Raw genomic sequence first — 288358 nt, 5'->3', positions numbered from 1 at the left:
AATTAATTTGATTATATCTTATTGTATTTATTTCATTTTATTTGAATGCAGGGTCATTAAAATGAGTCCATATACAAACACATGTTTTGAATTAACTGTGGAAAAACTTGAAGAACAAGGCATTAGATTAAGTAAGCTTGGCTGTTAGCCTGCTCCTGACCAGGCTAACTTCACAGCTAAATTGCCATGGTAACTAAGCTAGGCTTGCTTCAATTCTCTTTTGAGGAATCGGATAAGGCTAAACTTAGCCAGGGTGAACTGGCTAAACTAATCTTCAAGATAATTCACCTTTTGAGGAACCGACTCAGCTCTAATCCTGGCTAAATTAAGCCAGGATAGGTGGAAAAGCCAGGCTTTAGCTCTAATTCACCTTTTGAGGAACAGGCCCCAGGCTGAACAGCGCAGGCTTGTCAAACCTGGATTTGCCTTTCAAACCAGGATAATTTAATTCCGCTTTCGTGGAATAGACCCCTGGACAGACAAACCCCAGATAATACAATACTGACAACAACCCTAAAGATGGCGCCACAAGTCCCACTTGGTTAATTCAGTCAACCTGACAACTATAACTTCAACCTATAGAGACCAAGTTCTTGCATTTTCTGATTGGTTGGGGCCCAGTTTGGTGCAAATAACATGTAATCGTTTTTTTTTTCAGAACCCAAGATATCATTATCTGAAGATTTGCTGCTCCATTCACTCTTGTTTAACTTATTACTTAAAAAGGCTGTATCTCGGCTCCTATACACTTTTTTTTTACTATGTATCTTTGGCCCAGACATGCTATTTTCAACATCAGACAATTAATGTCAACAAGGTCACGATGACCTCGTTGATTTGTGAAACCACACAGTGCAACCCTCAGTGATTAGCACCCATCAGGGGATCCATTATACTGGAGATAAATATTCTGTGACTACTTGAAAATCTAAGATAAATTGAAAAATCTCTGGCACTGGGACCACATAGCCAGAAATAATTCTGGTACTCAATGAGTACCAAAAGTAAAAGTACTCATTGTGCAGAATGTTCAAAGAAGTTCAAATGTATAAAAAATATTTTGAAAATAGCAGATCTACAAGCTCACAATGCGTCGCACCGTGACACATTGTGAGCTTGATTAGCAATTTTCAAATGGCTGAAATGTACAAAGTAACTAGTAATTAAAGTGTTCATATCATTGTAGTGGAGTAAAAGTATGATATTTGCCTCTGAGATGTAGTGGGGTAGAAGTAAAAATACTGAAAAATGGAAGTACTCCAGTATTAAAGTAAGCAAGTAAAAATACCTACACATTTGACCTAAGTACAGTACTTGAGCAAATGTACTTAGTTACTTTACACAACTGGTGCACATAATATATATAATATAATATCGTTTCCCAATAATTGAAATCCCAGGCCCTCTCTTGTTAGGTGTGTAATAGTGTTATCCATTGTAACAGTATACTCACAGACCACTAGAGGAGCTGCAGTAGGCTGAGTGGTGAAGGCCCTTGAAGATAGCAGCAACAGGAGAAAGGCAGTCCTGGTGGATCCTCACTAAGCTACTGACGTCTGACACAGGCTAACGTTTTTACTTAATTTATTTTAAAAAGTTCACACAGGTTGAGTTACACACACACAGTTTACTAAACGTCTTTGTGAGTTAATTTCAATCACTGAACATTATGCTACAAGGGTTTCCTGTCCGTCTGTCCGTGTGTCCGTCTGTGAGTCTGTCTGTCCGTCAGCTCCAAAGACAGTGAACAGAACAGTAAGAAACACGAACGACCTTTGACTTCCTTCAGGCTGGTTGAGACATGATCTAAATGACTTTATTGCTTCTATCAGCTGATAACCTTGCATTATGTTTGTTTATTTTTTTAATAGCTGTGTTTGTGTTCTGTCGGTTAGATCAGTCGTTCTCAACCTTTTCAGGCCGTGACCCCCCAACGTAATCATATTTGAACTGTGGACCCCCCCAAAATAATCATATTTGAACTCCTAAAATAATCATATTTGAACTGTGGACCCCCCCCAAAATAATCATATTTGAACTCCTAAAATAATCATATTTGAACTGTGGACCCCCCCAAAATAATCATATTTGAACTCCTAAAATAATCATATTTGAACTGGGGACCCCCAACATAATCATATTTGAACTGGGGACGTCCCACCCAGACACACACTTGGAATTGTAGGAGTTGAGACATTACATTTAGTTTGACTCGGGTCCACTGATAAATATTGTGAAAATACCAGATGTACAAGCTCACAAGGCCTCGTGTTGTGACTCTTGCGAGGAGCTTGTAGCTATTTTCAAATGTTTTGACTCTTTCTTATATTATTTGACAATTTGGCCAATGTTTGACCAGTTTTTATAGTGTAGTTTGTTGATTACTTTTGATGCAGTAATGGTCTTTTTCTTTCCTTTATTTCTTTTTGTAGGTATTGAAAAGGTCTTAAAAGTCCTTAAATTGTCACTTCACTGTCATCTGGACCCCCCAAAATCATATCATCATATTTTAGTTTACTTCTTTAGAGGGTCAAAGTGGGGTTGTAATGGTAGGTTTTGAGTTTTGTTTGTCATGGCCTAGAGCCAGCTGTGACAGTTACTAAGAAGGTTTCAGAGACAGGAAGATGCAGGACTGCAATGTTCAGTCAAATCTCCTTTCTTTATTCCAGATCTCACAGCTTTATTGTCACATCACAGGTTTATAGTGTAAAGAAGTGGATTCAATTATTGTTATGTTTTGATCAGGAAAGAGAGGAAGGATAGAGATAGAGGAAGAGGAGGAGAGAGAGGAAGAATAGAGATAGAGGGAGAGGAGGAGGAGAGAGAGGAAGAGGATAGAGATAGGGTGCATCCACACATGTACGTCAAGTTGACGCTAGGGTTGCAAGCCCTTGTTCCGGTTCCGGACATTTTTGGCCGTTACTCAATGGGTGCATCCACACATGTACGTCAAGTTGTCGTACGGTAGTCGGAAGTCCCGTCCACTCCCATGTTATAGGAAAAACCGGACCGGAACTTTCAGTTTTGAACTTAACATGGGAGTGGATGGGACTTCCGACTTCCGTACGACAACTTGACGTACATGTGTGGATGCACCCATAGAAAACTGGAACCCGGATATGCACTTCAGACGCGCATCGGACCGGAACTTACGTTTTTTAACTTAACATGGGAGTGGATGGGACTTCCAACTTCCGTGCGACAACTTGACGTACATTTGTGGATGCATCCATAGAGGAAGAGGAGGAGAGAGAGGAAGGATAGATCGAGGAAGAGGAGGAGAAAAGCACATAGAAACAGGTCAAATAATCTAAAGCACGCACGCACGCACGCACACACCCACCCACCCGCCCACACCCACACCCACACCCACACCCACACCCACACCCACACCCACACACACACACACACACACACAATGAAAATAAAGCAATGAAATCTAATCTAATCTAATGTAATCAAACATTAACTCATGTGTTAATCCAGGCCTGAATATCAGTAGGTGGGTGCAGAAGCAGGGCTGACTCTGTGTATCCAGCAGGGGGTGCTAATGTAGTAGTACTAGGTCATTTAAGGACAGTTGGCAGATTGGAAGCCACACTGTTCAATACAAACCTGAAAGTACCATGGAAAGACCTAGAGTTAATTTATCTATAGTCACCATGCTACCACTGTTTGGTTTATAAATCACTGAATGGCCCCAGACTGCCCGGCCCTTCTGGCATCTGCCAGAAGTGCCAGACCGTCCAATCCGGGCCTGATTTGTTTTATTACAATTCATTTTAACCAACGTCTCATGAAAACGTGCAAGGCTCCCGTGATATATGCGCGAGACCGAGACAGACGCTATTGATTGACATTACATAATTACATTATTTCTCTGTATGTCTCTCTCTCTCAATGAAACAAACAACAAGTAAAACACAGTGACACTCAACAGTAGTCTCCACAGATGATGAATATGACCTAAATCAAATCAAATCAAATCAAATCAAATCAAATAAACTTAAATTAAATGAGCTGTCATGTTGACAAACATGTCAACTGTAACGTTACTACAACATTCAGCAGGTCTTCTAACTGTTACTGTAATAGATTAGAGTGGTGTTTGGTTGCCACCGTGTGGCTTTAACATGCAACTGCAGCTATGTTACTTGATGTTTCACAGAGTGAGCACATGACCATCCTCACTGCAGCATCATGCTGTCTGGATCCTGAGTTTGAGTTTATTTAGGATCCATTAGCTGTTACACCTGGCAACAGAACATATATTTTTATTAAAAAAAAGTCATGTTCATAGAGTGCCAAGAGTGAAAAGTGCAGCAGCAAAGGTTTTGTGGAATTGTGTCGTAGGACCATCGTCGGTAGCTACTATGCCTGATAGAATAATTTCCATCATCGTCATTTTGCGTCATTTGCGTTGCGTAATTAGACTAGCCTCTACCAGTCTCTTGCACACCTGCAGTCAACCCTGAACCCGGATATATTTTTTGGGTGGTGAGCATGTTTTCACATGTTTTACTTGAGTAAAAGTATCAATACTGCAATGTAGAAATACTCTGTTACAGGTAAAAGTCCGGAATTCAAAATGTACATAAGTACAAAAGTATTGGTATCAAAACTTACTTAAAGTACCAAAAGTAAAAGCACTAACATGTTTGAAAATATCAGATCTACAAGCTCACAACGCGCCGCGATGTGACGATTTGTGACTTTGTAGATCGGCTATTTTCAAATAGCCTATAGGTATAAAATAGGGCTAAAGTGGTTAATGCATGTTTTAGAATATAATAATTTATATCTGCAAGTAACTAAATAAGAATAAGTCATAACTGAATAGAGAATATACTGGAATTATGAATTGATATAGAAGTACCAAAATGCATGCTATTTATCAAGTTAAATAACCTGCAAAATCACTGAATGAAAAAGAGTAGTTTCATACAATTAATGTGATATTACTGACATCAGTCATTATAGAGGAGGGATAACATCAAGTGAATTAGTTTGACTCATATATTTTACAATAAAACATCTATAAATTGGATAGTCAACATATTAGTTACAAATATTAACTCTTTATGTAACGTTCAGTGACTCAGACAGTATAACACAGAAACCATCAGGCAGGAATTCAAAGTTCACATCAAGGTTTAATCCAGATTACAGTCAAGGATCAGAAGCAGGAGATCAAACAGTGAAGACTAATGTAATCAGGGATCAGGCAGAGAATCACAACCTGATCATTAGACACAGGTTCACACAGGAACAGTCAGGATCAGTGGTGTAACGTAGTAACAGCGGGCCCTGATGCAGGCTATTCAGGACGGGCCCCCCATCCTCCAGTTCACGCTCACAATATAGGCTCCTCACAGTTTATACTGTAAGTGGTGGTGGGCGCTTCAGGAGTCAGATGATCATTTATACAAGTCTTATTTATCAACACAGTTTTAATGTGATGTAAAAAACAAGTGGATGAGGAACTAATGATTATGATATAAAATACAAAAACATGTGGATGAGGAACTAATTATTATTATGTAAAATACAACAACAAGTGGATGAGAAAGTAATGATTATGAAAAATACAAATCATTTTGCTTTTTTTTTTAAACAAATTCCTGCCACAAAATGGCATAAATCTTCTCTTCTATGGAACCGGGTCCATGGCACAACATATTTTTTAAGATAGGGGTCCGCAGGGGTCCTTGACATGAATAGGTTTGAGAACCACTGCTTTAGGAAACACTTGTGACTGTCATTGACCATAACACAAGCATATAGATTCTATATAACTGAGTAATATTCCCCCTTAAAGACTCTAAAGGATCATCATCATCATCATCATCATAAACATGTCTAACTGCATTGTTCCACAGTTACACTGATCTTCCCAGGTAACATCTTCAGAGGGACAGTATCAACAATAGTGCTAATGTATGGAAAGAGTGTGTCAGTGAAAGTGTGTGTGAAGGTGTGTATGTGTGTGTTAGTATCAGGATCAGAGAATGACAGCTTTCCTTCATTCCAGTCCAGCTGGACTCTGATCCTCTGAGGATTCTGCTTCAATGAGAGATCAGTGTCTGACCCTGATGGGGAGCATGCTGTGTATTCACCTTCATCTAACCATATTGACCAGTGTTGACCCCGTTCTTCTCCCTTCCTCTGGTAAGGATCTGCTAACACACCCAGTGCCCAGTCTGCATTATCTCCAACCTCAACATCCCAGCTGTGAGTCCCTGAGTTAAAGCCCTCAGAACCCAGGACAGGGCCATCGTCAAACCTCTCTGGGTTGTCAGGAAGCTGCTGTTCCTCTCCATTTCTCACACTGGTCAGATCATCAGACAGGGTGTATGCTGGATGGGCAGTGTTGGGGTCCAGAATGACAGGAGTGTAGGAGACAATGTCCTTCATCTTGTTCCAGACTCTGAAGGTCAGGTTGCTCAGGTGTTTGGCCACGTCCATCAGAGGTCCAGAGACCGGCTGTGGGTCCTGCAGTGTGAACTGGACTCTTTCCATTGTGGTCTTGTAGTTCTGCAGGAATGAGATGTGTTCAGCTCTCAGCTCCTCCTCTATGGCTCCGATGTTGTTTGAAAGTGTTAATATGTCTCTGTTCAGACCCTCCATCTTTATCATCTGACTCTTCTCCTGCTCTTCCTCCCTCAGTGCAGTGATGCTGGCCTCCTCTTCCTCTTGTAGAAACCGATGAAGCTTTTTAAACTGTTTCTTAATCTGCCTCTCTGTGTGCTGGGCCTGGACCTTAATGTGTTTTGCTGTTCGGTCACTTTTCTTTTTAACTTGATTAAAGACCTCCAGTTTCTCCTGTAAAGGCTTCAGTAATTTCTGGACTTCCTCCTTGTGATCCAGAGCAGCTTCATCGATGGGTCTGAAACTGTGGTTGGTGTGTTTTTTTGAATCTCGACACACAACACACACTAGCTGTTGACATTCCAGACAGAACAGTTTGAGTTTCTCAGCATGCAGACTGCAGAGATCCTCAGACCCTGATGAAGTTCTCTTACACTTTGAAGCTCTCTGTCTCTCCTGTATGAAGGCCTCACACAGGTTCTTCAGAGCCAGGTTACGGGGTAGATTATCTGTTGAATGTATTTCCTTACAAACTGGACATTGCTTTATTGTCTTCTGTCTCCACCATTTCTGCAGACAGGCTTTACAGAAGCTGTGGCTACATGACAGTATAACAGGATCTTTAAAGATGTCACGACACACAGGACAGGAAAAATCCTCTTCTGGAAGAGACGACGTGGAAGCCATTTAGTCTCTGAGTGAAGCCACACTCTGCTCAATACAGGAAGTCAGTCAGTCGTAGTAACACTTCCTCCTCTAGAATGTTCCCTGAAGTTTACTTTCACTGTGAATCGTGGTTGTTGTTAAAGTCCATTCAGCTGACAGAGTCAGCAGCAGGTTCCAGTGGTCTGGGTCAGTATTCCCTCACTGGAAGTTGTGTTTGATCTGAAGGTCAATTTTATCGTCTCAGATGAGTCTGGCAGGGGGCGGAGCTTTGACACACCTCCACAGACCTGTTGCAAAGTACACACACACACACACACACACACACACACACACACACACACACACACACACACACACACACACTTAATTTAATACTCATATAACGTACGGCCCAAACATATTGAATTGGTTGAATGAGATGTATCAAAGTCAGGACAGTATTTTATTTCTTATATAATTAGTATAGACAGGAAACAATAGAGACGGAGGGAGTCTACTTAACCCATGCAAAAACCCTGAGTACTGAAACCTGAACATGCTGTCAGTGCAATAACTTTAAAGGTTCACTCCACGTGTTTTGCCTGTGGACATAATTATCTCAACGGTCTGATTCCTTAACGCTTCCCTTTAACCATTCCTAGATTTGAAAATAAATACAAGGTCAAGGTCAAGGTCTTTATTAATGTCCCAGAAGGGCAATTAGGTTTACAGCCTAATTGCCCTTCTTCTACCTACATAAATCAGCCTTCATTAAAGAAATGTATGAACAAATACAGTATTGTATACCACTGGGTTACCAAATGGACCCTTACATGTCTGTAACTCTGAGAGTGTACAAATGGAACCAAATGGACCTGTAAGGGTCCTTTGGTTCCATTTTGTACACTCTCAAGAGTCATAGTGGGCCTTGAAACTAAAAAGTTAAGAGTAAAGGTAGCAGTACCACAATGTAGAAATACTGGCAGCAAAATATACTTGCAGTGCTCATTATGCAGAATGTCCCATTTCACAACAAAAATTGCAGATCTACAAGCTCACAACTCGAAGTGAAAGTGAAGTATTGTAATAATACGTATAAATAATTAAATATGCAAAGAAGGTAGTAAATAAAGTTTTTAAATGACTGCAGTGGAATTAAAAGCACAATATTCTCCTCTGAGATTTAGAGAAGTAGATGTACTGTATAGAGAACTGAACATGTAAATACTCAAGGTACCTCAACATTGTACTTGAATACAGTACTGAGTAAGTTCAGTTACTTGGTTACTCCACCATTGTGTAGGTGAAAAACACAGCAAAACAAGAACAACACTTTATAAAAATGCAATACTGCAGATTCAGAGATTATTACTGGCAGTAAGTCTGTCATAACAACATGACAAAAGTGGATTTTTGTGAAAGCCATTGATTATATACTGACAGGACAAGCATTGTAGAATGTATTTTATTTCCTTGTACAATTATTTTATTTACTCCACTGCGCCCTCTATAGATCTGCTCAATGGTAATTTATATTGACCAGATCTGTAGGGGGCGCAGTGGAGTAAATACAATAATTTCCGTCTGGCGGTACATATTTTGTTTTCTGCCCCAAAAGTGTATTATACAGAGAAGGTGGGATGCTGAGAGGCTTCCCACCCTGGAATATAGACTTTCAACAACACAAAACAGCCTTTGTTTCGGTGAGTTGCTAAATAGTTTTGTTTATTTTTTACTAAAGACGGAGACCTCTCACGGCAGTGTAATGTTGGGTCTATGAGCAGAGCAGCTCACCTGGCAGAGCGTTAGAGAGAACTCACTCACTAACACTCTGGAGTCTGGACCAGGGCTAAGATTCATATATTATATATATATATATATATATATATATATATATATATATATATATATATATATATATATATATATATATATACAAAACAATACATAACAATATTCATACATACGTAGCAAAAGGCATGGCTGACAACATTCTATGTGATGATATGATACCCATAGAGGGGGGGGGTCGTTCGGCCACCAACGGGATTAAAACACTTCTTTATTGAACAATATGGACTAATACATTGCACAAACACAACGGACACCTAGTTAACATTTGGGGCAAGCGGATAAGCACCTTATATTTTGCATTTTGTACACGTTAGGAGAAATACGGGCTTTGCTGGTGCAGGCATGCAAACAGCCCCGAGGTGAAAAAGGTGACAACATGTTGTTTTCTTTCGGGTCACTCAGGTGTCACACAATTGCCCTATTTGGGTTAAAAAAGGTGACTGTAGCTGAAAAGTGACACTTTTGCATGTCTGTGGTGACATTCCTCGACAAACTGGGGGGGGGGGCTAAGACTCTCGTAGATATAAAAATGTCAAAATCGATCAAATACATCTACGATAGTCTTCTTGATCTAAGGCTAATATCATATGACAGACAAGATAATGTTACAGCTCTTAAATCAACATGTTCAGTGCTCACCTAACAGAAGAGAGTCTCACAGAAGATACTTTAGAGTCACTTGATGTTTCTCACACAGGCAACAACCATCTGACCCGCGCTTTCTCCTACCAACGTGAGAAGGAACGGAACGGCTGTCGTACAAACGGCCGTAAATCAGTACTGTAGTAACATTTAAAGGGCACTGCGCATTGAATGAGAGCATATAGAGCAAGCCCCCAGAACCCAGTGGTTTCATTGAAGCCAAATGGACATGCTGGCCATTTGAGGTATTGCAGGTGTGGCCAATGTATATGTACGAGCCCATGGTGCTCCAGTGACGTCACTGAGGACCCAAATAGGCCGCGCCCATCACATTTTCCAATACGTTTCCAACCCGGAAGAAGGGTTCAATTGGGCCCATGCGCTGGGTGAGCAACTCCATAGATATATATAAAGGCTAGATGGCTCAAGGGGGCGGCGCAAGCGAAGCGTAGCTCAACCGCGGCCATCTTGAAACAGTCATTCATAACATTATGTCTATGGTGCATATACTTTAAAATAACCATAGCGTGCTCAATTTTCATCCGATTTTCAAACGGTTTGGTGTCTTGTAAACACCAAAGATGTAGTTATGATACTGCATACTTATAATCATAATCATGTTTTTTTATATTTATAATTTTAAGTATGCAGTATCATAACTACATCTTTGGTGTTTACAACACACCAAACCGTTTGAAAATCGGATGAAAATTGAGCACGCTATGGTTATTTTAAAGTATATGCACCATAGACATAATGTTATGAATGACTGTTTCAAGATGGCCGCCATGTGGCAACGTCGTACTCCATTGGCCAGCAGCGCGGGTGAGTCATCTAGCCTTTATATATATCTATGAGCAACTCAATGCAAGTGGATGGGAGGCGATATCCGGTGCCCTCTCTATTATTTTTAACTCTATGATATAGAGACTGTAAAAGAATGAGAGTGAAACTGGACTTCAGATTTTTCTATAGTCAGACTTTAATTAGGAATGCAGTCCTATTACACATCAGATCAGAAACAGATAGTCTCCCATCTAATCTAAGTGACTTTATTGTGACTGTATACTTTATAAATAAAATGCATTATTATTATTATTAGTAGTACTATTATTATTACTGTACGAAAAGAAAAACAGCTAATAGGATTTTATTGATTGATTGAATACTTGAATAGCAGTTTGCAAAAAGATAACAGCACAGGAAAGTACAGTTCAATACAAGACCTGCTAAGAGGATTTTAAACACATGAAGCTGCATAGCCTACGGCTTGTTTCCATTGGGGTCCTTTGTACTCAATTCACCGAAATGTGGTATAGTGTATCTTGTAGACCAGGCCAATTGTAAGTTGCTGTAGGCCTACTCTGTCTTTTATTTGCGCACGAGGAGAGGAAAAAGGATTAAAATAAAAATATTTTTTGGATTTTGCTGATTTAACTAAAAAATATATATATTTTAGAATATATTTTGTAATGTCTATCTGGTGAAGTGAACAGGGACTAAACTAAAGACCCATGAGGGAGGAAGGGTATGGGCAGTGTTGAGTGTTGTTTTGTGTCTCAAAGATAATTGTACCATCCTTGTCCTATGTTGGGTGTACTTAAATGAATAATAGTTTTGTATTGTATTGTTTTACTGTACATATTTTTTTGTTTTTCATGTTTTTAAACAGTTTTTATGATGTTCTGCATTCTGTCATTTAATGTTTCTATGAATTGAGTACAAAGGACCCCAATGGAAACAAGCCAAAGATGTTCTTGGGTTTCATGTGTCTTTTTTTCTGCACAATTCTAATAAAGTATTCAATCAATCAAAAAAAGGTGCCTTGTGGTTAGAGTGTCCGCCTTGCAACTGGGAGGTTGGGGTTCAATCCCCGGCCATTAAAAACTCTATTTCAACAGTAAAACACACAGTGACATTCACACTCATTCACATTTCAACAGTAGTCTCCACAGATGATGAATATGAGCTAAATTAAATGAGCCGTCATGTTGACAAACATGTCAACTGCTAAGTTACTGCAACATTCAGCAGGTCTTCTAACTGTTACTGTAATAGATTAGAGTGGTGTTTGGTTGCCACCGTGTGGCTTTAACATGCAACTGCAGCTATGTTACTTGATGTTTCACAGTGTGCACATGACCATCCTCACTGCAGCATCATTCTGTCTGGATCCTGAGTTTGAGTTTATTTAGGATCCCCATTAGCTGTTACACCTGGCAACAGAAAAAAAATTGTATAAAAAAATGTCATGTTCATGGAGTGCCAAGAGTGAAAAGTGCAGCAGCAAAGGTTTTGTGGAATTGTGTCATATAGGACCATCGTCGGTAGCTACTATGCCTGATAGAATAATTTCCATCATCATCATTTTGCGTCATTTGCGTTGCGTAATTAGATTAGCCTCTACGAGTCTCTTGCACACCTGCAGTCAACCCTGAACCCGGACATATTTTTTGGGTGGTGAGCATGTTTTCACATGTTTTACTTGAGTAAAAGTATCAATACTGCAATGTAGAAATACTCTGTTACAGGTAAAAGTCCGGAATTCAAAATGTACAAAAGTACAAAAGTATTGGTATCAAAACTTACTTAAAGTACCAAAAGTAAAAGCACTAACATGTTTGAAAATATCAGATCTACAAGCTCACAACGCGCCACGATGTGACGATTTGTGAGTTTGTAGATCGGCTATTTTCAAATAGCCTATAGGTATAAAATAGGGCTAAAGTGGTTAATGCATGTTTTAGAATATAATAATTTATATCTGCAAAGTAACTAAATAAGAATAAGTCAAAACTGAATAGAGAATATACCGGAATTATGAATTGATATAGAAGTACCAAAATGCATGCTATTTATCAAAGTTAAATAACCTGCATAATCACTGAATGAAAAAGAGTAGTTTCATACAATTAATGTGATATTACTGACATCAGTCATTATAGAGGAGGGATAACATCAAGTGAATTAGTTTGACTCATATATTTTACAATAAAACATCTATAAATTGGATAGTCAACATATTAGTTACAAATATTAACTCTTTATGTAACGTTCAGTGACTCAGACAGTATAACACAGAAACCATCAGGCAGGAATTCAAAGTTCACATCAAGGTTTAATCCAGATTACAGTCAAGGATCAGAAGCAGGAGATCAAACAGTGAACACTAATGTAATCAGGGATCAGGCAGAGAATCACAAGCTGATCATTAGACACAGGTTCACACAGGAACAGTCAGGATCAGTGGTGTAACGTAGTAACAGCGGGCCCTGATGCAGGCTATTCAGGACGGGCCCCCCATCCTCCAGTTCACGCTCACAATAGGCTCCTCACAGTTTATACTGTAAGTGGTGGTGGGCGCTTCAGGAGTCAGATAATCATTTAAACAAGTCTTATTTATCAACACAGTTTTAATGTGATGTAAAAAACAAGTGGATGAGGAACTAATGATTATGATATAAAATACAAAAACATGTGGATGAACTAATTATTATTATGTAAAATACAACAAGTGGATGAGAAAGTAATGATTATGATATAAAATACAAATCATTTTGCTTTTTTTTAAACACAAATTCCTGGCACAAAATGGCATAAATCTTCTCTTCTATGGAACCGGGTCCATGGCACAACATTTTTTAAGATGGGGGTCCGCGGGGGTCCTTGACATGAATAGGTTTGAGAACCACTGCTTTAGGAAACACTTGTGACTGTCATTGACCATAACACAAGCATATAGATTCTATATAACTGAGTAATATTCCCCCTTAAAGACTCTAAATGATCATCATCATCATCATCATCATCATAATCATGTCTAACTGCATTGTTCCACAGTTACACTGATCTTCCCAGGTAACATCTTCAGAGGGACAGTATCATCAATAGTGCTAATGTATGGAAAGAGTGTGTCAGTGAAAGTGTGTGTGAAGGTGTGTATGTGTGTGTTAGTATCAGGATCAGAGAATGACAGCTTTCCTTCATTCCAGTCCAGCTGGACTCTGATCCTCTGAGGATTCTGCTTCAATGAGAGATCAGTGTCTGACCCTGATGAGGACTCTGCTGTGTATTCACCTTCATCTAACGCTATTGACCAGTGTTGATCCCGTTCTCCCTTCCTCTGGTAAGACTCTGCTAAAACACCCAGTGCCCAGTCTGCATTGTCTCCAACCTCAACATCCCAGCTGTGAGTCCCTGAGTTAAAGCCCTCAGAACCCAGGACAGGGCCATAGTGGTCAAACCTCTCTGGGTTGTCAGGAAGCAGCTGCCATTCTCCATTTCTCACACTGGTCAGATCATCAGACAGGGTGTATGATGGATGGGCAGTGTTGGGGTCCAGAATGACAGGATTGTAGGAGACAATGTCCTTCATCTTGTTCCAGACTCTGAAGGTCAGGTTGCCCAGGTGTTTGGTCACGTCCATCAGAGGTCCAGAGACCGGCTGTGGGTCCTGCATTGTGAACTGGACTCTTTCCATTGTGGTCTTGTAGTTCTGCAGGAATGAGATGTGTTCAGCTCTCAGCTCCTCCTCTATGGCTCCGATGTTGTTTGAAAGGGTGGATATGTCTCTGTTCAGACCCTCCATCTTGTCCTTTATCATCTGACTCTTCTCCTGCTCTTCATCCCTCAGTGCAGTGATGCTGGCCTCCTCTTCCTCTTGTAGAAACCGATGAAGCTTTTTAAACTGTTTCTTAATCTGCCTCTCTGTGTACTGGACCTGGACCTTAATGTGTTTTGCTGTTCGGTCACTTTTCTTTTTAACTCTATTAAAGACCTCCAGTTTCTCCTGTAAAGGCTTCAGTAATTTCTGGACTTCCTCCTTGTGATCCAGAGCAGCTTCATCGATGGGTCTGAAACTGTGGTTGGTGTGTTTTTTAGAATCTCGACACACAAGACACACTGGCTGTTGACATTCATAACAGAACAGTTCGAGTTTCTTAGCATGCAGACTGCAGAGATCCTCAGACCCTGATGAAGTTCTCTTACGCTTTGAAGCTCTCTGTCTCTCCTGTATGAAGGCCTCACACAGGTTCTTCAGAGCCAGGTTACGGGGTAGATGATCTGTTGAATGTATTTCCTTACAAACTGGACATTCCTTTATTGTCTTCTGTCTCCACCATTCCTGCAGACAAGCTTTACAGAAGCTGTGGCTACATGACAGTATAACAGGATCTTTAAAGATGTCACGACACACAGGACAGGAAAAATCCTCTTCTGGAAGAGACGACGTGGAAGCCATTTAGTCTCTGAGTGAAGCAACAAACACTCTGCTTAATACAGGAAGTCAGTCAGTCGTAGTAACACTTCCTCCTCTAGAATGTTCCCTGAAGTTTACTTTCACTGTGAATCGTGGTTGTTGTTAAAGTCCATTCAGCTGACAGAGTCAGCAGCAGGTTCCAGTGGTCTGGGTCAGTATTCCCTCACTGGAAGTTGTGTTTGATCTGAAGGTCAATTTTATCGTCTCAGATGAGTCTGGCAGGGGGCGGAGCTTTGACACACCACCACAGACCTGTTGCAAAGTACACACACACAAACACAAATGTTCCATTAATCTGATACACATATAACGTATGCCCCAAACATGTTTAGTCCCATTTCAAACAAATCCCTAAAACTGCCTTCTTCCACCTTCGCAACGTTGTCCGCCTTCGTCCCAGCCTGTCACACACTGCTGCTGAGACACTCATCCATGCCTTCATCACATCCAGACTCCACTACTGCAATATCCTTCTATACGGTGTCACCACCGAGGTTCTCAAGAAACTACAGTTTGTACAAAGCTCTGCCCCCCGCCTGCTCACCAGAACCCGATCCAGGGACCACATCACACCAGTCCTCTGTGAACCTCCACTGGCTCCCAGTCAAGCACAGAATAGATTATAAAATACTAATCACCACCTACAAGGCCCTCAACAACCAGGCTCCCCGCTACCTCTCTGAACTCCTCCAACACCACGCTCCCTCCCACTCCCTCAGGTCATGTGATGCCAACCTCCTGGACATCCCCAGAACAAAGAAACAAACCTGGGGTGACAGGCTGTGGCCAGACTTGCATTCCCTACATAAATCCCAACCAACCTTTGTTTACCTTTCTTTTATAGTATTTAACATTTTTAACTACTTTTTCCTAATAAAGTTGTTTTTATTTTATCTTAAAAAAATAAAATAGCAGATCTACAAGCTCACAACACGTTCTGATGCGACACGTTGTGAGCTTGTAGATCGGCTATTTTCCTATGTATAAAATAGGGCTGAAGTGGTTAATGTATGTTTTAAAATATAATAATTTATATCTGAAAAGTAACTAGTAACTAAAGTTTTCAAATAATTGTAGTGGAGTAAAAGTACAATATTTGCCTCTGAGGTGTAGTGGAGTAGAAGTAAAAGTACTGAAATTGGAAATACTCCAGCAAAGTAAAAAATACCTCAAAATTGTACTTAAGTACAGTACTTGAGTAAATGTAATTAGTTACTTTCCACCACTGGTGTTATAACTGAAAAGCTTCACTCCATGTGTTTTGCCAGTAGACTAAATGATTATACTGTATATTGTTTTTCAGAATACCATTGGTTCAGGTTGGTAGTTATTTTATTCATTCCATAGGGGAAATTAAGATGTTACAGCAGCTCTCATAGAGACATCAATAAAAAACATGTTTAATAAAAAAAATAGGCAATATTTTTTAAAAATGTTTATTTTATTTGAAAGTGAAATATCCCTTTAAATGAATAATAGTTTTGTATTGTATTGTTTTACTGTTTACATGTTTTTAAACAGTTTTTATGATGTTCTGCATTCTGTCATTTAATGTTTCTATGAATTGAGTACAAAGGACCCCAATGGAAACAAGCCAAAGATGTTCTTGGGTTTTAAATCCCATTAGGTGACCTTGTATTGAACTGTACTTTCATGTGTCTTTTTTTTCTGCACAATTCTAATAAAGTATTCAATCAATCAAAAAAAGGTGCCTTGTGGTTAGAGTGTCCGCCTTGCAACTGGGAGGTTGGGGTTCAATCCCCGGCCATTAAAAACTCTATTTCAACAGTAAAACACACAGTGACATTCACACTCGTTCACATTTCAACAGTAGTCTCCACAGATGATGAAAATGAGCTAAATTAAATGAGCTGTCATTTTGACAAACATGTCAACTGCTAAGTAAGCAACATTCAGCAGGTCTTCTAACTGTTACTGTATAGATTAGAGTGGTGTTTGGTTGCCACCGTGTGGCTTTAACATGCAACTGCAGCTATGTTACTTGATGTTTCACAGAGTGTGCACATGACCATCCTCACTGCAGCATCATGCTGTCTGGATCCTGAGTTTGAGTTTATTTAGGATCCCCATTAGCTGTTACACCTGGCAACAGGTTTTGTGGAATTGTGTCATATAGGACCATCGTAGGTAGCTACTATGCCTGATAATTTCCATCATCATCATTTTGCGTAATTTGCGTTGCGTAATTAGATTAGCCTCTACAAGTCTCTTGCACACCTGCAGTCAACCCTGAACCCGGACATATTTTTGGGGTGGTGAGCATGTTTTCACATGTTTTACGTGAGTAAAAGTATCAATACTGCAATGTAGAAATACTCTGTTACAAGTAAAAGTCCGGAATTCAAAATGTACAATTGTACAAAAGTATTGGTATCAAAACGTAAAGTACCAAAAGTAAAAGCACTAACATGTTTGAAAATATCAGATCTACAAGCTCACAACGCGCCGTGATGTGACGATTTGTGAGCTTGTAGATCAGCTATTTTCAAATAGCCTATGTATAAAATAGGGCTAAAGTGGTTAATGCATGTTTTAGAATATAATAATTTATATCTGCAAAGTAACTAAATAAGAATAAGTCATAACTGAATAGAGAATATACTGGAATTATGAATTGATATAGAAGTACCAAAATGCATGCTATTTATCAAAGTTAAATAACCTGCATAATCACTGAATGAAAAAGACTAGTTTCATACAATTAATGTGATATTACTGACATCAGTCATTATAGAGGAGGGATAACATCAAGTTAATTAGTTTGACTCATATATTTTACAATAAAACATCTATAAATTGGATAGTCAACATATTAGTTACAAATATTAACTCTTTATGTAACGTTCAGTGACTCAGACAGTATAACACAGAAACCATCAGGCAAGAATTCAAAGTTCACATCAAGGTTTAATCCAGATTACAGTCAAGGATCAGAAAACAGTTTAGACTAATGTAATCAGGGATCAGGCAGAGAATCACAACCTGATCATTAGACACAGGAACAGTCAGGATCAGTGGTGTAACGTAGTAACAGCGGGCCCTGATGCAGGCTATCCAGCACGGGCCCCCCATCCTCCAGTTCACGCTCACAATAGGCTCCTCACAGTTTATACTGTAAGTGGTGGTGGGCGCTTCAGGAGTCAGCTAATCATTTATACAAGTCTTATTTATCAACACAGTTTTAATGTGATGTAAAATACAAATGGCTGAGGAACTAATGATTATGATATAAAATACAAAAACAAGTGGATGAGGAACTAATGATTATGATATAAAATACAAAAACAAGTGGATGAGGAACTAATGATTATTATGTAAAATACAAAAACAAGTGGATGAGAAAATAATGATTATGATATAAAATAAAATAAAAAGTGGATGAGGAACTAATGAGTATCGAAAATCGTTGATTTTCTTTAACATAAATCTTCTCTTCTAGGGGACAGGGGTCCCTGGCACAAAATATTTTAAGATGGGGGTCCGTGGCCAATTGCATATCAATTTGGGGGTCCTTGACATGAACATGTTTGAGAACCAATGCTTTAGGAAACACTTGTCAATGTGACTGTCATTGACCACAACACAATCATAATATATACAGATTCTATAAAACTGAGTAATATCCTCCTTAGGCTTTACATTTCTTATCATCATCATGTCTAACTGCATTGTTCCACAGTTACACTGATCTTCCCAGGTAACATCTTCAGAGTAACAGTATCATCACCAGCGCTAATGCATGGAAAGAGTGTGTCAGTGAAAGTGTGTGTGAAGGTGTGTATGTGTGTGTTAGTATCAGGATCAGAGAATGACAGCTTTCCTTCTTTCCAGTCCAGCTGGACTCTGATCCTCTGAGGTTTCTGCTTCAATGAGAGACCAATGTATGACCCTGGTGGGGCGTATGCTCTGTATTTACCTTTCCGTAAATGTATTCTCCATTGTTGACCCCTTCTGTCTCCCTTCCTCTGGTAAGACTCTGCTAACACACCCACTACCCATTCTGCATTGTCTCCAACCTCAACATCCCAGCTGTGAGTCCCTGAGTTAAAGCCCTCAGAACCAAGGACATAGCCATAGTGGTCAAACCTCTCTGGGTTGTCAGGAAGCTTCTGTCTTTCTCCATTTGTCACACTGGTCAGATCATCAGAGAGGGTGAACACTGGATGGGCAGTGTTGGGGTCCAGAATGACAGGAGTGTAGGAGACAATGTCCTTCATCTTGTTCCAGACTCTGAAGGTCAGGTTGCCCAGGTGTTTGGTCACGTCTATCAGAGGTCCAGAGACTGGCTGTGGGTCCTGCAGTGTGAACTGGACTCTTTCCATTGTGGTCTTGTAGTTCTGCAGGAATGAGATGTGTTCAGCTCTCAGCTCCTCCTCTATGGCTCTGATGTTGTTGGAAAGGGTGGATATCTCTCTGTTCAGACCCTCAAGCTTCTCCTTCATCATCTCACTCTTCTGCTGTTCTTCCACCCTCAGTGCAGTGATGCTGGCCTCCTCTTCCTCTTGTAGAAACTGATGAAGCTTTTTAAACTGTTCCTTAATCTGCCTCTCTGTGTGCTGGACCTGGACCTTAAAGTGTTTCACTGTTCGGTCACTTTTCTTTTTAACTCTATTAAAGACCTCCAGTTTCTCCTGTAAAGGCTTCAGTAATTTCTGCACTTCCTCCTTGTGATCCAGAGCAGCTTCATCGATGGGTCTGGAACGGTGGTTGGTGTGTTTTTTAGAATCTCGACACACAACACACACTGGCTGTTGACATTCCAGACAGAACAGTTTGAGTTTCTCAGCATGCAGACTGCAGAGATCCTCAGACCCTGACCACGTTCTCTTACGTTTTGAAGCTCTCTGTCTCTCCTGTATGAAGGCCTCACACAGGTTCTTCAGAGCCAGGTTACGGGGTAGATGATCTGTTGAATGTATTTCCTTACAAACTGGACATTGCTTTATTGTCTTCTGTCTCCACCATTTCTGCAGACAGGCTTTACAGAAGCTGTGGCTACATGACAGTATAACAGGATCTTTAAAGATGTCACGACACACAGGACAGGAAAAATCCTCTTCTGGAAGAGACGACGTGGAAGCCATTTAGTCTCTGAATGAAGCAACAAACACTCTGCTTAATACAGGAAGTCAGTCACTCGTAGTAGCACTTCCTCCTCTAGAATGTTCCCTGAAGTTTACTTTCACTGTGAATCGTGGTTGTTGTTAAAGTCCATTCAGTTGACAGAGTCAGCAGCAGGTTCCAGTGGTCTGGGTCAGTATTCCCTCCTGTAGCTGATGTGGAAAGACAGTCTGACCTCCTCACTGGAAGTTGTGTTTGATCTGAAGGTCAATCTAATCGTCTCAGATGAATCTGGCAGGGGGCGGAGCTTTGACACACCACCACAGACCTGTTGCAAAGTACACACACACAAACACAAATTTGCCATTAATCTGATACACATATAACGTATGCCCCAAACATGTTTAGTCCCATTTCAAACAAATCCCTAAAACTGCCTTCTTCCATCTTCGCAACGTTGTCCGCCTTCGTCCCAGCCTATCACACACTGCTGCTGAGACACTCATCCATGCCTTCATCACATCCAGACTCCACTACTGCAACATCCTTCTATACGGTGTCACCACCGAGGTTCTCAAGAAACTACAGTTTGTACAAAACTCTGCCCCCTGCCTGCTCACCAGAACCCGATCCAGGGACCACATCACACCAGTCCTCTGTGAACCTCCACTGGCTCCCAGTCAAGCACAGAATAGATTATAAAATACTAATCACCACCTACAAGGCCCTCAACAACCAGGCTCCCCGCTACCTCTCTGAACTCCTCCAACGCCACGCCCCCTCCCGCTCCCTCAGGTCACGTGATGCCAACCTCCTGGACGTCCCCAGAACAAAGAAACCAACCTGGGGTGACAGGTCTTTCTCTGTGGCCAGACTTGCATTCCCTACATAAATCCCAACCAACCTTTGTTTACCTTTCTTTTATAGTATTTAACCTTTTTAACTACTTTTTCCTAATAATGTTGTTTTTATTTTATTTGTTTCTGTTTCGACTTTGAGTACCTAGAAAAGCGCTATATAAATCGTATGTATTATTATTATTATTTAATTGGTTGAATGAGATGTATCACAGTCAAGAGAGTCTAGAACAATAGAGAGGGAGGGAGAGCCAACTTAACCCATAAACCCAGAGTACTGAAACCTGAACATGCCGTCAGTGTTATACAGTGGTGGAAAAAGTACTCAAATTTCTTACTGAAGTAAAAGTATCAATACTGCATTTTAGAAATACTCTGTTACAAGTAAAAGTCCGGAATTCAAAATTAACTTGAGTAAAAGTACAAAAGTATTGGCATCAAAATGTACTTAAAGTACCAAAAGTAAAAGTACTAAAATGTTTGAAAATAGCAGATCTACAAGCTCACAACGCGTTGCGATGCGACACGTTGTGAGCTTGTAGATCCGTCTATTTTCAAATAGCCTATGTATAAAATAGGGCTGAAGTGGTTAATGTATGTTTTAGAACATAATAATTTATATCTGAAAAGTAACTAAAGTTTTCAAATAATTGTAGTGGAGTAAAAGTACAATATTTGCCTCTCTGAGATGTAGTGGAGTAGAAGTAAAAGTACTGAAAATTGGAAATACTCCAGCAAAGTAAAAAAATACCTAAAAAAATACCTCAAAATACCTACATTTACACAAGTACTGACTTGAGTAAATGTAATTAGTTACTTTCCACCACTGGTGTAATAACTGAAAAGCTTCACCCCATGTGTTTTGCCAGTAGACTAAATTATTATGCTGTATATTGTTCTTCAGAATACCATTGGTTCAGGTTGGTAGTTATTTTATTCATTCCATAGTGGAAATTAAGATGTTAAAGCAACTCTCATAGAGACATCAATGAAAAAATCCATTCACATCAGGGTGAATGGAGAACCAGGTAGATTGAAGAAGGCGCGTTCGTTTTTACCACCCACCCAGCAATTCTGTAGAAGCAACACTAGAGGGAGCCACAAGCCAGGCTTGTGCACAAACATATATGGCTGCGACCACACACACACAGTCACACACACAGTCACACACACACACACACACACACACACACACACACAAGCGCACGCGCTCATGCTTTTTTTGGTTTATTGAAAGCAGGACTGTTAAGATACTTTTATTGTGTTCTGGCTTTTGTTTTACTTTCTCCCTGACACACACACACACACACACACACACACACACACACACACAGTGATCCATGAAAAGAACTATTCTGTCCCTATCGGTTTACAACTCAAACGGCGCTGAGTCGACTAGTAGAGCATTGGCCGGTCAGCGCGGGCACTCGCGCCTGGAGGCGCGAGGGCGCGCTTCCTCTGCCTCAAGCTCCACTAAGTCGGCGCGCCTCCGTCGTGGACAAGCGTGTGCGTGTGCACGCGTGTTCAGCGTTCCCCTAGCGTAGCTTCCTGGTTGCTATATGGGGGGGAACAACAAAAGACAGGTCCGCGTCGGCACATCAAAGCCCCGCCTCTCCGCGTTCTCCTTCTCCTCCTCCTCGGAGGAGAAGGAGGACGGTTTATTTCGCGAGGAGCTCCTCCTCGCGAGCCTCACGTAATAAACCCCCGCCTCGCAGCGCCGCGTCCTCCTTCTCCTCCTCGCGAGCCTCGCTAATAAACCCTATCTCGAAAAGCCCCGCCTCGCCCCGAAGCCCCGTGCCTAAAAACAAGCGCTCTGTCTTCAATCTACCTGGTTCTCCATTCACCCTGTGACATAAATACCAACCTCTGTGTTTACTGTGTTGTCTCAGGTAGGGTTGGGATCCTGTAGGATTTGAACCATTCCCTCTCAACGGTCTGATTCCTTAACGCTTCCCTTTAACCATTCCTAGATTTGAAAACACATAAATAAATCAGCCTTCATTAAAGAAATGTATAAACAAATACGGTATTGTATACCTCTGGGTTACTTGAGGGGGTTCCAAATGGACCCTTACAGGTCTGTAACTCAGAGTGTACAAATGGAACCAAATGGACCTGTAAGGGTCCTTTTGGTTCCATTTGTAAACTCTCAAGAGTCATAAGTGGGCCTTGAAACTAAAAGGTTAGAGTAAAAGTAACAATACCACAATGTAGAAATACTGTCACAAGTTTTTAAAAAGTAAGTAAAACATTTAAAACTTTCACTTGAGTAAAAGTAAAAAAAATGTTGGCAGCAAAATATACTCTCAGTGCTCATTATGCAGAATGTCCCATTTCACATAGAAATAGAAGATTGACAAGCTCACAACTCGAAGCAACACACTGAGAGCTTGTAAATCGGCTATTTTTCAATATCCCAAGTATAAAATAGGTTTTAATTGGTTAGTGTATGTATTGTAATAATACGTATACATAATTAAATATGCAAAGAAGGTAGTAAATAAAGTTTTTAAATTACTGCAGTGGAATTAAAAGCTCAACATTCTCCTCTGAGATTTAGAGAAGTAGATGTACTGTATAGAGAACTGAACATGTAAATACTCAAGGTACCTCAACATTGTACTTGAATACAGTACTGAGTAAATTCAGTTACTTGGTTACTCCACCATTGTGTAGGTGTAAAACACAGCAAAACAAGGACAACACTTTATAAAAATACAATACTGCAGATTCAGAGATTATTACTGGCAGTAAGTCTGTCATAACAACATGACAAAAGTGGATATTTGTGAAAGCCATTGATTATATACTGACAGGACAAGCATTGTGTTTATTTCTACACGAACTGGGACAATATGGTTTGTTTTCACACTTAGATCAAACTAATGGTTTAATAAGTGTCAAGTATCACTCCCTCCAGGCAAACACACAACTCAATAGTTATTCATATCATACACTGATAGCTTCACTGTAACTCATTTATACCTAGCCTTGATACAAGACTGTCATATATAATATGACAGTCTTGGATGATTTTCAAAATAGTGTTTGTGTAACCAATGCTGCAGCTCATGACAACATTATTACGAAGACCATGTAGCTGTACCAACTGTAGAATGTATTTTCTTTCCTTGTACAATTATTGTATTTACTCCACTGCGCCCTCTATAGATCTGCTCAATGGTCATTTAGGTTGACCAGATCTGTAGGGGGCGCAGTGGAGTAAATAAAATGATTTCCGTCTGGCGGTACATATGTTATTTTCTGCCACAAAAGTGTATTATACAGAGAAGGTGGGGTGCTGAGAGTCTTCCCACCCTGGAATATAGACGTTCAACAACACAAAACAGTCTTTGTTTTGGTGAGTTGCTAAATAGTTTTGTTTATTTTTTACTAAAGACGGAGACCTCTCACGGCAGTGTAATGTTGGGTCTATGAGTAGAGCAGCTCACCTGGCAGAGCGTTAGAGAGAACTCACTAACACTCTGGACCAGGGCTAAGATTCATATATATTATTTATATATATATATATATATATATATATATATATATATATATATATATATATATATATATATATATATATATATATATACACAAAACAATACATAACAATATTCATACAGACGTAGCAAAAGGCATGGCTGACAACATTCTATGTGATGATATGATACCCATAACTATGAGTTGTGAATTATTAGAACAGAGGAAGAAGTTTTTCAGAAAAGCATCCAGTTTACAAATAACTTTAGGCTTATATCAGATTGTAGTAATAAAATGTATTTCAACATAGATGGGTGACGTCACCCCAGAGGTAAGCTACTTTGTACAACTACTGGCCAAAGTTGATGATAATAAACCTTCATGTAGTTGTACAACTTTGACCATAAATCAAACAACATATTACCATATTAGCCTTAGATCAAGACTATCGTTGATGTATGCGAATGCAAAATATAAGGTGCTTACCCGCTTGCCCCAAATGTTAACTAGGTGTTCGGAGTGTGTGTGTAATGTATTAGTCCATATGTTACAATAAATAAGTGTTTTAATCCCGTCTGTGGACGATTCTGGAGGAAGTTAGTGATGGGGCGCATCCGGTGAAAGCCGGAATTACACTCAATGTAAACAGGAAGTAAACGAGGGGGGGGGCTCGTTCGGCCACCAACGGGATTAAAACACTTCTTTATTGAACAATATGGACTAATACATTACACACACACAACGGACACCTAGTTAACATTTGGGGCAAGCGGATAAGCACCTTATATTTTGCATTTTGTACACGTTAGGAGAAATACGGGCTTTACTGGTTGACAGACATGCTGGGGGGGGGGTTGGGGCTAAGACTCTCGTAGATATAAAAATGTCAAAATCGATCAAATACATCTACGATAGTCTTCTTGATCTAAGGCTAATATCATATGACAGATAAGATAATGTTACAGCTCTTAAATCAACATGTTCAGTGCTCACCTAACAGAAGAGAGTCTCACAGAAGATACTTTAGAGTCACTTGATGTTTCTCACACAGGCAACAACCATCTGACCCGCGCTTTCTCCTACCAACGTGAGGAGGAACGGCTGTCGTACAAACGGCCGTAAATCAGTACTGTCGTAACACTTAAAGGGCACTGCGCAATGAATGAGAGCATAGAGACTGTAAAAGAATGAGAGTGAAACTGGACTTCAGATCATTTTTCTATAGTCAGACTTTAATTAGGAATGCAGTCCCATTACACATCAGATCAGAAACAGATAGTCTCCCATCTAATTTAAGTGACTGTACTTTATTGTGACTGTATACTTTATAAATAAAATGCATTATTATTATTATTATTATTATTATTATTATTATTATTATTATTATTATTATTATTATTACTATTATTATTACTGTACGAAAAGAAAAACAGCTAATAGGATTTAATTGATTGATTGAATACTTGAATAGCAGTTTGAAAAAAGATAACAGCACAGGAAAGTACAGTTCAATACAAGACCTGCTAAGAGGATTTTAAACACATGAAGCTGCATACGGCTTGTTTCCATTGGGGTCCTTTGTACTCAATTCACCGAAATGTGGTATAGTGTATCTTGTAGACCAGGCCCATTGTAAGTTGCTGTAGGCCTACTCTGTCTTTTATTTGTATTTTATTTGCGCACGAGGAGAGGAAAAAGGATTAAAATAAAATTAATTTTTTGGATTTTGCTGATTTAACTAAAAAATATATATATTTTAGAATATATCTTGTAATGTCTATCTGGTGAAGTGAACAGGGACCAAACTAAAGACCCATGAGGGAGGAAGGGTATTAGTCAGGTTCACTATGTTAAAAAAATGTATTTCGTTCAAAATGTTTGGAGATTTGGAAAACTATACATTTTTGGAATCTTCAGAGCATGGGGAATCCAAAAATCTATGTTGCCATTTGCACAGACACCTGCAAAGCCGCCATTCCGGAAATTCAAAATGGCCGACATAAAATACACAATTTGTGCTATCTTGGCTTCTAGACAGCCTAGAAACTTAATTAAACATGCTAATCCTATGTGTTTTGGGTCAATGAATCCAATAAAGACCTCAACATTGTTCTCAGGATTAAATAAAATCAACAAACAAAGGACATCTGACCAACTCTACAATGGCCTGTGGTGCAGGTGGAACCTTTGTGGTGGTACTGCAGGGGCGTGCTGGGACCAAAATTCAGCTCTGGGATTTTCAGATTTTTTTTTCTTTTTTGTATAAAATATATATTTTGGGTGGCCCACCGGCCGTTTGGCGGCCGGTAAATGAAACGGCCGTTCTGGAATTTTCCCGAATTTCCCAGTGGCCAGCACTTCCCTGGGTGGTAGGTAGTATGTCACCATGGCTATTTAGATAATAGCCATGTTTGAGTGGGTCGAAAGGTCGCTGTCACATCACAGTGGCTTGGCACCACACCCTACTTTGAACACGGATACGTTCAATGTGCTCCTCAAGGGCACAACTGTAGGAGGCAACTTGCTGCTTCTCGTATAAGACCATGTCGAAGGTTTTCACTGTTGTTCCAACGACCAAACTCAACTGGGATGCTTGCAAAATCATCGTCAGCATTGTAGACCACTCATGTGCACCAACTTGGGTCAAGGATTGGCCAGATGATACAAGTTATTTGAATCCATCCCAACCAGGAATTTTGCTCTGTTCTCCATGTTTTTCACTTGACAGGGCAGACGCTATGATCCAGCCTAGGGTGGTTAGCTGATAAGACTCAGCAACCCCTGTGGTGTTGACCTCAAATTGTTGTGCTCTCTTGACCAATCCCGGTTTTGGTTTGCTACATGGCTTGATTGGTACATAATATGGGGCAACTAATAGATTATTTGCCTCTTTAAGTTCCAGACTGGGTGCGATGACTTCCCCTGGAGCATTGGCCTTCTGATATACTGCTGTGATTGTCCCATGTGTGGTTCCTTTCCCATCAGCTGTGTCCTCGACAAAGTCAGTATTGTCAACAGCAAAGAACACAAAGGTTCCTTTTTTGAAGAAGGGAGGGACGTACAGGCCAAACTGTCTTGTGTTTTCCACAACAGCATTAGCTATAGCTGTTTCCAAAAGCAGTGACCTACCGTATGGTACACAATAGTTATGTGAATGAAGGAGGTCTAAGTTTCTTGTTCCTGGTGTCGTGATGAATGGTAAGTGCCAAATCCAGAACTTGTGGATTTTCTCGGGCATGTTGTATCCGGAATGTGTCTTGTCACCTGCATGGGTTGGTGTTGCACCTGCCTTTTGGTTTTGAAAGCATACATGATGTTCTGGTTTAAGGTGAGTGCAGATTGATCCATTGTCCTGGACCTCATCTCTGTTTGCAACTCCTCTTCGGGTCCTACCAAAATCCAACGTATAAGGCTGTACAACTCTGGTGGAACATCTTCTGCCGTGCTCAGTACGTTAACCATGTCTGACTGTTTCCTTTTGAGTGCGTATTAGCTTAGCTGTCTTGAATAACATCTTCATGTTGTCCAATTCACTTGCATGGTCTTGTAGCATAGACATGTGGACCATATGTTCTTCACAGGCTTCAGGGCAACACGGTTTTGTTCTGTCTTTCTGCCTCAAGGACTTCACACTTGGTAACTTGAATAATATTACTCTTCAGCCATTGTCTTGTCAGCGTTGGTGTGTGCTTCTGTGCCGCCTCGCTACCCCCAAGCATGGAGATGTATGTTCACTCCACATCATTCATGGGTAGATATGCTTTGTTTTGAGTTTGTATGTCAATGAGATTGATCAACTCGATCAAGCATGACACCTGCATGGGTCTGCTGTTGTGGATTTGGGTTTGTCACTGGTATGATCCCTGATGACATGAAACACATGTTTTGTCCAGCACTGCTTGTGATACATAACATCTATTGCATGGGCATCACTGGGTGATATTGCCGTGCTTAATCTCGTCATCAACACTGGATCTTGGGACATGTCTACTGCTTGCCTGAGTGCCTTCCCAGAGTTCTCGGTCCGAACTGTGAAGAGAGCTTGACCATTGATTGACCATGATTGACAGAAAAAGCACTGGTCTTTTGACAAAGGGTTTGTCGCAGATCTTGTGAATGGCATTGATGTTCCTGGTGCTTCCATTTCTGTGCTTGACATTCTATAGCCAGGTTTCTTAATGGAAAACTGTCTGAGGACATTGAATGCTTGAAGCGGTCTCTGGCTCGCTGCAACTTTGTCGGGTGTGTGGCAGAAGAATAGCAGCTTCGATGCCATGTTGTTTTCTTCTCAAGCAGCATTTCTTTGGTACATCCTTGGAGACGCATTTGAATTGAAACAAATTGTCCATCATGTAGTCTGGCTCGTTCAGTCACCACATCAAGTACTTTCTGGTAAGATTCGGTCTTGGGATTCAGAACGTATTCCCCTTTGCTACTGTCAGACTTCTGACAGAAGATGCATAGTTTCCAGTCAACAGGCTCCCCTGGGTTCTTGTCACGACTTTCATCCATCATGAGTTATGCCCTGAGAGTTCAGAACAACCTAATATATATATATATATATATATATTTATAATATTTACAATATTTATATTTCACATTAACTACCAAGAAAATTATTATTTAAATGAATAGTATGATATATCAGACTAGGAGCATATTATTATCATTATTTCCCAGTCCACCAAATGGGGGCGCCACTGTAAGATCTTGAGCACAATTAATTTGGTATTCATTTGATTCCTTGACACAGAAAACATACGATTAGCATGTTTAATTAAGTTTCTAGGTTGTGTAGAAGCCAAGATAGCACAAATTATGTATTTTATGTCGGCCATTTTGAACGTCCGGAATGGCGGCTTTGCAGGTGTCTGTGCAAATGGCAACATAGATTTTTGGATTCCCCATGCTCTGAAGATTCCAAAAATGTATAGTTTTACTAATCTCCAAACATTTTGAACAAAAATACGTAGTGAACCTGACTATATGGGCAGTGTTGAGTGTTGTTTTGTGTCAACTCAAAGATAATTGTACCATCCTTGTCCTATGTTGGGTGTACTTAAATGAATAATAGTTTTGTATTGTATTGTTTTACTGTACATATTTTTTTGTTTTTCATGTTTTTAAATGTTTTAGATGTTCTGCATTCTGTCATTTAATGTTTCTATGAATTGAGTACAAAGGACCCCAATGGAAACAAGCCAAAGATGTTCTTGGGTTTCATGTGTCTTTTTTTTCTGCACAATTCTAATAAAGTATTCAATCAATCAAAAAAAGGTGAAGCTCAGTGGCCTTGTGGTTAGAGTGTCCGCCGGTTCAATCCCCGGCCATTAAAAACTCTATTTCAACAGTAAAACACACAGTGACATTCACACTCGTTCACATTTCAACAGTAGTCTCCACAGATGATGAATATGAGCTAAATTAAATGAGCTGTCATGTTGACAAACATGTCAACTGCTAAGTTACTGCAACATTCAGCAGGTCTTCTAACTGTTTACTGTAATAGATTAGAGTGGTGTTTGGTTGCCACCGTGTGGCTTTAACATGCAACTGCAGCTATGTTACTTGATGTTTCACAGAGTGTGCACATGACCATCATGCTGTCTGGATCCTGAGTTTGAGTTTATTTAGGATCCCATTAGCTGTTACACCTGGCAACAGAAAATATATTTTTATTAAAAAAAATGTCATGTTCATGGAGTGCCAAAAGTGAAAAGTGCAGCAGCAAAGGTTTTGTGGAATTGTGTCATATAGGACCATCGTAGGACGTAGGTAGCTACTATGCCTGATAGAATAATTTCCATCGTCATCATTTTGCGTCATTTGCGTTGCGTAATTATATTAGCCTCTACGAGTCTCTTGCACACCTGCAGTCAACCCTGAACCCGGACATATTTTTTGGGTGGTGAGCATGTTTTCACATGTTTTACTTGAGTAAAAGTATCAATACTGCAATGTAGAAATAGGCTACTCTGTTACAGGTAAAAGTCCGGAATTCAAAATGTACAAAAGTACAAAATTATTGGTATCAAAACTTACTTAAAGTACCAAAAGTAAAAGCACTAACATGTTTGAAAATATCAGATCTACAAGCTCACAACGCGCCGCGATGTGACGATTTGTGAGCTTGTAGATCAGCTATTTTCAAATAGCCTATGTATAAAATAGGGCTAAAGTGGTTAATGCATGTTTTAGAATAATAATTTATATCTGCAAAGTAACTAAATAAGAATAAGTCATAACTGAATAGAGAATATACTGGAATTATGAATTGATATAGAAGTACCAAAATGCATGCTATTTATCAAAGTTAAATAACCTGCATAATCACTGAATGAAAAAGAGTAGTTTCATACAATTAATGTGATATTACTGACATCAGTCATTATAGAGGAGGGATAACATCAAGTTAATTAGTTTGACTCATGATATATTTTACAATAAAACATCTATAAATTGGATAGTCAACATATTAGTTACAAATATTAACTCTTTATGTAACGTTCAGTGACTCAGAGAGTATAACACAGAAACCATCAGGCAGGAATTCAAAGTTCACATCAAGGTTTAATCCAGATTACAGTCAAGGATCAGAAGCAGGCGATCAAACAGTGAAGACTAATGTAATCAGGGATCAGGCAGAGAATCACAACCTGATCATTAGACACAGGTTCACACAGGAACAGTCAGGATCAGTGGTGTAACGTAGTAACAGCGGGCTCTGATGCAGGCTATTCAGGACGGCCCCCCCATCCTCCAGTTCACGCTCACAATAGGCTCCTCACAGTTTATACTGTAAGTGGTGGTGGGCGCTTCAGGAGTCAGATGATCTTCTTTTCTATGGAACCGGGTCCATGGCACAACATATTTTTTAAGATAGGGGTCCGCGGGGGTCCTTGACATGACTAGGTTTGAGAACCACTGCTTTAGGAAACACTTGTGACTGTCATTGACGCGTTATTATGGATCCCACCGCAGCTCCAGGCAAACCCCGCTGTGATTGGTCAGTAGTCGCTGTGATTGACAGTTCTCGTTTTTGCAACTATGCCTAAACCTAACCCTAACCCTAACCTCAGTAAAACTATGCCTAAACCTAACCCTAACCCTAACCTCAGTAAGACTATGCCTAAACCTAACCTTAACCCTAACCTCAGTAAAACTATGCCTGCCGGGGAGCCAATCAGACAGGTAAGGCGGGTCTAAATCGTGGAGCGTTGGTGGGATCCATAATCAGGCGTCATTGACCATAACACAAGCATATAGATTCTATATAACTGAGTAATATTCCCCCTTAAAGACTCTAAATGATCATCATCATCATCATCATAATCATGTCTAACTGCATTGTTCCACAGTTACACTGATCTTCCCAGGTAACATCTTCAGAGGGACAGTATTATCACCAGTGCTAATGTATGGAAAGAGTGTGTCAGTGAAAGTGTGTGTGAAGGTGTGTATGTGTGTGTTAGTATCAGGATCAGAGAATGACAGCTTTCCTTCATTCCAGTCCAGCTGGACTCTGATCCTCTGAGGATTCTGCTTCAATGAGAGAACAGTGTCTGACCCTGATGAGGAGCATGCTGCGTATTCACCTTCATATAACCATATTCCCCAGTATTGACCCCCTCCGTCTCCCTTCCTCTGGTAAGACTCTGCTAACACACCCACATCCCAGTCTGCATTATCTCCAACCTCAACATCCCAGCTGTGAGTCCCTGAGTTAAAGCCCTCAGAACCCAGGACAAAGCCAACTTGGTCAAACCTCTCTGGGTTGTCAGGAAGCTGCTGTTTCTCTCCATTTCTCACACTGGTCAGATCATCAGACAGGATGTATGATGGATGGGCAGTGTTGGGGTCCAGAATGACAGGAGTGTAGGAGACAATGTCCTTCATCTTGTCCCAGACTCTGAAGGTCAGGTTGCTCAGGTGTTTGGTCACGTCCATCAGTGCTCCAGAGACCGGCTGTGGGTCCTGCAGTGTGAACTGGACTCTTTCCATTGTGGTCTTGTAGTTCTGCAGGAATGAGATGTGTTCAGCTCTCAGCTCCTCCTCTATGGCTCTGATGTTGTTTGAAATGGTTAATATGTCTCTGTTCAGACCCTCAATCTTCTCCTTCATCATCTCACTCTTCTGCTGTTCTTCCTCCCTCAGTGCAGTGATGCTGGCCTCCTCTTCCTCTTGTAGAAACTGATGAAGCTTTGTAAACCGTTCCTTAATCTGCCTCTCTGTGTGCTGGACCTGGACCTTAAAGTGTTTTGCTGTTTGGTCACTTTTATTTTTATCTTCATGAAAGACCTCCAGTTTCTCCTGTAAAGGCTTCAGTAATTTCTGGACTTCCTCCTTGTGATCCAGAGCAGCTTCATCGATGGGTCTGAAACTGTGGTTGATGTGTTTTTTTGAATCTCGACACACAACACACACTGGCTGTTGACATTCCAGACAGAACAGTTTGAGTTTCTCAGCATGCAGACTGCAGAGATCCTCAGACCCTGATGAAGTTCTCTTACGTATTGAAGCTCTCTGTCTCTCCTGTATGAAGGCCTCACACAGGTTCTTCAGAGCCAGGTTACGGGGTAGATGATCTGTTGAATGTATTTCCTTACAAACTGGACATTGCTTTATTGTCTTCTGTCTCCACCATTCCTGCAGACAAGCATTACAGAAGCTGTGGCTACATGACAGGAGAACAGGATCTTTAAAGATGTCACGACACACAGGACAGGAAAAATCCTCTTCTGGAAGAGACGACGTGGAAGCCATTTAGTCTCTGAGTGAAGCAACAAACACTCTGCTGAATACAGGAAGTCAGCCAGTCGTAGTAACACTTCCTCCTCTAGAATGTTTCCTGAAGTTTACTTTCACTGTGAATCGTGGTTGTTGTTAAAGTCCATTCAGCTGACAGAGTCAGCAGCAGGTTCCAGTGGGCTGGGTCGGTATTCCCTCCTGTAGCTGATGTGGAAACACAGTCTGTCCTCCTCACTGGAAGTTGTGTTTGATCTGAAGGTCAATCTTATCGTCTCAGGTGAGTCTGGCATGGGGCGGAGCTTTGACACACCACCACAGACCTGTTGCAAAGTACACACACACACACACAAAAATGTGCCATTAGTCTGATACACATATAACGTATGCCCCAAACATATTTAGTCCCATGTCAACCAGATCCCTAAAACTGCCTTCTTCCACCTTCGCAACATTGTCCGCCTTCATCCCAGCCCATCACACACTGCTGCTGAGACACTCATCCATGCCTTCATCACATCCAGACTCCACTACTGCAATAACACAGAATAGATTTCAAAATACTAATCACCATCTACAAGGCCCTCAACAACCAGGCTCCCCACTACGGCGCTACCTCTCTGAACTCCTCCAACGCCACGCCCCCTCCCTCAGGTCGGGTGATGCCAACCTCCTGGACGTCCCCAGAACAAATAAGCAAACCTGGGGTGACAGGCCTTTCTCTGTGGCCAGACTTACATTCCCAACATAAATCCCAACCAACCTTTGTTTACCTTTCTTTTATAGTATTTAGCCTTTTTAACAACTTTTTCCTAATAAAGTTGTTTTAATTTGTCTGTTAAGCGACTCTACCTAGAAAAGCGCTATATAAATTGTATGTATTATTATTATTATTTAATTGGTTGAATGAGATGTACTAAAGTCAGGAGGAGAGTCTAGAACAATAGAGAGGGAGGTAGAGCCAACTTAACCCATAAACCCAGAGTAGTGAAACCTGAACATGCCGTCAGTGTAATATCTGTGTTGCAGCCAATTTGATTGTGGTTTAATATTTGTATTGTGATGGTGCTGTGATACTACTGAATTGACCTGGGCATAGGCGGAGACTCAGCCAATTTTGGGGTACAGCCTATTTGGGGGTGTCACAGGTGCACAGCATTAGGGATTGGGAATCACAGAGGGAAGCCAAACAGTTTTTCAACCGTGCGTGTTTTCGTTTTTTTTCGTTTGTTTTGAGTCATTTTCGGTTTATTTTCTTATCACAGTTAGTTGGTTAGTTATAGTTATCCGTTAAACACCCGGCTTTGTTTTTGCTGTTATCATCCTGCAATCATAATAAACATTTTAAATGCACTCAAGAGAAGACCTGATTTACTGTCAACACCACACGTCTGGAAAAGCTTCACAGTTCACACCATATCCCTCACTGGCAATTATTTGTTGTTAGGTTGCCTTTACAAACTGAAAAGCTTCACTCCATGTGTTTTGCCTGAAGACATAATTATTATACTGTATATTGTTCTTCAGAACACCATTGGTTGGTAGTTACTATATTCATCCCCGAGGGGAAATGAAGGTGTTAAAGCAGCTCACAGAGACATCAATAAAAAACATGTTTAATAAAAAACTTCTAAAATAGGCATCTAAGCATAGTCAACCTACAATGTTAAAAAAATGAAAGACCAAACGCCACTAAAGAGTCTGATAGAATAGTTACCATTATAATACAAAGGGGAACAAGTGGTTTGATATGAAGTGAATGAGGACACTAGAAAGCCACTATCTAACTATCCACTGTCCTGCATCAGGAATGGACACAGATGGTGTCACTGTAAAAAGCAAAGCAAAGCGGACACCATTTCATGTTCATGGTAAGCTGTTGTCAGCTTGTACATCTGTAAAGTGAGGAGTGTAAATACCAACCTCTGTGTTTACTGTGTTGTCTCAGGTAGGGTTGGGATCCTGTAGGATTTGAACCATTCCCTCTCAACGGTCTGATTCCTTAACGCTTCCCTTTAACCATTCCTAGATTTGACGTTTCACTGTTTTAACCCAGCAACCCTATGTAAATTATGCCACTGTTGTAAAGCATCCCAGCCCAAACATTAACGTAACTAATAATTGGGCCGCGCGACCCGGAAATGACCGTAATAATCATAACACGGGAGCAAAAATATTTTTTAAAAATGCCCGGTATGCCAAATGGCCAGTCCGTCCCTGGTGTTTGTGTAACCAATGCTGCAGATCATGGTAAAATTATTACGAAGACCATGTAGCTGTACCAACTGTAGAATGTAGTTTCATTCCTTGTACAATTATTTGATTTACTCCACTGCGCCCTCTATAGATCTGCTCAATGGTAATTTATATTGACCAGATCTGTAGGGGGCGCAGTGGAGTAAATACAATAATTTCCGTCTGGCAGTATATATTTTATTTTCTGCCCCAAAAGTGTATTATACAGAGAAGGTGGGATGCTGAGAGTCTTCCCACCCTGGAATATAGACTTTCAACAACACAAAACAGCCTTTGTTTCGGTGAGTAGCTAAATAGTTTTGTTTATTTTTTACTAAAGACAGAGACCTCTCACGGCAGTGTAATGTTGGGTCTATGAGCAGAGCAGCTCACCTGGCAGAGCGTTAGAGAGAACTCACTAACACTCTGGACCAGGGCTAAGATTCATATTTTATATATATATATATATATATATATATATATATATATATATATATATATATATATATACACACAAAACAATACATAACAATATTCATACAGACGTAGCAAAAGGCATGGCTGACAACATTCTATGTGATGATATGATACCATAACTATGAGTTGTGAATTATTAGAACAGAGGAAGAAGTTTTTTTCAGAAAAGCATCCAGTTTACAAATAACTTTAGGCTTATATCAGATTGCAGAAATAAAATGTATTTCAACATAGATGGGTGACGTCACCCCAGAGGTAAGCTACTTTGTACAACTACTGGCCAAAGTTGATGATAATAAACCTTCATGTAGTTGTACAACTTTGACCATAAATCAAACAACATATTACCATATTAGCCTTAGATCAAGACTATCGTTGATGTATGCAAACGCAAAATATAAGGTGCTTACCCGCTTGCCCCAAATGTTAACTAGGTGTTCGGAGTGTTTGTGTAATGTATTAGTCCATATGTTACAATAAAGAAGTGTTTTAATCCCGTCTGTGGACGATTCTGGAGGAAGTTAGTGATGGGGCGCATCCGGTGAAAGCCGGAATTACACTCAGTGTAAACAGGAAGTAAACGAGGGGGTGAATGTCGTTCGGCCACCGACGGGATTAAAACACTTCTTTATTGAACAATATGGACTAATACATTACACAAACACAACGGACACCTAGTTAACATTTGGGGCAAGCGGGTAAACAACTTATATTTAGCATTTTGTACATGTTAGGAGAAATACGGGCTTTGCTGGTGACATTCCACGACAAACTGGGGGGGGGTTAAAACTCTCGTAGATATTAAAATGTCAAAATCGATCAAATACATCTACGATAGTCTTCTTGATCTAAGGCTAATATCATATGACAGATAAGATAATGTTACAGCTCTTAAATCAACGTGTTCAGTGCTCACCTAACAGAAGAGAGTCTCACAGAAGATACTTTAGAGTCACTTGATGTTTCTCACACAGGCAACAACCATCTGACCCACGCTTTACTCTACCAACGTGAGAAGGAACGGCTGTCGTAAAAACGGCCGTAAATGAGTACTGTCGTAACACTTAAAGGGCACCGCGCATTGAATGAGAGCATAGAGACTGTAAAAGAATGAGAGTGAAACTGGACTTCAGCTCATTTTTCTAGTCAGACTTTAAAGGTAGGGTAAGTGATTTGCGTTGGTTAAAATAATTGTTAAATAGCTCTATATTCTGATAGTACTCATTGCTATTGAGCGTTTGTTCAGTATTAGGAGTCTCCTTGTCTCTCCACCTCTTTATTAAACAGAAAATGCATTTTCGTTTCAGTTTCAGTTTCATTTCCAATTTTATCCAACCAGGACAGAGAACTCAATCAGGATACAGATTAAACAAGTGAAATTGGAAGTGATGACACTAAGAAATGAGCATACAAAATTGGAACTGGAACACTATACAAATTAAGCTTAAAAATGGGTACTTTCTCCTGATTGGCTGAGATTTTTACACCTACCGAAACATTTATTTTCTGTTTATTAAAGAGCTGGAGAGACAGGGAGACATCTGTTACTGAAAAAACACTCTATAGCAATGATTACTATCAGAATATAGTGTTTTAACCTTTTAACAAAATACTTTTTGTTTTAACTAAAAAATATCACTTACCCTACCTTTAATTAGTGTGGTTGCCCTAACAGGGCAACCACACTATTGTTATGACCTCCGAGGCCCTAACAGTTTATTTCAAACCGAATCTCCTCCCACAGTTTATTTTTCCCAATTTAGTTGCATATGTCAAAATGACCGGCCTCACCGGGAATCGTGCGCATGTATTTTGCTAAAAGATTGGTTACATAGTTTAATTGATATTGATGTATTAGTGCATAAAATTTCCTTATCCACTTTAATGGGAAAGTGAAAAACTCCCATTAAAGTCCCAATTCAAGTAATTTTTTCTCAGAAACCATAAGGGCTAGAGTTACAAGACTGGGAGGGGAGGTTCATAATTTAGAGCAAAATTATTTAAAAAAGAATTACACCAGTCAGCCTCATGGTGGCGCTATAACAGCCCACTTTACGTTTTGGCCTATAACTCTTGAACCGTAGGTTGCAGAATAACATTTTTTTCCCCCTAGATTCCTTGGGTCATGACGCATCTCTCCATACTTTTAGCTCCTCCTCCCACATATTTTGTCCACATTTCACAAAAATCGGTACACATGATCTCTGGACCCATTTTGATAGTCATTACCGTTCGTCCGTACATGGCTTCCAAAGTTAGCGGAAGGGGTCAGTTTTACAAAAAAGGCCAGAAATCACGAACGAAACGTCCAGTCAATCCCAAATTTGAATCACATGTCAAGGGTGGTTTACTCAACAAATCCCCAAAAGCATTTCCACTAGATCCATAGGGGGCGCCACAAATGCTCAAAATGTAACCGTTTGATGCAAAAACCTTATGTTGTGGGGATCAATCCTCTCAAAATGAAACGCAAGTGATCTCAGGAGTTACGGGACAATGTAATTGGCGCAGCCGCCGACGGTATTCCTCCCGGCGTATTCCTCGAGTCCCGGCGACAGCGACCCGCGACTCACGTCGGCGCAACCACACTCTGCAATTGCCCTGAATTGCGACGCGTCTAGTTATGAATGCAGTCCTATTACACATCAGAAACAGCTAGTCTCCCATCTCATTTAAGTGACTTTATTGAGACTGTATATAGTTTATAAATAAAATGCATTATTATTATTATTGTTATTATTATTATTACTGTACGAAAAGAAAAACAGCTAATAGGATTGTATTGATTGAATACTTTAATAGCAGTTTGCAAAAAGATAACAGCACAGGAAAGTACAGTTAAATACAAGACCTGGTAAGAGGATTTTAACCACAAGAAAGTCTATGGCTAGTTTCCATTTGGGTCCTTTGTACTCAATTCATCGAAACATTTAATGACAGACACATATATACACTACTATGCAAAACATCATATAAGCAGTTAGAAAACAATTCCAGGGGGTCCCCAGCTAAAGTAGTTAATATAGCATCACAATCATTTTAACCACTTTATCCATTTATACGTTGGCTATTCAAAAATAGCAAGCTCACAGCTTGTACATCTGCTATGTTGAAATTGTTGGGAAAATATCGAAAATGTTTTGAATCATTTTGCATTGTTTTAATATAAATCTTCTCTTCTAGGGGATGGGGGTCCCTGGCACCAAATATTTTAAGATGGGGGGTCCACGGCCAAATATATATCAATTTGGGGTCCTTGACATGAAAAAGTTTGAGAACCACTGCTTTAGGAAACACTTGTTAATGTGACTGTCATTGACCACAACACAATCATGTATTCTACAAAACTGAGTAATATTCCCCCTTATGGACTCTCAATGTCTTATCATCATCATCATCATCATCATCATCATCATCATCATCATCATCGTGTCTAACTGCATTGATCCACAGTTACACTGATCTTCCCAGGTAACACCCTCAGAGGGACAGTATCAGCAAAAGTGCAAATGCATGGAAAGAGTGTGTCAGTGAAAGTGTATGTGAAGGTGTGTATGTGTGTGTTAGAATCAGGATCAGAGAATGACAGCTTTCCTTCATCCCAGTCCAGTTGGACTCTGATCCTCTGAGGTTTCTGCTTCAATGAGAGATCAGTGTTTGACCCTGATGAGGAGTGTGCTGTGTATTCACCTTCATATAACCATATTCCCCAGCATAGACCCCCTCCGTCTCCCTTCCTCTGGTAAGGCTCTGCTAACACACCCACTTCCCAGTCTGCATTGTCTCCAACCTCAACATCCCAGCTGTGAGTCCCTGAGTTAAAGCCCTCAGAACCCACTACGAGGCTAACTTGGTCAAACCTCTCTGGGTTGTCAGGAAGCTGCTGTTCCTCATCCCATCTCACACTGATCAGATCATCAGACAGGGTGTATGATGAAAAGGCAGTGTTGGGGTCCAGAATGACAGGAGTGTAGGAGACAATGTCCTTCATCTTGTTCCAGACTCTGAAGGTCAGGTTGCCCAGGTGTTTGGTCACGTCTATCAGTGCTCCAGAGACCAGCTGTGGGTCCTGCAGTGTGAACTGGACTCTTTCCATTGTGGTCTTGTAGTTCTGCAGGAATGAGATGTGTTCAGCTCTCAGCTCCTCCTCTATGGCTCCGATGTTGTTTGAAATGGTTAATATCTCTCTGTTCAGACCCTCAATCTTCTCCTTCATCATCTGACTCTTCTGCCTCTCTTCATCCCTCAGTGCAGTGATGCTGGCCTCCTCTTCCTCTAGTAGAAACTGATGAAGCTTTTTAAACTTGTCCTTCATCTGCCTCTCTGTGCGCCAGGCCTGGACCCTAATGTGTTTTGCTGTTTGGTCAAACTTTGTTTTAAATGTATTAAAAACCTCCAGTTTCTCCTGTAAAGGCTTCAGTGATTCCTGGACTTCCTCCTTGTGATCCAGAGCAGCTTCATCGATGGGTCTGAAACTGTGGTTGGTGTGTTTTTTAGAATCTCGACACACAACACACACTGGCTGTTGACTTTCCAGACAGAACAGTTTGAGTTTCTCAGCATGCAGACTGCAGAGATCCTCAGACCCTGATGAAGTTCTCTTACGTTTTGAAGCTCTCTGTCTCTCCTGTATGAAGGCCTCACACAGGTTCTTCAGAGCCAGGTTACGGGGTAGATGATCTGTTGAATGTATTTCCTTACAAACTGGACATTCCTTTATTGTCTTCTGTCTCCACCATTCCTGCAGACAAGCATTACAGAAGCTGTGGCTACATGACAGTATAACAGGATCTTTAAAGATGTCACGACACACAGGACAGGAAAAATCCTCTTCTGGAAGAGACGACGTGGAAGCCATTTAGTCTCTGAGTGAAGCTACACTCTGCTCAATACAGGAAGTCAGTCAGTCGTAGTAACACTTCCCCCTCTAGAATGTTCCCTGAAGTTTACTTTCACTGTGAATCGTGGTTGTTGTTAAAGTCCATTCAGCTGACAGAGTCAGCAGCAGGTTCCAGTGGTCTGGGTCAGTATTCCCTCCTGTAGCTGATGTGGAAAGACAGTCTGTCCTCCTCACTGGAAGTTGTGTTTGATCTGAAGGTCAATTTTATCGTCTCAGATGAGTCTGGCAGGGGGCGGAGCTTTGACACACCACCACAGACCTGTTGCAAAGTACACACACACACAAACACAAATGTTCCATTAATCTGATACACATATAACGTATGCCCTAAACATGTTTAGTCCCATTTCAAACAAATCCCTAAAACTGGCTTCTTCCACCTTCGCAACGTTGTCCGCCTTCGTCCCAGCCTATCACACACTGCTGCTGAGACACTCATCCATGCCTTCATCACATCCAGACTCCACTACTGCAATATCCTTCTATACGGTGTCACCACCAAGGTTCTCAAGAAACTACAGTTTGTACAAAACTCTGCCCCCCGCCTGCTCACCAGAACCCGATCCAGGGACCACATCACACCAGTCCTCTGTGAACCTCCACTGGCTCCCAGTCAAGCACAGAATAGATTATAAAATACTAATCACCACCTACAAGGCCCTCAACAACCAGGCTCCCCGCTACCTCTCTGAACTCCTCCAACGCCACGCCCCCTCCCTCTCCCTCAGGTCACGTGATGCCAACCTCCTGGATATCCTCAGAACAGAGAAACCAACCTGGGGTGACAGGCCTTTCTCTGTGGCCAGACTTACATTCCCTACATAAATCCCAACCAACCTTTGTTTACCTTTCTTTTATAGTATTTAGCCTTTTTAACAACTTTTTCCTAATAAAGTTGTTTTAATTTGTCTGTTAAGCGACTCTGAGTACCTAGAAAAGCGCTATATAAATTGTATGTATTATTATTATTTAATTGGTTGAATGAGATGTATCAAAGTCAGGAGGAGAGTCTAGAACAATAGAGAAGGAGGTAGAGCCAACTTAACCCATAAACCCAGAGTAGTGAAACCTGAACATGCCGTTAGTGTAATAACTGTGTTGCAGCCAATTTGATTGTGGTTTAATATTTGTATTGTGATGGTGCTGTGATACTACTGAATTGACCTGGGCATAGGCGGAGACTCAGCCAATTTGGGGGTACAGCCTATTTGGGGGTGTCACAGGTGCACAGCATTAGGGGTTGGGAATCACAGAGGGAAGCCAAACAGTTTTTCAACCGTGCGTGTTTTCTTTGTTTTCGTTTGTTTTGAGTCATTTTCGGTTTATTTTCTTATCACAGTTAGTTGGTTAGTTATAGTTATCCGTTAAACACCCGGCTTTGTTTTTGCTGTTATCATCCTGCAATCACAATAAACATTTTAAATGCACTCAAGAGAAGACCTGATTTACTGTCAACACCACGCGTCTGGAAAAGCTTCACAGTTCACACCATATCCCTCACTGGCAATTATTTGTTGTTAGGTTGCCTTTACAAACTGAAAACAGCTGAAATGTGTTTTGACTGAAGACATAATTATTATACTGTATATTGTTCTTCAGAACACCATTGGTTGGTAGTTACTATATTCATCCAGAGGGGAAATGAAGGTGTTAAAGCAGCTCACAGAGACATAAAAAAAAACATGTTTAATAAAAAACTTCTAAAATAGGCATCTAAGCATAGTCAACCTACAATGTTAAAAAAAATTAAAGACCAAACGCTACTAAAGAGTCTGATAGAATAGTTACCATTATAATACAAAGGGGAACTAGAAAAAGTGCTCCTCGGAGCACAGGTCTCCGCCAGGTCAGGTAGGTTATTGTGGCCTCCTGGTGGCGCTATAATAGGCCAATGTGAAAAGGGTGCCATTTCTTCCTAGGCCTTGCACAGCAATCGGACACTGCATGCATGATTTGAGGCATTTTGTTCTAAAAAAGGCCAATGTTAAAAGGGTGGCATTTGTTCCTCAACGTAGTGCAAATGTGTGTTCAAAGTTTCACCGCAATCGGGCGGTGCGTTCATGATTTGCGGCATTTTGTTCAAAACGGGCCACTCCTGTAAACATTACATGTCAATCTTAGCCAATCAGGATGGAATATGAAAAATCAAACAGATCCGTCTTGATCACATGGCTATAGAGATCATATGTACCGATTTGCGTGAAATTTGGATCAAATCTGAAGGCTTAATATCACAAAATGTGTTTTACACAAGTCTGCCTCCTGGTGGCGCTATAAAAGGCAAATGTTAAAAATGCAGGGCAAAGGTTTTTCCTTAGCCTCTAGACAGTGTGCATACAAAGTTTTACACTGATCGGTGCAGTTATAGGTAAAAGCACGAATTGGCCTGTTACAGCGCCACCATGAGGCTGATTTTAACATTTTCAAATGGCATTCCTTCCTCGGCCTAATGGGAATGTGTGTGCAAAATTTCACGGAAATTGCATGCTGTGTTCATGATTTGAGGCATTTTGTTCGAAACGGAGTACTCCTGCAAAATTTGAAAGCCATTTTTTGCCAATGAGGATGGAATATGAAAAATCTGAAATGAGCCGTTTCTTTAAATGACTATAGAGATACCGTGTACCGATTTGCCGGATTTTGGGCCAAAATCTGTAGGAGTACTGTCCAAAAATGTGTTTTGCAAAAAGCGGCCTCCTGGTGGCGCTATAACAGGCCCATGTGAAAAATGTGGGGCAGAGGTTCTGCTCTGGCATCCAGGGAGTGTGTGTGCACAGTTTCTCTGCGATCAAGCCAACGGTGCCGGAGATTAGCTGTACACAAAATGACAGAATGACGGACGGACACACACACGGACACACACACGGACACACGGACGGACGGACAGGGGCGAAAACATACTCTCGCCATGCCTTTCGGCCTGGCGGAGACAATAAGTGGTTTGATATGAAGTGAATGAGGACACTAGAAAGCCACTATCTGATATGCATTAGAGTTGTATTGACCACCAAGGGGAAAAGTGTCCCTTGCATTAACCATGTTAACTATCCACTGTCCTGCATCAGGAATGGACACAGATGGAGTCACTCTAAATAGAAAAGCAAAGCGGACACCATTTCATGTTCATGGTAAGGTGTTGTCAGCTTGTACATCTGGTGTATTTGGCAAGTGAGGAGTGTAAATACCAACCTCTGTGTTTACTGTGTTGTCTCAGGTAGGGTTGGGATCCTGTAGGATTTGAACCATTCCCTCTCAACGGTCTGATTCCTTAACGCTTCCCTTTAACCATTCCTAGATTTGAAAATAAATACATTTTAAAAACCTTCATTAAAATAAAATGTACAAACAAATGCAATGATACATACAGTATTGCATACCTCTGGGTTACTTGAGTGGGTTCCAACTGGACCCTTACAGGTCTGTAACTCAGAGAGTGTACAAATGGAACCAAATGGAACCAAAAGGGTCCTTTTTTGGTTCCATTTGCACACTCTCAATAGTCATAGTGGGCCTTGAAACTAAAAGGTTAAGAGTAAAAGTAAAAGTAACAGTACCACAATGTAGAAATACTGCCACAAGTAAAAAGTAAGTAAAACTGCTTTAAAACTTCTACTTGAGTAAAAGTTCAAAAATGTTGGCAGCAAAATATACTTGCAGTGCTCATTATGCAGAATGTCCCATTTCACAAAAAAATAGCAGATCTACAAGCTCACAACTCGAAGCGGCACATTGAGAGCTTGTAAATCGGCTATTTTTCAATACCCCAAGCATAAAATAGGTTAATGTATGTATTGTAATAATACATAATAATACATAATACACCCCCCCCCCCCCCCCCCCGTTTTGTCAACGGGAGGGGCCGAGGGGGGGGCGTTTCACTGTTTTAACCCAGCAACCCTATGTAAATTATGCCACTGTTGTAAAGCATCTAAGCCCAAACATTAACGTAACTAATAATTGGGCCGCACGACCCGGAAATGACCGTAATAATCATAACACGGGAGCAAAAACTTTTTTACACTTTCCCTTGACCTTCTCCAAATGAGCCTTCCATGTTAATCTTTCTTCGAACCACATCCCCAGAAATCGTATAACTTTAACCTGCTCCAGTGGCTGCCCATACAGTTTTAAGGATATTGGTGCTAGCTTACGTCTCTTTGAGAAACATATTACTTGTGTTTTTGCTACAGATAACTTGAATCCCCATTCATTTGCCCATCTTTCAACTTCACCTATTACAGCTTGCATTTTCTTCTTTACATAATCTACATTCCGACCCCTTATCCACAAAGCCCCGTCATCCGCGTACAGCGATTTCCCCACCCTCTGTTCAACCTGGGAAAATATGTCATTAATCATTATGTTGAAGAGCATCGGACTGCATACACTCCCTTGTGGAGTTCCATTTTCCACTGTATATACTTCAGAGTATTCCGTGCCTACTCGTACTTGTATTTTCCTATCAAGAAGAAAACTCATTACCCAATTATACACTCTACCTCCAATTCCTAAATTCTTCAATTTAATTAACAACCCTTCTTTCCAGAGCATATCATATGCTTTCTCTACATAAAAAAACACAGCTACCACTACTTCCTTGCTAGCCTGTGCTTTCCTGATGTCTGACTCTAAACACAATACAGAGTCCATTGTATTCCTACGGAATCCACTCTGATATGGGGACAACAGAGCTTTGCTTTCTAGGAAATATGTCAGTCTCTCTGTAACCATTCTTTCCATTATTTTACCTAGGTGTGAGGTTAGGGCAATGGGTCTGTAGCTGGATGGGTCTGATGGGTCTTTTCCAGGCTTTAATATTGGCACTATTATCGCTTGTTTCCACACTGAAGGAAGCTGCCCACTATCCCATATTCTGTTATACAATCTTAATACCACTCCCAGCGCTTGATCTGACATGTTTTCCAGCATTTTATAACATACTCCATCTTTACCCGGAGTGGTCTGCCGAGCGTTGCCAACCGCTCTTCTCAGCTCAAACATGCTGAATGGTAGGTCTAATAGATCCTCAGACATCTCCCTTTTTTCCAATACTTGGGGGTTCCCCATTAACACTCTGTCTCTACACTGCTTAGCCTCTTCTGTTAGATTTCCTGAGCTGTGAACTTTCTTAAATGTTTGGGCCAAAAATTCCGCTTTCTCTAGGTTGTTAATAGCCACCCTCTCACCACTACTCATTACTGGCAACTCATAGTTCCTTCTGACACCCCCCATTCTTCTGACCATACCCCATACTTCTGACAGCTGCACCTCTCTTCCAATACTGCTGCAGTATTGCCTCCAGTATGAGCGTTTTTGGGTTTGATATGCATTAGAGTTGTATTGACCACCAAGGGGAAAAGTGTCCCTTGCATTAACCATGTTAACTATCCACTGTCCTGCATCAGGAATGGACACAGATGGAGTCACTCTAAATAGAAAAGCAAAGCGGACACCATTTCATGTTCATGGTAAGGTGTTGTCAGCTTGTACATCTGGTGTATTTGGCAAGTGAGGAGTGTAAATACCAACCTCTGTGTTTACTGTGTTGTCTCAGGTAGGGTTGGGATCCTGTAGGATTTGAACCATTCCCTCTCAACGGTCTGATTCCTTAACACTTCCCTTTAACCATTCCTAGATTTGAAAATAAATACATTTTAAAAACCTTCATTAAAATAAAATGTACAAACAAATGCAATGATACATACAGTATTGCATACCTCTGGGTTACTTGAGTGGGTTCCAACTGGACCCTTACAGGTCTGTAACTCAGAGAGTGTACAAATGGAACCAAATGGAACCAAAAGGGTCCTTTTTTGGTTCCATTTGCACACTCTCAAGAGTCATAGTGGGCCTTGAAACTAAAAGGTTAAGAGTAAAAGTAAAAGTAACAGTACCACAATGTAGAAATACTGCCACAAGTAAAAAGTAAGTAAAACTGCTTTAAAACTTCTACTTGAGTAAAAGTTCAAAAATGTTGGCAGCAAAATATACTTGCAGTGCTCATTATGCAGAATGTCACATTTCACAAAAAAATAGCAGATCTACAAGCTCACAACTCGAAGCGGCACATTGAGAGCTTGTAAATCGGCTATTTTTCAATACCCCAAGCATAAAATAGGTTCATGTATGTATTGTAATAATACATAATAATACATAATACACCCCCCCCCCCGCCGTTTTGTCAACGGGAGGGGCCGAGGGAGGGGGGGGGGGGGTTCACTGTTTTAACCCAGCAACCCTATGTAAATTATGCCACTGTTGTAAAAGCATCCCAGCCAAGCCCCCAGAGTTGCTGAGAAACATTGAAGCTGCCACCCCAGTGGCCAAAGCTGGAACTGCAGGCGGGGAGAAATAAATGCACGCGCAAAACATACTGAGAGATATTTATATTTATACATATAAATATGTAAACATATTATACATACATACATATGCATTTACATATAAATATGCATCTCGAGTGTATTTAATAAATATCTCGCGTTCAATCCTTGACACACGGGCTGCCGTAGAACGCAAAAAGGACACTAGTGCGCATCAAAATCGAACCAATAATTCTACTTCCGGCAGGTTTCCGGGTGCTTCAAAACGCCACTGAGCACATTCATTGAAATGATAGCTGGGGGCGGGGCAATCCGTCCTCTAGTTATATTATACCTCTATGATCCCAGCCCAAACATTAACGTAACTAATAATTGGGCCGAGCGACCCGGAAATGACCGTAATAATCATAACACAGGAGCAAAAATATTTTTTTTTAAATGCCCGGTATGCCAAATGGCCAGTCCGTCCCTGGTGTTTGTGTAACCAATGCTGCAGCTCATGGCAAAATTATTACCAAGACCATGTAGCTGTACCAACTGTAGAATGTAGTTTCATTCCTTGTACAATTATTTGATTTACTCCACTGCGCCCTCTATAGATCTGCTCAATGGTAATTTATATTGACCAGATCTGTAGGGGGCGCAGTGGAGTAAATACAATAATTTCCGTCTGGCAGTATATATTTTATTTTCTGCCCCAAAAGTGTATTATACAGAGAAGGTGGGGTGCTGAGAGTCTTCCCACCCTGGAATATAGACTTTCAACAACACAAAACAGCCTTTGTTTCGGTGAGTAGCTAAATAGTTTTTTACTAAAGACGGAGACCTCTCACGGCAGTGTAATGTTGGGTCTATGAGCAGAGCAGCTCACCTGGCAGAGCGTTAGAGAGAACTCACTAACACTCTGGACCAGGGCTAAGATTCATATTTTATATATATATATATATATATATATATATATACACACACACACAAAACAAAACATAACAATATTCATACAGACGTAGCAAAAGGCATGGCTGACAACATTCTATGTGATGATATGATACCCATAACTATGAGTTGTGAATTATTAGAACAGAGGAAGAAGTTTTTTTTCAGAAAAGCATCCAGTTTACAAATAACTTTAGGCTTATATCAGATTGTAGTAATAAAATGTATTTCAACATAGATGGGTGACGTCACCCCAGAGGTAAGCTACTTTGTATAACTACTGGCCAAAGTTGATGATAATAAACCTTCATGTAGTTGTACAACTTTGACCATAAATCAAACAACATATTACCATATTAGCCTTAGATCAAGACCATCGTTGATGTATGCAAACGCAAAATATAAGGTGCTTATCCGCTTGCCCCAAATGTTAACTAGATGTTCGGAGTGTTTGTGTAATGTATTAGTCCATATGTTACAATAAAGAAGTGTTTTAATCCCGTCTGTGGCCGATTTTGGAGGAAGTTAGTGATGGGGCGCATCCGGTGAAAGCCGGAATTACACTCAATGTAAACAGGAAGTAAACGAGGGGGGGGGTCGTTCGGCCACCAACGGGATTAAAACACTTCTTTATTGAACAATATGGACTAATACATTACACAAACACACCGGACACCTAGTTAACATTTGGGGCAAGCGGGTAAGCACCTTATATTTTGCATTTTGTACACGTTAGGAGAAATACGGGCTTTGCTGGTTGACAGACATGCTGGGGGGGGGGGTTGGGGCTAAGACTCTCGTAGATATAAAAATGTCCAAATCGATCAAATACATCCACGATAGTCTTCTTGATCTAAGGCTAATATCATATGACAGATAAGATAATGTTACAGCTCTTAAATCAACATGTTCAGTGCTCACCTAACAGAAGAGAGTCTCACAGAAGATACTTTAGAGTCACTTGATGTTTCTCACACAGGCAACAACCATCTGACCCGCGCTTTCTCCTACCAACGTGAGAAGGAACGGCCGTCGTAAAAACGTCCGTAAATCAGTACTGTCGTAACACTTAAAGGGCACCGCGCATAGAGCACCGAAGTCACTGCCAGTAAAGGGCACTGTTCCGCAGGTTTTACTTTTGTGTTGATATCCTCACTGGGGAATCTTAGATCTCTTCATATAAGAACTGTGTTCAAAAAATAAACACACCACCCTGGCGATTTTACTCATATGGATATGAAGCATCGACTGAAGGTGTAAATGTACACATTTTCCCAAAGAGTAACACAATATAAACACTAGAAACGAGTCAAACAACCCAAATACTACATTTCCCATGAACGCGGCTGCTGTGGGGACAGTTGTTTATTCACTCTCAGTGAATAAACAACAATCACAGCTTGGTGTGTTCTAATTAAAGGATCATTTTATGTTCCCCCGGTCCTATGTAACCCGTTTCCTAGGGAGAGCGGGGAATATAGGACCTAACCTAAACCTAACCCTAACCATAACCTTAGTGGGGAACATAGAACCCGGGGAACATAGTATGACCCCCAGTTTTCTCTCTCTCTCTCTCTCTCTCTCTCACTCTCTCTCTCTCTCTCTCTCTCTCTCTCTCTCTCTCTCTCTCCAACTTGTCACGGTCCTCACCTGTTCTCTTCCTCTCTCTCTGTGTTTTTATAAGGCTTTGATACATGATGTGACACTGCATGTCATGTCTACTATTACCTGCTGTCTACAAGTAGCATGTCTACAAGAAACATGACCATTACTGTTTAACTCTCACATTGTTCATGTACAGCTTTCTAGGTTGATAATAGAGTCAAGATTTACATCTAGTGGACATGCAGGGTAAACCTGCATGTCCATGTATGTACCTAACCAGTGCATAAGTGAGAATAAAGTGAATCTGAATCTGTTACACCCACAGTTATATTGATATGGGGGCCGTACATGCAAAATACACACTAACACATGTATATTGTTCTATTCAAATGATATTGAATCGTGTCTCAAAAAAGTCTCCCTAAACTGGATATCAGAACATTAACACTTTATATGAGCTGATGTCCATTTGACACTGAACTGTGTGGCTCATAGAATTGTTAATATTACATCCGTTTAGCTTGAATGTATTTACTTAGTCTTACTGCTCTGAGTTCATAGCTAAATCACCATGGATGGATTCTATATTGTTCCATTATTATATCATAATGTTCTAATGTTCCATTATTATATCATAGTGTTCTAATGTTCCATTAACCATCGAGCAGCTCCAGTATGTGTCTCTTGGTGACATCATCACTAGTCTTGTCACTCTGCCTTAGACCTAAGCCTAAGACAATTAAAACTGATCTGTACAATATAGAAATAAATAATGTCAACTCTTTTTTAAAGTGAACTTTAACAGTAGCAACAGGACATATTCATATATTTCTGCTGTGTTTTCTGGTAAGTCAGTTAGTTGTTTTAGTCACTTGGCCCTTGACTGAACGTTGTCAACTTTCTCAACAGCTAATAAATTAATTTGAATGACAAGTCTGTCACTAGGCAGATCAGAACGTAATATGAATAAGTCATATCTTAATACAGAATAAACTGGAATTATGAATTACTAAATTTGTAACAAAATGTAGGCTATCTATCAAAGTTAATAATCAGTTTGAAAAGTATGAATGTCTTTGTTTGATAAAAAAAGAATAATGTGATGTTGACTGTCATTATAGAGGAGGGATAACATCAAGGGAATTAGTTTTACTCCAAATATATTTTACAATAAAACGTATTTAACCTGGATAGTCAACATATTAACTCTTTAGGTAACGTTCAGTGACTCAGACAGGACAACACAGAAGCGCTCAGGCAAGAATTCAGCGTTCACAAGATTTAATCCATATTAAAGTCAAGGATCAGAACAGAACAAAAAGTGAAGACTAATGTAGCTGTCAGGGAACAGGCAGAGAATCATAACGTGCACGCATGTGCACATAGCCAATCAGCTCAGTGCTAGTTGAAATACTGTATTCAACGTGATTTTTAATGTAATTATTATTTATTATTATTTAGTTGCATTGTTAATTTGTTGTTTTTATTTTTGTTTCAATTAATTAATTCTTTAGACTCACCCACACATAAGTACTTAAAATAATCAGACAACTTGTCTTTGTCTTGTCTCAGAGAACTGGGTCCTCTTCTAAGCGATCCCCTTCACACTCTGCAGTGCAGAGACTGTTGTCTCTCATTGTGAGAGGAATGTACACATTCAATTCAAGTCCATGGCTTTTTTCGAGTAGCCTAATGTTATGCAAAGCAGCCAGGTAGACGCTATTGAGAACGGCTCGCCGCTGACGGCGCGAACCTTGAGAGGCTATTGTTTAAACTTAAGACCGCAGCTGACGGTGCGTGCTCGCGCGTGCATGTGGAGCTCCCAGCCCCACAGCCAGCGCCAGAACTAAGGGGTCGCCGTAGCACCCCCATAGCACCCCCTACAGCTCTTAAACCATTGAACACTGGTGGACAGTAACTAAGTACATTTACTCTTAAACCATTGAACAGTGGTGGACAGTAACTAAGTACATTTACTCTTAAACCCATGAACAGTGGTGGACAGTAACTAAGTACATTTACTCTTAAACCATTGAACAGTGGTGGACAGTAACTTAGTACATTTACTCTTAAACCCATGAACAGTAGTGGACAGTAACTAAGTACATTTACTCTTAAACCATTGAACAGTAGTGGACAGTAACTAAGTACATTTACTCTTAAACCATTGAACAGTAGTGGACAGTAACTAAGTATATTTACTCTTAAACCATTGAACAGTATAGAGGACAGTAACTATGTATATTAACTCACACTGGGGTCCTTCCGTGGAGGTCACTGAGGGAGTCCAATTACATTTAGAGAACAGCCATGTTTTTAGGTCAGATTTAAATGTGGTTGGGGAATCATGATGGTTTGTTTCTTGTGACATCTTCAAAGTCATTTTTCTAGGGGACGGAAATATTTTAAGATGGGGATCCACGGCCAAATACATATCAATTTGGGGGTCCTCGACATGAAAAGGTTTGAGAACCAATGCTTTAGGAAACACTTGTTAATGTGACTGTCATTGACCACAACATAATCACATATTCTGCTAAACTGAGTAATATATTCTCCCTTATAGACTTATCATCATTTCGGCATGTCTGACTGCATTGTTCCACAGTTACACTGATATTCCCAGGTAATATTCTCAGAGGGACAGTATCATCACCAGTGCTAAGGCATGGAATGAGAGTTTCAGTGAAAGTGTGTGTGAATGTGTGTATGTGTGTGTTAGTATCAGGATCAGAGAATGACAGCTTCCCTTCATCCCAGTCCAGCTGGACTCTGATCCTCTGAGGATTCTGCTTCAATGAGAGATCAGTGAATGACCCTGGTGGGGAGCATGCTCTGTATTGACCTTGATATAACCTTATTCTCCACCGTTGACCCCTTCTGTCTCCCTTCCTCTGGTAAGACTCTGCTAACAGGCCCACTTCCCAGTTTGTGTTGTCTCCAACCTCAACATCCCAGCTGTGAGTCCCTGAGTTAAAGCCCTCAGAACCCATGACATAGCCATAGTGGTCAAACCTCTCTGGGTTGTCAGGAAGCTGCTGCCATTCTCCAGGTCTCACACACTTTCCACTGTGGTCTTGTAGTTCTGCAGGAATGAGATGTGTTCAGCTCTCAGCTCCTCCTCTATGGCTCTGATGTTGTTTGAAAGGGTTAATATCTCTCTGTTCAGACCCTCAATCTTCTCCTTCATCATCTGGCTCTTCTGCTGCTCTTCATCCCTCAGTGCAGTGATTCTGGCCTCCTCTTCCTCTTGTAGAAACCGATGAAGCTTCTTAAACTGTTTCTTAATCTGCCTCTCTGTGTGTCGGACCTGGACCTTAATGTGTTCTGCTGTTCGGTCACTTTGCTTTTTAACTTTATTAAAGACCTCCAGTTTCTCATGTAAAGGCTTCAGTAATTTCTGGACTTCCTCCTTGTGATCCAGAGCAGCTTCATCGATGGGTCTGAAACTGTGGTTGGTGTGTTTTTTAGGAAACAAGCCCAAATAAGCAACTACACTTAGAAACAAGCCCAAAAAAAACACATCCCGCAACTACCAATATTTACAAGCAACTTTACAGAAAAAGAAGCCCAAAGTGGCTTATAATAAGCAGACATGGCAACACTGACTCTGAGCAGCAGGCCAATATGTTCTCTTCTGTGGTGGAAAAATTACTCGCCTGTTTTACTTAAGTAAAAGTATCGATACGGCAATGTAGAAATATTCTGTAAGTAAAAGTAAAAGTCCGGAATTCAAAATGTAATTGAGTAAAAGTACAAAATAATTCACATTAAAATATACTTAAGTACTGAAAGTAAAAGTAGCCTAGGCCTACTCCTTTTGCAGAATGTCCCATTTCACACGTTTACAAAATGTTTAAAAATGCTTTGAAAATAGCAGATCTTACAAGCTCACAACGTGTCGCAAAGCGACGCGTTGTGAGCTTGTACATCTGCTATTTTCAAATATCAAGTATGCATTGGGCTGAAGTGGTTAATGCATGTTTTTAACAATAATCTAAAACAGTTTTAGTCACAGACGTCATGCCAACACACCCTGCAGTAAGACTAGACTAGAATCACACATGCATCCACTACCTCACTATAAAAACAACCATGACTTCAGATCATGTTTCTATAGTCAGACTTTAATTAGGAATGCATGGGAGTCATATAAGAGACTGAATGAAAATAAAAATAGCTAACAGGACAGTTCAGCGAGTATGAAGACCATGTAAAAAAGAAAACGCAAAACAAAAATAACAACTTGACTCACTGTCCTTTATTTAAACTTTCAGTTGATTATATTGTTTTCCATCCATGTCCTTCCTTCTCCTTATCTATCACTTTGAGTGTATTCATCCTTTTCACTGCATTTATTTATTCTCTAATTCTTTGTTACCACAGGACACAGTAAAGTAAATCAGTCATTTTGATATATAAGTAGGGTCAAAGTTTTTAAACAAAATGTTGGTGTTTTCCTTGTATAATAGATAAAATGAAAATAAAAAGTATTTATACCTTGAACCCCAAATAGTTTAATAATAACCATCACTAGAAACAATAGGTGTGATACATAAAAACATGACAACCTTTTCTGTTCACGGTCCACCCATCTGACCACTTAACACCAAGTGCAGATCTGCAGGCTTACAGCTTTAACATCTGCTATTTGTTGGAAAAATATCGAATTTTAATCGAATCATTTTGAACATTTAAACATAAATCTTCTCTTCTAAGCCATAGAAGAGAAGATTTAGAGAATATTTGGTGCCAGAATCTAGGGGACGGGGTCCCTGGCACCAAATATTTGAGGATGGTCCCAGGGACCAATGCATTTGGGGGTCCTTGACATGAAAAGGTTTGAGAACCACTGCATTGGTAAACACTTGTCAATGTGACTGTCATTGACCACAACACAATCATATATACAGATTCTATAACACTGAGTAATACCCCCCCTTAGGCTTTACATTTCTTATCATCATCATGTCTAACTGCATTGTTCCACAGTTACACTGATCTTCCCTGGTAACATCCTCAGAGGGACAGTATCATCTGTAGTATCATCACCAGTGCTAAGGTATGGAAAGAGTGTGTCAGTGAAAGTGTGTGTGAAGGTGTGTATGTGTGTGTTAGTATCAGGATCGGAGAATGACAGCTTTCCTTCATTCCAGTCCAGTTGGACTCTGATCCTCTGAGGATTCTGCTTCAATGAGAGAACAGTGTCTGACCCTGATGAGGAGCGTTCTGCATATTCACCTTCATCTAACCATATTGCCCAGTATTGACCCCCTCCGGCAGTATTGACTCCCTTCCTCAGGTAAGACTCTGCTAACACACCCACTTGCCAGTTTGTATTGTCTCCAACCTCAACATCCCAGCTGTGAGTCCCTGAGTTAAAGCCCTCAGAACCCAGGATGAGGCCATAGTGGTCAAACCTCTCTGGGTTGTCAGGAAGCTGCTGTTCCTCTCCACCTCTCACACTGGTCAGATCATCAGACAGGGTGTATTCTGGATGGGCAGTGTTGGGGTCCAGAATGACAGGATTGTAATAGACAATGTCCTTCATCTTGTCCCAGACTCTGAAGGTCAGGTTGCCCAGGTGTTTGGTCACGTCTATCAAAGCCCCTGAGACCAGCTGTGGGTCCTGCGGTGTGAACTGGACTCTTTCCATTGTAGTCTTGTAGTTCTGCAGGAATGAGATGTGTTCAGCTCTCAGCTCCTCCTCTATGGCTTTGATGTTGTTTGAAAGGCTTGATATGTCTCTGTTCAGGACCTTAATCTTCTTTTTCATCATCTGACTCTTATGTTGCTCTTCATCCCTCAGTGCAGTGATACTGGCCTCCTCTTCCTCTTGTAGAAACTGATGAAACGTCTTAAACTGTTCCTTAATCTGCCTCTCTGTGTGCCGGGCCTGGACCTTAATGTGTTTTGCTGTTTGGTTAATGTTCTTTTTAACTTTATTTAAGACCTCCAGTTTCTCCTGTAAAGTCTTCAGTGATTTCTGGACTTCCTCCTCGTGATCCAGAGCAGCTTCATCGATGGGTCTGAAACTGTGGTTGGTGTGTTTTTTAGAATCTCGACACACAAGACACACTGGCTGTTGACATTCCAGACAAAACAGTTTGAGTTTCTCAGCATGCAGACTGCAGAGATCCTCAGACCCTGATGAAGTTCTCTTACGTTTTGAAGTTCTCTTACGTTTTGAAGCTCTCTGTCTCTCCTGTATGAAGGCCTCACACAGGTTCTTCAGAGCCAGGTTACAGGGTAGATGATCTGTTGAATGTATTTCCTTACAAACTGGACATTCCTTTATTGTCTTCTGTCTCCACCATTCCTGCAGACACGCATTACAGAAGCTGTGGCTACATGACAGGAGAACAGGATCTTTAAAGATGTCACGACACACAGGACAGGAAAAATCTTCTTCTGGAAGAGACAACGTGGAAGCCATTTAGTCTCTGAGTGAAGCTACAAAACTCTGCTCAATACAGGAAATCTGTCAGTCAGTGGTGGTAACACTTCTTCCTCAAGAATGTTCCCTTTCACTGTGTAGTTTTTGAAGTTTACTTTCACTGTGAATCGTGGTTGTTGTTAAAGTCCATTCAGCTGACAGAGTCAGCAGCAGGTTCCAGTGGTCTGGGTCAGTATTCCCTCCTGTAGCTGATGTGGAAAGACTGTCTGTCCTCCTCACTGGAAGATGTGTTTGATCTGAAGGTCAATCTTATCGTCCCAGGTGAGTCTGTCAGGGGGCGGAGCTTTGACACACCACCACAGACCTGTTGCAAAGTACAAACACACAGAGGATTAAGAGTTGGTCTACATTTAGAGAAAATGAAGTTCAATTTGAAGGGATCACTGTGAATATTTGAATGTGTATGGGTTCATAATGATGAAACATATTGTTAAATTAAAGACGCTACAGGGCAAACAACTTTTTAAAACGTATTTTTATTTCATTACTCGTCACTATTCTTGAGTTATGTAACTGTTGTTTTTATATTCTCTGTTTGTGGGATATGGGGGGGCTGGAGGTAAGGGGAAAAACTAAAACAAAAGGTGTACTTTTGACATATAATAGCTTTTAGATACCTGTGTACTTGTCAAAATCAATGTATGTATGTACAAATATATTTATATTTACACATAAATGTACTTTCAGACACAAACTATGCCTATACATCACCTTAAAATCACAGAAACTATACCTAAACCTAACCTTAAAATCACAGAAACGATGCCTAAACCTAACCTTAAACTCACAGAAACTATGCCTAAACCTAACCTTAAACTCACAGAAACTATGCCTAAACCTCACCTTAAACTCACAGAAACTATACCTAAACCTAACCTTAAAATCACAGAAACTGTGCCTAAACCTAACCTTAAAATCACAGAAACTATGCCTAAACCTATTAAACTCACAGAAACTATGCCTAAACCTCACCTTAAACTCACAGAAACTATGCCTAAACCTAACCTTAAAGTCACAGAAACTATGCCCAAACAATAACTCAAACCAAGCCCATCCGAGGCAACACTTTGGGAAAAGAGGCCTTATGTAAATATTCCTGTTTATTTTACTCTTTGAGGAACAGCGTCTTAAGGCAACTCCGCACCAAACAGACTCGTCCAGACTATTGCAGACTACTCCAGACTGCAACAGACTGGTATTCGGTTGGCAAAAGTTACCATTTAAGTCTGTCAGCCGACTGGCCATTCATGTGCTAATTTGACTTTTAGCGTGCCAGCGTTGCCAGGTCTGCTTATTATAAGCGACTTTGGGCTTGTTTCCCTGCAAAGCCACTTAGGGATGTTCCCAGCGTTTTTTCTTCACTGACGTGCAGTGGTGTAAGTAACTAGTACATTTACTCAAGTACTGTACTTAAGTACAATTTTGAGGTACTTTTACTTTACTGGAGTATTTCCAATTGTCTATACTTGTACTCCACAACAATTATTTGAAATGTTTAGTTACTAGTTACTTTGCAGATATAAATCATTATGAAACATACATTAACCACTTTAGCCCTATTTTATACCTATAAGCTATTTGAAAATAGCAGATCTACAAGCTCACAACGTGTTGCGATGCACGCGTTCTGAGCTTGTAGATCTGCTATTTTCAAACATTTTTGTACTTTTACTTTTGGTACTTTAAGTACATTTTTATACCAATACTTTAGTACTTTTACTCAAGTAAATGTTGAATTCTGGACTTTTACTTGTAACAGACTCAGAGTACATCTATTGCATTCAAGCCTGGAATTTCGTCATTTTAGGGGCAAGGCCACTTGGCCTTTGGTGTTGTAATTTTTTGGAGGGCACAAAGGCCCTGCCCGGTCTTCCTGCCAGGGCAGGAAGGCCATCCAAAAAAATAATAATGATTTTTAAGTCCAAAAATGATTTTTAAGTCCACGGAAATAATGCATTTAACTTGAAGGTTAAGGATCATTGTATTTTAATATATTATAAGAATAGTATAACTATCTGTGAAATATAACCCATTTATTTCACAAAATAATGTGTTGGCAAATGACCAATATTTAGTTATATAGGTCTCAATATGTCACATTCAGCCCTGGACTTCACTGACTGAAGTAGGGGTCACATTAATCACATTAGATTCACAGAATGTATTTTACCCACAAGTTATTTTCATTCAAATGAAATGTGAATGAACTTGCACTAATAATGACTTTAGTTGATTTTTCACTCTTTAAAATATAGTATTTCTTAATTATTAATAATTACAGCTTGTAGATTGGCTATTTTCACGATTTTAAATTGTTTTTAAATAATAATAAAAAAGGAACATACAAGATTTCCACCCGACAGCCATAATATAATAGCCAATATATGGTTCTGTATCAGTATATGAGTCCGTTTTTGCGGATTTCATTCTAATTGGCTACTATGCCTGCATATGAATTTCATGAGCCTGGGTAGGTCACCCTGGCTTGGAGATATGCCCTGTAGCGCACACTCCGCCAGTGGTGTAAAGTAACTAAGTACATTTACTCAAGTACTGTACTTAAGTACACTTTTGAGGATTTTTTACTTTACTGGAGTATTTCTAATTTTCAGTACTTTTACTTCTACTCCATACATCTCTGAGGAAAATATTCTACTTTTACTCCACTACAATTATTTGAAAACTTTAGTTATTAGTTACTTTGCAGATATAAATTATTACATTATAAAACATACAGTAACCACTTTAGCTCTATTTTATACCTAGGCTATTTGAAAATAGCCGATCTACAAGCTCACAACGCGTCGCGAAGCGACGCGTTGTGAGCTTGTAGATCTGCTATTTTCAAACATTTGAGTACTTTTACTTTTGGTACTTTAAGTACATTTTGATACCAATACTTTTGTACTTTCACTCAAGTACATTTTTAATTCGGGACTTTTACTTGTAACGGAGTACTTCTACATTGCAGTATTGATACTTTTACTTAAGTAAAACATTTGAGTACTTTTTCCACCACTGCGCTCCACACAGCAGCAGCAGGTGAAAGCAATTCACTTAAACGAGGGTTGTGTTGCGCACCAAAACTGCGCAAAACTAGGTCAAATCAATCAATCTCTCTCTCTCTCTCTGGGAGCAACAACGAGAAACAGTGAATGTAGGTTTTCATAGACATGGTCGCTTGTTTCTCTCACATAATCTGGCAACACCGACAGCCCTTTGTTGTCACTGCCACTGCTCTGCCAGTCGGCTAAAAAGCTGAACATGTTCGGTCGGCTCTGGGTCGGCCGAAAAGGTCCCGACGGACCCCTAACCGACTGGCCGACGGACCCCTAACCGACTGGCCGACGCTTCCCGAAGCCAAATCGGCCCAAAGTCGGGCCGATTTGGATTGGTCTGGAGCCAGCTTTAAATGATCAGATTCTGGCTGTGACAATTATTTTACATAAAGTGTTGTTCAGGTTCAGACTAGAACATAACTCTCAATATGTCTTTTGTGGTTCAATGTGACTTGGCCTACATAGAATTTATCTCATCTGCTTTTTATTACAATTGACTTTAATTACTTGTAACAGATTATTTGTGTTTAATTGCAACTAAGTAAAACTAAAGTCTTCCACCACTGAACAAACTACAGGGTAGGTAGAATGAGTGAAATATGTGCCACTTTAATAACACAGTTACAATTACTGACATTTGAATGGGCTTGTTACTAATTAAATCATGTGAAAATTGCCAACAAATTCAGAAGATTATAAGGTTTATTGTCATCCCATGATATTCTCTTACCTGTAACTTAGGATCCTACTCCAATGTTTTCTCAGATGGTCCTGTGAAGAAGAGTGCAGCCTGAAAGTTGAACTGAAATAATCACAGTTGCTTGTCTCTGTGTCTCTGTGGTCTGTCTGACTCTGAGCACTGACTGAGCAGGACAGTGTGTGTGTTGTGTTGATGTAGGAGTATAAGTAGTAGCACCTCCCTTTTGTCTTGGAGTGGAGACACACCTCCTCCCAACTCCTCTCAGCTCTCCTCCAATTAACTGCAGTCAGGGCCATTTCAATGTGAAAGGCTCATAACAAAAGCCCCCTTAATGATGATGATGATGATGATGGGCCATCAGCAGAGAAACATTTACATAGACACAAGTTTCAATGTCCTTTGCTTCATTAACATGTTGAATGTTTTTCTTTGCCAAAGAAAGCAAACCCAGAGTTGTCAGTATTAATGATTGATAAAGTTCTTAACTGTGCAATACAATTGTCATGTTAGATTATAAAAAGGTTAGCCGAGTGGTATGTGAATCTAACACAGTTTTTATTTATACAAGTTGTTGGACATTACCTTTTTTTAATTTTTAGAAGACTTGCAGAATGCTTTTGAAACTGTAGCATATTAATGGCAAGTCATTTTCTTACATTCATAATTGCACCTTTTTACAGTCGATAGCTACTCACTTGTAGTCATTTTAACAGTAGTAGCCTATCTGTATTGGTATAATGTTGTCATACTTTGCATAGTCAAGTCAATGTAACACATCATAATGCTTTCTGGACTTGTAGATCAGCTATTTTCTAAGCTTATCTGCATGGCACACAGAACGGGGGAATGTTAACAAATAATTCACTTTCTGTACTTTTTAAATGTGGATGAGTTTAAGTCCTGATCTGCTAAACACATGAGATGCACCAAACACATTTATTTACATTCCCTTCAATATCCAGTGCAACATTTTGTGCAGATATTATACATCTGCATACTATATTGTCACCTGAGGTACACTATATGTTCATGTTTATATATTCAAGACATATAAAAGACATACAACACATACAAGATCATAAATACTAGGAGCAGTAAAAGTATATTTACAGAAAAACAGTGGGGGTCATTTATTTAGGCAAGCTAGAAGACTTTTCTAGGTCCAGTTGCAAATTCCAGACAGGCGCTCTTTTATGGTGGTTTTGAAGGAGGGTAGGAAGCCACATAGTCCAAGAGCTTAGCTCCCAAATACAAAGGAATCGTTCAGTTTGTGATAAAAGCATGAAATTTGGTACACTTATAGCTAAAGGCATTCCAAAAAGAATTGGATATGGAGCCATCATGAATTTTCAATTTTTCAAAATGGCCGCCAGCAACAACTGTTTTCTTATGAATGATGGATATAATATGATATTTCAGACTTATTTACTATACATAGTACTTGGTAAATGTCTTTTGGATAATAGAAAATTGTCATCGAATATTCAAGATGGCCGCCATTTTTCAAGATGGCAGCCGTCACTTGTATGATATGGGTGATCTCGGTGTCAAATCAGTAATTTTTTATGATGCAGAATTCAAATTTGGAACTTTGGAATTGGCCAGAAGCTTCCTTCTACCTCACAACTGAATATGACCACTGTTTCTTTCAAGATGGCAGCCGTATAGCCGAAATAAAAATTATAATGGCAAGAAAAGAGGCCTGAGAAAGCACACGCACTACCATTGTTCCATGCATTGACGGGTTGTGACACTGTGTCAAGCTTTGCTGGCCATGGGAAAAAGACTGCGTGGGCTGTATGGACTGTGTTTCCTGAGCTTACACATGCCCTGTTGAAATTGTCTTCAGCACCAAATGACATACCACAGGAGGTAATGACCACAATTGAGAGGTTTATTTTCTTACTCTATGACCGAACCAGCACATGCACAGAAATAGATACGGCAAGGAGGAAGTTATTTGCAAAGAGGCACAATGTACAATCAATCCCTCCGACCAAGGCTGCCCTAGAAGAGCATGTCAAGAGAGCAGTAAACCAAGGAGGCCATGTGTGGGGTCAAGTGCTGGTGTCAACACCAGAACTACCTTCACCGTGCAAATGGGGCTGGTCAAAGACATCTGAGGGGGACTATGAACCCTTCTGGACATGCCTACCAGATGCAGGCCAGTCCAGTTATGAACTTGTCTCTTGCAAATGTAAGAAGGGTTGTGTTGGGCAGTGCAAGTGCAAAAAAGCTCAGTTACAGTGCACAGCTCTCTGTTTCTGTGACGGCGAGTGTGAATGGTCTTCCCTGTGATAGACCCTAGGTTTAGCCTCACTTAATATGAGTCTTGTGAGATAGATGGAAGCTTCTTAGAAAGTTCCTAATTCAACTCTTGCATCAAGAAAAATGTATAGTTCGACACGGAGATCATCCATATCTAACTAGTCTGAAAAAATGGCGGCCATCTTGAATATTCTATGACAATTTTCTATTATCCAAAAGACATTTACCAAGTACTATGTATAGTAAATAAGTCTGAAATATCATATTATATCCATCATTCATAAGAAAACAGTTGTTGCTGGCGGCCATTTTGAAAAATTGAAAATTCATGATGGCTCCATATCCAATTCTTTTTGGAATGCCTTTGGCTATAAGTGTACCAAATTTCATGCTTTTATCACAAATTGAACGATTGTTTTGGTTATCTGCTGCACTAACACTCTTTGATGGCTGTTGATTCATTGTCTCCGCCAGGCCGAAAGGCATGGCGAGAGAGTATGTTTTCGCCCCTGTCCGTCCGTCCGTCCGTGTGTCCGTCCGTGTGTCCTGTCTGTGTGTTAGCAGCTAATCTCTGGCACCGTTGGCCCGGTCGCTCCGAAACTATGCACACACACTCCCTGGATGCACAATTTTCACATGGGCCACCAGGAGGCCGATTTGTGCAAAACCCATTTTTTCCTATTACTCCTATAGCTTTTAACTCAACGTCATGCAAATCGGTACACAGTATCTCTATAGTCATGTGATCAACCCGGATCTGTTCAATTTCCCATATTCCATCCTCATTGGCTAAGGTTGGCTTCCAAAGTTTGCAGGATTGGTGAGTTTTGAACAAACTGCCTCAAATCATGAACGCAGCTTGCCATTTCCATAAAATTGCACACGCACATTCCCACTAGGCAGAGGAAGAAATGCCACTTAAAACTTTTCAAATCAGCCTCATGGTGGCGCTATAACAGGCCGATTTGCATTTTTAACTATAACTGCACCGATCTGCATGAAACTTTGCACGCACACTCCCTAGAAGCCAAGGAAAAACATCTGCACTGCATTTTTCACATCTGCTTTTTACAGCGCCACCAGGAGGCCGACTTATGTCAAATACATTTTAGGATATTAATCCTTCAGATTTTATCCAAACATCACGCAAATCGGTACACAGTATCTCTATAGTCATGTGATCAAGACGCATCTGTCCGATATTTCATATTCCATCCTGATTGGCAAAGGTTGGCTTCCAAAGTTTGCAGGATTGGTCCGTTTTGAACAAAATGTCTCAAATCATGAACGCGGCGTGCGATTTCCCTGAAAGTTTGCACGCACATTCCCACTAGGCCGCGGAAGAAATGCCACCCTTTTCACATTGCCCTGTTATAGCGCCACCAGCAGGTCTACTTTAGCAAAACACATGTTTGGAACAAAATGCCTCAAATCATGAATGCATGCACATTCCCACTAGGCCGAGGAAGAAATGCCACCCTTTTCACATTGGCCTATTATAGCGCCACCAGGAGGCCACAATAACCTACCTGACCTGGCGGAGACCTGTGCTCCGAGGAGCACTTTTTCTAGTTCATATTCATTCTACTATTATGCCACCATAATAGTAGAATGAATTCATCCCCATGTTTGTGCCGAATCTGGGGGGAATGAGATCCGTGGAGCTCCTTCTGGTGTTCTCTTTCCTCTACCCTGAGCCATCCCACCCTAGCATATAATGAGGGTTAGGTGAGTCATATGTGTGTGGGTTTAGAAGTAACCTGCTGATCAGTTAGTTTTGATAGGTCTGAAGTTGTGTTTTTAATGCCTTTGAGGTGCTAGAGCACCATGAGGTGCATGCAGAGTCAAAATGACGTTGGATGAGTTATCCATCTAGTGTCCTCAGAGCAGGAATTCCTACTGACCAACGAGGAGGCCCTGCCCAAAAGTATTGTTCTTTGGTTGACTTTCTTGATTACTTCTGTTTCCATTTTCCATTCTCTAAAATGCAACCCAGGTAGGTAATTAAAAGTTTTTTTTCAACCTGCACTTTGTCCTTGTCCGAGACCAGGAGTGCTGAGTCATCGTAGGCCCTTTAGTAGGCCTACAATTCAGGGGTGGACTGGCCATTTGGCGTACCGGGCATTTTAATTTTATTTTAATAAAATATTTTTGCTCCCGTTTTAGGATTATTACGGTCATTTCAGGGTCGTGTGGCCCAATTATTAGTTACGTTAATGTTTGGGCTGGGATGCTTTCCAGCAGGGGCCTCAGTGCGGCTGCAGAGTTCATGTGCAGGGCTGGGCTGAAACAACCCCCCCCCCCCCCCCCCCCCCCCCCCGTTGACAAAACGGTCCGGGGGGTGGTGGGCCTGTCCGGACCAAAATGCCAGGGCTGAATTTTGGTCCCAGTCCGGCCCTGCTACAATTTTAAAGGGATATTTCACTTTTTAAAATAATTGGGTCATTTTATCGTCTATTCAGGCTTTTGTGAGCCCCCCAGACAGTTTTTAAGTTGCTTGATTCAGTATTTAGATATGATATTCATTTTATCAGACCCTTCCTATACAAACCCATTATATCACTTAACATGTCAGATTAATCAAAAACACCCTTCCTTGGTTCTGGTGACTCATCCTGCCCTCCTAATACGTGGGGGACCGTGTTTTTTCGATGACCTTTTTCATTTATTTAATTTAAAATTTGTATTGTACCCCCCCCCCCATAAAACAAATATTACAAATAAATGAAACAAGTAATAAAGAAAATAATCTCCTGACTGAGTTTGGCGTTACAATGGGTTTGTATAGGAAGGGGGCCTGTCTGATAAAATGAATATGAAACATCTAAATACTAAATCAAGCAACTTAAAAACTGTCTGGGGTGCTCACAAAAGCCTGAGTAGTCGATAAAATTACCAATTTTTTTGGGGAAACTGAAATGTTCCTTTAAACTGGTTGCCTACTTGTCCATCCACATGTAAACAGTGTGTCTATATACGTCTGAACTGATTGTCTTGAGAATGAGAGTCTCTATGTCACCTGTGTAAATAAATGATAAATTAATAACAAGAAAAATACAAATAGTATATCAGTGGTTCTCATTGTGAGGTTTTAGGACAAGAATTGCTATTTGAACAGAATTTCTGGCCTAATGTAAATCAAACTGAGGGTCCTTGGAATGAAAGAGTATACTTAGTCTTAGAGAATGACTGTAGCTCAACGACCCACAGTCTAGATACTAGAATGTGTAAATTGGGGGATAGTTGGAAACAATGACGCACCTAAAGTGTGTAAATGATTACTGAGTGGGCCTTCTGCATTTAAAATGCAAATAAGACAACAATAAGTGTGTGTGTGTGTGTGTGTGTGTGTGTGTGTGTGTGTGTGTGTGTGTGTGTGTGTGTGTGTGTGTGTGTGTGTGTGTGTGTGTGTGTGTCCAGGTCGACAGGCTGTTACTACCCGTTTCTAAATTGCATATAAGCAGGACATTGACTAAATGCAAAAATATAAAATATACTTGCAGTGCTCATTATGCAGAATGTCTCATTTCACCAAAATAGCAGCTCACAAGCTCACAACTCGAAGCAACACATTGTGAGCTTATGAATCGGCTATTTTTCAATTGCCCAAGTATGAAATAGGGCTTAATTGGTTAATGTATGTTTTGTAATAATAAATATAAATACATACATACAGTGGAATTGAAAGCACAATATTCACCTCTGAGATTTAGAGAAGTAGATGTACTGTATAGAGAACTGAAAATATAAATACTCAAGGTACTTCAATATTGTACTTGAATACAGTACTGAGTAAATTCAGTTAGTTACTCCACTACACTACACTTTATAAAAATGCAATACTGCAGATTCAGAGATTATTACTGGCAGTAAGTCTGTCATAACAACATGATAAAAGAGGATTTCTGTGAAAGCCATTGATTATATACTGACAGGACAAGCATTGTGTTTATTTCTACAGAACTGGGACAACGCTATGGTTTGATTTCATATTATGTGACAGTAGACACTACTGTAACACTGCATGTCATGTCTACTATTAGCAATACCTGCTGTCTACAAGTAGCATGTCTACAAGAAACATGACCATTCACACTGTTTAACTCTCACATTGTTCATCATGTACAGCTTTCTAGGTTGATAATAGTCAATAGTGACATCTAGTGGACATGCAGGGGAAACCTGCATGTCCATGTATGTACCTAACCAGTGCATCTAGTGAGAATAAAGTGAATCTGAATCTATGTTACACCCACAGTTATGTTTATATGGGGGCCGTGATTACATGCAAAATACACACTAAAACATTGATATGGTTCTATTGTATGAGTACATAAAAAGTACTGTATATATTAGTAAAAACTCCCCACTCTCAGCGCAGTGCTGATATAACCCAGAATTCCGTACATTTTCAAAAACGAAAAAGGGTGGCATGATGGCGTATCATTGTAATGTCCAACAAACACACTTGTTTTCACAGAGAAGTAACATTTTGTTATCTGGATGGACAATTCCATAGAATAACCATATATCAATAGCTAAACTTCTAAATTAACTTTTGACATAATCAGAATCCACTTTTGTGTCATCACAGGTTTACAAGTGTAAATGTTTTTGTTTCTGGGTTTGCTTTCTTTGGCAAAGAAAAAACAGTCAATAGCCTATGTTGATGAAACAAAACATATTGGAACTGGCATCGATTTAACTGTTTCTCTGATGGCCCATCATTGCACTGTCTTTTGTTATGAGCCTTTCACATTGAAATGGACCTGAATGCAGTGAACTGGAAGAATGTGAGGAGGTGGGAGGAGGTGTTTCTGAGTTTCTCCTCTTCAAGATAAAAGGTGGTGTTTTCACTCCAAATCTCCACTCTGTCCTCCTGCTCAGACTCCAGGACACACCACAGTTAAACTCTCAGGACTCACAGTGAGGGAGGACAGACTGTCTTTCCACAGCTACAGGAGGCTCTATCTTCACTTACACACCTCTTCCACCAGGGGGCAAAAAGGCAACGGTGCCTGGATCCTTCAATGCGCATGTGTGAAACACGTTGACTCAGAAGTAAGTGCGTGTTGTGGTCTTGGTGAAAAACGTGTCAAATGGAGTCTGTACGGCTGAAGATAAATGAACACATGACGTCGGTGGGAGAGGAGATATTGTGTGTTTTGGACAAGCAGCAGCGTGGTGCTGATGTTTGTTGTGTGAAGCTTGTCAGAGTGTTTGTGTTGGAGCGCCTCAGTGCGGCTGCAGAGTTCATGTGCAACCTCTTCCAGAGAGAGATAGAGACACTAGAAACTCTGCTGGAGAAACAAAACAAACGGCTGGACATTGATTTTGATATGGACATCGATCTACACACTGCAGGTATGTCTGCTACACACACAACATCAAACTACACACTGCAGGTATGTCTGTTACACACACAACATCAAACTACACACTGTCTGCAGGTATGTCTGTTACACACACAACATCAAACTACACACTGCAGGTATGTCTGTTACACACACAACATCAAACTACACACTGCAGGTATGTCTGTTACAACATCATACTACGCACTGCATGTATGACACAGTGTTTGCATGGCAAAGTGTTGTTACGTTGTAGATCTGTTTTTGGGGATCATTATTTGTAGATCAAAAGACCAACCATTAGGCTCCATTTTGATGACTGAGTTTAACTGTTCCCCCCACACACCTATTCTCACACACCTACTTTTAAAGTTTAATATTATACATGTCTATAGTCTCTATATATAGTCTAGTCCTCCTTATTTATGTCACATCAAAGTCCTTATTATTTCGTGCTGTATTCCTTCATTCCAGATCAGTGTGTGGAGTCCAGTCTGCAGGTGAAGATCAGTTCTCCAGCCAGGATTGTTTCTATTAAACAGGAACCTGAAGACCACCTTGAACAGGAACCTGAAAACTTTATTTATTTTATTGGTGAAAGTGGGCAGGTACTGATGGTGTACCTCAGTACAATGGTTCGGTTGAAAAAGTATTATTGGGTTCACTGAAGCTGTGCAGTTAATTCTACTTCAGTATTCACTAATCAGAAGACTCACTCATCTAACATTTACAAGTCATTAAAACATAATAGGGACCGCCTCTCATTCAGCTCACCTCGCATCTTCTATGAGAGCTGCAATGTAAACAAAGGGCCACATTATTTTCAGCACAGAGCGCAGCAGTTTATTTACAGCTGAAGTTCTTCCAACTACTAAAGACATAAAACAGGAAACAAAGGAAAATAAAGCAATTAAAACAGCTGAGCTTTTTTCCCCAGTGTGCATCATTTATTTGTATTTGTTGAACTTGTGTTTTTCCTGCACCTGGACACTGAAGTGGATTGGATGTATGTGCACCATCTTTTCATAAAGCAGAGGGAACACTGCATGATATCATGTACTATTTCTAGTTCTATAGAGTTTCATTGTATCTTTTTTCCTAGGCTTCCTGCTCGCCCATGTGTGTAAAGAGGAGGTTTCCCCTGAAGAGGAGTGGAGCTCCAGTCTGGCTCAGGAAGAATCAAAATCTCCAAAATATGAGAGGAGCTCCAGTCTGGTCCAGGAGGAACCACAACTTCCACAGATTAAAGAGGAACAGGAGGAGCTACTTCACAGACCAGAAGAGGCTGGTGGGTCAACGTTGACATTACTAGCAGTGAAAAGTGAAGATGATGATGAAAACAGAGAGACAGAGCCTGTAGCCAGCACATCAACTGAACACATGAAAACACAAGCTGATGTAGAGGACTGTGGAACATCACAACCAACTAGTGATGACCAGCTCCTCTCTTCACACTGTTCTGAATCAGACACTGAAGACAGTGATGACTGGGAGGAGACTAGGGGAGATCAGTCAGCTATAAATACAGCAAAATCACAAAACACACAAATTGTGGTGTCCCAGGACCTGAAATCATCTAAACAAACTCACTCCATGAGGAGTCACACAGGGAAGAAAAGTTTTAGTTGTGCAGAGTGTGGCAACATGTTTAATCGTAAGGGACATCTGAAGAGACACATAATGATTCACACAGGGGAAAATTCCTTTTCTTGTACAGTATGTGGTAAAGGCTGTACTAACAAGAGTAATCTAAAAAAACACATGATGACTCATACAGGCGAAAAGCCCTTTGCCTGTACAGTTTGTGGTAAAGGCTGGGCTCACAAGGGTGATCTAAAAACACACATGAGGACTCATACAGGCGAAAAACCCTTTTCCTGTCAAGTTTGTGGTAAAGGCTGTGCTCACAAGGGTAATCTAAAAACACACATGATGACTCATACAGGTGAAAAGCCCTTTTCTTGTACAGTGTGTGGTAAAGGCTGTACTCACAAGGGTGATCTAAAAACACACATGAGGACTCATACAGGCGAAAAGCCCTTTTCCTGTAAAGTTTGTGGTAAAGGCTGTACTCAAAAGGGTGATCTAAAACAACACATGAGGACTCATACAGGCGAAAAGCCCTTTTCTTGTACAGTGTGTGGTAAAGGCTGTACTCACAAGGGTAATCTAAAAAGACACATGATGACTCATACAGGTGAAAAGCCCTTTTCTTGTACAGTGTGTGGTAAAGGCTGTACTCACAAGGGTGATCTAAAAACACACATGAGGACTCATACAGGCGAAAAGCCCTTTTCCTGTAAAGTTTGTGGTAAAGGCTGTTCTCAAAAGGATAATCTAAAAACACACATGAGGACTCATACAGGCGAAAAGCCCTTTTCCTGTAAAGTTTGTGGTAAAGGCTGTGCTCAAAAGGGTGATCTAAAAACACATATGAGGACTCATGCAGGCGAAAAGCCATTTTCTTGTTAAATTTGTGGTAAAGGCTGTACTCAAAAGGGTGACCTAAAAACACACATGAGGACTCATACAGGCGAAAAGCCCTTTTCCTGTAAAGTTTGTGGTAAAGGCTGTACTCAAAAGGGTGATCTAAAAACACACATGATGACTCATACAGGCGAAAAGCCATTTTCTTGTACAGTTTGTGGTAAAGGCTTTGCTACAAAGGCTCCTCTAAAAAGACACATGAGGACTCATAAAGTGGCCTCTAGCCTTTAGTTTAAGTTAGTCACACAGACACTTATATGATCATTCAGTCTTATCCAGGATGACAATGATAAAGCAGAGAGATAATCTGACAATCGACATGACTGAAGAAAATAAACATTAATAGTTTCTCGTGATGGGTTTTTATTTTATCTTGTGTATGGATCTTATTTTCTATTCAACATGATGGAGATTTCCTTTTTCTTTGTAGTTTTTTTTTACATTTATCTTTATAGCATTATTCCCTCCAGCTCATTTACTTACTCAGTTACTGGTAGTACAATATTAGCATCACTGTGTCTGTCCACATTTGTCAGGATTTAGCAAGTCATATTCATTCATATTCATGCAATAATTATGTTCATTGATTTGCAGTAAATAATGGTGCAGTAAAATGCTGACAAACTACTGGGTTTGTGTAACTGTTCACTGTGTGTTGCCATGTGTATTGTTGAGATTGTTGGGGAAATTATTATGTTTTTGTTTTGTTTTTTTTAATAAAGGTTTCACCACTACAGTTCCTCTATGTGTGCTATATCATTCAAATATTCAACTTCTCGTTTAAGCCCAGAAAGACAAGGATATCCACAGGTCCTGTAGAAATGTGTTCTATCACAGTAATATACATGTTACAGTAAAAGTGAGAAAAACGTAACGGCAGGCGTCCGTTTTAACGACGCTAGATTTGCTATTTCTGTGAATGTGTCCATGTGCTTACGTATGTTTGCTTAAATCATGAAGGTATTATTAAAGCATCTGCCCTGTGCCTAAATAAAATGGCACATATTTTGAACTGTAAACACATCTCTGCTCCTCTTTTAAACCTGACATTTGGTATTCTGAACTGTGAATTTTGTGGTATTCTCTGGGTGAAAGTCTGGTATTCTGTTCCGGGCATAGGTGCCCTGGTCACATAATACTTTGTACAATCCAGTCGATTAAATGCCCCTTACACGTTATCAAGTGTAATGGACACAGGTAGGAATGACCTCCTGTGTCTCCCAGTGGTACATGTTGGCGTTATGAGTCTCTCACTGAACGTGCTCCTTCTAGAGTGCATTTGTAATAAATGTGATGATAAATAGCAACGAGAAATCAGTTGTTGAAATAAAGCAGTGAAGTACAAATAAGTAATAAGAGTCAAGAATCTTTATTTGTCACAGCAGATGCTTAATATATCTGGTGTGTACATCATAGGGTTTATTATCATCCTTATCTTATCTTACACCAATGTTTTCTCAGAAGGTCACTTTGAAGAAGAGTGCAGTCTGAAAGTTGAACTGAGGTAATAATGGTGTCTTCTCTGTATGTATCTGTGTGTTTTCTGGGGTCCGACCGTCTGTGTTGTGTTGATGTAGTAAAGCAGTAACTCCTCCCTTTTGTCTTGGAGTGGAGAAACACCTCCTCCCAGCTCTCCTCCAGTTAACTGCAGTCAGGGTCCATTTCAATGTGAAAGGCCCATAACAAAAGACACCTAGCATATCTTGTGCTTACATTATTACTACAGAATTACATGATGGAAGTAAGTATTCATTTTACAGTCTGCATACCTAGTTGTTGTTGTTATTATTAATGTCTCCCCCAGGCTGAAGGCGTGGCAGAGACAATGCTTTTGCCCTTGTCCGTCCGTGTGTCCTGTTGCACACTCAATGGTAAATATTGTTGTTTCTGCAGACCACACATTAAAATCACTGTGTTAATTTAAAGGGTCATTCACACCAAGCACGATAACGACAAAATTGTTTGGATCAATTTCAACGATTTTATGAAGCATTGACAGCCATTCAAAATCCATCAGACATCTGGGATGCAATCTGTCACTAATCCTCAAAAGATTGTGTTATTAATGTAGATGATGAGGAGACTATTATGCAGCTAACACTAGCTGGTAGGTTAACTGTCATTATCTCAGGTAGGGTACAACTATCTCACCTCCTTATAATTAATAATCAGAGTCAGGTTATCCATATGCATGTGTCTTTCAGCACTCAGAGATCTCTCTCCCTTCTCTGTGTGTGCTCTGACACAGCTGGACTGCACAGCGTTTGGTGCCTCTGTTTACTGTTTTATCAGTGTGGATGCTCACATACGTATCGTTGTAGTTATACTGTAGTTGTGCTTCCTGTGAATTAACTTAGTAGAGTGAACACAGAAACGTGAACACATTGAACCAAATGAACCCTATTAAGTATTTTTTTCATCAGGTAAAACACTGACAAGGGACTGACCTTTTCAAAGCTCTGCTTGCACAACATGGCAGCCTCAAACACTGTCTCCTCCTTTGTCACATTAACATGGTCGCTGGCAAGAATCTCTGTCAGTTTGTCCACAGAGAGAGAGAGGAAATCTTCCTAAGAGCATAATACAGTAGCTGATATATTATGACTCCACTATACTTCCTGAAATAACCTCTCAATCTCAATATTTCTACACTCATTTGGGTCAGTTGTGGTGTTGACAGGTTGATTAATAGTAATACAACACCTTTAATATTTGATCAGCCTGTGTGGCTGATCAAATATCTGTATCCTTCAATGTCTGTATCTGTATCCTTCAATGTCTGACTGGCTGATACACAACATTGAAGTGTTTCAGAATGTAATCCATGATGTGCTTCTCCAACGTCTTAAAGGATAGTATGTATTAGTGTATGTATTGTAATAAAACGTATAAAGAATTAAATATGCAAAGAAGGTAGTAAACAGGCAAGGGGGGGCAATGCCCCCCCAAATGCATATCATGTGACAGTAGACAACACTGTAACACTGCATGTCATGTCTACTATTAGCAATACCTGCTGTCTACAATAGCATGTCTACAAGAAACATGACCATTACTGTTTAACTCTCACATTGTTCTTGTACAGCTTTCTAGGTTGATAATAGAGTCAATAGTGACATCTAGTGTAACCAGTGCATCTAAGTGAGAAAAAGTGAACCTGAATCTATGTTACACCCACAGTTACATTTATATGGGGGCCGTGATTACATGCAAAAATACACATTATTTTATTTTATATTTAATTATATGATACTATATTTAATAAATACCCTTTGTTTTGCCGTTTTCAAAAAAATAATAATCACAGAATCAAACGTTTTATGGTCATGATTCACCAGGACCCTGGATGGCTTGATTCTAGGCTTAAATTAATTGATATAAATATTTTTGGAAATGTCAATGGGAAAAATGACTTGAGTATTTTGCGGTGGAACCCGGAAGGGGCGGGAACTGCGATGCTCTAGTCTATAGACACCTCGCATCACCAGTCTTTCCACCTCGGAGGAAAGCCTGGTCTCTGTTACTAAAGACCCATATAATCCGGTCTAGGCCACGCCTACTGAAAAAAAAATGATTTCCGGATTCTGCCCATCCGGTTTTGCGGTGCCGCTTTGTTTTGGTTCCCCAATCCCTATTTATGGAATAGAATTTCCCCGTGGGATAATACAGACACTAAATAGTCTCCGAATAGTGCACGCACATTTACATTTAAAAAATAAGCTAAACTATGCCGCATCAAGGATTTTATTAGGACGGATCTATTTTGAGGTGAGACGTCTTTCCGGTTCTGCCCATCCGGCCACTTTTTATTTTTTTAACTTCCGCTCCCGACCGGATCATATACCCGAAAAGGAATGGTGCCCAGGCTACTATAGACACTGTAAAAGAATGAGAGTGAAACTGGACTTCAGATCATTTTTCTATAGTCAGACTTTAATTAGGAATGCAGTCCTATTACACATCAGATCAGAAACAGATAGTCTCCCATCTAATTTAAGTGACTTTATTGTGACTGTATACTTTATAAATAAAATGCATTATTATTATTATTATTATTATTATTACTGTACGAAAAGAAAAACAGCTAATAGGATTTTATTGATTGATTGAATACTTGAATAGCAGTTTGCAAAAAGATAACAGCACAGGAAAGTACAGTTCAATACAAGACCTGCTAAGAGGATTTTAAACACATGAAGCTGCATAGGGCTTGTTTCCATTGGGGTCCTTTGTACTCAATTCACCGAAATGTGGTATAGTGTATCTTGTAGACCAGGCCCATTGTAAGTTGCTGTAGGCCTACTCTGTCTTTTATTTTTATTTTATTTGGGCACGAGGAGAGGAAAAAGGATTAAAAGAAAATTCTTTTTTGGATTTTGCTGATTTAACTAAAATATATATATATTTTAGAATATATTTTGTAATGTCTATCTGGTGAAGTGAACAGGGACTAAACTAAAGACCCATGAGGGAGGAAGGGTATGGGCAGTGTTGAGTGTTGTTTCGTGTTAACTCAAAGATAATTGTACCATCCTTGTCCTATGTTGGGTGTACTTAAATTAATAATAGTTTTGTATTGTATTGTTTTACTGTACATATTTTTTGTTTTTCATGTTTTTATGTTTTTCATTTTCTGCATTTAATGTTTCTATGAATTGAGTACAAAGGACCCCAATGGAAACAAGCCAAAGATTTTCTTGGGTTTTAAATCCTATTAGGTGACCTTGTATAGAACTGTACTTTCATGTGGGTTTTTTTTCTGCACAATTCTAATAAAGTATTCAAGCAATCAAAAAAAGGTGCCTTGTGGTTAGAGTGTCCGCCTTGCAACTGGGAGGTTGGGGTTCAATCCCCGGCCATTAAAAACTCTATTTCAACAGTAAAACACACAGTGACATTCACACTCGTTCACATTTCAACAGTAGTCTCCACAGATGATGAATATGAGCTAAATTAAATGAGCTGTCATGTTGACAAACATGTCAACTGCTAAGTTACTGCAACATTCAGCAGGTCTTCTAACTGTTACTGTAATAGATTAGAGTGGTGTTTGGTTGCCACCGTGTGGCTTTAACATGCAACTGCAGCTATGTTACTTGATGTTTCACAGAGTGTGCACATGGCCATCATGCTGTCTGGATCCTGAGTTTGAGTTTATTTACCTGGCAACAGAAAATATATTTTTATAAAAATGTCATGTTCATAGAGTGCCAAAAGTGAAAAGTGCAGCAGCAAAGGTTTTGTGGAATTGTGTCATATAGGACCATCGTCGGTAGCTACTATGCCTGATAGAATAATTTCCATCATCATCATTTTGCGTCATTTGCGTTGCGTAATTAGATTAGCCTCTACAAGTCTCTTGCACACCTGCAGTTAACCCTGAACCCGGACATATTTTTTGGGTGGTGAGCATGTTTTCACATGTTTTACTTGAGTAAAAGTATCAATACTGCAATGTAGAAATACTCTGTTACAAGTAAAAGTCCAGAATTCAAAATGTACAAAAGTACAAAAGTATTGGTATCAAAACTTACTTAAAGTACCAAAAGTAAAAGCACTAACATGTTTGAAAATATCAGATCTACAAGCTCACAACGCGCCGCGATGTGACACGTTGTGAGCTTGTAGATCGGCTATTTTCAAATAGCCCATGTATAAAATAGGGCTAAAGTGGTTAATGTATGTTTTAGAATATAATGACTGTAATGTAATAATTTATATCTGCAAAGTAACTAAATAAGAATAAGTCATAACTGAATAGAGAATATACTGGAATTATGAATTGATATAGAAGTACCAAAATGCATGCTATTTATCAAGTTAAATAACCTGCATAATCACTGCATGAAAAAGAGTAGTTTCATACAATTAATGTGATATTACTGACATCAGTCATTATAGAGGAGGGATAACATCAAGTTAATTAGTTTGACTCATGATATATTTTACAATAAAACATCTATAAATTGGAAAGTCAACATATTAGTTATAAATATTAACTCTTTATGTAACGTTCAGTGACTGTTCAGTGACAGTATAACACAGAAACCATCAGGCAGGAATTCAAAGTTCACATCAAGGTTTAATCCAGATTACAGTCAAGGATCAGAAGCAGGAGATCAAACAGTGAAGACTAATGTAATCAGGGATCAGGCAGAGAATCACAACCTGATCATTAGACACAGGTTCACACAGGAACAGTCAGGATCAGTGGTGTAACGTAGTAACAGTGGGCCCTGATGCAGGCTATTCAGGACGGCCCCCCATCCTCCAGTTCAGGCTCACAATAGGCTCCTCACAGTTTATACTGTAAGTGGTGGTGGGCGCTTCAGGAGTCAGATAATCATTTATACAAGTCTTATTTATCAACAGTTTTAATGTGATGTAAAATACAAATGGCTGAGGAACTAATGATTATGATATAAAATACAAAAACAAGTGGATGAGGAACTAATGATTATTATGTCAAATACAAAAACAAGTGGATGAGGAACTAATGATTATTATGTAAAATACAAAAACAAAGTGGATGAGAAAATAATGATTATGATATAAAATAACAAAAAAAGTGGATGAGGAAAATGTTTTGAAAATCGTTGATTTTTTTTAACATAAATCTTCTCTTCTAGGGGACGGGGGTCCCTGGCACAAAATATTTTAAGATGGGGGTCCGCGGCCAAATGCATATCAATTTGAGGGTCCTTGACATGAACACGTTTGAGAACCAATGCTTTAGGAAACACTTGTCAACGTGACTGTCATTGACCACAACACAATCATATATACAGATTCTATAAAACTGAGTAATATCCTCCTTAGGCTTTACATTTCTTATCATCATCATGTCTAACTGCATTGTTCCACAGTTACACTGATCTTCCCAGGTAACATCCTCAGAGGGACAGTATCATCACCAGTGCTAATGAATGGAAAGAGTGTGTCAGTGAAAGTGTGTGTGAAGGTGTGTATGTGTGTGTTAGTATCAGGATCAGAGAATGACAGCTTTCCTTCATTCCAGTCCAGCTGGACTCTGATCCTCTGAGGATTCTGCTTCAATGAGAGATCAGTGTCTGACCCTGATGAGGAGTGTGCTGTGTATTCACCTTCATCTAACCATATTGCCCACTGTTGACCCCCTCTGTCTCCCTTCCTCTGGTAAGGCTCTGCTATCACACCCACTTCCCATTCTGCATCGTCTCCAACCTCAACATCCCAGCTGTGAGTCCCTGAGTTAAAGCCCTCAGAACCCAGGACATGGCAATAGTGGTCAAACCTCTCTGGGTTGTCAGGAAGCTTCTGTCTTTCTCCACGTCTCACACTGGTCAGATCATCAGACAGGGTGTATCAGGGTCAGGTTGCCCAGGTGTTTGGTCATGTCTATCAGAGGTCCTGAGACCGGCTGTGGGTCCTGCAGTGTGAACTGGACTCTTTCCATTGTGGTCTTGTAGTTCTGCAGGAATGAGATGTGTTCAGCTCTCAGCTCCTCCTCTATGGCTCTGATGTTGTTTGAAAGGGTGGATATGTCTCTGTTCAGACCCTCAATCTTCTCCTTTATCATCTGACTCTTCTGCTGTTCTTCCTCCCTCAGTGCAGTGATGCTGGCCTCCTCTTCCTCTTGTAGAAACTGATGAAGCTTTTTAAACTGTTCCTTAATCTGCCTCTCTGTGTTCTGGACCTGGACCTTAAAGTGTTTCGCTGTTCGGTCACTTTTCTTTTTAACTCTATTAAATACCTCCAGTTTCTCCTGTAAAGGCTTCAGTAATTTCTGGACTTCCTCCTTGTGATCCAGAGCAGCTTCATCGATGGGTCTGAAACTGTGGTTGGTGTGTTTTTTAGAATCTCGACACACAAGACACACTGGCTGTTGACATTCCAGACAGAACAGTTTGAGTTTCTCAGCATGCAGACTGCAGAGATCCTCAGACCCTGATGAAGTTCTCTTACGTTTTGAAGCTCTCTGTCTCTCCTGTATGAAGGCCTCACACACGTTCTTCAGAGCCAGGTTACGGGGTAGATTATCTGTTGAATGTATTTCCTTACAAACTGGACATTCCTTTATTTCCTTCCGTCTCCACCATTCCTGCAGACAAACTTTACAGAAGCTGTGGCTACATGACAGTATAACAGGATCTTTAAAGATGTCACGACACACAGGACAGGAATAATCCTCTTCTGGAAGAGACGACGTGGAAGCCATTTAGTCTCTGAATGAAGCTACAAACACTCTGCTCAATACAGGAAGTCAGTCAGTGATGGTAACACTTCCTCCTCTAGAATGTTCCCTGAAGTTTACTTTCACTGTGAATCGTGGTTGTTGTTAAAGTCCATTCAGCTGACAGAGTCAGCAGCAGGTTCCAGTGGTCTGGGTCAGTATTCCCTCACTGGAAGTTGTGTTTGATCTGAAGGTCAATTTTATCGTCTCAGATGAGTCTGGCAGGGGGCGGAGCTTTGACACACCACCACAGACCTGTTGCAAAGTACACACACACAAACACAAATTTGCCATTAATCTGATACACATATAACGTGTGCCCCAAACATGTTTAGTCCCATTTCAAACAAATCCCTAAAACTGCCTTCTTCCACCTTCGCAACATTGTCCGCCTTCGTCCCAGCCTATCACACACTGCTGCTGAGACACTCATCCATGCCTTCATCACATCCAGACTCCACTACTGCAATATCCTTCTATACGGTGTCACCACCAAGGTTCTCAAGAAACTACAGTTTGTACAAAACTCTGCCCCCCGCCTGCTCACCAGAACCCGATCCAGGGACCACATCACACCAGTCCTCTGTGAACCTCCACTGGCTCCCAGTCAAGCACAGAATAGATTATAAAATACTAATCACCACCTACAAGGCCCTCAACAACCAGGCTCCCCGCTACCTCTCTGAACTCCTCCAACGCCACGCCCCCTCCCGCTCCCTCAGGTCACGTGATGCCAACCTCCTGGACATCCCCAGAACAAAGAAACCAACCTGGGGTGACAGGCCTTTCTCTGTGGCCAGACTTGCATTTCCTACATAAATCCCAACCAACCTTTGTTTACCTTTCTTTTATAGTATTTAACCTTTATAACTACTTTTTCCTAATAATGTTGTTTTTATTTTATTTGTTTCTGTTTCGACTTTGAGTACCTAGAAAAGCGCTATATAAATCGTATGTATTATTATTATTATTTAATTGGTTGAATGAGATGTATCACAGTCAAGAGAGTCTAGAACAATAGAGAGGGAGGGAGAGTCAACTTAACCCATAAACCCAGAGTACCGAAACCTGAACATGCCGTCAGTGTAATACAGTGGTGGAAAAAGTACTCAAATTTCTTACTTAAGTAAAAGTATCAATACTGCATTTTAGAAATACTCTGTTACATGTTAAAGTCCGGAATTCAAAATTAACTTGAGTAAAAGTACAAAAGTATTGGTATCAAAATGTACTTAAAGTACCAAAAGTAAAAGTACTAAAATGTTTGAAAATAGCAGATCTACAAGCTCACAACGTGTTGCGACACGTTGTGAGCTTGTATATCCGTCTATTTTCAAATAGCCTATGTATAAAATAGGGCTGAAGTGGTTAATGTATGTTTCAGAATATAATAATTTATATCTGAAAAGTAACTAAAGTTTTCAAATAATTGTAGTGGAGTAAAAGTACAATATTTGCCTGTGAGATGTAGTGGAGTAGAAGTAAAAGTACTGAAAATTGGAAATACTCCAGCAAAGTAAAAAAATACCTCAAAATTGTACTTAAGTACAGTACTTGAGTAAATGTAATTAGTTACTTTCCACCACTGGTGTACTAACTGAAAAGCTTCACTCCATGTGTTTTGCCAGTAGACTAAATTATACTGTGTATTGTTCTTCAGAATACCATTGGTTCAGGTTGGTAGTTATTTTATTCATTCCATAGGGGAAATTAAGATGTTAAAGCAACTCTCATAGAGACATCAATAAAAAACACGTTTAATAAAAAAATAGGCATCTAAGCATAGTCAACCTACAATATAAAACAATGACAGACCAAACACTACTAAAGAGTCTGATGGCTTGCATCCCAGGTGTTGTCAGCTTGTACATCTGGTGTATTTGGCAAGTGAGGAGTGTAAATACCAACCTCTGTGTTTACTGTGTTGTCTCAGGTAGGGTTGGGATCCTGTAGGATTTGAACCATTCCCTCTCAACGGTCTGATTCCTTAACGCTTCCCTTTAACCATTCCTAGATTTGAAAACACATAAATCAGCCTTCATTAAAGAAATGTATAAACAAATACAGTATTGTATACCTCTGGGTTACTTGAGGGGGTTCCAAATGGACCCTTACAGGTCTGTAACTCTGAGAGTGTACAAATGGAACCAAATGGACCTGTAAGGGTCCTTTTGGTTCCATTTGTACACTCTCAAGAGTCATAGTGGGCCTTAAAACTAAAAGGTTAGAGTAAAAGTAGCAATACCACAATGTAGAAATACTGTCACAAGTAAGTAAAAAACCCACAACTCAATAGTTATTCATATCATACACTGATAGCTTCACTGTAACTCATTTATACCAACCTTGATGATACAGAACGCTCCTGGATGATTTTCAAAATAGTGTTTGTGTAACCAATGCTGCAGCTCATGACAAAATTATTACAAAGACCATAGCTGTACCAACTGTAGAATGTATTTTCTTTCCTTGTACAATTATTTTATTTACTCCACTGCGCCCTCTAAAGATCTGCTCAATGGTAATTTATATTGATCAAATCTGTAGGGGGCGCAGTGGAGTAAATAAAATGATTTCCGTCTGGCGGTACATATGTTATTTTCTGCCCCAAAAGTGTATTATACAGAGAAGGTGGGATAGTGAGAGTCTTCCCACCCTGGATTATAGACTTTCAACAACACAAAACAGCCTTTGCTTCAGTGAGTAGCAAAATAGTTTTGTTTATTTTGACTACAGACGGAGACCTCTCACGGCAGTGTAATGTTGGGTCTATGAGCAGAGCAGCTCACCTGGCAGAGCGTTAGAGAGAACTCACTAACACTCTGTCTGGGCTAAGATTCGTATTATACAATACAACTACTGGCCAAAGTTGAATGATAATAAACGTTCATGTAGTTAAAACTTTTAACCATAAATCAAACAACATATTACATATTTAGATCAAGACTATCGTATATGTATTTTATCGATTTTGACATGAGTCTTAGCGACCACCCTGGAATGTCACCAGTAAAGCCTGTATTTCTCCAAACATGTCCAGATTCAAAATATAAGGTAATTGCCCGCTTGCCCAAAATGTTAACTAGGTGTCCGGAGTGTTTGTGTAATGTATTAGTCCATATGTTACAATAAAGAAGTGTTTTAATCCCGTCTGTGGCCGATTCTGTAGGAAGTTCCCAATGGGCGGTGGTGAAGGGGCGCATCCGGTGGAATCCGGAATTACACCCAATGTAAACAGGAAGTAAACGAGGGTTCGGCCACAGACGGGATTAAAACACTAATTTATTGAAAAATGTGGACTAATCCATTACAAACATGCTCCGGACACATATTTAACATTTGGGGCAAGCGGGTAAGCACCTTATATGTTGCATCTGTACATGTTTGAAGAAATACGGGCTTTACTGGTGACATTCTAGGAAAAGCTGGGGGGGGGGTCGCTAAGACTCGTAGATATGAAAATGTCCAAATCGATCAAATACCTCTACGATAGTCTTCTTGATCTAAGGCTAATATCATATGACAGATAAGATAATGTTACAGCTCTTAAATCAACATGTTCAGTGCTCACCTAACAGAAGAGAGTCTCACAGAAGATACTTTAGAGTCACTTGATGTTTCTCACACAGGCAACAACCATCTGACCCACGCTTTACTCTACCAACGTGAGAAGGAACGGCTGCCGTAAAAACGGCCGTAAATCAGTACTGTCGTAACACTTAAAGGGCACCGCGCATTGAATGAGAGCATAGAGACTGTAAAAGAATGAGAGTGAAACTGGACTTCAGCTCATTTTTCTAGTCAGACTTTAATTAGTGTGGTTGCCCTAACAGGGCAACCAGACTATTGTTATGACCTCCGAGGCCCTAACAGTTTATTTCAAACCGAATCTCCTCCCACAGTTTATTTTCCCCAATTTAGTTGCATAATATGTCAAAATGACCGGCCTCACCGGGAATCGTGCGCATGTATTTTGCTAAGAGATTGGTTACATAGTTTAATTGATATTGATGTATTAGTGCATTAAATTTCCCTATCCACTTTAATGGGAAAGTGAAAAACTCCCATTAAAGTCCCAATTCAAGTATTTTTTTCTCAGAAACCATAAGGGCTAGAGTTACAAGACTGGGAGGGGAGGTTCATAATTTAGAGCAAAATTATTTAAAAAAGAATTACACCAGTCAGCCTCATGGTGGCGCTATAACAGCCCACTTTACGTTTTGGCCTATAACTCTTGAACCGTAGGTTGCAGAATAAAAATATTTTTCCCCCTAGATTCCTTGGGTCATGACGCATCTCCATATACTTTTAGCTCCTCCTCCCACATATTTTGTCCACATTTCACAAAAATCGGTACACATGATCTCTGGACCTATTTTGATAGTCATTACCGTTCGTCCGTAAATGGCTTCCAAAGTTAGCGGAAGGGGTCAGTTTTACAAAAAAGGTCACAAATCACGAACGAAACGTCCAGTCAATCCCAAATTTGAATCACATGTCAAGGGTGGTTTACTCAACAAATCCCCAAAAGCATTTCCACTTTGATCCATAGGGGGTGCCACAAATGCTCAAAATGTAACCGTTTGATGCAAAAACCTTATGTTGTGGGGATCAATCCTCTCAAAATGAAACGCAAGTGATCTCAGGAGTTACGGGACAATGTAATTGGCGCAGCCGCCGACGGTATTCCTCCCGTCGGCGCAACCACACTCTGCAATTGCCCTGAATTGCAACGCGTCTAGTTATGAATGCAGTCCTATTACACATCAGAAACAGCTAGTCTCCCATCTCATTTAAGTGACTTTATTGAGACTGTATATAGTTTATAAATAAAATGCATTATTATTATTATTGTTATTATTATTATTACTGTACGAAAAGAAAAACAGCTAATAGGATTGTATTGATTGAATACTTTAATAGCAGTTTGCAAAAAGATAACAGCACAGGAAAGTACAGTTAAATACAAGACCTGGTAAGAGGATTTTAACCACAAGAAAGCCTATGGCTAGTTTCCATTTGGGTCCTTTGTACTCAATTCATCGAAACATTTAATGACAGACACATATATACACTACTATGCAAAACATCATATAAGCAGTTAGAAAACAATTCCAGGGGGTCCCCAGCTAAAGTAGTTAATATAGCATCACAATCATTTTAACCACTTTATCCTTTTATACGTTGGCTATTCAAAAATAGCAAGCTCACAGCTTGTACATCTGCTATGTTGAAATTGTTGGGAAAATATCGAAAATGTTTTGAATCATTTTGCATTGTTTTAATATAAATCTTCTCTTCTAGGGGATGGGGGTCCCTGGCACCAAATATTTTAAGATGGGGGGTCCACGGCCAAATATATATCAATTTGAAAAAGTTTGAGAACCACTGCTTTAGGAAACACTTAACAAGTTAATGTGATTGTCATTGACCACAACACAATCATGTATTCTACAAAACTGAGTAATATTCCCCCTTATGGACTCTCAATGTCTTATCATCATCATCATCATGTCTAACTGCATTGATCGACAGTTACACTGATCTTCACAGGTAACACCCTCAGAGGGACACAGTATCAGCAAAAGTGCAAATGCATGGAAAGAGTGTGTCAGTGAAAGTGTATGTGAAGGTGTGTATGTGTGTTAGAATCAGGATCAGAGAATGACAGCTTTCCTTCATCCCAGTCCAGTTGGACTCTGATCCTCTGAGGTTTCTGCTTCAATGAGAGACGAGTGGGTCTTATTGAAGCGTATGTAGAGTATGCTGCGTATTCACCGTCCTGTAACTCTATTTCCAAGAGTTCACCCCCTCTGTCTCCCTCCCCGTGGGACTTTACACCCACATCCCAGTGTGTATTGTCTCCAACCTCAACATCCCAGCTGTGGGTCCCTGAGTTAAAGCCCTCAGAACCCAGGACATAGCCAATGCTGTCAACCCTCTCTGGGTTGTCAGGAAGCTGATGGTCCCCTCCTTCTCTCATGCTGGTCAGATCATCAGACAGGGTGTATGATGGATGGGCAGTGTTGGGGTCCAGAATGACAGGGGTGTAGGAGACAATGTCCTTCATCGTGTTCCAGACTCTGAAGGTCAGGTTGCCCAGGTGTTTGGTCACGTCTATCAGTGATCCTGAGACCAGCTGTGGGTCCTGCATTGTGAACTGGACTCTTTCCATTGTGGTCTTGTAGTTCTGCAGGAATTTGATGTGTTCAGCTCTCAGCTCCTCCTTTATGGCTCTGATGTTGTTTGAAAGGGTTAATATGTCTCTGTTCAGACCCTCAATCTTCTCCTTCATCATCTGACTCTTCTGCTGTTATTCATCCCTCAGTGCAGTGATGCTGGCCTCCTCTTCCTCATGTAGAAACTGATGAAGCATCTTAAACGTTTCCTTAATCTGCCTTTCTGTGTGCCGTGCCTGGACCTTAATGTGTTTCGCTGTTTGGTCATTTTCCTTTTTAACTTCATTAAAGACCTTCAGTTTCTCCTGAAAAGGCTTCAGTGATTTCTGGACTTCCTCCTTGTGATCCAGAGCAGCTTCATCGATGGGTCTGAAACGGTGGTTGGTGTGTTTTTTAGAATCTCGACACACAACACACACGGGCTGTTGACATTCCAGACAGAACAGTTTGAGTTTCTCAGCATGCAGACTGCAGAGATCCTCAGACCCTGATGAAGTTCTCTTACGGTTTGAAGCTCTCCGTCTCTCCTGTATGAAGGCCTCACACAGGTTCTTCAGAGCCAGGTTACGGGGTAGATGATCTGTTGAATGTATTTCCTTACAAACTGGACATTCCTTTATTTCCTTCTGTCTCCACCATTCTTGCAGACAAGCTTTACAGAAGCTGTGGCTACATGACAGGAGAACAGGATCTTTAAAGATGTCATGACACACGGGACAGGAAAAATCCTCTTCTGGAAGAGACGACATGGAAGCCATTTAGTCTCTGAGTGAAGATACACTCTGCTCAATACAGGAAGTCAGTCAGTGATGGTAACACTTCCTCCTCTAGAATGTTCCCTGAAGTTTACTTTCACTGTGAATCGTGGTTGTTGTTAAAGTCCATTCAGCTGACAGAGTCAGCAGCAGGTTCCAGTGGTCTGGGTCAGTATTCCCTCCTGTAGCTGATGTGGAAAGACAGTCTGACCTCCTCACTGGAAGTCGTTTTTGATCTGACGGTCAATCTTATCGTCCCAGGTGAGTCTGTCAGGGGGCGGAGCTTTGACACACCACCACAGACCTGTTGCAAGTACAAACACACACTTAGGATTAAGAGGTGGTCTACATTTAGAGAAAATAAAGTTCAATCTGAAGGGATCACTGTGAATATTTGAATGTGTATGGGTTCATAATGATGAAACATATTGTTAAATTAAAGACGCTACAGGGCAAACAACTTTTGTAAACATATTTTTATTTCATTACTCGTCACTATTCTTGAGTTATGTAACCGTTGTTTTTATATTATCTGTTTGTGAGACCAGGGGGGGCTCGAGGTAAGGGGAAAAAACTAAAACAAAGGGTGTACTTTTGACATATAATGGCTTTTAGATACCTGTGTACTTGTCAAAATCAAAATTGTATGTACGTATATATTTATATGTACACATACATGCACCTTCAGACACAAACTATGCCTAAACCTCACCTTAAACTCACAGAAACTATACCTAAACCTAACCTTAAAATCACAGAAACTATGCCTAAACCTAACCTTGAACTCACAGTAAACTATGCCCAAACTATTACCTCAAACCAAGCCCACCCGAGGCAACACTTTGGGAAAAGAGGCCTTATGTAAATCTTCCTGTTTATTTTACTCTTTGACGAACAGCATCTAAAATGATCAGATTCTGGCTGTGACAGTTATTTTACATAAAGTGTTGTTCAGGTTCAGACTAGAAAATCTCAATATGTCTTTTTTGGTTCAATATGACTTGTGTCAAAACTTGGTAGGCCTACATAGAATTTATAGTCTCATCTGCTTTTTATTACAATTGACTTTAATTACTTGTAACAGATTATTTTTGTTTAATTGCAACTAAGTAAAACCACTGAACAAACTACAGGGTAGGTAGAATGAGTGAAATATGTGCCACTTTAATAACACAGTTACAATTACTGACATTTGAATGGGCTTGTTACTAATTCAATTACTTTACGTGAAAATTGCCAAAAATTATGAGGTTTATAGTCATCCCATGATATTCTCTTACCTGTAATTTAGGATCCTACTCCAATGTTTTCTCAGAAGGTCCTGTGAAGAAGAGTGCAGCCTGAAAGTTGAACTTAAATAATAACAGTTGCTTGTATCTGTGTGTCTCTGTGTTCTGTGGTCTGTCTGACTCTGAGCACTGACTGAGCAGGACAGTGTGTGTTGTGTTGATGTAGGAGTATATCTAGTACCTTTTGTCTTGGAGTGGAGACACACCTCCTCCCACCTCCTCTCAGCTCTCCTCCAATTAACTGCAGTCAGGGCCATTTCAATGTGAAAGGCTCATAACATAAGACACCTTGATGATGATGATGGGCCATCATCAGAGAAACATTTACATAGACACACGTTTCAATGTCCTTTGCTTCATTAACATGTTGAATGTTTTTCTTTGCCAAAGAAAGCAAACCCAGAGTTGTCAGTATTAATGATTGATAAAGTTCTCTAAAGCTGTGCAATACAATTGTCATGTTAGATTATAAAAAGGTTAGCAGAGTGGTATGTGAATCTAATACAGTTTTTATGTGTAAGTTGTTGGACATTACCCTTTTTCATTTTAGAAAACGTTCAGAATGCTTTTGGAACAGTAGCATATTAATGGCAAGTCATTTTCTTACATTCATAATTCATAATTGCACCATTCCAAAACCGATAGCCATGTTTAAACATTACTCACTTATAGTCATTTGAAATTTGATATACATTTATCATACTTTGTTTGCATAGTCAAGTCGATTTCAAACATTTTCATGTCAAGGATAATTGATTTGATTTAGCTGTGGACCCCTTTTGAAAAGTGTTTTTGTCCCAGGATCCCCCATAAGATTTGTGTTGATTATTCCACATTTTTGACAGATGTTCACACTTCCTCCTTTTATTTGAAGATAGCCAATCTACAAGCTCACAACACGTCACATCACAATGCTTTCTGAACTTGTAAATCCGTTATTTTCTAAGCTTATCTGCACGGCACACAGAATGGGGGAATGTTAACAAATAATTCACTTTCTGTACTTTTTAAATGTTCATCCCCATGTTTGTGCCGAATCTGGGGGGAATGAGATCCCTCTGGTGTACTCTTTCCTCTACCCTGAGCCATCCCACCCTAGCATATAATGAGCAGGGGTTAGGTGAGTCCTATATGTGTGGGTTTAGAAGTAACCTGATCAGTTAGTTTTGATAGGTCTGAAGTTGTGTTTTTAATGGCTTTGAGGTGCTAGAGCACCATGAGGTGCATGCAGAGTCAAAATGACATTGGATGAGTGCTCCATCTAGTGTCTTCAGAGCATTAACTGACCAACGAGGAGACCCTGGCCAAACATCTTGTTCTTTGGTTGACTTTCTTGATCTGTTGCCTTTTTTCACTGGAAAGACTGTTCTCTAAAATGCAACCCAGGTTAAAAGGTTTTTTCAACCTGCACTTTGTCCTCCTTACAATTTGCCATATTAAACTGTTTGCCTACTTGTCCATCCACATGTCATGCAAACAGAAAACTACGTAAACAAACAACTGGTTGTCTTGAGAATGAGAGTCTCTACCCAGGTAGCAAATCATGTCAGATTTCTAGTGTGACGACGTCTCCACGCCCCGCCGACCGGAGCGTCCGCTCGTCGCGACCCGACGTCTCCACGTGACGTCCTTGATCAGCGTTTACCGAGCGCACACCAGGCGTAGCGCTGACGGGCCGGGTGGACCCGCGAGCGGCCGAGTAGTGTGGCGCTGTCGTATATGACCCCCCCCCCCCCATATATTGCGAACCCCCCCTCGTATATGACCCCCCCCCATTTATTGTAAACCCCCCTCCCTCCCACATATTTATATATAAACACATGTCATAAAGGAGCCCAGATGTGAACTTAGTTTTTTTTCGTTTTATTAAAATAGTAAAAGAAAGTTACAAATGCATAAAGCAATCACAATTGTACAAAGCAGGATGATGTGGGCTATCACAGTTCTGTTGGGCTTCTCTTGTCTGTAACAATAGTCAGTGGGGTCCGGGGACCCCCAGGGGTCCTTGGGGGGGTTCCAGGGGGTCCACAGTCAAATGATTGATAGGAACCAAATGGACCCTTGTGGGTCTGTAACTCTGAGTGTACAAATGGACCCTTGTGGGTCTGTAACTCTGAGAGTGTACAAACAAACACATTTGTACACTCTCAGAGTTCGATTAACATTGGTTTTACAGTGTATATTGGGGTCCCAGAGGTATAAATGCCATTAAATTGGGGTCCGTAGCCTAATGCATGTCAAACTGGGGGTCCTTGAAATTAAAATGGTTGAGAATGACTGCAAGAGAGCCGTAAAAACCTTCTCTTATTGGGGTCCCTGGCTTATCTTTTCAAATGGGGGTCCGCGGGGTAATAAGTGTCAATTAGGGTCCTTGACATGAAAAAAGTTTGAGAAGGACTGGTGTAAAGTAACTAAGTACTTTACTCAAGTACTGCACAAGTACCATTTTGAGGTATTTTTACTTACTGGAGTATTTCCAATTTTCAGTACTTTTACTCCACTACATCTCAGACAAACATTGTACTTACTATATTTTTTGACAACTTTAGTTACTTTGTAGATTTTGATTACAAAACATACATTTACCCACTTCGGTCCTATATACATGTCAGCCATTTGAAAATAGCTGATCTACAATCTCACAATGGGTTGCTATGTAAAACATTGTGAGCTTGTAGATCTGCTATTTTCAAAAGATTTATATACATTTTAGACCATTAGGACAGTCTGCATAATGAGTATTACTTTTACACAAGAAATGTTTGAATTCCGGACTTACCACAGTGAGGATATGCATTTTCTCAATATGTCAAACAAGCAGTAAAATAAACCCCACAATACCATACCATACCATACCATGTACGTGCAAAGTGTCGCAATCGGACGCTGCATTCATGATTTGTGGCATTTTGTTCAAAACGGGCCACTCCTGCAAACTTTAGATGTCAATGTTAGCCAATCAGGATGGAATATGAAAATTTTAAAAGATCCATCGTGATCACATGACTATAGAGATCAAGTGTACCGATGTGCGTGAAATTTGGATAAATTCTGAAGGCTTAATATCAAAGAATGTGTTTTACATAAGTTGGCCTCCTGGTGGCGCTATGAAAGGCAAATGTGAAAAATGCAGGTCAGTTGTTTTTCCTTGGCCTCTAGGGAGTGTGCGTGCAAAGTTTCATGCAGATCGGTGCAGTTATAGTTAAAAACATAAATCGTCCATTTATAGCGCCACCATGAGGCTGATTTGAACATTTTCAAGTGGCATTTCTTCCTCGGCCTAGTGGGAATGTGCGTGTGAAATCTCACGGAAATCGCAAGCTGCGTTCATGATTTGAGGCATTTTGTTGAAAACGGAGCAATCCTGCAAACTTTGGAAGCCAACCTTAGCCAATCAGGATGAAATATGGAAAATTGGACAGATCCGTGTTGATCACATGACTATAGAGATACTGTGTACTGATTTGCGTGATGTTTGGATAAAATCTGTAGGAGTACTGTCAAGAAGTGTGTTTTGCAAAAAGCGGCCTCCTGGTGGCGCTATAAAAGGCTAATTTGAAAAATTTGGGGCAGAGGTTCTGCTCTGGCATCCAGGGAGTGTGTGTGCACAGTTTCGTTGCGATCAAGCCAACGGTGCCGGAGATTAGCTGTACACAAAATGACAGAATGACGGACACACGGACGGACACACGGACGGACACACACACACACACGGACGGACAGGGGGCAAAACATACTCTCTCGCCATGCCTTTCGGCCTGGCGGAGACAATGAATGGGTTTGTATAGGAAGGGGGCCTGTCTGATAAAATGAATATGAAACATCTAAATACTAAATCAAGCAACTTAAAGGAGAAATCCGGACATTTTAAGTGTTATCTTTGATGTGTCGCTTATCACTCACCATCCTTGAAAGGGACGTTGAGTTATTTCAGAGAGTCCTGTGTCGTCATTTTTTCGACCCCCTCCGTTGGCATAATGGGAGCGCGTGCCTAAGTGAAATTCGTCTATTATAACCAGAGGTGGGACAAAGTCCCTATGTTGCAAGTCCAAGTCGAGTCTCAAGTCTTTGCTCTCAAGTCCCGAGTCAAGTCCAAGTCAACACAGCCAAGTCCCAAGTCAAGTCCAAGTCCTCAGCTTTTTGTTTCGAGTCCCACACAAGTCCTTAGCATTTTGGTTCGAGTCCCACACAAGTCCTAACCTTTTGTTTCAAGTCCCAAACAAGTCCTAACCTTTTGTTTCGAGTCCCACACAAGTCCTAACCTTTTGTTTCAAGTCCCAAACAAGTCAAAATGTTAATTCAAGATATGTAAAGATTTACATAAATCATGAGCATTTTTCACAATTTGCATTTGTTTTAAAACAAGGTTTCTTCCAGGCCAACAGAACGCAGATACTGTACTTTTAATTTCCTCCTTGAGGACAGGGTTTAAAAGGGCCCTTTTTAATGAATATAATGTAATTTTGTACAATCTGTATGGTAGAGTATGTTACTACAATATAACTTATACAATCAGGGTGGTTGTATTTTGTCTCCCTGCTCTTCTATTGAGACATTTAGATAATGTCAAAGGCCATGTCTCACCTAGACACAGGATCTGACACAAATTCAGTGTATCCTCTGATCAAGCAGGCAGGCTCTATTATCAGAATGGTGAAATTTCAGCAATTGCACTGGAAACCGCGTTCAAATCCGGGGTAGAAGAGGAAATGTATATAGCGCGGTCAATGTATGTTGGTCAATGTATGTTTTGTATTAATAACCAAAATCTACAAAGTAACTGGTACCTAAAGTTTTCAAATAATTGTAGTGGAGTAAAAGTAGGCTAATATCTGCCTCTGATATGTATGTAGTTGAGTAGAAGTAGGTAGCTGATATATTGCACTTTTACCTTAGCGCTAGGTATACTCTTGGTTGCTTGTTTTTGCAGAAAATGCACTTAGGACTTCTGGTGATTAGTAGTTTCGTTCCCTACCTATGTTGAATGCACTTACTGTAAGTCGTTTTGGATAAAAGCGTCTGCTAAATGACTGTAATGTAGAAGTAAAGTACTGAAAATTGCAAATACTTCAGTAAAGTCAAAAATAAGTCAAAAATGTAAAAAAAAAAGTAAAGTACTTGAGTAAATGTACTTAGTTACTTTCCACCACTGGTTGTTTGTTTGGTAACATGCAACATGTGGGCCAGTGTTGCCAAGTATCGGGAGAGAAACAAGCGAACCGACTTCCAAAAACAAGCCAAAAACAAGCCAAAGTTTGTCCAAAAGTTAGGGTAAATAAGCAGCTTTGGCAACACTATACTAGGTGTCACTGACGGCCGGGATTTCTGACTAATAACATTATAGTTGATGCACACTTTTTAAACATTTTTGGCTTGCTTAAGTGACTTGAAAGTGACTTGAAAAGACTTGAATTTTCAAGTCAAGAGGGCTCAAGTCAAGTCAAGTCTCAAGTCTTTAGTGTTCAAGTCAAGTCAAGTCTCAAGTCTTTGGCATTCAAGTCCCAAGCAAGTCCAAGTCTATTTTTGATTTGGTCAAGCAAGTCTAAAGTCATCAAAATCGGGACTTCAAGTCAAGTCGAGTCTCGAGTCTCGAGTCCAAGTCCCCACCTCTGATTATAACCGATGCAAAGTAATTTTTTTCTCTACTACTACTCATTGTAGAGTCTCATGATACTCTCATGATACTGTTTCTCTCCCAGAACCTGGCAACTCGGTGTTGCCAGGGAGAGAAATAAGCAAACAGCGTTAGCTCGTTCGGCATTAGCATTAGCTTCTCAGGAACTTTCAGTGCATGTTTGAGTATCATGAGACTCTACAATGAGTAGTAGTAGAGAAAAAATTAACTTTGCATCGGTTATAATAGACGAATTTCACTTAGAAACGACACGGGACTCTCTGAAATAACTCAACGTCCCTTTCAAGGATGGTGAGTGATAAGCGACACATCAAAGATAACACTTAAAATGTCCGGATTTCTCCTTTAAAAACTGTCTGGGGTGCCCACAAAAGCCTGAGTAGTCAATAAAATTACCATTTTTTTGGGGGAAAGTGAAATGTTCCTTTAAACTGGTTGCCTACTTGTCCATCCACATGTAAACAGTGTGTCTATATACGTCTGAACTGATTGTCTTGAGAATGAGAGTCTCTATGTCACCTGTATAAATAAATGATAAATTAATAACAAGAAAAATACAAATAGTATATCAATGGTTCTCATTGTGAGGTTTTAGGACAATCTTCACCATCCATTCACATAAATATAACTGGAGAATGTACAAGAATTGCTATTTGAACAGAATTTCTGGCCTAATGTAAATCAAACTGAGGGTCCTTGGAATGAGAGAGTACTTAGTCTTAGAGAATGACTGTAGCTCAACGACCCACAGTCTATATACTAGAATGTGTAAATTGGGGGATAGTTGGAGACAATGACACACCTAAAGTGTGTAGATGATACAGATGATTACTGAGTGGGCCTTCTGCATTTAAAATGCAAATTAGACAACAATAAGTGTGTGTGTGTGTGTGTGTGTGTGTGTGTGTGTGTGTGTCCAGGTCGATAGGCTGTTACTACCCGTTTCTAAATTGCACATAAGCAGGACATTGACTAAATGCAAAATCTCATTTCACCAAAAAAAAAAAAAAAATAGCAGACGGACAAGCTCACAACTCGAAGCAACACATTGTGAGCTTATGAATCGGCTATTTTTCAATTGCCCAAGTATAAAATAGGGCTTAATTGGTTAATGTATGTTTTGTATAATAAATAATAATAATAAATATAAATACATACATACAGTGGAATTGAACGCACAATATTCACCTCTGAGATTTAGAGAAGTAGATGTATCAGACTGTATAGAGAACTGAAAATATAAATACTCAAGGTACTTCAATATTGTACTTGAATACAGTACTGAGTAAATTCAGTTAGTTACTCCACTACACTACACTTTATACAAATGCAATACTGCAGATTCAGAGATTATTACTGGCAGTAAGTCTGTCATAACAACATGATAAAAGAGGATTTCTGTGAACGCCATTGATTATATACTGACAGGACAAGCATTGTGTTTATTTCTACAGAACTGGGACACACTATGGTTTGATTTCACACTTGATCTAGCCTTGACACAAGACTGTCATATTATGTGACAGTAGACACCACTGTAACACTGCATGTCATGTCTACTATTAGCAATACCTGCTGTCTACAAGTAGCATGTCTACAAGAAACATGACCATTCACATGTTTAACTCTCACATTGTTCATCATGTACAGCTTTCTAGGTTGATAATAGTCAATAGTGACATCTAGTGGACATGCAGGGGAAACCTGCATGTCCATGTATGTACCTAACCAGTGCATCTAAAGTGAGATTAAAGTGAATCTGAATCTATGTTACACCCACAGTTATGTTTATATGGGGGTCGTGATTACATGCAAAATACACACTAAAACATTGATATGGTTCTATTGCATGAGTACATAAAAAGTACTGTATAGATTAGTAAAAACTCCCCACTCTCAGCGCTCTGTGTGCAGTGCTGATATAACCCAGAATTCTGTACATTTTCAAAAACGAAAAAGGGTGGCATGATGGCGTATCATTGTAATGTCCAACAAACACACTTGTTTTCACAGAGAAGTAACATTTTGTTATCTGAATGGACAATTCCATAGAATAACCATATATCAATAGCTAAACTTCTAAATTAACTTTTGACATTAATCAGAATCCACTTTTGTGTCATCACAGGTTTACAAGTGTACTGAAGTCAGTGAAATGTTTTTGTTTCTGGGTTTGCTTTCTTTGGCAAAGAAAAAACAGTCAATATGTTGATGAAACAAAACACATTGGAACTGGCATCTATGTAAATGTTTCTCTGATGATGGCCCATCATTGCACTGTCTTTTGTTATGAGCCTTTCACATTGAAATGGACCCTGACTGCAGTGAACTGGAAGAATGTGAGGAGGTGGGAGGAGGAGGTGTTTCTCCTCTACACACCTCTTCCACCAGGGGGCGAAAGGCACTAAGAAGGCAACGGTGCCTGGATCCTTCAATGCGCATGTGTGAAACACGTTGACTCGGAAGTAAGTGCGTGTTGTGGTCTTGGTGAAAAACGTGAAGAAGGTAAAAACGTGTCAAATGGAGTCTGTACGGCTGAAGATAAATGAACACATGACGTCGGTGGGAGAGGAGATATTGTGTGTTTTGGACAAACAGCAGCGTGGTGCTGATGTTTGTTGTGTGAAGCTTGTCAGAGTGTTTGTGTTGCAGCGCCTCAGTGCGGCTGCAGAGTTCATGTGCAACCTCTTCCAGAGAGAGATAGAGACACTAGAAACTCTGCTGGAGAAACAAAACAAACTGCTGGACATTGATTTTGATATGGACATCGATCTACACACTGCAGGTATGTCTGTTACACACACAACATCAAACTACACACTGCAGGTATGTCTGTTACACACACACAACATCAAACTACACACTGCAGGTATGTATGTTACAACATCAAACTACACACTGCATGTATGACACAGTGTTTGCATGGCAAAGTGTTGTTAGGTTGTAGATCTGTTTTTGGGGATCATTATTTGTAGATCAACCATTAGGCCCCATTTTGATTACATCTATAGTCTCTATATATAGTCTAGTCCTCCTTATTTATATCACATCAAAGTCCTTATTATTAAAGTGCGTATTCAGTTTCAGTTTATTTTTATTTATAGTGCAACATCACCCCAAGGGGTCTCTGTGCACTTCACAACACAAAATACATAGTAGTCACAAAAAAAAAACAAGGAAACAAAAAAAAGAAAGAGAATACAATATACAATATATGAACAATATTAAAAAACCACAGTGCAAGACTATGGGGAACCATAATGCAGGGAAAACAGATATGTTTTTAGCCTGGATTTAAAAATGCCTATAGAGTCGGCATCTCTAACAGCTTGAGGGAGAGTATTCCAGAGATAGGGGGCACGATGTGTGAATGCTCTGCCCCCAACTGTTACTTTTTTATATGTTGTGACTGTGAGGAGACCAGCATCCTGGGAGCGTAGTGGACGTCCAGGGATGTACGGTTCTATTAAGCTGGACATGTAGGATGGTGCAAGTCCGTTTAGGGCTTTATAGGTCAGGAGTAGTACCTTGAAATCGGCTCTGGCCTGTATCGGCAGCCAGTGTAGTGCTATGAGTGTTGGTGTGATGTGATCATATTTCTTTTTTCTGGTTAGTAGTCTAGCTGCTGCATTTTGAACTAATCTAATGCCATGTGTTGCTGTTGATGGTAAACCGGAGAAAAGGGCATTACAGTAGTCTATTCGTGAAGTGATGAAAGCATGAACCAGGGTTTCGGCATCGGGAAGTGAGAGTATTGGGCGAATTTTGGCTATGTTGCGCAGATGGAAGAAGGCAGATCTTGTGGTGCTTTTTATATGGTGTGTGAAAGATAGTGATGGGTCGAAAACTACTCCTAAACTTCTGACTGTTGGTTTGTGGGTTATTGAGCAGCCATCCAGGTTTAAAGTTGTGTTAGTGAACAGATGGGTGTGTTTCGCTGGGCCTACTAACAGCATTTCTGATTTAGCAGAGTTCAGGAGCAGGAAGCTTCTGGTCATCCACGTCTTAACCTCGTTTAGACAGGTTTCGAGGGTTTGGAGGTTGGATGGGTCATTTGTAGTGATGGGGATGTAAATTTGAGTGTCGTCGGCATAGCAGTGGTAGTTTATGCCAGACTTTCTAAAGATGTCCCCTAGTGGAAGCATATACAGACAAAATAAGAGTGGTCCAAGGACTGAGCCTTGTGGGACACCATATTTGACAGTTGAATGATCTGACATTGCGTTATTGAAATAAACACGCTGTGTTCTATGTGAGAGGTAGGAGCGGAACCAGTCAAGTGCAGTACCTTTGATGCCAACCAGATGCTCTAGCCGGTGAAGGAGAATGGAGTGATCAACCGTATCAAATGCGGCACTGAGGTCTAAGAGCAGCAGGAGGGAGGTTCTGTCATTATCCATCTCCATTAATAGGTCGTTCGTTATTTTGACCAGTGCTGTTTCTGTGGAGTGTTGGGATCTGAAGCCAGACTGAAAACTGTCATAGAGGTTGTTGTCTTTGAGGTAGGCTGTGAGCTGGCTGGAGATAACTCTTTCTAATAGTTTGGACATGAATGGAAGATTTGATATTGGTCTATAGTTTGCTAGAGTATGTGGGTCAAGGTTCGGTTTTTTAAGTAGGGGTTTAATTATGGCGGTTTTGAAAATTGATGGAACAATGCCACTAATTAGGGACTCATTTATAATATGGAGAAGTGGGGGACCTAGTGTGCTAAGCAGCTCTTTAAACAGATTGGTGGGAATTGGATCTAATAGACAAGTGGTAGATTTTGAGGTAGAGACCAGTTTACTGAGAGTATCCCAGGATATTGTGTTAAACTGTGATAGGGTGATGCTAAGATGAGGGGTGGAGGATGTGTAAGTTGGAGGTTGAGAGCTAGTTGTGGGTGGAGCTCTGGCCTGTTGTCTGATCAACTCTACTTTATTATCAAAAAATTGGATAAAGTCGAGAGGACTGATGGAATGGGGAGGAGCTGGGGGGGCGGTTTTGGTAAGGTTGGTGATTGTGTTGAATAAGAATTTGGGGTTATGCTTGTTATTGGCTATTAATGTGGAGTAATATGAATTTTTTGCTTGTTTAAGAGCATTTTTGTATTTATGTAGTGACTCATCCCATGCTATTCGAAAGACCTCGAGCTTGGTTTTACGCCATTTTTGCTCAAGGTCTCGGCATGTTTGCTTGAGAGTCCTGGTGTTGTCATTGAACCATGGTGTGATGTTATTGGATGTGCGCTTTCTGGTTTTAAAGGGTGCAATGGAGTCTATTACATCAAGTAGAGTAGTGTTAAATCCGTTGGTGAAGGTGTCGAGGGATCCAAAGTAGTTGTTGAAGGGGCCGATGGCAGTTGGCAGAGAGGACTCTAAGGCCATTTTAGCTGTATTATTGATGCAGCGGCTTTTTGATGGGCAGTGGTTGATAGACTGTAAGGGGATCATGGCCTTCAACTCAATGAAGCAGTGGTCGGTAATCGATTTAGCAGATGGAGATACTGATACATCTTGGATTTTGATGCCACGGGCCAGGACAAGGTCGATGGTATTACCATTGCGGTGTGTAGGTTCAGTGATGAATTGGGTGAAATCCAGGGTTTCGATAAGGGATGTAAAAGCTTTGTTAAGTGCATTGGATGTGTCATTGAAATGGATGTTAAAGTCACCTATGATGATCAGATGGTCGGCACGAGTGACTAGGTCTGATAGGAACTGAGAGAGTTCCTCCAGAAACAGGGTGTAGGCTCCAGGGGGGCGGTATATGATGGCTATGTAGAAAGGCTGGGAAATCTGGCTGGGTAGTGATGAGGACATTAATAGTAGCTCGAAGGATGAAAAAGAGACATTGGATTTTTTATTTAGTGGGTATTTGGAGTTATGGATCAGTGCAACACCCCCACCTTTTTTTGTGCTACGGGCTACTTGGGAAAACACAAAATCTGGTGGAGAAGCATCTATCAGGAGCTGTGCATCATCATTATTTGAAAGCCAAGTTTCACAGAGTCCCATCATGTCGAGGTTTTGATCATGTATATAGTCATAAATTAAGGAGGATTTTTGATTTAGGGACCTTATATTGAGAAACCCAATTTTAATCTGATTAAAATGGTTTGTTCTCTGTAATATAGTCTTGATAGGATGAAGATTGTGTATGTTAAGGCCATTTGTGTTTACATGATAATTCCTATTTCCTATTATAGTGGGAATGAGGATTGGGTAGGCTTCGTGGTCAATGACAAGATCTATAGTATATGAATCAGGGTTTATAATCAGGGGTCTGGGCCCAGGAGAGGGAGAAAACCCTCCCGGCCACAGGGGGGCGATATATTGGCTGTCTGGGGTGGTTTGGAGGTGGAAGGAAGTGAGGTCGGACGGGACAGCTGTAGTAGTAAACAGTCAATGTTTTGGTAGTGAGCGTGGAACAACGGAGCGATGCAAATTATTTGCAAGCGTTTGGCATCCTAGCTTGCTTGGATGAAGGCCATCGGCAGCATAGAATGATGGACGGTCCCAGAATAGATAAAAGTTTTGGATATAGTTGATGTTGTGGGAATAACATGCAAACTGGAGCCAATGGTGCAAAGCCAGCAGCCGACTGGAGTGGACATCTCCTCGACCGCGACACAGCGTGGGCAGTGGCCCGGAGATGTAAACAGACTTTCCGCTGCTGCTGAGGAGATCGAGGAGACGTGTGAAATGGATTTTTGTTAGTTCTGAATAACGGTCGTTGGTCCCCACATGAAGGACAATCATTGTGACGGAGGAGGGGAGAGAAGCCAGGACATCGGGATTTTTTCAAGAAGTTTTGCAGTTGTTGCTCCTGGAAAACATTGTGTTATTGCGTTAACAAAGCGGATGTTCTTGATGATTGAGTCGCCGATAACTAACGCAGTGGGGGGGGGGAGGAGGGATGGAATTGGCGAACGGGGGTGGGGGGGTGTTTCGGGGGAGCCAGACCTCCGCTGTATGGGGGAGGTGGGCGTCTGCAACACCTGAATCCCAGGCCATTCCCAGGTGTTGTGAAGTGTGGGCTTTTTCAGTGGTTGATGACCAGAGAGACACTCCGAGCGGCGTTTAACAGCCGTTTTTAGCAGCTCTTGGCGGACCTTTTTTTGGCTGGGGAGTAACGGGGGGGACAGCGAGCTGTTGGATGACGGTGTAGGGAACTCGTTCATGTCCAGAACGGCAAATGGATTACTAGTTGGTAGCGGGGGTGGGGGGTTTGGTGGCGGTGAACGTGAGAAGGGCCCCCCATGTTTGCCTCGGGCAATTGTTATCCAGGGGCCTGGAGTGGAGCTAGCCGAGGGTGTAATTTTCGGCCTAGCGCCCTCCTGGTACCAGTGGACCGGGACATCCAGACCAGGGACAGCTGAGCCCGACCCAGCCGCCCCTGCGAGGACGGTTGCGTACAATTCTCCGACCTTGGTGGTGGGGGGACGGGGGCGATCCAGACCAGTGGCGGGGAGAGTCGCGTCCAGCTCCCGCACCCTGGAGGGGGGGCTGCGAGGACGGTCGGGTCCAACGGCGGGGACGGTCACATCCAGCTCCCGCGACCTGGAGCGGGGACGTTCGGGTCCAGCGGCGGGGACAGTCACATCCAACTCGGGGTCGGGTGCTGGGGCGACGGGATCGTGGCAGAAGGAGTCGATGAAGAGCTCATCTTCCTTTATCATGTGGAGAATGGATATCCTTCCCTCTAGCTCGGACACCTTCTGCTTGAGGTGGAGACAGCCGTCGCAGCCAGGTGATAAGGTAAGTGTCTCCATGGTGGTGTTGCTGGGGAAGAAAAAAGACTGTGGCCAGTAAAGGTGTAAAGTGACAGGAAAAGGTGTAGCAGGCTAGGAGTAGTAGTGTTGCCAGGGTGGCTTCTCAGGACAGTACGTACTCGCGAGGGCACCAACGGGTGCCCACAGCAGAGAGTAGGCCTCAGAAGTAGAACCGGAACACAGAGAAGGTCCAGCTGAGATCGAGACTTACCAACAAGGCCCAGAGACTGGGCCTGTGAGTTGGATCGGCGTTCGATCAGTTATAGATGGTGGTGGTTTGTAGTGCTGGATTCACAGCAGTAGTGGTGTTTCGTGTCCAGTGGTGGTATCCAATGATGGTATTGTATTCCTTCATTCCAGACCAGTGTGTGGAGTCCAGTCTGCAGGTGAAGATCAGTTCTCCAGCCAGGACTGTTTCTATTAAACAGGAACCTGAAGACTACCTTGAACAGGAACCTGAAAACCACCTGGATCTCAGTGAGTTTTAAGCACTCTTTATTTATTTTATTGGTGAAAGTGGGCCGGTACTGAGGGTGTACCTCAGTACGATGGTTCGGTTGGAAAAGTATTATTGGGTTCACTGAAGCTGTGCAGTTAATTCTACGTCAGTATTAACTAATCAGAAGACTCACTCATCTAACATTTACAAGTCATTAAAAAATAATAGGGACCGCCTCTCATTCAGCTCACCTCGCATCTTCTATGAGAGCTGCAATGTAAACAAAGGGCCACATTATTTTCAGCACAGCGCAGCAGTTTATTTACAGCTGAAGTTCTTCCAACTACTAAAGACATAAAACAGGAAACAAAGGAAAATAAAGCAATTAAAACAGCTGAGCTTTTTTATCCAGTGTGCATCATTTATTTGTATTTGTTGAACTTGTGTTTTTCCTGCACCTGGACACTGAAGTGGATGTATGTGCACCATCTTTTCATAAAGCAGAGGGAACACTGCATGATATCATGTACTATTTCTAGTTCTATAGAGTTTCAATGTATCTTTTTTCCTAGGCTTCCTGCTCGCCCATGTGTGTAAAGAGGAGGTTTCCCCTGAAGAGGAGTGGAGCTCCAGTCTGGCTCAGGAAGAATCAAAATCTCCAAAATATGAGAGGAGCCCCAGTCTGGTCCAGGAGGAACCACAACTTCCACAGATTAAAGAGGAACAGGAGGAGCTACTTCACAGACCAGAAGAGGCTGGTGGGTCAACGTTGACATTACTAGCAGTGAAAAGTGAAGATGATGATGAAAACAGAGAGACAGAGCCTGTAGCCAGCACATCAACTGAACACATGAAAACACAAGCTGATGTAGAGGACTGTGGAACATCACAACCAACTAGTGATAACCAGCTCCTCTCTTCACACTGTTCTGAATCAGACACTGAAGACAGTGATGACTGGGAGGAGACTAGGGGAGATCAGTCAGCTATAAATACAGCAAAATCACAAAACACACAAAATGTGGTGTCCCAGGACCTGAAATCATCTAAACAAACTCACTCCATGAGGAGTCACACAGGGAAGAAAAGTTTTAGTTGTGCAGAGTGTGGAAACATGTTTAATCGTAAGGGACATCTGAAGAGACACATAATGATTCACAAAGGGGAAAAGCCCTTTTCTTGTACAGTATGTGGTAAAGGCTGTACTAACAAGGGTAATCTAAAAAAACACATGATGACTCATACAGGCGAAAAGCCCTTTGCCTGTACAGTTTGTGGTAAAGGCTGTGCTCACAAGGGTGATCTAAAAACACACATGAGGACTCATACAGGCGAAAAACCCTTTTCCTGTAAAGTTTGTGGTAAAGGCTGTGCTCACAAGGGTAATCTAAAAACACACATGATGACTCATACAGGTGAAAAGCCATTTTCTTGTACAGTGTGTGGTAAAGGCTGTACTCACAAGGGTGATCTAAAAACACACATGAGGACTCATACAGGCGAAAAGCCCTTTTCCTGTCAAGTTTGTGGTAAAGGCTGTACTCAAAAGGGTGTTCTAAAAACACACATGATGACTCATACAGGCGAAAAGCCCTTTTCTTGTACAGTGTGTGGTAAAGGCTGTACTCACAAGGGCAATCTAAAAAGACACATGATGACTCATACAGGTGAAAAGCCCTTTTCTTGTACAGTGTGTGGTAAAGGCTGTACTCAAAAGGGTGTTCTAAAAACACACATGATGACTCATACAGGCGAAAAGCCCTTTTCTTGTACAGTGTGTGGTAAAGGCTGTACTCACAAGGGTGATCTAAAAACACACATGAGGACTCATACAGGCGAAAAGCCCTTTTCCTGTAAAGTTTGTGGTAAAGGCTGTTCTCAAAAGGATAATCTAAAAACACACATGAGGACTCATACAGGCGAAAAGCCCTTTTCCTGTAAAGTTTGTGGTAAAAGCTTTACTCAAAAGGGTGATCTAAAAACACACATGAGGACTCATACAGGCGAAAAGCCATTTTCTTGTACAGTGTGTGCTAAAGGCTGTTCTCAAAAGGGTGAACTAAAAACACACATGAGGACTCATACAGGTGAAAAGCCCTTTTCTTGTACAGTTTGTGGTAAAGGCTGTGTTAGCACAAGTGATCTAAAAAAGCACCTGAGGACTCATACAGGCGAAAGGCCTCTAGCCTTTAGTTTAAGTTAGTCACACAGACACATATAACAGACACAGTCTTATCCAGGATGACAATGATAAAGCAGAGAGATAATCTGACAATCGACATGACTGAAGAAAATAAACATTAATAGTTTCTCGTGATGGGTTTTTATTTTATCTTGTGTATGGATCTTATTTTCTATTCAACATGATGGAGATTTCCTTTTTCTTTGTAGTTTTTTTTACATGTATCTTTATAGCATTATTCCCTCCAGCTCATTTACTTACTCAGTTACTGGTAGTACAATATTAGCATCACTGTGTCTGTCCACATTTGTCAGGATTTAGCAAGTCATATTCATTCATATTCATGCAATAATTATGTTCATTGATTTGCAGTAAATAATGGTGCAGTAAAATGCTGACAAACTACTGGGTTTGTGTAACTGTTCACTGTGTGTTGCCATATGTATTGTTGAGATTGTTGGGAAAATTATTATGTTTTTGTTTAGTTTTGTTTAATAAAGGTTTCACCACTACAGTTCCTCTATGTGTGCTATATCATTCAAATATTCAACTTCTTGTTTAAGCCCAGAATGACAAGGATATCCACAGGTCCTGTAGAAATGTGTTCACAGTAATATACATTTTACAGTAAAAGTGAGAAAAACGTAACGGCAGGCGTCCGTTTTAACGACGCTAGATTGGCTATTTCTGTGAATGTGTCCATGTGGTTACGTATGTTTGCTTAAATCATGAAGGTATTATTAAAGCATCTGCCCTGTGCCTAAATAAAATGGCATATATTTTGAACTGGAAACACATCTCTGCTCCTCTTTTAAACCTGACATTTGGTATTCTGAACTGTGAATTTTGTGGTATTCTCTGGGTGAAAGTCTGGTATTCTGTTCCGGGCATAGGTGCCCTGGTCACATAATACTTTGTACAATCCAGTCGATTAAATGCCCCTTACACGTTATCAAGTGTAATGGACACAGGTAGGAATGACCTCCTGTGTCTCCCAGTGGTACATGTTGGCGTTATGAGTCTCTCACTGAACGTGCTCCTTCTAGAGTGCATTTGTAATAAATGTGATGATAAATAGTAACGAGAAATCAGTTGTTGAAATAAAGCAGTGAAGTACAAATAAGTAATAAGAGTCAAGAATCTTTATTTGTCACACTCATACATGGTACAAGCAGTGGAACTGTTACAATACAATACAATACCAGATAATACTATAAAATAAGAAACCACACTGATTGAGAGAAATAAAGGTAGAGGCAGGCAGAACAGCAGTATAATAAACATGTGATAATGACAAGTATAACATATTTTTAGCAGCAGTGTCACAAATGTTTAAGCCACAGAGCAGATGCTTAATATATCTGGTGTGTACATCATAGGGTTTATTATCATCCTTATCTTATCTTACACCAATGTTTTCTCAGAAGGTCACTTTGAAGAAGAGTGCAGTCTGAAAGTTGAACTGAGGTAATAATGGTGTCTTCTCTGTATGTATCTGTGTGTTTTCTGGGGTCCGACCGTCTGTGTTGTGTTGATGTAGTAAAGCAGTAACTCCTCCCTTTTGTCTTGGAGTGGAGAAACACCTCCTCCCAGCTCTCCTCCAGTTAACTGCAGTCAGGGTCCATTTCAATGTGAAAGGCCCATAACAAAAGACACCTAGCATATCTTGTGCTTACATTATTTATAAGATAGAGTTCTGGTTCAAGGGTTATTTAAACATCGCCATGGAACATCGGCAAGAATGTTTGACAACTGAATTCCGTTTAAGCCATTTATTTCCGTTGCACACATGAGCATATTGTAATTGGGCAAGGAGGTGATGAGGCTTCACGGTTATGGTTTTTACTATGAAGACAGAAATACATAATTATTATACATACAACACATTAATGAACAACAATTAGGACAATAATGAGTAGCACTCTAAGGAGGAGTGGGTAGGCCTACCACTAATAAACCAGAGTATTAAACATAATATTATCTAAATTAACTCACTGCATTTCCTAGATTACTTATGTACTTATGTAAGTACATTATGTGCACTACACATTACACACAATCCTCTCTTAAGTGTTCAAGGCAAGCAGGTGAACTAACATTAATTACATTGATCACAAAGCAATATAATGCAACATAAGAATCATGAATTGTCAACAGAACTCACTTCAATGACGCATAACCAAGGCCTGCTGAGACTCCAGGGCAGAGGAGTTGCTGCTGCTGCTGCTGCTGACAAACAATAACTAGAGGGACAGGCACTCAAGCAGTACTTATAGCAGGCCTCTAATGAGGAGTGAGTGAGGACAGGTGTGATTAGGGATTGAGAGTGAGTGAGAGCAGGTGAGGTGGGTGGAGCCAATCCATGGGAGCAGGCCAGGGGGAGGGTTGCTGTTGCTGACTAGCTGACTCTTTTCTACATTATTACTACAGAATACATGATGGAAGTAAGTATTCATTTTACAGTCTGCATACCTAGTTGTTGTTGTTATTATTAATGTCTCCCCCAGGCCGAAGGCGTGGCAGAGACAATGCTTTTGCCCTTGTCCGTCCGTGTGTCCTGTTGCACACTCAATGGTAAACATTGTTGTTTCTGCAGACCACACATTAAAATCACTGTGTTAATTTAAAGGGTCATTCACACCAAGCACGATAACGACAATATTGTTTGGATCAATTTCAACGATTTTATGAAGCATTGACAGCCATTCAAAATCCATCAGACATCTGGGATGCAATCTGTCACTAATCCTCAAAAGATTGTGTTATTAATGTAGATGGTGAGGAGACTATTATGCAGCTAACACTAGCTGGTAGGTTAACTGTCATTATCTCAGGTAGGGTACAACTATCTCACCTCCTTATAATTAATAATCAGAGTCAGGTTATCCATATGCATGTGTCTTTCAGCACTCAGAGATCTCTCTCCCTTCTCTGTGTGTGCTCTGACACAGCTGGACTGCACAGCGTTTGGTGCCTCTGTTTACTGTTTTATCAGTGTGGATGCTCACATACGTATCGTTGTAGTTATACTGTAGTTGTGCTTCCTGTGAATTAACTTAGTAGAGTGAACACAGAAACGTGAACACATTGAACCAAATGAACCCTATTAAGTATTTTATTTGTAAGATGCCCATCCAACAGTTAACTGAAATGAACTTTAACATTATGATCGCTTTGCCACTCTCATGGGTTTGACTTCTCCATGGTCTTTCATCAGGTAAAACACTGACAAGGGACTGACCTTTTCAAAGCTCTGCTTGCACAACATGGCAGCCTCAAACACTGTCTCCTCCTTTGTCACATTAACATGGTCGCTGGCAAGAATCTCTGTCAGTTTGTCCACAGAGAGAGAGGAAATCTTCCTAAGAGCATAATACAGTAGCTGATATATTATGACTCCGCTATACTTCCTGAAATAACCTCTCAATCTCAATATTTCTACACTCATTTGGGTCAGTTGTGGTGTTGACAGGTTGATTAATAGTAATAAAACACCTTTAATATTTGATCAGCCTGTGTGGCTGATCAAATATCTGTATCCTTCAATGTCTGTATCTGTATCCTTCAATGTCTGACTGGCTGATACACAACATTGAAGTGTTTCAGAATGTAATCCATGATGTGCTTCTCCAACGTCTTAAAGGATAGTATTAGTGTATGTATTGTAATAAAACGTATAAAGAATTAAATATGCAAAGAAGGTAGTAAACAGGCAAGGGGGGGCAATGCCCCCCAAATGCATATTATGTGACAGTAGACGACACTGTAACACTGCATGTCATGTCTACTATTAGCAATACCTGCTGTCTACAATAGCATGTCTACAAGAAACATGACCATTACTGTTTAACTCTCACATTGTTCTTGTACAGCTTTCTAGGTTGATAATAGAGTCAATAGTGACATCTAGTGTAACCAGTGCATCTAAGTGAGAAAAAGTGAACCTGAATCTATGTTACACCCACAGTTACATTTATATGGGGGCCGTGATTACATGCAAAAATACACACCAAAACATGTATATTGTTCTATTCAAATGATATTGAATCATGTCTCAAAACAGTCTCCCTAAACTGGATATCAGAACATTAACACTTTATATGAGCTGAGGTCCATTTGAGACTGAACTGTGTGGCTCATAGAATTGTTAATATTACATCCACATGAGTTTAGCTTGAATGTATTTACTTAGTCTTACTGCTCTGAGTTCATAGCTAAATCACCATGGATGGATTCTATATTGTTCCATTATTATATCATAATGTTCTAATGTTCCATTAACCATCTATGGAGCAGCTCCAGTATGTGTCTCTTGGTGACATCATCACTAGTCTTGTCACTCTGCCTTTCATCTTAAGACAATTAAAACTGATCTGTACAATATAGAAATAAATAATGACACTTTAACAGTAGCAACAGGACATATTCATACATTTCTGCTGTGTTTTCTGGTAAGTCAGTTAGTTGTTTTAGTCACTTGGCCCTTGACTGAAAGTTGACAACTTTCTCAACAGCTAATAAATTAATTTGAATGGTGAGATTATGAAGTTATGCCTGTGCTGTGGCCAAGTTGACACCAAAGTCTTGTCTGTCACTCACTAGGCAGATCAGAACGTAATATGAATAAGTCTTATCTGAATACAGAATGTACTCGAATTATGAATTACTAAACGTGTAACAAAATGTAGACTATTTATGAAAGTTAAATGCCCTGCATAATCAGTTTGAAAAGTATGAATGTCTTTGTTTGATAAAAAAATAAATAATGTGATGTTACTGACAGTCATTATAGAGGAGGGATAACATCAAGGGAATTAGTTTTACTCAAGATATAGTATTTTACAATAAAACTTATTTAACCTGGATAGTCCACATATTTGTTGTAAATATTAACTCTTTAGGTAACGTTCAGTGACTCAGACAGGACAACACAGAAGCGCTCAGGCAAGAATTCAAAGTTCACAAGATTTAATCCATATTAAAGTCAAGGATCAGAACAGAACAAAAAGTGAAGACTAATGTAGAACAGTAGTGGACAGTAACCAAGTACATTTACTCTTAAACCATTGAACAGTAGTGGACAGTAACTATGTATATTAACTCACACTGGGGTCCTAAGCCATGTTTTTAGGTCAGATTTAAATTTGGTTAGGTAATCATGATGGTTTGTTTCTTGTGACATCTTCAAAGTCATTTTTCTAGGGGACGGGGGTCCCGGGCACCAAATATTTTAAGATGGGGATCCACGGCCAAATACATATCAAGTTGGGGGTCCTCGACATGAAAAGGTTTGAGAACCAATGCTTTAGGAAACACTTGTTAATGTGACTGTCATTGACCACGACATAATCACATATTCTACTAAACTGAGTAATATATTCCCCCTTATAGACTCATCATCATCTCATCATGTCTAACCGCATTGTTCCACAGTTACACTGATCTTCCCAGGTAACAACCTCAGAGGGACAGTATTATCATCAGTGTAAATGAATGGAAAGAGTGTGTCAGTGAAAGTATGTGTGAAGGTGTGTATGTGTGTGTTAGTATCAGGATCAGAGAATGACAGCTTTCCTTCATTCCAGTCCAGCTGGACTCTGATCCTCTGAAGTTTCTGCTTCAATGAGAGATATGTGCCTGGCCCTGATGGGGACTCTGCTGCGTATTTACCTCCCTTTAACCATATTGCCCAGTGTTGACCCCCTCTGTGTCCCTTCCTCTGGTAAGGCTCTGCTAACACACCCAGCATCCAGTCTGCATTGTCTCCAACCTCAACATCCCAGCTGTGAGTCCCTGAGTTAAAGCCCTCAGAACCCAGGACAAAGCCAATTTTGTCAAACCTCTCTGGGTTGTCAGGAAGCTGCTGTTTCTCTCCAGATCTCACACTGGTCAGATCATCAGACAGGATGAGGTATGGATGGGCAGTGTTGGGGTCCAGAATGACACCCAAAGTCTACTCTAGATACTAGAATGTGTAAATTGGGGATACTTGGAGACAATGACACACCTCAAGTGTGTAGATGATCTGTGCTGTACTGAGTGGGCCTTCTTCATTTAAAATGCAAATAAGACAACACTAATTGTGTGTGTGTGTGTGTGTGTGTGTGTGTGTGTGTGTGTGTGTGTGTGTGTGTGTGTGTGTGTGTGTGTGTGTGTGTGTGTGTGTTTAACAACACAAATCTTGTATGGAGGTCCCTGGCATAAAATGTTTTCAGATGGGGGGCTTACATTAACTCCCTTCACACCTGTATGCAAATCACATCGTGCACATGATTCTACATTCACTCAAACTGTAAACTCTGACTGGGGAGGCAGTCTGGTAGATACAGTAGGTGTGGGGTATTGCTCAGAGTCTGATGATCATTACAATGTCCTGATAATTAAAACATGAATAAAGGTTGTTATGTACACGGACAATCACAATCTGTTGGAAATATTGTATTTTGATGTGGTGTCATAATAAAACATATTGTTGATATGGCAAACTGACTATTAACACAATAAAAACATGGCACTTCATGTCAAAAAGTTGGCTGACCCCTGCTATACGGTGTCACCACCAAGGTCCTCAAGAAACTACAGTTTGTACAAAACTCTGCCCCCCGCCTGCTCACCAGAACCCGATCCAGGGACCCACATCACACCAGTCCTCTGTGAACCTCCACTGGCTCCCAGTCAAGCACAGAATAGATTATAAAATACTAATCACCACCTACAAGGCCCTCAACAACCAGGCTCCCCGCTACCTCTCTGAACTCCTCCAACACCACGCCCCCTCCCGCTCCCTCAGGTCGGGTGACGCCAACCTCCTGGACATCCCCAGAACAAAGAAACCAACCTGGGGTGACGGGCCTTCTCTGTGACCCCCATGGAACTCACTCCCACCTCACATCAAAACTGCTCCCACCCTCCCCATGTTTAAAACCACACTCATAACCCACCTTTTCAGACTAGCATTCCCTACCTAATCCCTCTTTTTTACCTTTACTTCTATAGTTTTTAACTTTTTAATCTAGTTTTTTCCTAATAAAAGTTTGAATTAAATGTTCCGTTTTGTAAAGCGACTTTGAGTACTAAGTAAAGCAATACATTGTAGTATTATCATTATAATGCTAGTCTTGCTGTACAAAACACAAACACTCTAAATGTTGAAAATGATTGTAATTAAATTAATTATGTATGAAATTATTTCTTCTAATACAAAATAACTACACAGCAGTTTTAGTCACAGACGTCATGCCAACACACCCTGCAGTAAGACTAGACTAGAATCACACATGCATCCACTACCTCACTATAAAAACAACCATGACTTCAGATCATGTTTCTATAGTCAGACTTTAATTAGGAATGCAGTCCCATTACACATCAGTAACAGATACTCTCCTGTCTCATTTAAGAGACTGAATGAAAAGAAACAGGACAGTTCAGCGAGTATGAAGACCCAAAAATTAAAAGACAAAACAAAAATAACAACTTGACTCACTGTATTTAAACTTTCAGTTGATTATATTGTTTTCCATCCATGTCCTTCCATCTCCTTATCTATCCCTTTGAGTATATTCATCCTTTTCACTACATTTATTTATTCTCTAATTCTTTGTTACCACACACACAAAGTAAATGAGTCATTTTTAGTAAAGTAAAAGTAAAAAGTCAGAGTTTTTAAACACACGTTGGTGTTGTTTTCCTTGTATAATAATAGATCAAATGAAAATAAAAAGTATAATATTAGTATATTAGTGTGATCCATAAAAACATGACATCATCACAATATGGACATTTTGATGACATCACAGATTGGAGAAAAAAACAGTTTATTGTTATTCCGTTGAATAGGGATTCAAATGTATTGGGATAACAATGAAAAGTAATTTTTAATGGTTTTAAAGAAAAAAGCCCCATAGGATGAGAATCACTGCTTTAGTGAGGGGGGGTTCCAGAAGGTATAGTTAATATAGCATCACAATCATTTTAACCGCTTTATCCATTTATATGTTGGCTATTCAAAAATAGCAGATCTACAAGCTCACAGCTTGTACATCTATTTTTGAAATTATTGGAAAAATATGGAAAATGTATTGAATCATTTTGAATTGTTTTAATACAAATCTTCTCTTCTAGGGGACACCAAATATTTTAAGATGGGGGTCCACGGCCAAATGCATTTGGGGGTCCTTGACATGAAAAGGTTTGAGAACCCCTGCTTTAGGAAACACTTGTTAATGTGACTGTCATTGACCACAACACAATCATATAGATTCTATGAGTAATATACTCTCAATGTATCATCATCATCATCATGTCTAACTGCATTGTTCCACAGTTACACTGATCTTCCCAGGTAACATCTTCAGAGGAACAGTATCATCACCAGTGTAAATGTATGGAAAGAGTGTGTCAGTGAAAGTGTATTCGAAGGTGTGTATGTGTGTGTTAGTATCAGGATCAGAGAATGACACCTTTCCTTTATTCCAGTCCAGCTGGAATCTGATCCTCTGAGGATTCTGCTTCAATGAGAGATCAGTGACTGACCCTGATGAGGAGACTGCTGCGTATTTATCTTCATCTAACTCTATTCCCCAGTGTTGACCCCTTCTGTCTCCCTTCCTCTGGTAAGACTCTGCTAACACACCCACTTCCCAGTCTGCATTGTCTCCAACCTCAACATCCCAGCTGTGAGTCCCTGAGTTAAAGCCCTCAGAACCCAGGACATATTCATAGTGGTCAAACCTCTCTGGGTTGTCAGGAAGCTGCTGCCATTCTCCAGGTCTCACACTGGTCAAATCATCAGACCGGATGTATACTGGATGGGCAGTGTTGGGGTCCAGAATGACAGGAGTGTAGGAGACAATGTCCTTCATCTTGTTCCAGACTCTGAAGGTCAGGTTGCCCAGGTGTTTGGTCACATCTATCAGTGGTCCAGAGACCGGCTGTGGGTCCTGCAGTGTGAACTGGACTCTTTCCATCGTGGTCTTGTAGTTCTGCAGGAATGAGATGTGTTCAGCTCTCAGCTCCTCCTCTATGGCTCCGATGTTGTTTGAAAGGGTTAATATCTCTCTGTTCAGACCCTCAATCTTCTCCTTCATCATCTGACTCTTCTGCCTCTCTTCATCCCTCAGTGCAGTGATGCTGGCCTCCTCTTCCTCTAGTAGAAACTGATGAAGCTTTTTAAACTTGTCCTTCATCTGCCTCTCTGTGCGCCAGGCCTGGACCCTAATGTGTTTTGCTGTTTGGTCAAACTTTGTTTTAAATGTATTAAAAACCTCCAGTTTCTCCTGTAAAGGCTTCAGTGATTCCTGGACTTCCTCCTTGTGATCCAGAGCAGCTTCATCGTGGGTCTGAAACTGTGGTTGGTGTGTTTTTTAGAATCTCGACACACAACACACACTGGCTGTTGACTTTCCAGACAGAACAGTTTGAGTTTCTCAGCATGCAGACTGCAGAGATCCTCAGACCCTGATGAAGTTCTCTTACGTTTTGAAGCTCTCTGTCTCTCCTGTATGAAGGCCTCACACAGGTTCTTCAGAGCCAGGTTACGGGGTAGATGATCTGTTGAATGTATTTCCTTACAAACTGGACATTCATTTATTCTCTTCTGTCTCCACCAATTCTGAAGACATTCTTTACAGAAGCTGTGGCTGCATGACAGGAGAACAGGATCTTTAAAGATGTCACGACACACAGGACAGGAAAAATCCTCTTCTGGAAGAGACGACGTGGAAGCCATTTAGTCTCTGAGTGAAGCAACAAACACTCTGCTCAATACAGGAAATCAGTCAGTCGTAGTAACACTTCCTCCTCTAGAATGGACCCAGTGGTCTGGGTCAGTATTCCCTCCTGTAGCTGATGTGGAAAGACAGTCTGACCTCCTCACTGGAAGTTGTGTTTGATCTGAAGGTCAATCTTATCGTCTCAGGCGAGTCTGGCAGGGGGCGGAGCTTTGACACACCACCACAGACCTGTTGCAAAGTACACACACACACACAAATTTGCCATTAATCTGATACACATATGACGTATGCCCCAAACATGTTTAGTCCCATGTCAAACAGATCCCTAAAACTGCATTCTTCCACCTTCGCAACATTGCCCGCCTTCGTCCCAGCCCATCACACACTGCTGCTGAGACACTCATCCATGCCTTCATCACATCCAGACTCCACTACTGCAATAGCACAGAATGGATTTCAAAATACTAATCACCATCTACAAGGCCCTCAACAACCAGGCTCCCCGCTACGGCGCTACCTCTCTGAACTCCTCCAATCTGAAGTCCTCCATCACCCGACCTGAGGGAGGGGCCCTCAGGTCGGGTGATGCCAACCTCCTGGACATCCCCAGAACAAATAAGCAAACCTGGGGTGACAGGCCTTTCTCTGTGGCCAGACTTACATTCCCAACATAAATCCCAACCCCCCTTTGTTTACCTTTCTTTTATAGTATTTAGCCTTTTTAACTACTTTTTCCTAATAAAGTTGTTTTAATTTGTCTGTTAAGCGACTCTGAGTACCTAGAAAAGCGCTATATAAATTGTATGTATTATTATTAATTAATTGGTTGAATGAGATGTACTAAAGTCAGGAGGAGAGTCTAGAACAATAGAGAGGGAGGTAGAGCCAACTTAACCCATAAACCCAGAGTAGTGAAACCTGAACATGCCGTCAGTGTAATATCTGTGTTGCAGCCTATTTGATTGTGGTTTAATATTTGTATTGTGATGGTGCTGTGATACTACTGAATTGACCTGGGCATAGGCGGAGACTCAGCCAATTTTGGGGTACAGCCTATTTGGGGGTGTCACAGGTGCACAGCATTAGGGATTGGGAATCACAGAGGGAAGCCAAACAGTTTTTCAACCGTGCGTGTTTTCGTTTGTTTTCGTTTGTTTTGAGTGATTTTCGGTTTATTTTCTTATCACAGTTAGATGGTTAGTTATAGTTATCCGTTAAACACCCGGCTTTGTTTTTGCTGTTATCATCCTGCAATCATAATAAACATTTTAAATGCACTCAAGAGAAGACCTGATTTACTGTCAACACCACGCGTCTGGAAAAGCTTCACAGTTCACACCATATCCCTCACTGGCAATTATTTGTTGTTAGGTTGCCTTTACAAACTGAAAAGCTTCACTCCATGTGTTTTGCCTGAAGACATAATTATTATACTGTATATTGTTCTTCAGAACACCATTGGTTGGTAGTTACTATATTCATCCCCGAGGGGAAATGAAGGTGTTAAAACAGAGACATCAATAAAAAAATGTAAAATAGGCATCTAAGCATAGTCAACCTACAATGTTAAAAAAATTAAAGACCAAACGCTACTAAAGAGTCTGATAGAATAGTTACCATTATAATACAAAGGGGAATAAGTGGTTTGATATGAAGTGAATGAGGACACTAGAAAGCCACTATCTAACTATCCACTGTCCTGCATCAGGAATGGACACAGATGGTGTCACTGTAAAAAGAAAAGCAAAGCGGACACCATTTCATTTTCATGGTAAGCTGTTGTCAGCTTGTACATCTGGTGTATTGAGGAGTGTAAATACCAACCTCTGTGTTTACTGTGTTGTCTCAGGTAGGGTTGGGATCCTGTAGGATTTGAACCATTCCCTCTCAACGGTCTGATTCCTTAACGCTTCCCTTTAACCATTCCTAGATTTGAAAATAAATACATTTAAAAAATCGGCCTTCATTAAAATAAAATGTACAAACAAATGCAATCATACATACAGTATTGCATACCTCTGGGTTACTTGAGTGGGTTCCAAATGGACCCTTAGCCTACAGGTCTGTAACTCAGAGTGTACAAATGGAACCAAAAGGGTCCTTTTTTGGTTCCATTTGTACACTCTCAAGAGTCATAGTGGGCCTTGAAACTAAAAGGTTAAGAGTAAAAGTAAAAGTAACAATACCACAATGTAGAAATACTGCCACAAGTAAAAAGTAAGTAAAAATGCTTTAAAACTTCTACTTGAGTAAAAGTTCAAAAATGTTGGCAGCAAAATATACTTGCAGTGCTCATTATGCAGAATGTCCCATTTCACAAAAAAATAGCAGATCTACAAGCTCACAACTCGAAGCGGCACATTGAGAGCTTGTAAATCGGCTATTTTTCAATACCCCAAGCATAAAATAGGTTAACGTATGTATTGTAATAATACATAATAAAGGGGGCGTTTCACTGTTTTAACCCAGCAACCCTATGTAAATTATGCCACTGTTGTAAAGCATCCCAGCCCAAACATTAACGTAACTAGTAATTGGGCCGCGCGACCCGGAAATGACCGTAATAATCATAACACGGGAGCAAAAATATTAAAAAAAAATGCCCGATGCCAAATGGCCAGTCCGTCCCTGGTTTGTGTAACCAATGCTGCAGCTCATGGCAAAATTATTACCAAGACCATGTAGCTGTACCAACTGTAGAATGTAGTTTAATTCCTTGTACAATTATTTGATTTACTCCACTGCGCCCTCTATAGATCTGCTCAATGGTAATTTATATTGACCAGATCTGTAGGGGGCGCAGTGGAGTAAATACAATAATTTCCGTCTGGCAGTATATATTTTATTTTCTGCCCCAAAAGTGTATTATACAGAGAAGGTGGGGTGCTGAGAGTCTTCCCACCCTGGCAGGGCCGGACTGGGACCAAAATTCAGCCCTGGCATTTTGGTCCGGACCGGCCCACCACCCCCCGGACCGTTTTGTCAACGGGGGGGGGGGGGGGGGGGGGGGGGGGTTGTTTCAGCCCAGCCCTGCACATGAACTCTGCAGCCGCACTGAGGCCCCTGCTGGAAAGCATCCCAGCCCAAACATTAACGTAACTAATAATTGGGCCACACGACCCTGAAATGACCGTAATAATCCTAAAACGGGAGCAAAAATATTTTGCTCCCGTTATAATAAATATTATATTATTTTGCCGCTGGGCCAGTGGGCCCAGCGGCCCACTGGCCCGCGGCCCACCGGGCATTTGCCCGGTACGCCAAATGGCCAGTCCACCCCTGCCTCTCACGGCAGTGTAATGTTGGTGTCTATGAGCAGAGCAGCTCAGCTGGCAGAGCGTTAGAGAGAACTCACTAACACTCTGGACCAGGGCTAAGATTAATATATATATTTATATAGACAGTATACAATACATAACAATATTCATACAGACGTAGCAAAAGGCATGGCTGACAACATTCTATGTGATGATATGATACCCATAACTATGAGTTGTGAATTATTATAACAGAAGAAGTTTTTTTTTCAGAAAAGCATCCAGTTTACAAATAACTTTAGGCTTATATCAGATTGCAGTAATAAAATGTATTTCAACATAGATGGGTGACGTCACCCCAGAGGTAAGCTACTTTGTACAACTACTGGCCAGAGTTGATGATAATAAACCTTCATGTAGTTGTACAACTTTGACCATAAATCAAACAACATATTACCATATTAGCCTTAGATCAAGACTATCGTTGATGTATGCAAATGAAAAATATAAGGTGCTTACCCGCTTGCCCCAAATGTTATCTAGGTGTTCGGAGTGTTTGTGTAATGTATTAGTCCATATGTTACAATAAAGAAGTGTTTTAATCCCGTCTGTGGCCGATTCTGTAGGAAGTTAGTGATGGGGCGCATCCGGTGAAAGCCGGAATTACACTCAATGTAAACAGGAAGTAAACGAGGGGGGGGGGATGTCGTTCGGCCACCGACGGGATTAAAACACTTCTTTATTGAACAATATGGACTAATACATTACACAAACACAACGGACACCTAGTTAACATTTGGGGCAAGCGGATAAGCACCTTATATTTTGAATTTTGTACATGTTAGGAGAAATACGGGCTTTGCTGGTTGACAGACATGCTGGGGGGGGGGGGCTAAGACTCTCGTAGATATAAAAATGTCAAAATCGATCAAATACATCCACGATAGTCTTCTTGATCTAAGGCTAATATCATATGACAGATAAGATAATGTTACAGCTCTTAAATCAACATGTTCAGTGCTCACCTAACAGAAGAGAGTCTCACAGAAGATACTTTAGAGTCACTTGATGTTTCTCACACAGGCAACAACCATCTGACCCGCGCTTTCTCCTACCAACGTGAGAAGGAACGGCTGTCGTACAAACGGCCGTAAATCAGTACTGTCGTAACACTTAAAGGGCACTGCGCAATGAATGAGAGCCATAGAGGTATAATATAACGATGAGAGCATAGAGACTGTAAAAGAATGAGAGTGAAACTGGACTTCAGATCATTTTTCTATAGTCAGACTTTAATTAGGAATGCAGTCCTATTAAACATCAGATCAGAAACAGATAGTCTCCCATCTAATTTAAGTGACTGTACTTTATTGTGACTGTATACTTTATAAATAAAATGCATTATTATTATTATTATTATTATTATTATTATTATTATTATTATTATTATTATTATTATTATTACTATTATTATTACTGTACGAAAAGAAAAACAGCTAATAGGATTTAATTGATTGATTGAATACTTGAATAGCAGTTTGAAAAAAGATAACAGCACAGGAAAGTACAGTTCAATACAAGACCTGCTAAGAGGATTTTAAACACATGAAGCTGCATACGGCTTGTTTCCATTGGGGTCCTTTGTACTCAATTCACCGAAATGTGGTATAGTGTATCTTGTAGACCAGGCCCATTGTAAGTTGCTGTACTCTGTCTTTTATTTTAAATTTATTTGGGCACGAGGAGAGGAAAAAGGATTAAAATAAATTTTATTTTTTGGATTTTGCTGATTTAACTAAAAAAAATATATATTTTAGAATATATCTTGTAATGTCTATCTGGTGAAGTGAACAGGGACCAAACTAAAGACCCATGAGGGAGGAAGGGTATGGGCAGTGTTGAGTGTTGTTTTGTGTCAACTCAAAGATAATTGTACCATCCTTGTCCTATGTTGGGTGTACTTAAATGAATAATAGTTTTGTATTGTATTGTTTTACTGTACATATTTTTTTGTTTTTCATGTTTTTAAACAGTTTTTATGATGTTCTGCATTCTGTCATTTAATGTTTCTATGAATTGAGTACAAAGGACCCCAATGGAAACAAGCCAAAGATGTTCTTGGGTTTCATGTGTCTTTTTTTCCTGCACAATTCTAATAAAGTATTCAATCAATCAAAAAAAGGTGAAGCTCAGTGGCCTTGTGGTTAGAGTGTCCGCCTTGCAACTGGGAGGTTGGGGTTCAATCCCCGGCCATTAAAAACTCTATTTCAACAGTAAAACACACAGTGACATTCACACTCGTTCACATTTCAACAGTAGTCTCCACAGATGATGAATATGAGCTAAATTAAATGAGCTGTCATGTTGACAAACATGTCAACTGCTAAGTTACTGCAACATTCAGCAGGTCTTCTAACTGTTACTGTAATGTAATAGATTAGAGTGGTGTTTGGTTGCCACCGTGTGGCTTTAACATGCAACTGCAGCTATGTTACTTGATGTTTCACAGAGTGTGCACATGGCCATCCTCACTGCAGCATCATGCTGTCTGGATCCTGAGTTTGAGTTTATTTAGGATCCATTAGCTGTTACACCTGGCAACAGAAAATATATTTTTATTAAAAAAATGTTCATAGAGTGCCAAAAGTGAAAAGTGCAGCAGCAAAGGTTTTGTGGAATTGTGTCATATAGGACCATCGTAGGTAGCTACTATGCCTGATAGAATAATTTCCATCGTCATCATTTTGCGTCATTTGCGTTGCGTAATTAGATTAGCCTCTACAAGTCTCTTGCACACCTGCAGTCAACCCTGAACCCGGACATATTTTTTGGGTGGTGAGCATATTTTCACATGTTTTACTTGAGTAAAAGTATCAATACTGCAATGTAGAAATACTCTGTTACAAGTAAAAGTCCGGAATTCAAAATGTACATAAGTACAAAAGTATTGGTATCAAAACTTACTTAAAGTACCAAAAGTAAAAGCACTAACATGTTTGAAAATATCAGATCTACAAGCTCACAACGCGCCGCGATGTGACGCGTTGTGAGCTTGTAGATCGGCTATTTTCAAATAGCCTATGTATAAAATAGGGCTAAAGTGGTTAAATTATGTTTTAGAATATAATAATTGATATCTGCAAAGTAACTAAATAAGAATAAGTCATAACTGAATAGAGAATATACTGGAATTATGAATTGATATAGAAGTACCAAAATGCATGCTATTTATCAAAGTTAAATAACCTGCATAATCACTGAATGAAAAAGAGTAGTTTCATACAATTAATGTGATATTACTGACATCAGTCATTATAGAGGAGGGATAACATCAAGTGAATTAGTTTGACTCATATATTTTACAATAAAACATCTATAAATTGGATAGTCAACATATTAGTTATAAATATTAACTCTTTATGTAACGTTCAGTGACTCAGACAGTATAACACAGAAACCATCAGGCAGGAATTCAAAGTTCACATCAAGGTTTAATCCAGATTACAGTCAAGGATCAGAAAACAGTGAAGACTAATGTAATCAGGGATCAGGCAGAGAATCACAACCTGATCATTAGACACAGGTTCACACAGGAACAGTCAGGATCAGTGGTGTAACGTAGTAACAGCGGGCCCTGATGCAGGCTATTCAGGACGGGCCCCCCATCCTCCAGTTCACGCTCACAATAGGCTCCTCACAGTTTATACTGTAAGTGGTGGTGGGCGCTTCAGGAGTCAGCTAATCATTTAAACAGGTCTTATTTATCAACACAGTTTTAATGTGATGTAAAAAACAAGTGGATGAGGAACTAATGATTATGATATAAAATACAAAAACATGTGGATGAGGAACTAATTATTATTATGTAAAATACAACAAGTGGATGAGAAAGTAATGATTATGATATAAAATACAAATCATTTTGCTTTTTTTTTTAAACACAAATTCCTGGCACAAAATGGCATAAATCTTCTCTTCTATGGAACCGGATCCATGGCACAACATATTTTTTAAGATAGGGGTCCGCGGGGGTCCTTGACATGAATAGGTTTGAGAACCACTGCTTTAGGAAACACTTGTGACTGTCATTGACCATAACACAAGCATATAGATTCTATATAACTGAGTAATATTCCCCCTTAAAGACTCTAAATGATCATCATCATCATAATCATGTCTAACTGCATTGTTCCACAGTTACACTGATCTTCCCAGGTAACATCTTCAGAGGGACAGTATCAACAATAGTGCTAATGTATGGAAAGAGTGTGTCAGTGAAAGTGTGTGTGAAGGTGTGTATGTTAGTATCAGGATCAGAGAATGACAGCTTTCCTTCATTCCAGTCCAGCTGGACTCTGATCCTCTGAGGATTCTGCTTCAATGAGAGATCAGTGTCTGACCCTGATGGGGAGAATGCCGTGTATTCACCTTCATCTAACCATATTGACCAGTGTTGACCCCGTTCTTCTCCCTTCCTCTGGTAAGGATCTGCTAACACACCCAGTGCCCAGTCTGCATTATCTCCAACCTCAACATCCCAGCTGTGAGTCCCTGAGTTAAAGCCCTCAGAACCCAGGACAGGGCCATCGTCAAACCTCTCTGGGTTGTCAGGAAGCTGCTGTCTTTCTCCATTTCTCACACTGGTCAGATCATCAGACAGGGTGTATGCTGGATGGGCAGTGTTGGGGTCCAGAATGACAGGAGTGTAGGAGACAATGTCCTTCATCTTGTTCCAGACTCTGAAGGTCAGGTTGCCCAGGTGTTTGGTCACGTCTATCAGTGCTCCTGAGACCAGCTGTGGGTCCTGCAGTGTGAACTGGACTCTTTCCATTGTGGTCTTGTAGTTCTGCAGGAATGAGATGTGTTCAGCTCTCAGCTCCTCCTCTATGGCTCTGATGTTGTTTGAAAGGGTTAATATGTCTCTGTTCAGACCCTCAATCTTCTCCTTCATCATCTCACTCTTCTGCTGCTCTTCCTCCCTCAGTGCAGTGATGCTGGCCTCCTCTTCCTCTTGTAGAAACTGATGAAGCTTTTTAAACCGTTCCTTAATCTTTCTCTCTGTGTACTGGACCTGGACCTTAAAGTGTTTTGCTGTTTGGTCACTTTTATTTTTAACTTCATTAAAGACCTCCAGTTTCTCCTGTAAAATCTCCAGTAATTCCTGGACTTCCTCCTTGTGATCCAGAGCAGCTTCATCGATGGGTCTGAAACTGTGGTTGGTGTGTTTTTTTGAATCTCGACACACAACACACACTGGCTGTTGACATTCCAGACAGAACAGTTTGAGTTTCTCAGCATGCAGACTGCAGAGATCCTCAGACCCTGACCAAGTTCTCTTACGTTTTGAAGCTCTCTGTCTCTCCTGTATGAAGGCCTCACACAGGTTCTTCAGAGCCAGGTTACGGGGTAGATGATCTGTTGAATGTATTTCCTTACAAACTGGACATTGCTTTATTGTCTTCTGTCTCCACCATTCCTGCAGACAAGCTTTACAGAAGCTGTGGCTACATGACAGTATAACAGGATCTTTAAAGATGTCACGACACACAGGACAGGAAAAATCCTCTTCTGGAAGAGACGACGTGGAAGCCATTTAGTCTCTGAAAGAAGCTACAAACACTCAATACAGGAAGTCAGTCAGTGGTGGTAACACTTCCTCCTCTAGAATATTCCCTGAAGTTTACTTTCACTGTGAATCGTGGTTGTTGTTAAAGTCCATTCAGCTGACAGAGTCAGCAGCAGGTTCCAGTGGTCTGGGTCAGTATTCCCTCCTGTAGCTGATGTGGAAAGACAGTCTGTCCTCCTCACTGGAAGTTGTGTTTGATCTGAAGGTCAATCTAATCGTCTCAGATGAGTCTGACGGGGGCGGAGCTTTGACACACCTCCACAGACCTGTTGCAAAACACACACACACACACACACACACACACACACACACACACACACACTTAATTTAATACTCATATAACGTACGGCCCAAACATATTGAATTGGTTGAATGAGATGTATCAAAGTCAGGACAGTCTTTTATTTCTTATATAATTAGTATAGACAGGAAACAATAGAGACGGAGGGAGTCTACTTAACCCATGCAAAAACCCAGAGTACTGAAACCTGAACATGCTGTCAGTGCAATAACTTTAAAGGTTCACTCCACGTGTTTTTCCTGTGGACATAATTATCTCAACGGTCTGATTCCTTAACGCTTCCCTTTAACCATTCCTAGATTTGAAAATAAATACAAGGTCAAGGTCAAGGTCTTTATTAATGTCCCAGAAGGGCAATTAGGTTTACAGCCTAATTGCCCTTCTTCTACCTACATAAATCAGCCTTCATTAAAGAAATGTATGAACAAATACAGTATTGTATACCACTGGGTTACCAAATGGACCCTTACATGTCTGTAACTCTGAGAGTGTACAAATGGAACCAAATGGACCTGTAAGGGTCCTTTGGTTCCATTTTGTACACTCTCAAGAGTCATAGTGGGCCTTGAAACTAAAAAGTTAAGAGTAAAAGTAGCAATACCACAATGTAGAAATACTGGCAGCAAAATATACTTGCAGTGCTCATTATGCAGAATGTCCCATTTCACAACAAAAATTGCAGATCTACAAGCTCACAACTCGAAGTGAAAGTGAAGTATTGTAATAATACGTATAAATAATTAAATATGCAAAGAAGGTAGTAAATAAAGTTTTTAAATGACTGCAGTGGAATTAAAAGCACAATATTCTCCTCTGAGATTTAGAGAAGTAGATGTACTGTATAGAGAACTGAACATGTAAATACTCAAGGTACCTCAACATTGTACTTGAATAGAGTACTGAGTAAATTCAGTTACTTGGTTACTCCACCATTGTGTAGGTGTATTCAGATTCAGATTCAGATTCCTTTATTTACCATTGTGTAATACACATAGGAATTTGTTTTGGCAATGCATGATTGTGTTTCAATCTTTTTTCACATATAACATAAATAACAACAAACACAAAACAAACACCGTGCAAGAAAATAGATAATATAAAGTGCTATAGTGGACAGTAGTGCAATGTCATTGCCAGTGTCAGGTTTCAGGTTTCAGTGACCCTTGGGGGCGGGGGAGAAGGGAAGCCAGACTCATTGAGCAGCCTGGCAGCTGAGGGGAAAAAGCTTAGTCTGTGGCGTGCTGTGGTGGCCTTCAGCAGCCGCATCCTTCTCCCAGAGGGGAGCAGGGTGAGGAGGCCGTGGCCAGGGTGGGAGGGGTCAGCCATGATCTTTCTTGCCCTCCTCAGCGCCCTGGAGTCGTGCAGGGACTTGAGGGAGGGCAGGGGACAGCCAATCACCCTCTCTGCGGAACGGATCACCCGCTGCAGCTTGACGAGATCTTTTGCAGCTGCAGCGGGGAACCAGGTGATGATGGAATGGGTGAGGATGGACTCGATGATGGCCGTATAAAAACGGGTCATCATAGCCCTTGACAGTCTGTACTTCCTCAGCTGCCTGAGGAAGAACAGTCTCTGCTGAGCCTTTTTCAGAAGGGACATGATGTTCAGTTCCCACTTCAGGTCCTGGGAGATGGTAATGCCCAGGACCTTAAAGGACTCAACAGAGTTCACCAGGGTGCCTCCCAGCATGATGGGAGGGGGAGGGGCTGCTTTCCTCCGGAAATCCACCACCGTCTCCACTGTCTTTTGGGCATTTAGCTCCAGATTGTTGCTGCTGCACCAACTACGCAGCCGCTCGATCTCCCTCCTGTAGGCTGACTCGTCCTCCTTGGAGATCAGGCCCACCAAGGTGGTGTCGTCGGCAAACTTGAGGAGCTTGACCGACGGGTGGAGGGAAACACAGCTGTTGGTGTACAGAGAGAACAGTAGAGGGGACAGGACACAGCCCTGCGGGGAACCGGTGCTGGTGGACCTGGAGCTGGAAATGCTCTTCCCCAGCTTCACACGCTGAGACCTGTTGGTAAGAAAATCCGTAATCCACCTGCAGGTGGAGGCAGGCACTTGCAGCAGGGACAGCTGGTGCTCCAGGATGGATGGTTGGATGGTGTTGAAGGCCGAACTGAAGTCGACAAACAGGATCCTGGCATAGTTGCCGGCAGAGTCCAGATGGTGTAGGGCGTAGTGCAGAGCCATGTTCACGGCGTCCTCCGTGGATCGATTTGCTCTGTACGCGAACTGCAACGGGTCCAGCACAGGATCGGTGATGCGCTTCAGATGAGCCAGGACAAGGCGCTCCAGTACCTTCATGACCACAGAGGTCAGGGCGACGGGTCTGTAGTCATTTAGGCCTGTGACCTTGGCCTTCTTGGGGACGGGGATGATGGTTGAGGCCTTGAAGCATGCTGGGACATGACACAGCTCCAGTGAGGCGTTGAAGATGTTGGTGAACACCGGGGCGAGCTGGTCAGCGCAGTGCTTCAGGACAGAGGGGGAAACAGAATCCGGGCCGGGCGCCTTCCGGGGGTTCTGGCTCCCGAACAGCAGTTTCACCTCTCTCTCCGTGACAGAGAGAGGGGGTGGGGGGGGAGAGGAGGGGGGCCCACTAGGGTACGGAGGTAGTGGTTGTGGCTGGGGGGGTGGAGGGAGAGGGCGGGAGGGAACCTCTCTTTCAAATCTGCAGTAGAACTCATTGAGCTCGTTCGCCAGGGGGAGATTGTCGGACGCTTGTGGCGACTTTGGTTTATAGTTAGTGATGGTCTTGAGGCCTTTCCAGACCGAGGAGGAGTTCCCCTCAGAGAGCTGCTGCTGCAGCTTCTCTGAAAAGCGATGTTTCGCCTCCCTCACTGCTTTGGCAAACCCGTACTTGGCTTGCCTGAACAAAGCCACGTCACCGCTGCGCCTGGCCACCTCCTTCTCTGACCTCAGCCTCCTGAGATGGGCTGAAAACCAGGGCTTGTCGTTGTTGTAGATCTTCCTGAAGCGGAGAGGAACGCAAACTTCCTCACCGAGGCTGATGAATGATGTCACAGTGTCCGTGTATTCATCCAGACTGTTTCCAGCCTCAGGCCCCGCCCACTCAACAAGGTCCTGGTCACAGCCCGCATTCTCCAGCCAGGCACAGAGTCTCTCCTTTGCCTCACTGGACCACACTCTGAAACTCCGCACTACAGGTTTTGATATTTTTAATCTCTGCCTGTAGCGAGGGATCAGATGGATGAGATGGTGATCTCCTTTGCCCAGTGCAGCCCGGGGGACAGAATGGTATGCCTGTCGAATACACGTCATTGCCATAGCAGCCCTGGGCGGCGCCATCTTGTCCCTCGCCATCTTGTAAAACACAGAAAAACAAGAACAACACTTTATAAAAATGCAATACTGCAGATTCAGAGATTATTACTGGCAGTAAGTCTGTCATAACAACATGACAAAAGTGGATTTTTGTGAAAGCCATTGATTATATACTGACAGGACAAGCATTGTGTTTATTTCTACAGAAGTGGGACAATATGGTTTGTTTTCACACTTAGATCAACCTAATGGTTAAATAAGTGTCAAGTATCACTCCCTCCAGGCAAACACACAACTCAATAGTTATTCATATCATACACTGATAGCTTCACTGTAACTCATTTATACCTAGCCTTGATACAAGACTGTCATATATTATATGACAGTCTTGGATGATTTTCAAAATAGTGTTTGTGTAACCAATGCTGCAGCTCATGACAAAATAATTACAAAGACCATGTAGCTGTACCAACTGTAGAATGTATTTTATTTCCTTGTACAATTATTGTATTTACTCCACTGCGCCCTCTATAGATCTGCTCAATGGTAATTTAAATCGACCAGATCTGTAGGGGGCGCAGTGGAGTAAATAAATGATTTCCGTCTGGCGTTGTTATTTTCTGCCCCAAAAGTGTATTATACAGAGAAGGTGGGATGCTGAGAGTCTTCCCACCCTGGATTATAGACTTTCAACAACACAAAACAGCCTTTGTTTCAGTGAGTAGCTAAATAGTTTTGTTTATTTTTACTAAAGACGGAGACCTCTCACGGCAGTGTAATGTTGGGTCTATGATCAGAGCAGCTCACCTGGCAGAGCGTTAGAGAGAACTCACTAACACTCTGGACCAGGGCTAAGATTAGTATTATACAATACAACTACTGGTCAAAGTTGAATGATAATAAACGTTAATGTAGTTGTAAAACTTTTAACCATAAATCAAACAACATATTACCATATTAGCCTTAGATCAAGACTATCGTAGATGTATTTTATCGATTTTGACATGAGTCTTAGCGACCACCCTGGAATGTCACCAGTAAAGCCTGTATTTCTCCAAACATGTCCAGATGCAAAATATAAGGTGCTTACCCGCTTGCCCCAAATGTTAACTAGTTAACTATTTTATTTTCTGCCCCAAAAGTGTATTATACAGAGAAGGTGGGGTGCTGAGAGTCTTCCCACCCTGGCAGGGCCGGACTGGGACCAAAATTCAGCCCTGGCATTTTGGTCCGGACCGGCCCACCACCCCCCGGACCGTTTTGTCAACGGGGGGGGGGGGGGGGGGGGGGGGGGTTGTTTCAGCCCAGCCCTGCACATGAACTCTGCAGCCGCACTGAGGCCCCTGCTGGAAAGCATCCCAGCCCAAACATTAACGTAACTAATAATTGGGCCACACGACCCTGAAATGACCGTAATAATCCTAAAACGGGAGCAAAAATATTTTGCTCCCGTTATAATAAATATTATATTATTTTGCCGCTGGGCCAGTGGGCCCAGCGGCCCACTGGCCCGCGGCCCACCGGGCATTTGCCCGGTACGCCAAATGGCCAGTCCACCCCTGCCTCTCACGGCAGTGTAATGTTGGTGTCTATGAGCAGAGCAGCTCAGCTGGCAGAGCGTTAGAGAGAACTCACTAACACTCTGGACCAGGGCTAAGATTAATATATATATTTATATAGACAGTATACAATACATAACAATATTCATACAGACGTAGCAAAAGGCATGGCTGACAACATTCTATGTGATGATATGATACCCATAACTATGAGTTGTGAATTATTATAACAGAAGAAGTTTTTTTTTCAGAAAAGCATCCAGTTTACAAATAACTTTAGGCTTATATCAGATTGCAGTAATAAAATGTATTTCAACATAGATGGGTGACGTCACCCCAGAGGTAAGCTACTTTGTACAACTACTGGCCAGAGTTGATGATAATAAACCTTCATGTAGTTGTACAACTTTGACCATAAATCAAACAACATATTACCATATTAGCCTTAGATCAAGACTATCGTTGATGTATGCAAATGAAAAATATAAGGTGCTTACCCGCTTGCCCCAAATGTTATCTAGGTGTTCGGAGTGTTTGTGTAATGTATTAGTCCATATGTTACAATAAAGAAGTGTTTTAATCCCGTCTGTGGCCGATTCTGTAGGAAGTTAGTGATGGGGCGCATCCGGTGAAAGCCGGAATTACACTCAATGTAAACAGGAAGTAAACGAGGGGGGGGGGATGTCGTTCGGCCACCGACGGGATTAAAACACTTCTTTATTGAACAATATGGACTAATACATTACACAAACACAACGGACACCTAGTTAACATTTGGGGCAAGCGGATAAGCACCTTATATTTTGAATTTTGTACATGTTAGGAGAAATACGGGCTTTGCTGGTTGACAGACATGCTGGGGGGGGGGGGCTAAGACTCTCGTAGATATAAAAATGTCAAAATCGATCAAATACATCCACGATAGTCTTCTTGATCTAAGGCTAATATCATATGACAGATAAGATAATGTTACAGCTCTTAAATCAACATGTTCAGTGCTCACCTAACAGAAGAGAGTCTCACAGAAGATACTTTAGAGTCACTTGATGTTTCTCACACAGGCAACAACCATCTGACCCGCGCTTTCTCCTACCAACGTGAGAAGGAACGGCTGTCGTACAAACGGCCGTAAATCAGTACTGTCGTAACACTTAAAGGGCACTGCGCAATGAATGAGAGCCATAGAGGTATAATATAACGATGAGAGCATAGAGACTGTAAAAGAATGAGAGTGAAACTGGACTTCAGATCATTTTTCTATAGTCAGACTTTAATTAGGAATGCAGTCCTATTAAACATCAGATCAGAAACAGATAGTCTCCCATCTAATTTAAGTGACTGTACTTTATTGTGACTGTATACTTTATAAATAAAATGCATTATTATTATTATTATTATTATTATTATTATTATTATTATTATTATTATTATTATTATTATTACTATTATTATTACTGTACGAAAAGAAAAACAGCTAATAGGATTTAATTGATTGATTGAATACTTGAATAGCAGTTTGAAAAAAGATAACAGCACAGGAAAGTACAGTTCAATACAAGACCTGCTAAGAGGATTTTAAACACATGAAGCTGCATACGGCTTGTTTCCATTGGGGTCCTTTGTACTCAATTCACCGAAATGTGGTATAGTGTATCTTGTAGACCAGGCCCATTGTAAGTTGCTGTACTCTGTCTTTTATTTTAAATTTATTTGGGCACGAGGAGAGGAAAAAGGATTAAAATAAATTTTATTTTTTGGATTTTGCTGATTTAACTAAAAAAAATATATATTTTAGAATATATCTTGTAATGTCTATCTGGTGAAGTGAACAGGGACCAAACTAAAGACCCATGAGGGAGGAAGGGTATGGGCAGTGTTGAGTGTTGTTTTGTGTCAACTCAAAGATAATTGTACCATCCTTGTCCTATGTTGGGTGTACTTAAATGAATAATAGTTTTGTATTGTATTGTTTTACTGTACATATTTTTTTGTTTTTCATGTTTTTAAACAGTTTTTATGATGTTCTGCATTCTGTCATTTAATGTTTCTATGAATTGAGTACAAAGGACCCCAATGGAAACAAGCCAAAGATGTTCTTGGGTTTCATGTGTCTTTTTTTCCTGCACAATTCTAATAAAGTATTCAATCAATCAAAAAAAGGTGAAGCTCAGTGGCCTTGTGGTTAGAGTGTCCGCCTTGCAACTGGGAGGTTGGGGTTCAATCCCCGGCCATTAAAAACTCTATTTCAACAGTAAAACACACAGTGACATTCACACTCGTTCACATTTCAACAGTAGTCTCCACAGATGATGAATATGAGCTAAATTAAATGAGCTGTCATGTTGACAAACATGTCAACTGCTAAGTTACTGCAACATTCAGCAGGTCTTCTAACTGTTACTGTAATGTAATAGATTAGAGTGGTGTTTGGTTGCCACCGTGTGGCTTTAACATGCAACTGCAGCTATGTTACTTGATGTTTCACAGAGTGTGCACATGGCCATCCTCACTGCAGCATCATGCTGTCTGGATCCTGAGTTTGAGTTTATTTAGGATCCATTAGCTGTTACACCTGGCAACAGAAAATATATTTTTATTAAAAAAATGTTCATAGAGTGCCAAAAGTGAAAAGTGCAGCAGCAAAGGTTTTGTGGAATTGTGTCATATAGGACCATCGTAGGTAGCTACTATGCCTGATAGAATAATTTCCATCGTCATCATTTTGCGTCATTTGCGTTGCGTAATTAGATTAGCCTCTACAAGTCTCTTGCACACCTGCAGTCAACCCTGAACCCGGACATATTTTTTGGGTGGTGAGCATATTTTCACATGTTTTACTTGAGTAAAAGTATCAATACTGCAATGTAGAAATACTCTGTTACAAGTAAAAGTCCGGAATTCAAAATGTACATAAGTACAAAAGTATTGGTATCAAAACTTACTTAAAGTACCAAAAGTAAAAGCACTAACATGTTTGAAAATATCAGATCTACAAGCTCACAACGCGCCGCGATGTGACGCGTTGTGAGCTTGTAGATCGGCTATTTTCAAATAGCCTATGTATAAAATAGGGCTAAAGTGGTTAAATTATGTTTTAGAATATAATAATTGATATCTGCAAAGTAACTAAATAAGAATAAGTCATAACTGAATAGAGAATATACTGGAATTATGAATTGATATAGAAGTACCAAAATGCATGCTATTTATCAAAGTTAAATAACCTGCATAATCACTGAATGAAAAAGAGTAGTTTCATACAATTAATGTGATATTACTGACATCAGTCATTATAGAGGAGGGATAACATCAAGTGAATTAGTTTGACTCATATATTTTACAATAAAACATCTATAAATTGGATAGTCAACATATTAGTTATAAATATTAACTCTTTATGTAACGTTCAGTGACTCAGACAGTATAACACAGAAACCATCAGGCAGGAATTCAAAGTTCACATCAAGGTTTAATCCAGATTACAGTCAAGGATCAGAAAACAGTGAAGACTAATGTAATCAGGGATCAGGCAGAGAATCACAACCTGATCATTAGACACAGGTTCACACAGGAACAGTCAGGATCAGTGGTGTAACGTAGTAACAGCGGGCCCTGATGCAGGCTATTCAGGACGGGCCCCCCATCCTCCAGTTCACGCTCACAATAGGCTCCTCACAGTTTATACTGTAAGTGGTGGTGGGCGCTTCAGGAGTCAGCTAATCATTTAAACAGGTCTTATTTATCAACACAGTTTTAATGTGATGTAAAAAACAAGTGGATGAGGAACTAATGATTATGATATAAAATACAAAAACATGTGGATGAGGAACTAATTATTATTATGTAAAATACAACAAGTGGATGAGAAAGTAATGATTATGATATAAAATACAAATCATTTTGCTTTTTTTTTTAAACACAAATTCCTGGCACAAAATGGCATAAATCTTCTCTTCTATGGAACCGGATCCATGGCACAACATATTTTTTAAGATAGGGGTCCGCGGGGGTCCTTGACATGAATAGGTTTGAGAACCACTGCTTTAGGAAACACTTGTGACTGTCATTGACCATAACACAAGCATATAGATTCTATATAACTGAGTAATATTCCCCCTTAAAGACTCTAAATGATCATCATCATCATAATCATGTCTAACTGCATTGTTCCACAGTTACACTGATCTTCCCAGGTAACATCTTCAGAGGGACAGTATCAACAATAGTGCTAATGTATGGAAAGAGTGTGTCAGTGAAAGTGTGTGTGAAGGTGTGTATGTTAGTATCAGGATCAGAGAATGACAGCTTTCCTTCATTCCAGTCCAGCTGGACTCTGATCCTCTGAGGATTCTGCTTCAATGAGAGATCAGTGTCTGACCCTGATGGGGAGAATGCCGTGTATTCACCTTCATCTAACCATATTGACCAGTGTTGACCCCGTTCTTCTCCCTTCCTCTGGTAAGGATCTGCTAACACACCCAGTGCCCAGTCTGCATTATCTCCAACCTCAACATCCCAGCTGTGAGTCCCTGAGTTAAAGCCCTCAGAACCCAGGACAGGGCCATCGTCAAACCTCTCTGGGTTGTCAGGAAGCTGCTGTCTTTCTCCATTTCTCACACTGGTCAGATCATCAGACAGGGTGTATGCTGGATGGGCAGTGTTGGGGTCCAGAATGACAGGAGTGTAGGAGACAATGTCCTTCATCTTGTTCCAGACTCTGAAGGTCAGGTTGCCCAGGTGTTTGGTCACGTCTATCAGTGCTCCTGAGACCAGCTGTGGGTCCTGCAGTGTGAACTGGACTCTTTCCATTGTGGTCTTGTAGTTCTGCAGGAATGAGATGTGTTCAGCTCTCAGCTCCTCCTCTATGGCTCTGATGTTGTTTGAAAGGGTTAATATGTCTCTGTTCAGACCCTCAATCTTCTCCTTCATCATCTCACTCTTCTGCTGCTCTTCCTCCCTCAGTGCAGTGATGCTGGCCTCCTCTTCCTCTTGTAGAAACTGATGAAGCTTTTTAAACCGTTCCTTAATCTTTCTCTCTGTGTACTGGACCTGGACCTTAAAGTGTTTTGCTGTTTGGTCACTTTTATTTTTAACTTCATTAAAGACCTCCAGTTTCTCCTGTAAAATCTCCAGTAATTCCTGGACTTCCTCCTTGTGATCCAGAGCAGCTTCATCGATGGGTCTGAAACTGTGGTTGGTGTGTTTTTTTGAATCTCGACACACAACACACACTGGCTGTTGACATTCCAGACAGAACAGTTTGAGTTTCTCAGCATGCAGACTGCAGAGATCCTCAGACCCTGACCAAGTTCTCTTACGTTTTGAAGCTCTCTGTCTCTCCTGTATGAAGGCCTCACACAGGTTCTTCAGAGCCAGGTTACGGGGTAGATGATCTGTTGAATGTATTTCCTTACAAACTGGACATTGCTTTATTGTCTTCTGTCTCCACCATTCCTGCAGACAAGCTTTACAGAAGCTGTGGCTACATGACAGTATAACAGGATCTTTAAAGATGTCACGACACACAGGACAGGAAAAATCCTCTTCTGGAAGAGACGACGTGGAAGCCATTTAGTCTCTGAAAGAAGCTACAAACACTCAATACAGGAAGTCAGTCAGTGGTGGTAACACTTCCTCCTCTAGAATATTCCCTGAAGTTTACTTTCACTGTGAATCGTGGTTGTTGTTAAAGTCCATTCAGCTGACAGAGTCAGCAGCAGGTTCCAGTGGTCTGGGTCAGTATTCCCTCCTGTAGCTGATGTGGAAAGACAGTCTGTCCTCCTCACTGGAAGTTGTGTTTGATCTGAAGGTCAATCTAATCGTCTCAGATGAGTCTGACGGGGGCGGAGCTTTGACACACCTCCACAGACCTGTTGCAAAACACACACACACACACACACACACACACACACACACACACACACACTTAATTTAATACTCATATAACGTACGGCCCAAACATATTGAATTGGTTGAATGAGATGTATCAAAGTCAGGACAGTCTTTTATTTCTTATATAATTAGTATAGACAGGAAACAATAGAGACGGAGGGAGTCTACTTAACCCATGCAAAAACCCAGAGTACTGAAACCTGAACATGCTGTCAGTGCAATAACTTTAAAGGTTCACTCCACGTGTTTTTCCTGTGGACATAATTATCTCAACGGTCTGATTCCTTAACGCTTCCCTTTAACCATTCCTAGATTTGAAAATAAATACAAGGTCAAGGTCAAGGTCTTTATTAATGTCCCAGAAGGGCAATTAGGTTTACAGCCTAATTGCCCTTCTTCTACCTACATAAATCAGCCTTCATTAAAGAAATGTATGAACAAATACAGTATTGTATACCACTGGGTTACCAAATGGACCCTTACATGTCTGTAACTCTGAGAGTGTACAAATGGAACCAAATGGACCTGTAAGGGTCCTTTGGTTCCATTTTGTACACTCTCAAGAGTCATAGTGGGCCTTGAAACTAAAAAGTTAAGAGTAAAAGTAGCAATACCACAATGTAGAAATACTGGCAGCAAAATATACTTGCAGTGCTCATTATGCAGAATGTCCCATTTCACAACAAAAATTGCAGATCTACAAGCTCACAACTCGAAGTGAAAGTGAAGTATTGTAATAATACGTATAAATAATTAAATATGCAAAGAAGGTAGTAAATAAAGTTTTTAAATGACTGCAGTGGAATTAAAAGCACAATATTCTCCTCTGAGATTTAGAGAAGTAGATGTACTGTATAGAGAACTGAACATGTAAATACTCAAGGTACCTCAACATTGTACTTGAATAGAGTACTGAGTAAATTCAGTTACTTGGTTACTCCACCATTGTGTAGGTGTATTCAGATTCAGATTCAGATTCCTTTATTTACCATTGTGTAATACACATAGGAATTTGTTTTGGCAATGCATGATTGTGTTTCAATCTTTTTTCACATATAACATAAATAACAACAAACACAAAACAAACACCGTGCAAGAAAATAGATAATATAAAGTGCTATAGTGGACAGTAGTGCAATGTCATTGCCAGTGTCAGGTTTCAGGTTTCAGTGACCCTTGGGGGCGGGGGAGAAGGGAAGCCAGACTCATTGAGCAGCCTGGCAGCTGAGGGGAAAAAGCTTAGTCTGTGGCGTGCTGTGGTGGCCTTCAGCAGCCGCATCCTTCTCCCAGAGGGGAGCAGGGTGAGGAGGCCGTGGCCAGGGTGGGAGGGGTCAGCCATGATCTTTCTTGCCCTCCTCAGCGCCCTGGAGTCGTGCAGGGACTTGAGGGAGGGCAGGGGACAGCCAATCACCCTCTCTGCGGAACGGATCACCCGCTGCAGCTTGACGAGATCTTTTGCAGCTGCAGCGGGGAACCAGGTGATGATGGAATGGGTGAGGATGGACTCGATGATGGCCGTATAAAAACGGGTCATCATAGCCCTTGACAGTCTGTTCTTCCTCAGCTGCCTGAGGAAGAACAGTCTCTGCTGAGCCTTTTTCAGAAGGGACATGATGTTCAGTTCCCACTTCAGGTCCTGGGAGATGGTAATGCCCAGGACCTTAAAGGACTCAACAGAGTTCACCAGGGTGCCTCCCAGCATGATGGGAGGGGGAGGGGCTGCTTTCCTCCGGAAATCCACCACCGTCTCCACTGTCTTTTGGGCATTTAGCTCCAGATTGTTGCTGCTGCACCAACTACGCAGCCGCTCGATCTCCCTCCTGTAGGCTGACTCGTCCTCCTTGGAGATCAGGCCCACCAAGGTGGTGTCGTCGGCAAACTTGAGGAGCTTGACCGACGGGTGGAGGGAAACACAGCTGTTGGTGTACAGAGAGAACAGTAGAGGGGACAGGACACAGCCCTGCGGGGAACCGGTGCTGGTGGACCTGGAGCTGGAAATGCTCTTCCCCAGCTTCACACGCTGAGACCTGTTGGTAAGAAAATCCGTAATCCACCTGCAGGTGGAGGCAGGCACTTGCAGCAGGGACAGCTGGTGCTCCAGGATGGATGGTTGGATGGTGTTGAAGGCCGAACTGAAGTCGACAAACAGGATCCTGGCATAGTTGCCGGCAGAGTCCAGATGGTGTAGGGCGTAGTGCAGAGCCATGTTCACGGCGTCCTCCGTGGATCGATTTGCTCTGTACGCGAACTGCAACGGGTCCAGCACAGGATCGGTGATGCGCTTCAGATGAGCCAGGACAAGGCGCTCCAGTACCTTCATGACCACAGAGGTCAGGGCGACGGGTCTGTAGTCATTTAGGCCTGTGACCTTGGCCTTCTTGGGGACGGGGATGATGGTTGAGGCCTTGAAGCATGCTGGGACATGACACAGCTCCAGTGAGGCGTTGAAGATGTTGGTGAACACCGGGGCGAGCTGGTCAGCGCAGTGCTTCAGGACAGAGGGGGAAACAGAATCCGGGCCGGGCGCCTTCCGGGGGTTCTGGCTCCCGAACAGCAGTTTCACCTCTCTCTCCGTGACAGAGAGAGGGGGTGGGGGGGGAGAGGAGGGGGGCCCACTAGGGTACGGAGGTAGTGGTTGTGGCTGGGGGGGTGGAGGGAGAGGGCGGGAGGGAACCTCTCTTTCAAATCTGCAGTAGAACTCATTGAGCTCGTTCGCCAGGGGGAGATTGTCGGACGCTTGTGGCGACTTTGGTTTATAGTTAGTGATGGTCTTGAGGCCTTTCCAGACCGAGGAGGAGTTCCCCTCAGAGAGCTGCTGCTGCAGCTTCTCTGAAAAGCGATGTTTCGCCTCCCTCACTGCTTTGGCAAACCCGTACTTGGCTTGCCTGAACAAAGCCACGTCACCGCTGCGCCTGGCCACCTCCTTCTCTGACCTCAGCCTCCTGAGATGGGCTGAAAACCAGGGCTTGTCGTTGTTGTAGATCTTCCTGAAGCGGAGAGGAACGCAAACTTCCTCACCGAGGCTGATGAATGATGTCACAGTGTCCGTGTATTCATCCAGACTGTTTCCAGCCTCAGGCCCCGCCCACTCAACAAGGTCCTGGTCACAGCCCGCATTCTCCAGCCAGGCACAGAGTCTCTCCTTTGCCTCACTGGACCACACTCTGAAACTCCGCACTACAGGTTTTGATATTTTTAATCTCTGCCTGTAGCGAGGGATCAGATGGATGAGATGGTGATCTCCTTTGCCCAGTGCAGCCCGGGGGACAGAATGGTATGCCTGTCGAATACACGTCATTGCCATAGCAGCCCTGGGCGGCGCCATCTTGTCCCTCGCCATCTTGTAAAACACAGAAAAACAAGAACAACACTTTATAAAAATGCAATACTGCAGATTCAGAGATTATTACTGGCAGTAAGTCTGTCATAACAACATGACAAAAGTGGATTTTTGTGAAAGCCATTGATTATATACTGACAGGACAAGCATTGTGTTTATTTCTACAGAAGTGGGACAATATGGTTTGTTTTCACACTTAGATCAACCTAATGGTTAAATAAGTGTCAAGTATCACTCCCTCCAGGCAAACACACAACTCAATAGTTATTCATATCATACACTGATAGCTTCACTGTAACTCATTTATACCTAGCCTTGATACAAGACTGTCATATATTATATGACAGTCTTGGATGATTTTCAAAATAGTGTTTGTGTAACCAATGCTGCAGCTCATGACAAAATAATTACAAAGACCATGTAGCTGTACCAACTGTAGAATGTATTTTATTTCCTTGTACAATTATTGTATTTACTCCACTGCGCCCTCTATAGATCTGCTCAATGGTAATTTAAATCGACCAGATCTGTAGGGGGCGCAGTGGAGTAAATAAATGATTTCCGTCTGGCGTTGTTATTTTCTGCCCCAAAAGTGTATTATACAGAGAAGGTGGGATGCTGAGAGTCTTCCCACCCTGGATTATAGACTTTCAACAACACAAAACAGCCTTTGTTTCAGTGAGTAGCTAAATAGTTTTGTTTATTTTTACTAAAGACGGAGACCTCTCACGGCAGTGTAATGTTGGGTCTATGATCAGAGCAGCTCACCTGGCAGAGCGTTAGAGAGAACTCACTAACACTCTGGACCAGGGCTAAGATTAGTATTATACAATACAACTACTGGTCAAAGTTGAATGATAATAAACGTTAATGTAGTTGTAAAACTTTTAACCATAAATCAAACAACATATTACCATATTAGCCTTAGATCAAGACTATCGTAGATGTATTTTATCGATTTTGACATGAGTCTTAGCGACCACCCTGGAATGTCACCAGTAAAGCCTGTATTTCTCCAAACATGTCCAGATGCAAAATATAAGGTGCTTACCCGCTTGCCCCAAATGTTAACTAGGTGTCCGGAGTGTTTGTGTAATGTATTAGTCCATATGTTACAATAAAGAAGTGTTTTAATCCCGTCTGTGGCCGATTCTGTAGGAAGTTCCCAATGGGCGGTGGTGATGGAGCGCATCTGGTGAAATCCGGAATTACACCCAATGTAAACAGGAAGTAAAGGAGGGTTCGGCCACAGACGGGATTAAAACACTAATTTATTGAAAAATGTGGACTAATACATTCCAAACATGCTCCGGACACATAAGTAACATTTGGGGCAAGCGGGTAAGCACCTTATATGTTGTATCTGTACATGTTTGAAGAAATACAGGCTTTACTGGTGACATTCTAGGAAAAGCTGGGGGGGGGGGGTCGCTAAGACTCGTAGATATGAAAATGTCAAAATCGATCAAATACATCTACGATAGTCTTCTTGATCTAAGGCTAATATCATATGACAGATAAGATAATGTTACAGCTCTTAAATCAACATGTTCAGTGCTCACCTAACAGAAGAGAGTCTCACAGAAGATACTTTAGAGTCACTTGATGTTTCTCTCACAGGCAACAACCATCTGACCCGCGCTTTCTCCTACCAACGTGAGAAGGAACGGCTGTCGTAAAAACGGCCGTAAATCAGTACTGTCGTAACACTTAAAGGGCACCGCGCATTGAATGAGAGCATAGATAGACTGTAAAGAATGAGAGTGAAACTGGACTTCAGATCTTTTTTCTAGTCAGACTTTAATTATGAATGCAGTCCCATTACACATCAGTAACAGATAGTCTCCCATCTCATTTAAGTGACTTTATTGAGACTGTATATACTTTATAAATAAAATGCATTATTAGGCTATTATTATTATTATTATTATTATTATTATTATTATTATTATTATTATTATTATTATTATTACTGTACGAAAAGAAAAACAGCTAATAGGATTGTATTGATTGATTGAATACTTTAATAGCAGTTTGCAAAAAGATAACAGCACAGGAAAGTACAGTTCAATACAAGACCTGCTAAGAGGATTTTAATCACAAGAAGGCCTATGGCTAGTTTCCATTTGGGTCCTTTGTACTCAACTCATCGAAACATTTAATGACAGTCAAATATACACTACTATGAAAAACATCATATAAGCAGTTAGAAAACAGTTCCAGGGGGTCCCCAGCTAAAGTAGTTCATATAGCATCACAATCATTTTAACCACTTCATCCATTCATATGTTGGCTATTCAAAAATAACAGATCTGCAAGCTCACGGCTTGTACATCTGCTATGTTGAAATATCGAAAATGTTTTGAATCATTTTGCATTGTTTTAATATAAATCTTCTCTTCTAGGGGATGGGGGTCCCTGGCACCAAATATTTTAAGATGGGGGTCCAAGGACAAATATATATCAATTTGGGGGTCCAAAATCATAGACAGTGTACTATGATTATAATAAATTCCGCTCCCTTACGTTTAGTTTCATTTTATATTCTTATTACTATTCCTTTTCAATTGTATTGTTCCTACAATGTAGAGGACACAATGCCAACATATTTTACAGTTGTGTTGCTACCTGTAGCCTACAGGTAAGAAATAATCCTGAAAATAAAAGTGGTTGTAGTGTTTTACTTTCTCTCAGTGAATAAACAACAATCACAGCTTGGTGTGTTCTAATTAAAGGATCATTTATTGGTTGAAACGCTCAGTTTTCTGGGTCATGTTCTTGTTTCTTCTCTCTCTCTCTCTCTCTCTCTCTCTCTCTCTCTCTCTCTCTCTCTCTCTCTCTCTCTCTCTCATATATATGATCTCTCTCTCTCTCTCTCTCTCTCTCTCTCTCTCTCTCTCTCTCTCTCTCTCTCTCTCTCTCTCTCTCTCTTCTTACCTTCTAACCATCCTTACTGTTTACTTGCTATTACTACAGTGAGGAAGGAAGGAAGGAAGGAAGGAAGGAAGGAAGGAAGGAAGGAAGGAAGGAAGGAAGGAAGGAAGGAAGGAAGGAAGGAAGAAGGAAGGAAGGAAGGAAGGAAGGAAGGAAGGAAGGAAGGACAACTAGATCAAATTGATGAAAGCAGCAATAAGACAATAGTGGTGCTGAGAGCTAGTGTGTGGATTTTATTTGTTTTACTGATTGTATTTTACAGCCACAGTTACTTTGAGCCTAGCCTGGTAAACCCTCCCTCCAGAAATCTCATTTGTATTTTATTTCAGGAGTGAGTCTGGCCTGCAGACCTATATGGGCAATTTGGCTGTGGGCTGGAGCTGGGCGGGAGTAATGTAGCTGTGATGTCCAAGTGGCCCTTTGATGTCCAATTAAGCCACTTTAGGCTGCAGTGATTATCACCAGGAGTAATTGGTTTGTCTTTGATGTTAATTAGCAGCTTGTATGAAAGGTGTATTGATTAATGACGTGTGAACCACTCGGGTTCCACCTGATTGGCCTACCCAAAACAATTGTTTTGTCAATCACAAAACAATGAGCGAGGACGCTGATTGGCTCGGTTATTTGGTAATGCACTAGAAACGCCCATACAAGCCTTCATGCCAGACTCACTCCTGGAATCAAATGGAAATGAGATTTCCGGAGGGAGGGTTTACCAGGCTACTTTGAGCCTATATAGGGCCATGATTGTGTTTAGCATTTCAAGTTACATGCAAAATCCACACTAAAACAATATTCATAATGTGCAATTCAAACTATTGAATCATGTCTCCAACTGTCTCCTTAAACTGGAAAGCAGAGCATTAACATTATAAGAGCTTTATATAAAATTGTTATATTACATCCACATGAGTATTATTATTGTTTTTATCTATGACTTATAGCTCTGAGTTCATAGCAAGATCACCATGGACAGATTCTAGAAAATGTTCTATTATTATATCATAGTGTTCTAATGTTCCATTATTATATCATAGTGTTCTAATGTTCCATTATTATATCAGTAATGTTCCATTATTATATCATAATGTTCCATTAACCATCTATGGAGCAGCTCCAGTATGTGTCTCTTGGTGACATCACTAGTCTTGTCACTCTGCCTTTCATCTTAAGAGAATTAAAACTGATCTGTACAACATAGAAATAAATAATGTCAACTCTTTTAAAGTGAACTTTAACAGTAGCAACAGGACATATTCATATATTTCTGCTGTGTTTTCTGGTAAGTCAGTTGTTTTAGTCACTTGGCCTTTGACTGAACGTTGTTGAATCAACTTGTTCTCTTTCAACAGCTAATACATTATTTTGAATGGTGATGTTATGAAGTTATGACTGAGGCCAAGTTGACACCAAAGTCTTGACTGTCACTAGGCAGATCAGAACATGATAATGAATAAGTCATAACTGAATACAGAATATACTGGAATTATAAATAATACCAACATGTAGGCTATTTATCAAAGTTAAATGCCCTGCATAATCACTACATGAAGTGTCTTGGTTTGATGAAAATTAAAATAATAACGTGATTTTTGACATCAGTCATTATAAACGGATAACATCAAGTGAATTAGTTTGACTCATGATATATTTTATAGCCTAGAGTCTATAACCTGGACTGTCGTAAATAGTGACAGTATAACACAGAAACCATCAGGCAGGAATTCAAAGTTCACATCAAGGTTTAATCCAGATTACAGTCAAGGATCAGAAGCAGGAGATCAAACAGTGAAGACTAAACTAATGTAATCAGGGATCAGGCAGAGAATCACAACCTGATCATTAGACACAGGTTCACACAGGAACAGTCAGGATCAGTGGTGTAACGTAGTAACAGCGGGCCCTAATGCAGGCTATTTAGGACGGGCCCCCCATCCTCCAGTTCACGCTCACAATAGGCTCCTCACAGTTTATACTGTAAGTGGTGGTGGGCGCTTCAGGAGTCAGATAATCATTTATACAAGTCTTATTTATCAACACAGTTTTAATGTGATGTAAAATATAAAATACAAAAACATGGATGAGGAACTAATGAGTATCGAAAATGTGAAGAGATTTCTTTTTTTTACATGAATCTTCTCTTCTAGGGAACGGGGGTCCCTGGCAAAAAATATGAATTTGAGAACCACTGCTTTAGGAAACACCTGTTAATGTGACTGTAATTGACCACAACACAATCATATAGATTCTAAACAGAGTAATATTACCCCATAAACATTCTAAATGGCTTATCATCGTCATCATCATCATGTCTAACTATGTGGTTCAACAGTTACACTGATCTTCCCTGGTACCATTTTCAGAGTATCTCCAGCGAAAATGTATGGAAAGAGTGTGTCAGTGAAAGTGTGTGTGAAGGTGTGTATGTGTGTGTTAGTATCAGGATCAGAGAATGACAGCTTTCCTTCATTCCAGTCCAACTGGACTCTGATCCTCTGAGGATTCTGCTTCAATGAGAGATCAGTGTTTGACCCTGGTCTGGAGAGTGCTCTGTATTGACCTTGATATAACCTTATTCTCCACCGTTGACCCCCTCTGTCTCCCTTCCTCTGGAAAGACTCTGCTAACACACCCACTACCCAGTGTGTATTGTCTCCAACCTCAACATCCCAGCTGTGAGTCCCTGAGTTAAAGCCCTCAGAACCCAGGACGATGGCAATATAATCAAACCTCTCTGGGTTGTCAGGAAGCTGCTGTTCCTCTCCATCTCTCATGCTGATCATATCATCAGACAGGGTGTATGCTGGATGGGCAGTGTTGGGGTCCAGAATGACAGGAGTGTAGGAGACAATGTCCTTCATCTTGTTCCAGACTCTGAAGGTCAGGTTGCCCAGGTGTTTGGTCACGTCTATCAGATGTCCTGAGACCAGCTGTGGGTCCTGCAGTGTGAACTGGACTCTTTCCATTGTGGTTTTGTAGTTCTGCAGGAATGAGATGTGTTCAGCTCTCAGCTCCTCCTCTATGGCTCTGATGTTGTTTGAAAGGGTTAATATGTCTCTGTTCAGACCCTCAATCTTCTCCTTCATCATCTGACTCTTCTGCTGCTCTTCATCCCTCAGTGCAGTGATGCTGGCCTCCTCTTCCTCTTTTAGAAACTGATGAAGCTTCTTAAACTGTTCCTTAATCTGCCTTTCTGTGTGCCGGGCCTGGACCTTAATGTGTTTTGCTGTTTGGTCACAGTTTGTTTTAACTTTATTAAAGACCTCCAATTTCTCCTGTAAAGTCTTCAGTGATTTCTGCACTTCCTCCTTGTGATCCAGAGCAGCTTCATCGATGGGTCTGAAACTGTGGTTGGTGTGTTTTTTAGAATCTCGACACACAAGACACACTGGCTGTTGACATTCCTCACAGAACAGTTTGCGTTTCTCAGCATGCAGACTGCAGAGATCCTCAGACCCTGATGAAGTTCTCTTAAGTTTTGATGCTCTCCGTCTCTCCTGTATGAAGGCCTCACACAGGTTCTTCAGAGCCAGGTTACAGGGTAGGGGATCTGTTGAATGTATTTCCTTACAAACTGGACATTCCTTTATTTCCTTCTGTCTCCACCATTCTTGCAGACAAGCTTTACAGAAGCTGTGGCTACATGACAGGAGAACAGGATCTTTAAAGATGTCATGACACACGGGACAGGAAAAATCCTCTTCTGGAAGAGATGACATGGAAGCCATTTAGTCTCTGAGTGAAGATACACTCTGCTCAATACAGGAAGTCAGTCAGTGATGGTAACACTTCCTCCTCTAGAATGTTCCCTGAAGTTTACTTTCACTGTGAATCGTGGTTGTTGTTAAAGTCCATTCAGCTGACAGAGTCAGCAGGTTCCAGTGGTCTGGGTCAGTATTCCCTCCTGTAGCTGATGTGGAAAGACTGTCCTCCTCACTGGAAGTTGTGTTTGATCTGACGGTCAATCTTATCGTCCCAGGTGAGTCTGTCAGGGGCGGAGCTTTGACACACCACCACAGACCTGTTGCAAAGTGTACACACACACACACACACACACACACAGAGGATTAAGATACTTCATTAATATTATTTATTACTATTGAGGTGGTCTACATGAGAAAATAAAGTTCAATTTGAAAGGATCACTGGGAATATTTGATTGTGTATGGGTTCATAATGATGAAGTAGTAGCACCAACATATTGTTAAATGAAAGACCCTACAGGACAAACAACTTTTTTAAACGTATTTGTATGTCATTACTCGTCACTATTCTTGCGTTATGTAACTGTTGTTTTTATATTCTCTGTTTGTGGGGCCAGGGGGGGCTGGAGGTAAGGGGAAAAAACTAAAAGTGTACTTTTGACATATAATGGCTTTTAGATACATGTGTACTTGTCAAAATCAAAATTGTATGTACACATGTATTTATATTTACACATACATGCACCTTCAGACACAAACTATGCCTTAACCTAACCTTAAACTCACAGAAACTATGCCTAAGCCTAACCTTAAACTCACAGAAACTATGCCTAAACCTAACCTTAAACTCACAGAAACTATGCCTAAACCTAACCTTAAACTCACAGAAACTATGCCCAAATCTAACCTTAAACTCACAGAAACTATGCCTAAACCTAACCTTAAACTCACAGAAACTATGCCTAAACCTAACCTTAAACTCACAGAAACTATGCCCAAACCTAACCTTAAACTCACAGAAACTATGCCTAAGCCTAACCTTAAACTCACAGAAACTATGCCTAAACCTAACCTTAAACTCTTAAGTTAAGTTATTTTACATAAAGTGTTGTTCAGGTTCAGACTAGAACATAACTCTCATAACTCTTTGCTCTTCTGCTTTTTATTTACTTGTAAGAGATTATTTTTGTTTAATTGCAACTAAGTAAAACTAAAGTCTTCCACCACTGAACAAACTACAGGGTAGGTAGAATGAGTGAAATATGTGCCACTTTAATAACAGTTACAATTACTGACATTTGAATGGGCTTGTTACTAATTAAATCATGTGAAAATTGCCAACAAATTCAGAAGATTATAAGGTTTATTGTCATCCCATGATATTCTCTTACCTGTAACTTAGGATCCTACTCCAATGTTTTCTCAGAAGGTCCTGTGAAGAAGAGTGCAGCCTGAAAGTTGAACTGAAATAATAACAGTTGCTTGTCTCTGTGTGTCTCTGTGTTCTGTCTGACTCTGAGCACTGACTGAGCAGGACAGTGTGTGTTGTTGTGTTGATGTAGTAGCACCTCCCTTTTGTCTTGGAGTGGAGACACACCCCCTCCCACCTTCTCTCAGCTCTCCTCCAATTAACTGCAGTCAGGGCCATTTCAATGTGAAAGGCTCATAACAAAAGCCACCTTGATGATGATGGGCCATCATCAGAGAAACATATACATAGACACAAGTTTCAATGTTTTTCCTTTCCAAAGAAAGCAAACCCAGAGTTGTCAGTATTAATGATTGATAAAGTTCTTAACTGTGCAATACAATTGTCATTTAGATTATAAAAAGGTTAGCCGAGTGGTATGTGAATCTAATACCATTTTTATTTATACAAGTTGTTGGACATTACCTTTTTTCCACTTTAGAAGACTTGCAGAATGCTTTTGAAACAGTAGCATATTGATGGCAAGTCATTTTCTTACATTCATAATTGCACCTTTTTACAATCTATAGCTACTCACTTTGTAGTAATTTTCACACTAGTAGCCTAACTGTATTGATATAATGTTGTCATACTTTGCATAGTCAAGTCGATTCCAAACATTTTCATGTCTAGGAATTGATTTGATTTAGCTGTGGACCCCATTTGAAACGTTTTTCTGTCCCAGGATCCCCCATAAGAGTTGTGTTGTTCAAACGTTCTAAGATTATTCCACATTTTCACAGATGAAAAAAAATGTCCAATCTACAAGCCCACATCACAATGGTTTCTGAACTTGTAGATCAGCTATTTTCTAAGCGTATCTGCACGGCACGGCACACAGAATGTGCTATTTTTACGTTTTAAATGTGGATGAGTTTAAGTCCTGACCTGCTAAACACATGAGATGCACCAAACACATTTATTTACATTCCCTTCAATATCCAGTGCAACATGTTGTGCAGATATTATACATATGCATACTATATTGCCACCTGATGGTACATATGATACATATGTTCATGTTTATATATTCAATTCATCAAGACATATAAAGACATACAACATACATACAAGATCATAAATACTAGGAGCAGTAAAAGTATATTTACAGAAAAACAGAGGGGGGTAATTTCTTTTGGCAAGCTAGAAGTCAGTTGCAAATTTCAGACAGGTGCTCTTTTATGGTGGTTTTGAAGGAGGGTAGGAAGCCACACTCTTTGATGGCTGTTGGTAGGACATTCCACATTTTGGTGGCATAACAGTAGAGTGAATTCATCCACATGTTTGTGCAGAATCTGGGGGGAATGAGATCTGTGGAGCTCCCCCTCTTGTGTACTCTTTCCTCTACCCTGAGCCATCCCACCCTAGCATATAATGAGCAGGGGTTAGGTGAGTCCTATGTGTGTGGGTTTAGAAGTAACCTGATCAGTTAGTTTTGATAGGTCTGAAGTTGTGTTTTTAATTCCTTTGAGGTGCTGGAGCACCATGAGGTGCATGCAGAGTCAAAATGACATTGGATGAGTGCTCCAGCTAGTGTCCTCAGAGCATTCCTACTGACCAACGAGGAGACCCTGCCCAAACATCTAGTTCTTTGGTTGACTTTCTTGATCTGTTGCCATTTTTTCACTGGAAAGACTATTCTATAAGCTATACGTCTGAACTGGGTGTCTTGAGAACGAGTCTCAATGAGATCACCTGTATAAATACATTATAAATTAATAAAAATACAAATAGTGTATCAGTGGTTCTCATTGTGAGGTTTAAGAACAATCTTCACCACCCATTCACATAAGTACTGTATAACTGGAGAAAGTACAATAATTGCTATTTGAGCAGAATTTCTCTTTTAACTCTTTATCAACATTACATAGTTATCAAAGGAATTCTGGACAGACCGAATCATGCCTAATAAAAACTAGTTATCGGATTTGGAAAATAAAAATCATATAAATGTGAATTGCGTGGCCTAATGTAAATCAAACTGAGGGTCCTTGGAATGAGAGAGTACTTAGAGAATGACTGTAGCTCAACGACCCACAGTCTAGATACTAGAATGTGTAAATTGGGGGATACTTGGAGACAATGACACACCTCAAGTGTGTGTAGATGATCTGTGCTGTGCTGAGTGGGCCTTCTTCATTTAAAATGCAAATAAGACAACACTAATTGTGTGTGTGTGTGTGTGTGTGTGTGTGTGTGTGTGTGTGTGTGTGTGTGTGTGTGTGTGTGTGTGTGTGTGTGTGTGTGTGTGTGTGTGTGTGTGTGTGTGTGTGTGTGTGTGTTTAACAACACAAATCTTGTATGGGGGTCCCTGGCATAAAATGTTTTCAGATGGGGGTCTTATATTAACTCCCCTCACACCTGTATGCAAATCACATCGTGCACATGATTCTACATTCACTCAAACTGTAAACTCTGACTGGGGAGGCAGTCTGGTAGATACAGTAGGTGTGGGGTATTGCTCAGAGTCTGATGATCATTACAATGTCCTGATAATTAAAACATGAATAAAGGTTGTTATGTACATGGACAATCACAATCTGTTGGAAATATTGTATTTTGATGTGGTGTCATAATAAAACATATTGTTGATATGGCACACTGACTATTAAGAAAATAAAAACATGGCACTTCATGTCAAAAAGGTTGCTGACCCCTGCTATACGGTGTCACCACCAAGGTCCTCAAGAAACTACAGTATGTACAAAACTCTGCCCCCCGCCTGCTCACCAGAACCCGATCCAGGGACCACATCACACCAGTCCTCTGTGAACCTCCACTGGCTCCCAGTCAAGCACAGAATAGATTATAAAATACTAATCACCACCTACAAGGCCCTCAACAACCAGGCTCCCCGCTACCTCTCTGAACTCCTCCAACGCCACGCCCCCTCCCGCTCCCTCAGGTCACGTGATGCCAACCTCCTGGACATCCCCAGAACAAAGAAACCAACCTGGGGTGACGGGCCTTCTCTGTGACCCCCATGGAACTCACTCCCACCTCACATCAAAACTGCTCCCACCCTCCCCATGTTTAAAACCACACTCAACACCCACCTTTTCAGACTAGCATTCCCTACCTAATCCCTCTTTTTTACCTTTACTTCTATAGTTTTTAACTTTTTAATCTATTTTTTTCCTAATAAGTTTTAATTAATTTTTTCGTTTTGTAAAGCGACTTTGAGTACTAAGTAAAGCAATACATTGTAGTATTATCCTTATAATGCTAGTCTTCCTTTATGCTTTCATCATTATGATGCAGTACAAAACACAAACTCTAAAAATGTTGAAAATGATTGTAATTAAATTATGTATAACATTAATTCTTCTAATACAAAATAACTACACAGCCGTTTTAGTCACAGACGTCATGCCAACACACCCTGCAGTAAGACTAGACTAGAATCACACATGCATCCACTACCTCACTATAAAAACAACCATGACATCAGATCATGTTTCTATAGACAGACTTTAATTAGGAATGCAGTCCCATAACACATCAGAAACAGATAGTCTTCCATCTCATTTAAGAGACTGAATGAAAAGTAAAACAGCTGACAGGACAGTTCAGCGAGTATGAAGACCCACAAATTGAAAGACAAAACAAAAATAACAGCTTGACTCACTGTAATTAAACTTTCAGTTGATTATATTGTTTTCCATCCATGTCCTTCCTTCTCCTTATCTATCCCTTTGAGTGTATTCATCCTTTTCACTACATTTATTTATTCTCTAATTATTTGGTACCGCAGGACAAAGTAAAGTAAATCATTTTTAGTAAAGTAAAAAGTCAGAGTTTTTAAACACACATTGGTGTTGTTTTCCTTGTATAATAGCTCAAATGAAAATAAAAAAGGACAGTATTAGTATATTGGTCTGTTGCGATTTCTTTGTATTTATACCTTGAACCCCAAATAGCATAATATTAACCATCACTAGAAACAATAGGTGTGTTCCATAAAAACATGACATCATCACAACATGGACATTTTGATGACATCACAGATCAGAGAAAAAAAACTGAGTTTTCATTGTTATCCTGTTAAATAGCGATTTAAATGTATCGGGATAACAATGAAATATCTAAAATGTTTTGAATAATTCTGCATTGTTTTAACATAAATATTCTCTTCTATGGGATGGGGGTCCCTGGCACCAAATATTTTAAGATGGGGGTCCGCGGCCAAATACATTTGGGGGTCCTTGACATGAAAAGGTTTGAGAACCACAGCGTTATAAAACACTTGTCAATGTGACTGTCATTGACCACAACACAATCATATAGATTATATGAGTAATATACTCCTTTAAAGACTCTCAATGTCTTATCATCATCATCATGTCTAACTGCATTGTTCCACAGTTACACTGACCTTCCCGGGTAATATCTTCAGAGGGACAGTATCATCATTAGTGTAAATGTATGGAAAAAGTGTTTCAGTGAAAGTGTGTGTGAAGGTGTGTATGTGTGTGTTAGTATCAGGATCAGAGAATGACAACTTTCCTTCATTCCAGTCCAGCTGGACTCTGATCCTCTGAGGTTTCTGCTTCAATGAGAGATCAGTGGCTGCCCCTGAGGATTCTGCTCCGTAATTACCATCACTTAACCATATTCCCCAGGATTGACCACCTCCGTCTCCCTTCCTCTGGTAAGACTCTGCTAACAAACCCACATCCCAGTGTGTTTTGTCTCCAACCTCAACATCCCAGCTGTGAGTCCCTGAGTTAAATCCCTCAGAACCCAGGATATAGCCATAGAGGTCAAACCTCTCTGGGTTGTCAGGAAGCTGCTGTTCCTCTCCATCTCTCATGCTGGTCAGATCATCAGACAGGGTGTATACTGGATGGGCAGTGTTGGGGTCCAGAATGACAGGAGTGTAGGAGACAATGTCCTTCATCTTGTTCCAGACTCTGAAGGTCAGGTTGCCCAGGTGTTTGGTCACGTCTATCAGTGCTCCAGAGACCGGCTGTGGGTCCTGCAGTGTGAACTGGACTCTTTCCATTGTGGTCTTGTAGTTCTGCAGGAATGAGATGTGTTCAGCTCTCAGCTCCTCCTCTATGGCTCTGATGTTGTTTGAAAGGGTTAATATGTCTCTGTTCAGACCCTCAATCTTCTCCTTCATCATCTCACTCTTCTGCTGCTCTTCATCCCTCAGTGCAGTGATGCTGGCCTCCTCTTCCTCTTGTAGAAACCGATGAAGCTTTTTAAACCGTTCCTTAATCTTTCTCTCTGTGTACTGGACCTGAACCTTAATGTGTTTTGATGTTTGGTCACTTTTATTTTTAACTTCATTAAAGACCTCCAGTTTCTCCTGTAAAATCTCCAGTAATTCCTGGACTTCCTCCTTGTGATCCAGAGCAGCTTCATCGATGGGTCTGAAACTGTGGTTGGTGTGTTTTTTTGAATCTCGACACACAACACACACTGGCTGTTGACATTCCAGACAGAACAGTTTGAGTTTCTCAGCATGCAGACTGCAGAGATCCTCAGACCCTGACCAAGTTCTCTTACGTTTTGAAGCTTTCTGTCTCTCCTGTATGAAGGCCTCACACAGGTTCTTCAGAGCCAGGTTACGGGGTAGATGATCTGTTGAATGTATTTCCTTACAAACTGGACATTGCTTTATTGTCTTCTGTCTCCACCATTCCTGCAGACAGGCTTTACAGAAGCTGTGGCTACAAGACAGTATAACAGGATCTTTAAAGATGTCACGACACACAGGACAGGAATAATCCTCTTCTGGAGGAGACGACGTGGAAGACATTTAGTCTCTGAATGAAGCTACAAACACTCTGCTCAATACAGGAAGTCAGTCAGTCGTAGTAGCACTTCCTCCTCTAGAATGTTTCCTGAAGTTTCACTGTGAATCGTGGTTGTTGTTAAAGTCCATTCAGCTGACAGAGTCAGCAGCAGGTTCCAGTGGTCTGGGTCAGTATTCCCTCCTGTAGCTGATGTGGAAAGACAGTCTGTCCTCCTCACTGGAAGCTGTGTTTGATCTGAAGGTCAATCTTATTGTCTCAGATGAGTCTGGCAGGGGCAGAGCTTCGACACACCACCACAGACCTGTTGCAAAGAGATACATTATGTAAAAGTTCCTGTTGAGTTCACTCTTTGACAAACCTTGACTTAAAATTATCAGATTCTAGCTGTTACAGTTATTAACTTATATACTTTTATAAATATAAAGTATTGTTCAGGTTCAGACACACTGACTAGAACTTAACTCTCAATATGTCTCTGGATGTTCAATATGACTTAGTGTCATCCGCTTTTTATTCCAATTGACTTGAATTACTTGTATTTTTGTGCAATTGCAACTTTAAGTTGCCCACTGAACAAACTACAGGGTAGGTAGAATGAGTGAAACATATGCCACTTCAATAACACAGTTGAATGGGCTTGTTACTAATTCAATTACGTTATGTGAAAATAGGCAACAAATTCAGAAGATTATAAGGTTTATTTTCATATGATATTCTCTTACCTGTAACTTAGGATCCTACTCCAATGTTTTCTCAGAAGGTCCTGTGAAGAAGAGTGCAGCCTGAAAGTTGAACTGAAATAATAACAGTTGCTTGTCTCTGTGTGTCTCTGTGTTCTGTGGTCTGTCTGACTCTGAGCAGGACAGTGTGTGTGTGTGTGTTGTGTTGATGTAGGAGTATAAGTAGTAGCACCTCCCTTTTGTCTTGGAGTGGAGAAACACCTCCTCCCACCTCGTCTCAGCTCTCCTCCAATTAACTGCAGTCAGGGCCATTTCAATGTGAAAGGCTCATAACAAAAGCCACCTTGATGATGATGATGATGGGCCATCATCAGAGAAACATTTACATAGACACACGTTTCAATGTCCTTTGCTTCATTAACATGTTGAATGTTTTTCTTTGCCAAAGAAAGCAAACCCAGAGTTGTCAGTATTAATGATTGATAAAGTTCTTAGCTGTGCAATACAATTGTTATTTTAGATTATAAAAAGGTTAGCCGAGTGGTATGTGAATCTAATCTAAAAATGCACAGTTTTTATGTATACAAGTTGTTGGACATTACCCTTTTTCATTTTAGAAAACGTTCAGAATGTTGAACAGTAGCATATTAATGGCAAGTCATTTTCTTACATTCATAATTCATAATTGCACCATTCTACAACCGATAGCCATGTTTAAACATTACTCACTTATAGTCATTTGAAATATCAATATTGATATCAATTTGTCATACTTTGTTTGCATAGTCAAGTCGATTTCAAACATTTTCATGTCAAGGATAATTGATTTGATTTAGCTGTGGACCCCTTTTGAAAAGTGTTTTTGTCCCAGGATTAGATCCACATTATTCCACATTTTTGACAGATGTTCACACTTCCTCCTTTTCTTTGAAGATAGCCAATCTACAAGCTCACAACACGTCACATCACGATGCTTTCTGAACTTGTAGATAAGTTATTTTCTAAGCTTATCTGCACGGCACACAGAATGGGGGAATGTTAACAAATAATTCACTTTCTGTACTTTTTAAATGTGGATGAGTTTAAGTCCTGACCTGCTAAACACATGAGATGCACCAAACACATTTATTTACATTCCCTTAAATATCCAGTGCAACATGTTGTGCAGATATTATAAATCTGCATACTATATTGCCACCTGAGGTACACGCTATATATATGTTCATGTTTATACATTCAGTTCATCAAGACATATAAAGACATACAACATACATACACGATCATAAATACTAGGAGCAGTGAAAGTAATTTACAGAAAAACAGTGGGGGTAATTTAGTTTGGCAAGCTAGAAGACTTGTCTCGGTCCAGTTGCAAATTCCAGACAGGCGCTCTTTTATGGTGGTTTTGAAGGAGGGTAGGAAGCCACACTCTTTGATGGCTGTTGGTAGAGCATTCCACATTCATTCTACTAGTATGCCACCATAATAGTAGAATGAATTCATCCCCATGTTTGTGCCTAATCTGGGGTGAATGAGATCCCTCTGGTGTACTATTTCCTCTACCCTGAGCCATCCCACCCTAGCATATAATGAGCAGGGGTTAGGTGAGTCCTATGTGTGTGGGTTTAGAAGTAACCGGATCAGTTAGTTTTGATAGGTCTGAAGTTGTGTTTTTAATGCCTTTGAGGTGCTAGAGCACCATGAGGTGCATGCAGACAGAGTCAAAATGACATTGGATGAGTGCTCCATCTAGTGTCCTCAGAGCATTCCTACTGACCAACGAGGAGACCCTGCCCAAACATCTTGGTCTTTGGTTGACTTTCTTGATCTGTTGCCTTTTTTCACTGGAAAGACCGTTCTCTAAAGTGCAACCCAGGTAGGTAATTAAAAGGGGGTTTTCAACCTGCACTTTGTCCTCGTCCGAGACCAGGAGTGCAGAGTCATCCACGAACAAATACAATTTTCCATATTAAACTGTTTGCCTACTTGTCTAACGACCGCGACCGGGCAAGGGGCTCTACCGCAGTATCAAGAGTTCCACCACCAGGTACTGGTGTAGTTTCAATCCGGCTGCTGTCAGAATGCTGAATGGGGCATAAGCCTGAATGAGGCATAGGCCTTGTTCAGCAGCCTGACAACAGGCAGCGCAGACTTTTTCTGGCTCTTCCTGAACACACCTGTGGATTATACCAGGGACAATGACTTGGACTTTAGCCCCCCCTCGGACACACCTGTGGACTACACCAGGTACAAATGACTTTTTGTTGCACTCCCTCATGGAGCTACTTGCGGATTATACTAGGGTCAGTCCACTCTAGGTGGACACGCACTGACCTTTTGCACCTTAATCCCTTGTATAACGCACTGACTTTTTTTGGTCTTTTTTTATTGTGCTCCTTTTCCTCTAAGCACCTTAACGTCCATTGTCTATCATGCACAGTATAAGTATAACATGCACAGTATACAATACATTGCTGCTATGCTCAGGCACCTTAGTTTAGTTTTTTTTAGTTTTTATTATCTCAGGTAATTTGTAAATATGTAGATAACTTGTCTGGCCTTCTGTTGCTCTCTTGTTTTGATCTCCTTCCCACTTACCCCCCACCCTCTCTTCTTCTCCCCCCCTCTTCTTTCTATGGAAACTAACGTTGCGATGGGAACGATGTACAAAAAAGAATTTCACCCACTTTTTTACCTTGTAAACCTGTGATGTGACAATAAAACTGATTCTGATTCTATCCACATGTCATGTAAACAGTGTGTCTATAAGCTATACGTCTGAACTGGGTGTCTTGAGAATGAGTCTCAATGAGATCACCTGTATAAATACATGATGCATTAATAAAAATACAAATAGTGTATCAGTGGTGTGAGGTCTTAGGACAATCTTCACCACCCATTCACATAAATACTGTATAACTGGAGAATGTACAAGAATTGCTATTTGAACAGAATTTATCTTTTAACTCTTTACCAACATTACATAGTTATCAAATGAATTCTGGACAGACCGAATCATAAAAAATAGTTCTCAGGTTTGGGTTGCAAAATAAAAATCATACATTTGAGTTGCGTGGCCTAATGTAAATCAAACTGAGGGTCCTTGGAATGAGAGAGTACTTAGAGAATGACTGGTGTAGCTCAACGACCCACAGTCTGATACTAGAATGTGTAAATTGGGGGATACTTGGAGACAATGACACACCTCAAGTGTGTAGATGATCTATCTGTGCTGTACTGAGTGGGCCATCTGCATTTAAAATGCAAATAAGACAACACTGTGTGTGTGTGTGTGTGTGTGTGTGTGTGTGTGTGTGTGTGTGTGTGTGTGTGTGTGTGTGTGTGTGTGTTTAACAACACATTTTAACAACACAAATCTTGTATGGGGTCCCTGGCATAAAATGTTTTCAGATGGGGGTCTTACATTAACTCCCTTCACACCTGTATGCAAATCACATCGTGCACCTGATTCTACATTCACTCAAACTGTAAACTCTGACTGGGGAGGCAGTCTGTTAGATACAGTAGGTGTGGGGTATTGCTCAGAGTCTAATGATCATTACAATGTCCTGATAATTAAAACATGAATAAAGGTTGTTATGTACATGGACAATCACAATCTGTTGGAAACATTGTATTTTGATGTGGTGTCATAATAAAACATAATGTTGATATGGCAAACTGACTATTAAGACAATAAAAACATGGCACTTCATGTCAAAAAGGTTGCTGACCCCTGCTATACGGTGTCACCACCAAGGTCCTCAAGAAACTACAGTATGTACAAAACTCTGCTGCCTGCCTGCTCACCAGAACCCGATCCAGGGACCACATCACACCAGTCCTCCGTGAACCTCCACTGGCTCCCAGTCAAGCACAGAATAGATTATAAAATACTAATCACCACCTACAAGGCCCTCAACAACCAGGCTCCCCGCTACCTCTCTGAACTCCTCCAACGCCACGCCCCCTCCCGCTCCCTCAGGTTGGGTGATGCCAACCTCCTGGACATCCCCAGAACAAAGAAACCAACCTGGGGTGACGGGCCTTCTCTGTGACCCCCATGGAACTCACTCCCACCTCACATCAAAGCTGCTTTCTTTGGCAAAGAAAAAACAGTCAATATGTTGATGAAACAAAACAACTGGCATCTATGTAAATGTTTCTCTGATGATGGCCCATCATTGCACTCTTTTGTTATGAGCCTTTCACATTGAAATGGACCCTGACTGCAGTGAACTGGAAGAATGTGAGGAGGTGGGAGGAGGTGTTTCTCCTCTTCAAGATAAAAGGTGGTGTTTTCACTCCAAATCTCCACTCTGTCCTCCTGCTCAGACTCCAGGACACACCACAGTTAAACTCTCAGGACTCACAGTGAGGGAGGACAGACTTTCCACAGCTACAGGAGGCTCTATCTTCACTTACACACCCTTTCCACCAGGGGGCGAAAGGCACTAAGAAGGCAACGGTGCCTGGATCCTTCAATGGGCATGTGTGAAACACGTTGACTAGGAAGTAAGTGCGTGTTGTGGTCTTGATGAAAAACGTGAAGAAGGTAAAAACGTGTCAAATGGAGTCTGTACGGCTGAAGATAAATGAACACATGACGTCGGTGGGAGAGGAGATATTGTGTGTTTTGGACAAACAGCAGCGTGGTGCTGATGTTTGTTGTGTGAAGCTTGTCAGAGTGTTTGTGTTGGAGCGCCTCAGTGCGGCTGCAGAGTTCATGTGCAACCTCTTCCAGAGAGAGATAGAGACACTAGAAACTCTGCTAGAGAAACAAAACAAACTGCTGGACATTGATTTTGATATGGACATCGATCTACACACTGCAGGTATGTCTGTTACACACACAACATCAAACTACACACTGCAGGTATGTCTGTTACACACACAACATCAAACTACACACTGCAGGTATGTCTGTTACAACATCAAACTACACACTGCATGTATGACACAGTGTTTGCATGGCAAAGTGTTGTTAGGTTGTAGATCTGTTTTTGGGGATCATTATTTGTAGGTCAACCATTAGGCTCCATTTTGATTACATTTAATATTAAATTAAAGCTTAATATTATACATGTAGTCCTCCTTATTTATATCACATCAAAGTCCTTATTATTAAAGTGCGTATTGTATTCCTTCATTCCAGACCAGTGTGTGGAGTCCAGTCTGCAGGTGAAGATCAGTTCTCCAGCCAGGACTGTTTCTATTAAACAGGAACCTGAAGGCTACCTTGAACAGGAACCTGAAAACCACCTGGATCTTAGTAAGTTTTAAGCACTCTTTATTTATTTTATTGGTGAAAGTGGGCCGGTACTGAGGGTGTACCTCAGTACGATGGTTCGGTTGAAAAAGTATTATTGGGTTCACTGAAGCTGTGCAGTTAAATTCTACTTCAGTATTAACTAATCAGAAGACTCACTCATCTAACATTTACAAGTAATTACAAAATAATAGGGACCGCCTCTCATTCAGCTCACCTCGCATCTTCTATGAGAGCTGCAATGTAAACAAAGGGCCACATTATTTTCAGCACAGAGCGCAGCAGTTTATTTACAGCTGAAGTTCTTCCAACTACTAAAGACAGGAAACAAAGGAAAATAAAGCAATTAAAACAGCTGAGCTTTTTTATCCAGTGTGCATCATTTATTTGTATTGGTTGAACTTGTGTTTTTCCTGCACATGGACACTGAAGTGGATGTATGTGCACCATCTTTTCATAAAGCAGAGGGAACACTGCATGATATCGTGTACTATTTCTAGTTCTATAGAGTTTCATTGTATCTTTTTTCCTAGGCTTCCTGCTCGCCCATGTGTGTAAAGAGGAGGTTTCCCCTGAAGAGGAGTGGAGCTCCAGTCTGGCTCAGGAAGAATCAAAATCTCCAAAATATGAGAGGAGCCCCAGTCTGGTCCAGGAGGAACCACAACTTCCACAGATTAAAGAGGAACAGGAGGAGCTACTTCACAGACCAGAAGAGGCTGGTGGGTCAACGTTGACATTACTAGCAGTGAAAAGTGAAGATCATGATGAAAACAGAGAGACAGAGCCTGTAGCCAGCACCTCAACTGAACACATGAAAACACAAGCTGATGTAGAGGACTGTGGAACATCACAACCAACTAGTGATGACCAGCTCCTCTCTTCACACTGTTCTGAATCAGACACTGAAGACAGTGATGACTGGGAGGAGACTAGGGGAGATCAGTCAGCTATAAATACAGCAAAATCACAAAACACACAAAATGTGGTGTCCCAGGACCTGAAATCATCTAAACAAACTCACTCCATGAGGAGTCACACAGGGAAGAAAAGTTTTAGTTGTGCAGAGTGTGGCAACATGTTTAATCGTAAGGGACATCTGAAGAGACACATAATGATTCACACAGGGGAAAAGCCCTTTTCTTGTACAGTATGTGGTAAAGGCTGTACTCACAAGGATCATCTAAAAAAACACATGATGACTCATACAGGCGAAAAGCCCTTTTCTTGTACAGTTTGTGGTAAAGGCTGTGCTCACAAGGATCATCTAAAAAAACACATGATGACTCATACAGGTGAAAAGCCCTTTTCTTGTACAGTGTGTGGTAAAGGCTGTACTCACAAGGGTGATCTAAAAACACACATGAGGACTCATACAGGCGAAAAACCCTTTTCCTGTAAAGTTTGTGGTAAAGGCTGTGCTCACAAGGGTAATCTAAAAACACACATGATGACTCATACAGGTGAAAAGCCCTTTTCTTGTACAGTGTGTGGTAAAGGCTGTACTCACAAGGGTAATCTAAAAACACACATGATGACTCATACAGGCGAAAAGCCCTTTGCCTGTACAGTTTGTGGTAAAGGCTTTACTCACAAGGACCATCTAAAAACACACATGAGGACTCATACAGGCGAAAAACCCTTTTCCTGTAAAGTTTGTGGTAAAGGCTGTGCTCACAAGGGTAATCTAAAAACACACATGATGACTCATACAGGTGAAAAGCCCTTTTCTTGTACAGTGTGTGGTAAAGGCTGTACTCACAAGGGTGATCTAAAAACACACATGAGGACTCATACAGGCGAAAAGCCCCTTTCCTGTAAAGTTTGTGGTAAAGGCTATACTCAAAAGGGTGATCTAAAAACACACATGAGGACTCATACAGGCGAAAAGCCCTTTTCTTGTACAGTTTGTGGTAAAGGCTTTGCTTCAAAGGCTCCTCTAAAAAGACACATGAGGACTCATACAGGGGCCTCTAGCCTTTAGTTTAAGTTAGTCACACAGACACATATATGATCATTCAGTCTTATCCAGGATGACAATGATAAAGCAGAGAGATAATCTGACAATCGACATGACTGAAGAAAATAAACATTAATAGTTTCTCGTGATGGGTTTTTATTTTATCTTGTGTATGGATCTTATTTTCTATTCAACATGATGGAGATTTCATTTTTTTGTAGTTTTTTTTAACATTTATTTATCTTTATAGCATTATTCCCTCCAGCTCATTTACTTACTCAGTTACTGGTAGTACAATATTAGCCTCACTGTGTCTGTCCACATTTGTCAGGATTTAGCAAGTCATATTCATTCATATTCATGCAATAATTATGTTCATTGATTTGCAGTAAATAATGGTGCAGTAAAACGCTGACAAACTACTGGGTTTGTGTAACTGTTCACTGTGTGTTGCCATGTGTATTGTTGAGATTGTTGGGGAAATTATTGTTGTTGTTTTTTTGTTTAATAAAGGTTTCACCACTACAGTTCCTCTATGTGTGCTATATCATTCAAATATTCAACTTCTTGTTTAAGCCCAGAATGACAAGGATATCCACAGGTCCTGTAGAAATGTGTTCTATCACTCACCGTAATATACAGTAAAAGTGAGAAAAACGCAACGGCAGGCGTCCGTTTTAACGACGCTAGATTGGCTATTTCTGTGAATGTGTCCATGTGGTTACGTATGTTTGCTTAAATCATGAAGGTATTATTAAAGCATCTGCCCTGTGCCTAAATAAAATGGCATATATTTTGAACTGGAAACACATCTCTGCTCCTCTTTTAAACCTGACATTTGGTATTCTGAACTGTGAATTTTGTGGTATTCTCTGGGTGAAAGTCTGGTATTTTGTTCCGGGCATAGGTGCCCTGGTCACATAATACTTTGTACAATCCAGTCGATTAAATGCCCCTTACACGTTATCAAGTGTAATGGACACAGGTAGGAATGACCTCCTGTGTCTCCCAGTGGTACATGTTGGCGTTATGAGTCTCTCACTGAACGTGCTCCTTCTAGAGTGCATTTGTAATAAATGTGATGATAAATAGTAACGAGAAATCAGTTGTTGAAATAAAGCAGTGAAGTACAAATAAGTAATAAGAGTCAAGAATCTTTATTTGTCACACTCATACATGGTACAAGCAGTGGAACTGTTACAATACAATACAATACCAGATAATACTATAAAATAAGAAACCACACTGATTGAGAGAAATAAAGGTAGAGGCAGGCAGAACAGCAGTATAATAAACATCTTAATGACAAGTATAACATATTTTTAGCAGCAGTGTCACAAATGTTTAAGCCACAGAGCAGATGCTTAATATATCTGGTGTGTACATCATAGGGTTTATTATCCTTATCTTATCTTACACCAATGTTTTCTCAGAAGGTCACTTTGAAGAAGAGTGCAGTCTGAAAGTTGAACTGAGGTAATAATGGTGTCTTCTCTGTATGTATCTGTGTGTTTTCTGGGGTCCGGCCGTCTGTGTTGTGTTGATGTAGTAAAGCAGTAACTCCTCCCTTTTGTCTTGGAGTGGAGAAACACCTCCTCCCAGCTCTCCTCCAGTTAACTGCAGTCAGGGTCCATTTCAATGTGAAAGGCCCATAACAAAAGACACCTAGCATATCTTGTGCTTACATTATTACTACAGAATACATGATGGAAGTAAGTATTCATTTTACAGTCTGCATACCTAGTTGTTGTTGTTATTATTAATGTCTCCCCCAGGCCGAAGGCGTGGCAGAGACAATGCTTTTGCCCTTGTCTGTCCGTGTGTCCTGTTGCACACTCAATGGTAAAACATTGTTGTTTCTGCAGACCACACATTAAAATCACTGTGTTAATTTAAAGGGTCATTCACACCAAGCACGATAACGACAATATTGTTTGGATCAATTTCAACGATTTTATGAAGCATTGACAGCCATTCAAAATCCATCAGACATCTGGGATGCAATCTGTCACTAATCCTCAAAAGATTGTGTTATTAATGTAGATGATGAGGAGACTATTATGCAGCTAACACTAGCTGGTAGGTTAACTGTCATTATCTCAGGTAGGGTACAACTATCTCACCTCCTTATAATTAATAATCAGAGTCAGATTATCCATATGCATGTGTCTTTCAGCACTCAAGAGATCTCTCTCCCTTCTCTGTGTGTGCTCTGACACAGCTGGACTGCACAGCGTTTGGTGCCTCTGTTTACTGTTTTATCAGTGTGGATGCTCACATACGTATCGTTGTAGTTATACTGTAGTTGTGCTTCCTGTGAATTAACTTAGTAGAGTGAACACAGAAACGTGAACACATTGAACCAAATGAACCCTATTAAGTATTTTATTTGTAAGATGCCCATCCAACAGTTAACTGAAATGAACTTTAACATTATGATCACTTTGCCAGTCGCATGGCTTTGACTTCTCCATGGTCTTTCATCAGGTAAAACACTGACAAGGGACTGACCTTTTCAAAGCTCTGCTTGCACAACATGGCAGCCTCAAACACTGTCTCCTCCTTTGTCACATTAACATGGTCGCTGGCAAGAATCTCTGTCAGTTTGTCCACAGAGAGAGAGAGGAAATCTTCCTAAGAGCATAATACAGTAGCTGATATATTATGACTCCGCTATACTTCCTGAAATAACCTCTCAATCTCAATATTTCTACACTCATTTGGGTCAGTTGTGGTGTTGACAGGTTGATTAATAGTAATAAAACACCTTTAATATTTGATCAGCCTGTGTGGCTGATCAAATATCTGTATCCTTCAATGTCTGTATCTGTATCCTTCAATGTCTGACTGGCTGATACACAACATTGAAGTGTTTCAGAATGTAATCCATGATGTGCTTCTCCAACGTCTTAAAGGATAGTATGTATTAGTGTATGTATTGTAATAAAACGTATAAAGAATTAAATATGCAAAGAAGGTAGTAAACAGGCAAGGGGGGGCAATGCCCCCCCAAATGCATATTGTGTGACAGTAGACAACACTGTAACACTGCATGTCATGTCTACTATTAGCAATACCTGCTGTCTACAATAGCATGTCTACAAGAAACATGACCATTACTGTTTAACTCTCACATTGTTCTTGTACAGCTTTCTAGGTTGATAATAGAGTCAATAGTGACATCTAGTGTAACCAGTGCATCTAAGTGAGAAAAAGTGAACCTGAATCTATGTTACACTCACAGTTACATTTATATGGGGGCCGTGATTACATGCAAAAATACACACCAAAACATGTATATTGTTCTATTCAAATGATATTGAATCATGTCTCAAAACAGTCTCCCTAAACTGGATATCAGAACATTAACACTTTATATGAGCTGAGGTCCATTTGAGACTGAACTGTGTGGCTCATAGAATTGTTAATATTACATCGACATGAGTTTAGCTTGAATGTATTTACTTAGTCTTACTGCTCTGAGTTCATAGCTAAATCACCATGGATGGATTCTATATTGTTCCATTATTATATCATAATGTTCTAATGTTCCATTAACCATCTATGGAGCAGCTCCAGTATGTGTCTCTTGGTGACATCATCACTAGTCTTGTCACTCTGCCTTTCATCTTAAGACAATTAAAACTGATCTGTACAATATAGAAATGAATAATGTCAACTCTTTAAAAGTGAACTTTAACAGTAGCAACAGGACATATTCATACATTTCTACTGTGTTTTCTGGTAGTAAGTCAGTTAGTTGTTTTAGTCACTTGGCCCTTGTCTGAACGTTGTTGAATCAACTATTTTTTTCAAATATTAACTCTTTAGGTAACGTTCAGTGACTCAGACAGGACAACACAGAAACGCTCAGGCAAGAATTCAGCGTTCACAAGATTTAATCCATATTAAAGTCAAGGATCAGAACAGAACAAAAAGTGAAGACTAATGTAGCTGTCAGGGAACAGGCAGAGAATCACAACATGATAATTAGTTGCTCTGGAGATAAATGCCTAAATTATAAATGGTAAAGGTTGTATTTCTGAGGAAATCAGAAGATATGACTTTGCTGAGCCCTGAAATACCTTTGTAAGTAAAACATGAATTCTTGCACATTAATCAGACATTCTGGATAATAAGACAAATAGCCATTCTATTAATCTTGCAGTTGGATCCTATCAGAGCCAATGTGCAGTACTTAAAACCCATGAACAGTGTTCATGGGTCAGTAACTAAGTACATTTACTCTTAAACCATTGAACAGTAGTGGACAGTAACTAAGTACATTTACTCTTAAACCATTGAACAGTAGTGGACAGTAACTAAGTATATTTACTCTTAAACCATTGAACAGTAGTGGACAGTAACTAAGTACATTTACTCTTAAACCATTGAACAGTAGTGGACAGTAACTATGTATATTTACTCTTAAACCATTGAACAGTAGTGGACAGTAACTAAGTACATTTACTCTTAAACCATTGAACAGTAGTGGACAGTAACTAAGTATATTTACTCTTAAACCATTGAACAGTAGTGGACAGTAACTAAGTACATTTACTCTTAAACCATTGAACAGTAGTGGACAGTAACTAAGTACATTTACTCTTAAACCATTGAACAGTAGTGGACAGTAACTATGTTTATTAACTCACACTGGGGTCCTTCCGTGGAGGTCACTGGGGAGTCCAATTACATTTTGAGAACAGCCATGTTTTTAGGTCAGATTTAAATGTGGTTGGGGAATCATGATGGTTTGTTTCTTGTGACATCTTCAAAGTCATTTTTCTAGGGGACGGAAATATTTTAAGATGGGGATCCACGGCCAAATACATATCAATTTAGGGGTCCTCGACATGAAAAGGTTTGAGAACCAATGCTTTAGGAAACACTTGTTAATGTGACTGTCATTGACCACAACATAATCACATATTCTGCTAAACTGAGTAATATATTCCCCCTTATAGACTCATCATCATCTCATCATGTCTAACTGCATTGTTCCACAGTTACACTGATATTCCCTGGTAATATTCTCAGAGGGACAGTATCATCACCAGTGCAAATGCATGGAATGAGAGTTTCAGTGAAAGTGTGTGTGAAGGTGTGTATGTGTGTGTTAGTATCAGGATCAGAGAATGACAGCTTTCCTTCATCCCAGTCCAGCTGGACTCTGATCCTCTGAGGATTCTGGTTCAATGAGAGATCAGTGAATGACCCTGGTGGGGAGCATGCTCTGTATTGACCTTGATATAACCTTATTCTCCACTGTTGACCCCTTCTGTCTCCCTTCCTCTGGTAAGACTCTGCTAACAGACCCACTTCCCAGTTTGTATTGTCTCCAACCTCAACATCCCAGCTGTGAGTCCCTGAGTTAAAGCCCTCAGAACCCAGGACATAGCCATAGTGGTCAAACCTCTCTGGGTTGTCAGGAAGCTGCTGCCATTCTCCAGGTCTCACACTGGTCAGATCATCAGACAGGGTGTATACTGGATAGGCAGTGTTGGGGTCCAGAATTACAGGAGTGTAGGAGACAATGTCCTTCATCTTGTTCCATACTCTGAAGGTCAGGTTGCTCAGGTGTTTGGTCACGTCTATCAGTGATCCTGAGACCAGCTGAGGGTCCTGCAGTGTGAACTGGATTATTTCCATTGTGGTCTTGTAGTTCTGCAGGAATGAGAGGTGTTCAGCTCTCAGCTCCTCCTCTATGGCTCTGATGTTGTTTGAAAGGGTTGATATGTCTCTGTTCAGACCCTCAATCTTCTCCTTCATCATCTGACTCTTCTGCTGTTCTTCCTCCCTCAGTGCAGTGATGCTGGCCTCCTCTTCCTCTTGTAGAGACTGGTGAAGCTTCTTAAACTGGTCTTTAATCTGCATCTCTGTCTGCCAGGCCTGGACCTTAATGTGTTCTGCTGTTCGGTCACTTTGCTTTTTAACTTGATTAAAGACCTCCAGTTTCTCCTGTAAAGGCTTCAGTGATTTCTGGACTACCTCCTTGTGATCCAGAGCAGCTTCATCTATGGGTCTGAAACTGTGGTTGATGTGTTTTTTAGAATCGCGACAGATAACACACACTGGCTGTTGACATTCCAGACAGAACAGTTTGAGTTTCTCAGCATGCAGACTGCAGAGATCCTCAGACCCTGATGAAGTTCTCTTACGTTTTGAAGTTCTCTGTCTCTCCTGTATGAAGGCCTCACACAGGTTCTTCAGAGCCAGGTTACGGGGTAGATGATCTGTTGAATGTATTTCCTTACAAACTGGACATTCCTTTATTTCCTTCCGTCTCCACCATTCCAGCAAACAAACTTTACAGAAGCTGTGGCTACATGACAGGAGAACAGGATCTTTAAAGATGTCACGACACACAGGACAGGACAAATCCTCTTCTGGAAGAGATGACGTGGAAGCCATTTAGTCTCTGAGTGAAGCAACAAACACTCTGCTCAATACAGGAAGTGAGTCAGTGATGGTAACACTTCCTCCTCTAGAATGTTCCCTGAAGTTTACTTTCACTGTGAATCGTGGTTGTTGTTAAAGTCCATTCAGCTGACAGAGTCAGCAGCAGGTTCCAGTGGTCTGGGTCAGTACTCCCTCCTGTAGCTGATGTGGTCCTCCTGACTGGAAGTTGTGTTTGATCTGAAGGTCAATCTAATCGTCTCAGATGAGTCTGACGGGGGGCGGAGCTTTGACACACCTCCACAGACCTGTTGCAAAGTACACACACACACACACACACACACACACACACACACACACACACACACACACACACACACACACACACACACACACACACACACACACACACACACACACACACACACACACACACACACACACACACACACACACACACAATTTAATACTCATATAACATACGGCCCAAACATATTGAATTGGTTGAATGAGATGTATCAAAGTCAGGACAGTCTTTTATTTCCTATATAATTAGTATAGACAGGAAACAATAGAGACGGAGGTAGTCTACTTAAAGGGATACTTCACTTTCACATAAAATAAACATTTAAAAAATATATTAAAAATAAATGAAAAAAGTAATGGAAAAATCACGGCCCCCTCACGCATTAGAGTGTCCTACTAATGTGTGAGGGGGCCTTTATTTTGCCATAACTTCTTTCATTTTTTTTTATATTTATTTTTAATGTTTATTTTATGTGAAAGTGAAGTATCCCTTTAACCCATGCAAAAACCCAGAGTACTGAAACCTGAACATGCTGTCAGTGCAATAACTTTAAAGCTTCACTCCACGTGTTTTGCCTGACATAATTATCTCAACCGTCTGATTCCTTAACGCTTCCCTTTAACCATTCCTAGATTTGAAAAAAAATACAAGGTCAAGTTCGAGGTCTTTATTAATGTCCCAGAAGGGCTATTAGGTTTACAGCCTAATTACCCTTCTTCTACCTACATAAATCAGCCTTCATTAAAGAAATGTATGAACAAATACAGTATTGTATACCACTGGGTTACCAAATGGACCCTTACATGTCTGAGAGTGTACAAATGGAACCAAATGGACCTGTAAGGGTCCTTTGGTTCCATTTTGTACACTTTAAAGAGTCATAGTGGGCCTTGAAACTAAAAAGTTAAGAGTAAAAGTAGCAATACCACAATGTAGAAATACTGGCAGCAAAATATACTTGCAGTGCTCATTATGCAGAATGTCCCATTTCACAACAAAATAGCAGATCTACAAGCTCACAACTCGAAGCGGCACATTGAGAGCTTGTAATGTATAAAATAGGTTTTAATTGGTTAGTGTATGTATTGTAATAATACGTATAAATAATTAAATATGCAAAGAAGGTAGTAAATAAAGTTTTTAAATGACTGCAGTGGAATTAAAAGCACAATATTCTCCTCTGAGATTTAGAGAAGTAGATGTACTGTATAGAGAACTGAACATGTAAATACTCAAGGTACCTCAACATTGTACTTGGATACAGTACTGAGTAAATTCAGTTACTTGGTTACTCCACCATTGTGTAGGTGAAAAACACAGAAAAACAAGGACAACACTTTATAAAAAAATGCAATACTGCAGATTCAGAGATTATTACTGGCAATAAGTCTGTCATAACAACATGACAAAAGTGGATTTTTGTGAAAGCCATTGATTATATACTGACAGGACAAGCATTGTGTTTATTTATACAGAACAAACAACTCCCCCCTCCTCTTAGGCTCTCAGAGAAGCTCTGCTCTGTATGAGGCAGACAGGGAGAAGATTTTTCAATGCTTTTGGGAGAACATAAACTGGGAAGAGAAGAGAATGTATGTGCAAGGTTTGATAGATGTCACCCCAGTAAAGAGGAGAAGGGTGTCTTCACAAAGGTCATCTGCTCGTGTTTTCTTTTTAAATGTTAATGGACAGAGAATGAGTGTGTGCAGGAGTTTGTTTCAAACATCTCCAAGAGCTCAAGGAGATCATGCCAAAAGACTTTCACAGCTTTTATGACAATCTAAAGCACTAAGAAACACCCACCACACACACGCAACACACAACAGTGTGCTAATAAAATGTTGATAGGTATATGATAGGTAAATTCAACTGTGGTTGTTATTGTTAGTGCAGTAGGCTACAGATTCGATAGGCTACAGATTCTATTTTTCATGAATGTATTTTGTATTTATATGCCATTTATTTATTGTTGATGTGCCATGATTGCTTTTGTTAAATACATGATTGAGTATTGAGGCAGAATTGTTTGTTGCACTCAATTGTAGAAGAACAACAGTGGTAACAGTTCGATCCATGGTTGTTTACAATGCATGTTAAAATAAAAGTTGTTTAAGTACAGAATTCAGCTTGATCTATACTTAGTATATGAGGATGGTGCTCACCATAAATAGCTGATCTCCAAGCTCACAATGCGTTGTGATGTGTTGTGAGCTTTGAGATCCATTGCCAGCTGTTCTTATCAATGATGGACAAAACCTCCTAACTCCACTTGCGCTGGATTTGTGTTTGGACAAAACTCCTAACTCCACTTGAGCTGGATTTGGGTAAAGTGGTGATAATATAATGACACATGCAAGTATCTGATAATATATAAAGTCACAATACCAAGTTTGATGAGGCAGTATTGCTTTGTTTTAAAAATATAAGGTTTTCTTCATTTTCAGAAAGAAATATATTTTGTTTTTCATTTCCTGAACAATTACCATTTTGGATTTAGCTGGTTCCGGCCGAACAGCAGAGATATATATACATACAAAACAATACATAACAATATTCATACATTAGCAAAAGGCATGGCTGACAACATTCGATGTGATGATATGATACCCATAACTATGAGTTGTGAATTATTAGAACAGAGGAAGAAGTTTTTCAGAAAAGCATCCAGTTTACAAATAACTTTAGGCTTATATCAGATTGTAGTAATAAAATGTATTTCAACATAGATGGGTGACGTCACCCCAGAGGTAAGCTACTTTGTACAACTACTGGCCAAAGTTGATGATAATAAACCTTCATGTAGTTGTACAACTTTGACCATAAATCAAACAACATATTACCATATTAGCCTTAGATCAAGACTATCGTTGATGTATGCAAACGCAAAATATAAGGTGCTTACCCGCTTGCCCCAAATGTTAACTAGGTGTCCGGAGTGTTTGTGTAATGTATTAGTCCATATGTTACAATTAAGAAGTGTTTTAATCCCGTCTGTGGACGATTCTGGAGGAAGTTAGTGATGGGGCGCATCCGGTGAAAGCAGGAATTACACTCAATGTAAACAGGAAGTAAACGAGGGGGGGGAATGTCGTTCGGACACTGACGGGATTAAAACACTTCTTTATTGAACAATATGGACTAATACATTACACAAACACAACGGACACATAGTTAACATTTGGGGCAAGCGGATAAGCACCTTATATTTTATATTTTGTACATGTTAGGAGAAATACGGGCTTTGCTGGGGACATTCCACGACAAACTGGGGGGGGGGGGCTAAGACTCTGGTAGATATAAAAATGTCAACATCGATCAAATACATCTACGATAGTCTTCTTGATCTAAGGCTAATATCATATGACAGATAAGATAATGTTACAGCTCTTAAATCAACATGTTCAGTGCTCACCTAACAGAAGAGAGTCTCACAGAAGATATTTTAGAGTCACTTGATGTTTCTCACACAGGCAACAACCATCTGACCCGCGCTTTCTCCTACCAACGTGAGAAGGAACGGAACGGCTGTCGTACAAACGGCCGTAAATCAGTACTGTCGTAACACTTAAAGGGCACTGCGCATTGAATGAGAGCATATACTGTAAAAGAATGAGAGTGAAACTGGACTTCAGATATTTTTTCTATAGTCAGACTTTAATTAGGAATGCAGTCCTATTACACATCAGATCAGAAACAGATAGTCTCCCATCTAATTTAAGTTACTTTATTGTGACTGTATACTTTATAAATAAAATGCATTATTATTACTATTATTATTATTATTATTATTACTATTATTATTACTGTACGAAAAGAAAAACAGCTAATAGGATTTTATTGATTGATTGAATACTTGAATAGCAGTTTGCAAAAAGATAACAGCACAGGAAAGTACAGTTCAATACAAGACCTGCTAAGAGGATTTTAAACACATGAAGCTGCATACGGCTTGTTTCCATTGGGGTCCTTTGTACTCAATTCACCGAAATGTGGTATAGTGTATCTTGTAGACCAGGCCCATTGTAAGTTGCTGTAGGCCAACTCTGTCTTTTATTTTTATTTTATTTGCGCACGAGGAGAGGAAAAAGGATTAAAATAAATTAAAAAAATGGATTTTCCTGATTTAACTAAAATATATATATATTTTAGAATATATTTTGTAACGTCTATCTGGTGAAGTGAACAGGGACTAAACTAAAGACCCATGAGGGAGGAAGGGTATGGGCAGTGTTGAGTGTTGTTTTGTGTCAACTCAAAGATAATTGTACCATCCTTGTCCTATGTTGGGTGTACTTAAATGAATAATAGTTTTGTATTGTATTAAGTTTGATGAACATTGCAACCCTAGCATTAATGAGACTGTGGAACGTTATCGTTTTTTCACAAAGAACCAAGGCGGCAGTGAAACGATTGACAATTATGTCACAGAACTAAAGCTGTTGGCAAGGACGTGCAACTTTGGGACATTGAGAGACTCGCTCATCCGCGATCGGATTGTATGTGGACTTAATGACGCAAGCATGAGAGAGAGACTGCTTCGTGAAAAGAAACTGGAGCTGGATACGTGCATTCAACTGTGCAGAGCAGCAGAGCTGTCGCGGGAAAACAGCAGAACCATCTCGGGACCGAGAATGGAAGAGGAGGTGCACGCTGTGAGCGGAGGCGGAGCAGCGCGCCAAAACTACACAAAGAACACAGTGGAGTGCAAGTTTTGCGGGAAAACGCATGAACGTGACAAACGGAAGTGCCCAGCATTCGGTAAGAAGTGCAAAATGTGTGGCAAAGACAACCACTTCGCAGCTGTGTGTAGAGCAAGCACAGACACATTTAAGAAACGTGTGCATAATGTAGCAGCAACTGAGTGTGACAGTGATGAGGAATATGAAGACGTCCTCTGTGTTACTGCAACAGAGACTGAGAATGTGAATGCAGTAGACACTAAGAAAGCTAATGATACACAGCTATTTGCAGGCATGCTACTGGGCAAAGATGTAGTGAAATTCCAAATAGACTGTGGTGCTAGTTGCAACATAATTCCACTCTACCTGCTAAACCCTGACACTAAACTCGAAGAGACCAAAACAGTACTTGTGATGTACAATAAGAGCAAACTGAAGCCACTGGGAAAATGTAAAGTAAAATTGCGAAACCCAAGGAACCAGAAACTGTACCAGTTGCAGTTTGAAGTAGTGGATAATGACTGCAGTGTGCCACTGCTTGGGAAAAGAGCCAGTGAGGCTATGAAACTGATAAAGGTGCATTATGAGAACATAATGGCAATAGACAGCATTGTGACCTCAGACAAGCCCACTAGAGGACAGTGGACACTGGGACAGATTAAAGCAGAATATGCAGACGTGTTCACTGGGGACGGCTGTCTGGAGGGTGAATATAAAATGGAGATTGACAACACAGTGAAACCTGTACAGCTGCCAAAGAGACGTGTTCCAGTTGCTATGATGAAACCCCTAAAAGCGGAACTGCAGGACCTGCAGCGCAGAGGAATCATCGCACCAGTCGAGTGCAGTACAGACTGGAGTTGAGAGTATGCTGAGAGCTGAGAGTATGCATCGATCCAAGGCCCTTAAACAAGGCGCTGAAGCGCAGTCACTTTCCACTACAGACCATCGAGGACATACTCCCTGATCTGTCCAAAGCTAGAGTCTTCACCGTGTGTGATGTCAAGAGCGGTTTCTGGCATGTCAAGCTGGAAGCTGAGTCCAGTCACCTGACAACGTTTTCGACCCCATTTGGACAGTACCGATGGCTGAGGATGCCAATGGGTATAAGCCCGGCACCAGAGATCTTTCAAAGAAAGCTGAACCAAGCATTAGAAGACCTGCCTGGCCTCTACATAATAGCAGATGATGTGCTGATTACAGGTCAAGGTGAGACACAGGAGGCAGCTGAGCGTGACCATGATGAAAAGCTGAGACTGCTCCTGACCCGATGCAGACAAAAAGACATAAAACTGAACGGAGACAAATTCAAACTGAGACAAAAGGAGACAACATACATAGGACATCTTCTGACAGCTGAAGGCCTCAAAATTGATCCGGAAAAGGTGCGTGCTGTCAAACAGATGCCACAGCCAACGAACGTGAAAGGCATACAGAGGCTGTTAGGAATGGCTAATTACCTGGCCAAGTTCTGCCCTCATCTCTCTGACCAGTGTGAGACGTTGAGGCAGTTGACACATAAGGACTGTACGTGGGACTGGACAGCACAACATGAGGAATCGTTCCTCAATCTGAAAGGGACTATTACAGATGCGCCAGTGCTGAAATACTACAACCCGGAGGAAGAGCTAACTGTACAGTGTGATGCATCAGACACCGGTTTGGGTGCAGCGCTTATGCAGAATGGCAAGCCAGTCGCATTTGCGAGCAGAGCACTCACAAAGACTGAGCGGGGCTATGCCCAAATAGAAAAAGAGTTCTTAGCAATGGTGTTCAGCATGGAAAAGTTCCACCAGTACACCTATGGCAGAAAAGTTACTGTGCAAAGTGACCACAAGCCCTTGGAAACAATTGTAAGAAAACCCCTACTGAGTGTGCCTAAAAGATTGCAAAGAATGATGCTGCGCATTCAGAAATATGATTTGGAGGTGGTGTATGTGCCCGGAAAATACATGTTACTGGCAGACACATTAAGCAGAGCCTATCTCCCTGAGTGTTCATCCTTTGGCTCAGTGGAAGCTGAAATAGAGACTGTTAATATGGTACAACACTTACCTATCTCTGAAGACAGGCTCCATGCAATCCGCACTGCAACAAAAGAGGACAAAACACTACAGGTGCTGATGGAAACAATGCGCCAAGGATGGCCAAAAGACAAGGCAATGACACCAAGTGAAGTCAGACCGTACTTCTCATTCCAAGGTGAGCTGACATTTCAAGATGGAATAGTGTTCAGGGGCGAACGCGCTGTTGTTCCTGATGCACTGAAAAGAGAGATCACTCAGCGTCTACACTCCTCTCATCTGGGTGTGGAAGGATGCCTGCGGAGGGCTAGAGAGTGTGTCTACTGGCAGGGCATGAACGATCAGATCAAGACCTATATAGCCAAATGTGACATATGCAGGTCAGTGGACTATAAACAGTAGAAGGAAACACTGACTCCACATGAGATTCCGAGCAGACCATGGGCAAAGGTGGGCACAGATCTGTTTTCATTCGATAATAAAGACTACCTGGTCACTGTAGACTATTATTCAAACTTCTGGGAGATAGACCATCTGCCTGACACAAAGTCTACAACAGTGATAAGGAAGCTGAAAGCCCATTTTTTGCGTCAAGGGATCCCAGACATTTTATTTTCGGATAATGGCCCACAATACTCATCGCAGGAGTTCCAGAGATTCAGCAGACTATGGGAATTCCAGCATAAGACCTCGTCACCAGGTTACCCTCAGAGCAACGGCAAAGCCGAATCAGCTATAAAGACAGCAAAGAGACTCATGTACAAAGCCAAAGCGGCTGGAAGGGACCCTTATCTGGCAATTCTAGATCATCGTAACACACCATCGCAGGGAATGGACACCAGTCCAGCACAGAGACTACTCAGTAGGCGTACTAAAACGCTACTCCCAACCAGAGCAAGTCTTCTGCAGCCGAAAGTCAACAAGGTACAGAAAGAGCTGCAAATAAAACAGAATCGTCAGTGTGTCTACTATGACAGATCAGCAAAAGACCTGGACACACTGAAAACAGGTGACTGTGTGAGAGTACAGCCCTTTGCACCTTATACTGTCTGGCGAGTAGGCAGGGTGCTGAGGTCTGTTGATGCACGGTCCTATGAGGTCCAGTTGGACAGTGGCAGAGTGCTTAGGAGGAATCGCAGACACCTCAGACGTGAACATGGCGGGACCCCGATGGACACAGAGAGTGTTGACCTCAGTCACTCAGGGACTGTTCCTACACAGACAGACACACACACTATCCCTGAGAGACATACAGACACACACACACGCTCTGTCCCTGAGGTGAACATGACCACAAGCACTGATGACAGTGACACACCAGTTACCACCAGAACTGGTCGCACAGTTGTGAAGCCACAACGTTTCAAGGACTTTGTGTCCACTGTATGACCTTTGGGGGGGAGAGAGAAAAGAAAAAGAAAAAAAAGGGGGGACAAAAAATGCACTGATGTTTATTGAAAATGTGATTAATGCATGAAGAAGAGAGGAGAAAAAAAAAAAGAGACATGTTGAAATGTATGTATGCCATGTGCAAAAGAAAATATTTTGAAATGTTATTTGTTGCAAGTATTATTGTTCACAAAGAAGCACAAGGCAGACATGTGATTGTTTGGTTAAATTGAAAAAAAAGAAAAAATTAAAAGAGAAAAGATGTTACAATAGGTGTCCTATTGTTGCTTAAGTAGGAACCTATTGTTGCTTAAGTAGGAACCTTAGTTCTACAGGTGCGTGACATACACGACGCCTGTTGTTGGTTGCACTAGACAGAGTGCGGTTCTTGTTTACATGTGAGCTGGAGCGCAAACTAATAAACTATTGCCCGGCTGGGCTAAATATATATAAATTCTGTGGTGATTCTTGACGAAAAGAACAGAATTTAACATACTGTACATATTTTTTTGTTTTTCATGTTTTTAAACAGTTTTTATGATGTTCTGCATTCTGTCATTTAATGTTTCTATGAATTGAGTACAAAGGACCCCAATGGAAACAAGCCAAAGATGTTCTTGGGTTTCATGTGTCTTTTTTTTCTGCACAATTCTAATAAAGTATTCAATCAATCAGAAAAAGGTGCCTTGTGGTTAGAGTGTCCGCCTTGCAACTGGGAGGTTGGGGTTCAATCCCCGGCCATTAAAAACTCTATTTCAACAGTAAAACACACAGTGACATTCACACTCGTTCACATTTCAACAGTAGTCTCCACAGATGATGAATATGAGCTAAATTAAATGAGCTGTCATGTTGACAAACATGTCAACTGCTAAGTTACTGCAACATTCAGCAGGTCTTAAACTGTTACTGTAATAGATTAGAGTGGTGTTTGGTTGCCACCGTGTGGCTTTAACATGCAACTGCAGCTATGTTACTTGATGTTTCACAGAGTGAGCACATGACCATCATGCTGTCTGGATCCTGAGTTTGAGTTTATTTAGGATCCCCATTAGCTGTTACACCTGGCAACAGAAAATATATTTTTATAAAAAAAAAGTCATGTTCATGGAGTGCCAAGAGTGAAAAGTGCAGCAGCAAAGGTTTTGTGGAATTGTGTCGTAGGACCATCGTAGGTAGCTACTATGCCTGATAGAATAATTTCCATCATCATCATTTTGCGTCATTTGCGTTGCATAATTAGATTAGCCTCTACGAGTCTCTTGCACACCTGCAGTCAACCCTGAACCCGGACATATTTTTTGGGTGGTGAGCATGTTTTCACGTTTTACTTAAAAGTATCAATACTGCAATGTAGAAATACTCTGTTACATGTAAAAGTCCGGAATTCAAAATGTACAAAAGTACAAAAGTATTGGTATCAAAACTTACTTAAAGTACCAAAAGTAAAAGCACTAACATGTTTGAAAATATCAGATCTACAAGCTCACAACGCGCCGCGATGTGACGATTTGTGAGCTTGTAGATCAGCTATTTTCAAATAGCCTATGTATAAAATAGGGCTAAAGTGGTTAATGCATGTTTTAGAATATAATAATTTATATCTGCAAAGTAACTAAATAAGAATAAGTCATAACTGAATAGAGAATATACTGGAATTATGAATTGATATAGAAGTACCAAAATGCATGCTATTTATCAAAGTTAAATAACCTGCATAATCACTGAATGAAAGAGAGTAGTTTCATACAATTAATGTGATATTACTGACATCAGTCATTATAGAGGAGGGATAAAATCAAGTTAATTTGTTTGACTCATATATTTTACAATAAAACATCTATAAATTGGATAGTCAACATATTAGTTACAAATATTAACTCTTTATGTAACGTTCAGTGACTCAGACAGTATAACACAGAAACCATCAGGCAGGAATTCAAAGTTCACATCAAGGTTTAATCCAGATTACAGTCAAGGATCAGAAGCAGGAGATCAAACAGTGAAGACTAATGTAATCAGGGATCAGGCAGAGAATCACAACCTGATCATTAGACACAGGTTCACACAGGAACAGTCAGGATCAGTGGTGTAACGTAGTAACAGCGGGCCCTGATGCAGGCTATTCAGGACGGGCCCCCCATCCTCCAGTTCACGCTCACAATAGGCTCCTCATAGTTTATACTGTAAGTGGTGGTGGTGGGCGCTTCAGGAGTCAGATAATCATTTAAACAAGTCTTATTTATCAACACAGTTTTAATGTGATGTAAAAAACAAGTGGATGAGGAACTAATGATTATGATACAATACAAATAATTTTGCTTTTTTTTTTAAACACAAATTCCTGGCACAAAATGGCATAAATCTTCTCTTCTATGGAACCGGGTCCATGGCACAACATATTTTTTAAGATAGGGGTCCGCGGGGGTCCTTGACATGAATAGGTTTGAGAACCACTGCTTTAGGAAACACTTGTGACTGTCAGTGACCATAACACAAGCATATAGATTCTATATAACTGAGTAATATTCCCCCTTAAAGACTCTAAATGATCATCATCATCATCATAATCATGTCTAACTGCATTATTCCACAGTTACACTGATCTTCCCAGGTAATATCTTCAGAGGGACAGTATCATCATCAGTGTAAATGAATGGAAAGAGTGTGTCAGTGAAAGTGTGTGTGAAGGTGTGTATGTGTGTGTTAGTATCAGGATCAGAGAATGACAGCTTTCCTTCATTCCAGTCCAGCTGGACTCTGATCCTCTGAGGATTCTGCTTCAATGAGAGATCAGTGTCTGACCCTGATGGGGAGCATGCTGTGTATTCACCTTCATATAACTCTATTGACCAGTGTTGACGCTGTTCTTCTCCCTTCCTCTGGTAAGACTCTGCTAGCACACCCAGTGCCCAGTCTGCATTATCTCCAACCTCAACATCCCAGCTGTGAGTCCCTGAGTTAAAGCCCTCAGAACCCAGTACGAAGCAAACTTGGTCAAACCTCTCTGGGTTGTCAGGAACCTGCTGTTCCTCTCCGCCTCTCACACTGGTTAGATCATCAGACAGGGTATAGTCTGGATGGGCAGTGTTGGGGTCCAGAATGACAGGAGTGTAGGAGACAATGTCCTTCATCTTGTTCCAGACTCTGAAGGTCAGGTTGCTCAGGTGTTTGGTCACGTCTATCAGAGGTCCTGAGACCAGCTGTGGGTCCTGCAGTGTGGACAACTGGACTCTTTCCATTGTGGTCTTGTAGTTCTGGAATGAGACGTGTTCAGCACTCAGCTCCTCCTCTATGGCTCTGATGTCGTTTGAAAGGGTTGACATGTCTCTGTTCAGGACCTTAATCTTCTTTTTCATCATCCGACTCTTCTGCTGCTCTTCATGCCTCAGTGCAGTGATGCTGGCCTCCTCTTCCTCTTGTAGAAACTGATGAAGCTTCTTAAACTGTTTCTTAATCTGCCTCTCTGTGTGTCGGGCCTGGACCTTAATGTGTTTTGCTATTTCGTCACTTTCCCACACAACTTTATTAAAGACCTCCAGTTTCTCCTGTAAAGGCTTCAGTGATTTCTGGACTTCCTCCTTGTGATCCAGAGCAACTTCATCGATGGGTCTGAAACTGTGGTTGGTGTGTTTTTCCGAATGAAGACACACAACACACACTGGCTGTTGACATTCCTGACAGAAGAGTTTGAGTTTCTCAGCATGCAGACTGCAGAGATCCTCAGACCCTGATGAAGTTCTCTTACGTTTTGAAGCTCTCTGATGTCTCTCCTGTATGAAGGCCTCACACACGTTCTTCAGAGCCAGGTTACGGGGCGGATGATCCGTTGAATGTATTTCCTTACAAACTGGACATTCATTTATTCTCTTCTGTCTCCACCAATTCTGAAGACATTCTTTACAGAAGCTGTGGCTGCATGACAGGAGAACAGGATCTTTAAAGATGTCACGACACACAGGACAGGAATAATCCTCTTCTGGAAGAGACGAGTTGGAAGCCATTTTGTCTCAGAGTGAAGCTACAAACACTCTGCTCAATACTTCAGCTGACAGTCAGCAGCAGGTTCCAGTGGTCTGGGTCAGTATTCCCTCCTGTAGCTGATGTGGAAAGACAGACTGTTCTCCTCACTGGAAGTTGTGTTTGATCTGAAGGTCAATCTTATCGTCTCAGATGAGTCTGGCAGGGAGCGGAGCTTCGACACACCACCACAAACCTGTTGCAAAGTACACACACACAAATTCACCATTAATCTAATACACACACACACACACACACACACACACACACACACACACACACAACGTATGCGCCACACATATTTAATTGATTTAATGAGATCACAGTCAAGTTTATTTCCTATACAATTAGTATAGACAGGGAACAATAGAGGGAGAGGGAGAGAGCCTGTTTAAACCATGCAAAAACCTAGAGTACTGAAACCTGAACATGCTGTCAGTACAAGAACTGAAAAGCGTCGTTCCACGTTGCCTGTAGACATTTTATACTGTATATTGTTCTACACCATTGCTGATGTGAAAAGAAAAAAGAAAGTGTTTTGATATGAAGTGAATGAGGACACTAGAAAACCGCCATCTGATATGCATCAGAGTTTTATTGATCACCAAGGGGAAAAGTGTCCCTCGACTTAAGCATGCTTAAGCATCCAAACTGGCCCCTGTAAAAGTCATAACCTAACCCCTCCCCCTTCAAAGTGTTTACTGTACATATTTGTTTTTCTTAACTTTAAAATGTTTATATGATGTTCTGCATAATAGTGAATATCTGTCTGTTATTTATGTCTCCATGAATTGAGTATGTGAGGAGCCCAATTGAAACAATCCAGTAGGCTTTTCAATCCTATTTAGTTGAATTTTGAACTGTACTTCCATGTGCTTTTTTCTCTGCAAACTTCTAAATAAAGTATTCAATCAATCAATCAAATGCTAACTATCCACTGTCCTGCATCAGGAATGGACACAGATGGTGTCACCCTTTAAAAAAAAGCTGATAATATTTGATATTTCATTTTCATCGTAACGTGTTGTCAGCTTGTACATCTGGTGTATTTGTGAGGAAAGTAAATACCAACCTCTGTGTTTACTGGGTCGTTTCAGGTAGGGTTGGGTGTAGGTGTGAAACGCTCCCTAATGTGATGGTCATGGAACTGACTCTGGTTCCTCAATGTTGGTCCGGTTCCAGATCCAACCCTAGTATCAGGTGGTCAGGTAAGGTTCAGCTGTGTTGAACAGGATTCTAAATCAAACACAGAAAAAAGAAAATAACTCAGTTCTTCTCTGAACTCGAATACTTTGTTTTTTTTTGTCGCATTCCTGACCCAATAATTCCATAATTGAGGACTCTGATGCGGTAGGAGACGAAAATTAAACTATAAAAGAATGTAAACTCCAAAACAACTATCACAGGGATTACTGATGAGCCTACTAATGATTCAGGTTAGAAAAATATATGTTTTTGCTCTCGTTAAGATTGGTCTCCTATTAACTTCATTAGTCAAATATTGGATTATTGTCTCATGTGACAAACAAAAATCTCCATGAATTCAAGGCTTCATGGGGTGAGTAATTGATAGAAAGTTCTCTTTTTAGATAAGTATTCATTAACCACTTAAACCTAGATGCTACTTTGTTGGAAGTCAAATAGTGACAATAGACCGTCTATAATTAACGTATGTGTAATTAAAAAAAAAACTTCTAAATCACTTCAAAACCGTCCGCGTCGACAGGCTGTTCCGACCCGTTTCTAAATTGCACATAAACAGGACATTGAGTTATGCAAAACGAGCGTTCTCCAAAATTTTCGTTGAAATTCGGCTCACATGCCGTTTATAATGACCACACACACACACACACACACACACACACACACACAGGTGGAAGAACTTTGATTTGTTTTGTTAGCGAAGTTAAAGTACTAAGTAGCAATATCACAATGTAGAAATACATTTGCAAGTAAAAAATCCTACTTTAAAACTTTTACTTGAGTAAAAGTACAATATTGTCAGCAAAAAATACTTGCAGTACTCATTATGCAGAATGTCCCATTTCACAAAATAGCAGATCTATTGATGTGACACATTGTGAGCTTAGATCGGCTATTTTAGAATATCCTACTTTTAAATAGGGCTTAATTGGTTAATGTTAGTTTTGTAATAACTATAAATAAATACATCTGCAAGGTAAGTAATAAACAATAAGTAAATTATAAGCAAATATTCTGAGATGTAGCAAAGTAGATGAAATGTAAATAATCTTAAGGTAACTCAAAATTGTACTTGAATACAGCACTGAGTAAATTCAGTTATTTAGTTATTCCACCATTGTGTAAAACAACAAAACAAGAACACTATATAAAAATGCAATACTGCAGATTCACATACATTACTGTCAGAAAGTCTGTCATAACAACATGACACAAAAGTGGATTTTTCTACTGACAGACAAACATTGTGTTTACATTGTGATAGCTTCACTGGGACTCATTTACATGAATTATTTTAGCCCAAATACAACATTAAACAAACACTCACACTAAGCATAAACCTAACAGGAAAAAAACTGTAAACCTAACCTTGGATCAAGACTATATCAGATGTATTTTACTGTGATAGTGTTGGTCTTTGTACAAATGCAAAATATAAGTTGCTTATCCTGTAGCCCCGGATGTTAACTCAGCATTCGGAGTATTTGTTCACTGTATTAATACCTATTTTTCAATAGATATGCGTTTTAATCCCGTCTGTGCCTGAACGCCATTTCCCCCCCTCGTTTACATCCTGTTTACATTGCGTGTAATACCGACTTTCACCTGATGCGCCCCGTCACCACCACCCATTGAGGAATACAGGGAATTTCTGACAGAATCCGGAAAACACGGGATTAAAACAGATCTATTGCTAAATACAAACTAATACAGTGAACACGTGTTCCGAATGTCTAGTTAACATCCGTGGCTACAGGTTAGATACTTAATATGATTGTTTTGAACATGTGAGGAGAAGTACGGGCTTTCCGCGCGGATGTCCAGTGACTATTAGGGGGGTTGAGACCAAGACTATCATAGATACGAAAGTAAAAGTCAGACTCGATAAAATACCTGTATGATAGTCTTGATCCATCATCCAAGGCTAAAGTAAACCTATATTATAGTGAACAAACAAACAGATGTAATGACAATAGAAAATACACTTCAAACAAACACATACCAGCATGGCTGCATACAACTGAAGAGGGAATGAGTCCAAGGAGTTCATGTACAAAACAACCACCTACAAACTGTAAAGAAATGACTTAATCAAATGTCCACAACAAACAATACAATATTCTCTTTTACGCAGACAAACTTCAGACAAACAAACAAACCTCATTTAGTTGAAATGGAGGAAAGTTGTTCTTCTTCTTACTTTCAGGAGAGCTGCTTCCTTGTTGTTCTTCTTCTCCTTTTTCTTGCGTCTTTAGATTGCATACCGCCACCTACCTACCCGGAGGATGTATAACATGCTTTTTTTTACCAGCACTTTGCTGAACATGGCAGAAATAGATTATGATGATGTCTGTGTTAAGATGGCGAACGTGACGTCTGAGGTTGTTCCAACCATTTGGGTGTAATAAGTAAAATATATTTAAGAAGATTTTTTTTTTTTTTCAATTCTTCTGCCAATTGAATAGCCCTGCCATACAGTTATGTATTATTAAATGTTAATTTAACCATTTTTTCATATGAAAGGTTAATGTGGGGGCATACATCAGTCAAACCTCGCTGCCAACCAATACATTTCTGTATTTTTTTTATTTGGTGAAATTGGCGTGGCATTATTTTAATAATGTTTAATAATGGTATTATTTTCTTAAATGTTTATATAAGATCTCCCAGTTAGTTTTCTGTCGTGTCTCAACCTAATACTATGTTATTTTATTATCAATATTATTATTATTATATGGTGCAACATAGTTACATTGTAAGTTACAAGTGTTTGATCGATTGAATACTTTATTAACTTGATTATTAACAGTACAGGTAGCACAGTCAAAGGTCATGCTAAAAGGATAACACAAAAAGCCCCAGGGGGCTGGTTTCCATTGTGGTCCATTGTACTCAATTAATCAATAAAACATACAATACATACAGAGACCAACTCTCCTCGCTGCTCCTACCCGCCTAGTGAGCACTTATCCTGGGCATAGAAGCAGATCTACAAACCCACCCGTGGGGGAAATTCACCCCCATAAAAGATTTGTGGTGTTAAAAAATGTCAAAAGATTTTTTTGGGGGGAAAATAGCTGATGTATAAAGGGCCCTAGCCCCTGGGGGTCCCCGGACCCCACTTTGAGAACCCCTGTATTAGACCACGGACCACCATAACTCTGAGAGTGTACAAATGGAACTAAATTGGTTCCATTTGTACACTCTCAGAGTTACAGACCTGTAAGGGTCCATTTTGTTCCTTTTACTATCCACCGTTTATCTGGGTGCCCCCTGGAACTCCCTCAAGGACCCCTGGGGTCCCGGGACCTCCCTTTGAGAACCACTGTTCTATACACATTCTAACAGCTAGGTTTTTGGAGGAAAACGTTTGGGTGCCAAAACCGTATATATACGGTTTTGCGCATACTAACGTTGAGTGCCAAAACCGTATATATACGGTTTTTTCCTTCACAGCAACAGGAAATATCACTCCTACAAGATTTAGACTCCAATCCACCTCCTGGTTAACTTATGACTTCAAAAACCTGTATCTCGGCTCCTGTGCACTTTTTTTTTTTACAATGTTAATTTAACTATTTTCAACTGGCTGCAACTATGGAATGGATTTCCGAATGTTTTAAATTTTTTCCCCCCGATTGTACGAGACCTGTATGTGTGTAATGAGGGGATCACCGTGAGGACGGTGATCACTGAAAATATTTTGTGACTACTTGAAAAAGGTTCAAAATGTTTAAAAAGTCCTGGCACTCAAAGTATAATATTTTAATAAACCTCTGGCACCCAATGTGTAACATTCAGTCCTTCTAGAATGATGTTGAAAATTAACCTGGTGTAATATTAAATCAGCTTCTTTTTTTTACCACATTTACACCTGCAGTTTTCAGTTTAAACCCCTTGTTTCCCGTCTTAAATGAGATCAAATTACATTATTTATCAAGTTGTGACAGCAGTGGAACAGTACAGAAACTAGTAGACATTTACTGAAATGTACGTATATACACATTTGAAAATAGTATAGTTTATACAAATACAACCAGAAAATAATAATGTGATGTTACTGACAGTCATTATAGAGGAGGGATAACATCAAGGGAATTAGTTTTACTCAAGATATAATATTTTACAATAAAACTTATTTAACCTGGATAGTCCACATATTTGTTGTAAATATTAACTCTTTAGGTAACGTTCAGTGACTCAGACAGGACAACACAGAAACGCTCAGGCAAGAATTCAAAGTTCACAAGATTTAATCCATATTAAAGTCAAGGATCAGAACAGAACAAAAAGTGAAGACTAATGTAGCTGTCAGGGAACAGGCAGAGAATCACAACCTGATAATTAGTCGCTCTGGAGCTAAATGCCTAAATTATAAATGGTAAAGGTTGTATTTCTGAGGAAGTCAAAAGATATGACTTTGCTGAGCCCTGAAATACCCTTTGTATGTAAAACATGAATTATTGCACATTAATCAGACATTCTGCATAATAAGACAAATAGCCATTCTAATCTTGCAGTTGGATCCCATCAGAGCCAATGTGCAGTACTTAAAACCCATGAACAGTGTTGGACAGTAACTAAGTACATTTACTCTTAAACCATTAAGACCTGAGGCGATTCTTACATTAACTAAGTATATTTACTCTTGAACCCATGAACAGTAGTGGACAGTAACTAAGTACATTTACTCTTAAACCCATGAACAGTGTTGGACAGTAACTAAGTACATTTACTCTTAAACCCATGAACAGTGTTGGACAGTAAGTACATTTACTCTTAAACCATTGAACAGTAGTGGACAGTAACTAAGTACATTTACTCTTGAACTATTGAACAGTAACTAAGTATATTTACTCTTAAACCATTGAACAGTAGTGGACAGTAACAAAGTACATTTACTCTTAAACCATTGAACAGTAACTAAGTACATTTACTCTTAAACCATTGAACAGTAACTAACCATTGAACAGTAACTAAGTACATTTACTCTTAAACCATTGAACAGTAGTGGACAGTAACTATGTATATTAACTCACACTGGGGTCCTTCCGTGGAGGTCACTGAGGGAGTCCAATTACATTTTGAGAACAGCCATGTTTTTAGGTCAGATTTAAATGTGGTTGGGGAATCATGATTACATTACATTACAGTCATTTAGCAGACGCTTTTACCCAAAGCGACTTACAATAAGTGTAGGTTTGTTTCTTGTGACATCTTCATTTTTCTAGGGGACCAAATATTTTAAGATGGGGGGATCCACGGCCAAATACATATCAATTTGGGGGTCCTCGACATGAAAAGGTTTGAGAACCAATGCTTTAGGAAACACTTGTTAATGTGACTGTCATTGACCACAACATAATCACATATTCTGCTAAACTGAGTAATATATTCCCCCTTATAGACTATTCATCATCTCGTCATGTCTAACCTGCTGTCTACACGTAGCATGTCTACAAGAAACATGACCATTCACACTGTTTAAGTCTCACATTGTTCATGTACAGCTTTATAGGTTGATAATATAGTCAATAGTGACATCTAGTGGAAATGCAGGGGAAACCATCCTTACTGTTTACTTGCTATTACTACAGTGAGGAAGGAAGGACAACTAGATCAAATTTATGAAATCAGCGATAAGACAATAGTGGTGCTGAGAGCTAGTGTGTGGATTTTATTTGTTTTACTGATTGTATTTTACAGCCACAGTTACTTTGAGCCTATATAGGGCCATGATTGTGTTTAGCATTTCAAGTTACATGCAAAATCCACACTAAAACAATATTCATAATGTGCTATTCAAACTATTGAATCGTGTCTCCCAATGTCTCCTTAAACTGGAAAGCAGAGCATTAATATTATATGAGCTTTATATAAAATTGTTACATTACATCCACATGAGTATTATTGTTTTTTTTTATCTATGACTTATATCTCTGAGTTCATAGCAAGATCACCATGGACGGATTCTAGAAAATGTTCTATTATTATATCATAGTGTTCTAATGTTCCATTATTATATCATAATGTTCCATTATTATATCATAGTGTTCTAATGTTCCATTATTATATCATAATGTTCTAATGTTCCATTATTATATCATAATGTTCCATTAACCATCTATGGAGCAGCTCCAGTATGTGTCTCTTGGTGACATCATCACTAGTCTTGTCACTCTGCCTTTCATCTTAAGACAATTAAAACTGATCTGTACAATATAGAAATAAATAATGTCAACTCTTTTAAAGTGAACTTTAACAGTAGCAACAGGACATATTCATATATTTCTGCTGTGTTTTCTGGTAAGTCAGTTGTTTTAGTCACTTGGCCTTTGACCTGAACGTTGTTGAATCAACTTGTTCTCTTTCAACAGCTAATACATTATTTTGAATGGTGATGTTATGAAGTTATGACTGAGGCCAAGTTGACACCAAAGTCTTGACTGTCACTAGGCAGATCAGAACATGATAATGAATAAGTCATAACTGAATACAGAATATACTGGAATTATAAATAATACCAACATGTAGGCTATTTATCAAAGTTAAATGCCCTGCATAATCACTACATGAAGTGTCTTGGTTTGATGAAAATTAAAATAATAACGTGATTTTTGACATCAGTCATTATAAAGGGATAACATCAAGTGAATTAGTTTGACTCATGATATATTTTATAGCCTAGAGTCTATAACCTGGACTGTCGTAAATAGTGACAGTATAACACAGAAACCATCAGGCAGGAATTCAAAGTTCACATCAAGGTTTAATCCAGATTACAGTCAAGGATCAGAAGCAGGAGATCAAACAGTGAAGACTAATGTAATCAGGGATCAGGCAGAGAATCACAACCTGATCATTAGACACAGGTTCACACAGGAACAGTCAGGATCAGTGGTGTAACGTAGTAACAGCGGGCCCTGATGCAGGCTATTCAGGATGGGCCCCCCATCCTCCAGTTCAGGCTCACAACAGGCTCCTCACAGTTTATACTGTAAGTGGTGGTGGGCGCTTCAGGAGTCAGCTAATCATTTATACAAGTCTTATTTATCAACACAGTTTTAATGTGATGTAAAATACAAGTGAATGAGGAACTAATGATTATTATTTAAATTATAAAAACAAGTGGATGAGAAAATAATGATTATGATATAAAATACAAAAACAAGTGGATGAGGAACAAATGAGTATAGAAAATGTTTTGAAAATCGTTGATTTTTTAAAACATAAATCTTCTAGGGGACGGGGGTCCCTGGCATAAAATATTTTAAGATGGGGGTCCGCGGCCAAATGCATATCAATTTGGGGGTCCTTGACATGAACACATTTGAGAACCACTGCTATGGGAAACACTTGTCAATGTGACTGTCATTGACCACAACACAATCATATATATAGATTCTATAAAACTGAGTAATATCCTCCTTTAAAGACACACTTTCTTATCATCATCATGTCTAACTGCATTGTTCCACAGTTACACTGATCTTCCCAGGTAACATCCTCAGAGGGACAGTATCATCACCAGTGCTAATGCATGGAAAGAGTGTGTCAGTGAAAGTGTGTGTGAAGGTGTGTATGTGTGTGTTAGTATCAGGATCAGAGAATGACAGCTTTCCTTCATTCCAGTCCAGCTGGACTCTGATCCTCTGAGGATTCTGCTTCAATGAGAGATCAGTGTCTGACCCTGATGAGGAGCATGCTGCGTATTTACCTTCCTCTAACCATATTCCCCAGCATTGACCCCCTCTGTCTCCCTTCCTCTGGTAAGACTCTGCTAACAAACCCATTTCCCAGGATGCATTGTCTCCAACCTCAACATCCCAGCTGTGAGTCCCTGAGTTAAAGCCCTCAGAACCCAGGACATAGCAATAGTGGTCAAACCTCTCTGGGTTGTCAGGAAGCTGCTGTCTTTCTCCATCTCTCACACTGGTCAGATCATCAGACAGGGTATAATCTGGATGGGCAGTGTTGGGGTCCAGAATGACAGGAGTGTAGGAGACAATGTCCTTCATCTTGTCCCAGACTCTGAAGGTCAGGTTGCCCAGGTGTTTGGCCACGTCTATCAGTGGTCCTGAGACCGGCTGTGGGTCCTGCAGTGTGAACTGGACTCTTTCCATTGTGGTCTTGTAGTTCTGCAGGAATGAGATGTGTTCAGCTCTCAGCTCCTCCTCTATGGCTCTGATGTTGTTTGAAAGGGTTAATATGTCTCTGTTCAGACCCTCAATCTTCTCCTTCATCATCTGACTCTTCTGCTGCTCTTCCTCCCTCAGTGCAGTGATGCTGGCCTCCTCTTTCTCTTGTAGAAACTGAAGAAGCTTTTTAAACCGTTCCTTAATCTTTCTCTCTGTGTGCCGGGCCTGGACCTTAATGTGTTTTGCTGTTTGGTCACTTTTATTTTTTACTTCATTAAAGACCTCCAGTTTCTCCTGTAAAATCTCCAGTAATTCCTGGACTTCCTCCTTGTGATCCAGAGCAGCTTCATCGATGGGTCTGAAACTGTGGTTGGTGTGTTTTTTTGAATCTCGACACACAACACACACTGGCTGTTGACATTCCAGACAGAACAGTTTGAGTTTCTCAGCATGCAGACTGCAGAGATCCTCAGACCCTGACCAAGTTCTCTTACGTTTTGAAGCTCTCTGTCTCTCCTGTATGAAGGCCTCACACAGGTTCTTCAGAGCCAGGTTACGGGGTAGATGATCTGATGAATGTATTTCCTTACAAACTGGACATTGCTTTATTGTCTTCCGTCTCCACCATTCCTGCAGACAAGCATTACAGAAGCTGTGGCTACAAGACAGTATGACAGGATCTTTAAAGATGTCACGACACACAGGACAGGTATAATCCTCTTCTGGAGGAGACGACGTGGAAGCCATTTAGTCTCTGAGTGAAGCTACACTCTGCTCAATACAGGAAATCAGTCAGTCGTAGTAACACTTCCTCCTCTAGAATGTTCCCTGAAGTTTACTTTCACTGTGAATCGTGGTTGTTGTTAAAGTCCATTCAGCTGACAGAGTCAGCAGCAGGTTCCAGTGGTCTGGGTCAGTATTCCCTCCTGTAGCTGATGTGGAAAGACAGTCTGTCCTCCTCACTGGAAGTTGTGTTTGATCTGAAGGTCAATCTAATCGTCTCAGATGAGTCTGGCAGGGGGCGGAGCTTTGACACACCACCACAGACCTGTTGCAAAGTACACACACACACAAATTTTCCATTAATCTGATACACATATAACGTATGCCCCAAACATGTTTAGTCCCATTTCAAACAAATCCCTAAAACTGCCTTCTTCCACCTTCGCAACGTTGTCCGCCTTCGTCCCAGCCTATCACACACTGCTGCTGAGACACTCATCCATGCCTTCATCACATCCAGACTCCACTACTGCAATATCCTTCTATATGGTGTCACCACCAAGGTTCTCAAGAAACTACAGTTTGTACAAAACTCTGCCCCCCGCCTGCTCACCAGAATAAAATAGGGCTGAAGTGGTTAATGTATGTTTTAGAACATAATAATTTATATCTGAAAAGTAACTAAAGTTTTCAAATAATTGTAGTGGAGTAAAAGTACAATATTTGCCTCTCTGAGATGTAGTGGAGTAGAAGTAAAAGTACTGAAAATTGGAAATACTCCAGCAAAGTAAAAAAATACCTCAAAAAATACCTCAAAATACCTACATTTACACAAGTACTGACTTGAGTAAATGTAATTAGTTACTTTCCACCACTGGTGTAATAACTGAAAAGCTTCACCCCATGTGTTTTGCCAGTAGACTAAATTATTATGCTGTATATTGTTCTTCAGAATACCATTGGTTCAGGTTGGTAGTTATTTTATTCATTCCATAGTGGAAATTAAGATGTTAAAGCAACTCTCATAGAGACATCAATGAAAAACATGTTTAATTTAAAATAGGCATCTAAGTATAGTCAACCTACAATATAAAACAATGACAGACCAAACACTACTAAAGAGTCTGATGGCTTGCATCCCAGGTGTTGTCAGCTTGTACATCTGGTGTGTTTGGCAAGTGAGGAGTGTAAATACCAACCTCTGTGTTTACTGTGTTGTCTCAGGTAGGGTTGGGATCCTGTAGGATTTGAACCATTCCCTCTCAACGGTCTGATTCCTTAACGCTTCCCTTTAACCATTCCTAGATTTGAAAACACATAAATAAATCAGCCTTCATTAAAGAAATGTATAAACAAATACGGTATTGTATACCTCTGGGTTACTTGAGGGGGTTCCAAATGGACCCTTACAGGTCTGTAACTCAGAGTGTACAAATGGAACCAAATGGACCTGTAAGGGTCCTTTTGGTTCCATTTGTAAACTCTCAAGAGTCATAAGTGGGCCTTGAAACTAAAAGGTTAGAGTAAAAGTAACAATACCACAATGTAGAAATACTGTCACAAGTTTTTAAAAAGTAAGTAAAACATTTAAAACTTTCACTTGAGTAAAAGTAAAAAAAATGTTGGCAGCAAAATATACTCTCAGTGCTCATTATGCAGAATGTCCCATTTCACATAGAAATAGCAGATTGACAAGCTCACAACTCGAAGCAACACACTGAGAGCTTGTAAATCGGCTATTTTTCAATATCCCAAGTATAAAATAGGTTTTAATTGGTTAGTGTATGTATTGTAATAATACGTATACATAATTAAATATGCAAAGAAGGTAGTAAATAAAGTTTTTAAATTACTGCAGTGGAATTAAAAGCTCAACATTCTCCTCTGAGATTTAGAGAAGTAGATGTACTGTATAGAGAACTGAACATGTAAATACTCAAGGTACCTCAACATTGTACTTGAATACAGTACTGAGTAAATTCAGTTACTTGGTTACTCCACCATTGTGTAGGTGTAAAACACAGCAAAACAAGAACAACACTTTATAAAAATACAATACTGCAGATTCAGAGATTATTACTGGCAGTAAGTCTGTCATAACAACATGACAAAAGTGGATATTTGTGAAAGCCATTGATTATATACTGACAGGACAAGCATTGTGTTTATTTCTACACGAACTGGGACAATATGGTTTGTTTTCACACTTAGATCAAACTAATGGTTTAATAAGTGTCAAGTATCACTCCCTCCAGGCAAACACACAACTCAATAGTTATTCATATCATACACTGATAGCTTCAACTCATTTATACCTAGCCTTGATACAAGACTGTCATATATAATATGAGTGTCTTGGATGATTTTCAAAATAGTGTTTGTGTAACAAATGCTGCAGCTCATGACAACATTATTACGAAGACCATGTAGCTGTACCAACTGTAGAATGTATTTTCTTTCCTTGTACAATTATTTTATTTACTCCACTGCGCCCTCTACAGATCTGCTCAATGGTCATTTATATTGACCAGATCTGTAGGGGGCGCAGTGGAGTAAATACAATAATTTCCGTCTGGCGGTACATATTTTGTTTTCTGCCCCAAAAGTGTATTATACAGAGAAGGTGGGATGCTGAGAGTCTTCCCACCCTGGAATATAGACTTTCAACAACACAAAACAGCCTTTGTTTCGGTGAGTAGCTAAATAGTTTTGTTTATTTTTTACTAAAGACAGAGACCTCTCACGGCAGTGTAATGTTGGTCTATGAGCAGAGCAGCTCACCTGGCAGAGCGTTAGAGAGAACTCACTAACACTCTGGACCAGGGCTAAGATTCATATTTTATATATATATATATATATATATATATATATATATATATATATATATATATATATATATATATATATATATATATATATATATACACAAAACAAAACATAACAATATTCATACAGACGTAGCAAAAGGCATGGCTGACAACATTCTATGTGATGATATGATACCCATAACTATGAGTTGTGAATTATTAGAACAGAGGAAGAAGGTTTTTTTCAGAAAAGCATCCAGTTTACAAATAACTTTAGGCTTATATCAGATTGCAGTAATAAAATGTTTTTCAACATAGATGGGTGACGTCATCCCAGAGGTAAGCTACTTTGTACAACTACTGGTCAAAGTTGATGATAATAAACCTTCATGTAGTTGTACAACTTTGACCATAAATCAAACAACAAATGACCATATTAGCCTTAGATCAAGACCATCGTTGATGTATGCAAATGCTAAATATAAGGTGCTTACCCGCTTGCCCCAAATGTTAACTAGGTGTCCGTAGTGTGTGTGTAATGTATTAGTCCATATTTGTCGATAAAGAAGTGTTTTAATCCCGTCTGTGGCCGATTCTGGAGGAAGTTAGTGATGGGGCGCATCCGGTGAAAGCCGGAATTACACTCAATGTAAACAGGAAGTAAACGAGGGGGGAATGTCGTTCGGCCACCAACGGGATTAAAACACTTCTTTATTGAACAATATGGACTAATACATTACACAAACACAACGGACACCTAGTTAACATTTGGGGCAAGCGGGTAAGCACCTTATATTTTGCATTTTGTACATGTTAGGAGAAATACGGGCTTTGCTGGTGACATTCCACGACAAACTGGGGGGGTCGCTAAGACTCTCGTAGATATAAAAATGTCAACATCACTCAAATACATCTACGATAGTCTTCTTGATCTAAGGCTAATATCATATGACAGATAAGATAATGTTACAGCTCTTAAATCAACATGTTCAGTGCTCACCTAACAGAAGAGAGTCTCACAGAAGATACTTTAGAGTCACTTGATGTTTCTCACACAGGAAACAACCATCTGACCCGCGCTTTCTCCTTCCCAACGTGAGGAGGAACGGCTGTCGTACAAACGGCCGTAAATCAGTACTGTCGTAACACTTAAAGGGCACTGCGCAATGAATGAAAGCATAGAGACTGTAAAAGAATGAGAGTGAAACTGGACTTCAGATCATTTTTCTATAGTCAGACTTTAATTAGGAATGCAGTCCTATTACACATCAGATCAGAAACAGATAGTCTCCCATCTAATTTAAGTGACTTTATTGTGACTGTATACTTTATAAATAAAATGCATTATTATTATTATTACGAAAAGAAAAACAGCTAATAGGATTTTATTGATTGATTGAATACTTGAATAGCAGTTTGCAAAAAGATAACAGCACAGGAAAGTACAGTTCAATACAAGACCTGCTAAGAGGATTTTAAACACATGAAGCCTACGGCTTGTTTCCATTGGGGTCCTTTGTACTCAATTCACCAAAATGTGGTATAGTGTATCTTGTAGACCAGGCCCATTGTAAGTTGCTGTAGGCCTACTCTGTCTTTTATTTTTATTTTATTTGGGCATGAGGAGAGGAAAAAGGATTAAAAGAAAATTCTTTTTTGGATTTTGCTGATTTAACTAATATATATATATATTTTAGAATATATTTTGTAATGTCTATCTGGTGAAGTGAACAGGGACTAAACTAAAGACCCATGAGGGAGGAAGGGTATGGGCAGTGTTGAGTGTTGTTTCGTGTCAACTCAAAGATAATTGTACCATCCTTGTCCTATATGTTGGGTGTACTTAAATGAATAATAGTTTTGTATTGTATTGTTTTACTGTACATATTTTTTTGTTTTTCATGTTTTTAAACAGTTTTTATGATGTTCTGCATTTAATGTTTCTATGAATTGAGTACAAAGGACCCCAATGGAAACAAGCCAAATATTTTCTTGGGTTTTAAATCCTATTAGGTGACCTTGTATTGAACTGTACTTTCATGTGTTTTTTTCCTGCACAGTTCTAATAAAGTATTCAAGCAATAAAAAAAAGGTGCCTTGTGGTTAGAGTGTCCGCCTTGCAACTGGGAGGTTGGGGTTCAATCCCCGGCCATTAAAAACTCTATTTCAACAGTAAAACACACAGTGACATTCACACTCGTTCACATTTCAACAGTAGTCTCCACAGATGATGAATATGAGCTAAATTAAATGAGCCGTCATGTTGACAAACATGTCAACTGCTAAGTTACTGCAACATTCAGCAGGTCTTCTAACTGTTACTGGAATAGATTAGAGTGGTGTTTGGTTGCCACCGTGTGGCTTTAACATGCAACTGCAGCTATGTTACTTGATGTTTCACAGAGTGTGCACATGACCATCATGCTGTCTGGATCCTGAGTTTGAGTTTATTTAGGATCCCCATTAGCTGTTACACCTGGCAACAGAAAATATATTTTTATTAAAAAAAGTCATGTTCATAGAGTGCCAAGAGTGAAAAGTGCAGCAGCAAAGGTTTTGTGGAATTGTGTCATATAGGACCATCGTCGGTAGCTACTATGCCTGATAGAATAATTTCCATCATCATCATTTTGCGTCATTTGCGTTGCGTAATTAGATTAGCCTCTACGAGTCTCTTGCACACCTGCAGTCAACTCTGAACCCGGACATATTTTTTGGGTTTTACTTGAGTAAAAGTATCAATACTGCAATGTAGAAATACTCTGTTACAAGTAAAAGTCCGGAATTCAAAATGTACAAAAGAACAAAAGTATTGGTATCAAAACTTACTTAAAGTACCAAAAGTAAAAGCACTAACATGTTTGAAAATATCAGATCTACAAGCTCACAACGCGCCGCGATTTGACGATTTGTGAGTTTGTAGATCGGCTATTTTCAAATAGCCTATAGGTATAAAATAGGGCTAAAGTGGTTAATGCATGTTTTAGAATATAATAATTTATATCTGCAAAGTAACTAAATAAGAATAAGTCATAACTGAATAGAGAATATACTGGAATTATGAATTGATATAGAAGTACCAAAATGCATGCGATTTATCAAAGTTAAATAACCTGCATAATCACTGAATGAAAAAGAGTAGTTCCAATCTATAAATTGGATAGTCAACATATTAGTTACAAATATTAACTCTTTATGTAACGTTCAGTGACTCAGACAGTATAACACAGAAACCATCAGGCAGGAATTCAAAGTTCACATCAAGGTTTAATCCAGATTACAGTCAAGGATCAGAAGCAGGAGATCAAACAGTGAAGACTAATGTAATCAGGGATCAGGCAGAGAATCACAACCTGATCATTAGACACAGGTTCACACAGGAACAGTCAGGATCAGTGGTGTAACGTAGTAACAGTGGGCCCTGATGCAGGCTATTCAGGACGGGCCCCCCCATCCTCCAGTTCACGCTCACAATAGGCTCCTCACAGTTTATACTGTAAGTGGTGGTGGGCGCTTCAGGAGTCAGATAATCATTTAAACAAGTCTTATTTATCAACACAGTTTTAATGTGATGTAAAAAACAAGTGGATGAGGAACTAATGATTATGATATAAAATACAAAAACATGTGGATGAGGAACTAATTATTATTATGTAAAATACAACAAGTGGATGAGAAAGTAATGATTATGATATAAAATACAAATCATTTTGCTTTTTTTTTTAAAACACAAATTCCTGGCACAAAATGGATTAAATCTTCTCTTCTATGGAACCGGGTCCATGGCACAACATATTTTTTAAGATAGGGGTCCGCGGGGGTCCTTGACATGAATAGGTTTGAGAACCACTGCTTTAGGAAACACTTGTGACTGTCATTGACCATAACACAAGCATATAGATTCTATATAACTGAGTAATATTCCCCCTTAAAGACTCTAAATGATCATCATCATCATAATCATGTCTAACTGCATTGTTCCACAGTTACACTGATCTTCCCAGGTAACATCTTCAGAGGGACAGTATCATCAATAGTGCTAATGTATGGAAAGAGTGTGTCAGTGAAAGTGTGTGTGAAGGTGTGTATGTGTGTGTTAGTATCAGGATCAGAGAATGACACCTTTCCTTCATTCCAGTCCAGCTGGACTCTGATCCTCTGAGGATTCTGCTTCAATGAGAGATCAGTGTCTGACCCTGATGGGGAGCATGCTGCGTATTCACCTTCATCTAAACATATTGACCAGTGTTGACCCCGTTCTTCTCCCTTCCTCTGGTAAGACTCTGCTAACACACCCAGTGCCCAGTCTGCATTATCTCCAACCTCAACATCCCAGCTGTGAGTCCCTGAGTTAAAGCCCTCAGAACCCAGGACACAGCCAAAGCGGTCAAACCTCTCTGGGTTGTCAGGAAGCTGCTGTTCCTCTCCACCTCTCACACTGGTCAAATCATCAGACAGGGTGTATGATGAAAAGGCAGTGTTGGGGTCCAGAATGACAGGAGTGTAGGAGACAATGTCCTTCATCTTGTCCCAGACTCTGAAGGTCAGGTTGCCCAGGTGTTTGGTCAAGTCCATCAGAGGTCCAGAGACCAGCTGTGGGTCCTGCAGTGTGAACTGGACTCTTTCCATTGTGGTCTTGTAGTTCTGCAGGAATGAGATGTGTTCAGCTCTCAGCTCCTCCTCTATGGCTCCGATGTTGTTTGAAAGGGTTAATATGTCTCTGTTCAGACCCTCCATCTTCTCCTTCATCATCTCAATTTTCTCCTGCTCTTCATCCCTCAGTGCAGTGATGCTGGCCTCCTCTTCCTCTTGTAGAAACCGATGAAGCTTTTTAAACTGTTTCTTAATCTGCCTCTCTGTGTGCTGGGCCTGGACCTTAATGTGTTTTGCTGTTCGGTCACTTTCCCTTTTAACTTTATTAAAGACCTCCAGTTTCTCCTGTAAAGGCTTCAGTAATTTCTGGACTTCCTCCTTGTGATCCAGAGCAGCTTCATCGATGGGTCTGAAACTGTGGTTGGTGTGTTTTTTAGAATCTCGGCACACAAGACACACTGGCTGTTGACTTTCCAGACAGAACAGTTTGAGTTTCTCAGCATGCAGACTGCAGATATCCTCAGACCCTGATGAAGTTCTCTTACGTTTTGAAGCTCTCCGTCTCTCCTGTATGAAGGCCTCACACAGGTTCTTCAGAGCCAGGTTACGGGGTAGATGATCTGTTGAATGTATTTCCTTACAAACTGGACATTCATTTATTCTCTTCTGTCTCCACCAATTCTGAAGACATTCTTTACAGAAGCTGTGGCTGCATGACAGGACAACAGGATCTTTAAAGATGTCACGACACACAGGACAGGAATAATCCTCTTCTGGAAGAGACGAGTTGGAAGCCATTTTGTCTCAGAGTGAAGCTACAAACACTCTGCTCAATACTTCAGCTGACAGAGTCAGCAGCAGGTTCCAGTGGTCTGGGTCAGTATTCCCTCCTGTAGCTGATGTGGAAAGACAGTCTGTCCTCCTCACTGGAAGTTGTGTTTGATCTGAAGGTCAATCTTATCGTCTCAGATGAGTCTGGCAGGGAGTGGAGCTTTGACACACCATCACAAACCTGTTGCAAAGTACACACACACAAATTCACCATTAATCTAATACATACACACACACACACACAACGTATGCGCCACACATATTTAATTGATTTAATGAGATCACAGTCAAGTTTATTTCCTATACAATTAGTATAGACAGGGAACAATAGAGGGGGAGGGAGAGAGCCTATTTAAACCATGCAAAAACCTATGAGTACTGAAACCTGAACATGCTGTCAGTACAAGAACTGAAAAGCGTCGTTCCACGTTGCCTGTAGACATTTTATACTGTATATTGTTCTACACCATTGCTGATGTGAAAAGAAAAAAGAAAGTGTTTTGATATGAAGTGAATGAGGACACTAGAAAACCGCCATCTGATATGCATTAGAGTTTTATTGATCACCAAGGGGAAAAGTGTCCCTCGACGTAAAGGAGAATTTTGGACTAAAGTTTTCTTACCTTTTCTGTGACGTTATGATATCTTAGGATGAATGGTACAGTAGAAAATGTTCATAACTCCACCCCTGAGCCGCCACAGCTTAAAAGGTGCGCGGATAGGCCTTAGGTTAGATCACATATTTTAATAGCTTTTTAAAAAAAAAAAAAATTGTGAGATCTGACGTTCATAGTGACAGAACACTGTCCCAAAAAAAAAAAAAAAAAAAAAACAGAAGTCTCGCTAGAGGAGATTGAAATCTCGAGATTTCAATCTCGTCTAGCGAGACTTCTGTTTTGTTTTTTTTGGTTGCATAGTGTTCTGTCACTATGAACGTCAGATCTAAAAATAAATAAATAAAAAAAAGCTATTAAAATATGTGATCTAACCTAAGGCCTATCCGCGCACCTTTTAAGCTGTGGCGGCTCAGGGGGGGGGGAGGTATGAAAATTTTCTACTGTACCATTCATCCTAAGATATCATAACTAGAGATGTCCCGATACCGATACCTAGATCGGCAATGTGGCCGATATGTCCTTATTTGGTCATATCGGAATCGGCGAGTACGCCAGTCAATGCACCGATCCGATTCCCCCTTTTTTTTGTTCACGTGATGCCTGCGCTGCGCAGCGAAACAAACAAATGCAACGCAGCATGCGGTCTCGCCGGTGCTGCTAGTGGAGACTGGAGAGTGTAGTTTGAGTTAAAAAGTTGAAAATGTCGGCGATTTGGCAATATTTTACAGTAGAAAACCCCACCAGCACAACAGCTAAGTGCACAGTCTGCAAGAAGGATGTTCCGAGGGGTGGCACAAAGGTCGCCAAATTTAACACCAGCAACCTGATTAAGCACTTGCAGAAAAATCACGCAAAAGAGCATGATGTTTACCTCGAGAACACGAAAAAAAGAAAGGATCCAGGACCACAGCAGCAGCAAAGTTTGGAAGCCTCATTTGAACGACGGGAGAAACTTGCCAAAGATAGCCCAAAAGCAACACAGATAACACAGAAACTGATAGAATTCATTGTTCTAGATGACCAGCCCCTTCAGGTTGTTGAAAACATTGGATTTCGCCGTTTAATCGAACATTTGGAGCCAAGGTACAATTTACCAAGTCGTCATTATCTAACAGAAACCTCCCTCCCAAAGCTGTTTAATACTGTTAGGGAATACGTTGCAGATCAACTAAATAATGTACAGGCTATAAGCTTTACCACCGACATTTGGAGCTCCGGCGTGAGCCCAATTTCTATGATTAGTTTAACTGCACACTGGGTGGACACTTCCACATACGCACTTAAAAGTGTTGTGCTGCACGCAAGTGAATTCCCTGGGTCACATAGTGGCATCACTATTGCCCAAAAAATGGAAGAGATGCTTGTGAAATGGAACATCATCAAGGCTAAAGTTCACGTTGTTTTGCGAGATAATGCAAGCAATATGAAGAAAGCAATGGAGGAAATGAAAGTGGCGAGTTTGGGATGTTTTGCCCATTCGACCCAACTCGTTGTGAATGAAGGACTGCTGTCACAGAGGAGCGTTAAAGATGCGCTGGCGAATGCTCGAAAAATTATTGGGCATTTCAAACACTCGCCACTGGCTACATCACGTTTCGCGGAGGTCCAGAAAGAGCTTCAAATGGACAACAAGCGTCTGCACCAAGACGTGGCAACGAGGTGGAACAGTACGTTCTATATGATCGAGAGTATGTTGGAGCAGAAGAGATCCATTTCATCATATGGAGCTGACCACGAACTGCCAGTGACCCTCACAGCCAACCAATGGGCTTTGCTGGAGAAAACCGCGATCGTTCTGGCACCATTTGAAGAACTGACCAAAAAGATTAGCTTCTCCACCTCAACTGCAGCTGAAGTTATCCCCAACGTTACCGCGCTAAAACGGGTGCTTGCCCGAGACACCCCGGAGGACACGGGTATAAAGACGATGAAGACCACCCTCCTTGAGGCTGTCAATAAAAGATTTGGACACGTCGAAAAGGAGCCCTTGTATGCAGTTGCCACTCTCTTGGATGCACGTTTCAAAGACCGGTATGTCCATTGTCTAACAATAATGTATGTAATAGTCTAAATATGTATGTAATATTAATATTAATATGTATTTAACACATGAGTAATGGCTAAACAGCATCATATTGCATTAAGTTATTTGTCACCATCAAGAGATACTAGCTAAGTATATAAAGTTCTGAATTCTGAAATCAAACTCCATTGCAACAAAGCATTTTAAATCTAATTACACTCATAATAATGCCCCATACTAGTGGTTCTCAAACATTTTTCAAGTCAAGGACCCCCACATTGATATGTATTTGGCCATTGAATAGATGTTGTGCCAGCAACCCCCATAAGATAACATTTGTCAACATTTGTAATCTGTTGAAAATAGCTGATCTACAAGCTCACAATGCTTGTTGTGAGCTTGTAGATCAGCTATTTTCAAAATCAAATGAGGAGTGCCCCCTCCTGGACAGAATAAAAATAATTACAACAAAATGAATCATTACAGTTAGAAGGAGGTTATTGTTTGTTTAGACACTTAGTATCTCTTATTGTACTTTCAGATACTTCACAAGTGAAGACAGCATCAAGCATGCAAAGGATGCACTGACCAAAGAGGTGGAGAAGATGGAGCAGTCTGAGTCTTTGAGGACAACTGGGATAGCAGCAGAGCCAGCACAGAAGGCCCCACGTATGGAAGCACAGGCTGAGGCAAGCAGCAGTGGCAGAAAGAGCGGCTTGAACAGTGCATTTGAGGAAATCCTCCAGGAGCATGGGGAGGTAGGTGGGGCAAGTAGCAGCACAAGCTCCCAGGTTCAAATACACACGTATTTGTCACAGCAAACCATCCCACGCTCAGACAGCCCATTCCAATTCTGGAGAGACAACAAACTACAGTTTCCCACCCTGGCTGCCACTGCTGCAAAATTTCTCTGTGCTCCATGTACCAGTGTGGATAGCGAGAGACTGTTCAGTACAGCCTCAAACATTATCGACGCAAAGACAAACAGGCTAGATGGAGAGAGAGCAGAAATGATCATCTTCTTGAAGAAGAACTTGCCATTGCTCTTGGAATTGTGAGCAGTACTGCTTTATACACACAATGTGTAAGCCTACTTGAAGTGAAGGTTTTTGTTTTTTACAGTGTAGGGTTAGCAAGCATAGATGCTGCTATTTCTTTTTACCCTGTAATGTTTTTGATTTGGATTTATTTTGAATGTTAGTGTTTCTAAAAAAAGAAACTACTTTTATTTCACTTTTAGTTGCACTTTAACAGGGAGTATTTATGTCTTTATTCCTGTACAGCTACTTCAATTGTGTAGTGTACTGTAGCCTACTTGTTAAAAGTGAACTTACAGTTAAGTTACCTCTTTATTGTTGCACTAAGTAACTGTATTCCTGTACTAAGTTCTACAGTATTGTGTAGCCAACTTGTTTGAAGCAAACGGATACAGATTTATTTTGTTTACTGAGTAGATGCTCACTTTGAATGTTACAAATGCCATTGCACTACTGTTTGTTGTAACTGTTACAACAAAACAAACCGCTTAAAACTTAATGTTTACATTTTAAATGTCTTTCAAAAGTGGGATAATAAAAGAAAGAAGTTCTGTGGCATTCATTCTCTGTATGTTCTTATTATTTAATGTTTTACAAAGGGTTTAACCTGATGACAGCAATCATATCATGTAAGGTTAGTCGTTAGTACTAGTATACAGCTGTTAAAATTATAATAATCATATTTTATTATAATTGTTTTAAGCACTCTGGTATCGGTATCAGTATCGGTATCGGCCCACACGCAAGTTGTGGTATCGGAATCGGATCGGGAAGGAAAAAATGGTATCGGGACATCTCTAATCATAACGTCATAGAAAAGGTAAGAAAACTTTAGTCCAAAATTCTCCTTTAAGCGTGCTTAAAGACAGGAATCCAATTATTAGCTTAGGAATGCGACAAAAAGACAAATAAATCCATGGATTCAAGGCTTCATGGGGTGTGCAATTGATAGAAAATAAGTAATTTTTTGGGTGACCTACTCCTTTAAGCGTCCAAACTGGCCCCTGTAAAAGTCATAACCTAACCCCTCCCCCTTCAAACTGTTTACTGTACATATTTGTTTTTCTTAACTTTAAAATGTTTATAATATGTTCTGCATAATAGTGAATATCTGTCTGTTATTTATGTCTCCATGAATTGAGTATGTGAGGACCCCAATTGAAACAATCCAGTAGGCTTTTCAATCCTATTTAGTTGAATTTTGAACTGTACTTCCATGTGCTTTTTTCTCTGCAAACTTCTAAATAAAGTATTCAATCAATCAATCAAATGCTAACTATCCACTGTCCTGCATCAGGAATGGACACAGATGGTGTCACCCTTTAAAAAAAATCTGACAATATTTCATTTTCATCGTAACGTGACGTGTTGTCAGCTTGTACATCTGGTGTATTTGTGAGGAAAGTAAATACCAACCTCTGTGTTTACTGGGTCGTCTCAGGTAGGGTTGGGTGTAGATGTGAAACGCTCCCTAATGTGATGGTCATGGAACTGACTCTGGTTCCTCAATGTTGGTCCGGTTCCAGATCCAACCCTCCAACTTTCAGGTGGTCAGGTAAGGTTCAGCTGTGTTGAACAGGATTCTAAATCAAACACGGAAAAAAGAAAATAACTCAGTTCTTCTCTGAACTCGAATACTTTCGTTTTGTTTTTGTCGCATTCCTGACCCAATAATTCAATAATTGAGGACTCTGCTGCGGTAGGAGACGAAAATTAAACTATAAAAGAATATAAACTCCAAAACAACTATCACAGGGATTACTGATGAGCCTTCTAATGATTCAGGTTAGAAAAATATATGTTTTTGCTCTCGTTAAGATTGGTCTCCTATTAACTTCATTAGTCAAATATTGGATTATTGTCTCATGTGACAAACAAAAATCTCCATGAATTCAAGGCTTCATGGGGTAAGTAATTGATAGAAAGTTTTCTTTTTAGATAAGTATTCATTAACCACTTAAACCTAGATGCTACTTTGTTGGAAGTCAAATAGTGAAAATAGACCGTCTATAATTAACGTATGTGTAATTTAAAAAAAAGTCAAAATCACTTCAAAACCGTCCGCGTCGACAGGCTTTTCCTACCCGTTTCTAAATTGCACATAAACAGGACATTGAGTTATGAAAAACGAGCGTTCTCCAAAATATTCGTTGGAATTCGGCTCACATGCCGTTTATAATGACACGGGTACAGACAGTGGTGGAAGAACTTTGATTTGTTGTTAGTTAAGTTAAAGTACTAAGTAGCAATATCACAATGTAGAAATACATTTGCAAGTAAAACATCCTACTTTAAAACTTTTACTTGAGTAAAAGTACAATATTGTCAGCAAAAAATACTTGCAGTACTCATTATGCAGAATGTCCCATTTCACAAAATAGCAGATCTATTGATGTGACACATTGTGAGCTTAGATCGGCTATTTTAGAATATCCTACTTTTAAATAGGGCTTAATTGGTTAATGTTAGTTTTGTAATAACTATAAATAAATACATCTGCAAGGTAAGTAATAAACAATAAGTAAATTATAAGCAAATATTCTGAGATGTAGCAAAGTAGATGAAATGTAAATAATCTTAAGGTAACTCAAAATTGTACTTGAATACAGCACTGAGTAAATTCAGTTATTTAGTTATTCCACCATTGTGTAAAACAACAAAACAAGAACACTATATAAAAATGCAATACTGCAGATTCACATACATTACTGTCAGAAAGTCTGTCATAACAACATGACACAAAAGTGGATTTTTCTACTGACAGACAAACATTGTGTTTACATTGTGATAGCTTCACTGGGACTCATTTACATAAATTATATTAGCCCAAATACAACATTAAACAAACACTCACACTAAGCACAAACCTAACAGGAAAAAACGGTAAACCTAACCTTGGATCAAGACTATCAGATGTATTTTACTGTGATAGTGTTGGTCTTTGTACAAACGCAAAATATAAGTTGCTTATCCTGTAGCCCCGGATGTTAACTCAGCATTCGGAGTATTTGTTCACTGTATTAATCCCCGTTTTTCAATAGATATGCGTTTTAATCCCGTCTGTGCCTGAACGCCATTTCCCCCTCGTTTACATTGAGTGTAATACCGACTTTCACCTGATGCGCCCCGTCACCACCACACATTGAGGAATACAGGGAACTTCTGACAGAATCCGGAAAACACGGGATTAAAACAGATCTATTGCAAAATATAGACTAATACAGTGAACACGTGTTCCGAATGTCTAGTTAACATCCGTGGCTACAGGTTAGATACTTAATATGATTGTTTTGAACATGTGAGGAGAAGTACGGGCTTTCCGCGCGGATGTCCAGTGACTATTAGGGGGGTTGAGACCAAGACTATCATAGATACGAAAGTAAAAGTCAGACTCGATAAAATACCTGTATGATAGTCTTGATCCAAGGCTAAAGTAAACCTATATTATAGTGAACAAACAAACAGATGTATATTATAATAGAAAATACACTTCAAACAAACACATACCAGCATGGCTGCATACAACTGAAGTCTGAAGAAGGAATGAATCGAAGAAGTTCATGTACAAAACAAACACCTACAAACTGTAAAGAAATGACTTTAGATTGCATACCGCCACCTACCTACCCGGAGGATGTATAACATGCTATTTTACCAGCACTTTGCTGAACATGTCAGATATAGATTATGATGATGTCTGTGTTAAGATGGCGAACGTCTGAGGTTGTTCCAACCATTTGGGTGTAATAAGTAAAATATATTTGAGAAGATTTTTTTTTTTTTTCAATTCTTCTGCCAATTGAATAGCCCTGACATACAGTTATGTATTATTATTAATTATGTTAATTTAACATTAACATTTTTTTTTCATATGAAAGGTTAATGTGGGGGCATACATCAGTCAAACCTCGCTGCCAACCAATACATTTCTGTATTTTTTTTATTTGGTGAAATTGGCGTGGCATTATTTTAATAATTTTTAATAATGGTATTATTTTCTTAAATCTTTATATAAGATCTCCCAGTTAGTTTTCTGTCGTGTCTCAACCTAATACTCTATGTTATTTTATTATCATTATTATTATTATTATTATATGGTGCAACATAGTTACATTGTCCAAGTGTTTGATCGATTGAATACTTTATTAACTTGATTATTAACAGTACAGGTAGCACAGTCAAAGGTCATGCTAAAAGGATAACACAAAAAGCCCCAGGGGAATGGTTTCCATTGTGGTCCATTGTACTCAATTAATCAATAAAACATACAATACATACAGAGACCAGATCTCCTCGCTGCTCCTACCCGCCTAGTGAGCACTTATCCTGGGCATAGAAGCAGATCTACAAACCCACCCGTGGGGGAAATTCAGTTGTTCATAGCAGATCTACAAGCTCTCAACGCCTCGCGCTGCGAGGCGTTGAGAGCTTGTAGATCGGCTATTTTTGGCAAAGAGGCTATAGGTGTAGAGGGAAAAAAGAGCAGACTAAGTTCAAAATAAACTTTAATCTGAAACAATTGTATACAATATAGAGTAGGGGGTCCCTGCTTCATCTCTCTCTCAGCTAGGGGGTCCTTGGCCTGAAAACGTTGAAGACCCCTGTTCTAGGCCGGTGATTCTCAAACTTTTTCCATGTCAAGGACCCCTAAATTAATGTGTATTTGGCCCCATCTGAAAATATTTTGTTCCAGGGACCCCCATAAAAGATTTGTGGTGTTAAAAAATGTCAAAAGACTTTTTGGGGGGGAAAATAGCTGATGTATAAAGGGCCCTTGCCCCTGGGGGTCCCCGGACCCCACTTTGAGAACCCCTGTATTAGACCACGGACCACCATAACTCTGAGAGTGTACAAATGGAACTAAATTGGTTCCATTTGTACACTCTCAGAGTTACAGACCTGTAAGGGTCCATTTTGTTCCTTTTACTATCCACCGTTTATCTGGGGGCCCCCTGGAACTCCCTCAAGGACCCAAGGGGGTCCCCGGACCTCCCTTTGAGAACCACTGTTCTATACACATTCTAACAGCAGGTTTTTGGAGGAAAATGTTTTTTTTAACATTCAGTCCTTCTAGAATGATGTTGAAAATTAACCTGGTGTAATATTAAATCAGCTTCTTTTTTTTTACCACATTTACACCTGCAGTTTTCAGTTTAAACCCCTTGTTTCCCATCTTAAATGAGATCAAATTACATTATTTATCAAGTTGTGACAGCAGTGGAACAGTACAGAAACTAGTAGACATTTACTGAAATGTACGTATATAAACATTTGAAAATAGTATAGTTTATACAAATACAACCAGAAAATAATAATGTGATGTTACTGACAGTCATTATAGGAGGGATAACATCAAGGGAATTAGTTTTACTCAAGATATAATATTTTACAATAAAACTTATTTAACCTGGATAGTCCACATATTTGTTATAAATATTAACTCTTTAGGTAACGTTCAGTGACTCAGACAGGACAACACAGAAACTATCAGGCAAGAATTCAAAGTTCACAAGATTTAATCCATATTAAAGTCAAGGATCAGAACAGAACAAAAAGTGAAGACTAATGTAGCTGTCAGGGAACAGGCAGAGAATCACAACCTGATAATTAGTCGCTCTGGAGCTAAATGCCTAAATTATAAATGGTAAAGGTTGTATTTCTGAGGAAGTCAGAAGATATGACTTTGCTGAGCCCTAAAATACCCTTTGTATGTAAAACATGAATTCTTGCACATTAATCAGAAATTCTGCATAATAAAACAAATAACCATTCTATTAATCTTGCAGTTGGATCCCATCAGAGCCAATGTGCAGTACTTAAAACCCATTACAGTGTTGGACAGTAACTAAGTACATTTACTCTTAAACCATTAAGACCTGAGGCGATTCTTTTTACATTTACTCTTGAACCCATGAACAGTGTTGGACAGTAACTAAGTACATTTACTCTTGAACCCATGAACAGTGTTGGACAGTAACTAAGTACATTTACTCTTGAACCCATGAACAGTGTTGGACAGTAACTAAGTACATTTACTCTTGAACCCATGAACAGTGTTGGACAGTAACTAAGTACATTTACTCTTAAACTATTGAACAGTGTTGGACAGTAACTAAGTACATTTACTCTTAAACCCATGAACAGTGTTGGACAGTAACTAAGTACATTTACTCTTAAACCATTGAACAGTAGTGGACAGTAACTAAGTACATTTACTCTTAAACCATTGAACAGTAGTGGACAGTAACTAAGTACATTTACTCTTAAACCATTGAACAGTAGTGGACAGTAACTATGTATATTTACTCTTAAACCATTGAACAGTAGTGGACAGTAACTATGTATATTAACTCACACTGGGGTCCTTCCGTGGAGGTCACTGAGGGAGTCCAATTACATTTTGAGAACAGCCATGTTTTTAGGTCAGATTTACATTTGGTTGGGGAATCATGATGGTTTGTTTCTTGTGACATCTTCAAAGTCATTTTTCTAGGGGACGGGGGTCCCTGGCACCAAATATTTTAAGATGGGGATCCACGGCCAAATACATATCAATTTGGGGGTCGGGTGATGCCAACCTCCTGGACATCCCCAGAACAAAGAAACCAACCTGGGGTGACGGGGCCTTCTCTGTGACCCCCATGGAACTCACTCCCACCTCACATCAAAGCTGCTCCCACCCTCGCCACGTTCAAAACCAACCTTTTCAGACTAGCATTCCCTACCTGATCCCTCCTTTTTTACCTTTACTTCTATAGTTTTTAACTTTTTAATCTAGTTTTAATTAAATGTTCCGTTTTGTAAAGCGACGTTGAGTACTAAGAAAAGCAATTCATTGTAGTATTATCATTATAATGCTAGACTTCCTTTATGCTTTCATCATTATGATGCAGTACAAAACACAAACACTCTAAATGTTGAAAATGATTGTAATTAAATTAATTTAGTATGAAATTTCTTCAAATACAAAATAACTACACAGCAGTTTTAGTCACAGACGTCATGCCAACACACCCTGCAGTAAGACTAGACTAGAATCACACATGCATCCACTACCTCACTATAAAAACAACCATGACTTCAGATCATGTTTCTATAGTCAGACTTTAATTAGGAATGCAGTCCCATAACACATCAGCAACAGATAGTCTTCCATCTCATTTAAGAGACTGAATGAAAAGAAAAACAGCTGACAGGACAGTTCAGCGAGTATGAAGACCCACAAATTAAAAGACAAAACAAAAATAGCAACTTGACTCACTGTATTTAAACTTTCAGTTGATTATATTAAATCATTCCTTCTCCTTATCGATCCCTTTGAGTGTATTCATCCTTTTCACTACATTTATTTATTCTCTAATTCTTTGTTACCAAAAGGACAAAGTAAAGTAAATCAGTCATTTTTAGTAAAGTAAAAGTTAGTCAGTTTTAACACATATTGGTGTTGTTTTCCTTGTATAATAGATCAAATGAAAATAAGAAGCATAATATTAACCATCACTAGAAACAATAGGTGTGATCCATAAAAACATGACATCATCACAATATGGACATTTTGATGACATCACAGATCAGAGAAAAAAACTGAGTTTTCATTGTTATCCTGTTAAATATGGATTTAAATGTATCAGGATAACAATGAAAACTCATTTTTACAGGTTTAAAGAAAAAAAAAACATAGGATGAGAATCACTGCTTTAGGACAGTGCTTCTCAAAGTGGGGTCCGGAGACCCCCAGGGGTCCTTGGGGGGGTTCCAGGGGGTATAGTTAATATAGCATTTTAACCACTTTATCCATTTAAATGTTGGCTATTCAAAAATAGCAGATCTGCAAGCTCAAAGCTTGTACATCTGCTATTTTTGGGGAAATATCTTCCAAAAACTGTTTTGAATAATTTTTGTGTTTTAACATACATCTTCTCTTCTAGAGGATGGGGGTCCCAGGCACCAAATATGTTAAGCGTATCTCCTAAAGTGTTGCTTTAGGAGATACGCTAGATTAGTGTTGATTGTCATTGACACAACACAATCACAACTGGGTAATATTCCCCTTTAAAGAAACATGTCTTACCATCATCATCACAATCATCATCATGTCTAACTGCATTGTTCCACAGTTACACTGATCTTCCCAGGTAATATCTTCAGAGGGACAGTATCATCATCAGTGTAAATGAATGGAAAGAGTGTGTCAGTGAAAGTGTGTGTGAAGGTGTGTATGTGTGTGTTAGTATCAGGATCAGAGAATGACAGCTTTCCTTCATTCCAGTCCAGCTGGACTCTGATCCTCTGAGGTTTCTGCTTCAATGAGAGAACAGTGTCTGACCCTGATGAGGAGTATGCTGTGTATTCACCTTCATAGAACCTTATTCTCCAGTGCTGACCCGCTCCGACTCCCTTCCTCTTGTAAAACTCTGCTAACACACCCAGTGACCAGTCTGCATTGTCTCCAACCTCAACATCCCAGCTGTGAGTCCCTGAGTTAAAGCCCTCAGAACCCAGGACAAAGCCAACTTTGTCAAACCTCTCTGGGTTGTCAGGAAGCTGCTGTTTCTCTCCATCTCTCACACTGGTCAGATCATCAGACAGGGTGTATGCTGGATGGGCAGTGTTGGGGTCCAGAATGACAGGAGTGTAGGAGACAATGTCCTTCATCTTGTTCCAGACTCTGAAGGTCAGGTTGCCCAAGTGTTTGGTCACGTCTATCAGTGGTCCTGAGACCAGCTGTGGGTCCTGCAGTGTGAACTGGACTCTTTCCATTGTGGTCTTGTAGTTCTGCAGGAATGAGATGTCTTCAGCTCTCAGCTCTTCCTCTATGGCTCTGATGTTGTTTGAAAGGGTTAATATGTCTCTGTTCAGACCCTCAATCTTCTTCTTCATCATCTGACTCTTCAGCTGCTCTTCCTCCCTCAGCGCAGTGATGCGAGCCTCCTCTTCCTCTTGTAGAAACTGATGAAGCTTCTGAAACTGTTCCTTAATCTGCCTCTCTGTGTGCTGGGCCTGGACCTTAATGTGTTTCGCTGTTAGGTTACTTTGCTTTTTATCTTCATTAAAGACCTGCAGTTTCTCCTGTAAAGGCTTCAGTAATTTCTGGACTTCCTCCCTGTGATCCAGAACAGCTTCATCGATGGGTCTGAAACTGTGGTTGGTGTGTTTTTTAGAATCTCGACACACAACACACACTGGCTGTTGACATTCCAAACAGAACAGTTTGAGTTTCTCAGCATGCAGACTGCAGAGATCCTCAGACCCTGACCACGTTCTCTTACGTTTTGAAGCTCTCTGTCTCTCCTGTATGAAGGCCTCACACAGGTTCTTCAGAGCTAGGTTACGGGGTAGATGATCTGTTGAATGTATTTCCTTACAAACTGGACATTGCTTTATTGTCTTCTGTCTCCACCATTCCTGCAGACAAGCATTACAGAAGCTGTGGCTACATGACAGTATAACAGGATCTTTAAAGATGTCACGACACACAGGACAGGAATAATCCTCTTCTGGAAGAGACGACGTGGAAGCCATTTAGTCTCTGAGTGAAGCTACAAACACTCTGCTCAATACAGGAAATCAGTCAGTGATGGTAACACTTCCTCCTCTAGAATGTTCCCTGAAGTTTACTTTCACTGTGAATCGTGGTTGTTGTTAAAGTCCATTCAGCTGACAGAGTCAGCAGCAGGTTCCAGTGGTCTGGGTCAGTATTCCCTCCTGTAGCTGATGTGGAAAGACAGTCTGTCCTCCTCACTGGAAATTGTGTTTGATCTGAAGGTCAATCTAATCGTCTCAGATGAGTCTGGCAGGGGGCGGAGCTTTGACACACCACCACAGACCTGTTGCAAAGTACACACACACACAAACAAACGTGAATGAGATATAATCACAGTCAGGACAGTCTTTTATTTCCTATATAATTAGTATAGACAGGAAACAATAGAGGGGGAGGGAGGCAGAGCCTATACTTAAAAGGATCGCTGGCTAACAAGCCTTATATGCCTTAATACATTATAATTGCTTATAAAATTAAAAATATTTTATTTATTTTAGAAATAGTTCCTCTTTTACTCAAAGTGGGACAATGCCTATCGAAGGTACTGAAACCTAGCCTGGTTCCAGACGAATCTGCCTTTGCAAAATTGCATCGCACTTTAGCCCTCGGCAGATTAGGTCTGGCCCCCCTCAATAGAGATTTCATTTCTCTCCCTCCGATGTCATGAGGGACCAATCAGGGCCCAGTATCCAAATGTGGGCGGGATTATCACCTTATTTGGAGCAATGACGTACAAGGAAGCACTGCTCTGATTGGTTCGTACAAGGAAGCACTGCTCTGATTGGTTTAGGTCTAACCAATAGAGTCTGTTTGGATCTTTTTGTAACCGCCCCTTGGAAAAAAATCTATCGTTGATAGGGACCAGACTAATATCCACGCAGTGTGTCGCGTGATATTGTCTGGCCACGCGAGGCTAACTGAAACCTGAGCATGTGCAAATCTGGAAGCTTTCCAGTGCAATAACTGGAAAGCTTCACTCCACGTGTTTTGCCTGTAGACATCATTATTATACTGTATATTGTTCACCAATGCAGAATGAAGGTCAGGTAGGTTATTGTGGGCCAGCAATGTTCAAAATAGGACAGCTCCGTCTTGAGCACATGACTATAAAGATAATGTCTACCGATTTGCGTGATGTTTGGACAAAAACTTTGTTTAGCAAAAAAGGGAAAAGTGGTTTGATATGAAGTGAATGAGGATACTAGAAAGCCCCTATCTGATATGCATTAGAGTTGTATTGATCACCAAGGGGAAAAGTGTCCCTTGCATTAACCATGCCAACTATCCACTGTCCTGCATCAGGAATGGACACAAAAAAAATGAAATGAAAGATTTTCATGGTAAGGTGTTGTCAGCTTGTACATCTGGTGTATTTGGCAAGTGAGGAGTGTAAATACCAACCTCTGTGTTTACTGTGTTGTCTCAGGCAGGGTTGGGATCCTGTAGGATTTGAACCATTCCCTCTCAACGGTCTGATTCCTTAACGCTTCCCTTTAACCATTCCTAGATTTGAAAACAAATAAATCAGCCTTCATTAAAGAAATGTATAAACAAATGCGATCATACATACAGTATTGCATATATCTGGGTTACTTGAGGGGGTTCCAAATGGACCCTTACAGGTCTGTAACTCCGAGAGTGTACAAATGGAACCAAATGGACCCGTAAGGGTCCTTTTTGGATCCATTTGTACACTCTCAATAGTACATAGTGGGCCTTGAAACTAAAAAGTAAGATAACCAGTGGTACTGTAATTGTATAGCATATCATTGTATATCATTTTTTGGGGAAAATTCCACAAGGGGCGACCTAACACAGCTTTGGAATGATCGATCGCCATTCAGAGAAGTAGAATGTGACGTCGTTCCAAAAAAACAGGAAGCCATCCGCTTCCTGTTTGGGATTTTCAGAAAAACAGCTGTAACTCAGTTTATTTTTTTTTGCATTGAAAACCACTAGTTTTCAGCGGGCCGAAGCCCCAAAATGGCGGATCGCGGTTGGAACGTTGTCGTTCCTATGGATACACAGATCCCCCCCGCTAACCCATGGGGACTATTTTGTTTGTGTTTTTGGGACACAATGTCGGTTCCACAGCGTTTCAAATATCATCGGATTGAGGTAATTATACGCTGGCAAGGGGATAGAAAACTATGTTTAATATCTTGGCAATCAATGTGTTAACTATAATACTTGAATCCTTGTTTCTGATAGGCTGGAAGGTGTGCATTAAAGGAATGGTTCAACCAAAACTTTTTTTTATTATGAATTACTCACCCCATGAAACCTTGAATTGTTTGTTTTTTGTTGCATTCCTGACCCAATAATTCAATAATTGAGGACTCTGCTGCGGTAGGACACCACAATTAAACGATAAAGAACTCCTCGGAGCACAGGTCTCCGCCAGGTCAGGTAGGTTATTGTGGGCCAGCAATGAATTTGCCAATCAGGATGGAATATAAAAAATCGGACGGAACCATCTTGATCACTTGACTATAGAGATAATGTGTACTGATTTGCATGATGTTTGGACAAAATGTGTAGGAGTAATATAAAAAAAAAGAATCGGCCTCCTGGTGGCGCTATAATAGGGCAATGTGAAAAGGGTGGCGTTTGTTCTTCAACGCAGTGCGAATGTACGTGTAAAGTTCCACCACAATCGGACGCTGCGTTCATGATTTGCGGCATTTTGTTCAAAACGGGCCACTCCTGCAAACTTTAGATGTCAATGTTAGCCAATCAGGATGGAATATGAAAAATCAAATAGACCCATCTTGATCACATGACTATAGAGATCATGTGTACCGATTTGCGTGAAATTTGGATAAAATATGAACGCTTAATCTCAAAATATGTGTTTTACATAAGTCGGCCTCCTGGTGGCGCTATAAAAGGCTAATGTGAAAAATGCAGGGCAGATGTTTTTCTTTGGCCTCTAGGGAGTATGCGTGCAAAGTTTCACGCAGATCGGTGCAGTTACAGTTAAAAATGCAAATTGGCCTTTTATAGCGCCACCATGAGGCTGATTTGAAAACGTTCAAGTGGCATTTGTTCCTCGGACTAGTGGGAATGTGCGTGCGAGATTTCACAGAAATCGCAAGCTGCGTTCATGATTTGAGGCATTTTGTTCAAAATGGACCAATCCTGCAAACTTTGGAAGCCAACCTTAGCCAATCAGGATGGAATGTGGAAAATCAGACAGATCCGTGTTGATCACATGACTATAGAGATACTGTGTACCGATTTGTGTGATGTTTGGATAAAATCTGTAGGAGTAATATCAAAAAATGGGTTTTGCACAAATCGGTCTCCTGGTGGCACTATAACAGGCCCATGTGAAGAATTTGGGGCAGCGGTTCTGAATTGGCATCCAGGGAGTGTGTGTGCACAGTTTCGCAGCGACCGGGCCAACGGTGCCTGAGATTTGTTCACAGACAGATGGACGGACCGGACACACAAACAAACGAAAATTCAGGTTTACAAATAAATATTATTTTGCGCTTGTTGGTCTCCTATTAACTTCAATTAGTCAAATGTTGGATTATTGGCTCAGGAATGTGACAAAAACAACAACATCTCCGTGAATTCAATTCCTTTAACCACTTAAACCAAGATACTACTTTGTTGTATGTCAAATAGTGAAAATAGACCGTCTATAACTTATGTAAAAAAAATAATAACGTCCAGGTAGGCAGGCTTGAGTAAAAGTACAACATGTACTGCTGCAGCAAAATATACTTTTCCAAAGTATCCCATTTCACAAAAAAATCCCAAAAAGGCAGATTGACAAGCTCACAACTCGAAGCGGCACATTGTGAGATTGTAAATTGGCTATAAGTATAAAATAGGGCTTAATTGGTTAATGTATGTTTTGAAATAATACATAAGTGCAGTGCAGTGGAATTAAAGCACAATATTATTGGCCTCTGAGATTTAGTGAAGTAGATGTACTGTATAGAGAACTGAACATGTAAATACTCAAGGTACCTCAACATTGTACTTGAATACAGTACTGAGTAAATCCAGTTACTTGGTTACTCTACCATTGTGTAGGTGTAAAACACAGCAAAACAAAAACAACACTTTATAAAAATGCAATAGCCTACTGCAGATTCAGAGATTATTAATGGCAGTAAATCTGTCATAACAACATGACAAAAGTGGATTTTTGTGAAAGCCATTGATTATATACTGACAGGACAAGCATTGTGTTTATTTCTACAGAACTGGGACAACGCTATGGTTTATTTTCAAACTTAGATCTAGCCTTCATACAAGACTGTCATATTATATAACAGTCTTGGAGTTTGTTAAAAATAGTCTTTGCATCTTTGCCCTTTTTGGTCCGTAAAACTACATAAACATTAAAATTTCAAATATAAAGTGCTGACCCCATGGCCACAGATGATATAATTATGTACGGGCACTCAGAAGTACCTGTTTCTTACATATTGTTGAATAAAAATCAATTTAATCTGATTGGTGGCCATTTTCTCTGTAAGCTTTCAACTACGCGACCCTATTGGTTGGGAGGTGTATTGCACTCTGATACATTATAACTCTATGAGAAAATGGCCACAAATCGGATTAAAATGCTTTTTATTGAACAAAACAGAATATACGGGTACTTCTGAAGGCCCGTACATCATTGTAACATTCGTGGCCATAGGGTCAGCACTTTATATTTGACATCTGAACGTTTATGTAGATGTACGGACCAAAAAGGGAGAAAGTGCAAAGACTATTTTGAAAAAACTCCAAGACGGTCACATCATTACGACCGTCTTGATCCAGGGCTAACTTAGATCAAACGCTAATGGTTTCATAAGTGTCAAGTATCACTACCTCAAGGCTCAATGAACTTAAGACAAACAAACAAACAAACAAACAAACCTCATTCCCACTAACCTCGTAAACTCGCATCACCAGCTTTCCACCTGAAGGAGGAAACTCAAACTTACTCCCTCACATAAAGTATAAGCTCCCTCATCTGTTGTTCAAATGGAGGAAATGTGCTACCACCAACAGTGTCCACCTGGCTGCCCTGACAACAAAACACTATTAGTTCCGGGCAAATTCAGAACCATAAAAACTCTTCACACACACACAGTGGCAACGAAACAAAAACACTTTCCAATAAATACATCATATAAACAGCAATACAAATCTTAAGATAATATGAAATCATAATTATTGCAGTTAAATCAAGTCTTACTTTCAGTTGTCCAAATATGTTTCATGCTGTATGTGTTGCTGTCAGAGGTTTCAGGGGGGAGAAGTTATGTCAGAGAGGCAATGGTGTAAAGTAACTAAGTATATTTACTCAAGTACTGTACTTAAGTACAATTTTGAGGTACTTTCACTTTACTGGAGTATTTTCAATTGTCTATACTTTTACTTCTACTGCACTACATCTCAGAGGCAAATATTGTACTTTTACTCCACTACAATTATTTGAAAACTTACTAGTTACTTTGCAGATATACATTATTATATTATAAGACACACATTAACCACTCTAGAACTATTTTATACCAATGCTATTTGAAAATAGCCGATCTAAAAGCTCACAACGCGTCGTGAGCTTGTAGATCTGCTATTTTCAAATATTTAGTACTTTTACTTTTGATACTTTAAGTACATTTTGATGCTAATACTTTTGTACCTTTACTCAAGTAAATTTTGAATTCTGGACTTTTACTTGTAACAGAGTATTTTTATATTGCAGTATTGGTACTTTTACTTAAGTAAAGAATTTGAGTACTTTTTCCACCACTGCAGAGAGGTAGCGTAAAACATTGAAAGCATATCATTTGTCACTTGTTATCCATAACTTTCAAATCCTACTTGGAATTCAAACCTACCTCCCAACAGAAATATTTACTGTTGAGCTATAGATGGGTTTCCCGTTTGTAAACATTGAGGATGATGCGCGCGCAGTGGAGGGAAGAGCCTGTAGAGGGCGCTATTACCCGCAGCATCTCTGGCCACTGTACATTGATAAAATAAATGGTCTTCACCGGGTTTAATGAAAGTAGATTAAATGATGCAGTTTGTAATATCTTCTTTACTCAATAAAAATGATTTGTCGGAAGTTGGATCTGTCTGTATATAATAGCAGCATTATGCCTATTCTGCCTATAATAGCAGCATTATGCCTATCTAAATCCCGAAAATAACAATAGAGTGAATGGCACTTCCGGGTCGTTCTACCTCCCGCATGCGCAGAATGCACACTCTGCTCTGTGATGACGTCGCGCGGAAACCCATCTATAGAGCGTCGCAGTTCCCGCCCACTTCCTGTTTTTTTTGGTGCCGGAAGAAAAAACTCAATGCATTTTTCCATTGACATTTCCAAAAATATTTATATCTATTAATTTAAGCCTCGAATCAAGCCATCATGAGATGACATGAATCATGACCATAAAACGTTTTTTTCTGTGATTTTTTTAAATTTTATATTTAATTATATGATATACTATATTTAATAAATACCCTTTGTTTTGCCGTTTTCAATTTTTTTTTATCACAGAATCAAACGTTTTATGGTCATGATTCATGTCATGTCATGATGGCTTGATTCGAGGCTTAAATTAATAGATATAAATATTTTTGGAAATGTCAATGGAAAAATGCATTGAGTTTTTTCTTCCGGCACCAAAAAAAACAGGAAGTGGGCGGGAACTGCGACGCTCTATAATGGAAAGTTATGCTTCCATTTCAGTTTTATGCAATACCTCTTGTCAACCACTAGGTGTCCTACCTGACCACAAGATGTCAACGTTTCAGAAGAGTGGTGAGACCTACCACTGTAGATCTGTTTATAGTTGCATTGTATTAACATGGTCTTCAACAGGGGTCCGGGACCCCTAGGGGATCCTCAGAGTTACTACTGGGGGGGCCCGCCAAATATTTGTGATGGGAACGTTTTTTTTTTTTTTTTCTTTTTACATTAACAACAAGTAACAACATCAACCCAGTTGCTATCCCTGTTCTACATTGGCCGAAAATAGCAGATCAGCAAATAGGTATGGCTGTAGGCAGTTTTCTAAGTATTGAGGGTTTAAGTGGTTAATTGTCTGAAAATACAACTTTACATGATTCCAACACAACGCTACACAATGACAGTGCTGTCAAACAAGTCTATGAAGCTATGAAATCCATTAAAAAAAGTTTATAAGTGTGTGTGTGTGTGTGTGTGTGTGTGTGTGTGTGTGTGTGTGTGTGTGTGTATATATATATATATATATATATATATATATATATATATATATATATATATATATATATATATATATATATATATATATATATATATATATATATATATTTCTAGTAAAATCCTATCATTTGTTTTCAGCCCACGCAGCAGTTTCTACATAAAGTGCCTTTTCTAGATGATATCAGATCTGCGGTTATTATTTGTGTTGGCTGTGTTGACCCCAGTGTGAAGTTTTCACTGTCAGTGATGATGCATGTCATCTGCTGGTGTTGTCATCCACTGTGTTTCATCAAGTCCAGAGTCAACACAGCCATCTATCAGGATATTTTAGAGCACTTTGTGCTTCCGTATGTTGACAAGCTTTATGGAGATGCTGATTTCCTTTTCCAGCAGGACTTGGCACCTGCCCACAGAGCCAAAACTACTAGTGGTGTACTGACCATGCTGGATATATATAATTATTAGTATTTTTAAAGCCCATCTTCAAGGCAAATATGAATAAGGAAAGTCATATAATTTACCTGGTTGGTTTGAGGATTAATATTATGGATTTCATACTTCACATTATTATTATTATTATGGTGTGATGGTGAAATTAGTAAAAGGATAAAGTTAACACTACAGTTACTTATAACAACTTTAATGAAACCCTTCAGACGTTAACATTTTAATGTAACTTAACTGAAAACATGGAAGAAACATATTATGGGTCAATGACACAGAAAAGAGCTTCACGAGAACAGAGTATGTTGTCGACATGCTGTAAATCGTCTGTCGGGTGGAAACCTCATAAAGTCCAAAAACTGTTACTTTTCAGAATTCAAATAGAAACATAGTGAAAGTAGCAGCTCGACAAAGCTCAAACGCGTCGCTTCGAGCTTGTAGATCTGCTACTTTTGAGTGACGCTGTAGTATGATCAAGTCGGGCGTTAATTTAAAGAGGTTTCTGCCCGACAGCGACAAAATTATGTTCATCAAGTCTGGCTGTATTGATGACCGCCACCTCGCTGAGCCAAGTGTGACTTCAAGATGATTTTAATGGGTTGTGTGTAGAGTACATGAAATGACTGATAAGGCAAAGGAGCAAGTTGCTTGTTGTGTGAATTACAAGAAATAAAAAAAAATGCAAGAATAATGTGAAGAACAGCATGTTTGCACCCCAAGGCGGCTTCCAAACATCTTTTTATAGTGTTTTGTGTGTGTGAACAACTTCTTCATAATCTCATCTGACTATACTAGGCAAAGCTACTATCTGGAATTTGTTTGAATCAATCAAAGGTTATTTTTGACCAATCTGTATTAATACAATATAACTAGTACATGTTGCTCTACTCTGCCATCAGACAGAAGTCCTTTGAAGCAGACGGTACATCAGATTGCACACTATAGATCAGCAGTTTCCAACTTTTTTCTGGTAGCCTTTCGGCTGCTGTGTTGAGTGGTCAGATGGAATTACCTCTCCACCGGCAGAGACATAAAACGTACAGATTGCAGCTTTAAAGACAATGAACTGACACTTGCTATGGACCAGAGGCGTCATTTCACAAACGAGATAGATGGTGACAAAAAAGAAGAAAGAAAAAACGTACCAGCTAAAATAGCCCCTTGTAGATCAGCTATTTTCAATATTGTAAAACAAAAACAATGACTTAATAGGGACACATGGTTGAAAGCGGATGGTTTCAGACAAGAACACACAGGTCTATAACATGCGTCGCATGTAGACACATGTAGAGCGGCAATCTATAAAATCAGATTATTCTGCATGAAGAAAAGAAAAAAACATTTCAGATGTGGAGAAAACCAATATTCTGGATAGCATTGTGATTGCTATATGATTATTTCCATCCCCTGCCGTAACCCCCAAATGACACCTCTGGCATGGTGGTCTGTCCGACCGCCACCAGTAAAAGGCACCAGACAGACACCCCCAAAAAAATGTCATCTACCACCTGTTTTTCTTAGGGCAACAATACAGTTAAACAGCCATTGAAATGAAAAGGACCACTCTGAATATATACAGTGTGCTTAGAAACAACTTGCAATGAGGGTGAATGACAGGAAAGCAGAGTTGGTTGGCTTAATTCCACTGAGAGTGCACGTGAATTAAATTAAAGGCACGCTCACACACACGCACACACACGCACGTGTCAGAAGTGCCAGCCTCCCGATCTCTTCCATTCTATGAGAAGCTAAAAAGGGCGGAGCTTCCCGACCGTGCAGCGCGTATAGATTCCAACACTGGTGAATGTTTTGAGCGGGTAAAGTAACTTTACTTTTTCCACCACTGGTGTCAACCGATAAGCGCTGTAGTTATAGGGCAGGGCAATTAACTGAAAATAATATCAAAACCGAAGTTTTTTTAACCAATAGGATAAGCAACCAAAAAGGACAACTTTGAGTTTGTTCAGTTGTTTCAAGAAGTTCTTTGATGCCAACTACCTCCATGACGGACCATTACGACCCTGCAGGCTGCTCGCCAAGGTCACCAAACGTCTGGCTAACCAGAGGCTCTTACTGCCAAACCTCCCCGGAAGACTCCGGCAGCCCCTAGAAAGTCTTCCCCGACAACCAACCCCCTTGAAAATATCGGCACGCAATCCTACAACATCAGCAGCAGCACTGTGCAAAGACGACAACTTGGGACCCGAAGGAGCACTTATAACCACATAATCGAGAAGTTTATATAATATAAATATATATGTATCGAATCGACACAAAATAATTAAAATAGATTTTTTTTTAAAATCGTACAGTGATTGGTCTGATGAAATTGATTGGTCTGATCAACCACATAGCCCTGTATTATACTTTGTTGTAGAATGGTGGCTGGTGTACAAGAAGTGGAAAATATCTGATCTACAAGTTCACAACACGTCGCAGGCAGCGTGGCTTGTTGTGAGCTTGTATAGATTTGCTATTTTCACACAATCACAGCGCGTCATCGCCGGATCTTCGCTGAATGGAGTTGCATGAATTGTAACGCGAGCTTGCCCCGCGCCGCATGCCCATTATGAGTTCCCCTCCACAATATGGCGCCCGCGGTGACATACAGCCCAGAGTCCAAGGCGGCGTCTACCTTTTTCCTGTCTATGAGTCCCAAAAACAGAGTCCCCCCTCACTGGTAACCAGTGGTGGAAAAAGTACTCAAATTCTTTACTTAAGTAAAAGTACCAATACTGCAAAATAAAAATACTCTGTTACAAGTAAAAGTCCAGAATTAAAAATGTACTTGAGTAAAAGTACAAAAGTATTGGCATCAAAATGTACTTAAAGTACCAAAAGTAAAAGTACCAAAATGTTTGAAAATAGCAGATCTACAAGCTCACAACGCGTCGCTTCGCGACGCGTTGTGAGCTTGTAGATCGGCTATTTTCAAATAGCCTATGTATAAAACAGGGCTAAAGTGATTAATGTATGTTTCATAATATCATAATTTATATCTGAAAAGTAACTAGTAACTAATGTTCTCAAATAATTGTAGTGGAGTTAAAGTACAATATTTGCCTCTGAGATGTAGTGGAGTAGAAGTAAAAGTATTGGAAATTGGAAATACTCAAGTAAAGTACAAATACCTCAATTTTACTTAAGTACAGTACTTAAGTAAATGTACTTAGTTACTTTCCACCACTGCTGGTAACGCTGGTGAGGGGATGGAGGAGGGAGAGTTCTCTGAGGCCACCGAGAGGACGTGGCTCTGGAGGTAGTGTTGATTTTGAAAGCAAATTCGTATTCAAGTTTTAGTCATATTTTTGTGATCTGAAATGTTTGTCAACTAAATCTGCAGTTGATTTAGTCGACTAAAATGTATGTTTGCCGGTGCCTTGATGGCGTCGTAATGGCTGATCTTACACTTGGTTGCATGCTGAAAATATCAGATCTACAAGCTCACAACGCGTCGCGACGCGTTGTGAGCTTGTAGATCTGATATTTTCAGAGCGCAACAGACTGCAGCCAAACATAAAATGTGTTGTCTTTTAGTTCTACTGGATCTCTTCTCCACTAGTCCCTCCCTAGCATTTTAGTCTAGTTTTTATTTGTTGAAGAAATTGTCAATATATTTAGTCTTAGTTTGAGTCATCATAGCTTAGTTTTTATGTAGTCTTCGTCAGTGAAAAAAGGTAGCAGACGAACATTTTTCGTCATAGTTTTAGTCGACGAAATCAACACTGCCTGGAGGGTGGCCAAGGATTACGAAGAGGTGGGCACCGAGTGTCGGACAGGAGGAGGATGAGGAAGATGAGTATTAAAAGAGCCATGCTCTCGCCTATGGACCACAAGGTCATGGGTTCGATCCCGGGGACACCGCAAACTCAGCGTACGAGTATAGCATGGCATGGGGTGCGGTAAGTCATGCGGTTAAGTACTGGGAGCTGATGGTAGGTGTAGCGCTCCACCTCAGCAATAATCCATCTCCCAGGGGTCTAATTAGCGCATCGTAACGGGGACAGACTCCCGGCGTTCTCGGCTGATACCGACTACAAGGCTCTCCGACCTACTTTGGTCAAAATACATAACCAGAAAACCAGCACTGGCCACAAAACCGCAAGACAACACGGGTTGGCTAAACCGCCTCTGACGCACATGTGTGAGCGTGCCGTCTGACCATGAAGAAAACTACAAGTGTCTAGTAATATTCAAAACGACATAATCAGCAAAGCTGTTGAATGTTTACTAGGGCTGAACAATTTGGGATGAAAAAAAAAAAAAAAAAAAAAAAAGGACCATACTGGTGTTTGGTGTATATATACAGTAAGTCATGAGAGAGCCAATCCCAATTTGGGAGATTCCTATAGACCAGTGGTTCTCAAAGTGTGGTGCGGTGACCCCCCCCCCAGGGATCCTTGAGGGCGTTCCAGGGGGAATAGCATGAAAATGATATTGAAGATCTGCATTTTTTTCTAAAGAATCTTGAAAACGATTTGACAACACAAATCTTGTATGGGGGGGTCCCCTGGCACAATTCTTAACAGATGGGGGTCCACAGCCAAATAGATATAGATTTTGGGGGTCCTTGAATTTGAAAAGTTTGAGAACCACACTGTCCGAGACCACCTATTTACCACCGTAAATCCACAACATAATCATATATTCTGCTAAACTGAGTAATATATTCCCCCTTATAGACTCATCATCATCTCATCATGTCTAACTGCATTGTTCCACAGTTACACTGATCTTCCCTGGTAACATCTTCAGAGGAACAGTATCATCATCAGTGTAAATTAATGGAAAGAGTGTGTCCGTGAAAGTATGTGTGAAGGTGTGTATGTGTGTGTTAGTATCAGGATCAGAGAATGACAGCTTTCCTTCATTCCAGTCCAGCTGGACTCTGATCCTTTGAGGATTCTGCTTCAATGAGAGATCAGTGTCTGACTCTGATGGGGACTCTGCTGTGTATTTACCTTCCTCTAACAATATTCCCCAGTGTTGACCCCCTCCGTCTCCCTTCCTCTGGTAAGACTCTGCTAACACACCCACTTCCCAGCATGTATTGTCTCTAACCTCAACATTCCAGCTGTGAGTCCCTGAGTTAAAGCCCTCAGAACCCAGGACAGGACCAACTTCGTCAAACCTCTCTGGGTTGTCAGGAAGCTTCTGTCTTTCTCCATGTGTCACACTGGTCAGATCATCAGAGAGGGTGAACACTGGATGGGCAGTGTTGGGGTCCAGAATGACAGGAGTGTAGGAGACAATGTCCTTCATCTTGTTCCAGACTCTGAAGGTCAGGTTGCCCAGGTGTTTGGTGACATCTATCAGTGATCCTGAGACCAGCTGTGGGTCCTGCAGTGTGAACTGGACTCTTTCCATTGTGGTCTTGTAGTTCTGCAGGAATGAGATGTGTTCAGCTCTCAGCTCCTCCTCTATGGCTCTGATGTTGTTTGAAAGGGTTAATATGTCTCTGTTCAGACCCTCAATCTTCTCCTTCATCATCTGACTCTTCTGCTGCTCTTCATCCCTCAGTGTAGTGATGATGGCCTCCTCTTTCTCTTGTAGAAACTGATGAAGCTTCTTAAACTGTTCCTTAATCAGCCTCTCTGTGTGCCGGACCTGGACCTTAATGTGTTTTGCTGTTCGGTCACTTTTCTTTTTAACTTGATTAAAGACCTCCAGTTTCTCCTGTAAAGGCTTCAGTGATTTCTGGACTTCCTCCTTGTGATCCAGAGCAGCTTCGTCAATGGGTCTGAAACTGTGGTTGGTGTGTTTTTTAGAATCTCGACACACAAGACACACTGGCTGTTGACATTCCAGACAGAACAGTTTGAGTTTCTCAGCATGCAGACTGCAGAGATCCTCAGACCCTGATGAAGTTCTCTTACGTTTTGAAGCTCTTCGTCTCTCCTGTATGAAGGCCTCACACAGGTTCTTCAGAGCCAGGTTACGGGGTAGATTATCTGTTGAATGTATTTCCTTACAAACTGGACATTGCTTTATTTCCTTCCGTCTCCACCATTCCTGCAGACAAGCCTTACAGAAGCTGTGGCTACATGACAGGAGAACAGGATATTTAAAGATGTCACGACACACAGGACAGGAAAAATCCTCTTCTGGAAGAGACGACGTGGAAGCCATTTAGTCTCTGAGTGAAGCTACAAACACTCTGCTTAATACAGGAAGTCAGTCAGTCGTAGTAACACTCCCTCCTCTAGAATGTTCCCTGAAGTTTACTTTCACTGTGAATCGTGGTTGTTGTTAAAGTCCATTCAGCTGACAGAGTCAGCAGCAGGTTCCAGTGGTCTGGGTCAGTATTCCCTCCTGTAGCTGATGTGGAAAGACAGTCTGTCCTCCTCACTGTAAGTTGTGTTTGATCTGAAGGTCAATCTTATCGTCTCAGATGAGTCTGGCAGGGAGTGGAGCTTTGACACACCACCACAGACCTGTTGCAAAGTACAAACACATTTGCCTTTAATCTAATACCCATATAACCAGGCATGCAATGCTCATTTGGTATGTTATTGCACTCTATTTCAATGACGTGACGCGCACGTCACTTAACACCTACACTGCAAGTCACACAATGGACAATTGATATGCATCTAGGCTTATTCCTATGTTAATTCGCTAGTGAGTCGGGAGCCTTTGAAAACTTTGTTGAGGTGCGAATTTAAAGTAGTTTTAAATCTATGCGTGTGCCTGCGTGTGCTCCTGGTCAAATAGGTTCCGGCACGGCGTGCAAGGCCGTCCAGTGAGCATTGCACCCCTGCATATAACATATTTAGTCCCATGTCAACAAGATCCCTAAAACTGCCTTCTTCCACCTTCCCAACTTTGCCCACCTTCGTCCAAGCCTATCACACACTGCTGCTGAGACACTCATCCATGCCTTCATCACATCCCCTTGCATTAACCATGCTAACTATCCACTGTCCTGCATCAGGAATGGACACAGATGGTGTCACTCTAGAAAAATGGTTTTTCATGGTAAGGTGTTGTCAGCTTGTACATCTGGTGTACATCTGGTGTATTTGGCAAGTGAGGAGTGTAAATACCAACCTCTGTGTTTACTGTGTTGTCTCAGGTAGGGTTGGGATCCTGTAGGATTTGAACCATTCCCTCTCAACGGTCTGATTCCTTAACGCTTCCCTTTAACCATTCCTAGATTTGAAAACAAATAAATCAGCCTTCATTAAAGAAATGTATAAACAAATGCGATCATACATACAGTATTGCATACATCTGGGTTACTTGAGGGGGTTCCAAATGGACCCTTACAGGTCTGTAACTCTGAGAGTGTACAAATGGAACCAAATGGACCCGTAAGAGTCCTTTTTGGATCCATTTGTACACTCTCAAGAGTCATAGTGGGCCTAGACAACCAGTGGTACTGTAATTTTATAGCAGACATGAAGTCCACATACCAGCTCTGACAGTGTGAAACGCTCCCTAATGTGATGAAGACAGTCCGGTTGGTCAATGTTGGGTCCGGTTCCTCCGGGTCTGGATCCCACCCTGTCTCAAGTGGTCCGGTAAGGTTCAGCTGTGTTGAACAGGAACAGAAAAAATAACATATCTCAGTTCTTCTCTTAACACATTGATTGCCAAGATCGCATTGATGTGTTCTTTAATTTTTGGGGGAAAATTCCACAAGGGGCGACCTAACACAGCTTTGGAATGATCGATCGCCATTCAGAGAAGTAGAATGTGACGTCGTTCCAAAAAAACAGGAAGCCATCCGCTTCCTGTTTGGGATTTTCAGAAAAACAGCTGTAACTCAGTTTCATTTTTTTGCATTGAAAACCACTAGTTTTCAGCGGGCCGAAGCCCCAAAATGGCGGATCGCGGTTGGAACGTTGTCGTTCCTATGGATACACAGATCCCCCCGCTAACCCACGGGAACTATTTTGTTTGTGTTTTTGGGACACAATGTCGGTTCCACAGCGTTTCAAATATCATCGGATTTAGCTAATTATACTCTGGCAAGGGGATAGAAAACGATGTTTAATATCTTGGCAATCAATGTGTTAACTATAATACTTGAATCCTTGTTTCTGATAGGCTGGAAGGTGTGCATTAAAGGAATGGTTCAACCAAAACTTTTTTTTATTATGAATTACTCACCCCATGAAACCTTGAATTGTTTGTTTTTTGTTGCATTCCTGACCCAATAATTCAATAATTGAGGACTCTGCTGCAGTAGGACACCAAAATTAAACGATAAAGAATAATATAAACTCCAAAACAACTGTCACAGTGTACTCACTGATGAGCCTACTGATGATTCAGGTTTACAAATAAATATTATTTTGCGCTTGTTGGTCTCCTATTAACTTCAATTAGTCAAATGTTGGATTATTGGCTCAGGAATGTGACAAAAACAACAACATCTCCGTGAATTCAATTCCTTTAACCACTTAAACCAAGATACTACTTTGTACTGTTGTATGTCAAATAGTGAAAATAGACCGTCTATAACTTATGTAAAAAAAAAATTTAACGTCCAGGTCGGCAGGCTTGAGTAAAAGTACATGTACTGCTGCAGCAAAATATACTTTTCCAAAGTATCCCATTTCACAAAAAAAAACAAAAAAGGCAGATTGACAAGCTCACAACTCAAAGCGGCACATTGTGAGCTTGTAAATTGGCTATAAGTATAAAATAGGGCTTAATTGGTTAATGTATGTTTTGAAATAATACAGTGCAGTGGAGTGGAATTAAAGCACAATATTATTGGCCTCTGAGATTTAGAGAAGTAGATGTACTGTATAGAGAACTGAACATAAATACTCAAGGTACCTCAACATTGTACTTGAATACAGTACTGAGTAAATCCAGTTACTTGGTTACTCCACCATTGTGTAGGTGTAAAACACAGCAAAACAAAAACAACACTTTATAAAAATGCAATACTGCAGATTCAGAGATTATTAATGGCAGTAAATCTGTCATAGCAACATGACAAAAGTGGATTTTTGTGAAAGCCATTGGTTATATTCTGACAGGACAAGCATTGTGTTTATTTCTACAGAACTGGGACAACGCTATGGTTTGTTTTCACACTTAGATCTAGCCTTGATACAAGACTGTCATATTATATGACAGTCTTGGAGTTTGTTAAAAATAGTCTTTGCATCTTCGCCCTTTTTGGTCCGTACAACTACATAAACATTCACATTTCAAATATAAAGTGCTGACCCCATGGCCACAGATGATATAATTATGTAAGGGCCCTCAGAAGTACCTGTTTCTTACATATTGTTGAATACAAATCAATGTAATCTGATTGGTGGCCATTTTCTCTGTAAGCTTTCAACTACGCGACCCTATTGGTTGGGAGGTGTATTGCACTCTGATACATTATAACTCTATGATAAAATGGCCACCGATCGGATTAAAATGCTTTTTATTGAACAAAACAGAATATACGGGTACTTCTGAGGGCCCGTACATCATTGTAACATTCGTGGCCATAGGGTCAGCACTTTATATTTGACATCTGAACGTTTATGTAGATGTACGGACCAAAAAGGGAGAAAGTGCAAAGACTATTTTGAAAAAACTCCAAGACGGTCACATCATTACGACGGTCTTGATCCAGGGCTAACTTAGATCAAACGCTAATGGTTTCATAAGTGTCAAGTATCACTACCTCAAGGCTCAATGAACTTAAGACAAACAAACAAACAAACAAACCTCATTCCCACTAACCTCGTCGTAAACTCGCATCACCAGCTTTCCACCTGAAGGAGGAAACTCAAACTCCCTCATCCATAGACATATAAAGGTAGACGCCTCATTCGGCTCTGAAGCGTCTGTATCTCGGGCGCGCTTCCTGCTTCTGCAGGGCTGCCGTGTGCGTCACACACGCGGAAGTTCGGTAGGCCAATCAGAGGCAGGTGGGGGCGGGTCATTTTGTAACCCAGCTTTTAACCCTTTAAGAGGCAGCAGCTGTGCGCAGCATCTAGTTAGTTGGAACTTGGCAAACTCCACACTCTATTTGTGAAATTCAAATAAGACATGGTCGCTTCGTGTGGAAAATGATTAGCCCGTATACAAGCGTCACGTGAACCATGGCTAGAAAATGATGTGCTTCTGGTATTATTTTATCTTTATTGCCATTATGATATTCTGCTCTGTGACTTTGGAATGATATTATTTTGGCTGTCTTGGAGTATTTGTGTTATATGTTATACTTTCAGTGCCATTAAAATATGGAACACATACTTTTCATTTATAGTTGCTGTTTTTGGAAGAGAAAATTCTCAAATGAACAATTATTTCAGTCTTTCAAAGTTGATAGCTCTGTTCTGACCTGAATAGCTAACATGAAGGATGTTAGATAAAGGCAATTCTGCAATGTGGCCAGCATATTTCATGTAGTCTGTCAGTGAATGGAGACAAAAATATTTTGTGAGTATTACTGTTACTTGAAAGTATTTTGGTATGAAAATATGCAATTTAGATGTAACCAAATAGGCCTACGCCTACTGGATCCATAACTCCATGTCTCGCATTTGTGACAAACTTTACCGCTTGAAAATAGGTTGAAAATTCAGGGAGTTGTGATGATTTTAATTGTGGAGAGACCGTCTGCTTCAATGGACGTAAATGCATTAGAACAGTGGTTTTCAACCTTTATCATATCAAGGTGACAAGGTCCATTATTTATTCAGCATTTGAGTCACGGACCACCGTTTGATAAGCTTTAGCCTCTCACACCCAAAACTTAGAATGTTATCATTCGATTAGATGTTGTCAAAATAACAATTATTTACGTTCTCTAATTGTGTACTTGTTTAGTAAGTAATGTAGATGTTTAACAATTTGACTCTTCTTGACAGTGTGAAATGTTATACTCAAGATTTAAAGATCTATATAAGGGTCCATTTGGTTATCAACTCTCCATCATTTAGCTGGGTACCACCTGGAACCCCCTCAAGGACCACTGGTGGTTCCCGGACCACTGGTTGAGAACCATTGCATGACAAGTCCCGGAAAAGACGCACTGTGATTGGCCAGTAGTCAACGCGCTGTGAGCGCTGTGATTGGCCAGTAGACACTTTGAGTGGCAGGTGCAGCCGTGCAGGGCGGAAGAGCCGTGTGTATTGCGATACAAGTCGCCCCAATGAACTGCAGAGGCCAATGAGGTATCTAGGTTTCTAATATCTATGCCCTCATCTGTTGTTCAAATGGAGGAAATGTGCTACCACCAACAGTGTCCCCCTGGCTGCCCTGACAATAAAACACTATTAGTTCCGGGCAGATTCAGAACCATAAAAACTCTTCACACACACAGTGGCAACGAAACAAAAGCACTTTCCAATAAATACATCATATAAACAGCCATACAAATCTTAAGATAACATGAAATCATAATTATGGCAGTTAAATCAAGTCTTACTTTCAGTTGTCCAAATACGTTTCATGCTGTATGTGTTGCTGTCAGAGGTTTCAGGGGGGGAGAAGTTATGTCAGAGAGGCAGTGGTGTAAAGTAACTAAGTATATTTACTCAAGTACTGTACTTAAGTACAATTTTGAGGTACTTTCACTTTACTGGAGTATTTTCAATTGTCTATACTTTTACTTCTACTCCACTACATCTCAGAGGCAAATATTGTACTTTTACTCCACTACAATTATTTGAAAACTTACTAGTTACTTTGCAGATATACATTATTATATTATAAGACACACATTAACCACTCTAGAACTATTTTATACCTATGCTATTTGAAAGTAGCCGATCTAAAAGCTCACAACGCGTCGCATCGCGACGCGTCGTGAGCTTGTAGATCGGCTATTTTCAAATATTTAGTACTTTTACTTTTGATTTAAGTACATTTTGATGCCAATACTTTTTTACTTTTACTCAAGTAAATTTTTAATTCTGGACTTTTACTTGTAACAGAGTATTTTCATATTGCAGTATTGGTACTTTTACTTAAGTAAAGAATTTGAGTACTTTTTCCACCACTGCAGAGAGGTAGCGGAAAGCATTGAAAGCATATCATTTGTCACTTGTTATCCATAACGTTCACATCCTACCTGGAATTCAAACCTACCTTCCAACAGAAATATTTACTGTTGAGCTATAATGGAAAGTTCTGCTTCCATTTAAGTTTTATGCAATACCTCTTGTCAACCACTAGGTGTCCTACCTGACCACAAGATGTCAACGTTTCAGAAGAGTGGTGAGACCTACCACTGTAGATCTGTTTATAGTTGTATTGTATTAACATGGTCTTCAACAGGGGTCCGGGACCCCTAGGGGATCCTCAGAGTTACTACAGGGGGGGGCCGCCAAATATTTGTGATGGGAACTTTTTTTTTAGTTTTTTCTTTTTACATTAACAAGTAACAACATCAACCCAGTTGCTATCCCTGTTCTACATTGGCCGAAAATAGCAGATCGGCAAATAGGTTCGGTGTGTAGGCAAAAAAGAGCAGACCAAGGTCAAGTTTTCTAAGTATTGAGGGTTTAAGTGGTTAATTGTCTGAAAATTCAACTTTACATGATTCCAACACAACACTACACAATGACAGTGCTGTCAAAAAAGTCTATGAAATCTATTAAAACAAGTTTATAAGTGTGTGTGTGTATATATATATATATATATATATATATATATATATAATATATTTCTAGTAAAATCCTATCATTTGTTTTCAGCCCACACAGCAGTTTCTAGTGGGGCTTCACACATTTCAATTGGAAGGACATTTTAAAGATAGAAATGTTGACATGAGTTACATAATTTCCTCCAATATTCAAGGTGGAAACTTTCCATGATGTGCTTGACTGACCAGCCAACTGGCCAGACCTGAACCCCACAGAGAAGCTATGTTGTCAAGAGGAAGGTGTGAGACTCTAAGACTCAGCAATACAAATGATCTTAAGGCTGCTATGAAAGCAAACCATGGGCTTCCATCACACCTCAGCAGTGCCACATTTGTTCAAAAGTAGCCCAGACCAAGTATTGAGTGCATACAGTATTAACATACTTTTCAGATGGTCAACATTTCTGTATTAGCCTATAAATATTTTCATTTTTTGTGGTCTCTTGTAGCCTAATATTCTAATATTTTGAGAAATTGATTTTTGATTTTCATGAGCTGTAGCCTATGCCATAAAACTTTTTAAAAAAAATATATTTCACTTTACGCGCGATTAATCTAGAATATATGAAAGTTTCACTTTTCAAATGATATTACGGAAGAAAATTTACTTTTCTTCTATTTTTTTAGATTGATATGTCACTGATATGGTAGGTCTACATGGTTACACTACTTGAGTAACATGTATTCTTTGATACACACACATACAGGTATTTCGGGGCATGGCCGAATCCGCCATTCCTTCGCGGGGTCAAACAGCACAGCTTTCACCATTGGAATTGCACTATTGAACGTACACATTGTTACATTTCATGTTTTTTCCCCGTCATATCGCAACATATGGTGAAGCATTGTAGTACAACCACCGGAACAAATATTCTAAACTTTTCGCGATTCTGCCAATAATCATATTCTTTGAGACACACATCAGGGAGTTTGCAGGGTCAAACAAGGGAATCACGTGACGTTGATCCCCTTCCCCTATTCGCTCATCCTCCTAGGACATGACGTAATATGTGTAGGCAGAAGAATACGTAGTGACTCTAGCCTACACACTAGTATTTATTAATAATAGTGTGTAGGGGGCGGGGTTGGGTGACGACGCAGCAGGGGGGGGTGTGGTGTTAAAGCTCGCGGGGAGGGAAGGGAGGGGAGGCGCGTGCGGCTCGGCGGTGAGTGAGCGCGAGCAGAGCAGAGCGGCTGTGCGGAAGTTCTTTCATCCTTTTTTTTTTTTTTTTCCTGGGACAGACTGCAGAAGAAACTAGAGGAGAGGAGGCTTCACCCTCGCGAGTGTTTCTTCTTCTTCTTCTTGTCGTCCGTCCCGTCCCGTCCGGGTCCACCACAACTTTATGGTTCGGATTTCGGAATAATAATTAAAAAAAGTGAAAGAGGAGGGGGGAAAGAAGAACGACGGGGCCCGCCGGGCGACGCGACGAGAAGAGAAGGCGACGCGGGGGGAACCGAACCAAACCGAACTGAACCGAACTGGACGGAACTTCTTGTGGAGGACATTAACACACAAACTCTCCACTTCAGAACCTATACGCCGTGGGTCTGGGCCTCCTCCTACACCTCCTCCTCTCTAGTGCTGTCGGTGAGTGTTCGGGCTCGACGTTTCTTTTCTGAGTTTGTAAACAACACGGTAACTGTGTAATAATAATAATAACGACAATAACGCCACTATTACAGTTACTACTACTACTAATAAAGCCCGTTTCGTCGTCGTCGTCGTCGTTGTTGTTCTGAAGTCTCTCGAGTCGTGCGTGAATGCGGGATTGTGGTGGAGAAGCACGCACGTCACGCACGCAGCAGCAGCAGCGCGGGGGTGGCAGGCAGGCAGGCAGCGCGAGGCAGGCAGCGCGTGCTCTCTCTGGCTTCACTCTGCGTGAGAGAGAGAGAGGGAGAGAGGCAGAGGCAGCTCGAGCTGGAAGCAGACGGCTCGAGCTGCCTCTCACGCAAGCGCTGTCTCACGCAGCTCTACAAACACAGCAGGGCCAACCCTAACCAAGCTCCATTTTGCGTTTCGTCGTTTCATGCGGTGCGGGGCAGGAGTCTGGGAGAGTCTCTAAGGTTGTTGTTGTTGTAACGTTGTAAGTAAAAACCAGTGTGTTGTCAGAACTGGTTACAACTAGTTACAACGTTATACAACAACTGTCACCAGGTTCTTATTCGAGGTATATAATAATAATATCGTACATTGTTTATTAGGCGTGACAATGAACAGAGCACCCCCCCTCCCCTCCCCGCACTACACCCCGTGCGTGCGTGTGTGTGTGAGAGTGCGTAGAGGCCACGCAGAGATGCGTGGGCGGGCTGCTATAACCTCTCATTTAGCTGCTTTAACTACAGGTCTGCTGTTATGTGTGCACTGTAATATAGAACCCCCCCTCAGACAGTCAATGTAATTAATGTTACAACATAGCTAATTATAATAGATAGCCTACTACTACATACTATATGTAAATGAACCAAATGTTAATTACAAACCTATGGTCAGAAATATAGCTACTGTATTAGTTAATATCTATGTAGTTAATGTCCTTAAAGTTAACCTCTCCTTAAGAAGTAGACATAATTGGATTGTGAGACAAAAAGTTATCTTAAGTATGTATTAACATGTCATAACAAACCTGTACAGTTGAAAGCTACTGTTGCAGACCGGCTGGGTGGAGTTATGTTTACGTTATGCAAACATCTACTGTAGGTCTTACACACTGTCATGTTGTTTATGTCAGTGGCTCTCAAAAGTGGTCCATGGACCCCTCCAGGGGTCCTTGAGGGGGTTCCACGGGGGTCCCCAACTAATTGATTGTTATGGGAACCAAATGGACCCTTACAGGTGTGTTACTCTGGGAGTGTATACAATGGAACCAAATGTGGACCTGTAAGGGTCCATTTGTACACTCTCAGAGTTATAGGGGTTATGCGTGGCCTAATGCATACCAAACTTGGGGGTCCTTGAAAATAAATACATAATCAGGTTTGTTTTGTATACTAAATGTACAGTATGGTAGACTAGAGTTATATGTTTGTTAGTAGACAGTAGAGTCATGTTTATGTTATAGGCTACTAAATGTACAGTAGAGTAGACTACTAACATTAGAGACATGTTTATGTTAGCCTCCTAAATATACAGTAGTGCACTACTAAGAGTAGAGTCGTGTTCACGCTATACTATCTCTACTAGTAGATTACAGAACAGTTATACTGTTTGTTATTCTGAGTCATGGAGGAGGCGTATAAGAGATGAAACATTTAACATTTAAAAAGCATTCTTTGAATTGGTTTGAGTCGGAATATAAGACATTAATAATAATAATAATAATAATAATAATACTACATTCCTTTCAGGAAGGCCCCAGGTGTTTGTTTTCATGCCGACAACCTGGGAGGGTATTCCAATTTAGAATGAGTTTTTAAGTCTACCATGTACAGTATGGGGTATTAATGAACGTGTGAAGAATATGTCACAGTGTACTGTATTTGTAATGTATGTGATAGCTCTTCCCTTAGTCATGAACACATATCATATAGCATTTTCATTCCAACCGTGATAGTAGCATCATGGGTATAGGCATAGGCCTACCACTTAAGCCCCATATACTCATAGTATATACCCTGTATAACAGTGGTTTTCAGCCCTTTTCATGCCAAGGACCCCTAAATTGATATACATTTTGGCCGCGGACCCCCAATCCGAAAATGTTTTGTGCCAGGGACCCCCAGAAGCAAAGATTTGACTTTTAAAAAATGTATATATTCAAAGATTTGCACACATTTTCAAGATTTTTCAAAAATAGCAGATCTACAAGCTCATAGTGCGGCACTCAGTGCCGCGCTATGAGCTTGTAGATCTGCTATTTTTGAATAGCCAAAGCTAAGTGGTTAAAATGATTGTGACGCTATGTTAACTAATTTCGCTGGGGACCCCCTGGTACCCCCCCCAAGGACCACTGGTGGTCCCCGGACCACTGGTTGAGAACCACTGCTGTATAATCATACAACAGATAGTGAAAGTAGCAGATCTACAAGCTCACAATGCAAGGCAATGTGTTGTGAATGTGCAGATATGTTATTTCCATTATTGGTTTGACAGTTGTTGACAATTTCTGCCCACAATGACACGTTCAAAATAGGGCGTTGAAGGTAGTTAATATGGGGGTCCAAGTGGGAATCAAACCTTAAGCCTCATTTATACGCAAAGGTATGAATCAGGCTTTTGGTCTATCCAGAGACACACCATAGCCAGAAAAGAACGTAACGTTAATAGTTCTGTGTGTTGCTCTGTACAGTGCTGTACACATTGCCTATAGTAGAAGCACCACCTTTTTTTATCATGATGTGAAACAAAACTACATAGTCATTCAGTAGTCATCTACCAGGGCTCAACACGGTCTGGAATCCAGCAAACATTACGAAATCTACTGCAGCACAATAAACCCTAACCACATCCAAACCTCAATGTATAAAGCATGCAGCCAGTTAATTGCTTTCTTCATCTCCTCTCTTTCTCCTCTCCTCTCCGTCTCTCCTCTCTGCACCACCCCCTGTCTTTCTCCCTCCTCCCCAGTAGGGGGGGCGATGGCGAGGCTAAGCCACAGCGACCATGTCCTGCAGCAGCTCAACAACCAGCGGGAGTGGGGCTTCCTGTGCGACTGCTGCATCTCCATCGGCGACATCTACTTCCGGGCGCACAAGGCCGTGCTGGCCGCCTGCAGCTCCTACTTCCGCATGCTGTTCATCCGCGACCAGCAGGGCACCTCGCGGCTGGACCTCAGCAACATGCAGATGAGCGCCGAGTGCTTCGACCTCATCCTGCAGCTCATGTACCTGGGCCGCATCGTGGTGGGCAGCTACGAGTTCGAGGAGCTGAAGGCCTCCATGGCCTACCTGCAGATGTACTACATCCCCGACTCCCTGGAGGACCTGCGGGACATCCGCGGCTCCAACCTCACGCCGTCCTCCTCCGCCTCCTCGTCCTCCTCGTCCTCCTCCAGCTCCTCTTCCTCCACGACGGGCGTGGCGGCCGCCGCCGGGAAGATGATGTTCGGCGTGCGCATGTTCGAGCAAGCGAGGCCCAGCGGCGGCCCCGCGGTCCCCGAGGCGGAGCGCCCGCCTAAAGCCGCCGCCACCACCGGTGGCAGCAGCAGCAGCACCGGCACTGCTACCGCCGCTGTAGCGGCAGTGGCACGGCAAGCTATCCCGCTGTCAGCTACCAGGGCGGCGGCGGCGGCGGCAGTGGAGGACGTGGTCGTGTCTGCCGTCGTGCCTTTAATCGTAGCTCCGCCGCTCATGGACAGCATGGCGGAGCAGCCGTGTGACTTGAGGAAGCGCTCCGGCGGCAGGAGCTCCAACCTGAAGGAGCGCCCTCGCTTCGGCCGGACCTACACCTGCGACGACTGCGGGTTCGTGTTCAGCTGCGAGAAGCTCCTGATCGAGCACATCCTGACCTGCACCAACCGCAAGGCCTACCAGCCCCCCAGGTAACTATGAACGGGTTTTTCCTGCAGGAAACGATATAAAATATTCTTCTAGGTCAGTTTGTTTCTAAAACCTTTACATTTCAAGAACTCCCATAACTCAAGAGAGTATATACGACAGTGGTTCTCAAACTTTTTCATGTCAAGGACCCCCAAAATGATATGTATTTGGCCGTGGACCCCCAGAAGCAAAGATTTTAGTAAAACATTTTAGTTTAAAATGTTCGCTTTAAAAAATGTTTCAGGATTTAAAAAAAAAAATGCAGATCTACAAGCTCATAGCGCAGCACTCGGTGCCGTGCTATGAGCTTGTATATCTGCTATTTTTGAATAGCCAAAGTATAAAATATGGAAAAAGGAGTTTTATTTTACGCTTTATTTTAACTAATTTAGCTGGGGACCCCCTGGTACCTCCCCCAAGGACCCCTGGGGGTCCCCGGACCCCACTTTGAGAACCAATGGTATACGGGTCCATTTGCAGGAGCGCACCTAAGGTTTTTTTGGTCTAGTTCTCAGGGGAGCACTACTTGGAGACGTTGCTTGGTTACGCACTCTAAATGGTGCAGAATATTTGACGATAGGAGGTTACAATGCAAGTGTTTCAGTGCTGTTTAGAGCAGTGGTTCTCAAACTTTTTCATGTCAAGGACCCCCAAATTGACACTTATTAGCCCACGGACCCCCATTTGAAAAGATATGCCAAGGAAGGACCCCCATTAGAGAAGATTTTTACGGCTCTAGCAGTGATTTTCAACCATTTTAATATCAAGGACACCCAGTTTGACAAGCATTAGGCTACGGACCCCCATTTAATGGCATTTCTATCTCTGGAACCCCAATTTATATTGTAAAATCAATGTTAATTTAACTCTGAGAGTGTACAAATGGAACCTAACGGGTCCATTTGGTTCCATTTGTACACTCTCAGAGTTACAGACCCATAAGGGTACATTTGGTTCCAAACTATCTATCATTTAGCTGGGGACCCCCTGGAACTCCCTCAAGCACCCCTGTGGGTCCCCGGATAGTTGCATAGTTAAGTGCAACAGAGCCATATGAATTATTTTACACATAGATAGATAGATAGATAGATAGATACTTTATTGATCCGCGGAGGGAAATTCAGATATCCCATAGCTCATACACTCATACATTAAGGTTAGTTAAAAAACACATCACAAAAAGAGGGGTGCAAGGGTTAAAAACTGAGAGAAGACAAATATATTAAAAAGAATATTATGAATAAGCATAAAAAGCATTAGAAGGTGTCACTGGGAATAATAATAATCCTTTGTTATTGCACATAGACCCATGAATACCTAAAACTAAAACTATTAGTCTAGTTCATAGGCCTAGTGGCTGGTCATGGAGTTAAAGAGCCCAATTGCTGTTGGGACAAAAGTGCTCTCAAACCGTTCATTCTGGCAGGGCATCGAACGGAACAGATCCTTTAAAAGCAATGAATCTGCTAAGAGAACTATATGATGGCAGGTCGCCGGGATCGGGAGTCGAACCCGCGACATGCGCCGTCAGGCTGGCATTGCAGCCTAGGGTGTCACTCTGGACAGCCACTCTGCGGCCCAGGCCACAAGACTGCTTCTTTTTGTTTGATTATCTACCTGCATTAACCACGTTGGAGTAGTTAGATTAAATCAAGTTTGCACCACGCAGCTGTAGCCTACATATAAACTCTGATCGGTCTGCATACTATCGCAAATGCTCTTAGATTGCCCAGCTGGGGAGTAAAGAAAACTTGACCAGTTATTGACAAACGCAGGTGCACAATGAAATGAATGCAGTTTAGTGACTTCTAGTTCTATTTCGCTTTATTCCCATGCAATCATCCCCATCACTGCCTCTAACCGCCAGTGATGGAAAAAGTACTCAAATGTTTTACTTAAGTAAAAGTATCAATACTGCAATGTAGAAGTACTCTGTTACAAGTAAAAGTCCTGAATGCACAAAGTATTAGTATCAAAATGTACTTAAAGTACTAAAAGTAAAAATACTAAATGTTTGAAAATAGCAGATCTACAAGCTCACAACGCGTCGCGATGCGACGCGTTGTGAGCTTGTAGATCTGCTATTTTCAAATAGCCTATGTATAAAATAGGTCTAAAGTGGTTAATTATATCAATTTATACCTGAAAAGTAACTAGTAACTAAAGTTTTCAAATAATTGTAGTGGAGTAAAAGTACAATATTTGCCTCTGAGATGTAGTGGAGTAGAAGTCAAAGTATTGGAAATTGGAAATACTCAAGTAAAGTACAAATACCTCAGAATTGTACTTAAGTACAGTACTTAAGTAAATGTACTTAGTTACTTTACACCACTGCTAACCGCTAACGTCCCGCTCTGACCCAACAGGACCAACGCAGAGGCCGACAACGACTCCAGCAAGGCCGAGAGCTCGGCGTCGGAGGGGGGGGGGCCCGAGGAGCCCGGCCGGTTGATGGTCGTCTGCAAAGGAGAGGAGGACGACTGGCCCGGGGAGGAGCAGCAGCACAAGATGGACTCCGTGGGCGCCGCCGCCACCACCACGACGATCCGCTCGGTGGCGGCCGGGACGACGACGACGACGGACAACGAAGCCGGTTCCACCAGGAGCGTCTCCATCAAGACGGAGCCGGAGGAGCCGCCGCTCTCCGACGACAACGCGGACGGCAGCATCAAGGTGGTGCGGGTGGGCGAGCACGGCGGCGCCGCCGGCGGCAGGGACTGTAGCGCGCGGCTACGCGGCGAAACCAAACACAAGGACCCGACGCCGAGAGACCGCCACCGCCACCACCGGACGGCGACGAGGCTCGAACGCCACCAGCCACCGGAGGAGGAGCCGGGGGGCGCGTCGTCGTCGGCCATGGAGGACGGCACGAACGAAGAGCCGTTCGACGGCCACTTGTCCGGCGGCGGTGGTGGTGGTGGCGGCGGGGGGGAGGAGGAGGAGGACTCTTCTTCGGGGATCCTCCCCCCCGCCGCCAAGGTCCGCAAGATTAAGGAGGAGAAGGCCGAGGAGGAGCAGTGCACGCCGTGCGAACTGTGCGGCGCCTTGATGACCGACGAGGACAAGTCCACCCACTACATCTCCAACCACATGGGTCACATCTGCGCCTGTGGACGCTGTGGCCAGGTGCATTGGATTAGAAGTTCTTAAGTTCGCCAGCACCGATTTTCACTCATTTGGATTCTATATAGCAGTGGTTCTCAAACCTTTTCATGTCAAGGACCCCCAAAATGATATGTATTTCACCGCAGACCCCCATCTCCAAATATTTTGTCCCAGGGACCCCCCCAGAAGCAAAGATTTGAGTTACAAATGTTTGCTTTAAAAATACCTACTATATTCAAAGATTTGCACACATTTTCGCGATTTTTCAAAAATGGCAGATCTACAAGCTTGTTCTGCTATTTTTGAATATCCAAAGTATAAAATATGGATACAAATATGGGGTTAAAATGATTGTGACGCTTTATTAACTAATTTCGCTGGGGACCCCCTGGTACCCCTGGGGGTCCCCCCACCCCACTTTGAGAACCAATGCTATAGAGTCCATCATATCTTTTCCTTTGCTTTTCTCTAAATTATGATTTATCCAGTGTCGTGCTCCTTCTCGATCGATTGTCAAGTAATTGATAAGCGGTGATTTTCCTGAGAAAATGTACATGAGATAATAATAATAATAAACTTTATTTATATAGCACCTTTCATGACATAAATGCAGCTCAAAGTGCTTTACAGAGCAAAAAAAACACAACACATTTTTTTTAATAAAATACACAATAAAACAGTGGCAAAAAACGATGGCATAAAAATAATGTCTAAAACAATACATAACAGGCAGTGAGCAAAACAGTACAGACATGAATAACAACACAGAGATTTAGAAGAGAAAAAATCAACTAAAAGCAAGAGTGAAGAAATATGTCTTGAGCTGTGCTTTAAAACTGTCCACAGATAGAGGCAATGCTGAAACATTTCAATGATTGTTAACTTCAGGATATGAAACTCTCATATATTTAATAACGACACAGTGAAAAGCAGTTTGACCCATTTGTGGATAACATTTTGAGCTTCTCGTGCATCTTATTTATAGGAAGCCTACTGAATAGGGTGAACATATTCTTTCAACCCGCCAAACCGCAAGCCTTAAATAAACCACTCGTGTGCACATGTGTGTTCATCACGTATATATGCGCACCACATGCGTTTGCATGAGGACGGGGGTGGGGGGGGGGGCAATTATTTTCACGCTTAGCAGACCCTTGTGACCGCCTGTACCGGATGGTGTTTACGTTCACCATGCATGCAAGGCTGTCACGATTACAAATTTAAGTTGACGATTAATTGTCACACAAACAATTGCGATTAACGATTTTAATTGTGTTTTTGTCATTGAACATTGGAACGTAATTTCTGTTTGGTTTTTAGGCTTCGTAAGCAAAACATTGCACAGGGCAGATATGACAAATAACTTTACATTTACAAATACATAACTAAAATAATTTTATACTTTCAAAAAAGAAAAAAAAACTTGAAAATGTATTTTCGTGAGGCGTTGTAAGCTTGTAGATCTGCTATTTCAGCTTTTTTATACTTGAAAATGTATTTTCGTGAGGCGTTGTAAGCTTGTAGATCTGCTATTTCAGCCTTTTTTTATATTTGAAAATGTATTTTTGATCATGGAAACTATTTTGACAATTATGACGATTATGCAAAAGTAATTGCGAAAATAATTGCGACTATCTCAAATAATTGCGATTAGACAATGATGTAATAATTGTGACGGGCCTACATGCATGCTACACATGTGTGATGCGTGATGTTGCCACATAACCTTGCCGGGTCCAAGCAGATATCCATTTACTTAGTTGCATACTATATGAGTGTGTTTAACACATTCAATCCGGGAACGCATACTGTGCAGATCTACAAGCTCATAGCGCGGCACCGAGTGCAGCGGTGGGAGCTTGTAGATCTGCTATTTTCTTTTTTAATTGTGAAACATTTTGCAAATCTTTGAATATGTATGTTTTTTAAAGCGAAAATTTTTAACTCAAATCTTTGCTTCTGGGGATTCTACAGATGTCTTCTAAATCCTAACGGTTAAAAAAAAAACTATGTTGCTATAATATCAGTGGTTATTTTTTCTTGTCAAGGACCACCCCCCCCCCCCATCTCAAAAATATTTAGTTCCAGGGACCCCCAGAAGCAAAGATTTGAGTTAAAAATATATATTTACATTCAAAGATTTGCACACATTATCACGATTTATTTTCAAAAATAGCAGATCTACAAGCTCATATCATAAGAGCTTGTATATCTGCTATTTTTTAATAGCCAAATAAATCTGAAATGACACGGATGCGTTCCCGGGTGGAATGGGTTAAGCATCAAATGTTCAATTAATTGTTTCATTCAATCTAGTAAATTCTTATCTGCAATTAAACGATCAATCAGGGAAAGGGAAAACTTAGGTTAGGATTTAGAAGGCGTTTTTAAAATCGGCCGCAGGTCTAAATCGGTTGTATTTTTGTGAACGGAAATGACGATCAGATGACAGCTTCCTGTCTCAGCTTTCGGGAGATGCACTGGTGCAGTAGTTCCAGACTATATAACATCTAGTGATTGTAGAAAAGCAGTCTGGCTACGTGAGACTAGACATGTCACATAGCCTAACAAAACTTTCAGTTGTGAGTTTATTTATCATATAGATGGGTTTCCGCGCGACGTCATCACAGAGCAGAGTGCGCAATCTGCGCATGCGTGGGGTAGAACGAACCGGAAGCGCCCTTCACTCTGTTGTTAAGTTCGGGATTTAGATAGGCATAATGCTGCTATTTTAGGCATAATAGGCATAATGCTGCTATTATATACAAACAGATCCAACTTCCGACAAATCATTTTTATTGAGTGAAGAAGATATTACAAACTGCATCATTTAATCTACTTTCATTAAACCCGGTGAAGACCATGTCTTTTATGAATGTACATTTGACTGGAGCTGCTGCGGGTAATAGCGCCCTCTACTGCTCAACCCTCCACTGCGCGCGCATCATCCTCTCATGTTTACAAACAGGAAACCCATCTATATGTCCAAAATTGTTACTTTTCAGGATTCAAATTAAAAAAATACCCAAAGAAGCAGATCTGCACCTCTGCTTCTGCTCACGTTTCGAAGCTTGCAGATCTGCTACTTTTGATACTGTAGTGTGACGCTGTAGTGTGATCAGGTAGGCCCTACTGGGCGTTAATTTACTAGAAGAAAACACAAAAAGGTAGAATATGGAGGCTCAGTGTAGCCTGACAGCGTGTCGTGGGCAGTGGTGGAAAGTAACTAAGTACATTTACTTAAGTACTGTACTTAAGTACATTTTTGAGGTATTTGTACTTTACTTGAGTATTTCCAATTTCCAATACTTCTACTTCTACTCCACTACATCTCAGAGGCAAATATTGTACTTTTACTCCACTACAATTATTTGAAAACTTTAGTTACTAGTTACTTTTCAGATAAAAATGTGGACATTATGAAACATACATTAACCACATTAGCCTTATGTTATACATAGGCTATTTGAAAATAGCAGATCTACAAGCTCACAACGCGTCGCATCGCGACGCGTTGTGAGCTTGTAGATCTGCTATTTTCAAATATTTTAGTACTTTTACTTTTTGTACTTTGAGTATATTTTGATGCCAATACTTTTGTACTTTTACTCAAATACATTCTGAATTCTGGTCTTTTACTTGTAACCGAATATTTTTATATTGCAGTATTGGTACTTTTACTTAAGTAAAACATTTGAGTACTTTTTCCACCACTGGTCGTGGGTTCGATTCCCGATCCCGACGGCCTTTGCTGCATGTCACTCCCCATCTCTCTCCCCCATTTCCTGTCAGCCTACTGTCTATCTCTATTAATAAAGGCATAACAGCCAAAAAATGAATCTTTAAAAAAAAAGAATATGGAGATAAGAGATTTCTGCCCGACAACAACCATAATTATGTCTTTTTTTTCTCTCCTTTAATCCCTGGCCAGGTGCTCATCAAAGGACGGCAGCTCCAGGAGCACGCCGAGCGCTGCGGCGAGTCCCAAGGCGCCGAGTCCGACTCCCACGGCGAGGACGACAGCTCCTCCCTGCTGGAGGAGGAGCCCATGCAGGGCGAGGAGGAGGTGATGATGGAGGACGGCCTGCTGTTGGAGGGCTCGGACCTGGCCTGTCCTCACTGCGGCCTGCTCTTCCAGAGCGAGAGCCTGGCGCTGGAGCACGCCCTCTCCTGTCACGACCCCGAGCTGTTCCGCCCCGCCCTGCTGGACGAAGCCGGTAATGATAATAAGGCCTGTCGATTTTAAAAACCCATAAAAAAAACAACCCGGGAACGCATCACGTGTCATTTTAGAGTTTAGTCATATTTTACACTTTGGCTATTCAAAAATAGCACATCTACAAGCTTGTAGATCTGCCGCGGCCAAATACATATACATTTGGGGGTCCTTGACATGAAAAAGTTTTGTTCCAGGGACCCCCAGAAGCAAAGATTTGGGTTAAAAAAATAAATATATATATATATATATATATATATATATTCAAAGATTTGCAAAAAAACATCACGATAAAAAAGAAATAGCAGATCTACAAGCTCATAGCTTATATATCTGCTATTAAAGTATGAAATAATGGCTATAGCTAAAAATCTAGAATGACACAGATTCGTTCCTGGATTGAATGTGTTATTTATAAGTGGGACTGTCAGGGCCAATGTCCCATGTAAACAGACCCATCCTGATGATGGCTGTCATTCATCGTCTCAACCCTACTGTCAATTATGACATCATCGCCTCAAATAGTTTTGCGTAATTGTCACAATTGTTTTCCCGCTTCAGACTGTACAGTACAAATTCATCTAGGCTATTCAAAAGGAAAAAGAGGGAGGGAAAGAAAAGCAGAAACTGTATATAAGCTCACGATGCGACGAGTTGTGAGCTTGTATATCTATTTCTGCTTTAAAAAAAAAAGGTGTAACATTATTGAATATGGCCTTTTTTGGCCGTAGTACATTATGCATATTGATTATTGTTTGCCCTGTGCAATTGCTGTTGCTTCGCGCCGCGTTTTAAGCTTGCGGATCTGCTACTTTTGATGCTTTTGTGTGACGCTGTAGTATGATCAAGTAGGACGTTAATTTACGAGAAAAACACAAAAAGTTAGAATATGGAGACATAAGAGTTTCTGCCTGACAACAACGATATACAACGATATATTTATTCATACGTTCAAAACTTTCAATGCCCCCGAAAACAACAACAACACAATTACAGTTTGACGATCGTCAGTTACAGTGGTGGAGAGTAATTAGGTACATTTACTTAAGTACAATTTTGAGGTATTTGTACTTTACTTGAGTATTTCCAATTTCCAATACTTTTACTTCTACTCCACTACATCTCAGAGGCAAATATTGTACTTTTACTCCACTACAATTAATTGAAAACTTTAGTTACTAGTTACTTTGCAGATATACATTATGATATTATAAAACATACATTAACCACTTTAGCTCTAACTCTATTTTATACATAGGCTATTTGAAAATAGCCGATCTACAAGCTCACAACGCGTCGCGATTCGACGCGTTGTGAGCTTCTGCTATTTTCAAACATTTCAGTACTTTTACTTTTGGTACTTTAAGTACATTTTAATGCCAATACTTTTGTACTTTTTTATTCAAGTTCATTTTGAATTCTGGACTTTTACTTGTAACAGAGTATTTTTATATTGCATTATTGATACTTTTACTTAAGTAAAGAATTTGAGTACTTTTTCCACAGTTAAAAAAAACGTCACGATCATCATCATTGACACCCCCCCCCCCCCTCCCCTCCCACTACAGGCGGCATCGGCGGCGAGCCGGACCACCGGCGCAAGCACTTCTGCAGCATCTGCGGGAAGGGCTTCTACCAGCGCTGCCACCTGAGGGAGCACTACACCGTGCACACCAAAGAGAAGCAGTTCAGCTGCCAGACCTGCGGCAAGCAGTTCCTGCGCGAGCGGCAGCTGCGGCTGCACACCGACATGCACAAGGGCATGGCGCGCTACGTCTGCCCCGTCTGCGACCAGGTAGGGATGAACAAACGGATGGATGGGACGATGTTAAAGGTAGGGTAAGTGATATTTTTTGGTTAAAACAAAAAGTATTTTGTTAAAAGGTTAAATCACTATATTCTGATAGTAATCATTGCTATAGAGTGTTTGTTCAGTAACAGGAGTCTCCATGTCTCTCCAGCTCTTTAATAAACAGAAAATACATTTTTCGGTAGGTGTCAAAATCTCAGCTCCATTTTTATAGTGTTCCAGTTCCAATTTTTTCTGCTCATTTCTTAGTGTCATCACTTCCAATTTCACTTCATCTATATCCTGCTTGAGTTCTCTATCCTGATTGGATACAATTGGAAATGAAACTGAAGCTGAAACGAAAATGTTTCAGTGTTTAAAAAAGGTGGAGAGACAAGGAGACTCCTTTTACTGAACAAACACTCTATAGCAATGAGTACTATCAGAATATAGAGCTATTTAACACTTATTTTAACCAAAGAAAATCACTTACCCTACCTATAACGTTATTATCGTTAATTATAACCACTTAAAGGGACAGTTCACCAAAAAAAAAAAAATATATCTATCGATTAGTCAGTCCATGGAGAACAATAATTTGATGTCCGGCAGCGGTTCCGGTAGGAGACACAAAGAGTCTCCTTGTGTCTCCTACCGGAACCGCTGCCTATAGGCCCGCTGGTCATCAAATTATTGGCTTAGGAATGCGACAAAAACCCTCTACTTAGTAAAAGTTGAAAGAGTTGTAACTGTGTGCTGTTTTTTCGTTAAATTCATTATCGTTACTCGATAATATTTCTGTGCCACAATGATAATCGTGACATCAACTTTTTCCCCCCCTTTTTTTTTCCTCCACATCGTCCTCCATATGAAGGGCACCTTCCTCAAGCACGACCACCTGCGTCACATGATCTCCCACCTGTCGGCGGGCGAGTCCATCTGCCAGGTGTGCTTCCAGATCTTCCCCAGCGGGGAGCAGCTGGAGAAGCACATGGACGTGCACCTGTACATCTGCGGCGTGTGCGGCGAGAAGTTCCGCCTGCGGAAAGACATGCGGAGCCACTACAACTCCAGTCACACCAAGAGACTATAGGAGGTAGGGGGGAGGGGGACACAACTACCCCCCCCCCCCCTACCTCCGTGTACCCCACCAACCCCGTCCCCCGTCCTCGATTTAGATTTTAAAAGAGTACTTGACCCCCCAAAATGACAAAAGTACTACTTTTTAAGTCTGTCAACAAAAACAAAAAAAAGCCATAAATGTGAGATCAAATTTATGCACTTGAACACCAAAAAAAATAACAGAGAACCTATAATTCTGCACTTTTCAAGTATATGCATAACCTAAGTGTTGATGGGCTGCAGTGCCTCGAGCTTTGGGTAATCATATTAGGGCTGAACAATTAATCGGAAAATAAGGCAAAATCACAATATCAACTACTGCTGCAATTTCCAAATCGCAGAGGCTGCACTTCATTGTGTAAAAAAAAAAAAAGTTCAAAAATAGATTTATGAACATGTTCTTCTAGTGTTGTAGGTCATCTTTGGACCATAAATCAAGTACCATATTAATTTCACCCCTTAACCCATTAAGACCTGAGGCCATTCTTAAAAATGTTTTATAAATCCTAACAGTTTTTTGAAAAAAAAAAAAAAATGTTTTTTTTCAAGATTTTTCAAAAATAGCAGATCTACAAGCTCATAGCGCGGCACTCGGTGCCACGCTATGAGCTTGTAGATCTGCTATTTTTGAATAGCCAAAGAAATCTAAAGTGACACAGATGCGTTCCAGGCCTTAATGCCTTTTTCTGAAAAAACATACGTTGCTATATCAGTGGTGCTCAAACTTTTTCATGTCAAGCACCCCCAAAATGATGTGTTCCATGGACCCCCCCCCCCCCCCAGAAGCATTCAAGATTTGAGTAAAAAAAATTGCGTAAAAACAATTATATCCGAAAAATATATATTCAAAGATTTGCGCACATTTTTGTGATTTTTTTCAAAAACAATTGCAGATCTACAAGCCCGCAGCGCGGTACGAAGTGACGCGCTGTGAGCTTATATATATCTGCTATTTTTGCCAATATAATATATATATAATATATAATAGCCAACGCAAAAATCCAAAATGACACAGATGCGTTCCCGGTTTTAATGGGTTAAATGTCTACTAAAGGACCATACTGTATATTTTACATTACTGCTGACAATGTTTGGTTTTCTTGACCTTCCAAGAAGCTATTGGTTTCCATTCATTCCAGTACGATAATGTACAAATCAACTTGCAGAGGAAAGTGTCCAGAAGTCGCGGATCTCTTGAAGTTGGAAGATTGTAGAACAGAAACCTTTTTTTCTTTAATTTTTTCCCCCTTTTTTTGAAGAGGGTTTAAGTGGTTAAATGAACCAAAGTTCAGTTTATAAGATAAACTGATCTTTTATTTTTGTGTTTATTATATATTTATAAGTTAAATGTTCTCAAAGAGAAATACAGATTGATTTCAAGATTTTGCACTTTTGTACAAAATAAATATAGGTCGAAACAGTGGTAAACCGGTGGTCTCGGACAGTGTGGTTCTCAAACATTTCAAATTCAAGGACCCCCAAAATCTATTCTATCTATTTGGCTGTGGACCCCCATCTGAAAATGAATTGTGCCAGGGGACCCTCCCATACAAGATTTGTGTTGTCAAATCGTTTTCAAGATTATTTAGAAAAAAATGCAGATCTACAATATCATTTTGATGCTATTCCCCCTGGAACGCCCTCAAGGACCCCTGGGGGGGGGGGGGGGGGGGGGGTCACCGAACCCCACTTTGAGAACCACTGGTCTATAGGAATCTCCCAAATTGGGATTGGCTCTCTCATGACTTATATCTACACCAAAAACCAGTATGGTCCTTTTTTTGTTTTTTTTTCATCCCAAATTGTTCAGCCCTAGTAAACATTCAACAGCTTTGCTGATTATGTCGTTTTGAATATTACTAGACACTTGTAGTTTTCTTCATGGTCAGACGGCACGCTCACACATGTGCGTCAGAGGCGGTTTCGCCAACCAATGTTGTCTTGCGGTTTTGTGGCCAGTGCTGGTTTTCTGGTTATGTATTTTGACCAAAGTAGGTCGGAGAGGCTTATAGTCGGTATCAGCCGAGAACGCCGGGAGTCTGTCCCCGTTACGATGCGCTAATAGACCCCTGGGAGATGGATTATTGCTGAGGTGGAGCGCTACACCTACCATCAGCTCCCAGTACTTAACCGCATGACTTACCGCACCCGTGCCATGCTATACTCGTACGCTGAGTTTGCGGTGCCCGGGATCGAACCCATGACCTTGTGGTCCATAGGCGAGAGCATGGCTCTTTTTTAATACTCATCTTCCTCATCCTCCTCCTGTCCGACACTCGGTGCCCACCTCTTCGTAATCCTTGGCCACCCTCCAGGCAGTGTTGATTTCGTCGACTAAAACTATGACGAAAAATGTTCGTCGGCTACCTTTTTTCACTGACGAAAACTACATAAAAACTGAGCTATGATGACTCAAACTAAGACTAAATATATTGACAATTTCTTCAACAAATAAAAACTAGACTAAAATGTTAGGGAGGTACTAGTGGAGAAGAGATCCAGTAGAACTAAAAGACAACACATTTTATGTTGGGTTGCAGTCTGTTGCGGTCTGAAAATAGCAGATCTACAAGCTCACAACGCGTCGCGACGCGTTGTGAGCTTGTAGATCTGATATTTTCAGCATGCAACCAAGTGTAAAATCAGCCATTACGACGCCATCAAGGCACCGGCAAAATACATTTTAGTCGACTAAATCAACTGCAGATTTAGTTGACAAACATTTCAGATAACTAAAATATGACTAAAACTGAATAAAAATTTGCTTTCAAAATCAACACTACCTCCAGAGCCACGTCCTCTCGGTGGCCTCAGAGAACTCTCCCTCCTCCATCCCCTCACCAGCGTTACCAGTGAGGGGGGGACTCCGCCTTGGACTCTGGGCTGTATGTCACCGCGGGCGCCATATTGTGGAGGGGAACTCATAATGGGCATGCGGCGCGGGGCAAGCTCGCGTTACAATTTATGCAACTCCATTCAGCGAAGATCCGGCGAAGACGCGCTGTGATTGTGTGAAAATAGCAAATCTATACAAGCTCACAACAAGCCACGCTGCCTGCGACGTGTTGTGAACTCGTAGATCAGATATTTTCCACTTCTTGTACAACCAGCCACCATTCTACAACAAAGTATAATACAGGGCTATGTGGTTGATCAGACCAATCAATTTCATAAGACCAATCACTGTACGATAAAAAAAAAAATCTATTTTAATTATTTTGTGTCGATTCAATACATATATATTTATATTATATAAACTTCTCGATTATGTGGTTATAAGTGCCCCTTCGGGTCCCAAGTTGTCGTCTTTGCACAGTGCTGCTGAGGATGTTGTAGGATTGCGTGCCGATATTTTCAAGGGGGTTGGTTGTCGGGGAAGACTTTCTAGGGGCTGCCGAAGTCTTCCGGGGAGGTTTGGCAGTAAGAGCCTCTGGTTAGCCAGACGTTTGGTGACCTTGGCGAGCAGCCTGCAGGGTCGTAATGGTCCCCTCACGGAGGTAGTTGGCATCAAAGAACTTCTTGAAACAACTGAACAAACTCAAAGTTGTCCTTTTTGGTTGCTTATCCTATTGGTTAAAAAAACTTCGGTTTTGATATTATTTTCAGTTAATTGCCCCTGCCCTATAACTACAAGCCAAAGGGCTGCCACGGAGGGCCAACCACAGCGCTTATCGGTTGACACCAGTGGTGGAAAAAAGTAAAGTTACTTTACCCCGCTCAAAACATTCACCAGTGTTGGAATCTATACGCGCTGCACGTTAGAGAAGCTCCGCCCCTTTTTAGCTTCTCATAGAATGGAAGAGATCGGGGGGCTGGCACTTCTGACACGTGCGTGTGTGTGCGTGTGTGTGAGCGTGCCTTTAATTTAATTCACACGTGCACACTCAGTGGAATTAAGCCAACCAACTCTGCTTTCCTGTCATTCACCCTCATTGCAAGTTGTTTCTAAGCACACTGTATATATTCAGAGTGGTCCTTTTCATTTCAATGGCTGTTTAACTGTATTGTTGCCCTAAGAAAAACAGGTGGTAGATGACATTTTTTTTGGGGTGTCTGTCTGGTGCCTTTTACTGGTGGCGGTCGGACGGACCACCATGCCAGAGGTGTCATTTGGGGGTTACGGCAGGGGATGGAAATAATCCTATAGCAATCACGATGCTATCCAGAATATAGGTTTTCTCCACATCTGAAATGTTTTTTTCTTTTCTTCATGCAGAATAATCTGATTTTATAGATTGCCGCTCTACATGTGTCTACATGCGACGCATGTTATAGACCTGTCTGTTCTTGTCTGAAACCATCCACGTTCAACCATGTGTCCCTATTATGTCATTGTTTTTGTTTTACAATATTGAAAATAGCTGATCTACAAGGGGCTATTTTAGCTATTACATGGGGCTTAAGTGGTACGTTTTTTTTTCTTCTTTTTTGTCACCATCTATCTCGTTTATGAAATGACGCCTCTGGTCCATAGCAAGTGTCAGTTCATTGTCTTTAAAGCTGCAATCTGTACGTTTTATGTCTCTGCCGGTGGAGAGGTAATTCCATCTGACCACTCAACACACTACCAGAAAAAAGTTGGAAACTGCTGATCTATAGTGTGCAATCTGATGTACCGTCTGCTTCAAATGACTTCTGTCTGATGGCAGAGTAGAGCAACATGTACTAGTTATATTGTATTAATACAGATTGGTCAAAAATAACCTTTGATTGATTCAAACAAATTCCAGATAGTAGCTTTGCCTAGTATAGTCAGATGAGATTATGAAGAAGTTGTTCACACACACAAAACACTATAAAAAGATGTTTGGAAGCTGCCTTGGGGTGCAAACATGCTGTTCTTCACATTATTCTTGCATTTTTTTTAATCTTTTCTTGTAATTCACACAACAAGACTTAACAAGCAACTTGCTCCTTTGCCTTATCAGTCATTTCATGTACTCTACACACAACCCATTAAAATCACCTTGAAGTCACACTTGGCTCAGCGACGGTGGCGGTCATAAATACAGCAGACTTGATGAACATAATTTTGTCGCTGTCGGCAGAAACCTCTTTAAATTAACGCCCGACTTGATCATACTACAGCGTCACTCAAAAGTAGCAGATCTACAAGCTCTAAGCGACGCGTTTGAGCTTTGTCGAGCTGCTACTTTTGCTGTGTTTCTATTTGAATTCTGAAAAGTAACAGTTTTTGGACTTTATGAGGTTTCCACCCGACAGACGATTTACAGCATGTCGACAACATACTCTGTTCTCGTGAAGCTCTTTTCTGTGTCATTGACCCATAATATGTTTCTTCCATGTTTTCAGTTAAGTTACATTAAAATGTTAACGTCTGAAGGGTTTCATTAAAGTTGTTATAAGTAACTGTAGTGTTAACTTTATCCTTTTACTAATTTCACCATCACACCATAATAATAATAATAATGTGAAGTATGAAATCCATAATATTAATCCTCAAACCAACCAGGTAAATTATATGACTTTCCTTATTCATATTTGCCTTGAAGATGGGCTTTAAAATACTAATAATTATATATATCCAGCATGGTCAGTACACCACTAGTAGTTTTGGCTCTGTGGGCAGGTGCACAAGTCCTGCTGGAAAAGGAAATCAGCATCTCCATAAAGCTTGTCAACATAAGGAAGCACAAAGTGCTCTAAAATATCCTGATCGATGGCTGTGTTGACTCTGGACCTGATGAAACACAGTGGATGACAACACCAGCAGATGACATCACTGACAGTGAAAACTTCACACTGGAGTCAACACAGCCAACACAGTGTACAAATAATAACCACAGATCTGATAACATCTAGAAAAGGCACTTTATGTAGCCCCCAGCCTCTGGCTGTCCAACACATAAATGTAATCTGAAACATATTGATATAAATGTAATCTGAAACATATTGATATATTTTTATCTGAAACATATTGCTATACATTTAATCTGAAACATGTTGTTGTAATCTTGTAATCTTGTCTTTCAAACGACACATCTATGTTGACGTTGTAGTTTTTGACTGAACTACAGATCCCAGCTCCCTTTGCGGTTACTCACGTCTCCTCACTGCAGCTTTGAGGAATTATCTGAATAACTAAATAAAAAAGAGCAGATGGCTCTTTGGCTCCATCTGCTGATCAGACGTTGTGAGTGCAGCTTGGTGAGAGGAGAGAGAGAGAGAGAGAGAGAGAGAGAGAGAGAGAGAGAGAGAGAGAGAGAGAGAGAGAGAGAGAGAGAGAGAGAGAGAGAGAGAGAGAGAGAGAGAGAGAGAGAGAGAGAGAGAGAGAGAGAGAGAGAGAGAGAGAGAGAGAGAGAGAAGAGAGAGAGAGAGAGAGAGAGAGAGAGAGAGAGAGAGAGAGAGGAGAGAGAGAGAGAGAGAGAGAGACGGCATAGCCTACCTCTATATGAATACCAAAAACGCTCGCCCCAAAACACAGTCAACCCCGGGGCAAATCCGGGGTATTCACCTGGTAGGCCTATTCCTAAACTGGTCCACGAAAAAGAAAAGGGGGTGAGCGTGTATTGGGGCGAGACTTCTCTATTCTACAGTATAGACGTACAGTAGTAGAGAGTCACGTGACAGATCATTTCGGGGAAAATCTCGCAGGATGCCGCCGGCGCGCGAGACCGAGCGAGAACACCTTCTGCAGCAACAAATAGGGACAACAATAACATTAATCTACATTTCTGCAGGTTTTCACGGTAAGACTATAGGTCTACAGGTCTAACAGCACAGACAGTGCACGCGCCTCGTTGCATTGTGTGTTTGCATGCAATGTGTGTGTGTTTGTTTGTTTGCATGCATTGTGTGTTGCATGCACTGTGTGTGGTTGCATGCATTGCTTGGGGAAAACAATGATGCACCGGTAACGCGCGCGCACCCACCCACGCACGTTCCGTGCGAGTCGCAGGTTATATTTTCTAAGGCTAACGATAATTATTGTGTTGTGCAAAAAGACTTGTCAGACAGACATGCAGACAGACAGACAGACAGGCAGACAGGCAGACAGACAGGCACACGCACGCACGCGCGCGCACACACACACACACACACACACACACACACACACACACACACACACACACACACACACACACACAGACAGACAGACAGACATCGGTGGTCGGTGACGACGGCCGTCGCGTGCACGATCGCGACACGCAACACACGGATCGTATTCGCGTGCACCGATCATCACACCCGTGTGTGAGCCGTTTATTAGGCTACAATGTCTTTGTGGTCGGGGGCCGCCGCCGGCGATATATTATAGTGTAAATAACTATAGGCTACCTAACCTAACTTCTACCTTTTGGCGTTGCTTGCCGAACAGAATCAACCAACCACAGACACAACACACACAAGGGCTGGTTTCTGTTCGGCAAGCGACGCCGGTCGCGCGCAATTACGCGAGGCGTTGCTGCTGCACTGTAGCCAGGAGTCACTGTGTTATATTGAAACATTGTGTCGAGTGTCAGCCGTTACATTGTAAGACGTAGACGCGTCTATACGGGGTTGATCCAGATGATGAAAACATCTGGCCGAAGGCTTCAACAACATCTGGAGAACAGCTGGTGTTTTGCCACATATCATGATTGATTGATTGATGTAGTTTATTTAGTAAGACATGTCATGACATGTCATGATTGACATGTCTCCCAGGTTCTCATATATGATCAATGTGTCAAGGAGACCGTCGATGTTGATCTGATCTGATTTAATAATAATACATAATAATAATAATAAACTTGATTTATAGCACCTTGCGTGACATGAAATGCAGCTCAAAGTGCTTTACAGAGCAAGAATACAATTACAGAAAAAAGTACAAATAATTTAACAATATAAGCAAAAAAGCAAAAGCATAAAACAACATTAAAATAATAGCAAAAGGCAGTGAATAAGGCAAAAACAGTGAGGACATGAATAACAACAAAGAGATTTAAAAATCAACTAGGCAAGAGTTAAGAAGTAGGTCTTGAGCTGTGCTTTAAAGCTATCCACAGAGGCTGTCTGTCTTAGTGTAATGGGAGTTTATTGCATGCTGTCGGCCTGTAGTAGCAGAATGCTGCTTCACCGTTTTTTTTATGGTGATTTAATCCGATTTGATTTGTTTTTGATGTGATTGACATGAACATTGATTGATTGATTGATTGACTGAATACTTTATTAGTCAGAAATGTAAACTGCACATGGTACAGTCAGACATTTGAGCTAAACGGATAAACACACAAATGAAAAAGTCCTGGGGACTTGTTTCCATTCTGGTCCTATGACAGACGTCTATACCGCTTGTGCTATAACCACGCCCCACAACTGTGACCAACGCAGAAGTGCCTCCCGCCTACAACAACTGCGGCCTATTTATTTTTGCCGATACAGTATAGTTTTTACCGCGACGGAGGAACGCCCTCTCAAGCGAACTTGAGCCACGAGAGGCGCCGCCGAGCGAGCTAAAGCGAGCGAGTTGCCGTTTGCCGAAACGATGCGAAGTTCGCTACAGCCCGACTCAGTGCCGTTCGAGTTATGTACCGATCTGGCACAGAATCGTAAATTGTGTTTTGGGCGAGAGCGTTTGCCCCAACTCCTGCACTCAAAGTGGCTTCTGGCCAATCACAGCGCACATCCTTGCACAAGTGGTATAGGTTTTGGGATCACACGGTATAAAAACACACACAGCGCTGGGAGTGAGTGCACCCCCCGGGTACTCTTCTGGTCATTCACAAAATTGGGTTTTCTGAAAAACGTATGTTTCTATATCAGTGGTTTTCCAACTTTTTCATGTCAAGGACCCCCAAAATGACATGAATTTGGCCGCGGTCCCCATCTCAAAATATGTTGTTCCAGGGGGTCCCAGAAGCAAAAATGTGAGTTACAAATGTTCGCTTAAAAATATATATATATAAGATTTACACACATTTGCACACATTTTCAAAAATAGCAGATCTACAAGCTCATAGCGCGGCACTCGGTGCCGCGCTATGAGCTTGTATATCTGCTATTTTTCAATAGCCAAAGTGTAATATAATGCTTTTTAGCTCAAATCAAAAAGTGACACAGATGCGTTCCAGGTCTTAATGGGTTAAAGAGATGGAGAGACAGGGGGATTCCTGTTACTGAACAAACACTCTATAAGCAGGGGTCTTCAACGTTTTTTTCAGGCCAAGGACCCCTTAGCTGACAGAGAGATGAAGCAGGGACCCCCCCCCCACTACATATTTTAACGTTTAATGTCGTGTAATCATGGAGGTGTGTATTGTTGTGTCATTGTCTATTAGGTGTGTAATCATGGAGGTGTGTATTGTTGTGTCATTGTCTATTAGGTGTGTAATCATGGAGGTGTGTATTGTTGTGTCATTGTTTATTAGGTGTGTAACCATGGAGGTGTCTGCACACAGCCTCTTCCTCCTGCAGCAGCTCAACGTTCAGAGGGAGTTCGGCTTCCTGTGCGACTGCACGGTTGCCATCGGCAACGTGTACTTCAAGGCCCACCGCGCCGTGCTGGCTGGTTAGTGCGAGGAATCAGAAAGTATTCCAAATTCTTCTCACTCTCTGAAAATAGCAGATCTAAAAGTTCACAACGCATCGCCATGAGACTCGTTGTGAGCTTGTACATCTGCTATTTTCAAATAGACGATGTATATATAACGCGTATATATACTATATATATATAGCGTTGCGAGGCGTTGTGAGCTTGTAGATTGGCTATTTTCACAATGTTTGCCTCTTTTCTCTTTCTTTTCTTTCTTTTTTTTTTTTAGCTTTTTCCAACTACTTCAAGATGATCTTCATCCACCAGTCCAGGTCAGAGAACACAATAATTCCAAACTTTTTCGTGCCACTTTTTCTGTTTATTGACATAAATATGTAGTAGGTATAGGTGATAATATATTGCATTTTCACCAGACACGCCCTGGTCTTGTTAACCTGCCCTAAATGTTCCTGTTTCTGCTTCTGCATTCCCTTCGCTGGCTTCTAGTTGCTGCTCACAGCCAGTACAAAACACTGGTGATGACCTATACATCTGTCTAAAATAACATGCATCTAAATCACATTCTTAACCCATTCAAACCGTGTAACCACTTTATCCATATGAGCGCCACTGATATTATAGCAAACTGTTAGGATTTAGAAGATATTCAAAGATTTGCACAAATGTTCCACGATTAAAAATCTTGGCCCCAAAAACAGAATGCATGCTGCTTCTCCATGTTGTAGTTTTGATTCTAAAGGGACAGAAAGCAGACCTTTTCACAAATGACCAGAGCAGTATTGATTTTGATTCAGTTTTAAGTCATAGTCTTCAGAATAAAATTCCATTTAGTTTGTCATAGTTTTAGTCGACTATATCTACAGTTGATTTAGTCGACTAAAATGTATTTTGTCGGTGCCTTGATGGCGTCGTAATGGCTGATTTTACACTTTGTTGCATGCTGAAAATAGCGGATCTACAAGCTCGCAACGCCTCGCAGCGCAACGCGTTGAGCTTGTTGATCTGCTATTTTTCAGAGCGCAACCAAACATAAAATGACTTGTCTTTTAGTTCTACTGGATCTCTTCTCCACTAGTTCCTCCCTAACATTTTAGTCTAGTTTTTATTTGTTGACGAAATTGTCATTAAAGGTAGGGTAAGTGATTTTATTTGGTTAAAATAAGTGTTAAATAGCTCTATATTTTGATAGTACTCATTGCTATAGAGTGTTTGTTCAGTAAAAGGAGTCTCCCATGTCTCCCCAGCTCTTTATGAAACAGAAAATGCATTTTCAGTGCTCTCTCCTGATTGGCTTAAATGTTGTCACCTACCTGAACTGTACTATATATTGTGTTTACTAAAGAGCTGGAGAGACCCCTGTGACCGAACAAACGCTCTGTAGCAATGATTACTATCAGAATATATAGTACTTGAACCTTTTTAACAAAAAAAAACATTTTACCAAAGAATATCACTTACCCTATACCTTTAAGTCTTAGTTTCTTCATAGCTTAGTTTTTATTTAGTTTTCGTCTGTGAATAAAGGTAGTCGACGAACACTTTTTTCGTCGTAGTTTTAGTCGACGAAATCAACACTGGACCTGAGAGGGTTGTATGGTTCATGATATTGATACATTTTAAACATGTCCTGTTCTCCTCCTTTCTCCTCTGCAGTGAGTGCATCAAGATCCAGCCCACAGACATCCAGCCGGACGTGTTCAGCTACCTTCTCCACATCATGTACACAGGTTACTGTTGTTCATTTCTGATGGTGCTTTTTTTGTGATGTTATTCTTCCCCTAATCTCATCAGATCAGGAAGCAGGCCGCGCTTTACCCAATCAAATGTAGTGGGCGGGATTTACGTGTGTGCGGCTCGTTCCCCACTGGAAACAAACCGAAACTCATTTAACAATAGCGTCCTCGGAGCCGACAAAACAGAGGGCGCCGTTTTTCCTTTTTATTTGACGATGGGTTCCCAGATTGTTCTTCCCCTGACTTCTAGTTCTTTTTGTGTGGCTACCCAACCCAGTGTCTGTATTTTACAGCAATGGTTCTCAAATGTTTTCATGTGAAGGACAACCATATTTTTTTAAAGCAGCACTATGTAGTTCGGGGTATCATCAGTGGCCACTTTGGACACAAAGCCAACGTCTTTGACTCACCCAAGAGTCTCTGCAAGCATGTCCTGCGAGGACGAGCTGTGATTGGCCAGTCTTCCCATCACTTTTACTTTTGATGCAGTAATGGTCTTTTTTTTCTCCTTTCTTTTTTTTTTTTTAGGTATTAAAAAGGTCTTATAATTTTCACTTTACTGTCAACTAAACAGCCAGTGTGTTTGTGTGTGTGTGTGTGTGTGTGTTCAGGTATGTGTCCTAAACAGCCAGTGGACCAGAGTCGTCTGCAGGAAGGCATCAAGTTCCTCCATGCCTACCAGCTCTGCCGGCAGCCAGGAGAGGGCGCTAATGACTCCAACCAAGGTAATTATATACTTTTGCACTTTTCATTCCTTTTTATTTTTTATTTTGTTTTGACTTTATTTATCAATTTCTGTTTAGTTTTAATTAGCTTTTTAATGGTGCTGGCTATTTTATTTATTTATTAAATCTTTGTGAAAAGGCTTAGTTTTAGGTTTGTTTTTATTAGTTTTAGTGGTAGTTTTATTGTTTATTGTAATATGATGTAGTCAGGGGCGAGATAAAAAAAAGTTCAGAAAAATAGTGAAAACAGCAGATCTACAAGCTCACAAGCTCACTTGTGACGTAACCACTAGGGTTCTCAAACCTTTCCAGGCCGCGACCCCCCAAAATAATCATGTTTGAACAATGTTTGCCTTTTTCTTATGTAATATTTGACAATTTGTCCAATTTGGTGTTAAAAGGGTCTTAAAAGTCATTAAATTGTAACTTTAGAAATGTGCAGATACCCTGTATTCACTTATACTGTATGTTTTTGGGCGGTGAAACCGCCCCTATAAGTGAGATTTGGAAAAATGTACAAATATCTTGGGCAGTGAAACCGGCCCTAAAAGTTTGTAGAATTATCCTGCGCTGTGATTGGCCAATCACAATCTATTCAGGACTGTGATTGGCCAGTGTCACATGACACATGTGCATAGCCCTATGTGATTGGCCAGTGTCACATGACACATGTGCATAGCCCTATATAAGCAACCATAACTTAAAAAAAACCAAATTATTGTTTTTTTTAAGTTATGGTTTTGTCCATCATAAAGTGTGTTTTACAAAAGATAAATGTATTTATCTTTTGTACATGATTGATCGACTCCATTCAGTATTGTGATTAGCTAGCAAGACACATGCTGACACTAAGTGGCTCTTTCAGATCAAAGCATATATATTGGTTGACTCCATTCAGTATTGTGGTTAGCTAGGAAGACACCGCCCACTTCACACAGGGTGTGATTTTTTTTACTGTTGAGTGAGAAAACTAAAGGGATAGTTCACAAAATGACTTTTTTTCTATCGATTGGTCACCCCATGGAGACTTGAATTCGTGGATATTCTTTAGTTTTTGTCGCATTCCTAAGCCGATAATTTGACAACCGGCAGCGGTTCCGGTAGGAGAGTCAAAGAGTCTCCTTTGTGTCTCCTACCGGAACCGCTGCTCAAATTATTGGCTATAACCAAAAGGATATCCATGAATTCAAGTCTCCATGGGGTGACCAATCGATAGAAAACAAGTAACATTTTGGCTGAACTATACCTTTAAGCTAATCATCTGGGGACACCCACAAAATAATTTGGGGACCCCCCTGGGTTAGGGTTAGGGTCCCGACCCCCCAGTTTTGGGAACCACTTCTCTACCGTACAAATTGGACAAAATGTGACATGGTACAGCTTTAACTAAGATGTTTGTTTTATATACTTATTTTTGTTATTTTGACTGTGTTTCCAACTACCTCAGACCTGGTGCGCATGTCCAACCTGTACGGGATCCAGATCTCGTCCCAGCTGGCCAGTAGTAAGGAGGGTTCCGCCGGGGGGGCACAGAAGGGGTCCGCGGGGGGCCGCAGGGGTTCGGGAGCTCCGGCCGGGGGGGACGGCCGCTCCTCCAGCCACGTGGGCCGGTCGCACGCCCAGCTGAGCTCCCTGGCCGTGGGGCTGGAGGGGCTGGAGGGCCTGGTCGCCGCGGACCAGAGGGCGTCGGGCCTCCAGAACGTGGCGTCTGGGGACGATTCTGACATCTCCAGCCGCATCAAACAGGAGCAGGTTGGATTTTTTGTTTATTTCAAGACCTCGTTAAGTTCATTTTTTCAAAAAGAAAATCCCACATGTTTTATGTTCCTGTTGTTAACAGACATTTCGACCCATTTAATAAAAAAGAATAGAAAGGGGATAAACTAAGAATAAACTAAATTAATTTCATTCATGTGTCGTGTACATATCCTTTATGAGGGAACATAAACAATAATATATACTTAACTAATATAAAAAAGAAAAATAACAAACAAATAAAAAGGTTGGATTTAATTTGGTTTGATTTCTATTTGAATTCAAACACAACTAGTTATGAGGACCAAGCAGAATTACCCTTGTCATTTTGTTCTCATGTTTTTTGTTTGTTTTTCTTCTTAAAATGAAGACAAGCAGGTTATTTAGATAGATGCTAGGTTCGTTGTTTACCTGGTATCCTACAGTTTCAATGTACAGATTATTATTTTGATAGTACATTGTTTAGAGCAGCGGTTCTCAAACTATGGGTCGTGACCCAAAGTGGGCCGTTGGGATAGCGCATTGGCAACCGAAAAAAGAAGAAATATAATTTTAACAAGAAACGGTTAAAAAAGAAAAAGAAAAAGAAAAGTGAGGTCTTCGTGACCTGGAGTTTAAAGTGGTTAAAATGACGTGTCGTTGTCGTCCTGTCTTTTGAGGTGGAGGAAGGGGAGGAGGAGGAGGAAGAGGAGGCACAGAGGGGAGGAGGAGGCTCGCCGGCCTCTCCCAGGGGGAGCAGCCCGTGTGGGGGGGGTCTCCTCTTCAAGGACAGCCCGCTGCCCATGCTGTGCCCCCGCTGTGGAGAGTGCTGCTCGTCCCCAGAGGGCCTGCGCCAACACCTGTTCAACCACGCTGCCGACGGTCTGATCCAGGCGGGAGGTACGTCAGGGGCGTAGCCACGGGTGGGCATAGGTAGGCCTGGGCCCACCGATTTGGTTTTTCTGCCCACCCCCAATTTTTCATTTTTTTTCATGTCATATTCAACCATTTTGATAACAGTGTATATATACTGTAGGTACCCGAAATCCGTCACAAACCGCACAAAAAGCATAAAAAAACGCTAATAAAAAAAAGCGAGCACTTAGCGCGCGCATGGTCCGGGCGCACATGCACGTGCGTGTGCCCATCCGCAACTCCCTAGGCCCAGCCTCGGCTAGCGTTCTGGCTACGCCACTGAGGTACGTACTTAACCCGTTCAATCCGGGAACGCATCTGTGTCACTTTGGATTTCTTTGGCTGTTCAAAAAAATCTTGAAAATGAAATGTGTGCAAATCGTTGAATATATGTGTATATATATATATATATATATACATTTATAACTCAAATCTTTTCTTCTGGGAGAGTGCCTGGAACAAAATATTTTGAGATGGGGAGGTGGGGGGGTCTGTGGACGAATACATATCATTTTGGGTGGTCCTTGCCATGAAAAATGTTTGAGAACCACTGATAGCAACATAAGTAAAAAAAAAAAAAAACTTTTAGGATTTAGAAGACATTTGCATTGGAATCCCCAGAAACAAAGATTTGAGTTGAAAATGTTCGCTTTGAAAACAATATATATTCAAAGGGTTTTGCCCTTAAAGGAGTAGTTCACCTCAAAAATGACTTGTTTTCTATCGATTACACACCCCATGAAGCCTTGAATTCATGGACATATTTTAGTTTTTATCGCATTCCTAAGCCGATTTGATGACCGGCTCATCGGTCAGTAGGAGACGAGGTAGTCTCTGAGTCAAGTAAACCTATAAGCCCCATCCAGATATTAGTTGGTCAGTTATTAATTAACTCTTTATTATCCACCTGTGCATCCAGCCAGTGGTCTGATGGAGAGACTGACCCCGACGGGAGGAGGTGGAGAAGCAGGTGGTGGAGGAGACGCAGAGGAGGAGCACAGAGGAGGAGGAGAAGTAGGAGGAGGAGGAGGCTCCACTGTGGACACCGGCTGTCTGGAGGAGGCCCTCAGGCAGAGCCAGGCGCTCGCTAACCAGCTAGCCGCCGAGCTAAAGCGCAGCCAAGGAGGAGGAGGAGGCAGCGGAGGTTTAGGAGGAGGAGGAGGAGGAGGAGGTGGGAGCAGCCCTCCCTCCCTGCCCAGGTTTGCATTTTTTCATTTGTTTTTATTTCATTATTTAGTTTTTGTTTTCAATTTTGGTTTTAATTCCCTTTTAAGAGCAGGTTTGCGGATTTTAGTCTTTATTTTGTACAAAGGCTTAGTTTTTGTTTAGGTTTTAATAGTTTTAGTGCCATTTTCTTTATTGTTATAGGGCTGAGATTCAACATGCTTAGAAAAAAAATTGCGTAAATAGCTGATCTACGAGCTCACAATAGCTTATAGATCTGCTATTTACGCACAATACAGTTTCAGTTAGTTATCGTTTTTGTGTAAAGCTTAATTTATATTGTCATTTCGGCTAACTACAACGTTTTGTCAATTCTAGTTGTCGTTATTTAGTTAGTTTTAAGTTCTCGCGTGGCCAGACTGTTGTCTCCCACAATTTTCAAATCCTTCCGTCATACAGTCTGGAGCATACATGGGCAACTGGTGGCCCGGGGGCCACATGCGGCCCCCACCTTCACTTAATGCGGCCCGCAGGTTAATATCAGAATATTGATTATATTATTGATTTCACCTTTTCCAATTCCAAACATGCAAACATGACCCGCTTTAATTACTTCAGTCTATATTAGTAGCTTAATGACTAGTATCACAATTCTATTGTCTTTTTTATGTCCAATGTATTTGTATTTAAGTTCATAAGGTTAACATAAGTATAACTAAATGCATTTGAAATAAAAAAAATATGTTACTTTTCAGGATTCCAATTAAAAAATAGCAGATCTACAGGCTCAAAACGCGTCGCACTGCGACGCGTTTTGAGCTTGTAGATCGGCAATTTTTGCTACTTTTGTGAGACATACAGTAGAATGGCGAAAAAAGTTAAACTACGGAGATAAGAGGTGTCTGCCCGACAGGATATGAAATGTGGCCCCCCTGGAGTGAGTGTGGAAATACAGTGGCCCTCTCCATCATCAAAGTTGCCCACCGCTGCTCTGGAGCAACGGAAGCTCTGAACATGATCAGAGGATAAAGACGATGTGACACCTCCTCCCTGCTTTTGTTTAGTCTTTACAGTCGTGCAAATGTGTCCTAATATAAATCAAAACAATCTCATAGCTTGCTGCTTAGCAGAAAATATTTTGTTTTGTGATCGGAAATGACGAACACTAGGTGACTATAGGCTTCCGTTATCGGCTTTCGGGAGGTGTAGTTCCAGACTATATACTGTAGCATTCAGAGATTGTGGAATAGTTGTCTGGCTACGCATGTAGCAGGCTTTCGGCCCCGCCCCCCTCCTCCTCCTTGACTCTGTTGTGGCCTTGAGTTTGAGCCTGAACCCCGAAGCACGCCCGGCTGCAAGCCCTTTGGGCTGATTACCTTAGTTGCTATTTAAGACTTTCCAGCCGGTGCCTCTTTGCGTTATGATAACTTGTGTCTCGGTGCGACCTGTCTGTCGTGCCGTGTGTTTCTTTGTCTCCATACCCGTTTCCCTCCTGTGTGAGGATAGCCTGTGTTAACCCTTATTTGAAGTAAAGTACCTTTATTACCATCATTCCTGTGTCGTGCCCTGCATTTGGATCCTACCTGTCCCGTCGAGTGCGTATCGTGACAACGCAAGATTAGTTTTAAGTGAAAGCGGGAAAAGCGGGATTCGCAGACAGGAGAAATCGTGTCCAAGAACTCTACACGATGGCTACTTTGAGGGCGGATGTAGACACAGTCATCAAATCCATCAAAATGAAAGATGTAAGCGTGTCGCGAGTCTGGGATATTGGATGGAAACGCGCTAATACGAGGCATTTTACATTTAGAGATCCTGGCTTCCAAGCAACGGCTGAATTCGAATACTACGGAGGACCGGCGGTACAGCAGGTTGTGGCCAATCGTCATATTATAGTGGGGTGGATGCAGGTCTGCAAGCCAACCGATTGTGCCTATGCCGTTTATGACAACATCAATGATGACACCGATAAGAGAGTGTACTGCTATGAGTTTCTACCACTCGTCGAACACCTCCTGGATAGAGACCGTGACTTTTGGCATGTGCCAATGCCCTATACCGCTTGGAACCAGTTTTTCATCTTTAATACTGAGAGGCCTCGAGAGCTAAGGACCCATGACGCACCCGAGTTCCTATTCCCGGACCAGCTCGGCACGTGCAGGTGCGGGCTTGTCAACCTGGGCTTTGACTTCACCACCCTCCTGGTGGCAATGGACTGGTACACATCGGAGATGACCGAGCTGGCAAGGGTCAAGTGGAACCTAAATATGTGCTGGATGCCCGTACTGGGCCAAGCTTTCCGGGACTACAGCTCCGCAGCCATTTGTTTCTAGGATGTTGGTGGATTTATTCTCTGGCCTGATTTCGACGAAGATGACTATCATATCTGTGGTGATAGCCAGTACATAGTCGACTTTTAATAATCCTTATTAAATTGCTGACAAAAAGTTATTGGTTTACGTATGTATTAGTTATTAATGCACTGTCCTGATCTTGGTACCAACTTTGTACCAAGTGTGATTCAAACAACATAGCACACATTTGAAGAATTGCTGCTATTTCTTTTATTCTAAGGAATCCTTACTTACATGTGTATATATAACTACTTTTAACAGCAAATCCAAATTTTTTGTTTTGTATTCTCTCTAAGCTAGTTTTACATATTTGATTATAACATTTATACATATATACTGACACAGGTTCTCAGTCGCCACGACTGATTTCAGTCATTTGGATTCCATAGAAGGCAGCACGTCTTCTATGGGAGCATGTTGCGCAGCGAATCGAGCCGATCTACAAGCCGATCTACAGCCGATCTACAAGCTGTTGACAACTTATAGATAGGCTATTTTCGGTCATTCTTTTAAAGATTAGAGCTTTTGACGTGATCAAACCAGCAATTATATCTAGAAGCATTTTCCATAAGACCGTAATGGTCTGGGATATTTCATAAAAGCTCAATCTGTGATTTATTCACCTGGTTGGCAGTAGGTAGAACAACAACAGGAACAATATTGGCCTACTAAAACATCATAATTGGGGGGGGTCTCTCCTTTCACACTGTTTCACAAATAATAAGATTATAGGACTTTTTTTTCCAATTTTATTTTGCTTTAATCCATGTAACCGTAATAACCCTGCTCCACCCTTCTCCACAGCGCCACCTCTCTCCTCCACTCGCGGAAGCGGAAGATGGCGTGCGCCGTGTGCAGCGTCAACTTCTCCCACAAGAGCGCGCTGCAGGAGCACATGTACACGCACACCACGGGCAAGCCCTCGCGCTACCACCGCTACAACCGCCTGTGCAGCCAGCTCCTCCACCACCACCACGCCTCCTCGCACTTCTGCGAGGGAGGCGGGGCTACGCCCCAAGGTTGTTATAGAGTTTTGCATTTTTATTTTACGTTCAAGTGGTGCTAGCCGCTTCTACATCTGACTTTGTGTGTTTGTATGTATGTCTGTCTGTATGAGGGTTAGGGTTAGGTTAGGGTTATGTTATTTGATGCATATTTTTGCCTGATTTTACCGATTTTTATATTAAAAAAAACATTACCAACGTGAGAACAGAGTGTTTGTAAAATTTGCAGTATACCCACCTCTTATAATATTTTATGAACATTGTTATACGCTGTCATGCATGATTGTAAACATGCCATTTGAGTGCATTATGGTCTTACGACTGTGATATAATTAATGATAGATTATTATAACAAATATTAGATTTTTTTAATTAGTTTTAGTCTTTGATTGATTGATTGAATTAATTAATTAAACAAACAATTAAACAAACAATTAATAAAACACAGTGAAGTAGGCCTACAGTTCAATACAAGGTCTGTTAAGAGGATTTTAAACCCAAGAAAGCACTATGGCTTGTTTCCATTGGGGTCCTATATACTCAATTCATCGAAAACGCTTTAGTTAGCTTTAGTTCTATAGATTTAGTTTAGCTTTAGTTTTTTGTAATATGGGGTAGTCAAAAAGAGATGAAAAAAGCTCAGAAAAACAGCAGATTTACAAGCTCACATTTAGTGAGATTGTAGATCTGCTATTTTCCCCAGTTCTTCAGAAAAAAAGTACTGACAGAATGTAGTGACTTTGAGTATCTAGAAAAGTGCTAAATCTAAATCGTATGTATTATTATTATTATTATTAGAGCGTAATGGAGGGTCAAACCAGATGTGACGTCATTACGTTACGTCTCTTCTCTACTTATCACGCAGACTACGCACTCACGTCACGACGTCAGTTCAGTTCAAACGTTTGGTGGCAGCGGTTGGTTCAGTGTTTGTTAACGTTTACAGAGAAGTTTGAACGTTACAAAACATTGAATAAAACAACATTTCAGCTCCAAACGGTAAGAGAGATAACATAATAACGTTGTTATTTATCATATCCGTGGGTTTGTTTAACAGTGTTCAACCTGGCGTTGGTGTTTTTTGGCCATGGACATTTTGGGTGTGTTTTGCTTAATAATAGCAGATCTACAAGCTCACAACGCGTTGCATCGCAACGCTACGCAACGCGTAGATTTGCTATAGTTGTTGATATGCAATTCAGTAAAATTATTTTCTTTGTTGAATCTCTCCAAGAGTTGAAAAATGGAACTGTTAATTTGAATAAAGTTTTTATTTTTGTGAATCAGATTTGAACAACTTTCCTAGGTGTGTTGAAACGTGATTAAAATGTGATTTGTAAAGATGTGTGTCGGTTGTTTGGACTTGGATCAAGTCTATCATAGATGTATTTGATCGAGTCTTGACTTTTACTTATGATAGTCTTGGTCTCAACCCCCCTAACATTCACTGAACATCCGCGCGAAAAGCCCGTACATCTCCTCACATGTTCAAAACAATCATATTAAGTATCTAACCGGTAGCCACGGATGTTAACTAGACATTCGGAACATTTGTTGTTCACTGTATTAGTCTGTATTTTGCAATAGATCTGTTTTAATCCCGTCTGTGTCGGATTCTGTCAGAAGTTCCCTGTATTCCTCAAAGGGTGGTGGTGACGGGGCGCATCAGGTTAAAGCCGGTATTACACTCAATGTAAACTGGAAGTAAGCTAGGTGAAAAATGGCGTTCAGGCACAGACGGGATTAAAACACATATCTATTGAAAACTATGGACTAATACATTGCACACAGACTCCGAATTCCGAGTTAACATCCGTGGCTACCGTTTAAGCACCTTATATTTTGCGTATGTACATGTTTGGAGAAATGCAGACTTTACGGGTGAAAGTGCAGGGCATTCTGGGGGGTAAAGCCCAAGACTATCATAGATATGCAAATGTGAAAATCGATAAAATACATCTATGATGGTCTTGATCCAAGGCTAGTCTAGACACTGAAGCCGACGGCGTCGCTTGCCGAACATATCATAATAATAATGATAATTGGAAAACTATCTAAGTAATGTGATTAGTATACATGATTAGAACATGGTTGAACATTAGACAGTTAAAGGAGTTGTTCACCCAATTTTTAAAAAAATATTTTCTATCAATTACACACCCAATGAAGCCTTGAATTAACAGATTTTTTGTTTTTGTCGCATTTCTGACTGAGACAATTTCATGACCGGCTTAAATGCAGTTTAATTGAGTTTCCTGCTAGAGACTCTGCCGGTCATCAAATTACTGGCTCACCAAAGAGACAAAAACAAAAACATCTCCATAAATTCAAGGCTTCATGGGGCGTATAATTGATAGAAAATCAGTATTTTTTTCGGTGAACTATTCCTAAGGTCTATTTCTAGAATTGCTACAAAACCTGTACAGCCAGTCATTTTGCGCATACACAAGAAGCTGAAGGGCATGTTTCAAATATTGTATTTTTTTGGGGACAAAATAACACATTTTTTTTTTTTCCAAAACATTCTTTTTTTTGCTAAATCGATTGGGTGGGCCAGCTTTTTATGTGGGTGGGCCACGGCCCACCCAGGCCCACCCAGGCCCACCCAGGCCCACCCATGGCTGCGCCCCTGCATAAACAGCTGCCGTTTATCAGTCAGTTTATCAATTTCAGTTTTGTTTTGATTAGCTTTCAAATCGGGCTTGCTATTTTTTATAGATTTGTTTATCTTTGTTTTTTAATTATGTTTTAGTTGTTTATTGTAATATGAAGCTATTTCTGTTATTTTTTAAAATATTTTTGACAACAGGGCTTAAACTTGGGACAGGTAAAAAAAAAAAGGAAGTATTAAATAATGACTAAACCAAGGCCAATTTCTCTACGATTTTGTCTTTGTTTTGTGCACACAATAGTATTTAAGTTATTTTTCCTTTTTTTTGGTAAAGCGTTTTTATTTGTATTTCAGTTAACTCAAGTGTTATTTCAATTGTAGTTTTAGTTATTTTGTTAGCTTTATTTAACTCTGATAACCCTGGTCCTCGTCCCGCAGGAACGGTGGCCATGTTGGAGGAGGCGAACAGGGACGCTCAGGACAACGGGAGCTCATGCTACTCGCTGGACTCGGAGGTCTCGCAGGAGAGCGTGGACGGAGTGGCCGTGGAGTGACGGGCGGAAAAAACAAAAAAACAATCACGGAGCGTATGGAATCACAGAGAGGAAGGATTTGAACCAAAAAAAAACAGCGCCGTTACCGCTGTTATGAATCACTGTTTCTCAACGTCGGGTCCGAGGTCCTCCAGGGGTCCAAAATGGACCCTTTATGGGTCTGTTAAATGAATGCTGAGGATTTTACAGTGTAGATCGGGGTCCCGTGGAGATTCGGCATTAAATGAGGGTCCGTGGTCTAATGCATAAAGCTGGAGGGCCTTGAAATTCAAAATGTTGAGAATCGCTGTCATAAACAATCCATATAGATGGTGGTGAACGGTTTCAAAAACCTTTCTTTCGTTTCTGTTACAAAGTCAATCATCATCACACGACTTTTAACACGTTGACTGCCAAGGACGTGATATTACGTCATCTCAAATCCAACGCTTCACTGCCAACGACGTAATATTACGTCATCGTGGTGTTTTTGGTGGCTAGAGGGCGCTCTTCAACAACCTATGAATGATGCCTTGACTTCCAGAGAGGGATAGACCCGGAAATTACGTAATTTAAAAAAAGATATCAACTGGTCCACTGCAATGTTATCAGATTTATAAAAATACATTCATCTCTGATTTCTTCACCCAGATTGCGTTTTTGGTGAAAATTTGCTATATTCAACTGCCGATAACTACAGAACGGACGATCGCGGTTACAATGTTTTTTTTTCCCCCGGTGGAAAGAAGAGAGACCCTCACAAAAAAACATGTAGTAATCCTGGTCTCTATACTGCCTCCCCCTGGTCAGCCGGGGTGCCTGATGGAGGGGAAAGGAACTGGTTGGAATAACGTGTTTCTTCCACGCGTTACTGTCAGGTGATAAAAAGCGGCTTTCTAGTTCCTCATGCATTCTGGGCTCTCCCTAGGCTGGCAGAGGGAGAGTAGCGCCCAGGATTACATAGGCAATTGGCACTGGGTGAAAGAATTGGTTACAAAATTGTGGGATAAACATTTTAAAGTCTTTCCACGAGACAATGTTTGTTTACATCGGAGAAAAAAATTCTGTGGATCGTCAAATAAGGTAGAACCGCTGGCAGTGGCGGATTAATTAATTAATCAATACCTGCCAATGAATGTGTTAATATCAAAATGACCAGTCACTATGTCAACAGGAAGACAGCTTGCTGCTGGTTCTACAAGTACAAACCAACAGGTGATGAGACGACAACAGAAGATGTACCGTCAAATACTTTGGCACTGAGTGTTGTCAGTGTCAGTGTGTCTTTGACAAGCCCCACACATTGTGAGCTTGTAGGTCCGATATCTTTGCCACGCACCGCCTTTGTGTGACGGATGCATAAATTAGGTATTACAACGCCACCTTCGGGTCTCAGTGTGTATTTGTCACAGCGCCTCTTTCGTCTACGTAACGTTCATGAACTTCTAGATCGGCTATTTTCAAAAACAATTGCCTATTTCTTAGGTAGTATTTGACAATCCGGCCAATGTTTTTTTCTTTTTTTTAGGTATTAAAAGGGTCTTAAAGTTAAAGTAAGTCCTTAAATTGTCACTTTATAAATGTGCAGATACCCTGTACACACTTATATACTGTATGTTGGCTTGTTTACTGTTGAGTGAGAAAACAATGTTGCACATTAACTCTCTCAGTGCCAAGAGTATTTTCATAAAGTACTCCCCCAGTGCCAGCAATTTGCGTTTTTTTTTATTTTTTAATTTTGTAATTTTTCATTCAAATAAATGATCTGATTGGGTTTTTAAACCCATAATACAGTTCTACCAGTAGAGAGCAACAAATCGACACATTGATGATCTCGCTGGCTCACTCGCCCCCTCCCAAACAGGCTCACGTCACATCCGGTCATAACCGGATGTTGACATTTTTGACAATCGTTGATCGGGCTAAATTACGATGTGATACACGACTACGATGACTGATCGTCACCCAGACTAAAGAGAGTAGACGTGGACCTCTCCGTTTGTTTTTTATACCGTGTGAAAAACCGTGACTTTCCCTATTCTGGCCGAAAATGACCGCGGGAAAAAAAAATTGAACCGGAAACGGAATCTGCGTCATGAAACCGGAACCCAATGAGTCTGAAGGAGTCAGGAAGCGAAAGTGATCATGAAAAATAAACAGAATAGCGCGACCACAGTCAAAAGTAAAAACTCGGGATTTCTCGTGCTGGCACTGAGGGTACTCGGGAAAAACTCGGGATATCTCGGGGCGTGGCACTGAGAGAGTTAAGCTAATCATCTGGGGACCGCTCCCAAAATCCTTTGGGGACCCCGCTGGGGGGTCCCGACCCACAGTTTAAGAACCACTGACGCAAGGGGCGGTTCAGACCGCTGCGATTTCTCTCTGCCACGTAATGCTTAATTTACAATGACGGTGTCACTGTGCCAGCAGTGTGGTAGTCCAGTGGTGTAAAGTAACTAAGTAAATGGAATCAAGTACTGTACTGTACAATTTTGAAGTCTTTTTGACTTTGCTGGAGTATTTCCAAATGTCAGTACTTTTACTTTTACTCCGCTACATCTCTGAGGGAAATATTGTACTTTTACTCCACTGCAATTATTTGAAAACTTAAGTCACTGGTTACGTTACAGATATAAATTACTATTATTATAAAACATACATTAACCACTTCAGCCCTATTTTATACATAGGCTATTTGAAAATAGACGATCTACAAGCTCACAGCGCGTCGCGCGTTGTGAGCTTGTAGATCGGCTATTTTCAAACATTTCAGTACTTTTACTTTTGGTACTTTAAGTATATTTCGATGCCAATTTTACTTTTTACTTTTACTTTACATTTGAGCACTTTTTTTTCCCGTTAAAAGGGAATCTTTAAGGAACCATAATCGTAATCGTTAATAAGGGCCCACTTGACAAATCTCAAAAGCGTTCGCGGCCCACCCATCTGACCACTTAACACAGCAGTGGGCCACGTGCATTTTCAGAGCCTGTTATTTTGATTATCAATCAATCAGTCAATCAATCAATCGATTTATCACAACGAAAACGTAAAACTTTTTTTTTTACGGTTTTAAAGAAAACATACATAACAAAACTAAAACCTACCCGGGCCGGGACCCAAACGAGTGAAAATAGCCGATCTATAAGCTCACAATGGGTTCGACAATTTCTTTTTCGACATTATTTTGAAAAATGAATGAATGTTTGAAATAACGGGAAGCTGGCAATTCTTAAGCGAGTGTGTGACCAGGCTTTAATCAATCTTAAAAAGTGTTTTGTATTGCTCCGATCTTTGGTCTGAATTAGACTTTGAATGACCGGGACACTTTTTGTTTTTGGATACAAAAAAAAAAAAAAAAGTCAAACAGAGAGATGTACACTTAATTCTCCCATGATCTAGATTGTGTGTGTGTGTGTGTGTGTGTGCGTAAGTACGCATGTGTGTGTGTGTGTGTGTGTGTGTGTGTGTGTCTGTGTGAGTGTGTGAGAGATATGTAATGCTGGGGTGTCCATTTTGTGTTGCATTATAAAAAAAGATGATTGTTATGAAATGTTTTGTAAATAGTAATAATGTCTCTTTTACAATGGGCTACGCTTTGTAAATAAATGTCATTTTTTTCCACAAATGGTCAAAAAGTCTTAATTGCTTGGTAAAAGTGAATGAGGTACAGCAATTTACTCTCATAGATGTTGGCTCTATTTTTGTTCTTGTAGTAAACCTGTGACATTGTAAAAATGCTCAACGTAAAAAAAATAAAGCATCAACATCAAAATGAGCGAGCATCTTGAGACTCATCGACTTCAAACTTGGTGTGTGTATCGCAGACAGTGTGGAAAAAGTACTCAAATTCTTTACTTAACTCATTCAGTGCCAAACTTAGTTCTGGCTTTATCATCCCTGTGCCAAGGCCAAAAATACATTGTAAAAAAAGAGTGCTCAGGAGCCGAGATTTTTTTTTTATGACGTCGGTGACGTCATTGGCACTCTGGGCTTATGAAAAACGTGACGTCGGCGACGTCAATGGCACTGTAAAAGTACCAATACTGCAATATAGAAATACTCTGTTACAAGTACAAGTCCAGAATAAACAAATAACTTGAGTAAAAGTACAAAAGTATTGGCATCAAAATATACTTAAAGTACCAAAAGTAAAAGTACTAAAATATTTGAAAATAGCAGATCTACAAGCTCACAACGCGTCGCATCAGAGCTTGTAGATCTGCTATTTTCAAATGGCCTAGGTATAAAATAGGGCTGAAGTGGTTAATGTATGTTTCATAATGTAATATATTTACATCTGAAAAGTAACTAGTAACTAAAGTTTTCAAATAATTGTAGTGGAGTAAAAGTACAATATTTGCCTCTGAGATATAGTAAAAGTATTGGAAATTGGAAATACTTAAGTAAAGTACAAATACCTCTGACGGACGGACGGACAGACAGACAGCGGTTGTCTAAAAATATAGATAAATCTGCAAATCCCATATAATAAGAATACCATGATGTCATAAATATGACGTAAATAACATTTATTCACCCCTCACTATGAGCACAGAGCACTTTATGAGCATATTAAATCTCTAAGGAGTTCTCCTTAAAGGTAGGGTAAGTGATATTTTTTGGTTAAAACAAAAGCTTTTTTGTTAAAAGGTTTAAAGCACTATATTGTGATAGTAATCATTGCTATAGAGACACACGGGGACTACAAATTTCACGCCCACTTTTGAGACAGCGCCGCTACTCGAGGTCCGTTAGAACGATGAACTGCAGCTGCCAATGCATTCCCTATGAGAGGATATGAAAGTTAGCCTACTTTTAAAATTATCCTGCATTAACTGAAGACGATATTGATTTAAATAAAAATATGTTTCCAAATGTATGGAGTGTCTTTGTCAACATATCTTCTTGTTTTCTTAATAGTTGATGTGTTTCACATTTAATTTGCCACTTTAACGAGTTATCCATAATGTTAACACAGCAGAGGGTAGACAGCAGACAGACAAGTTGTCGCATTTCAGTGACATCACTGTCTTTACGAGCGCCGAGTGCCGACCAGTGGCGTACCCACTGTAGAGGCAGGAGAGGCGGTCGCCTGCCCAACTAAGACCTCGCCTCCCCTAAAAAAAAAAATAACCCGAAAATGCAATTTCATTGCGTGCTTAATGTCCTCAAAGTCACGCATCCAACAAGCTTTGAACTGAGCAGATTGGACCCTCTGTTCCAGAGATAATGACCAAAACCTATTGAAAACGGCCACTTTCGCCAGTTTTCTGGGTATTGAAAACCTCAAGGGATGCGTCCGTGACGACGTATATACCATGCGACCACTTAAACTCTGGATCTCCGATGCTAGCGGTTTTGACATACTGATGGAGTATATTATAGTATATTGTGGGTAGTATATCGAGATGAAAGATATGGGACATTAAAAAGGACAAATTAAACAAATGGGACAGATTATTAGAACACAAAAAAAATCGCTACAGCCTCAGTAGTTAACCAGTGAAATGACGGTATTTTACAATGCCTCTCATAGAGATTGCATTGAGAGCTGCAGTTCATCGTTCTAACGGACCTCGAGTGTCAAAAGTGGGCGTGGATTTGTAAGCCAATCAGGAGAGAGTACCCATTTATTAGCTTCATTTTTTTTTATAGTGTTCCAGTTCCAATTTGTTCAGCTCATTTCTTTGTGTCATCACTTCCAATTGCGCTTGTTGTCTCCGCCGGAGGTGGAGAGTATGTTTTCGCTTCGTCCCGCCGTGTGTTAGCATGGCCCCTAGCCAAGCTAACATTGGTCAAGCTCCACGTGACACGTGTCAATATGTTGACACCAATGCCTTTGATTGGCTAGAGGGACGCATGACGAAATAAAATCCTATAAATAGGTGTGTCACTTCAAAAGGCCATTTATTGGAACAGTACCTTCCAGTACAAATCACCCGTCCGTGCGTGTGTGTGTCCCTCTGAGATGAATGTGTGTCCCTCTTTATACATGAGATGAATGTCGTCACAGTGTAATCCAAGTACATTCATTAACGTTATTCGTAGAACAATTTACCCATCTGAGAGCTTTGACCTTTCCAAGTCCATGTCACATTGACTGGTCAAACCGGGAACCCCTGTCTTACATTTGCCAGTTCTTGTCTATAAGTAACCTGTTGACTTTAGGCTGGGATATCCTAAGGTGCTGTCTCACCATTCATGCATCTTAACTCGTGTGTTTAGGTTCTTATTACTGTGGTGGTCCGTGTATTTTGCAATGAGTCTTTCACAACTCCAGGTATGATATTACATTAGCTTGCTCAGAAGTGGGTGAAAGTTCAGACTGACTCATGTCTCCTCTTCATACTGTTTTGCTGTGTCACTGTACCTCTACTAGTTATCCTAGTAGTGCAGGGCCTTCCTTACTATTATGGCATATTGAGTGCCAATTATCAGATAATCAATATATATAATACATAATTTATTAACACTACTATATTCAGTATTTGTGGATTCCAAATTCAGCCTCAGTTTACAATATAAAGCTTGTAAATGAATGCATTAGCAAACAGGAGGCAGCATTGTCTTCCATTATTGAAAAGAGCGCCCCTCCAAACACTGGATGTAAATGTGCTTGAGTAGCATTGTGTAACAAACGTATTGAAGTGTCTATTGCTAGATGAGCTGCCCGCAGGCACCAGTCTTAACTGTTGTGTGTTGGTTTCCCACGGAAACCAACAGACACCTGGCAGGGACAGAGACAAAACTTGGCCTCAGGTGACAGCAAATGAAAAGAAGGCACACCTCTTTCCCTGTCACCAGTGCCTTTAAGACCAGTTTTTGACCAATCTCTCACTTTCACCACTACACAGCATAGTCTTCTCATCCACATACTGCAGTTGGAGTTTATGGTCTAAAAATGCCAGATAGCCTGTGTGGCACATGGGACATGATCAGCAATGTCAACTTGGAGGGCTACATGGTAGCACTAGGTGCGTTACAGCTGTTTTGATTTATTATTATTATAGTTTTTTTTTATTATTCAGGTTTATATATATATATATATATATATATATATAATGTATGTAATATTCAGTTCTCATTTTAATACTGGGTGTTGTGCACTGCCTGACACTGAAAAAGAACATGCTGACTCTGGTTTTTTTTCCTTAGTGCTACCTGTGTTTGAAAGAGCAGGACAGTTGTTGTATTGCTAACTTCTGCCAGTGAATCAGCGTGGCGGGATTTAATATCTAGTGCGGGGAAACATCTTTCTGCCTTTCCCAGGTATCAGCCTTTTTGTGAGAAAGATTGCTGCAAGATTGAAGCACAGGAAAGTGATTGAGCAGCAGGGGGACCTGTTCATCGTCAAAACCATTAGCACTTTCCGGACATACGCCTTCTCCTTCAAAGTGGACCAGGAGTTTGAGGAGTTTACCCAGGGTCTTGACGACAGACACGTCAAGGTAGGAGAGTGTAAAGATTATATTCAGGGTTCATTTTATAATAAACAGGGGTACACACTCCCTTAACTATAATTAAGCCCCATGTACTTCATTGTACAACATAATAGTGAAAATAGCTGCTATAGCTTGTAGATCTGCTATTTCAGTTACAGTTTTTGTTAAATAAAATTTCAAATTGTGACATTATCAAACATCAGACACAAAAAGGAAATGCACGTATTTAATTCAGTCTGACCAAAAGCAGGGATGAAACAATCTCACCAGCAATAAAAATTAATGACCGGATATCAAAAGCAGAAACAATATTTTCTTCCCTTATCCACCCCAGCAAATTGAACCCTGTTTATATTAATGGTAGCCAATAAAGATCAGATGAAGGCTAAGGATTGTTGTGGGATTGACATGAAAATGAAAGGTAGCAATACTGCGCGTAGGGATAAAGTACATGCTGTTGAGGAATGAATGAACTTTGCATAAACTCAGTTTTTATATGATATACTGTAGTACATTGTGTTTATCTCTCCCCTTTGCATTTTCTCTTTTGGTGCAGTCACTGGTCACATGGGAGGGGAATAAACTGGTGTGTCATCAGTTTGGTGAGAAGAAGCAACGAGGCTGGGCTCACTGGATTGAGGAGGATAAGCTTCATCTGGTAAGGACATTGACATTTAAGTTCTTTGATCTACACACAATTTACAAACAGCCAGAAAGACATTTGGAAAAACTATTGTCGGTTGAATATATCAGTGATTTCATCTTCTTAGGAGCTGTATTGTGAAGGCCAAGTTTGCGAGCAGGTTTTCAAGAAGAATGGGAACGAATGAAGATGAATGGAAGTCTAATCTCTGGATAAGAGGAATTGTTCTCTGGAGGAAATTAGCACATTGTGCTCACTCAATGTCATTGAGAAGACCGAACATTGTGTGGTCTAGTATTTTCCTTGTAATGTGACTGCTAATCAAAATCTGTCTTTTTTCGTCTGGGTAGGCTTATGCTATGGACTGGCTGTGGCTCATTGAGGCAGTCTGGAAGCCCCATCTTCCAGGCTGCATTGAGGGGCCCTTGATGCTATGTGGATTTAGACCACTAGGTGGCATTATTGGTTTAACTTGACCAGATAGTCGGCAGCTATGGATAGTTGTTTGAAAAGCTTGTACCATGTTATGTACCTACCACTTATGCTTGCAGCATTTATGTTGAAAATATTCAACATGTTTATGCCTCTAGTAGGGGAGACCGGGTGCAATTGCAACATCACAAATTGCACCAATCAGAAATGAGATAGAACCAACTCATTATGCACATGGTCTGTGATGACCACTTTCTGCCTGCCAAAAGGCAAACTGATGTATATATATTTGCTTTTTTTTGCCAAGACTCATTTTTTAGGCATTAAAGTAAATGATTTCATCTCCAGTATTTTTCTCATACTGTCTTAAACTTTAATGTCTATGAATTCAAATCTGTTTTTATGACCATTCTGTTGTCTAAACCTCATTTATTTTTCAGACAGCTGGTCTTACGAGTGCTCAGTCTAGAGCAAATCTCCTAGAACACAAATCAGCCAGAGAATTTAAACGACACCAGTGCCACTATATCTACTGACATAAAATAATATAGTAGTTAGTCCAGCAGATCAGTTAGACTGTGAAAGAATTTCAAACTAAAGGGAAGAGCATGATAGGACAAGTCCTCTACCTGTGTTGCACTCCATACAGTAGTGGACTCTACATGCTTATGAAATAAGAGCGACGATATGGTACTACCCAGTTAAAGAACAAACATGGGAAAAGTATCATTCTACTACTCTGTCACCAAAATGTGGAATGCCCTGACCACTGGATCACTGGCCTCTTTCAAAACAGGCCTGACAAACCATCTATCAGGAGACCACAAGGTGAGGTAAACACATTTTTCCCATAGAAAAGAGGTGTCATTCACTGCCGAAAGTTTTTCTCCTTTGTACATATAGAGCTTTGTATTTGTTGTTGATATGTATTATTGTGTTTGACTAATTAAGTATTCAATCAATCAATCAATCAATCAATCAATCAATCAATCAATCAATCAATAAACTCATATTTTGTAATCACACAGTTTGGATTCTATGGCAGGAAACTGAGGACAAAAATATAAGTGACAGTATAGTAACATTTTACTAACAACTTCATGTGCTGTCCAGCAGACCATATGACATCCTCTGGTAAAAATAATTTATAGTAATAGTGCACAGGAATTAATTAAATGTAGAATGTAAATATGTAATTAAAGTGCATAATGCAAGCAATAACTTTTGCTGTTGTAAAAGCAATTACAGTATGCTCACCAGACAATGAGAGTAAAATGGGGGAAGTCAATATCTGCTCCTTTTCATGTGACCAATGGTGTCCGTCAAGGTGGAATTATTTCTCCTTTCCTTTTTAATGTTTATATGAATGATTTATCATTGATGTTAAATGCATGTGGGACAGGGTGTAGAGTTGGTGACTCGTTAATTAATCACCTGATGTATGAGGATGATTTGGTCATCTTTAGTCCATATAGTGCTGGGCTACAACAGCTACTGAGGATATGCTCACAGTATGGCTTTGATTTTAATATAAAATACAACGCTAAAAAGAGTAAGGTCATGATTGTCCGAAGTAGGGAAGACAGACAATCTACCTTTCCTGACTTCTACCTGGCTGGCACTGCCCTTAGTGTGTGCAGTGAGATTACTTATTTGGGACATATTATCTCCAATGACCTATCAGATGACAAGGACATCTATAGGCAGCAGCGTAAGCTGTATGCCCAAGCAAACATGCTGTGTCGCAAATTTAGCATGTGCTCAGTACCTGTGAAGATCTCTCTGTTTAGATCCTTTTGTACACCACTGTATACTGCCCACCTTTGGAGTCGCTACAGGCAAGGCAGCATCAGACGCCTTACAGTGGCCTATAATGACTGCATGAGGCTGCTGCTGAGAGCTCCAAGAAGCTCCAGTGCAAGCCAGATGTTTGTTAGTGTTGGGGTACCCACCTGTGCTGCTGTGCTACGTAACCTTATGTATAGGTTTATGTGTAGAGCATCTGAGTCAGTAAATGACATAATCGCTGTCATAACGGACCCCACACGCAGTTTTTTATTAATTTTTTATTGTGTGGTGTTGTTTTGTTGTGATATGGATCTTCCTGGGTCTGAAATAAAGATTGAATTGAATTAACCCTAAATGTGCTGCTTGTGCAGGAAAAAACAGGGACCACTGGAGTCACACACTTCGGTTGGTCACCAATTTGGGGGTAACAGTCAACAAGAAAGTGTTACTTACTTACTTACTTGCAATGTGATCTGTAATATGGCAGGTTTGCAAGTCTTGCGCAATGAATCACGAGAGGAAGTAAGAAATGTATATAAACCATTTAAAAAGGGAAACTCCACAGATGTGGTTAATAAATAATCTTATTTATTAACCACAAAAAAACAAAAATAAGCTTGGCGGGCAATCTTTGTCCTACCGTCCAACCAACAGTCTGGGACGGCGCCTGTCAGCAGGGGGTGTTGAACGGTGAGGAGTAGGTGGACCTCACTAGCAGGTGAACAGGTGGACCTCACCAGCAGGTGAACAGGCCAGGAGGCCTATCCAGAATATGCACGTCATGGATTGCATCCGTCAGGACCAGAGGAAGCTGCGGGAGAAATCAATGACATAGAAAGACAGATAGACAGAAAGAGACTCAGAGAGAGAGAGAGAGAGAGAGAGAAAGCAGGGGGAATAAGTGTACATTAAAAAGGCCAGAGGGGCAGAACGGCAGAAGGGGACAAAGAGGCAGTGAAGGCCTGGAAAATGTGGCCAGAGGGGGCAGAGGGGCAGTGACAAAGAGCCGATGGTATTCTAGATTATAATATTCAGGAATTGAGTTCTTTGGCCTGCTGGCAGTGTGCCCAAGAAATGTTATGCTGATCGGTCTGTAGTTTGCAAGATTAGCTGCGGACAGACGCACATGCACACGCACACGCACACGCACATGCACACACTTACTCAGAGCATATGAATAGAGAAACAAGGAGCACTTCTGACTTTTGTTTTCTATATTACTTTGAAATGAGGAGCACTTCTTACTTAGATGTGTGCTTTAAAACAATGTCCTAGTTTATGATTTAAAAAGTTCATTTGGGAACATGGGACCGAATTTGGGATGTAAAAAAGTTCATGAGAGAACACAGAACTGAGGGAACACAGGGCCTGATTTGGATGGGAAAAAAGGTGCTGACTGCTGAGGGAACATGGGGTTGAGGTATCAGATGGCTGTTGGAACATAGGCTGACCCCTATGTGGTGGAGATTTGCACTCTACTGAGTGCACCTTTTTAGTTGTACACACAATGATCTGCACATGTCGTGACAGCTACAGTTAAAGTACACAAAGTAGAAGAAATCGACTAAATATGGGGTAACTATCACACACTACACAGCTACCCCCCCCCCCCCCCCCCCAACACACACACACACACACACACACACACACACACACACACACACACACACACACACACACACACACACACACACACACACACACACACACACACACACGTGCGTGCACACACACTAAACGCCTGTTTAATTCCAAAGTCTCAAAATCAAATGTTTACGATCAAGCATACACCCCTTCATTTCTCTGAACAATATGAACATGAACAGCTTGCCTGCATCCATAACTTTTAATTGTTAACCACAAAAAAGGAGTAACTTTTTGGAAGTGATTTCAGGTTTTATATTATATTGCCAAAATGCTATTTGTATAGACTTGGATGCTCTGTTTCACTGTTATTGAATTATGAACTTGATTTTCCCAAAATGTGGGCTATATATGTAGTCATTTTGACACCTTTATTTTTTCATGAATCATGAATAGGCTATACTGTACACACAGCACCTGCTGCACTGGACTGGAGTCTTCTTGTGTGTACTTATATTTGCATACTTCACGTCAGCCCTCCCCCCGCACGTCCTGATTGCAGACACACAGCACCTGCTGCACTGGACTGGAGTCTTCTTGTGTGTACTTATATTTGCATACTTCACGTCAGGCTGGACTATACTAGCCTTGGGTGCAGGGCGAGATTGTTTTATTGGCTACAAACAACTTTGGATCCGAGAGCATTGAAGCCTCGAAGAAGGTTCTGTTTGAGTTCTGCCCATCTTCTCAGCGGAACATAACTCATAAAGGGCTACAAAAGGCTGCAAACAACATCAAAAGTTGCCTAAAAGTGCTGAATGAATGTGGGGATGTTACGACCCCCTGTCTAGGGTAGGGGAGGTGACATAATAATGGAGGACAAAGTCGCTTTCAAAAATGAATTGATTTTATTTTCCTTTTTTTGTGCAGAGATTTCAAGCTCTTTTTGTCTTTTTTTCATAAGTGCCAAAAACTTCAGGGTGTCGGTTTACATTGGCAAAATGTCTACCTATTAAAGAAAATTACCCCCTGACCTAAACCTAACAAAAGAAAAATACAATTGCTAAACTTACTTAACTAATGAATAAACAGAAACAAATAACAAAGTGGTTAAACCAAATAAGAAGACCAAACACCCCTACAAGGCAAGTGAACAGATTAATACAATAATGAATGAAATAGGCAAATATATATAAAGTAACTAACTCAATAATACGGGTCAGAAAACAAGGTCAAACAAAGTAACTGAAGGACAAAGGAACAAACAAACAGGCTACATGGGTTCGGGGAGACAGAGGGATTGAATCTCTGCTTGCTCTTTCAAATGAGAGCGACCAGTCCCCATGACAGTCAGGGCAGAATGAGCTTTTGTAGGTGAGCTTCAGAGAACAGCCAACCCTGGCTTGGGCGGAGACAAAGGGACGACGAATGGGAGCAGGGGAACAGGGCCAGAGGCTGGACCTGTCAATCTGGACAGCTGGAAGTCAATCACTCACTCACTCATACCAGCACCACACCCAGACTCAGACTCACAGCTTCCACCACCACTCATGACCTTATATGGAACATAGAAAAACAATATAAAATAAAACAAGCCACAAATAATCCCACAATATTCCAAAGCATCATAATTACCTAAATAAACCAAATACAAATATATAATAATAAATACAAATACGGCTGGCCGTAACACCCCCCTCCCTAAAGAAAACTTCCCCCCCCAAAAGTTATCTCCAGAAGGGGCTAAACGAGAGACACATAATGCACAGCCGAACTCACCATCCTAAGTTTCAAAATGAGGTCCCTCAACCTCCAAAGTGTGAATATGCTCAAATCAGTGATTGGAATTTACTGCAAAACACATGAGGTACACCTTGCTGTTTTCTGTAACGTGGAGGGTGTATTACAAAGCCCGAGTGGCACAAACGCATAAAACACCATCGGAATAATAAAAACAGGACTACAAATGTATGCGAGTGTTAAAAGGGGTCTGCCAATAACCTTTTAACAAAATGACCAAACACAGAAGTTGCTACGAAATGTCTGTTGTGCAAGTTCCCCCAAAGAAGGCTGTCTTTTTTATTCTTTCTAAAAAACACAAATTTAAGCCATAGCTTTTTTTTGGAGAACAAAGTGCAAGTGCACCAGACAAAACGAAAACCAATGGCAGGGTTTTTCCAAATTCACGTTATTTTTTTTTGCATATTTACAAATCGAACGAAGACACAATCCGGAAAACACACGAAGGGGAGGAAAAGGGGTACGAACGAAGTTATCGAGTGGGAAAAATCGAATACACGATCACTGAGTGGGTAATAGGGATTCAAAGAGAAAACGAGTGGGTAAGGGCACAAAGTTTCTTCTGTCATGTGTGCCCTCCCAAGCACAGATGACAGAAGCGAGCAAAAATACTGAACAAAAAGACTAAGACACGACCTAAGTCACCACACAAAACAGATGATCATCCTAATACACAGACACACACGCGTTTAACTAATTCCTCGGTGCACGCAGCAACCTGGGACACAGAATCAACCCTTTGTTCATTATTTGAATTGCTCTAATAGGACTAACTCAAGAACTGGTCAATAGTCAAAACTTTGCTTGCTGAGCACCATTTATCAAAAACACAGTCTTATCTCATACAAATTCCACATGTTTGATTGGCATTTTTTTCTCACAGGACCTAAACCTTTGGCTGTACGTCTCCGGCAGCAACTCATGTCTGTAGTATAGTATGGTTTCTTTTACTACATCATACTCTAAGCTAAACTCAATTGATAAGGTTGCACAAACCTCCCGAGCTCTTCCCACCAATTTGCATTGCAGTAATACTCCACATGTCTAGGCCATTTTACAGTGGTTGCAATGCGCTCAATTGCGTCACAATACGAATCAAGTTCTGTCTCTTTAAAATGTGGTACCAAAGGAATATGCTTACTGATATTGAAAGTCTCTGGAGGGCTTCCAGAACCACTTGTCCTGGGCTGAGGGGCAGGCGACCTGTCGAGCCCTGCGGCCCTGATGCGGAGTTGCACCAGCTCAACCTCTTTGGTTTTGGTTTTGAGTTCCACCTCTCGGAGGCGGAGGGCCAGCTCTAGACTCTGTGAGTCCCCCCCAGCAGTGATGCAAGCGGCTCTGTACTTGAGTCATGAAGTAAGGCCTCGGCCTCTCCGTCCCCACGCTCACTGAGCGCCGGGGAGTTTGTGTCAGCAGCCGCCTCCACATTCTCACCCGGTCGCCCAATCGTACTCTCCGCTAGCCCGGTACTTATTCGCTCCACGAGCCCCCTCTCAGTAAGTTGTTCCTCTATATAGGACCTTAGCTCGGCCTTATTGGCACCCGATGGGACAGACATTTTGAAGGCCTTTGCAGTCAGATTTAGTGCATTTTTCCAATCTATCTAACGTGGGAGAAGTCGGGAAAGAATATGCAACCTCATCTGTTCCTACCAAGGACATAACAACGAATCAGAGATACTGTACCTAGCCTGCCAACCAAAATTAAAATGGAACAAAGCTTGACTACTCACCAGACCGAAACGAACCGAACCAAACCCATGCAACCTGTTAAAACGAACGAATTAAACCGAATACTCAAAAAGTAACTTTCAAAAAAGGAATACGTTTCAGGGGTAAAATTTTTAAACCGAGCAGAGTCCCCAAACTATGTTATAATTTGGATCGATATTATGCTATAATTTATCCCGGACGAGCCCCCAAATTATGTTACGACCCCCCTTGTCTTTTTTTCATAAGTGCCAAAAACTTCAGGGTGTCGGTTTACATTGGCAAAATGTCTACCTATTAAAGAAAATTACCCCCTGACCTAAACCTAACAAAAGAAAAATACAATTGCTAAACTTACTTAACTAATGAATAAACAGAAACAAATAACAAAGTGGTTAAACCAAATAAGAAGACCAAACACCCCTACAAGGCAAGTGAACAGATTAATACAATAATGAATGAAATAGGCAAATATATATAAAGTAACTAACTCAATAATACGGGTCAGAAAACAAGGTCAAACAAAGTAACTGAAGGACAAAGGAACAAACAAACAGGCTACATGGGTTCGGGGAGACAGAGGGATTGAATCTCTGCTTGCTCTTTCAAATGAGAGCGACCAGTCCCCATGACAGTCAGGGCAGAATGAGCTTTTGTAGGTGAGCTTCAGAGAACAGCCAACCCTGGCTTGGGCGGAGACAAAGGGACGACGAATGGGAGCAGGGGAACAGGGCCAGAGGCTGGACCTGTCAATCTGGACAGCTGGAAGTCAATCACTCACTCACTCATACCAGCACCACACCCAGACTCAGACTCACAGCTTCCACCACCACTCATGACCTTATATGGAACATAGAAAAACAATATAAAATAAAACAAGCCACAAATAATCCCACAATATTCCAAAGCATCATAATTACCTAAATAAACCAAATACAAATATATAATAATAAATACAAATACGGCTGGCCGTAACAGGGGACAATACTCAGAGATTTGTATCGCACTATTTAGACGAGCTGCCGCCGGTGTCATATGACAGCCTGGATGTCTCAAGCCTGCTTGGGAGGCTGCAGAAGACATACGACGAAGTCTGCTCGTTGAAACATGCAATGCAGCTTCAGGCTAATCTAACTGAGGAGTTTCGTGCGATTGCTGTGGACACTAATCGCCGAGTATCTGCACTCGAGCGCCAGAGAATGAGTGAGCCGGTGATCGCTGAGAATGGTGCTGGGGACTCGGTGTCTGCTGAGACGGAGACGGTGTCTGCAGTGCAGGGAGCCTCAGAGAGAGGGAGCCCAAGGGAGGGCGAGCTATCAGTGAGGAATCACCGGAGATCAGCGCCTTCGGCGAGCTGCGGCGACGGGGCTGTGACTGTGACGTCGGGACGCTCCCCCATGGATGTGGGGAGGGCTGAGGTGGCGCTTGAGCGGTCTCCCGGAGGTATGGCCGCCATGTCTCGCTCCCCTGGATGGAACGTGGTGGTGAAGAATGGCCGACCTGTGCACGGGTCGGCGAAAGCTGCTGCTCAGGCGGGACCGCGAGCCGTAGATAATGGTCGGAAGAGGAGAGCAGTCCGTGCTGCGCCGATCGTGGGCACTGGAGCTCAGTCTGGAATTCAAACTGTCAAAACTAAATTGGTGAGTGTTTTCGCCTCCAAATTCTCTCCTGAACTAGACGCTGAAACACTGTCTAGATATCTCAAAGAGAAACTTGGCCGTGAGGTAAAGTGCCAAAAGATTAACACTGTACAACAAAGCAGATTCGGATCCTTTAAAGTGTCTGCTGAATGCAAAGAAGTGGCTGAAATGTACAAACCGGAGCTTTGGCCGGACGGGGCGCTTGTGAGGCGCTATTACGAGCCGCGCAGGGAAGGTGTTGCGGGGGTAAACACTGCTGCGACTTCGAGCGGAATACGCGTCCTGGCTGGTGCCGTGGGCGAAAAGTAGACATTTTTTTTAAATGGAAATAAAACTTGTGTCATACAACTGCCGTGGCCTGCGTTTGGGCCAGAGCGCAGGGGATAAAGCTCGCCGTATGGTTGTTGACACTCTTTTAGACAAGTGTGATATACTGTGTATACAAGAGACATTTTTAGCCAAACAAGATCTTGACAAATTAAACTGTTTTAATCATAACTTCCATGGAGCTGGGGAGTCTACAACAGACCTCTCTATGGGAATAGTCCGAGGGAGGATACCTGGGGGTGTTGCTATTTTGTGGAACAAGAAGCTTGACTCACTGATAAAAGTGATCAGACTGGGTGTGGACTGGTGTATTGCTATACATTTTATCCACAATGATAAAGATTTTGTAATCCTCAATGTGTATACACCCTATGAATGTCGGGGGAATGAAGATGAGTATTTGCATAGACTTGCATTTATTAATTCTTTTATTCAGGATAACTCGTCATCTAATGTGTATGTTATTGGAGATATGAATGCAGACATTACTGATAGCAGGTCAATGTTTGCATCCCATTTGATTCACTTTTGTGAGGATAATAAACTTATATTGTCAACCAAAGGGTATCTGCCTGCAAATAGTTATACATACATCAGTGAGGCTTGGCATACTACATCATGGCTGGACCATTGCATCAGCACTGCTGATGCACATGCTTCCCTGGGGAGTATGGAAATCTTGTATGGCACAGCAACAACTGACCATATTCCCTTTTTAATGTCAATCAAAGTTGAGCAGTTACCTGGTGTGTCAAGTGTTGAAGGGAACACCAGCATAGTAAAGGTAGACTGGGCTAAACTTACAGAGGCAGATCTTTCAGTTTTTTGTGCTCTCACAGAGAAATATTTAAAAAAATATACATGTTTGCAAAAATGCAATTATGTGTAGGGATTCAAATTGTAAGGTGAAGGAGCATAGACAAGCTCTATGTCTCATGTATGATAACATTATGGGTGCTCTGCACGAAAGCGGTAAACCTTACCAAAAACATAAAAATAGCAAAACCTACAACAACAGACCTGGTTGGAATGAGGTTGTAGCCGAGCATCATGTGGAAGCCCGTGAAGCCTTTAAGGCCTGGGACAGAGCAGGCAGACCTAGACAAGGGCAGCTGCTTGAGCATAAGAAGCTCACCAATGCCAGGTTTAAGTATGCTGTTCGCTATATACAGAAAAATGAACAAAACATGAGGGCTGACTCCATGGCAAAGAAGCTGTTAAGTAATAATGTGGTTGATTTTTGGAAAGAAGTCAGAGTTCTAAACAACTGCAAAGCACCCTTACCATGTACTGTAGGTGGAGCTTCAGGTGCAAACAATATAGCTGAGGTATGGCGCCTGCATTATAGTGCTCTGTTTAACTGTATCAACAGTGAGCCATATATAAGGCAGACAACATCACGAGTGATGACCCCTTGGTTATCACAGCACAGGAGGTGTATAATGCCGTACACAGACTAACTAACAACAAATCTAGTGGCCTTGATGGTATTGATGCTGAGCATTTGAAATATGCCAGTATGAGAACATATCCTCTCCTTGCATTATGTTTTACTGGTTTTATGGTTCATGGCATGCTACCTGATTCTATGCTTTCTGTTCTATTAGTACCTGTGATTAAGGACAAGACTGGAAAAATTAGCAGTCTAGATAATTACAGACCCATAGCATTGGCAAGTATAGTATCTAAAGTGATGGAAAAGATACTGTTGGACAAAATGTATGAGTACATTCACTCCTCAGATAATCAATTTGGTTTTAAACCCAAGCATGGCACTGACCTCTGCATTTATGCACTAAAGAAAATGGTAGATAAATATAGAGGACAAAACTCATCAGTCCTTATGTCCTTTATTGATGCGTCACGCGCTTTTGATCGCATCAATCATTTTAAGCTTTTCTCTAAGCTAACCCAAAGAGGGGTGCCTGGGAGCATAGTCAGGATTTTAGCCTACTGGTACACCAACCAGACTATGAAAGTTAAGTGGGGAAATAGTTTATCTCTCCCTTTTCGAGTCACGAATGGTGTTAGGCAGGGGGGAATTTTGTCCCCTGTACTTTTTAATTTATATATGGATGATTTGTCTAAGCAGTTAAATGCCTGTAACACTGGATGTATGCTGGGTGATAGTCTAGTGAATAACCTGATGTATGCAGATGACCTGGTGGTACTGAGCCCAAGTATCGCTGGTCTCCAGCAGCTACTCAACATTTGCACTGTGTATGGTATTGAAAATGATGGCATGTATAACGCCAGTAAGAGTGTTGTTTTAATCTGTAGAACTAAAGAGGACAAGGGTCAAATATTTCCCGATTTTAAACTTTCTTTTAATGTGCTCAATGTCTGTAGTAAGGTCAAGTATCTCGGCCATTTTATTACAGAACACATGACAGACGATGATGATATTCACAGACAGTGCCGTAGGATGTATGCACAGGCGAACATCCTCGCACGTAAGTTCAGCATGTGCTCTGAAGCAGTTAAGATCACTCTGTTCAGAGCTTACTGCACACCACTCTACACTGCCCACTTGTGGTCAAGGTACAAGAGAGCAAGTTTTCAGAAATTGCAAGTTGCATATAATGATGCAATGAGAATTTTACTCAAAAGGCCTAGATGGAGCAGTGCAAGTGAAATGTTTGTGGCTGCAAGAGTCAATACTCTCCAAGCTGTTCTTAGGAATCTAATGCACAGATTCATGTGCCGTTTGGATGAGTCTGAGAATACCATCATTGTCAATATAAATAACCCTGTGAAGAGTTGCATCAGATATACCTCTAGTCTTAGGAGACATTGGCTAAACTGCTTGTATTTATAACCGTCCCAATTTATTGAGAAAAGGACTGTTTTTAATTCATGTTTATTGTTGGAGTCTGTATCTGTATGTATCTATGGACCTTGAGTCTGCAATAAAGCATTCATATCAGTGACTCTTACAGTATATATAGGATGAGTTGTATATTCAATATAAAGTTCAATTTATTGTTGATGATTTCAAACATACTTTATTTCATTAGCTGAGCTGAAATACAATCTATTTGAAATGTCTTGTGAATGTAAGCTAATACTCATTCAGTGGTTCAATACATTCAAAAGCAGAAGGACAAAACCGCAGTTTTTCTTGTCATTGTTCCTTGTGAAGAAATACTTGGTTGCAGCACAATTCTTACGTCTGATACATTCAATGCTACTTGCTGCCTGTTACAACTATGTCTCTGGGTTTATATAGGTGAAAACAAACAAACAAACAAATAAACAAACCAACAACTCCAGAAACAAATTATTTATTTATAGCATTTACTTTTTCATCATCATTTTATATATTTTGTACCCATAGATAAGATTATGACCATCAATGGAAATGAAATATTGTCAGGATTATGATGATAAAACATGGCATGCAATAGGGTCCACCTGGAGGAACAGTAAATGTTGTGACTGTAGCTACAGTGGATGTAGTGATGCATATAGTACCCAGCTACTATAACAGTAATGCAGAAAAACAGTTCATGTACCTCTGCAGTCTGTGTAAAATCAATACTTCATTTTCTAATGTTAACATTGGGATTGTAGATATTACCCTGCCACGTCATTTACCGATGACTGTGTGTCATTGTCTCCGCCAGGCCGAAAGGCATGGCGAGAGAGTATGTTTTACCCCCTGTCCGTCCGTCCTTCCGTCCGTGTGTGTGTGTGTGTGTGTGTCCGTGTGTGTGTCATTCTGTCATTTTGTGGACAGCTAATCTCTGACACCGTTGGCTTGATCGCAGCGAAACTGTGCACACACACTCCCTGGATGCCAGAGCAGAACCTCTGCTCCAATTTTTTCACATGGGCCTTTTATAGCGCCACCAGGAGGCCGATTTGTGCAAAACACATTTTTGAACAGTACACCTACAGATTTTGGCCAAAAATCCCCCACATCGGTACACAGTATCTCTATAGTCATTAAAAGAAACGGCTCATTTCAGATTTTTCATATTCCATCCTGATTGGCAAAAATTGTCTCTCAAAGTTTGCAGGAGTACTCAAATCATGAACACAGCATGCAATTTCCGTGAAATTTTGCACACACATTCCCATTAGGCCGGGGAAGAAATGCCATTTGAAAATGTTCAAATCAGCCTCATGGTGGCGCTGTAACAGGCCGATTCGTGTTTTTACCTATAACTGCACCGATCAGTGTAAAACTTTGCATGCACACTCTCTAGAGGCCAAGGAAAAACCTTTGCCCTGCATTTTCCACATTTGCCTTTTATAGCGCCACCAGGAGGCAGACTTATGTAAAACACATTTTTTGATATTAAGCCTTCAGATTTGATCAAAATTTCACGCAAATCGGTACACATGATCTCTATAGTCATGTGATCAAGACGGATCTGTTTGATTTTTCATATTCCATCCTGATTGGCTAACATTGACATGTAATGTTTGCAGGAGTGGCCCGTTTTGAACAAAATGCAGCAAATCATGATTGCGGTGAAACTTTGAATGCACATTTGCACTACGTTGAGGAACAAATGCCACCCTTTTAACATTGGCCTGTTATAGTGCCACCAGCAGGTCAAATTTAGCAAAACACATTTTTAGAACAAAATGCCTCAAATCATGCATGCAGTGTCCGATTGCCGTGCACGGCCTAGGAATAAATGGCACCCTTTTCACATTGGCCTATTATAGCGCCACCAGGAGGCCATAATAACCTACCTGACCTGGCGGAGACTTGTGCTCCGAGGAGCACTTTTTCTAGTTTAATCTGTATCCTGACTGAGTTCTCTAACCTGATTGGAAACAATTGGTATCCTGACCTGAAAATGCATTTTCTGTTTAATAATGAGCTGGAGAGACATGGAGACTCCTGTTACTGAACAAACACTCTGTAGCATGGGTTCCCACACTTTTCAGACCGCGACCCCAAAATAATGCGGCTATTGACTTGCGACCCCACCTAACCCTGGAGGTAATTTATGCACATAAACTTGCAAGTTCGGTGCACATTTGTAATGTATTTTAGTATGACTTTTGACTGTAGGCCTACTACTTGTACTGTTAATGATCTTGTTAATATAGAATTCAATCAATCACATTTACAGTACCTAATGAGATGGGAAAAATGTACTATTTGTAATCATGTTTAGATTGTATTTCATTCATTCTGTTGACATTTATTTATTTTTTTAATATTTTTTTTTTATTTCGCGACCCCACCGTCAGTGTCCTTGG

At 40.7% G+C, this 288358-nt stretch overlaps 14 protein-coding genes, 1 long non-coding RNA gene and 2 pseudogenes across 21 annotated transcripts; 4 read left to right on the top strand and 13 right to left on the bottom strand.

Annotated features, from left to right (window-relative positions):
• Positions 1-5859: 5859 nt before the first annotated feature.
• LOC308103044 (E3 ubiquitin-protein ligase TRIM35-like) lies at positions 5860-7275 on the bottom strand (the record flags this gene model as incomplete). Its single annotated transcript, XM_080452894.1, has 1 exon — positions 5860-7275. The coding sequence occupies one exon, from the start codon at positions 7273-7275 to the stop codon at positions 5860-5862; it is 1416 nt and encodes a 471-aa protein (XP_080309020.1).
• Positions 7276-13538: 6263 nt separating this feature from the next.
• On the bottom strand, positions 13539-20094 carry LOC308103042 (uncharacterized protein; the record flags this gene model as incomplete). Its single annotated transcript, XM_080452892.1, has 2 exons — positions 13539-14941; positions 18727-20094. 2 exons carry the CDS (start codon positions 20092-20094, stop codon positions 13550-13552), a joined length of 2760 nt encoding a protein of 919 aa, XP_080309018.1. The 3' UTR covers positions 13539-13549.
• An 11655-nt stretch (positions 20095-31749) lies between these two features.
• Positions 31750-40741, bottom strand: LOC308103041 (E3 ubiquitin-protein ligase TRIM35-like; the record flags this gene model as incomplete). Its single annotated transcript, XM_080452891.1, has 2 exons — positions 39326-40741; positions 31750-33174 (listed from the first exon to the last, which is right to left on the bottom strand). Exons 1-2 carry the CDS (start codon positions 40724-40726, stop codon positions 31750-31752), a joined length of 2826 nt encoding a protein of 941 aa, XP_080309017.1. The 5' UTR covers positions 40727-40741.
• An 8193-nt stretch (positions 40742-48934) lies between these two features.
• LOC308103040 (E3 ubiquitin-protein ligase TRIM35-like) lies at positions 48935-56065 on the bottom strand (the record flags this gene model as incomplete). Its single annotated transcript, XM_080452890.1, has 3 exons — positions 48935-48945; positions 52286-52714; positions 54628-56065. The coding sequence occupies 3 exons, from the start codon at positions 56063-56065 to the stop codon at positions 48935-48937; spliced, it is 1878 nt and encodes a 625-aa protein (XP_080309016.1).
• Positions 56066-76800: 20735 nt separating this feature from the next.
• Positions 76801-85094, bottom strand: LOC308103039 (annotated as a pseudogene). The gene is made up of 2 exons: positions 83741-85094; positions 76801-78121 (listed from the first exon to the last, which is right to left on the bottom strand). The product of its transcript is annotated as an uncharacterized misc_RNA (transcript).
• Positions 85095-99694: 14600 nt separating this feature from the next.
• LOC308103038 (uncharacterized protein) lies at positions 99695-106281 on the top strand (the record flags this gene model as incomplete). Its single annotated transcript, XM_080452889.1, has 4 exons — positions 99695-99766; positions 100824-100946; positions 102024-102222; positions 106274-106281. 4 exons carry the CDS (start codon positions 99695-99697, stop codon positions 106279-106281), a joined length of 402 nt encoding a protein of 133 aa, XP_080309015.1.
• Positions 106282-107814: 1533 nt separating this feature from the next.
• On the bottom strand, positions 107815-120985 carry LOC308103037 (annotated as a pseudogene). The gene is made up of 3 exons: positions 119636-120985; positions 111239-112101; positions 107815-108345 (listed from the first exon to the last, which is right to left on the bottom strand). The product of its transcript is annotated as an uncharacterized misc_RNA (transcript).
• A 9336-nt stretch (positions 120986-130321) lies between these two features.
• On the bottom strand, positions 130322-131737 carry LOC308103036 (nuclear factor 7, ovary-like; the record flags this gene model as incomplete). The annotated part of the gene is made up of 1 exon (XM_080452888.1): positions 130322-131737. One exon carries the CDS (start codon positions 131735-131737, stop codon positions 130322-130324), a length of 1416 nt encoding a protein of 471 aa, XP_080309014.1.
• Positions 131738-140644: 8907 nt separating this feature from the next.
• LOC308103035 (E3 ubiquitin-protein ligase TRIM35-like) lies at positions 140645-142060 on the bottom strand (the record flags this gene model as incomplete). The annotated part of the gene is made up of 1 exon (XM_080452887.1): positions 140645-142060. One exon carries the CDS (start codon positions 142058-142060, stop codon positions 140645-140647), a length of 1416 nt encoding a protein of 471 aa, XP_080309013.1.
• A 5789-nt stretch (positions 142061-147849) lies between these two features.
• Positions 147850-163589, bottom strand: LOC308103034 (uncharacterized protein; the record flags this gene model as incomplete). Its single annotated transcript, XM_080452886.1, has 2 exons — positions 147850-149268; positions 162189-163589. 2 exons carry the CDS (start codon positions 163587-163589, stop codon positions 147850-147852), a joined length of 2820 nt encoding a protein of 939 aa, XP_080309012.1.
• A 10675-nt stretch (positions 163590-174264) lies between these two features.
• LOC308103941 (nuclear factor 7, ovary-like) lies at positions 174265-179427 on the bottom strand. 2 transcript variants are annotated; one of them, XM_080454157.1, is made up of 4 exons: positions 179397-179424; positions 179199-179268; positions 177066-177229; positions 174265-176189 (listed from the first exon to the last, which is right to left on the bottom strand). In XM_080454157.1, the coding sequence occupies exon 4, from the start codon at positions 175975-175977 to the stop codon at positions 174559-174561; it is 1419 nt and encodes a 472-aa protein (XP_080310283.1). In that variant the 5' UTR covers positions 175978-176189; positions 177066-177229; positions 179199-179268; positions 179397-179424; the 3' UTR covers positions 174265-174558. The 2 variants fall into 2 exon arrangements, with proteins under 2 accessions (XP_080310283.1, XP_080310282.1); XM_080454156.1 differs by lacking the exon at positions 179199-179268 and having other exon boundaries at positions 179356-179427.
• A 3095-nt stretch (positions 179428-182522) lies between these two features.
• Positions 182523-194378, bottom strand: LOC308103033 (E3 ubiquitin-protein ligase TRIM35-like). The gene is made up of 3 exons (XM_080452885.1): positions 192855-194378; positions 184634-186081; positions 182523-182615 (listed from the first exon to the last, which is right to left on the bottom strand). Exons 1-2 carry the CDS (start codon positions 194253-194255, stop codon positions 184657-184659), a joined length of 2826 nt encoding a protein of 941 aa, XP_080309011.1. The 5' UTR covers positions 194256-194378; the 3' UTR covers positions 182523-182615; positions 184634-184656.
• Positions 194379-206046: 11668 nt separating this feature from the next.
• LOC308103940 (nuclear factor 7, ovary-like) lies at positions 206047-221469 on the bottom strand. Of its 2 annotated transcripts, XM_080454155.1 has the most exons (2): positions 220145-221469; positions 206047-206330 (listed from the first exon to the last, which is right to left on the bottom strand). In XM_080454155.1, exons 1-2 carry the CDS (start codon positions 221299-221301, stop codon positions 206063-206065), a joined length of 1425 nt encoding a protein of 474 aa, XP_080310281.1. In that variant the 5' UTR covers positions 221302-221469; the 3' UTR covers positions 206047-206062. The 2 variants fall into 2 exon arrangements, with proteins under 2 accessions (XP_080310281.1, XP_080310280.1); XM_080454154.1 differs by lacking the exon at positions 220145-221469 and having other exon boundaries at positions 206047-207565.
• On the bottom strand, positions 215354-218496 carry LOC308103942. Its single transcript, XR_013934778.1, has 2 exons — positions 218357-218496; positions 215354-217845 (listed from the first exon to the last, which is right to left on the bottom strand). It is a non-coding gene; the product is annotated as an uncharacterized lncRNA (long non-coding RNA).
• A 7500-nt stretch (positions 221470-228969) lies between the features above and the next one.
• zbtb1 (zinc finger and BTB domain containing 1) lies at positions 228970-248415 on the top strand. 3 transcript variants are annotated; one of them, XM_080453887.1, is made up of 6 exons: positions 228970-229372; positions 232353-233265; positions 235630-236389; positions 240300-240585; positions 242153-242379; positions 243248-248415. In XM_080453887.1, exons 2-6 carry the CDS (start codon positions 232364-232366, stop codon positions 243464-243466), a joined length of 2394 nt encoding a protein of 797 aa, XP_080310013.1. In that variant the 5' UTR covers positions 228970-229372; positions 232353-232363; the 3' UTR covers positions 243467-248415. The 3 variants fall into 3 exon arrangements, with proteins under 3 accessions (XP_080310013.1, XP_080310012.1, XP_080310011.1); XM_080453886.1 differs by having other exon boundaries at positions 228970-229376; positions 232356-233265; XM_080453885.1 differs by having other exon boundaries at positions 228970-229376.
• A 1715-nt stretch (positions 248416-250130) lies between these two features.
• Positions 250131-265788, top strand: zbtb25 (zinc finger and BTB domain containing 25; the record flags this gene model as incomplete). Its single annotated transcript, XM_080452883.1, has 10 exons — positions 250131-250205; positions 252870-253009; positions 253263-253305; positions 254648-254721; positions 255339-255452; positions 256900-257204; positions 257909-258086; positions 259021-259300; positions 262424-262638; positions 265673-265788. Exons 2-10 carry the CDS (start codon positions 252880-252882, stop codon positions 265786-265788), a joined length of 1455 nt encoding a protein of 484 aa, XP_080309009.1. The 5' UTR covers positions 250131-250205; positions 252870-252879.
• A 6823-nt stretch (positions 265789-272611) lies between these two features.
• On the top strand, positions 272612-274092 carry LOC308103230 (retinoid-binding protein 7-like). Its single transcript, XM_080453131.1, has 4 exons — positions 272612-272744; positions 273040-273218; positions 273769-273870; positions 273983-274092. The coding sequence occupies exons 1-4, from the start codon at positions 272672-272674 to the stop codon at positions 274040-274042; spliced, it is 414 nt and encodes a 137-aa protein (XP_080309257.1). The 5' UTR covers positions 272612-272671; the 3' UTR covers positions 274043-274092.
• The last annotated feature ends 14266 nt before the right edge of the window (positions 274093-288358 follow it).

This window comes from Gymnoscopelus braueri (assembly GCF_963280865.1).
Source record: "Gymnoscopelus braueri genome assembly, chromosome: 16".
NCBI lineage: Eukaryota > Metazoa > Chordata > Actinopteri > Myctophiformes > Myctophidae > Gymnoscopelus > Gymnoscopelus braueri.
The sequence above is the reverse complement of the archived record's forward strand: the minus strand, read 5'-3'. Positions and strand labels throughout refer to the sequence as shown.

What these genes read in the sequence shown, in the direction of transcription:
- LOC308103941 (XM_080454156.1), bottom strand. Translation starts at nt 175,977, where the DNA reads ATGGCTTCCAACTCGTCTCTTCCAGAAGAGGATTATTCCTGTCCTGTG.
- LOC308103033 (XM_080452885.1), bottom strand. Translation starts at nt 194,255, where the DNA reads ATGGCTTCCAACTCGTCTCTTCCAGAAGAGGATTATTCCTGTCCTGTG. An exon ending in TGTTACCTGGGAAGATCAGT is followed by an intron (nt 186,082 to 192,854) that starts GTAACTGTGGAA and finishes CTCAGAGACTAA; the next exon opens with ATGGCTTCCACGTCGTCTCC.
- LOC308103940 (XM_080454155.1), bottom strand. Translation starts at nt 221,301, where the DNA reads ATGGCTTCCACGTCGTCTCTTCCAGAAGAGGATTTTTCCTGTCCTGTG. An exon ending in GGTCAACACTGGGGAATATT is followed by an intron (nt 206,331 to 220,144) that starts GTTAGAGGAAGG and finishes CTGGAGAATAAG; the next exon opens with GTTCTATGAAGGTGAATACA.
- zbtb1 (XM_080453887.1), top strand. Translation starts at nt 232,364, where the DNA reads ATGGCGAGGCTAAGCCACAGCGACCATGTCCTGCAGCAGCTCAACAAC. An exon ending in AAGGCCTACCAGCCCCCCAG is followed by an intron (nt 233,266 to 235,629) that starts GTAACTATGAAC and finishes CTGACCCAACAG; the next exon opens with GACCAACGCAGAGGCCGACA. An exon ending in TCTGCCCCGTCTGCGACCAG is followed by an intron (nt 242,380 to 243,247) that starts GTAGGGATGAAC and finishes CTCCATATGAAG; the next exon opens with GGCACCTTCCTCAAGCACGA.
- LOC308103230 (XM_080453131.1), top strand. Translation starts at nt 272,672, where the DNA reads ATGCCAGATAGCCTGTGTGGCACATGGGACATGATCAGCAATGTCAAC. An exon ending in GGGCTACATGGTAGCACTAG is followed by an intron (nt 272,745 to 273,039) that starts GTGCGTTACAGC and finishes TGCCTTTCCCAG; the next exon opens with GTATCAGCCTTTTTGTGAGA. An exon ending in AGGAGGATAAGCTTCATCTG is followed by an intron (nt 273,871 to 273,982) that starts GTAAGGACATTG and finishes TCATCTTCTTAG; the next exon opens with GAGCTGTATTGTGAAGGCCA.